This window comes from Carassius auratus, chromosome 11 (genome assembly GCF_003368295.1).
Source record: "Carassius auratus strain Wakin chromosome 11, ASM336829v1, whole genome shotgun sequence".
Taxonomy (NCBI): domain Eukaryota; kingdom Metazoa; phylum Chordata; class Actinopteri; order Cypriniformes; family Cyprinidae; genus Carassius; species Carassius auratus.
The window spans coordinates 9,422,068-9,678,318 of record NC_039253.1 but is presented as its reverse complement, the minus strand read 5'-3'; the positions used below and the strand labels follow the sequence as shown (position 1 = coordinate 9,678,318).

Sequence of the window (256,251 nt, the reverse complement as noted above, 5' to 3'; positions counted from 1 at the left end):
ACATCAGAGCAGGCTTGCAAATCATTTGAGTTCGATCGGGACTTCTTCTTTTTTTAATTATGTTGCTGAAATGTTCTCTGTCTCTATTTTTCTTATATTTTGTTATTTGAAAATTATTGTTGTGCTCTATCTGTTTAAAATAAAGAAAAAAAAAGTTAGATCAGGACTTCAGAGTGGGTTCATGAATCAGATCGCGACATCAGAGCGGGTCTGCGAATCATTTGAGTCATATGAGTCAGATCAGGACGTCAGAGCGGGTTCGCGAATCATTTGAGTCAGATCGCGACTTCAGAGTTGGTCCGCGAACATTTGAGTCAGATCGGAACTTCAGAGCGGGTCCGCGAATCATTTGAGTCATATGAGTCAGATCGCGACTTCAGAGCGGGTTCGCGAATCATTTGAGTCAGATCGCGACTTCAGAGCGGGTCCGCGAATCATTCGAGTCATATGAGTCAGATCGGGACTTCAGAGCGGGTTCGCGAATCATTTGAGTCAGATCGGAACTTCAGAGCGGGTCCGCGAATCATTCGAGTCATATGAGTCAGATCGGGACTTCAGAGCGGGTTCGCGAATCATATGAGTCAAATCGGGACTTAAGAGCGGGTCCGCGAATCATTTGAGTCAGACCGCGACTTCAGAGTGGGTTCGTGAATCATTTGAGTCATATGAATCTTTCTTTTACTGTTTATAATTCAAAGTTTACATTTCTGAGAATGCGTTCACGTGTGTTCGACTGGAATGTTAAAAGAGGGTTTCTTTTTATCATGTCTTTATTAATCTTGTCATTGACTTACCCAGTTGTCTTATAAACACAAAGATATTTGGAAGAATGTTTGTAACCAAGCAGATCTCACAATCTCACAAATCATTAACTGCCATTGTAGGAAAAATTATCATGATCGCTAAGATGACGAGATCTGCTTAGATACAAACATTCTTCCAAATATCTTTGTGTCAACAGAACATAGAAAGTTATACAGGTTTGTAGTAACATGAGGGTGAGAAAATTATGACTATTTTCATTTTTGGGTGAACTATCCCACATATAACACATTACAGCTGTTCGGCTCATTTCTTGTGTAACCTCCACCCTCAGCTCTTCTTGGAGCGTGCTTCAGGTGTTCTGCCATCGCTGCATTCACTTTACAGCATCTGAAGGGAAGGGAATATATTTATTTAAAAAAAAAAAAAAAAAAAAAAAAAGTAAAAGGAATAAATGGGTGCACTTATTTTCAAAATATCTTTATGTTCTACAGCTAAAAAAAAAAAAAAACTTAGAACAAGATGAATGAATCTTGAATGAAACATTAGAAAAAGGTAATCAACATGCATTAGATTTAATTTTTATTGTATAAAAGATTGTGTGCTTTAATGTGATGATGCCCTTGAGAAAGACCCTTAACTAGGTGTGTAACTGTGAGAAAGTGAACAGGACATTTCTGATAAGACAGGTGGGCTGTGATGTCCCCTGAATAATTAATTAAAGCGTACCAATAAATAATTCATCAGTATAAGTAACTTTTAGTCTCCTAACGTTAGCTCATTTTAGCCTTACTCAGTGAATTTCAGTTGACAATGTGGGCATCATTCCTCTTGGTTCCTTCTTGTCAAACAAGTAAAACTCGAGCACGTTAATCAAACAATACAAAATGTACTTACCCAACAGTAGATTTTATATAATATACTTACAGGTTGTTCATGTGACATCTATGTCATCAAGCTCAGTTTGAGTCTGTGTATGCCCAACCCCCAGGAAGTGCTTCTAATTGACTTCATTTTTATCTGTTGAATCCAAAGGGGTCGCTGTGTCCGTTTCTTTTACTGTCTATGCTTCAGAGCAGTCCGCAAATCATTTGAGTAATATGAGTCAGATCGGGACATCAGAGCAGGCTCGCGAATCATTTGATTTCGATCGGGACTTCTTTTTTTTTTTTTTATGTTGCTGAAATGTTCTCTGTCTCTATTGTTCTTATATTTTGTTATTTGAAAATTCTTGTTGTGCTCTAACTGTTTAAAATAAAGGGAAAAAATTTAGATCAGGACTTCAGAGCGGGTTTGTGAATCAGATCGCGACATCAGAGCGGGTCTGCGAATCATTTGAGTCAGATTGCGAGTTCAGAGCGGGTACGTGAATCATTTGAGTCATATGAGTCAGATCGGGACTTCAGAGCGAGTTCGCGAATCATTTGAGTCAGATCGCGACTTCAGAGCGGGTTTGTGAATCAGATCGCGACATCAGAGCGGGTCTGCGAATCATTTGAGTCATATGAGTCAGATCTGGACGCACCGGCGGCGCCAGGGGGGGTCTTGGGGGGTCTCAAGACCCTGCCAAAAAATGCCTTGACCCCCCATTTGACCCCCCCATTCTCTTCCTGATTAAAAAATATATATATTCGGGATAAAGATCCAAAAATGATTCTCTTCAAACTACGCAGAACAATAATAAATAATAATTATTTCGACATTTATTCATACACTGAACCGAGAACCGTTTCTGTCGGACGCGTCCGATTCGAGAACCGATGAGCAGATGATAACTGCGCATGCGTGATTCAGCGTGAAGCAGACTGACACAGAGCGCATCTGAACCGAACTGATTCTTTTGGTGATTGATTCTGAACTGATTTTGTGCTAATGTTATAATCGCGGGTAATATAACCAAAGGCTTGAATGAAGGGCAATCATCGCCAATGACGGCATTACATCGAGCGCAAAAGAACCGGTGAACCATTTTTTTTTCAGCTGGTTTATTTGATCGAATTGTCCGAAAGAAGCGGTTCACTTGAGCACCTGCTCCTTTGCCCCTTAAGTGCCCTTTTGTCAAAGCAAAATTTCCTCAATTTTTTTTTGTAATAACATAAACTTTTGTGAATGCCTGCCCACGCCCAATCATAATATTAGTACAATTTATTAATAATAATTTAGCCGTAAATAAAATGACCAACATGATGACCGTTCACCTGACTACGACCTCATCCAACCGGGAAGATTCCTCATGCTGCACTCGCATTTTTTAATTGCTAGAGGATATTTTCAACATCGTGGCAGCTGGTAAGTGGTGTTTCATTCTCAGCGAAGTGATTTTGGTGTTTATTTACTTATTATTATTTTACAAGAACGATGTGATGTGAGAACATGCAGATACGTTGTTTATATTGCTGTGTGTAGCCTGTAGTGTAGAAGTAACACTAGCGTGCTGTTTGAGGGAGAAAAGTTTCACAGGCATCGAGGGGTCTGGTCTTTTTTATGTTATTTGAATTAACTTTTATTATATTAAAGTACTTATTTATTTTTAACACGTAAAAATAATTATCACAACACTGGTAAGGGTTATTCAGATTTTCTCATTCTCTGAATTATCATTATAAAAATAAAAACAATTCAGAAATGAATTAAAATATAATTATATTTTAAATGTGATGCAAATATTTTTTCTACAATAGAAACAGTGTTTACAACAGCAAGACCACTTTAGCCTGTAAACTCAATAATATCTATCTGGAAATAAATGTAAAAATATCAATGTCAATAAAAATGCATAATATACCTGACATGAAAGTGCAGTGTGAAGGATATGAATAACAAATGTAGCCTGTCATTTGTTTACATTGCAAAGGTGTTTTTGTTGTTTAGTAGCAGAAATATGCAGTTATTAGCCATGTCCACTGTATTTTTTGTTGGTTTTCATGAGACCCCCCTTGAAAAGACCAGGACCCCCCCATTGCCCCCCCAATCAAAATTGTCTGGAGCCGCCACTGTCTGGACGTCAGAGCGGATTCGCGAATCATTTGAGTCATATGAGTCAGATCGGGACTTCAGAGCGGTTCCGCGAATCATTTGAGTCAGATCGGGACTTCAGAGCGGGTCCGCGAATCATTTGAGTCATATGAATCTTTCTTTTACTGTTTATAATTCAAAGTTTACATTTCTGAGAATGCGTTCACGTGTGTTCGACTGGAATGTTAAAAGAGGGTTTCTTTTTATCATGTCTTTATTAATCTTGTCATTGACTTACCCAGTTGTCTTATAAACACAAAGATATTTGGAAGAATGTTTGTAACCAAGCAGATCTCACAATCTCACAAATCATTAACTGCCATTGTAGGAAAAATTATCATGATCATTAAGATGACGAGATCTGCTCAAGCAGAACATAGAAAGTTATACAGGTTTGTAGTAACATGAGGGTGAGAAAATTATGACTATTTTCATTTTTGGGTGAACTATCCCACATATAACACATTACAGCTGTTCGGCTCATTTCTTGTGTAACCTCCACCCTCAGCTCTTCTTGGAGCGTGCTTCAGGTGTTCTGCCATCGCTGCATTCACTTCACAGCATCTGAAGGGAAGAGAATATATTTATTTTTAAAATAAAAAAATAAAAATAAAAAGATAAATGACATGCACTTATTTTCAAAATACCTTTATGATTTACAGCTAAAAAAAAAAAAACTTGGAACCAGATTAAAGAATCTTGAATGAAACATTAGAAAAAGGTAATCAACATCCATTAGATTTAATTTTTATTGTATAAAAGATTGTGTGCTTTATTGTGATGATGCCCTTGAGAAAGACCCTTAACTAGGTGTGTAACTGTGAGAAAGTGAACAGGACTGTTGCTTGCCTACTTATAAACTATCAGAATGGCCCCTTGTTAAAAGCATAGGCAAATGATTAAAGACCAGACTGTTGGAGGATAGATTAAAGGACTGTAATGTAAATGTTAAAAATAAACATGCAAATATAAGTAACTTTGATACGTTTCGATATGCATGTAAATAAACATTACTTTCATAGTGTTCCTGTAAACATATGATAGATTTTATAAAACTTTTCTTGTATGCAACTGTTTTGTAAATGTAATTATAAATAACTTTGATACTGTGTTTCTATACCTAGTTATTTATGTTTTATAAAGTTGTTTATATTTGTACAAAAACACTGTATCAAATAGATAAATTTACCTATGTAACTTTATACAATGTTTCTGTAAACGTAACTATAAATAACTTTGATAGTGTTTATGTGAAACAAACAAAAATTTTATAGTGTGTTTATGAAATGGAAACATGCAAATGTAAATTATGTATGGAAACAGTACCAAAGTTATTCATGTGGTTATTTCCCTGTATGCCACTGTAATGTTAACATACATATAACTTTGATATGTATCAAATATCTGTATTTTATGTAAGTAATAATTTAAAAAAGAACTGTGTTGTTAAACTACTTTTTTTTTTTACATTGCAAGAAATAGTCAGCCAACTATATATATATATATATATATATATATATATATATATATATATATATATGTAATCAAACCAGTCTAATCCTGATAAATGACAAACACATGTACCCTACTGTTCTTTCATAATCAATTATTTCCAACTGATTATTTTTTACAAAACAATATATTGAAAACAATACATTGATTGTATTCTTTAACTGATTGCTCGGCCTCAACTCTGTCCAGTTATCTACCTGGCCAGGTCATGTGATGCCTTCAGTTGGCTTCCTTGGAGACATTGAGTCTCAGTTTCTGTTGTGGCCCCCCATCTATTATTTAGATTTAAGCAGGTGTGGCACAGGGGAAAAGTAATTTCCTGAGTGAGACGAACAGGTAATTATTGATGATGATGTTACCTGATTCCAAAGATCTCCATGTCCCATAGTCCTTCTGGACAAGACATTTAAAACATTTACATAGAAACAAGTTTCCATTGAAACTGTCATTTTAGTTCACATCACATATGCTATATCAACTTGGTTTCTATAAAAGAAACCTTTTTTCATAGTATGCATTTTCTTGGATACAAGGTGGTTTTACAAAACCAGAACTATTTTGTCTATGAACAAAAACAGTAAAACTCTCCTCAGCCAGGTGTTCACAAGAGACTCCGTCTCACTCCAGAGACATCAAGGAGATCATGAGGCCTTTGATGCTAGAGGCACTTAAATCTAACTGACAGCAATCCAACTAAATAAGGGTCTGATCACGAGACTGTGTCTACAATGTGTAACAACAAAAAGGGCCAAAGGCTATTTTGTCTGAAATTCACTGGATGAAGTTCGTCCTTCATCTACTTTGGCCAGTATCAGTGATGCTGAAAACTTCATGCATTTCATTTACATAAGCATTATTATTTTTGTATGTTGTGGAAACAGCAATCAAGTCCTTAGTCCGACATAATGGATCTCTGCTACCACTGCAACCTAAAATATTCATGAAGCTGATTATATTAGCTTTCAGTTTGTTGTTTTGTCTGAAAGGTATACTGAGAACTTCTTTAAGAAACTAAGAACTACAAAAAAGTGTATTCTGTTAGAGTCATTGTTATATATCATAAATATATTAGATATCATACATTTATTTCATTATGTAAAGTTACTGTTTCACCTACAAAATAACACGTTAATGCTTTGATTGAACCAAATGCAAGAAACATGCGGTTTCTTAAGGGAGTAGTCCATTCTTCAGAGACGCAGAACAATACTAGGATGCGCGACACGCACTTTCTTCCCTCCACAACTGTAACCGCCCTTTGCTTTCATCTCGCCTTATCCAATCAGAATCCTCCTCGTGTCTCGCATTCCCACTGTTGACCAATCACCGAGCTCATCGCTGAGGCTCCGCTCAACGTACTCCGCCATTTTGTAGCGCTTTAAGAAAACTCAGCCAAGCAACAAAGTTGCGGATCAGAGCTGCTGTTCCTCGGTGTGCAATGGACGGGTAAGTGATGCTACGTTACTGCAAATGGAAAGTAAATTGAGCTGACCGGGCTATAAGACATAAACGAATAAAACACTGCCTTTATCAACTGTAATGCATTTTTGTTTTCGTTTGTTTGGACAGCGCGAAAGATTTCATCATTAGCAAACCCATAGTTTAACCGTGAATCAGGTTTCTGTCTGATGCTCGACGCTTTGTTGAACACATTTTTCCCCTAAGTTTGACTGTTTTATTAGTACGACGTAAACCAGAGTTCGAGTTTTGCAGCCTAAATAAGGCATTTATTTTTTTCTGCGAAACTAAGGAGAGTTCCATCGAGAGGACTTGTTGCATGCAGTGAAAAAAGTTTAAGTAAAAAGAGTAAATAACAAAAATCTTTAAAAGTCACAAATATAGAGAATCCCAAAAGTTATGTTGTTCTTTCTGAACAGGAAACTATTAATAAAGTGAGCATAAGTAAATTGAATACTTTGGTTGTGTGATGGCATTGACATCTTTTTCCCTTGTGCAGCCGCCTAGAGACTGAACTGTATCCTTTGGGATCGAGTTACGCAGAATTAGAGTAAGTCTTTCTGAAATTTTACAGCTCAGAGCTGGGGTTTTCATTTTTCTTTATTACCCGCCAACAGATTACACTATTTATTTGTTATATTAGTCAAATATTAGCATACTAAGGTACCTCGCTTACAAAAATCGTCATGGTTGCCATAGTTTCCATCAAAACACAGTAACGTTAGGTACGTTATTATTCTAATTTCCTGAATATGATTCATATTGGTGTGCCTTGACTTGTTTTTTATTGATAGAAGCACAAGTCCTTTTTTTTCTTTTTAATATTTTCAATTAAGGTTTATGCTAGAGCATTGCAAAAATATGGGTTTTAAGGTAGACTTGGTAATTTTCGGGTTACAAAATGGCAAACCAAAAATACATGGAAAAATAAATAGGTTTATAGGGAATTCAACTTCTTGAGTTTGATATACAACATTTTCTCAAATTTAACAAATATTTTAGAAGTTTTAGTCACTGTTTGTTGAATAGCAACCTAGTTTATGTGGTTTACACCACATAGAGGTAACCATTACTGTCGTGACTACATGGTAAATGGTTGAACCATGACTGAATGAACCAGAGATGCACCATGTAAGATGATACACAGAAACTAAAACCACACCCCAGGTATTGTGAAAAATGACCCCAGTCCGCAGGGCCCCCTCGTTTAAGCTCTCACACCTATTTGCATGAAGGTTTTTTCCCTCTTGGGAAAGATGTATTGGGACTTTGTTTTGGTACACTCAGTTTCTTTTTCTTTCCATTGTTTCAAACATAAAAGCTTTCATGGTGCGCCGTGTTGATGTTAGGGCTTTTCGAAGACCCGAGCCAGAGGAGAAATTCTGGTATTGCGTTTACTGGGAGTTCATGTGAAACAGGATGTGGGGGTTAATCTTCAACCATAGACTGACCCAAAATACCACTCATATTTCTTGCTCTAAGGGAGATCTGTGGGAAGGAACTAGATTACACAGTCTAGCTGCAATCTGCTTATTCCTTTAATGGGAAAAACATCTAACCAACATGAGCCAAATGAAATATTGAACTCATTAGCCCCACTTTTATGAATTATGGTTAATATTTAGACTAGGTTGAGGATATTAATTTCACAAAATGGTCTGGATTCTTAAATTACATAATAGATATCTGTCTTTGCATGTAATGTTTTTCTGTCTTTACCTTTTTGTTTCACTGGGACTATTTTAGACAAGTGCATGGGGTCAGAATGGTTTTTCTTTTCCAATTTCATGCATTTTGTTTATGGGTTCCTGCTCTGATTTTAGTTTTCCATTTCTGTTTTCTTTTGCAGCGTCGTTCACGATATTGCAGTTGGAACAAAGGTAAGAATTTTTTTTTTCCTTTGGAAAGTCACTACGACTACATGTGCTGTACAGCTTGGGTTGGTTTAATAAGAGCAGATTGTTTTGCTTATCTTTCTTTAACTGTTTGTTTGCCGGGACTCTGTATTGAATATTCACATAGCCTTTTGGTGCTTTTCCACTGCGTGGTATGACTCTGCTCGGCACGGCTCAGTATGTGTCCACTGTAGGTTAGTAGTACCACTTTGGAGTGGGCGGGATCATTCACATGTCGTTATAGTTGCTCCTGCTCCAAAAAACTTTTTCATTTAAAAAGCGCTCATTTAACCCGCTCTTTGGCTATCAAAGAGAGGAACATGTGTACTTCCTCAAGAGACCATGAAACAGAATTGTTGGTTGTTAAAAGGGGTGTGCTCATTCAAAACAATTGCGCTCGTTTCTTTGCTGGTGTGTCTCATGTCGCGAGTTCAATGACGCAGGTAGTGATTATTGTCTTCGGCCAATCAGTGACCAGCTGAGTTTACACATGGTTTAATAACGGTACGGTTTGCTTGAAACCTCAACCGAGGTGGTAATGAAATGTGCCGTACTATGCAGTGGAAAAGCGCCATTTTTGACTTCCATGTCTCTTGCTGTTGCTCCTTCCAGACATGATTCATCCTGGCAATAATGGGGTAAATCATTTCAAAAGTGAATCAGAGATTTGTTAGAACAAGCACTACAGCATCTTGCCATACCACATTGTGCTTCCTCAACTTTTTATTAACTTCAGGTTGTGATTTAATTTCCAAAATAGATTCTGGCTCATAATATTTGGCTGCTGTGAAACCCATAGTTAAGAAATCCTTAACTTGCTGCCTGGATCAGCCTTCACGAGGCCACAACATGAACACTCCCACTCATTCCCTCATTAAAGATTATTTCCTGTGGTATGTGGCTAGTGAGGAGGGACCCACAGGATGTAGAACAAAAGCCTGATTCATGAGGTTCATTTAAGTTAGTTACTTACATGCTGTAGGTCATGCAGGAACTTATGCAGCACGAAACCTACAGGCACTGCATTTGTCTGAGGATTAATACAGTACAGAGATGGGCACTGTTTTAAGAGTTGAATGCTAATTTAAGGTTTTGGATTTGAAATATCTGTTAGAGGCATTTTTTTGTGTTATGTCACAGGTTCAGATCGAATAGACTATGGGATAAAGAAACATGAAACTCCATTCAGAACTCATTTGGTTTTTGTAACATGAGTGATATAGGAGATTTGATAAGAAAAGTTGTTAGCCAGGGCTTGATTTTATACATTGGGAATTGATTGGATTGTGAAAGTGAAGTGACGTGTGGCCAGATATGGTGTCCCATACTCAGACTTTGTGCTCTGCATTTAACCCATCCCAGTGCACACACACGGTAGTGAACACACACACACACCCGGAGCAAACCAACAACAATTGCTTAGCTTAGCATCCTCATGTATTTGGCTAATTTAAACTGTAAATTCACAATATAATAATGTTCCACATGTATGAGTGAAACCAAACATGGTTTAAACAATTCCTATTGATCTTGAGCAGTGGGCTATATTAATATTTCATTTAATTTTTCTATAGCTACACACTGCCTTTATTATCATCAAAAAATTGGGTTTCTTTATTTAAGCCATTAGATGCATCAAATACATTAATTAAGAAAAGTAGATGTTCTGTTGTAATTTGATGTCTTAAAATTGGTCATCAAATTGGATGTTCTCACTGTTAGATGATCTTCAGGTGAGAAGCATTTTATTGTTTCTGCGCACTTTTTACCTCTGCTTAATGATTGAACCCGTTTCAAAGACATTCCTTAGAGACTGGTTTTGGCTGTTGATATGACGAGATGAATGCAGTCTATTCATCAAATGCAAATATGTTTGCCTCATCACTCAGCACACACATGTAGCTCTTGTGTTTGTTCAGCAGTGCTGATCAGAAGGATGATGGCAGGGGGAGGTGCTAATGGGTCACATGGGGGTTCGCTTGATGCTATCAGTCTCTTTTTTTCTTGTTCTCTGTATCTCTTGATGAAGAATGCAGGTCAATAGCTTGTGGGTTACAGCAAGTCCATGATTCGCAATAGTACCAGCTTGTTTGAACTGGAACTACTGTGGATTGTCATCTTGTTAGATGGATTTTAAATTAGCCCAATATATGGGAATCTGAAGCTTTCCTGTGTTTCCAGTTAACATGAAATCATGACATTTTCCCTGTTCATTTTTTTGTGTGCGTGAATGATTGGTGAATGTTATTCTTTCTTTGATCAAAATATAAATGCAACATCCACTAAAACTACTTTCCTAGTAAGTACTATCTGACAACTAACTACTATCTGATGACATCATCTAGGTCAGAATAATGTTAACCAATAGACAAACAGCCATTTAGAAGATTTGAAAACTTGCATTCAATCAATCGCAATTCTTGTCTGTTTCACAATTCAGAAAAAAATCACCTTTTCACATCAATCTCGTATCCTATTGTACTCCGATCTGAAGCTGATACTTAATGCAGAAAAATGCAACTATTTTAAATCCAATCTCGGAACCAACTTTTTCAGTTGCTGACTAGTGTCCAAATGTTTATATGTTAAAGTCTGTACAGAGTCATGGACAATTACTATTAATATTATAATGTAAAACAGAAGTCTGGATCCGTGCTCTTAACCTGTATGGTTAGTGTGGTAAACGGCTCAAGTTTGAACAGTAATTGTGGGTGAAAGGCACACCTGGGCGTATGGAGATAATGGGTCTTGTGTATTCAGTTCTGGGTTGGGTTTCAGTTACCTGCAGCTCAGGCACACGGTCTCCATGGTGAGCACATTACAATCAGAGCTGCTGTGTTTGTTGTCGATTGTTGCAGTCTTCGCCCCTCCCCCGTCTTTCACACATTTGAATCTGTTTAACCAAGTATCCCATCATGCCCCACCCAAGAAAAAGTTGACATATTGAATGTTTGTGTTTGTCATGCTCGATAAAGTTTATTTAATGCATTGAAGTTTCGAGGAATGTTCCAGTTAATTTCTATCAGCGGCATATGTAACATACTGTTGTTTACAATAGAAAATATTTTCGATTGGTTAAAACATGGAAAATTGTGTTTTTGTTGTGATGCACTATTTTTTGCACTGGGAAACAGATAAGCTGATCATTATTTAATGCTATGGCTGTTTTCATTTGGTTAAAAAAATTCATCTTAAAACAATTGAACTAAACCAAATTTAATTCATTGCATTTTCAGTATTTTAAATGCTTCAAGGTAATTTAGGCATCGTTACATTTATAATGTACTGTATGAAATAAGGATACTTGTATTGAAATTTTCTCAAGATGTTTTTATGATTTAACTTAATGTTAGGAGGAAATAACACGCATGACAATATGTATCTGTCTGCAAAGTACTGGTTACATTAAACAAAGCAAACTTCTCTAACTAATTCTGTAGGTAACACAGAATCCGAAATTCATTTGACTATAATAGTTGTCAGCTGCTAAAATGATAATTTAGCATTATTGTTCTCACATTATTACTATAAACATTGCAGGTTTGTTGTCAATTCATTTGCAGTGTTTGGTAACCGGAAACTGTGAGCAGAGCTGTAAACAAAGTTTCTGTAAAAGCTTTTCTGTAAAAGCTCCCAGTTTAGCTTGTTTTGCAGTAAACGATGGTTTCTTAGCTTAGTTTGCTGTACCAGATGCTTGTTGTGTAGCCACCCCCTCTGGTTTACATCTGGTTTTCATTGAGTCGTTTGACTGTGGAATTTTAATATGTGGTGGGCAGGCCTGTGTGGTTGCATGGAGTTTCTGCTGAATACACTTAATTCACTCTTGCTTTAGTCATGCACACAATCTTAATCCAGCCATCTTTTGTTGCTTTGTTTGTCTCAACTGTTGGGACAAAGACGCATGTTATTTGCAGAACTGTGGTTTATTACTTTTGTTAGTCACATCACATGTAATCTTGGTTTAATGGGACATTTGTTCCAAACCTCTATGCATTTCTTCCACTGAACACAGAAGCAGTTATTTTGATATTTTTAAGAATATAGAAAAGCAAACTGTTGCTGGTCCCCACTGACACCAAGTGTTAACTGTCTGGTTACCCACTTTCTTCAAAATATCTGCTTTTATGTTTAACAGAAGAAACTTGTTCAGGTTTTCATTTGTAACTGATGAGAGTTTCCATTTTTTTTGGTTGATCTCTTCCTTTGAAATGTGGTGTTTGATACCATGTACTGAGGTTTAGTTGTATAAATGTCCTGGTCTTTCACGTAGACATGTTCCGTCCTTCTCTAAATACGAGGAAGGTGTAAAAGAGCAAATTCCACATTCAGTCTGGACATTCATTCCTCCTGGTTGATGACCCGGAAATGTAAAACTGCCCCTCTCCCCATGTTCTACTGAGATCTTGCTTCATAGGTTTCTGGTGGGGGATGTCTTGTGGTTGATCTCTGACCCCACCCGCCCTTAAGGGTTTGCTGTTTGCACAGGAAAACTGAAAGCAACATTGTCCATTTCCTGCATTCAGTTTTCTGATGTAAACTTGTCCTTATTTGGACATCCCACTATCATTCTTTCATTTACTGGTTGTTGTTGGCATAAGGATGGATTAGTCTGCCATAGTTTTTTCCTGTTTACTTCAAGTGTTCTGTTTGTAAACTGACTGTCTAAACTTCATAGAAATGACTGAAACTTGTTTAACCTGGAGCTTTTCTCTTTTCTTTTTTCAGAGAGGATCTGACGAGCTGTTCTCCTGTGTTTCCAGCGGGCCCTATATCATGACCTCAGCAGGTAGGATCTGTTTGCTCTTGACTCGTTATTTCCTTGTTAAATGTGTTTAGTTTTGTCCCAGCAACCCGTCCTGATCATCTGCTTTCCACACAGCCAACGGCAACGACAGCAAGAAGTTTAAAGGTGACATCAGAAGTCCTAGCGTCCCGTCCAGAGTTATACATGTCCGCAAGCTACCCAATGACATCAACGAAGCGGAGGTCATCTCCCTCGGCCTTCCCTTTGGCAAAGTCACCAATCTGCTCATGCTGAAGGGAAAGAACCAGGTATCATTCCCTCTCCATTTATGACACTCTTAGAAATAGCTCGAAAAAGGAGACAAGTTGACTTAACCTACCTAGAAAATCTATTCATTAAATCTTTTTTATAATATTTCACCATAATACTAGTTTTTCACCAAATAAATAAAATCTTGGTGAACAAAAATAGACTTAAAAAAACATTACACAAAAGGGATACATTTCTGTGAAATGGAGTTTGTTTAGCTAGAAGTGTGTGTGTTCTTATGCATTTTCCAGGCTTAAGGCAAATGTCATGATGTGCATTTTTGTGCAGGCTTTTTTGGAAATGAATACTGAAGAAGCAGCCCAGACGATGGTTACTTACTACTCCTCCGTAACGCCCGTCATCAGGAATCATCCCATCTTCATGCAGTACTCAAACCACAAAGAGCTAAAAACAGACAACTCACCGAACCAAGTGGTATGTTTTAAATTCTCTCAGCCCAGCACATGCACCACGCACAGGGGTGCACGTGGCTTCATTCCACATTTCTGAAATCTTGATTCATTTGTAAATGTTTTACGTAAATAAAGACAGCCAAAATGTATAACGATGAGTTATTTGCAGCAGCTGTGCACTGGATGATTGATACAAGTGGAGGGTCTGATTTGCTATCTTCTGTGCATCTTGATTTTGGTTGCCGCATTTTCCTCTCTAAACACAGTTTATATACCACTAAAGGCCTTTAATGGATTATGCCACAGCTGTAGCCCATCAGTGCTCATTTGGAGGATTGCTTCATTTACTTTGCTTCGTTCTGTTTGAGTAAACACAGAAACGTGGCTTGCAGTGTTTACTCCATACTCAGTTTTTATTTCAAAATAAGCTGTCTACAAATTTCACTCATGCATTTTCAGACATAAAAATGTGCATAGGGATGCATAGGTGTAAAATTAATCAAATGCAATTAAAATGGTAAATTAAACGTGTGAATTTTTTTTTTTTTTTTGTGTGTGTGTGTCTACAGAGGGCACAGGCAGCACTGCAGGCAGTGAATGCTGTCCAGACAGGTGGCATGACTCTAAGTGCTGTTGACCCATCTGGTTTGACTGGACCCAGCCCTGTCCTGAGGGTCATCGTTGAAAACCTCTTCTACCCCGTGACCCTAGATGTCCTGCACCAGGTATACACTTGCTCTAGTTCCTTTCTTACTAAAGAGATAGTTCAATGAAAAATTAAAATTATAATCATTTGCTCACTCTCAGCCATAAGGCTTTGGGTTATTTTGGTGGCACTTTAAAATCTTTATGTATAATACATTATACAGGTATTTGTAATGTACGTTGTAATGCATTTTGTATTTTCAGTAATAATAACCAGAGTTCAAATGCATTATAATATTTGAAGGTTCGTTGTCATGTGTTTTCATTATAACTGTGGTTATAATTATTCATGAGACCATACAATGCTTTATAAAGTGCATTACAAGGCATAGTTAATGCATTCAAACTACTTTTATAATAAAAATTGTTAATAACTTTTTCAATGAAACCTGAGACATTTATGTCCTTAAAAGATGCAAAAAGTTCATAAAGTTGTTGTGAAATGAATAAATAGGAATTAAGAGGTTTAATCAAAGCTTTGTCAAGAAATGCGATCACTATATTTGATGAACAGATTTAATTTAGTTTTTTATTTGCAACTAAACAATTAATAGACAATTAGACAATTAGAGCTTGGTTATCTGGACTATCAGTGGAAGGACAGAAACCACTCAGGTTTCATTAAATATCTTAACTTGTTTTTCGAAGATTTGGAATGACATAAAGTTAAGTAAATGGTGAGAGAAAAATTATTTGTATGTGAACTATGACTTTAACTGTTGGCAGTTATTGTGTTTGATACTAAAATATGTTTGGTTCCTCAACAGATCTTCTCGAAGTTTGGCACTGTGCTGAAAGTGATCACTTTCACAAAAAACAACCAATTTCAAGCCCTCCTCCAGTTTGTTGATGGCCTGACGGCACAACATGCCAAGCTGGTGAGTAGCGCCATCTATCAGCCATAATCTGTAATGACCAGATAGAGTGCCTGTGCATGGTTGCTAGGTTGAGAAGATTTAGTTAACCACTAAGCAGAAAATGTATCGATTGGGGATGTATCAAAAGCTCTGATTGGATTTAAACTCTGGCTACCGCAATCATGAAAGTTTGTTGAGGTTCCCAATGCAAGATAATGCAAATGCTAAATTAAAATATGACTTCGGGATAAATAATTAGCGGGCAGATGTTGCATATGATTATGCTCAATAAATCGAGAGAAACAGAAATCGTGATCATGACTAAAATGTGATTAATCATGCATCCCTGTCTGAATGGAACCAACACTGAACTGACTTGAGTTAAATATCTTGACTGTCTCCATAGTTGAGTTTCCATAATTGATTCTGCTGTTTATTGGTGAAGCTGCTTTGACGTAATTGTAATTGTATAAAGAGCTATAGAAATAGGTTACTTGAGTTACAATAATTCAAAACCTGTAAAAGAATGTGAAAGTCTATATTTAAAAATCTCTCTTTCCTCAGGCTCTAGATGGACAGAACATCTACAATGGCTGCTGTACCTTGCGTACCAGCTTTTCCAAACTTACCAGTTTAAACGTCAAATATAATAACGACAAGAGCCGTGACTACACTCGCCCGGACCTGCCAACTGGGGACAGCCATCCCACTATTGAACATCATGCTATGGCTGCTGCTTTCGGTACAAAAAGCTGTTAAATTACATCCAGCACACTATTCTTAACCACATTCCCATTCTACCTCTCTTAGAAAGTCTAAACGTCCTGGTATTTTGCAGCTTCTCCCGGGATCATCTCTGCCTCACCATACGCAGCAGCGCATGCCTTCCCTCCGGCTTTTACTATCCAGCAGGCTGCAGGTATGAAGGCACACAGCTCAACTCTAAAGCCTTCTGTATTTCATATTTGTCTGAATTCTAGTGTCTTGTATTGTATAAAACTGAATCCATCTTGAACAGGGTTGACAATACCTGGGGTTCCCGGAGCCTTCGCCTCGCTGGCCATGCCAGGGTCAGCGGCGGCCGCTGCGGCTGCGAGCAGACTGGGCTTCCCCGTCTTCCCCGGCACCCATTGCGTCATGCTGGTCAGCAACCTGAACCCTGAGGTTAGCAGTTCTCAGTCTCTTACAGACCTAGAAAGTGCTCAAGATAAATGCATAAGTTGTATTAAATGTAGTCACAATTGCAAAATTTCAGTAGTTGACCACACACTTTTTATATTTTACATTTCACTTTGTTTTTATAAAATATTGGTTTAAATAGTAATAGTTTAAATGAAAGCAATGGTATCACAGCAAAACTAAATGGAACGCTTTTATTGAAACTAAATGTAATTTTTTTTATTTATTATTTTTGTATTTAATTTAAAATTAAAACATTTGGAATGGCACCACAACAAATGTTGCTGTAAATATATTTTTTCCATTAAAAATGATAATTGCACCACATCTCATCTTCTTGATGAGAAACATTTTTTTTAAAAAAGTAATCTTTATTTATTTATAAATTAACATGTAGTTTAAATTGAAGTTATGGCACCACAACTTAAAACTTACAAAATAACTTTTTTTTTAATATATAGAATGTAAAAATTTTGATAAGAATATTTTCAATTTAAAAATGAAAATGCCACCACAAAATAAATATTGGTGAAACACTTTTTGTCACAATTTATAAAATAAAATGTTATTTAATAATGTGTAGTAGAATACTATTAATAATTTAAATTGAAATAATGGCATTAATGGCATGAAATAAAAAATATAAAAGTATAATTTATTTTGTATTGTAAAAAAATAAAAAAATAATTAAATTAACACAGGTGCACCACTGCAAAAACTTAGTGGAAAAACTGTTTTTCTTTTTTTTAGAAAACCAATGGCATATAGCCAGTTTAACTGAGTCAAATTAACAGTACAATGGATATTACAGACTGGTGATGTTACTTCTGCAATACTGCTCAATGTTCCTTTAAATTTAGTGCATATATAATCTGTTGTCCCTCAGTAATTGCAGTGCATGGGACAAAAAAACGGAAGATGCGCCTCTTTATTTGCTCAAGTGTCCTCACCCCTTCTACAGTGCGTCGTGTCATTTCTTCCTCTAACATCCTCCGGTTTCGCATAAAATTATCCCATTCATTTGAGCTTCATTCTTCCTGTTGCTTCCATTTGAATATGTTGCTGCTTTATTTCACATTCCACTCATCTCCTCCAAAAGGCCAAATTGCATTTTCTGTTGGTCTGTTCTGTTCTTTTATTTGTATTGCTTTGTAAAACAGACCATCGGAAAGTGCATTTACACATTGACATGAGCCCATTGTTTACTACAGTAATGAGTTAGTTTATGTTGGTGTTAAGTTCCTTTGTTAACTTTAGCACTATATTTTGTATTTCTTTATGTATACTGACCTTGTTTTTTACCTCCTTTTTTTTCTCCTATTTCTCTCCCTCCCCGTTCCCCTCATCCCATTGCTCTTTTTTTGTTTTGGAAACTTTGTTCTCCTTTGCCATCTGGCTGCACGCACCATATGTCTCCCTCTACTCATCTGATCTGTATGAACAATTACACCATCCAACATCATCCCACAATCACACACACACACTCCAACATGTCTTTAAACACACAAACACAAATCTCTCTCTCTTCTATCCCCCCCACTCCCTCCCCTCTCTCTCCGCTCCCAATCCATTAACCATCTTCATGATCCAACCATCGTTTTTCGCCATTTCCCGTGGAACTGCCTCGCTGCCTCGGATATGTTGAACCTCCACTCTGCCTCCGATCTTTACCTGTCTCTTCCTCCTCCGCTGCCCCCCTCTGCTGTCCTTTAAAGAGAGTTACGCCCCACTGCCTCTTTATTCTCTTCGGTATGTCATCCTTTAGCATCTTTTTTTGTCACTCATTTGTTCTGTTCTTTAATTTGATTTGATTTCCTCACAAGGCATCTGTGAGGCCCGATTCTTTGAGTGTCTTGCTTGTTTTCTGCAGTATTTGGTGTGGTGAGATGAGACGCGTCATGAAAAGCTCCAGCTTTCCTTTGAACACAGATGGAAGGCTGCAGCTTTTTAATGACGGAACAAAACAAATTGGCGCCTCATAAAATATTGCATGCTTTTGAAAACTGTTCCTTTTACCCTTTTTTTATTGCATGTCTGTGGAGTTTAAAATACTTGGTTAATAGTCAAGACTCCTGCTGTTTTATAAGTTCATTCTTTTTTGGGTCAAAAACATTTTCATCCCCTCAACTTTTTATCTTTCGATTCTTATTTCAGTCAATCCATTGAATCTGTTCCTCAGGAGATCGAAAAGCAAAGTAAACACACGTTGCAATTTTCTTAACTTTTTTTGAACTCTCCTCTGCATAATTTTTTTTCTTAACTAAGAATTTTTCAGTCTTTTCTTTAAAGCAAGTCCCTTTTCGTTTGAATGAACCCTAGTTGCACACTAGTAATAATTGTATATAAATCTATTTTTTGTTCTTGAAGTGCATGTGATGGTGTGATATAATGGAGTATCTTGATTGTGAACTGAAGTTGTTTTATAGCTCAGGCTGGTTTTGATGAGATGTGTCTTATCATAATGTACTGTATATTTTGTATCTGACATCGTACTGTTTCTCTTTGTAGGTGTATATGGGGATGTATTGAGAGTTAAAATCATGTTCAATAAGAAGGAGAACGCTCTCATACAGATGTCTGATGGGACACAGGCTCAGCTTGGTAAACAGCCTTAAAAATGATTAGCATATGCTTGCAATTGAGAGTTTGTGCCAATATGAATTTTTACAATGTTTCTAAAATAAGTCTCTTATACTTACCAAGGCTGCATTTATTTGATTAAAAGTGCAGTAAAACAGCAATATTATTAAATATTACTACAATATAAAACAACCGTTTCTGTATTAATATAAACAAATATGTAATTTAAAAGTCTTTAATTGTTACTGAATTACTGAAATAATAATAACTGTTATTATCATTATATAATAATTATTAAAATTTATTAACAATGTTGAAAATTGTGCTGCTTAATTTTTTTTCAGGATTATTGAATAGAAAGTTCAAAAGAGCATTTTTTTTTTATTTTATTTTTTTAAACCATTACAACAATGATTCACGATGAACAAACAAAGGAAACCAGACCAGAGGGCTATGCTGTGTTTTACTGTGTATACTGATTGAGGTTACGAATGATGTACACTGATACACCTGTAGTTCAGTATTTAGTTATTTCTATATGTATACATTCATATTTCAGCAATGAGCCATCTAAACGGGCAGAAGTTGTACGGCAGACCGCTGCGCATCACGCTGTCCAAACACACGACTGTCCAGATGCCACGAGAGGGACATGAGGACCAGGGTCTCACCAAAGACTACAGCAGCTCTCCTCTCCATCGCTTCAAGAAGCCAGGCTCCAAAAACTACTCCAACATCTTTCCTCCCTCGTCTACCCTGCACCTGTCGAACATCCCGTGAGTTTATACACATCAGTGTCTTGTTTTTCTATTCATTTAAAAACCCATATAGCTCACGGATAACTTTGTCTCTGTTTCAGGCCCTTGGTTGTTGAAGATGACCTCAAGATGCTCTTTGCTACCAGTGGTGCTCTTGTCAAGAACTTCAAGTTCTTTCAGTAAGCGTGTGCAATTTGTGGTATTATATTTAGTATAACATAATCTTAATTATTGATGCTGCTCAGTGCTCCTGTAGTCTACCACTGAAAACATAGAGCGCCCTCTCGCGGCTGAAGACGGTAATGTTTTCTCTTGGTTCTTGGTTCTAAATAAATGAGACTTATAGTCCAGTGCGACTTAAATGTTTTTTTCCTCAACATTACGTATTTTTGGACTGATGCGACTTATACTCAGGTGCGACTTATAGTCCGAAAAATACGGTAGTTTACTTTTTATTATTAGTTAGTTTATTTCTTTTTTTCTTTATTTGGTCATTTGGAGTTAAAATTGGCCACAACAGTCTGTTGATTACTGAATTTGTCAGCACATAGATTTTATAACAGTGCATCCACAAGAAATACTAACAAATTCATCAACTTCCAGGAAGGATCGCAAGATGGCTCTGATTCAGATGGGTTCAGTGGAGGAAGCGATCGAGTCCCTCATCCAGTTCCACAACCATGATCTCGGAGAAAACCACCATCTTAGGGTTTCTTTCTCCAAGTCCATCATTTGAGACAAAAACAGTCTGAAAGGGATGGAGTGGCCAGTCATTTTAAACCTTACTGAGTCTTAATCACAAAGCTCACTTCCATCATTCCATTATTTTATTTAAGAGGCATTTTAAGTGGATAATTACATATTTTTAGAACAGCTGTATTATTAGTTGGGCCTGAAAACGTCATTAACTTTATCACTCCATCTGTCACTTTCAGCGTATTTCAGGCTTCAGAAAATGATTTCTGTAGAAGCAGAGATGAACCACTACAGGCTTTTGATTCCATTCATACCATTTGTGCCTTACTGCTTCAGATCTCCAGAACCACAGTCAAACATCTGCAACTAATGTTTGCAAATCTGGAGTTTACAGTCCATTTCGTGCCCTCAGGGCCAAACATACATACTCTTATGAGACATGGGTTATTTCATCAGGCTGATGGTATAGGCCTAAAACTCTGCGCCTTTGCGTTACATGTCTCCCGGTAGGGTTATACTCATATCCTTTAGCTTTTGCATGTATACTGTATCTTTAGACATAGAATGTTTACACGCATTCCCTCCTTTAAATGTATGCAATTGTTTGTGTATAAATCCAATAGTGTTGTCTAGATTTGATTTGTTTTTATACTGTGGGCCATTGCATGTTGGCGTTGGTCAGCGGATCATTAACCGCTGTCCGTTTACTGTTTGTCCTGTATTTGGTGTAGATGTTTAGTGTCGGGCTTCGTGTTGTGTGATATAGTAGATTATTTAAGCTATTCTACTTATGCCCCATGTATTTTATGTATTTAGGTACCTGTGTGTACACTACAGCTTGATACCAAAGCCTTTCCTCCGTGTACCTTCGTAAGGGACATCCTGACACCTTTTAGCTTCATGACAAACGGCGTGTACAGACAGGTCCTCTCCGAGGGCCTTATGTCCGTCTCTCTATGGAGAACCGTGTGGTGGAAACAGTTCAGGTGAATTGTGATGGCCGCCAGATATGACTGATAAATCAGCACACCTGCTGAATTGTGCACGTCACATAATGCCAGTCTTAACAGATGGCCTTTAGTGACCTCTGTAAAAACAGCTGGGCCTTTATCCACAACACCCCCCCCCCCCAAAAAAAAAGAAAATGAAATCTGACAAGTGCCTTTTTATAATAATGTCTTTGTTGACTGAGAGCAGTCCATCCTTGTGACATTCAGTGGCATTAGCTTTCAGAAGAGGTTAATAAAGGCCTGAGGAAGGATGGCCTAAATTTGACATTCAGACCAGATGATATACAGAAAATCATATTCTTAGCAATGTTTTATAGTGGATTGAGTTATTTTACTATTTTTACAGTAGGTCATTTTACAGTAAGTTCTGTGTATGATGTTTTTTCCCACTTTATTACGTTTTACTGTTTGTATGGGACCAATCTAAAAAAAAATAGAGGTGGCGCTTTAAATGAATCTAAATGCTCCTTGGATGTAGAAAGTTTCTATCATGTTGTTGATTCTTTACAGTGGCTGGATAAAACCTGATTATGCATCCTTGCACAACATTAAAAACCCTCAATATACAACATCTGCCTTAGATTATAAAGTGCTTTTTGTTATAGTGGACAGATGAGGTGTAAATACTATTTTTGTATCACAATGTTAAAAGTTATGGGTTTTTATATCCGTTAAAAACATGTATATTTTGATTACAGCTATGGACCATCATCATGCGAAAATATAGTTCAATATAAAATGGTTAAAATCAAGATTACACTGTTTTCAGTCTTTATCTAGTTCTTCATGACATTCCTAGTTGTACTTTTTGCCTTCAATAAATATTTGTTTACTCAAGTCTGTGTCCATGACGGTTATTCTTGTGTCAATAAATGAAGAACAGCTGAAACCAGGGGCAGATCTAGAAAAATATTGATGGGGTGGCAGGAATTTTTGAGGGGTGGCAACATATGGCAGACGTATATGTACTGAATTTAGTCAGTTATTACAGTTTGATGATAAATATATGTGCACACTACAAAAGGGCACAGGCTATCATTTACAAACTTAATCTCATGCAATCAATGTCTTGCATTTGAAACAGTTATAACCAACATTACAAACATATAAGGAATAAGTGACCATGCCCCATAAGCACCACCACACTCACTAATGCATACAGTATGTATCAACATGTAATTAAGAGCATTATAAAAGGTTCAGTGTTATCAATATGTCAATTTATTATAAGAAACACAAGATTTTAACAGCCAATGACATTTCCAGCTGGGGAGACTGAACTGATTTTCTACTGTTTAGTGTTTATCACTATCGAACTCAACCAGTCAAGACTACATTTAGCCTTAGATGTTATATGAATATGGTCCCTGAAGCATAGGTTTTATTAGCTGACAATAATAATAAATAAATAAGCATTATAGGCCCAAATACAAATGTACTTTTAGAAATTGTTTTTTAAAAATATGGTGTTATTGTTTGGGCAAGCTTAAATTTAAACTTCTATGAAAACTTGTGTGATATTCCTTTAAAATAATGTTTTAGTATATCTTTTTTTAAGTATATTTTACTAAACAATTTCTTACATAATTTCTTTGAGTCAGACCAAACTTTTATTTTGGTGGGTTGTAACCAGAGTTTCTGTGTTTTTTAATTAACTATTATTATTAGCTAATAGGAAGTATAGCATATCAAGTATGCTAATACTTGAAGTATAGCATACTCTACTGTGCAATAGTACTATATTTCTGTTTGAACATTGCCGTTTCTGTCAGTCTGTGTATACGATACGAGTGAATGGCGATAGTTTTATCAAATGAAATGGTGAAATCCACTCAAAGCGCGCTGACGTGCACATGTGTAGCCTACATCATGCATCAATATAGTGAAGAGCTGAAAACACCACGCGTGCTTCTCTCTCTCTCTCTGTGTGTGTGTGTGTGTGTGTAGTAGAGCACACATTCCCAGAGACGAGTATAACAACACCTTAAGGGTTCCCATGAGCAGGATTGTCTTGGTGTGCCTCCCTTTCTCAAATATGATGATGGAAAAAAAAACTACTATAGGGGTGAAAAAATATCAGATTAAAAACTAAATGAATAAATTGTATTATTTACAAATCACAATTGTAGCTCTCGACATTTACCTGTGGCTATAACTTTATTATGACTCTTTATTAATAATTTATTTTATAGTCTCAAGCAATCAGAAATCATGCAAAAGGAAACTAAGCAGTTTTGATATGATAAAACCATGGTTTATTTTTGTAAGGGTTGTGATATGCACGTTTTTTGTTGAAGAAATTATAAAGGCTGTGTCATCTATAGCAAAAAGGTGGCCAAAAATGAAAGATTTAGTGAATATTTGAATGAAATGTTTGGTCAGTAGCCTAAACAAGGATTTGATTGTCCTGTAAGTGTAACAGCAGCAATCACATGGCATTTGTAATAACATGTACATAAATTGTTTATTTTGTATTTGCCTACATTATGTATTTAAACAGTGTTATTATTAACAAATCATTATTGCCTCATTATTTTTTTTATAATGCATTTTAAGCCATTTTAAAGGCTATTGATGGCTTAGGTCTGTTTTTATAGCAACAACAACAACAACAACAAAAATATTACAGTATATTAATAATTTGTAAATTATTAGAGTTTGGGGATTGCAAATCATTTGAATCAGTTCGGGAGTTCAGAGCGGGTTCGCGAATCATTTGAGTCACTTCGGGAGTTCAAAGCGGATTCGCGAATCATTTGAGTCAGTTTGGGGATTTCGAATCATTTGAATCAGTTCGGTAGTTCGTAGCGGGATCGCGAATCAATTGAGTCAGTTTGGGAGTTCGGAGCGGGATCGCGAATCATTTGAGTCAGTTCAGGAGTTCAAAGCGGTTTCGCGAATCATTTGAGTCAGTTTGGGGATCGCAAACCATTTGAATCAATTCGGGAGTTCGGAGCGGGATCACGAATCATTTGAATCAGTTCGGGAGTTCGTAGTGGATTCGCGAATCATTTGAGTCAGTTCGGGAGTTCCAAGCCGGTTCGTGAATCATTTGAGTCAGTTTGGGGATCGCAAATCATTTGAATCAGTTCGGTAGTTCGGAGCGGGATCACGAATCATTTGAATCAGTTCGGGAGTTCGTAGCCATGTTCGTAGCGGGTTCGCGAATCATTTGAGTCAGTTTGGGGATCGCAAATCATTTGAATCAGTTCGGAAGTTCAGAGCGGGATCACGAATCACGAAAGATTCGCGCTCATAAATTTCCAAATTGGCCATAACCTTTAATTCGTTGCTGCCAACTGGGGTGGCAAGGCTTTCTTTTAGGGTGGCATTTGCCTATTTCTCTATGCCACCCCGGTAGATCCGCCCCTGGCTGAAACACTTTTAAGCAGGATTATTAAAAATTACGTAAACACAAATACGCGAGCGTTATTTGGACAAAACAAAGTTGTGGGAACGCAAGTGACTCGAGACGTTAGCTAGTAAGGGTATGTTTTTAACGGCTCTGCTAGTAGCTAACCTTACCGTTTTATTCGACGGCGTTGCTTAGAATATGATTCAACCATTAAAATTATGAAAATAGCCATATTTTCAAAATACCACAATGGATGCTTTAACGTTAAACGCGTCCGTTCCCTAGTGATCCTGTGGCTCAAGTGGTAAAGTGTTAGCAGCGCAAGGTTGTAGGTTCGATTCCCAGGGAACATATGTTAGGTAAAAAAATGTTAGCCTGAATGCACTATAAAAACCGTCTGCTACACGCATAAATGTAAATTCCCTCAGATGGGAACCTGATTTTGCTGTTGATTCCCCTCAGAACACAATTTACCGCAACACTCCTTGTGTTGTCGTGACGTCTCCAATCAGGAAGAGGAACTGGATTCTGTCGTCAAAGACAACTTCATAGTTGTGTGTGTTTATTCTCTCGTCTTTAAATATCACGAACGCAAGCTACTATGATGCGTTTAAGACTGCTACCTCTGGTTTTGACTTTGTGGGCTGTTTCTTTCGCCGATGACACGAACAGTAAGACCAACGCCACTAAACCCACCACAAACAAGAACACTTCCAGCATCAATAACGTTACAGAAGAGTCTCAGAAAAATGCTGCCACCACCACCAACTCAAACGTGGGCAACGGTCTGGACGGCGCTATGATAAACAGGGCTCTGTATGTTCTGATCGGGATCACAGCCATCGGAGTTCTCTATTTCATAGTGAGAGCTGTCCGGTAAGATCTGGAAATCATGTCAAGAGAGGTTCTGTGTTAAGTGTTCCTACCTAGAAAAGATGCTCATTGTATATGTTGCTTATACTTAGACAGTGATACAAAATGCAACCTTATCTTGGTAAGAAACTTTGAGGATTATGTCATATAATCTGTTTGTTTGTTTGTTTATTTTTACCTCGAGAAAGACTTTCTGGGCTATGTTCTCTTTTTACAGTACTCTTTTCCCAACCAAAACATTTCAGGGGAAAATGACATTTGGTCACCCTAACTATTACTAACAATAACAACAACAGTGTGTTTTCTTTAGTAGCTGACACTCAAGTCATAATTTGCTGATAAATATATTAATAAGCTTTATAGATTAATTGTATTTTTAGTTTGTTTCTTCAAGTTTATATTGTCTCTGTGCTCTCATTCCAAGTCTGAAGAAAACTGGTGTTCAGAGAAAGAAATACGGGCTCCTGTCAAACTATGATGACACAATGGAAATGGCCCACCTAGAAAGCGACGAGGATGACACCACTGTTTATGAAGCCAAATCTTTGAGAAGGTAGTCAAACACTAGATTATCCTACCAGATCTTCAAATATTGACAGAAATAACGCTTGGTCTCTGCTTAGCTTCAGACTTTGGACTGTGATGTTGGAAAATCTATACTTCAGATATTATCTCGTCTGACCTGCTTTTTACCAGCTTTTCTTTTCTGCTTCTTCAACAGATGAATGTCTGGGGGTGTTTGATACTGCCAGAAATATAATACGATCAAGACAATCCCATTATTTCCACCAAAATGGTTGTTGAATGATGTTGTTGTCATGAGAGGATCTAGTCACTATGCTTGGATGCCTTTTTCCAAGATTAAGTGGAATGTGTAGGGTTTAAACTAGATATATTTTGGACTGATATGGCCAAATAGATCTTCTTGGACATTTCTGGGAAGGTCATAAATTTTGTTGTGGCAGAAGGTCAAAACTGTGTTTTGTGCCAAAGTTACTTATGCATAATTTTTAGGGGGTTTGAAACTCTTGTCGGAGTTGACGTGTGTTAATTTTGTTAATGTTTGGGCTATCTGAAGTTGTCATTTTTTAGGTGTACTGTCAAATTATGATAGATATTATGCCTTTTTTATGTTTTCTTTCTTTCCTTGTTTTTGTTCTTTTCTTTGTGTCTTTCTTTCATTATTATACTGGGACTGTACTGGGTATTGATTTCAGATGTGAATTAATGAATAAGTGTGATAAAGTCACAGATTCTGTGTGTATGATTCTGCCAAATACCAGCATATGTAAGCGATGCACTTTGATTTTTAGGGTTTAGAAACTACAAAAGCAAAACGTGGTATTATATGACATGGTGACACTCCTGACGACTCATCAATGTACCATTTCAAGATTTTTTGCATAAATAAAAGGAATTACTTTTTTTTTAGAGACTAAACATTCCCACACAACGTTGGTTCCAAATGTAGATGTGCTTCTGTGTTCAGTGTTACTCAGCATGATAACTGAGGTTTTGTGAGTCTCAACCTGCATTCTTTTTTTTTTGGGTGTGATTCTGCATTGTGTAATGGTAATATTCAATGTGCTGTGAAAACGGCAAGCCATCTTGAGGTATATGGATCCAATATCAGCATTCTCAGATTTCCAACTTGAACATTTAAGGGGTGTGTATGACAGCGTTGATGACACGATTTTCTTTGAAATACATTCACTGGTTATTGATGCTGTCGAATACTGCTGAACTGAAATGCATGAACTATCAGTATCACTGTATAATGTACACAATTTCAATGATTCCTGAATTGTGCCTTTCATTCATTCACTTTTTGTACTTGCATTTAATTGGATGTGATTTGGGCTCTTTTGAAATTAAATTGTCTTTTCTGTTTTCATCCTCGTAATTTTTTTGATTCTCTTTTGCCTTTTACATAAAAACATGATGTATTTAGATGTAATAGATTTCAGAAAGGCCCCTACTGCAATGTGGCAAAAGTTATTTTGTGCTATATATTTTTTTTTATTAATTACTTTTGTTTAAGGTTTAATAAACAATATATTGACTTGCCAATATAGGGTTAAATGCAGTGTTAAAAGTTATATCTGATGCAATATAATAAGCCTATTAACTACAGAAGAGTGTCTATAAGTCTAGCTAGCTTATATTGCTCTATGATATCCTATTTCTCATTTAGGTTCAACAAATTTGATACCAATACAACACTGATTTCAGTTCAAGTCCTATGTCACGGTCATACTTTTAGCATGACAAGTAGGTTGTGATGGCCGAACCTGTGGCCACACATTGATAAGGGTAACATCAACGCATTCATTCATGATACATACATTCATTCACATACTGATAGTTCTTTTCCCGCATTCATTCACGATACATATATTCATTTACATACTGATAGTTATTTTCTTCCTTTTTATCATTCATTTATATTTGAATTTATAGTATAGGATTTAAGGTTTATGTATAAGAAAATCACTACACAGACTTTGTTTGACAAATTGCAAAGCTTTATTTATACATGTCAGTACTTCGTTCGTTGGTTTGGAGTGCACACTTACTGGCTTGCGTTGTATTATTTCTGTTTCCTTATCTTTGTTTCTATTTGAGTTTAAGTTACCGTGGCATGGAGGTTGGATGAATGGCGTTGACTCAGGTGTGCGTCTTTCCGTCATCGCGGTCTTGACTGACAAAAGGCTGAGGCGCGTGCGGCAGTCAATATTTATGGTCTGAGCATTCCACTGGACGATACCAACTAGATGCTATGTCATGGGGGGGTGAAGAAATGAAGTTATATTTCTGATTGGTTCCAATTTATTTTTATTATTAAAATGTGTTGTTTTGTATTATTAGATTGTTTTGTTTGTTACTCTATTTACTTTGATTAGATAACTTGTAACTAATTTGTTGATTTATAAAGTGTTGATTGTATGTTTTCCCCTGTCTTGTTTAAGTGAGCTCACCGTCTGTGATAAATACCTGTTTGTTATCTCATTTAGGGGGTTAGTTTTGTTTTGTTCAGTTCTTCTTAAGTTTCGTTATATTGAATTAAAACTTATTTTGTTTACTTTATTAAAGTCTAGCTAGATTATTTGTTAGAACAAGTTGATTTATTTTGTAACTGAGACCTTTTTCTTATTTTTGGGTAAAATAAAACCTTTTTTTGTTGGCAATCCTGTGTCCTCGTGCCATACTACTTGGCGATATCCGACATAGGTTATCTCCTTTTAATCAAAGATGATTGTAATTTTTTACTTAATGTTACTAATCAGCAATTAGTTGTTAAGCTACTCGCTTAACAAATTAAGCTATTTGCCTACTCTAAATATAATATATGCTGCACTTAATCTTTAAATCCTTAATTTTTTTCTGTTTTGCATTTGCACTGGTAATGTTGCATTATTAGAATTAATATATGCTAGTCTTTAGTGCATTTAAAAATTTTGTAAATCCATAGCATTTCTTTCTCTTGTCAAGGTGCTTTCTTATTGTTTTATATAATCATATAGTGGTTTCTGTACCTCAGCGTTTTTCTCATTCTTATTGTGTGGTTTTGAGTTAGATTTTTTCAATTATTCCCGATTTATATTCTTTCAGTCACTAGATGGTGCCATCTGTCTGTCTAATATCAGAGCACACTGTATACATAAACACATACACACACTCACACACACTGTGTTGCCCAGGTGAGTTTGGCTTCCTTCCTGCCTTGTGAACCATTAAAACTGCTAAATAACATGGAGAATTAAGTCTATAAACATCATTATACTGGAACAACAGAAAGGTTCATATTCTCCAAATTCAGCCACATCTGACGCATCAGCACAGAAACAGCACTCTTAAAAAAGGGGTCAAAACACACATAATCATTATATTACATTAACACCATAATGAGTTTGGTCATTTTCAGCTCACATCATCACTGCTTAATGAGCAACAGTCTTTCAGAAACACCATATTTCAGAATCTCAATTAAAATCTGAGTTTGAATAGACTATAATTCTGTTGAGTTGAAAGACGAATATGAATGCTATGACAGATTAATGAAAACCTCAAAAAACACTCATTTGATTCTCAGAATGATCCAATGTTCATTATCAAACAACAAAAGCAAGAATAACATATTATAAAATATCAATATCACAAATAATCACAAATTTTTGCCATTTACTTTGTCAATACCATGAGATTGGTTTTGAGGTAGCCTACCTTGGTGTTCTTTATACACCCAAGTACATGAATATGGTGATTTACTGTACCTTGGTAGTTTTTTTGTGATAATATTTCAGTAAAACTTTACAGTAAGGTGTCATTTGTTAATGTTAGTTAATGTAAAATAACATGAACAAACAACGAACAATAGATTTATTACATTATATATTAATCTTTGTTTATGTTAGTTAATAATAATAGTCTTTAACTGCTTGTTTACATTAGTTCACAGTGCATTAATTAACGTTAAAAAACACAACTTGTGGTTTTAATAATGCATTAGAAAATGCTGAAATGAACAAAGATTGATAAATGCCGTAGAAGTATTGTTCATTCTTAGTTCATGTTAACTATTGTAGTTAACTAATGTTAACTAATGAACCTTATTGTAAAGTGTTGCCAATATTTCTATTTAAGCAAATAAAAAAAACCATCCTAAAATTAATCATTTTTAATAATTTGTCAAACTGTTAAAAATCCAGACATAATTTTTTATCTTTGCAATAGTGTAGTAAAAAAAAGCTGACAAAATCCACTTTTAGTAGATACGCATTTAAAAGTACTGTTTGTAATTTATTTTTTATTTTTTTTACTGTAGTAATGCTTAAAAACACCATAATTTGTAGATATTCAGGAAACATAAGTTCACATACTTGTTTCTCTGAAAAACATAGCTACAGCCAGTTAATCTACTAAAAAAAGTTTTTCTGTGTCGGAATTTCTGTTTTTGTTTTTTTTCTGCGGTGTGATTCCACCCACTTACAGTTTACCCGACCTGACCTAAAAATCCTCGACATCCATCTAAAAAGCTCTATGACCACAGACATATTAAAAAGCAGATTTATCTACTCGTCAGTTTACAGTGCAAGGTTTGTTGCCTTAATTCCGTTGTCAGTTGTGCTTGTTCGTGTTGCGTGTCCTCAATCTGGCAACCCACATGAGCACTGAGTCTGAGGATGGGGCAGGAGAAACAATATTTTTCAGCCAATAGCTGTCATTATTACTTTTCAAGTTTTCAGTCGTTTCTTTTGGAAAAACAAAAGGTGTGTTCGACATCGGCTGCGGCTGGATGCAACCGATCGGCGAGAGTAGCCGCGTGCAGGTGGGGAGGAGCTGCAAGCGGAGATATGAAGCCGGACACGTTGTGGCTCCCCTAGTTTGCTGCAATTACGTCAGTCATGGCAGATCACGTGGCGATTGCTTACTTGATCGCTTTTAAATGTGTGTATAAGTGGTGTTTTAAAAAAAAAAAAAAAAAAAAAAGTGGTGTTTTGGAAGGGTGCCTTCCAAAACAAGATACCATATTGGATATATACTTTATCAGTATGACATGGGTGTTTCTGCTTAAACAAAATGATAAAAGTAACCTATAAAAAATTCCCTGGTGGGTATGTGTTTTTCAAGAAGGTTTCAGCAACAAGATTTACAGTGCCCTCCTGCTGAGCTTTTTAACATTTTAAACATAACACCACTGATTTTCATATACAGAAAAACACAATTCTGTTGGATTTATATTGTGATTTAGACCAACTATTTGAAAGTGAACAGTGTTGTCAAGTTGAAGTTACAGCAAGTTGTTAGCAGTTTGCTAACCACATGCAGGTGAAGTATAAACACAGCTAAATAAACTAGAGAATATGAAGAAACCAAACAAATGGAGGAACATAATGTATTATGTATCATTTGTATAGGAGCATTTATGACCACATTAGATTGTATGCTTTTTAGATTAACATTTTAGTTCTTAAAAATGCTCATTTGAATAGGTTATGCTGCTGAATACTGTAAAAGGTCTGTATAAAAAAGAAAGTCATGCAAAATAAACATACACAAACTTTATATTAACAATAAAGTAAATACAGTAAAACAATATTTAATAAATATGATTTATAAGATGAAGACGACATAAAAACGTATTGAACTGTTTTTAAAGTCCATATGAGAATTTCTGAAACTGAAGCCGACTCGCAATAAACTTGAAACGCACGTCATCGGTGTCATCAGTGAATCCAGCCAATCGTGGATCAGTTGTGTCGTCATCAGAATCTGTGCAGCCGCTCTTCAGAAGCTGCGCTGGCTGAGTTCTCCGGCTACTCTCGAATCGCTCTCGTGGTACTTTGACGGCACACGTCACAGTCACGTGGCGTCAGCGCTGTATCAAGTCGGACAAAATTTCTAACCGGCATGCACTGCTTCAAGTCAGCCGACGATCGGTTTGCGCAAAACTGCATGAAGTCGAACAAGCCTAAAGCAAAACATATTGATGACTCATCCTGCATCACACAGATTTCTGACCAATCAAATGCTCCTTGAATGAGAATGTCCCGCCTCCTAATGCCACAATCAGCAACTAGCATGTTTGTTGCTGCCACATTTTTAAATAGTATTATTAATTTTATTTTAAAGAGATTAACTATTTGATATATTCTGTCTAGGCTTTCTTTTTCAACAAAAATTGTCAACACATGAACAGAAAATTGTGCTCATCTAGTGGTTTTTAGGAGGGGGTTAAGTATATTTCATTTGCCCGTCTTGAAACGTTTTTCAATATTTAGCAGCAAAAGATTTTTCTTGCTGGAACAGTTCATTGTCCTCTGATAGCATTTGCTTTTGATGATTCCGTTTGAATCTAGTCAAGACCAATTTACCGACCTCCTGAAAATCTGGCGAGACAAGCCAACAAGGAGAACAAATGACAAGCGCTATTGATCGCCACAGCAGGAATTTGGAAAAATGCAGAAAAAAGGAAGAAATACTAGAAATGCACTGGCTAAGCTCTGTACAGAATCCCACTTTTAAGAAGCATGCTAGAAGAGAGATTAATTCAGGCCAAAGAAAAAAGGAAAAGAAAAGAAAATCCAACTTAGTGAAAAGCTACGTTCGGACTGTTTGAAAGGCAGAAGAGCAGTGGTGTGTTGTTGATGATCATCCCAGCTTGATTCAGCACTCCATCTGTGCTCTCAGCCGTGAAAAGCAGCTCCCGCTTGATACCTTTTAGATGCTGCTCGGCAGATAAAAAATTACCTTTTGTGCCTCTTTGTCTGAAATCCGGAGGCTGGTGTGGAGATTTTCCTGGTTCCCCACTGAGTCGCTCTGGCTTTCCTTGGCTATTTGTCCATTGTCTGCACAGCAAGCATAAAATATTCCTCCTGGAAGTTTCATGCAATTTTCAGCTAAAGCTGTAGCATTTGTATTGTGTTCTTCTGCTGACTGAAATCTGTTAAAAAGTGCATCGGCGTCCGTCAAACTCACCCATGGGTCGGAGAGATGCTGAGGATGTTTCTGCTGGTGGGTTTGGTGCGTGCATGGTGATTTTCCCTGTTGACCAAAGAGGCCTGTCCCGGGAAGTTCAAAGGTGCGGAATCAAACTTCTTCTCATCTCTCTTCCTGCTATTTTGCATCCTCTCTCAGCTTTGGGACAGCATCTGATTAAATCTATAAAGAATACCCATAATTTCACAAAGGACAATTTCAATATGACGTACTTTACTTCATGACAAAAAAACGATGCAAAAGCACCCCATTAGATAATACTTTTTTTTTTAGCCCAGTTTCACAATACACACACACACACACACACACACGCACACACACACACACGCACGCACACACACACACACACACTCACACATGCACACTCAAATGGTATAACATTTAATTTTTAACAGTAGTACTGATATTGTTGCTCTTACCATGTTGTATATGTCCAGTTATCATCAAAATAAGGCTAAATTATATTAGATAAATCAAATGAGAAAAGAATACAAATCATGACTATTAACTTCTGTTTCATTAATCTTATTGATATGGAAGGTCATGTGCATTGCATTGTGGGATACACATTACTAGTGTAGTGTGCACTGCTGTATGCTGCACATTTAGACAAATGTAGTAGGTTTTGCAGTATTGTATACATACAGAAAATGTGCATACTGTGCACAGCATGTATACTACAACATAACCCAATCCACATGACTTATATGCAAAAAAGATTATCTGATGCTATATATTACAAATAGTCAAAATCATGATTTACAGTATATTCTGCAGAAATAATATGAATAGTATATTGCTATTGTGAATGTAATCAGACGGCGTTCTGGGATGTGAGGAACTGCTAATTTCCCCCTTGGGCTTGAGTTAGTTAGTTGATCAATTGACCTTTAATAATTGCCTGTAATTGTTGGATTGTAGCTCCACCAGAGACTTTAGAAAGTTAATGGAAAGGAAATCATGACACTGTTCTCTATCGTATGGGTTTGAGTCGAGCGATTGAGCTTTGTTTTGCCAAAGGGTTTATACTTTATGCGGTAGTAAATCTGATAGAAATGAGATGGAAAGATGGACCAGTATCTTTCTATAGTTATCTACCGTGCTTTGTTCCTTCTCTTTTCTTTCATGCTCTTCCTTCTCTCCACAGACCCTCACGGTGACGTCCCAGTGAACAAAGCTGGATTGTGGGAAAGCGTGGGCATTGGCGGCTCGGTCACACACGCTAGTCAAGCACCCCGCCTGAGCAAGCGTTACGCCCGAGTCATTTTTGGACAGGAATTTTTTTCTCTCCCAAATTTCATTTGCATAATCCTTCACTAAACACCCCTCAAACGTGCACGCGCACACACACACACACACACACACACACACTCCTTCACTCTGCACACACATCTATTGGACCATGCTCAATATAAAGTTGACAGACACTTCAGAGAAAGCAGATCTACACTCAACAGTAGAATTCAAGCAGGTGATGGAAGATTTGCTTTCTTCTGTGGCTCTATTGAACTGCTGCTGTTTCTCATGGATGCTGGAACAAAAGCTGGGAAGTGTTTGGTATCATGTTCCCACAAAGGTGAGACGGTAAAGTGGGAAACAGACTGTAAGGTTTGTTACCTTTTGTCTTTTCGTCTTTTATTATTCATTAATAAGATATTAAATTGACTCTGACTATACACTATCACTGCATCTGAAAGAGTATACATGATCATGAGCATCACGTCAGTAAAGCCGGTTCCATGATTAGTGGTAAATCCCCATCACCTGCTTTCCAATGGAGTGGCAGTTTATACACAGAGCCGTAGTTCACTGACAAGCTACGCTATATTGAGTTCATTATTGAAGATGAATCACCTTCGATAATGAACTCAATATAGCGTAGTTTGTCAGTGAACTACGGCTCTGTGTATAAACTGAGATGTGCATGACCATATCGTTCAATATATTGTCCAGCCCTAGGCGAAATGTACCCAGATGATGAACTACTCTGGTTGCCTAATATATATTTGGCAAGCAATTTTTGAGATTTCAGGATTTCCCCATTCACAGTGACAGGAATAGATGCCTGAGATGTCCAGTGGTTTTGCAAATATGGCTGCAAAGTGAACAGTCTCTCCTTGTTAAGGACTTTGGCAACAGTAGAGAGTCTAGAGACATTAAAGGTCCCCTTCTTCGTGATCCCATGTTTTAAACTTTAGTTAGTGTGTAATGTTGTTGTTAGAGTATAAATAATATCTGTAAAATTCTAAAACTCAAATTTCAATGCCAAGCGAGATATTTTATTTAATAGAATTCGCCTACAAAAAACGACCCGTTTGGACTACATCCCTCTAGTTCCTGCAGTAATGACGTCACTAAAACAGTTTATTTGGCTAACCTCCGCCCACAGGAATACACAACAAAGGGGGTGTGGTCTTGTTGCACTCCGACGGAGAAGAGGAAGAGCTGCATTTGTGTTTGTCGTCATTGAAACGCTGTTATTTTCATCTCGGAGTCCAACCATCTTTTTTTGGGCTTCCCAGGGACGCTCTACTTGGAGATTAATGGTTACAATTTATGTTTAACACGGTTCCCGAAAATTATAATCCACATGTAAAACTATGTGCAGCAGATTTTGCTGAGGACAGGGAGCTTCCTCAGTCTCAATAATGCCGGATTCGAACAAAGATTATTCTTGAAAGATGGAGCAGTTCCCTCTTTGTCTGGAGAAGGTGTTGTTTATGGGCCATAACCGGTAAGTGTATTTTATTATTTAAGTTGGTGCGTTTCACTGTTTCTGTAACTTATTACACAGAGGGCAATGCTGTTTAGCTTTGTTAACTAGATGTTAGGGCTGTGCAAAAAAACGAATGCGATTTTCATGCGCATCTCGTCAGTAAAAACGCTCCTGTGATTATAAGTACATCTCCAGCACATGCTCCTACCCACTTGCTTCTTAAAACTACTCCAAAACGAGTCCAATGAATCGCGTTTGCAGGAGGGCAGTGTGCTGTAAGCTGCTGTCGAATCACAACGCAGGAACCGCTGGCCCAATCAGAACTCGTTACGTATTTCTGAAGGAGGGACTTTATAGAACAAGGAAGTCATCAGACCGTATTTATGACAGTGAAAACAGCAGCATACAGATAGGTGAATTGTGTGAAAAATACTGTGTTTTTTTACACGCGAAACATGAACACATGTTATATTGCACACTGTAAACACAATCAAAGCTTCAAAAAAGCGCGTAAAACGGGACCTTTAAAGGACCATGTTTGTGGTCGAATACACAGTTTGTAATAATGTGCTGTAATTCATTTTGTTTACTCTTGGATTTATGATCTTTGTAATAACTAATCCAGACAAGCTCAAAAAGATGACAACCAAGTTTGAGATTCCAGCTGAACAGTATTTCAAAGCAGAATTTAAGTGTTTTTCCCCCCACAACCGGATTCAACTTTATTAACCAAAACAATAATTACAAAAGTATTAATTAAAGCAAAAAATAAAAGCCATGCTTATCAAATGCCCATTAAAAAAAATCTATTTATTTGGCTGGAATAATAAAAAAAGGTTTTGAAATTGAAAAAAGACAAATATTAATTCTGTTTGTGACAGATTGCTTTGACAGAATCAACTTATCTCCCACATCCTTTCTTTGAGGTTGAGAACAATGCCAGAAGAATCCTAAAACACAAATTTTCAAATCTGAAAGCCTTGGTAACTAAAGAACAAAAAAACTTATATTAAAAGAAGTGCTCCACCAGTCACAAGAGACTCAATGAATTTGTCATCTCTCAGTGGACTGTTAGTAAATGTGGAGAATTTCACGACTCTGCCAAGAAACTGTTCCACAAAGTCTTCTTTTTGAGCAACATGGCCATATATCTTGTGTTTTAACGTGCTAACGTACTGATTTGTTCCAACAAGGCCTACAGGAATTCAGAGACTGTTTTGACTTCATGCTTTATGGGGAAAAGGCACTTTTTGCAATGTTTTAAAGAGAGAGAATTGAGGCTCTTAAGAGCTGGCCGGTGTAGAATTGTTTTCTAGTTTCCAGTCTTTATCTTAACGACTGAACACTCAAGAAACTCTCGGGACTTCTTCCTTGGTGATGAATGTAGTTGCTGTAAATCTCGTAAAACATGGTATACATTTCGCTATAGTCTCACCCACTGTCGGCTGAGAGGGGCAGATGGATGGTTAAAGTTGAACAGATAGCTGAATTAGAGGCAAATGAGGGCTGATGAGATTTTTGGGGGGTGGATGTTGGGGGAGTAGAGTAGGTTACCCTGAGGCCCTGAGGATTAGGTCGCAGTCATGAGCAAATGTAAGGCGAGGAAATTATTTTTTCCGTTCATTTTAGTGTAATGAGGTGTATATTGCTTCTTGGGAGAGTAATGAATTAGAGAATGTGATTCTTTTCAAAATAAAGTGGTACATTCTTCCCCGGCTCATTTTTTTCTCTCCCACTCTCCTGCAGTTCTTTGTGTTGCGCTGTTTTATAATCAGGGTGTCAAGCGGCAGAATATAATAACCCATAATTTCCTATTAGGCTCATGAAAAAGTCATTTGGGCTCGGAGAAGGCAGTGTGAAAATCTGCCGCTGTTTTTTTGCAGATCTTTTCAGAGTCATAACAGGTATAAATAGGCCACTGAGTCTTATTTGCTGAGAGATTATTGCTTGCTGCACTTTTTATGCAGAGTTTACAATAAAAATGTAAACTTTTATGTTTAAAGAGGTGAGGCAACTTTAAAAGGCCAATTTAAAAGTTGCTGGGGAATTTGTCAGGGTGTCACAGGACTCCTGTGATCTCTAATTAGTAATTAAACATTTTGCGCTTTTAAATAAGTAGTTTTGAAAAAAATATTTCAAATGATTTAGCTACATCCACGCCACTAGGTGTCAGTGTAAGTCCAAGACAACCAGTAAAACATAAAACGATAAAAGACTACTATAATAAAGTGCTGGAGTGATTATATTTTTTTGTAGGCGAAAGCCTGAAAATGAGTTAGCATTTTAGCATTTCGATCGTCCTGGAGTCAGTGGTTTTTAATGTTGAATGGGTTTTTGGTTAAATGCCTGAAATAAGGTCTGTGGTGAGCACAAGAACAAAATATTTCATCCACTCATTAGTCACAAGAAATGTTTTAAAATAAAGACTGAAAGAGTTTTTGCAGGCTTAAAGCTTAGTTCACCCAAAAATTATAATGTTGTTCCAAACCTGAAGACCTTTGTTCATCTTTGCAAAAACAAAAACAAAAAGAAGATATTTTTGATGAAATCCAGGAGCTTTCTGACCCTGCATAGACAACATTGCAACTGACATATTCAAGGCCCACAAAAGGTATTAGGACATCGTTAAAATAGTCCATGTGATATCAGTGGTGCAACCTTAATTTTTTAGAAGCTAAACGATAGACACAAAAGAGAAGAAATTGTTGAAAAAGTCAATATTTTTAATTTCTTGTGTGCATAAAAAGTATTTCCATAGCTTCATAAAGTTACAGTTGAACCACTAATGTCTAATGCAGTCAGAAAGCCCTTGGAATTCATCAAAAATATCTTAATTTGTTTTCCGAAGAAGAGCGAATAAGTCTTACGTGTTTGGAACGACATGAGTAATTAATGACAGAATTTTCTTTTCTGGGAGAACTATCCCTTTAATTGCGGTGACGTTAAAGTCAAGAGACCATTGTGTAGTTCATACATAGCCTACATTTAGAATTTTACTTCTTCGTAATAACCATAAACGTTTACATGAAAATATCTTTAGCTTGTTTTAACCACTGACCTTATTTGACGCCAAAAACCCATGGACTTCAAGACGATGTAATAGAAAGTCCAGAAATGGCAACTTATTTGTGAGTTTTCAGACTCAATCCTCTGGCACCCCATGGGTCTGCATCATTAGTAGATGCCATGCGTTTTAAAACGAGAGAAAATCAGATGACTGAAAAGCTCTAATCGCCAAACGTAATTATATTTTGGATTATTCTGAAATGTCATAATCAAAGACAAAAAGACACAAACTTCAGTCAAGCTCCTGTTTGTTTCTCGTTTTCATTGAACTCTAAGTCTCTTTGTATTAAGAGGCTCAGTTAAATTAAGAGTATTAATAATCTTTTGTTTGTTGCCATAGTTTTCTATGAAAATTCTGTCATCATTTGCACCCTCATGTAGTTCCAAGCCTGTATGATTTTTTTCTTCTTCTTGGAACACAAAAGAAGATTATATTTATATATATATAAATGCATTCCTTAAAGTTGTTATTGATTTTTACTTGAAAACATGAGTCTCTCTCTTTTTTTAAGTGACTCTTTATGTTCCATTAAAGAAAGAAACTATTACAGGTTTTAAACAACATGAGGGTGAATAAATGACAGAATTTTCATTTTGGGATGAACTATCCCTTTAATATCCTCTCATTATTAAACACACACTGCCTTTTTCCTCATTCCAACACGCACAGCGGTGCCAAAGAAATGTTGAGTATTTCTGCTGGTCACACCTGCAGTGTGGCCTTTTCGTCTGTGTGTCCTCACACTCACACTTGCACATGTACTCACACACACACACTTGTGAGTGATGCCGCGCACTTCTTACCAATTCCAACATCTCACACATCTCCTACTGCTTTTTAAGATCTCTAATCTCTTTATTCTAGACAGAGAGCTGTGGGCCTTCATTTTCCCTTCATGCTCTTCTGGTCACAGTTCAAGCCATCATCTCTCCTCTCATCTCTTTCGATTTCCTGTCGAGTATTTAATAGATTATTCCCCTGCGTCTCCTCTGCCATACGAGGCCCGGCGGGGGCGCAGTGTGACCGCAGTGGGGTCATATGTTGATGTACTGCACGCTGTTGTCTCTGATTAGCACCCGAGAGCTGTGTAGGGAGCAGCGCACACTAATTAAAGGTATCAAACCCCATCTGTGTCCGATGACAGCGGAGTTTAGGAGTGACACCACAATCCTGTGTGTGTAATTAGACGTCCAGAGGCAGCTCCCCCGGCAGGCTCCTAATGACGGCACCAGTCGACTCAGGTAGTTGTGAGTGGAAGCACTTGTTGTCTTCTTTTGTCTGTTTATCAGCTTTGTCTGTTTATAAACTTAAAACAAGATAAACGGTATGGTCAATTCACAAGTTACTGATGAATCAACTTTGATAATGTAGTATGTTAAGATATAAGCTACTCAAAATTTAACGCAGTTACACTTTTCTATTAACAAAGTAGTTAGCTCAAGAAGGAAATGAGTAGATGTTAGCGTTAGCATTCCCGTTAACCTCAGTGGCAGTAGCAGGGGCAAACTGAATCATGTTAACCAAATCTTCACTTTGCTTGAGTTGTTTTATTCTAACCTTTAGGCCACGACATCCCACATAAGCACATAGGCTATGAAAAAATAACAACAAAAAAACGAAACTGAATTGTATAGTATGTGTAGAGTGCAACAGCAAAGCTTTTTTACATTTGAGAGAAGTCAAGTTGCAATAACGAACGTGACCACATGGTGATGCCAAAAAAAAACCTAAACCAACCAACGGCTGACTGCAATTACAGTACACAGATCCATTCGAAATTACTAAACAGCAACATACACAAGACAAATCAAAACATTATCATAAATGTTTGTGGAAACGTGAATGTACAGAAAAGTCTGTGCCTGTGCATAAATACAATGTTCGATCAGTGTGTCAAAGGCACTCATACACGCATTATAATAAAAAAAGTGAAAGTGACCAAGCATGGTGACCTATACTCAGAATTAGTGCTCTACATTTTTCCCATCCAAAGTTCACACACACAGAAGTGAACACACACACAAACCATGAACACACACCTGATCAGTGGGCAGCCATTTTTTGCTGTTTAAATTGTGTTAAATTACTTTAACACGCTAAGGATTGTAAAATTTATCACATGCGTTAACGCTTTAATATCAACAGCCCTTCATTGTGGGGGTATCACACACTTACATTCTCCTTTCACATGCATATATTTTTGCTCTCATAGTCACATATTTTAATGCACACATTCATATATTATATAAATATATATTTACCTCTTTTATTCACATATTTTATGCACACGTTTATACATTCTGATATGCAAATGTTTTCAAAGTATACATACAGCAGCAACTTTTTCTTCATAAAAGCGCCTAGCAACAAATTTAGCTATTTTTGAATTTTATTTGGCACCTTTAAGCAACTCAAGTGGCTCAAACAATAAAAAGGCCCAGATTTGAGGACACCAATATGCAGTTTTGTTAGTTTGGCCAGTAACAGCGCAAAATAAACAATTACTAAATAAAAAAGAAAAAACGAAATAAATTGGCAACCAGTAAGGAAACTGTCCCAATTTATTGTAAAAAAAAAAAAAAAAAAAAAAAAAAAGAGAGAAAAAAAAAAAAAACATTGGGATGTCCATATATATATATATATATTAGGGGTGTAACGGTATGCAAAAATCACAGTTCGGTACGTACCTCAGTTTTAAAGTCACGGTTCGGTTCGTTTTCGGCACAGTAAGGGAAATAAATGAAAACATTAAACTGCAGGTTGTTTATTACTATAAACCTTTTTTTAACAATTTGTTTACATTAAAAAAAATACTTTTTAATAAAATATATATTATAGTTTTATATATAAGTTCTCCACTAAATAAAATACTCTCAGTCTCAAACCAATATCATATAATAAAATATAATGAAAAATATAAATAAAAAACTATGATTACAGTGCAGCATTACCAATCCCAGCTTTGTAGGCCTGCTCATATTTAAAAATATATATATAACTTTTCAAAGTAAAACGTGCAGCATAAACCGTTTCAGTTTTTAGACCTGCTCAGATTTCGTTATTGCGTTGGACTGATCGGAATTAAGAGCAAAGGTCTGTTTAAATGCCGACTGGAGCTGCGTTTGAATTACAATCGAAATATTTACAAAAGAAATATTTAATCAATGCAAATGAACCACTGAAACAAACTGATTCACTAAAATTGATCAAAGCTGAGTTTCCCCCAAAGCATCATAAGCCTAAGTAGATCATTAGAGACCACTGGTGCCAATGGTTTCTATGATATTCTTGGTCTTACAATGCTTTTGGGTAATGCCGCCTTAGATAGTTCAGTCTGGCCATCCGTCCATCCACTTGTCCTCCATAGGCTCAGACATTGCCTGCTGACAAAAAACTGACAAAATGCAGTTAAGTTAGTAGCACCCCTACTTTAAGTTAGTTACAACCTAAAGTACGAAATCACTTGTGGCTTCCCAAAATGAAAATCTGCTCCGCTTCTGTGTCTCTCAAACATCACACACACACATATTCACAATGGGAGGCAGGTGGAGCATCTGCGTCCTCCCTAATTGAGGCTCTAAACTGCACATCTCCATCTTCCTCTGCATCTGATGGCGGCACCAGGCTGAGGCAATTCTGCCCCACTCGCCGTCGGCCCCGCATCAGCTCTGTGCTGCCACCAGCAGTTAGACAACAGTTCAAAGATGCATGCGGCGATCACTTCCCACCCTGGAGTTCTCGCTCAAAAGCCATCATGAGTTTTCCAGTTATCAGCAGCAGCCGTCGGTGGTCTGTAAGTTATTCATATAAGCCGGTGGAGGCCCTGCACTATGCCTACTGTTGCCGCCTGTGTTTTGAAATTGTAATAAAGCAATAGAGATATTTTTTTTCTTGTAATGCCTTTGTAGGGCATATTTGAGCGTGTGTGTTTGAATGCACCCCAGTGCCGACATTAGACACCCTGTTCTAATTGATTTGTGCACAGATAGGGTGTTTATCAGGCTCTGTTCTCCTGTTGGCTCTCCGTATGTTTTCAATGAGCGATTGTGTCGATACCCACCCCTGTCCTCACTGTGCTCCGGAGCCATCAACACTCTCAGTGGGGATACAATGCCCCTGCTGGAAAACTATTGGAATTTGCCTTTGGCTGTACTGTTGCTCTTTCCTCGAGGTCTGGACGAGCACTGACCCCATGACCCAGACTGAAGCAGGATCAGCCCACGGAAAATGAGGACTAAGGGTTGAACTGTGAGGCTCGTAGGACAGATGAACACCCGAGAGGTGTGCCAGTCATGCGTGAAGCTCACATGGAAAATGTTTGGAGGATAACTCAAAGAGTCACTTGGATTTCATCTTCATATTTGGGTTTATGAAAGCAGTCTGAATGGAATAAAGTACATCAAGAGTGCACAAGAGAAAGAAAATTGTATTCAGAATATACACAGTTCAAATTATATTTATTGATCTCACATATACAAATAACAATGAATTACAAATTTAGAAATTAAAACACATCTTTGTATGAACTGCATTTTTAATATATTTTTAATAAATAAAAAACAAGCATAGTGTCACTGACCAAAGATCTCAACAGAAGAGTGTAAGGGCTTTAGGTTGGTTCACATTTACCTTTGTTCGCCAAATTATCGGTGGTGCAGTCCAGTCTTTGCAATGGGAATTCATGTGATCTGGAAATTCATGTGAGGGCGAAAGATTCCCTGCACTGATTCCGATTTTGAAGTTGTTTACATGGATTTGCCGGACTGACCAAGAGGAGGCTGCTTGGTGTGATATGAACATTATGGATGGGGATGATTACCACAGAAGAAGTGGTACTGATAAACACAGGAAAATGTTATAGCTCACAGGATGCTATATCACGGAGTTCGAACTCATATTTTATTTAATAGTCAACTTTTTTTTCAATTTTCCCAAGATTCCATTTGGACTCTAGAGCTGTAAAATAAATGTTGACAGAAGCTCCGATCATTTGATTGTGGACAAATTTGGTATTGTTTGGTATGTTTGGTATTAAATGTTATTGTAATAAAATCTAATAACTATTAAAAATGAAAATGAAAGTTATACAAAAAATAGAATAAAATATGACCATTAGATGAAAAACATCCCCCCAAAAAAGAGTGAAATGTTGCCTTTAAGTCGAAGTACTTAAATTAGTAAGACTGTATTAAAGCTGTATTAACATATTTTAAAATGTCAAAAGCATATATTTAAAGCACCAACATTTAAATGGAAATGAAAATTTTTATATAAATAATTCTAAAATATCACTGGTGCGAACATTGAAATCGGTGAATTTTGGTCGCAAATTTTTTTTCGGAGACTTTAATATTTATTTTTGAAACTCTAGAGAAGACGGAAGATTAGTGTTTATTTATCCATATTCATTTATCAGGAAAGGCCAAACAGTTTCTGATCCCCATTGACTTCAATTATATATATATATATATATATATATTCACTGAATTTTCCAGAAGTCAATTGGAAGTCAGTGGGGACCAACGACGTCTTCAAAATATCTTTTGTGTTCAACAGAAAAAAAGAAACTCATACAGGTTTGGAGGATGAGTAAATGATGACAGATTTTTCATTTTTGGGTGAACTATTCCTTTATCTCGAACTTACAGTTGAAAAAAACAAAGGAGTGTTGAATGATTAGGCACTGATACTTCACGCTCTGCTGCGATTGATTTAATTTTGAGTTTTGGACTCAGTTAAGACTGATGCCCCTCACACATGACTGGTGACGTGTTTGACAGTTGAGACATCTATCCATCTTCCTTCGTACCTTTCCGACTCATCCATCGTTCTGCTCTCCTTGCCCATGCATCCATCTTCCTGGTCTCATTCCTCATCAGTCCGTCTTCTCGCTGACGCTGTCAGAAGAGGCAGTGAGAAGGTGTTCATGGCTTTTCAACAATGTTGCTGGTGCTGACATCTTTAAGCTCGTCCGAACTCCTACCACAGCTCCCATCCAATCAATCAGAGAGATGGAGAGAGAAAGTGAGAGACAGAAAAAGAAAAAGCGTAAAACAGAGGTGAGCAGAGAGTAGCTAACTAAAAAACTGTGACATTAGTAAATACATTTTTAGTAGCATGATAGTAGCTCAGTTGTTTTCAACAATCTGCTTTTCACCAAAAAAAAAATTTCACATTTTTTGTGCTTGTAGCTCTTTCTAATATTTAGTGTTGGAAAGTCTGATTCATTTTAGTGACTCAGTTTTTTCAAAACAGTCATTTTAAATAAGTCTGTAGGTTTGGAAAGTTCAATTCTGAATCAGTTTGTCAGTTTGTCCAAAAAAATCATCTTTCTCATATGTCAATTTGGAATATTGTATAATATATGTTAAATATATGTTAAATGTAGTCATGGTTCAATTAAATATATTTTTTAGTTTCAACCCTCATGTGCCGAACTATATTTCAAAATATATGTATATGTGTGTGTGTGTGTGTGTGTTATTTATTTCAAAATGTCCACATTCTTTTTTTGCTGTATGGGAAATTCTAGTGAAATGGTTTGAGTGACTTGGCTCATGTAATCCATTTACTTCACCAATTCTTGTAAATGCATGGCATTTTAGATTGTTCAACAGATTTATTTGGTATTCTAGTTTTTAAGCTGTATTTAGTATATAGTGTTCAATGTTAACACTGAAATTTTCCTTTTAAGTAGCTTTAGTTTATGTGTTAGCTAATGTTAGATAGGTTGTGTTGCAGTAGACCACCTTAGGCTAACTACTTTTACAAAAGACTAGTTTAACTGCAGTTTTAAACTATTTTAAATAATGAGCAGCTTGGCAAGCTACGGTTTCAAAGCATCTCCACCACTGGAGCTGAATGAAGAAAATGGCTTCCTCATCAACTGTTATTTTTATGGAGATATGCAAGTCGTCGTTCTAGTTACCCTCGTTTATCTGGAAGATTGGGACTGATGCGGTGGGTGATGGAGACGGGGGCGTTTGTCATCACTCACCCACCGAGAGAATCGTCCCGGGGGCAAGAGACGGTATCGTTATCATGCTGAGAGGAAGTTAAGCTGATTTGGCCTGAGCGAGGTTCATTTAACCCTGCCTCTCGGGAAGACCGAGGCTTTGCAGAGGAAATGATGATGATCTTCAGAATGTCATTAGCTGCTGAAGATAAGAACAAACTGATCGCTCAAAATCTCATCTCAATCCAGATCTTTAAAACATTTGTCACGGAATTAGGTGTTGAGTAATTGCCACCTCCGCAGCACTGAGGTCAAACCAAAGTCAATCACGGGTAACACTTAGCACTCGGTAGTCTGACAGAAAATGTTTGTGTGCGCTTGGGAAACCTAACTAGAGAGTAAGTAAAACTATCAAGAGAGTCTTTCCGAACATGGAATCCACTCAACCGAAACATACACATAAATATGCTTTCAGACACCAAACAGAGTTCGGTTACAGGAATCATAATCAAAAATAATAATACTAGGGCTGTCAAGCGATTCAAAATTGTAATCTAATGAATTACATTTGATGCGCTTATTAATTAATCACATATCAATTTTGGCTGAGAAATTAAACCCCGAAATATCATTTAAAGTCATTATTGTGTTATATGAGGAAAGTTTTAAATAGACACTACAAAAAAAAAGCTTTAGAAAGAAATGTTTTGATCAGCATTGCATAAATATTGATAATAAATTTTTTTTTGATGTTTTTAAATGGTTAAAAATAGAAATGAGGCTAAATGTGAATTTAAAACCACTGAAAGGTGGCAGCAGGTTACAGTTTTAATGAGTGAGTCATTCATTCAACCAATTCGTTCAAACTTGAAAGAAATGAAGAAATGAAGCATGTCTTATGTATTTATCAATTGTGTGCGACACACGTCTTGAAAGTGAAACCAAAAGTTTCAAGTTTTATTTATATAGCACGTCTACAAACAGCAAGCACAGCTGACCGAAGTGCTGAACAAAGACACAGAACACATGGCAACCCACAGATTCATGCCATAAACTCACAATGAATTAAAAGCCAAAGAAAGATTAGTAGCATATATATATATATATATATATATATATATATATATATATATATATATATATATATATATATATACGTTCAGAGCAATATTCTAACAGTTCAGATGGTTATGCAGAAAGATATTTTGTAGTTGTCAAAGCCAGTTGCTATATATCTATGTTGATAAAAAAAAAAGTTTATAATGTTACAGTAGACCAGTTTGACCAGTGGCTGTTTTTTAGACATATTTTTCACTGTTTGGTGCATTCCATGTCCCAGCTCAGGATAGTCATTAATAAGAGAATTGAGTGGTTGATGTGGTGCCATCAGTCAATCAACATGAGGCCTTTCAAGACATCATTTTCTGGTGACTTCATTTGAGTCACATGGCATTTACGATCTGAATCCGTGCCTATTTTATATCGAACTCTCATGAGGCACACATATCTGCATTCTAAACTCTGCAGCTTGTTTTTCTCCGTCACTCATCAATACTTGTAAACTGCCCTTTACTTGTTTACTGTGGTGCCTAGGGTCTTCATTAAGTGGACTGTGTGCATATAACGCTGCAGTTTGTATCTGTACAATTATTAAAGCAGGGTCCAGACTCCCACTTGTCCGAAAATGGGAGTATAATAGCGGTAGATCAACTTTTGCTAATGGCTGCCATGTTTATGTATGCATTGGGCCTGCAAGAATTAACTCGCCCAAATGAAAAAGTTAACTCTAAACAATTTCAGATCGACTTTGTAAGGTTTTTAAAGGTCAGAACGCTCTGGCTGACTGCACCAAAGCGGAAATCACCAAGTGAGCGAATAGTTTGTATGCTAATTCCTTCTATCCCCATAATACACACAAAAACACACAGCTAAAAAATGGCCAAATGTAGTGGAGATGCTCTCCCCCCACCGTGCAAACTACTTATGGCACATCTCCTGCCATATCCTGGAAGCGGTAAGTGCTGCCCAAATCCTGGCACATCGTCGAATGATCACACTGTCAGAGTGATCAATATAAATTGCTGTGCGCGGCGTCGAGAGAATGGAACAGGAAAGGTTTTGATGTGTTGTATGGTGAGGAAAAGATGAGTGAGCATGCATGATTTGACGCGTGAAGGCAAAACGCTGCACCAGGCCTTCCTAATGGCTCCATTGGCTAGTTAGGCATGTCCACAGTTCAGATGCCCCTGTCAGCTTGCCGCTTTTGCCTAAAGGGGTATTATGCAAAGTTCTGGTTCAATGCCTCCCGTCACGAGTACCTTTTTCTCTTAGCGGTACTGTTTTGCCCTCCACCGCCCACCCGCTATCCCTTGCTTTTTGCCCATTCCATTTTTTATTTACAGAAAACCCTGTTGAGAGTGAATGGCCAGATAATGGTGCTGGCATGTGAGACGTAAATAATTGCCCATTTTCTTCCTGCTTTCGACCTGCCTCAAACCACTCTACACCATTCCTGCTTCCTCTGAACAAACTATTAATTGGACATGTCTCCCTTTTTCAATTACTCTAATTGGTTGCACTTGTGAGGTGTACAGTGGGCAGAAAGGACAGTGTTTTTCCGCTCATCATCCTGCTTAGACCTCCGGAGAGCCTCTGCCATTCCCATCACACTCAAATCCTGAAGGACCTTTTCAACACTTTGATTGAACGGAAGGGTCTTTTCCTGCAACAACACAATAAAGAACAGCCCAATTAATGCCTGATGGGTCCTCAGGCGATCTCTAACTGGTTATTGTGTTTCCTGTGATGGACGTCTTTCTTTGAGCACCTGCGTTCTTGTCTGTCATCTTCGTTTGCTTTAGAGGTTTCCGAGTGCGAATTTAGTTGAAGTTGTGAATGTTGATTTAGTTTGTATGCATTTTGCATGTGGTTGTTGAATGATGGCGAAGCTTGACTGAAAGTACCACTTACTTAGTTGAAGCTGAGGAGGCTTGTGTGACCAAACTACAGTTCCCATGATTCTTAGTGGCAGCACATGAAAGCATTAAAAGCTACTTTGGGAGATCCTACATCCAAGTCTAATTGAAGCATTAGTTATATTAGTTCGTCAGTGTTAAAATCCTGTCTTTGTGGAAATGAAAAAGAGAGCGAACCCATTTTATTTAGTCCAATATCACTTACGCACACATCATGTTGAAATGATGACTTCCCTGGAGGACTTGACCACAGCATGAGCTTCTTGTTGGAGCATTAAATCTTTCTCAAAGTTTCTCATGTTACGTTTGATTCTGAGAGTCGTGTGTTGATGAAGGGAAAGAGGGCCGGGGGAAGGAAAGAGAGACAGAGACGGCGGGGCTCTCACACAAGTTTGGCAGGAGTCGCCATCTGAGACGATGAAGGGTGACGGCCAGATTACGGACTGTCAAGAACTCCACTGGGACTCACACGTTCCCAGTCTCTTCTCCCCTCATCCCTCAAAGCCTTTCACCTATTCATCTTCCAGAAGGTGACAAAATTGTCAACGGCAGCTACCGCTGCGGCCGGGAGCAAGCAGCCTCTCCCTTCGGCCACAGAGCTGCTGTCTTCTTAGGCTTGATAAATGTGTCTGGTTCCTCGAACCAGCTATATCTGTCATGTAGAGTGTTTTACCGGGCACCCGAGAGACAAGCTGTGATGTAACCAGTGAGGATCTCAAGTAAATCTCCACCTACTCTTTCAGGGAAACTGTCTTTTGTAGTGAATTTGCTGTCTCAACTGCAGGCTCTTTTCACTTTGTTCAAGACCCCATTCAGATTCAGTCCCGTTACTATATATATATATATATATATATATATGTGTGTGTGTGTGTGTGTGTGTGTGTGTGTGTGTGTGTGTGTGCGTGTGTGTGTGTGTTTGTTTTCTCAAGAAGAATTTTACAAATGAAAAATATTTACTTTCATCTTAGTATGTATCTTGCATAAATCATACATGTAAATTTGACATTTAAAATGACCAACTCTTTCCTTCAGTAAGATGGTGGTTAGAACTTTTTCTTTCTGGCAGTAGACTGTTCTGGCTTGTGTTGAAGTACACATACCTGCACTCAGTTCTGACGGCTGGCCAGTGTCATAACCCAGCCTTTAACACACTCTCTTAAAAACACCACATCACAAACACATGCATCACAAACCCAAATCATGAACACATCACCTACACTCAAAAACAGACACATATATATATATATATATTAGTGCTGTCAAAATTAGCGCGTTAACGCATTCGATTAATTTGAAATATTTAACGCGTTAAAAAAAAATAACGCAATTAACGCGGTTGCAGTTTTTTTTTTTATTTCCCGTTGTGGCCTATGTGTGTTCAACGTGCAAAGAAATATGGATAAGACCAAGGAAGGACTTTTAGACGGAAAGTTTCAGTATAAAACTGCCATAAGAAACATTACTCTTCATTTAGTCTGCCACAAGAAACAGCAACATTAAAATCATGAACTCAAATGTCATTGTTTAAAAAAAAAAAAAAAAACAATGACTGTAACAGTGCGTAAATCAGACCTTTCTGTAACGCTAACGTTAATAAGCTTAAAAGAAAATAACGAAATAATTGTGTAGCGGAGTATTTTTTGTACACAGTGCCGCGAACTGTCAATCACTCCTGTACGCGCGCATCACTGTCCTCCTCAGCTGCAGCAACTTGCGCTCTCTCTCTTCATCAAGCTTTAAAACAAAAAGGGGACAAAAAGATCATATTGTCTTTGTGCATAGGCTATAGATTAATTAGATAAATGAATATCTAAATTTGTGCCTTGCCGTCTACGGTATTTTTTTAGAACTTAGAAAAAAGATGCTGCAGCCAATGAACAGCCGGCGGGGGCTGCAGGACGACTCAACCTCCGCAGACAGTTTTTAATGTTTATCAGACAATAAATACTCAAGATTTTGCTTTAGTATAACTCACAACGAGTTTCACACACCTTCTCCGGCCACGTTGGGTTGTTGACACTTAACTGTGGGAAAAGCGACACATGTGCTATTCACTTGTATAACTTAAGGGTGAATGGGTAATGTAGTTTCTGTTCTGGGTGGGATGAATTAGGAAGCTTGCATTGTGAAGGGCGCTCTGAAAATCGGCAGTGCAGGTAAAAGATTAAAACCTCTATTAAAACAGATGTCCAAATGAGCGTACCGCTTACAAGCACGTTCTGGGCGCCTGGAGAGGTGGCGGTAAGCTCAAGAGCTATATTTGGAAGTGGCGGTACTGAGTACTGGTGCATACTGGCCCACTTAAAGCACTGGCAATGACTATACTTTGGAATTTTTTTGCAGTCCACTTAGAATTCAACATGGAAATCATTTTTGTTTTTTATTGGCATTGATTGTTTTGAAATTCAAATGGTACTTACATGCCTGTGTTTTTATTTCTGTAATAAATATGGCTTTCAAGCCAACAGTTAATTTGGAGGATATTGATGGTTTATTGCAGGTATGTTGTTTACATGAGAAAACCTGTGTTACAAGTTAAACAAAAATTCCAATAAACAATCATATTTTGAATTTAAATAGTTTCTTTGTCTTGAGTTTACATTAATTATTTACATTTTACATTTACATATCCAAAAAGTTTCAGTCTTTTAATTGCGATTAATCGCGATTAATCGCGATTAATTTTAAAAAATTGTGCGATTAATTAGTTAATTTTTTTTTATCGATTGACAGCACTAATATATATATATATTTTTTTTTTGTTTGTTTATTGTTTTGACATTTAGAAAAATAGGACATGCCTAATTAGTTAAAACATGTATTCTATTTATAAAATATTGACTGTGTTGAATTTCTTTTAAACAATTATTTCATGTCATTCTGATAAAATTCCAGGTCAGTATTCTGTGGGTGCAACCAATTCAAATTATGACAAATCTCCTGAAATAATTCAATTTTGAATTTCACCTAACCTTGAATTTTGATTAGAGGTCCCGTTGTGACTCAATGTCAGAAGCCGCCCGGTGATCAGTGACTCAGGGGTCAGGATTTGATCAGCGTCTCTCTCAGTCTACAGTGATGTTGTACAGCTCACACACTGCTCCTGACCTACATATGCGCTCATGTGTTCCCTTTTAGGTTCCTTTAACTCCTCTGATTAGCTCTTATTGTGTATGCCAGCGGGTCGCTGGTTCTAATCAGGTGGTCTTTGGTCAGCTCTGCGTCTGGGACTAATCGAGCTGTGGTTTAACCCCTTCCTACAGTCACTTCAACGTCTGAATCACCAAACTGGTGATGTCATCACCCTTCTTTTACCTCTTTGTCCCAGGTGAGTAGAAAAGCCGCCCAGGACTGTTTCTTTTCCACAAAATTCCCCTCTCAAGTCTGAGACCACATGTAAAATATGGATTCTTTTTTTTTTTTTTTTACCCTGGAATAAACAGAACCCACCATCCAAAATAATTATTTTCAGAAGTGAAAGTAGACAATAAATAAGTTGCTTATTGGATAATATTCAGCTGGTCATGGTCATGATCCAACTTGGTTTTTCTCTTGAGGTGACATTAAACAGTTTTTATCAGGCTGCTGAAATGATTGGAATCTCGTGTTTGTGTACATGATTTTGCAAATATGTCTTTTATATTAATCATATTTTTCAAAACTACCATTATGGCTGTTTACAGTATTTTAACAATTAGAAAAATGGGCCATGTACACACGTGCACACACACACTCACACACACACACACACACACACACACACACACACACACACACACTTATTTATTTATTATATACATTAGGGAATAAAAAGATATAATTATTCCAGATTTATTACTAGGTATGTTTTCATTTTCACAAAACTGCATGAGACTGTGTTGAAAATAAACAGCTTTTTTACTGGAATAAGTGTACATGGTTTATATATACACGTAAGTAGTGTAGTAAGTAAAGTATGTCAGATATATATTTTTGTGATATCAAAAATATGATTCATTCTGGCATGATAATTGCTGTAACGACATAATCTGGTTCTAATTATTATTATTATTATTTTTCACTATTGCAGTGTTATTAGTAGTCTCACTGAGAAAATAGTTTTACATTATATAATTTCGATATTGGGAGCATTTTAAATTGGCATGGTATGGTATGGTATGGTATTTATCTATTTATTTTTGTTGTTGTATTCCAGTTTTAGTTATTTTAGTTTTGTTTACATCAAGTTAAACTAAATTAAAATGATAAATGTTGCCTCGGAAACCAGCTGAAATAAAATGTATATATATGTACATACACTCTTCTTTAAAAAGTGCTCCGTCTCACCTGAAAACTTCTCATTGTAGTGATATCACAATATTATATGCATCCATATACACCACTGATGTACACCACTGATACATATATCTCAAACTTTTTTATTTATATATTTTTTAAGTTCAAGCCGAGGTGGGAGGCTGAGCTCGGAGACTGATATCTTCTAACTATTCTAGCATAGTTTTCTCACACCGTAACATCACTTTTTGATAAATCTGTCCATTTTGTGCATTCTTTCTCCTCTCTGTCTTTCTACATCTGTCAAGGAAACATATTTTCATGTGCCCTCCTGCTGAAAAACATGAGTGTATCTTGGGTTTTGTTTGTGGGTGTGTTTGTGAGTTATTATCAGACGGGTGAAGGCAGAAGAACAGAAGGCACACAGACATCAGAGCACCAGGAGGAACAGCATGTGACCCAATCCTCACACTCATGAAGACCACAGTCCGATTCCTATAGCCTATTAATAAAAACCATCAAGATCCCATTGAGATTCATAGACTGATATAACTGACTTTAACAACACAATCCACATGCTTCTCAAATCTTTGGTACAGTTACTGGATTAATTAAAAGAATAATTAACCCCAAAATATAAATTTGTCATCCAAGATGTAGATGAGTTTGTTTCTTCATCAGAACAGGTTTGGAGACATTTAACGTTAAATCTAGGGCCGGGACTTTAACGCGTTAATTGAGATTAATTAATTACACAAAAAATAACGAGTTAACTAAGATTAATTACAGAAAAAAAATTCCCGCATTTTTAATAACTTTTTTTTGCACCGCGGAACGTTTCTCACTGGATGAGTTTCGGTGGGACCGATTATACTGGAGCACCAACTAGCGTTCGCATATCACGCAGCACATCGAGCCTCAAGTATCACCTCAACGCAAAACATATAGCAGCTAGCGTGGACTTTACACTTTATGTTGAACTATGTATTATTTTGTTGGTTCAACAGTTTATGTTGAACTCTTTAGTGTTTGGGCCAAGGTTATTGAGAGTTGGACTTAGTATGTTATGGCCTCTGAAGCAACAGAGAGATGTTTTCTAATAGTCGGTGTTTCCAATGTTCTGAATGTAATTGACAGTATTGTATTTTACTTAAAAAAACACTTTACAGAAGGTTCAAGCACCTATAAGCTTCCTGAATTTCTGAAATGTACTATTGCTACACTTCATGGCAAAAATTGCACTGGTCTGCTAGACTTGGTTGAACAAAAATAAACAATATTTTGTTGCTTAAGCTTATGAATTCAGTCATTATTCAATGGTATACTATAAATCCAAGTGAAAAAAAATTACTTCTCACTGTTCTCAGGTCAAATATTTATATATTTTATAAAATGCGATTAATTTTGATTAATTAATTACAAAGCCTCTAATTAATTAGATTATTTTTTTTTAGTCAAGTCCCGGCCCTAGTTAAATCATTTGCTCACCAATGGATGCTCAGCAGTGAATGGGTGCCATCAGAATTAGAGTCCAAACAATTGATAAAAACATTGCAATAATCCACAAGTTATTCAATTAATCACTGAACACATTGAAAAGCTGTGTGTTGTACGAAACAAATTCTTTACTAAGATGTTTTTAAGAGTCCTCTATCCATAATATTAATTTCTCTAGAAAAAGTTGCCTTGCCTTAAATCAGAAGAGAAATAATGCACAGATCAAGCATTATTATATAACAGTCCTAAACAATTCTAAACTAACATGTTGGTGGATTTTGATGTTAGCGACAACAGAATATATATGTATTTTCTTTTTTTACTGAAAGAAGTGTTATTATGGACAATGGACTCTCATTTCAGCCAGAAGTGACAGTTTAAAGCTAAAAACACTTTAATAACGAATTTGTTTCTTACCAACACGCAGATTTTAACTTCACAAGATGTTAATTTATGAACTGGAATGATATGGATTGTGGATTATTGTGGAGTTTTTATCCGCTGTTTGGACGCTCATTCTGACGGCACCCATTCACTGCAGAGGATCCAATGGTGAGCGAGTGATATAATATTACATTTCTCCAAATCTGTTTCTACATCGGATGGTCTGAGGGTCAGTAAATCCTTATTTTGGGTGAACTGTTTCTTTAAACTCTACACACTGAAGGTTCAGAAGTCGATCTGCAGGTGTTCGGCTGCCTTTACACCTGGCCAACTCAAACACACTGATGTGTATAATTGGTTGGGTTCTCTATTATGCCATTAACTGGTGGTTCTAAACATTTATCTATCCATTATTCCTGCTGGGCATTTCTAGGCTATTAGCATAATTAACAAAAGTGCTTATTAAATGAGTCACCTAATAGCCTCATACTGATCTTATTGCTCCTGTATTACTGCATATACTAATTGGAGGCCTGGAACGACTGGACTGTTGGATAGACAGATCTGGTCTCAGTCAGAGACATTAACAGGCTAATTATAATGCTAATTACAACAAAGGAAACTTAAATAGAGTTAATTTATTTTCTTCTCCGTTATTCTGAACCATGAGGCTATAAGGTTTGTTTTTACTGTTATGAGCAACTACTGGAAATTGCTTTGCATAAATGGAAGTTCAGCTTAAAATAGCGGTTGAAATTAATAAATTAAAGTCTGAAAATGTTGATAAATGATATGGCCTTCTTCAAAACTATGAAGACTGACCACACTGCAGATAGCTGCCAAAAAACACTCAAGCGCAAGTTTACAACTTCCAAGTATAAAACTATTTATTGCAGGCAGTGAAAGGCGAATCCTGAAATCGCGGGGGGGAAAAAACGAGTGTAAGCCCTGATGAACTGAACTGCTCAAGCTGAACAAATGGAAACACTCAGAGCCCTGGGAAGTGAGGTGTCTAGAGACGACTAAAATAGGTGCACCTGGAGTCCAAATTTCACTTGGTGCTACAATGAATAAAACATGGTCAGCTCTCGCTCTCTTTCTTCTCTCTCTTTCTCTTTGTTCCTTTCTCTCGGTTTCAGTTTCAATTCACTGAGCTTTATTGGCATGACAAATAACATTACATTTGGATTGCCACAGCGGTAGCAGACAAGCTGCGGACAATCGTTTTAATAAAGAGCAGGGCCTAATAAATGATGAAATATGTTCAATGAAATATGCCTCATCAAGTATAATGACTATAATAACGGAAAATGTATTATTTAACAAAGTGCAAAGAATACATTTGTTTGGTTATGTGCTGTTCTTGAGATAATGGCACTCATATCAAGGTCATATCCTTTTAAGTTCAATTTACAGCCGTCTTTGTACCTTAAAAGCGTCACAAATATATAGAAAAAAATAAGGCAGTACAGTAAAATACAGTAAAACAGTAATATTATTACACTTTTACACAACATATTCTGTTTTTATGTGTTTTAAAATGCAATGTATTCTGGTGATAGCAAAACAGATTTTTTTGTCACATGATCTTTCAGAAATCATTGCTGATATGCTGATTAGCTGCTCAAAAGAATCTCATAATTCTCAATATTGAAAAAAGCTGTTGCTGCATAATTTGTGTGTGTTAGTGTAATCTGGGATCCATTTTTCAGGATTCTTTAATAAATAGAAAGTCCAAAAGAACAGTGTTTATGTATAAAAACTTGTAGAAATCTTTTGTATTACTTTTGATCAGTTTAATGAACAGAAATGTGAATATAGATTATATAAAAATTATATACAATATGGATTCTTTAGCTTAAATAATGCAAAAAACTCATTTAAATTTGAATGTGCATTTCGGGCATTTATAGATCAATTTAATATTTGTATAAAAACTGTAGTTTAGCTTGTGTAGGCTTACATCAGTGATCCTCAGATCTGGCTTGCGAGATCCACTTTCCTGCAGAGTTTAGCTTCAACCCAAATCAAACAAACCTACCTGTGATTTTCGAATCATCCTGAAGACAATGATTAGCAAAACCAGATGTGTTTGATTAGGGTTAGAGCTAAACTCTGCAGGAAAGTGGATCGCGCGAGACAGATTTGAGGATCAGTGGTTACATGGACATGCAAATCACTTTTAGATTCACACCAAAACACCTTTAGGATATGATATTGGTTCAATTTCAATTTTGGTGAGAAGGCAATTTGATCCAGGGGACCAAAGAACCAGATAATATCTGTAATGATCCCTAGGGTTCTAAAACCAAAAATGTAATGTATAGAGTAAATAAAGCACCCATGAGTGTTAGCAAAAAGTCTTATAATTGGATGTAGTTAAAACAAGTAATTATTTAGTAAAATTATGCTGACCATGGTCTTCTGTGGTCCATGAGGCGCTTTAACTGCCAGTCCAGTAGGTGGCAGGAATGCTGTTTTCTTTTTCTTCTGCTATTTTAATTGTGGTTGGCAAAACAACATTAAAAGGTGCATTTCTACCTCTTTAACTGCTTAAAAGTAGGCGATTTCAGAGAGGTTAACAAAATCAAGTTAGCTTTGAAAACATAAGATCCCACCCTCCATCCAAACAACTCTCCAAAGCTACGCCTCCTCCAAAACACATGGATGTGCACAGACAGACCAGAGGTTAACCAGCGACACGATGAGAGATGGTATTTTGATATTGATATGGAAACTGATATTTTGAAAAATGAATGACCAGTTTGCCTACATGTGAAAGATGTCCATAGAGAAAATTCCATTCCTGCTGCACCAGACTGAAGGTTAGGTAAGTAAAGTAAGCAAAGTTTATTAATATAGCACTTTTCACAGATAAAAATCACAAAGTGCTTCACAATAAAATGTAATACAATAACAATTTAAAAACATTCTACAAAATACAAACAGCAAAAACAACAAACAACCATAAAAACCCCTCAACTAACCAAAAGCCTGCTTGAAGAGTAAAGCCTTCAGTTGTTTTTTAAAAGAATCGACGCAGAATGCAGAAAAAGAGGCAAAGCATTCCACAGCCTCGGGGCGACTGCCTGGAATGACTGGTCGCCTCTAGAAAATGAGTACAGGGAACAACTAATAGCCTCTGATCTAATGACCTGAGACTCCAGGTAGGAGTGTGAAGGTGTATCAAGTCAGAAATGTAGGTAGGGACTTGGCCCTCCAAGGCTCTAAAAGTAAGGACCAGGATTTTAAAATGAATTCTATACTGGACTGGTAACCAGTGAAGTGCTACTAAAGCCGGTGTGATGTGTTCTCTTTTCTTAATGTGAGTAAAAAGTCTTGCAGCAGAGTTCTGAACAGCCTGGAGACGATAAAGCTCCTTCCTACTCAAATAAGTAAAAAGACTGTTACAGTAGTCTAAACGAGAGGAGATGAATGCATGAATGATCATCTCCAACTCACCCTTAGTCACAAAAGATCTTAATTTGGAAAAGTTCCTCAGCTGAAAGAAACAGTTTCTAACTAATTGTTTAGAGTGCAGCTCCAAGGACATAGCTGACTTGAAAACAACACCTAAGCTCCTGAGGCTTGGTTGGACAGACGAGCCCAAGTCACCAATATGTTGTATTATCTCTGGGATTTTACTTTCAGGGGCGATAATTAGTGTTTCTGTTTTGTCAGAATTCAGAAGCAAAAAGTTTTCACATAACCCCTGCCCTATTTGATACCAGTCAGACAGTTGATTAAAGAAGACAATTTAAAGAACTCAATTTCCTTAAAGGAACAATAGAGCTGGATATCATCCGCATAAAAATGGTAAGATATGTTGCTAAACTGATTAATTATGTGACCAAGAGGAAATATGTACAAGAGGAACAATATAGGTCCCAAGAAAGAACCCTGAGGTACCCCACACGACAACTCTGCAGTTTCAGACATAATCTGATTCACATAAACACTAAAACTTCTACCAGACAGGTAGGATGAAAACCATTTTAAAACTGATCCAGACATGCCAACCAGATCAAGAAGTCTATTTATCATAATATTATGATCAATAGTTTTAAAAGCCAAAGAGATGTCCAATAAAACTAGCACTGTATATATTCTTTCGAGTCAGCTGACATCAAAATATCACTTGAGACTTTAAGTAATGCCATTTCTGTGGAATGTTTTTTACGAAAACAAGACTGGAATTTGTCAAATAACTCATGTTTCTCTAGAAAAAGGGTGAGTTTAAGGTTACTGTTTATTTTCCATTTTTCTAAAGTTCTTATAGATCCATCTCCTCCTCTTTGCAGTATCTCATACTAAGCTGCTTGTGTTGTGCAGAAGTCTTTGCATTGTCCTAGGACATTACTGAAGGTTCAGTTTTCTTCATTGGTTCAGATTTGACTTTTATCAAGTTTTATGCCTACAGTCAGCCTCTTCCTCTTTCTTTATTGCTCATTCTCAAATCTAAAAATAACCTTTCCATAAAAGTCTAGATTCCCTGTGTCATTTTGAAGTTTCATGGCCCTCATTTGTGTTGTCAGCAGCAGCAGTGTGACATCAGCAGTGATCCAATTTACATTCACATCCCCTATTTCACTTGGAAATATGTCACATTATGGAAGTAAAATGGATTGTGAAGTGGAACCTATAAAATGTCTTTTGGAAAACATTTTTCTTATGTAGATTTATTTATTTATTTGTGTTATTTGTTTGATATTTTGTTACGTAATAATAAAATGCATTTTTTTAATGGATTTAGCATTACATAACTTTCATTAATGGATCCCCTGCAGTGAATGGGTGCCATCAAAATAAGAGTCCAAACAGCTGATAAAAACACCACAATAATCCACACCCCTCCAGCTCATCAGTTGACAGTGGAGAAGCTGCAAGTTTTTAAGAAACAAATTCATCAAGACTATAAACTGTGGCAAAAATTGTTTTCTCTTTCCGTTATATCACTTTCTCCAGTGAAAAAATCTCATCTGGATCAGAAGAGAAATATGCACAAGCAGTGTTTACAAGTGAACACTAAATACATGTCTGGAGTCAAAACTTGACTTTTATGGATTACAGACTTGTATTTTGGCCAGAAGTGATGTATTAAAGTTAAAATGCCTAAATAATGAATTTGTTTCTTACAAACACACAGCTTTTCGTTTCACATGATGTTAGCTTGTGGACTGGCATGGTGTGGATTACTTGTGGATTATTGTGATGTTTTTATCAGCTGTTCGGGCTATTATTCTGATGGCACCCATTCACTGCAGAGGAACTGGTGAAGATATATTTCTCCCAATCTGTTCCGATGAAAAAACAAACTCATTTACATCTTGGTTGGCCTGAGTGTGAGTAAATTTTAAGCAAGTTTTCATTTATTCCTTTATTTGTCTATATACTTTTAGTAAAAAGGTTTTATTTTTTTTCACTGAAACATCATGGCCTGACAAGCTTCATTTGTTGCCAGGCATGTGCACATTTACAACTGGCATATTTTGCATGTATCCAGGGCACAGATTAAAACTCAAATCGCTGGGCTGAATAACATTGTCAGTGGTCTTTAGTCCACTGATAGACTTAATCTGTGTCCGTACATGTGTATTATCAAGAGCTCTATTTATGGTATGATTATGCCAGCCAGAACTCAGCAGTGCATCTCTTATAGACCGTCCTAAATGGATCTCTCCTGGAGCGGAGCGGCTATTTCCATTATGCTACATTTGTATCTCACGCTATTATTGCTCGGATAGCACAGAAAGATGCAGTTCTGTTCTGGGTTTCTGTTACAGACCTTGATGGGTCTCCATTTACATTAATGGTCCCATTTTGCTGGATAAAAGCCTGCTGAGTTTGGCCTGTAGCTTAGAATGGCAGATCCTGGATCACTCGCTGTGTTTGTGAGGGTTTTAGAAAAACACCTTTGCTTAATTTTTTAGTTGTGTTATTTTGGTGTTTATGCAAACAACCTGCACTTTAGAAAAAGGGAATTACATTTTATCCATCATAAAAGGTTTTTCTGGAACCGCATATACTAAGAAATTATTTAGAATCCATATAAAAAACATGCTACCCTATCAATATTCCTGCAAAATGTTAACCAAACAATTTTTTTTTTTTGTTGTATTTGTCATAAAATAATTTATTAGAAAATTATTTTACTGTTTGCTATTAATCAGTTTACAGAAATTGATGTAGTTTATACTTCTGAATTGAATTTGCTTGTTAATTTTAGCAATTATTGCCAAATTTACAGTCCTTATGTACATTTTCTATTTGAATTGGCTACTATTATAGACTCTGATTGTTTTGTTGATTGCATGCTTTGTTTATGATGTTGTTTTTGTTTATTTGTTGTTGTGTCATCTTTTTACTTGCTGATGTTCATCGATTGTCGCTGTTTGCGTGTTTAGGGTCCATATGATTCTATATAAATGATTGCATATAAGATTTGCTTTGCCAGACATTCTCTTGAGGCAAAGATTGTGCAGTTCTTAATAAATAAAAGTTATGAGTTATGATAAAAAAAAGTGATTTTAGAAATAATAATAATTTGCTAGTTGCTAATTTGCTGAACAATAACTCTTGCCAGAACAAGATTTTAGGCTAAACTGAAGATTTTTTTTTTTTTTGCTTTTGCACATTCAGGTGTGTTTTTGAATATTTCGCAAATATTACAAGCGAAAATGTTCGTAACTGCACCAGTTTCAAAACTTTCCACCATAGTGAGCAAAACCCCAAATCTGACTGGCAGTCAGTCAGTCATTATTGAGTCATTGATGAAGCAATTTGGGTTTTCAAAGATAAATGTTGTCCATGAATCCTGAATATGTGGCGGCTGTTAATTTCCTCTCTGATCCCGATGCTTTGATTATTAACTTTCTCAATAATGAAATCATAACAGTATATTCTTCAGCCATTTTAAAACATCCAAAAGATCTAATCAGAATTCTTTGGTGCTCCTGAAAATGCATTTACACAGTTCCAGTTTTTTTTTCTTTTCTTTTTTTAAAGAGAAGCGTTTCAGATTCAGTGTGGTTATTCCATCCGTCCCAAATCATCAACACACCATTAGGACACACATATGCCGGTAATGCTGTGTTTGGCAGTGTGTTTAATATCTCATTTTTCCAGTATATGTCCATCAGCACATCTCCCTCTTTCATATAATTCCACTGCACGGATCTTCTTTAACAACTGAAGTTCACATGAAACATCCTGTATGACCATAACCATCTCTCAGTTATTTTGAGTGATCAAAATAAGCACTCTGACCCTTCGGGACCCCAGCTGTGATGGCTTAAGGCCTTCTGATGACCTTCAAACGATTTGCCAGTAGCTCTTCTCCTGGCTGATGGTGACAGAGTGCCATACCGCCACACAGTGCTGCGTAATCTAATAGCGGGGCAGTGCCGGCCGGCCCACGCTTACCCTCCGCTCGCTCTCATATGAGGAGGAGGGCTAATGTAATCTGTTCAAGCCGCTAGAATCAGCCGGTAATTAGATTTGTCTGTTCATGATGTGTATGTGGAGGACTGACTCATCTTTTCCTTGAATCTCTGCTGCACAGGAATGTGTCAAATAAACTCTCGGTTTGCCATTGAACTTTTCAACTTGTGCAGTGGAACCAAAAAAGGCACTGCTGTGAAGGTGAGGTGTTGCTTTCGTGATTCCGTCCCAGTACACATGACAAATGGGATAAGACCACCCATCTCTGACCTGTACAGTGCTGAAAGGATGACATCAAATAATTTTTAGGCCAAAATCTGGAAATGACGTAGCATTTTAACACTCCCAGTTCCATCACCCTGAAGTTTTTTTAAATGGGCTTTTGGGAAAATGCCTCAAATATAGTTTGTGGTGAACATAAACTCAAGATATTTTCATCTTTTATTCTATGACATAAATACATTGGTATACCCACAGTGATTTTTTTAAGGGTTAATGAACCAAATTGGACTTTGAAGATTATCAGGAACATTAAACGTCATCATGTCAAATGTTATCCATTAGTCCACTTTTACAGACTGGTTGTGTTGACTCTTGCAAACTATTCTAACTCAAACCTTCATGGAAAATGCTTTTTAAATTAAAACTGAAGGAACTGTCCAATAGTGGTGATACTAAAGTCATTTGACAGTGTTATAGTTCATTAATAGCCTGCCTTTTGCTTTTTACTTTTGGTGATTGCATTTAGCTAGGCATCAAAACTCATGAATGTTTTCATGTGTAAGAATCAAAAACCTTTTTGGTCAAAGAGCTTAAATTCTCTCACAGACAGAAATACTTTTAACTGGGCTTTAAACATAGGCATAACTAGTATAATATTTACTTATTTGATAGTAATTCTAAAAGTAAAAACATGCTAGATGGTTAACAATCTAAGGGGATTTGAAATGTTATTATATATCATATATGATCAGTTATTTTTTTTAATTAGAATTTTAATGTTACCTGTTATTAAATGAATGTTTATTATGTGTTTTTTTTTTAAGTGTTTTGTTTGTTACCTTGATGGTGTTTTGTATTTTTATGAAATTATGCACCTTTAAATAAGTATTTACTTTAGCTTATGAAAAATGATTTGCTTGTTTAGCTAGCATTCTCTTTACCACCTGTGTTTCTGTGGTGGTTGTCAGTGTTTTGTAAAAGTTCAAAACTGCTTATGGTAATTCAGTAAGTATTTTCTGTAAATTTTAGTTTAATCAGTAAAACCTTATGGTAGCATTTTTTTTTTTTTTTTTTTTTTTTTACAGTAATGTTCTGGCAACCACAAGTGTTTTTTTTTTCTGTAAATTTAATGGATGGATGGATGGACGTATTGATTTATTATAGATATAAGAGTAAAAAATTAAATTATAAAATTGTTCTTAATAATTTAATTGATTAATTAACTGATTTGCAGTTAATAAGTGGTTGGTCTTCTATTAGATGTCAGGATATTGCTAACACTAGATCCCGATATACCTTGATGCCTTCCTACCGCTATATAAGAAGGTAAGGCTACATTTTTCAGACACAGCCAATTTGAAAAGAGATAATTCAGACCTTATATGTTCCCTTGGTGACACCTGCAGGAGGCAAGGATATTTTTTTTTTTTTTTGCAAGTGACATATTATAAATCACAAATTTCATTTACATTATAGTAGATGTTTTGCCAGTGGGAGTCTTGTATTCGCCGAGCAGCTTTGAGATGAATGGGATTGCTAACGGATAGCTTTCTCCAGGCATTCTAGAATCTGCTTGGCTTATGATCTGCTCATGCAGTACTGCAAAAATTCAAAAGGGGGCGCACAACATCAGCAGAGATAGGCTACTCACTGGAGGCTGAGAGTTAGATTCAGGTTCACAGTTCACCCATGATCAGATAATTAATGAAACCTTATGAGATGCCATGAATCCTTTCATTACGCTAAATGGAAGCAAACAGATGGGATTGATTTCTAACTTTTTTCCGTGGCAAAGAAGTCACAGGGCACACTGAATGTTTACTCCGCATGGTAAAGTGAGGAACTGAAATGACCTCCGCTGTTATAAATTGCTCATAATCCTCTGGAGATGGTTTTGATGTTATGATATTTGTCTGATATTTTGTCTTTGTGTGTGGGTGTGTTCAGTAATTTTATAGCACATCTGTCGATGCGCAGTCTTTTCTAAAGCACTGCTTTCATGTGTGTTTCATTCGCCAATTAGTCTCAATGACTTCACGTGTTTTTAAAAGGATCTTTTTGTGAAAGTCTCAGCTTTTAAAGGGCTAAAGTGAGATAACCCTAAGATATTAATTTCAGTGGACTGGCCGGTCATGGAATCCGTATCTGCAGCAGTTTTGTGCCAGCAGGCATCTAAAGTTTACAGTAGGGCTTCATATGGGACTTGATGACCTTCACAAGCTTCATCAGAGGAGGCCTGTCTGCAGCTGCAGAGACATTTCAAATTCAGCTGTGTTCTGTTTCGGGGACATTTACTTTTACAAGGAGTATGGGGCTCACGCTTTCTGTGGTTACATGGACCTTTGAAATGTGCAGGTCTGAAAAACTAGTGCAAGATGTTGTTTTCAAGTCGAGGATGTTGAAAGTGTGTCGAGGGCTTGATAAAATGCAGTGCCTGCAATATTAATAGCGGGTGAGTTCACTGATCTTTATATACAAAATTAAGTTGATCATTACTACTATGCATTGTGCATCTTTCAATTTATTTATGTTTTACATTTTCACACACTCACACACTCTCTCTCACACACACATGTTTGTTTTTGTGAAAAGTGGGGACATCCCATAGGCGTAGAAAATAGGCATAGGCAGAAAATTAGCCTAGTTAATTAATATTTAATATAATGGAATATATTCCTCTGATCTTGTGATGAACTTTTAAAATAAAAGTTATAGTTAATAAAGTGCCTTAGGTGGATGAGAGCGTATTTCTGAGTCTTTATAGCAATATTTCCAAACAATCTCAAAGCAAACAAAGATTTATTTGTTGTCCTAAAACATTGTATTAGACTAAGTGAGGAGTAACACCTAACCTGAAGCAAAACTGACGTGAGAAAGTGTTTGTATATTTGCGGTTTCTCAATCTCATCTTACAAAATGCTCGAGTAAAGCTTTAGCTGCCGTCCGACAAACGTACAGCTCTGTTTGAAGCTTTATTGGAAAGGTATGCTTGTTCCCTAATGTATAGTTTTACACACACACACACACACACACACGCACACACACAGCAGTTGCTGGCCGTGTGCAGCAGATCTTTCAGGAAAGAAAAAACAGATGTGGCCTCTTGTCTCTGTTAGCCACATCTCTCTTCAGGCCAATATACATTTCCAACTGACTGCTTTTAAGAAAGTGACCTATTACGCTGACAGATATATTTTTCGAACATTGTCCGGACTTGTCAAAAGATTTCCACGAGGGAGAGTAATTTGTTTATTAGCAGCAGCGGAAACATTTCCTCTCAGAGCGTCTATTAGGGCTTTCAGTGTATGAATATGACTGCTGATGGATCTTATGCAGCAGTGAAGGACGAGATAAGACGAAGTCAGAATGAAACAAAGTCAAGTGAGAGAATCCAGCTGTGGGGTCAACTCCAGTGAGTCACGCTGCCCTCTGCTGGCAAACACTTCATGTCAGGCCAATACGAGTAAAAGTAGTGTGAATCACTTTTCTGTCTATATATGACCCTGGAGCACAAAACCAGGCATAGGTAGCACTGGTATATTTGTAGCAATAGTCAACAATACACTTTATGGGTCTAAATTGTTGATTTTTGCCAAAAATCATTAGGATATTAAGTAAAGATCATGCTCCATGAACATCTCCTACCATAAATATATCAAAATTTTATTTTTGATTAGTAATATGCATTGCCAAGAACTTCATTTGGACAACTTTAAAGTAGATTTTCTCAATATTTAGATTTTTTTGCAGCCTCAGATTCCAGATTTTCAAATAGTTGTACTGTATCTCAGCCCAAATATTGTCCTATCCTAACAAAGACATTAATACTTTTATTCAGCAATGTTCAGCAATGTAAATTGATTAAAATTGTCAGTAAAAACAGGTATAATGTAAATCACTGCAACCACTTTTCAAAGCTGATAATATTAAAACATCTATCTATCTATCTATCTATCTATCTATCTATCTATCTATCTATCTATCTATCTATCTATCTATCTATCTATCTATCTATGTATCTCATTGCAAACAGTGAGCATCTTGTCTTTTTCAAATTTGTCATTAAAATATTAATTAATGAGCAAGTCCTATGGTGAGATAAAACGCTGTACTATAATGCTTCTGATAGTATCTCTGAAATCTTTCTCATTCATTTTCATCATAACATGTCTTTACTGCAAAAAAATTAAACAATTCAAATACAACAAACTAGAGACTTCTCTTATTCAGAAAGGCACATGCTGTTTTTAATATCAGCGAAGTTGAGACATCAATCTATTTTAATATCGTTGTATTTTATAATAAACAAGCACAAATTTTTGTTAATATTTAAATATTTTGTGACATGCATGATTGTGATGTACCTTCCCTGTTGTGTCTCCTCCTTTCTGTGTACTGTTTATGAGGTATAATCATTTCACAATCTCCTCCACAAGTCATTAAGCACTCCATGCTCCATACATATATGCATAAAACTCCTTTAATACATGAGCACCATTAATCTCTGTAGCATCTTTAAAAGCAGAATTAAACTTTCATTTGTATTTTTCTTTGCTATGTGTCCGTTGAGCCCACAGCCTACTCTACTGCTTAAATATTAATCAGTGCTGAATCACACATTGAGGAGTGACTCTCTCTCTCTTTCTCTCTTTATATGCACATCCGTCTCTAGCAGTTTTACACTAAACACAGCAACAAGCACCATCCCCCTCTTCTCTCATTTTATGATTTAGCCTGGATGATGGAGCGCTTGCTGTGATTTTACAATGCATAACTGTCCTTGTTCTTCCTCGACCTGCATGCCTATCAACCAATCTAGTTTTTAAGGTTTGATTTAGAGATTAGTTTTAGGCTAAAGACTTGGGTTGGACTGTTATGAACCTACAAGTTTCTTCTGATGTGTGGTATAGTTATTCGTTTTAGGATGAAGACTATGTTTATTTGTTAGGAATGTTGTGGAAAAAGAACTTGCCCTAGTTGGTCACCTTAAAGAAATACTAGCATGATGCACTGTAATTTTTCCCTCCGAAGTTGTAAATAAAAGAGTATTTGGAGTATGTTGAATAGTAGGTGGCTCTATGCCCCGCTTGTTTTCTACAAAATTCCCTCCTTCAGGCAAGAGCAGTCTGCTCTGTTTGGCCAACTGACCCAGTGCATTGTGATTGGCCCGAACACAGCAAGCACTCATCGGAAATGTAACGCCCCTTTCCATAATCCCGAGCTTCATCTTTCAAAATAAATGTAAAGACAGTTAATAATGTGATGAAGCTCGTATGTGACCGTCTCTCTCTCTCTCTAACACACACACAACATGCAAAACTCTGCATCTGAACAGTCAATAGCAAATACATACAGTCCTGTTCCTCATGTAAATACTATGTACTTATTATAGTAATTACAATAACTAACTAGGTACTATACCCTGAACCTACCCCTAAACCTAACCCTACCCCATGTAGTTACCTTGTGTTATCAGAACTTTTTTAGATAAATACACTGTAAGTACACTATAAGTACATGTTAGTACACATACTGTAAGATTAAGTGCAACCAAAAGCATACTTGCAGTAGCTGATTCAGAATCGTCTGAAGTCAGAATGACCTTCTCTCCTAGGTTCACGAAACGGTCGTCCATAAAATGCGTTACTGTTCTGTTGTAATCTTAAAGATTCCTAAATCCTAAATTCCATAAATCTACTTTCCGAAGGCCAAATAAAGTGCTTTTGTATCTTGTGTATCTTTTGCCTGGATACACACTGCATTTCCCTGACATGACTGCTTCAACACTAACCGGTTACTAAAAACCACCCTTTTTTCTTTGCGTGAACATGTGGGAGGTATTATGCAAATGTTCCACATAGTGATGTAGACATGGGCATGATTGAATGAAAGAATATCTCTTTGGATTTGAGACTTTAGTCTACTTTACAGATCTACTTCATGCACCAAGAATTTGTAACGCTCCAAAGAGAAAGGAAAAATTGAAATCACATCATATGACCCCTTTAAATTACAATTTTTTTTTTATTAATTTTAATTTATAACAATTTTGTTTTGTATAAATAAATGTAATGTTATAACTGAATGACGTAATATCGTAAAATGCAGCCGAATACCGTAATGATTGTAATATTACTCCTTAACCTTTAGGGAAAAGGGTTAAGGAGGCATTTAGTTTTTACCGTAAATTTACAAACAGTTTTACATTGCTGTGCTCAGTTTAGAACATTGTAGCGTGTCACACACCCACACATCTCTGCAATTATCATTCTTTATCTAATGCGAACTGTAGTTACGTTTCATTTCATTTAATGGCCTCCTTAATGGGCAATATCTCCAAAGTCTGAGTGTGCAGGTCCAGGCGGTCCCTCTCGCCCGAGCAGCTCCGCCCCGCAGTCGAGGACAGACAGCGGAGAGACCGAGACATGTGCTGAGAGAGAGAGAGAGAGAGACAGCGCGCTGTGGAGGGAGGACCGCTCGTCTTTAGGTTGGAAAGACAGAAAATGTCATTTCGCACTTGTGAGAGCGTCGTCGGTCTGTGAGGAACAGCAAAGTTGTTGACGCGCAGAAGCGACATTTAAAGCGCCACGGCATCAACTTTGCGCGTGATGCGGCGCGCGCGGGTTCAGCATCGCGTCTGTGAGAGCACCGCGAGACTGCAACAGAGATAACTTTCACACGGCAGTTCGTCGGGGAATTCTAGGCTACTTTTTACTCTCATTGACTGTTGATAAAGAAGACCGACTCGCTTCAGGTGGCTTCAGAGAGAGGAGACGCACGGACCGCGCACGCGAGTGTGGAGTACCAGCAGGATTTTGAGCGCGTGCGTTCGCCTGAATGGATGCTTACGATCTAGCCACTTTTTTACGAGTCTGAGAAAAGTTTTTGAAAGCCGCTGGAAGGGAGAATGGACGCGAAAAGCGATCAGTATTGTAGTTTGACACGCAGCGCGATCTTCATGGAAACATCTCCAGCTATGGAGGTCGAGATGCTGGATGGATCCTCCGTGAGAAGTTCATTCGCTGAGCTTTGACTTTACTTGTATTCCTTCGCTGAAGAATGTGATGCGTGTGAATAAGACTAACCCACACGTGATCGTTCTTCTTAAGCGCACCTGTTATTATTCACTGAGCTTGTAATTATCTCCCCGTTTGCGTTGACATTATGGACAAGAACTCTATTGCGTATCAGATGGAGTTGACGCTTTTCGCGGTCGTCGTCCTGTTTTGGGTCACCGTGTGTGCGGATGACAGTAAGATCATTTCAGACCGGTATGCTGTGTACTGGAACAGCACGAATCCCAGGTAAGAAACACCTCGGTTCATCAGGAGTCCATGGGAGTCGAGTGTACCTGCTTCTGCAGAGTCATGACTGGCAGGAGTTCTTCCAAACTACAATCAGGGCAGAGTTGTGCGCTTATTTAGTTTGACCTTTTTATCTAAATACATACTTTTTATATACATATATTTAAATTAAAAACCAAATATATTTATATAAATATACAGGTGATTGTTTAATTAGGTAAACTTGTGACCCTCCAGTGGAAAAAGGGCTTTTTTGTGAACAATCATTATCACAGTTTTAACAGATTACAATTAAAAGTTTATTATTATTATTATTCTGCCTCTTTAGTGAGTTTTTCCTAATTTTAAATAGTTTGAAATCTTTTAAATGTTGCATCTGCTACGCTTTATCTACATTAGGCTCGTCCTCTACATTTAAATTTTTACTTTTCCCTTTTCCCCCAAGAACCTTAAAAATTCAGTTTTGGTGTTTTCATGTCAAAGATTCAACACCCCAATATTGTCATTACCATATCGTTGAACAAATGAGTCTCCTCTAAAAAAAAGTTTCTTACTAGTTATCATGCACATAAAAAAAGTCAATATTTTTTATTTAGAAATGTAAAAAAAAATTATAATAATTTAATGGCAGTGTATTTTGTGCTTACTCATCATTTCTTCACAAATTTAGAAATATCATTACCATCACACATTATTAATTATACTTAAATCCACTTGAAAGCTGATCAGGCCATGCTCAGATTTTTATTGTAGTACATGTTTTATTATTGATCAACATACATTTTAAGTTAGTGAAATGCAACCAATTGAAAAATGACCATATATTTAATTTAACTGTATTTTTATATGATCAGATCTGGTACAAGTTTCGTAAAAAATCACTCAACTCAGTCCGAAACATGCAAAGTCCTCCCTTTGAGTTTTTCATGTGTGATTTCACACAAGAAACAATGAAGATTTCAAAACGCACACAAATAGGCCTCAACTGGGCACTGTTTTAACAGCTTGTGTGTTCCATTTGAAAGTACTTACAGGGCTTCTCACAAAATCAGCCTCTCTATGAGCACATTGTAACTTTTATTGCACACTTACTGTTTGACACTGTTATGAGTTACTGAGGGCTGTATGCTGCGTTACATTATGTGCCGTTGGTCCGCAGAGTTGATAATCACCAACATTATGCTAATGAATGCATACTTTTATATCTTGTCAGCTTTAAAGACACTGTTATTTTGTTTTCCATTCTTTCATCATGGATGTTCCTGAGGTGGGACCAGTACTCTAGACCTTTCTTTTCATATCACCATATGGTTTAAATAGTCTGAGATGAAGCGGCCCTTTCCGAACACCCCAGCACCCCTCATCAGAGCGCTCTCTCCGAGGCCGTTTCTGGCAGAGGACGGAGCTTTGTGTAACCACACAGTCAAACAGTACATGCCAGAGTTTTAACCAGTATGAGTAATTATTGAGAAGTCCACAGATGTCTGTTCACATCAGTAGTTCTGTGAAGAAGTTTTTTGAGCTTTTGTGCTTTGTGCTGGGGATTGTTGCTTTTTGTATGTTTGCATGGAACGGGTTTTGAGAAAAACTATAGATTTGAATTTAGGAATCATTTTTACTTGCGTACTGTTTTTTTTCCGGTTAATCGCAATAGAAGAAACAAAGAGTTTCTGTTAATGAGTGCATAAAAGTTTTTTTATTGTATTTTTTATTAATAGAAAGAGATTGAACATAGTTTTAGTTTTTATAATATTTATGGGCTTGATAAAAAAAATGGCTTATGCATTATATAGAATAATTTACAATAATACATTTATATATATGTATACATGTGTGTGTAATTTTGTAAAAATATATTAGACCCCTCCACCCTTTAAAAAAGCTAAATTATTCACAGATCTAAAATAATAAATGTAAAAAACTTTTTCTGCTTCTGTATTCCATGCGTCAATGCATTCAAAAAATTTAAATTGTGATTACGGCATGTCTGGTTAATTATTTTTTTCCTACATTTTTCTGTACCTGTAAGTCTGCTGTGTTATGTCAGGGCAGTGAAATGTTTGTTCAGCTAAACTTCCCTCTGAATGTGTGTGTGTGTGAGAGAGAGAGAGCTCAGGGAAAAGCATCTCTATTATTAGGTTGGAGAGTGTTTTAACCCATGCTATCGATTTTACCGGTCAGCTCGTAGATCTATGAGATATACGTATCAGATCTTCCAAGTTTGGATTTTCAGAAACCCAGAGCAGATGTGCATTGTAGCTCTGTGGATTGTGCTTGGTTGTTTGCAGCCCTGCGAAACTGAAATTAGAGTTCGCTGGCTTCATCGTGATCTGTGGTTTTCCTGCATGCCACCATAAAAGCCAGCGGTTCTGTCTGGTGTGGTTTGAATCAGGCCCTGACGGTTTGAGTCTGTTACGTGGCTCAATTAGGAGTGTGAGACTGAAATGACTCGTGCTAAATGACCCCAATCAGAGCATAAATAAATACACTGAAATACATTTCTGCTCGGTATGAGTTGAGCCCGGAGGTGTCGATTTAACCCTTGTGGCTTTACGGTGAGGTCTTATGATGAGGCTGGTAGCTTAGAAGAAGCAGTTAAGGTGAAGTGTTGTGTTCACGTAGGGTACGCCATCATGCAGATTGCCCGTGCAGCACTTTCGGACAGTTTCAGAACGGAGCTATTCAGGTCTGAAGTGTGATCATTTTCATGAATCCTAGCATTACATTAGTTTAAGCCATTTAGTGGACGCTCTTATCTGTAGCGACTTTAATTTCATTATTAAAAAGCAGAACCACATGGCATAGTCTTTTATGGATGTTTTGCTAAACATTGCAAAAGCGTTTTATTTTTATAGTTTGATTATTTTATATTTATTTATTAATGTTATCATTATTTTAATTTAATTATTCTTTTTAATAAAAAATTTTTTTTTAAATTTGAATTAATTAATTCAATAAAATATTTTTCCTGTGCAGGTAAAAAATGTGCAATGGATTATTTTAATTTTAATTTTTACAAATAAACATTTTTAAACGGCTCTCTTTTAACATCCTGTTATGATATCCATATGATTTTTTTTTTTTTTTAATCCGCTATAATAAGAAACAATTGTACTTGAAGGGAAACTTCAAGCTTCTTAAAGCTAAACTTTCTTCTTTGTATGGTTTTATTTTGCTGGCTTTTTGTCACAGTGTAATTGGTTCCTCAAGGTTATGAGGGATGTCTGGTGTCAGAGGACTCCTGTATGAGGGCAAGACACAGATCTGCCTGTATGGATCCACATGGATTTTATTCTCTTAGGGTCATTAACCTCTATTGTGATTAGAATGCCTGAAATGAATGACTTCAAGCTTGACCTTGGCTGCTCGTGTCAAACTCCAGCTCCTGTAGGTGGCATCGCACCATATTCTGCCCCAGTTTCCCGATTTGTCCGCCATTTTGTGAACCCTCACACTTGCCTCTGGAATATGGTGCAAAGCTGGAGACAAAAAATGGAGTATGGGGTTAATGCAGTCATACTATGACAACTTACCAGGGATAGTTTTTTTTCTTTATTGTTTTGTTTTATTTAACTTAATTTGTTGGTTTATCACCCGAGGCAGCATTTTGAAACTTTTTTTTAAATAATTTTGTTACCGTTGTAATAATGATCTAGTTTAGTGTGGAAAAATCCAAGTGCTAAATGTCGTTAAATATATTATTTTAGTGACAAATTATCGTTATAATACAGCCTGTATTTCAGACTCTGGATTTGTTTGCTCAAATAATAGTTTTGCATCAAAAAGTGTGGTGAATTATTTTTTTAAATCTGTTTTATTTATCTATTTTATTTCTCATATACAGGTGTACCCAGTGCCCAGTTTATTGCGCCTGACATTAATTGATTTTTCTGTTTTAAACAGCACTTAGAGTTCGGTCAGCTTCCACTTCTTTGTTTGTGCGTTCCTTCCGTACGTGTGTTTATAATTCATTTCAGGCAGCTGCAGGGTGGCAATTTACAGTCTGCTTTCATACAGACAGAAATACCTCAAATTTCACAATGCATGACCGAGTGTTTCTTCTGCTAGGACTGTGACCTGCCGTCCTGAGGGTCAAGGGAACAATTTTGCCTCTTTGTAGGAAAGCACTCTGAGAGAAAACCCATTCCCACCACCGATTCGCCATCCATCCCGTGACTTATTGCAACTTTAGCATGAGATCGCCGTTTTGTTCGCCGGTTTAATCAAATTAACTCATCCATTAAAGTGTATAAATATAATCATTGTTTTTTTTGTTTTTTTTTTTCTCAATGACCCTCGTCCATTAATACGCAACAGTGAGGGAAAGCACTTAAACTGACAGCGCTCCGGGAGCAGTGAATTCGTTAGTTTTGGAAATCAGATTACAGTGGGAATGACGGTCAGCTGTGTCCACTTGCTAAAACAACAGTGCGTCTTTTAAGATGGGTGCATGCAGTCACGCAGCCTCACTGCGTTTCTATGAGATTACGGGCTACTTCAGTTGTGAAGCTGTAGGGAGAAATTCAGTTACTGAGGTCTATAGGTCACCAGTTGTTATAGCTATAATGCTTCCATTCCGTTTACAGCTGGACTTCAGAGTCATCTGCTAATGATTATCAATGACAGAATGTTTCATGAAACCTTTTTTTCCCCCCTAAATACATGGGCCGAAAAGGGAATGGAGCCCTCGCCGGGAGTGAATAATGCAAATGGTCTGACACCATATTGCATCAAAAGGCTCTAACATGTAATTAAAGTTTAAAGTCAGCAGTATGAAAGACATTTTGTAATCAGTAATCTAGGTTCAAAGTTGCGCTAAATAAAATGTCCCAGAATCGGCATATTCAGTTTTCACCGTTAATCAAAGTTACATTACTGCAGGCTAAAATAAAACACCCCGCTGCTTCAGTCACTGAATGGTGGGAAACCGTTGTGCTTCTCTAAATTTGTATTGCAGGGTAACATAACCCTCTCCGCCATTATCTGCACTGTCCTGTCACCCTGCAACAAAATGACGGCGTACACGTGAACATTTACACAGATGGGACATGCTATCCAAACACTTTTTTGCACAATCAAACAGACAACAAAAAACTAAATTCAAGGTTGATGTTTATTAATGCATGTTTGTTTGTGTTTTAAAGCTGAACATTTGAAGTTTCCTCGAGTCGTTCGAGTAGTTAATTTGTTGACGCCAGGTTGTTTTTTAAAACAGTGATTTATTTGAATTTCGTTCTTTTGTTTTAATATTTGTTTTAGTTTCTTTTGTCTGCTTTCAGGAAGTTTCGAATCACTCAGTTTAGTCAGTACAAACTCTCTTACACTAAGCTGCAGCCGAAATGCTTTCGACACAGGCGCAATGACGGTTAGTTTTCACACTTTCTTGCCGCGGAGACAAACCAGAATTCATTCCCAGGACCTTACAGGGCACCTTATCACCCCTGCGTCCTCACCTCTTTGTGCGACAGTTTATTTTTGTCTGTTTTTATACCCAGCAACAGCCCCAATCACAACGACACCCTGCCTTCTGTATTACTCATAAATTTTAATGCCTGACCCACATTCACGTAGCACATTGGCAGTCACGTGCACCCAGGGAGCTCAAACTTGGTTTGAGGTAGGTGCTCTTTCATGGGTGGATCTTTCCCCCGATGGAAGAGAAAACGAATGATTTCAAAGCAGTGTTGCACACCGGCTTTGGTTTAAATATCAGATCTGAGGACTGGGTGTTTGTGTTAAGTCTTCTTGTTTTGCTTTCATCCAGGTGCCATTGAGTTCTCGGTCAAGTTAGCTCGGGACGCTCCTCTCTCTCAGGACCAAGGCATAGTCTACAGTATTTATGAGGCACAGAGTGCCAGGAAGCCCTCCCTCAAATGGGATTGTGTATTTTTAAGTGACGTGAGATGCTCTATTTATCACCAAACCTCTTTCTTATATGTACTGTGGACCGAATTAGCTTTAATTATTATTATTTTTTATAAAAAATAATATATTGCTTTTTACATTTTTTTAAAATTTTATTATCACAGAGTAATTACTGCAAGCATGATTTTTTGATTTTTTTTTTTTTAATCAGATTTCTCAAAGTAGTTTTTAAGACACAAGACATCGCATTGTTTAATTTGCGCATTAAACAAATGCTCTATTTAAATTCTTCAGGAACTATAGTTCTGTTGACCCACATAAAGTCGGCTCATTATGTCCATCCTCAAACCCCTAATTTCTCTCCTCGAGTGAGTTTTATTTTATTTTGGAAATACACTCAGCTCTCCGCTAAGAAATGGAGGGTCATTTTATGCCTCAATCCTAATTTGTGAAATGGTTTCTACAAAGCCCATTTGTACAAGAGGTTTATATTTTATAATGCTTAAAAAGCCTGACTTTAATCATCGGTATAACGGAAAATGAAAGTCGTGCTGTAAGCATTATAGAGTAGCAGAAAGAGAATTATGGGCAATATTTAACAGTACTATGCACTCACTGTGTAAAAAAATGCAGAATTGGGAATTTTAAACAATTAATTTTACTTATAAGATATTATGGCCCTTAATATAATCTAACAAAACTGAATGTTGTGTCATTATGTGGACAACTCAGTGTATCATTTGAAAGCTTGGAGATTTAGTATGCTGCTGTTTTCTATTGAGTTTCTAACAGATTTTCAAGTTCAAAATAGACTTAAAATCAACATGCTCCTGAGATCGTATTTCTTAATCGCTCTGAGAGATGAGATCATTTGAAGTTTTGAAATGTTTTTGAGGGCATAAGGTGTCAGATGTACACAGTCTGGATAGAGCAGTGCCGGTGAGAAGACTTTTGTAATATTCTGTGCATTAAACATTTTTTATTGGTTTTTCAAATGTATTTTCTAATTTAAATTATAAATTAAAATAATTGTAATATTTTTTTACGTACTATAAATAATATTACGACAATAATCATTGCCAAATGACAGTAGCGGTAGAATTTTTGAAAACACATATGCTGTTTAAACATACGTTTAAAGCAAAATTTTAATATATTTATAAAATATTGTTTTAGTTTGTGTAGGGCGCATGTGTGTTTTACTTAAAACAATGCTGATCTCTACCAATGAAAATATTCACATTTATGAAGAGCCATTTAATTGTTTATAGAGTTATTTTACATATTTAAAAAAAAATGTTTTATGTACAGTAAAATATATCAAGTGAAAGATATGTCTGCTTGCAATTTAATTCTTAAATATGCGACCCTGGAGCGCAAAACCAATCTTAAGCCGCTGGGGTATATTTTTAGCAATAGCCAGAAAACACTGTATGTGTCAAAATTATTGATTTTTCTATTATGCCAAAAATCATTAGGATATTAAGTAAAGATCATGTTCCATTAAGATATTTTGTAATTAGTAATATGCATTGCTAAGAACTTCATTTGGACAACTTTAAAGGTGATTTTTTTTTTTTTTTTTTTTTTTGGCACCGTCAGAATCCAGATATTCAAATAGTTGTTTCTCGGCCAAATATTGTCCTATCAAACTATACATCAAAGGAAAGCTTATTTATTCAGCTTTCAAATGATGTATAAATCTCAATTTCGAGAAGTTGACCCTTATGACTGGTTTGTGGTCCAGTGTCACATATATATAGTTATTTGATTGTTTATTTTTTTTTCTCTGCAGGTAAAAAGATTGCTAAAATATTTTACTTAATTATAAATATCAGTAATCTGTAAATTGTATTACCACATTGATTTTGGCAAAACCCGGCTGTGATACTAAATAAAAAATTGCTTAAGTAATTAAATGAAGTTTATAGGAGAAAGTGATTGCTGATCCTGCAGTCACCCGATTGACTTTTATTTGATTTGAAATATATTTTATTTAGACTGTTTTGCATGTGACGCCATCTCCCTGTAGCCGAATTAGTGCTGATGTGTTCAGTTGATTCACCTGTTTTCACTTTGCAAATGTCTCTTTTCACCAACGTGGGTGTAAAGCCACTGAACACATGGTTCTGTCTTCAAGTGAGAGGGAGGAGCTGCTCACACATCTCAGTAGGCCTTGACCTTCAAATAACTCGACATTTCTAAAGGAAAAGAATAGGAGAGCATGTGAGAAGTGGAACATTGCCTCTTTAGTCATCTGGGAGTTTTCTCTCTTGAACTGCAGATACGTCAAACCTGTCATTCTTGAAGAACCAGAGAAAATCCCCATTATGCGGGAAGTGTTGGCAGAGCAGGGACTTGGGTTTGGAAACAATCCATGAGGGAAAAAGGCAGAGTCTTACCCTGAATACCTGCTGCATGCCCATGTCCAGGGTTAGTGGGACAGTTTTTAAATGCATGGCTGTATCACCTCATGCATGCTGCACTGCAAAATCTTAAGACGTGCTGTAGCTATACTTTGCTCAGACAGATCCAGCTCTGCATTTACTTAAAGCTAAATTTGTCAATTTTTGTGGTACTTTGCAGTTATATTTTGACTAAAAATAAGATACACATTGTAAAATCCAATATTTATTTACCAAACAAAACTATTTTACATTTTTTTTTGTGTTGTGTTTTGTCTTTATGTAATATTTTTTTTTTTCAGTGCAAGAAATAGAAGGAAGAATATCATATTTTATTCATACAATTAACACTGATATTATAATTAGACATACATTAACACTGAATATTGTTCAGTTGTTCAGCTGTCCACACTGATGTTCAATAGTTGTGTATGTTGTTGAGTAAGGACATATAGATTTATGGAGATATTATGATATTACTGAATCCAAATCAGGTTTAATTTTTTTTTCTTAGAACAATTTACGATTGATTGATTTCATTATAGGAGCAAGTCAGAATTGAGACATTCCTATTACTCCAGTTTATGATAGTATTTTTTTATATATATAATGGTCATGCATTTGTAGAGAAATGCAGCTCAAAGAACAGTGTAAACTGGCAGATTGAATATTATTAGATGATTTCAAAATGTTGCTTAGTGCATTCGAGCAGAGATGGTTCGGTAGTTTTTGCTACTGGAGAAGCAGAATTAGTTCAGAATTTACCTTTAGTGACAAACTGTAGTTTTCTTAGTCAGGAGCAGGAGTGGACAAGCAAGTCAGTTTTTTGAGCCCCTTTTTTCGCTCCAAGAACAAAACCAATCATGTCTCATACTGAAAAAATGTGCATTTTAGAAGTCCCCTGATGACAGTGTTCTGCGATCTTTCTTGACAAAACTATGAAACTATGCTGCACAAGTTTATTTAGCAAACAGATGTTTACAAGTTCTAATGGTGTGGGCTTATTTTTGAAAATTATTTTTTGTATAGCCGTACACCTTAAAGTCTTCTACGCACCTTGTAGTAAAAATAGCTGTAGTAAAATTGATCATGAGTGATTTATTTTATTTTATTTTTTGCACAGCTTGAAAAAAGCACGGTGCACAAATATTATTTGACTTGCAACATCTACAGATCCAAATTTAGAGGAAGCAACCCCTTTTTATGCCCCACTCGACATCTGTCACATACTATGCTGATATGCTGTAAAAAAATAATAAACTTTCCCTTCCAAAGTGAAAAAAAAAATCCCTGATGTTTGTTATACCTGTATGTTTGTTACAGTGAGGATCCGTTAGTTTTCTCAGCTTATTTGTGGAAGGCAAAGAGACACAGTAAAACAGAGAGAGAGCGAGAGAGTGTGTGCGGTACAGACTGTTCATGGTGCATGATGGGTATGATGATTGAGCTGTGTGCGGGCGGTACCTCGAATGCCCAAAACGGCCTCAGAAATGCCTCGGCTGCCCCAAAATGTAGGTTACTGTGACAGGCAAAGCAAAAAATCTAATTCTTGCAAGCCTGCAGTGAAACTGTAGTACCTTTGTTTTAATGTATATAGGAACTCTTGAACATGTATTATTTTTTTAAAGACTTTCTGAAAAATTGGTGATTAATATTGCTAAATACTAACATTGCTAAAGTGAAATTGTATTAAAGGTTTCAAGTGCTATGTTCTTGCATACACAGGGACGTGGGTGGTGTGAGGACATTTGCGTTTTAGTCATTTAATTTTTTTTATACACCTCTGGGACTAAATAGTGGGTTTGGCTTCAGTGGGTCAGTATGTTCAGTTCAGTTTTGTGCTGAAAATAAGCGTCACATAAAAACCCATTGAGAAGCTAGAGAAGTACTTACCTTGCACATTTCCATGCTCATACAGTACGTTATTTCACCGTGAGATGGCTAATCCCGGCGCAGGTGTGATCACGGATTGGTGTCTCACCTTTAGCGCTGTGAACGAGCACAGGACACAGGAAGATTACCTGGGCTGTGTTGTGAGTTTAAACAGGATTAGCCGTTTTAACTCAGGTGCTATGCTAACAGGATTATGTCTATAGACTCCCTTCAACTCCACCATTCCAGCATCCAATTGTGGTCCAAAACAAAGGTGCGTTTGACACCCCGCACATAATTGTTGTCGACAGACATTTGGCCACACGTTCAGTGTTTGTTTTTTGAAGATTAAATACTTTGTAGCATCCCATTTTAATATGCTAACTATAAGTAAGACATTCATGAGTTAATTCTCCTGAAACAGTGTCTCTGAGGCGCTATCAAAACAAACTCAGTTTGATTGCCAGTTTCAACCAGCCTGCCATAGCAACAGTGGCTCCACCTATGGTGTGAGCTTGGGGGCGAGGCTGTCTGTTATTTTGACCAATCAGAAACATGGGTAACTTGTTTGAAAACAGTTGTTATATTCTGGAAGTAAATTGTGTTTTGTGATGATGATTTCAAGATTCAGCTTAAACACAACCTGAACAACATTATATTCCTTTTTGATTTAACTGGATGTGTACTTTGAAACGTTTCATACTTTGATGATGTAAATGTTGGTGTGTTTGGATGCGTCATAGTGAATGAGATGGATTCTCAGCGCCGTTTTCTGTTCACATGATGTTCTGGTTATAAGTATCACATGCATCATGTTCTGTGTGACAAGGCTTGATGACGGCTTGCAGGACTTTGGTCTGTTCAAGGCCAAACAGAGAGAAAATCCCAAGAGGGATGTGTTTTTAATCCAAGGATTTTGCCTTGAAAAGCCAAACTCCTCCAGAGGGCTTTGAGGTTCCTACAGAATTCCTCGACTCCTCAGCCACATCTCAAGGGGGAGGAAAGAAACTGCATGTCTGCTGATAAAGAAAGATTATTGTTTGAAATTAATTATTGTGTAATTTTATTGAAGTCTCGAATGAAACACATTCATGAAACATGTATTACAAGCCAAAAACTCATCAAAGCATTGAATAAATATTGCATAGCTTTTTATATGATTATTAAAATATGGAGTAGTGATTTGTTCTGATCAACCATTGTCACAAATCTTATGTAATTGTGAATTGTGGTTACATTATTTTCATCACTGTACTAATAAATATGAGGCATGTTTTCGGCTTCTCTCTTTGGCTACGTGTTTTTTGAAGAGTTTAACTAAAGCGATGCGTAACAACTTTTTTTTATTTTATATTTTTCCAAACGCCACGTGGGAACTGTTCACGTTTAAGAAATAAAACATCCCTGATCTTGCAGAGCAGATCTCTAAATCATTTCTCTGACGGGTAAAGGGCTCTTAACGGCAAGCTGGAGTTCATCAAAGCGGGTGCTTTTATGATAGGACGTACCTCAATTCTCGTTGTGAATTTTCCAACCATTTTAAATATCAAGCCTCTATGCTTAATTACTGTATTGATATTGGTTTTATGGATGCATAATTGTCATTGTGTAGTAGTTCTGGATTAATACTAAATTTTAGATTTCAGTACAGTGCCAGCCCATTTCCGCAATAGCAATATTAAATGTATAGCCCAATGCAAAAAAAAGTAAATAAGGAGATATTATTAAAATAATACATTCACCTACATTAAATTTAATTGATTTCAAGATAGATAAGAATAACAGAAAAAACAACTATTTATTTACGCTATATAAAATGAATGAAATTTATTTCAATTGTCAAATAAATCTCCAAAATTTTCAGAATTTTTTCCTGTTATTGAGCATTTAATTAATTTATTTTGATTAATATTGCTTATTTGTTTTAGAGTGTGTAATTTTTTTCCTTCTTTTTTCCCCCCTCAGTATCCGAATGTCTTTGTAAAATGAGATGTCTTCTATAAAATATTGAGTCGCATTATTAGTAATGGTGAATCATTTTTAAATTCTGTAATCAATGTTTTGTATTTTCAAACCATGCAGTTATGTTTTTTTCCCCCTGACTCTTAAGCATTAACTCTGTATTCACACTTAACATTACACTACCTGAATAGAAGCACATTTTCATCAGATACCAAAGTGTGCAAAACATTTTTATTGTGTTAACAAAGTATTGTTGTATTGATTTATATATGTATTATATTATATTTATTATTTAATTTAACTTAATTTTTCTGTAACATGCAAATGTATAGTTTAATGTAATTAGTGATACAAGAATACATTGGGGTTGGTTTATTCACTTCTTCATTAAACTTGGAGGGAAATGTATGAAACTTCTGAACGTAACCTTTCTTCATCTGTAGTTTGACCCAGATAGTTAATTATGATGGAGAATTCTCCTCAACGCTGAGGGCAGTCACAAGGTCAAATGAACGATCCATTCCTATCCCTTTTCTTCCAGATGTTTGGAGTGCAGTGACAATGGCAACAATCACAGGAGATTCAGTGTCATTAACCTCTTATTCCATCACCATTAACCCTCCGGTGGAGGAAAAAAACTTAACCAAACACATCAGTGAGACACATAATCTGTCTATATTGCTGTCAGTTCCTAATGTCTTATTTTTGGGTCACGCAGATGTGCTGTTTCATTGTGCGTGCATGCATGTGTGTGTGTGTGTGTGTGAAAGAATATTCTCAACACTGATAGCTCTATTTCTAAACCTAGTGAGCTGCCTTGCTGCATACGGGCTACATAAGTAACTCCATCCTGAGAAAAAATGTGTGACCTCTTGTGTGGCTGATTTGGAATGTTCGTCCACATGGATGAATAGGAGATGTGAGAAGAACGATACTCTAAAAAGAATAAGTACACAGTGCATTGAATAAAATGGTCTTACTGTTGAATATTATATATATATATATATATATATATATATATATATATATATATATATATATATATATATTGCATATTTAAGACTTGCATTTATCAAAGTATTATTATAAAAAAAAAAAAAAAAAAACTTTAAATGAGGGCAGATGTACTATACATTTTAAATTGAGCATGCAGAATTAAATATCCAGTCACAAAAAAGTTATGTTAAAATAAAATATTAATCTCTCAAAAAAAAATTTAATTTTATTTTAAATGACAAAAGCATTTCAATTAAGATATACATCATTAAATTCAAAAAGTCTGGCTGTGCTTAATGGGTCTATTTTTGTACCCTTTAATCACACCCCGTTCCCATTAAGCTCAGATCATGTTTATTTAAAAATTCTTATTTTAAGGAAAATTTGTAAAGAATAAATGTAAAAACATTTTTTTAAAGGTACAAAGTCATGCACACACACAAAAACAACAGCAGAACACTAAAATCAAGCAACAAGGCATTCAAGTTATATATTCATAATGAAGTGCCATCTTAGCACATTACAGTATCTAAACTAGTTCATGTTCAGCTAAGTAACGCATTCAAATAATAAAATCATAACAAAAACAAATAAAACACAACAATACAACATTTAATTAATGGGGCTGAACACAGAAACTAGCTTCATTATGAAACTCTTTTTAAATGGATGTCAACTTGTCTATAGTCTCTTAAGGCTGGAATAAACTTCATGATATTTGCCCGATTTTCCACAGATTGAGAGTCTGGAGAAGTTGATGCTAATTGCCAAAGATCAGAGCCAGTCTGCAGATTTGAGTTAACAGATTTTAGAGAAAATCGATTAACTTAATTTAAAGTGACAACCATCAATTAATATTTAAAGTCTGTTTATAAGTATTTACATAGACGTTCAATGTGGAAGAGCTTAAAGGGAGCACACTGGGCTTAATTAGAGCAGCAACAATTTTTAATAAATTTAATGTAATATTTATTAAAATGACAGGATTTGGCTAAATAAATAGTCTTGCTAAAGTGTTAAGTTCATACATATTTTAATATAAACAATTCTTATTAACAATATCTATAAAATTATACTTTTTTTTTATTGATGTCACACTGAAGCTGTGTGATTTTCATATTAGTGCACCCTTTTAGCTCACCTTAAAATAATATGAAATCTTTACAAATTACAGCGCTATAAAATGACAGATCATCAATAAACTGTCCATAATTATAATATTATGGATGTAAAAGTGCATGCCAGTAATGCCTGTGAATTAATATGTAAGCATAGCACACAATCTTATACAGCTAGTCAGCTAACTGTGTTCGGTAGCATCTGCGCTGTGCTGCAAAAATATTATTTTGGATCTTATGTAGTTATTTCCCACATCCAAGTTCTAGGTTATAATATGCAACAGTTTGAACATGAATCTCTTAATTTTACAGCAAGTAGTGATTCTTACCCAAAATAAAGGATTAAACATCTAAAAAAAAAAAACACACATCTGTTCCTGCTCCTGTTTTGGTGAAAGTTTTCAGACATTTTTCAAAATGGCTGCCAGACAGTGTCAACATACGGAGACCCTTAACTCAGTGTACAATTATCTGATTCACCTGAAATTATAGGAGGTATATAGTAACAAACATATAAATTGGTTAAGACATCAAGTAGGATAATAAATTATTTTTTCTTTTTATAATATTTATCTCATTCATGTGCTTAATAGGTACGTTTACTCTAAATATCCGATATCAACTGATACTGATAAATTAAAAAATCTCTAATGTTGCCTGAAAACTTAAACTGCCATTCAAAAATTTGACGTTGTTAATGAACAAATAAGTCTGGAGCTGTGGCAAACAGCTTGTGCATAGCTATGGCATATGACACAGCGAATGGAGCTATTCCCATAACAGCTCATTTTTATCAGTTCTTTTGTCTTTGGGTCATTATATTTCTCACAGATTTCTGCTCGTTCTAAATCAGATACAGATAAAGTAGCACAGTAAAGATTACATTCATATGAATGCATTAGTGAGAGCGATTGCGTGTGTGAACTTATTCTACCTGGCAGCGTCTCTCTACTAGTAGTGAAGCTGTGGGATTTAGTTATTAAAAAATATATGCTTGAACTTTTCAGTTTCTAAGCAGTTTTATCGGGAAATCACAGAATAGTGTTGACAATACATTTCCATTTCGAGCATCCCGTAACAGAGAGCTGCACGGGTCTGATTTTGTAAATCCACACCCGCCCGTACCTGCAGTGCTTAAAACCACATCCGACCCGTTTTCTGACAGCAGCACTAATTAAAATCCGCACCCGACCCGATATCTCATAATAAAATACAAAATTTACTGATTTATGAATGTATATGCATAGTTCTCATCAGTCGGAAATACAGAAATCCTTTCATTTTTTGTATTTTTGATCCTGAAAGAAAACAACAAAAGCGCAAATCATACCACCGTCTGAGGTTGTGCTTCAAGTCGAACGGTTCACAGCTGAGCATCGCGAGAGGTGGATCTGCGCCAGAGCGCGTATGTGAATGAGCTGCACAAAGTCATTTTCAGATGCAATTAAAAACATTTTATTTATATATATATATATATATATATATATATATATATATATATATATATACATATATATATATATATATATATATATATATATATATATATATATATATAAACGGAAAAACCAAAACAACGAAAAAAAAACAGCTGGCTGATCTTTTACGTCTGTTAACTAATGACTCATGCAGCCGTTCGCGTGGCTATGATTTTTTTAAAAAGTGGAACCTAGGCCTATTTTTACGTTTGCACTTGACTGTTTTGAACCCGTGTTTAGACCCGTGTTTCCCCTGTGTCCGACCCGACCCGCACCCGTATCCGACACCGTTGGATATTTTTCACCTATTTCAGCCAAATTTGCGTGTCACCCGTGCAGGACTCGTAATATTATATCCCGTAATATTATATAATCACACGTCTTGTGGAGCGCTTTAAGAGTATGCATTTATATTTCATTTTAACTGTTTGGAAACAGACTGTAAATGTATAAGTCCTTCAGTGATTTCTTATCCTGTTGCGCCCTCTATAGGACCAGTGACTAGTCATCGTCAAGCTTTAAGCATCATGGCAGAGCATTGAAGTTGACTAGTCTATGCAGTGTCTGAGAGATCTTGGATTTTATATATATATATATATATATATATATATATATATATATATATATATATATATATATAACATTTATAGAACATTTAGAAGAACAGCATTTATTTGAAAAGAAATGTTTTGTGAAAGTCTTTACTGTCAATTTTGACCAATTTAATGCATACTTGCTGAATAAAAGTATAAATTTCTTTCCAAAATCAAGTTTGTACTGACCAAACCTTTTAAATGATAGTGTATACAGTATGTTTTTTCTTTCCCATTCTAAATGATTGAATATTATAATTTATGCAGCTAAAGAAGAAATCATATATTAATTTCACTGAGCTCATGGCAATGCATTCTGGTGCAGATTACATGCAATTCTGTCTGAGAGCCCATCAAAAAAGAGGCAGCCTGGGACGCCTTAAAATGCTAACTAGATTTGGAAGAGTAGTGTGCATAGATGGCATCTATCCTGCTCTGTTTTCTGCTTCCTTACTGCATCATTAGCTCATCTCTTTGTCCTTCATTTATTCCACATGTCTGGCTGTTGGTCTTCAGCGGCTGTGCATGTCAACACATCACGGTCAGCAGGATTAACTTGTTCCTCTCCGTTAGAGAGCCTCCCATTCGGATACACTAAGAAAATGGCATTTGCCATTCCCATATGCTATCCAGATCAATTCTCGACAGCTAGCATGAAAAAAAAATCACACACATAGTATAATACACTCCATTACCAGGCGCTCTGCGAAAATGTCTTTTTACCTCATGTAATGGTCACAGGACTCTCTCTTTTTTATTTTAAACCTGTAGCCAGTGGTCAAAGTAGCCGTTTGCTCACTAGGCAGCGGAACACTTAGTGCTTTTGAAAAGCCACTGCCTTATGCTGCTGCTTCTGCTTGGGTCGAGGAAAGAGGGAATTTCATGGGTCATTAGCATGGTTCATAACCACGCCTAATGCTAAGGACTTTTCAAGATGTGATCTCGGTGGGCCTGCATTTGATGGTCTAAAAAGAAAGAGCATTTGGGACCTTGCCTGGATGTGGGGGGAAGTTTCAGGGCACTGAACTGCCTGCCTGGAGGGAGACTAAGAGTCGAGCGGTGACTCACAGTGCGTTGAGTGATCTAAACATCCAGAGGACTGGAAAGGTGAGAGAGTTGATCTTTCGGTAACCTCTCTGTGACATCTGGAGATCCGAACTTCAGCCTCAAGACCCCGAGGGTTTGCGCCCAGAGAGTGGACGCGTTTGATGCCTTCGGAAGAGTGTCAGGCTCATCCTGGTTTGATCCCTTCGAGTCTCCCTTTCTAAGTGCTAGTAGGTGCTGGCCGAGGCCGTTTTAATCTGTCTGCAGAATGGGCAATTAGGAAATCCTCGGAAGCACCGGGCCACTGAGCCCTTTATTGAGGAGCTCACTCCACACACAGGGATTAAATCGGCAGAGAGAGACTCCGCTGCAAGGGTCTTTTCTGCCACATTAGCTTTTACAAAAGGGATTTCGAAGGTCTAGGAACAGCAGCCCCCTCCTTCGCTCCTTCCTCCGTCAGAGTTTGGCTGCTACAATTAACCAGAGTTCCCATAGAAGGTGCGTCCATGGGGCCGGCCGGTACGAGGGCCCCCATTTCTACTGCCCTACGCCCATCGAAGCTATAATTAAAGTTGAGACAACTCTCAGGACTGCGGAGATGATGGGGGGCTAAAGGCGCTTTGTTCAAGGCCTTTTCGGAGGAAATCAACCCTTGTTAGTTGAACCAGTCTGCATGACTGATCAGCTTCAACAGACTATGGGTTTGAGATGGGCTTTGTGTGGCGGAGAAGGGATGGCATCAGTAAAATGCATTGAGTACTACTCAGATAACTTCAAAAGCCAGTGGCTCAAACCGGCCTGCATCTAAGCTGACCAATATAGAAGACTAGACTTTCAGTTGTTATTTAAATGACACTTGAATAGAGTCTTTTGGCTTGAAAAGGGAAAAACATGTACTTCAAGACATCACGGCACCTGTAAAAGGCTAATACGTATTTACCGCTTGGTTCAGGACAGAGGTATTGCTGTACTACAGGCTGTTTTTCAATACGTTTACTTTGTCGAAAATGAAAAGAGACATATTTTATCCATTAGACAAACTTTATTAAATCCGGAGGCACTCAGGGGAACATAGCAGAGGGATTATTGCTCTTTTACAAGCGACTAGTTTTATATTACGATATATTGCCTCTTTAGCCACTATGAAACTCATTCCTGGCTTTGCCGGTGTTTGCACTTTGCAGAATGCTGGCCTGTGCAGTACCGGCTTGGGTCGCGGTGGCACAGAGCACCAGGCTTGTTAATGCTGCCCTTAATCCCTGCCTCTCAGGGGGCCCTTTACCCAACACCCACTCTGTCCTCCGCTCAAGAGCCCTGGACAGTGGGCGACACTTTCACTGTGGAATGGCCTCAGGGTATCATTCCGGTCACAATCACATCGCCACACTGAGTTATGGCAAATGTTAAACACCGGGTTTTGCTTGTCTCATATCTGACAGAAAACTCAAGACACTCACGAGAGTTAGAAAACTCTCTTGAGTTTTTCTGGTATTACTTTGGTTGGCAGAGTTTTTAATGACTGATGCAGAGAAATGGAGAGCAGGGTGACTGATGACCTCGTTGTGCCTCCAGAATGAATTTGGAACAAAAGCTTCGCAGAACAAATTGAACGGCTGTCTATTTGTCTCCCCTTTGGTTGTTTATTTATTAAATATTCTGGCTTTATTATGTGGCCAGTAGTGTTGGGAAGTAACTAGTTACATGTAACAGGTTACATCTGATTTTTTCTGGTTTAAATGTTTGAAAATGTTTAGCAGTTAAAAACATAAGAAATTTAGAAAAGTAATCAGATGTAATCAATTACACGACTTTAATAAGGTAATTGAAATAGTTACACTACTTATTACATTTTAAATGTAATCTGTAATGTACTACTTATGCAGAGTAACCTTCCCAACACTGGTGGCCGGTGAAAATTCAGTATTCTTAGCTTTGTTGAACATGTTTTTGCAAAGTTTTTCTCCACTAAAAGTAGACTAGAAGTTTTTGTAGGAATTTTGGTACTGTATAGAAATGTATTCTGTTGCTTCTTCATTGTCTAAAATCAGCAGTGATAAGAAATTATGTAGCTTTTTGTTTGGATTGGTGGACAAAAATCCCCTTGAGCCATCTGTGCAAGGGACACTTTTTCTATGTTTGTGAACTTTTGACTATGGGTTTCAAAGTACACGTTTTTGAAAACGCCACAGTTATCGTTTCCGTGTAAACACACAATACGGAAATCTTTGAACACGGTGATGTCATTGCACATGTACAGTACGTGTTAGGTATTTAGACATGCATAGTATGTGTCGATTTTAAAGGCAAGCATGAACAAACGTACACAACAGTGGCTGAGTACATGGTACCGTTGTTGCTGCTCAAGAGTTTGCTAATGCTTCTTCAGCAAAGTGTGGATTTACTTCACCAATATTAAAACCAACAGCGGACACGCATCATATATAACATATGATTGCCACTTCCTTCAGTCACAGTGCCAACTTCTGGCCAGGCATGCGTAATAGAGCATTTTTGGCCGTTTTCGTGGAAATCGGTTTTAAAACGTTGCCATATATGCGTGAAACTTTTTAAAATGCAAGGGAAAAACTTTAGTTTTTTGACTACATCGTTGTCGTGTAAATGTAGCCTTAGACAAAAGCTCATATCTGGGAACACGGTGACCCCTCTGCAAACTCCATGTTATGATATTACCGCACTCCAGAAAAAGACTCCTCTCTAATGAAAAACAAACAACGCTCTCTTTATTGTCTTTTGCTGGCCTGTGATTTGATATACATTGTTTAATTTCTGTCGAGTAATATAGCATGTACTCATGAAATGGAAGCATTTTTAGTACACGAAGACTGTTCATTATGGATGACTTCAGATCGCTGCATGTAGCCTTTTCATAAATCATTTAAATCCAAAGAATAACTGTTGTTCATATCTTTCCCTACCCGCAGGAAATGAGACCTAGTTACACACTGGTTCGAGCTATTTGGATCCAAGAAGAAAGAAATGGAATGAATTATGCCGTGCATTTATGTAATGGCACTTTTAAAGACATGCTTCCCTGATCAAAAAGAACTGGTTCGATGCAGCCTCCGGCCTCCTGGTACATTAAAACCATTAAACTGTAAGATACGGAACCACATGCCAGTGATTGATAAGTGTTGCTTACAGTAAACACGTGTATTTACAATGTATCATTTAAACAGGGCCCCACATCCTTCAAGCTCTTTTCGGTGGAGGAGGGTGTTGGGAATCTGAAACATGATATTACTGCTCAGAGCTTTCAGTCACTCTGTGTTTACCCTTGGCCAGAAATCACTCAGGACTTTGCTGGTGTGAATTCCCACCACTGTAACCCAAGGCTAGCACTGAATTTGTCGACATGCATTACACAGGTAGCCATCAGCCCGGGACCATGGTTCCTCTCTTTTGGGGGTTTCTCTGTTGCTCACAGTAGCACTGCGAGGGAGTCTTCATTACAAAAAAAGAACAGCTTGCTTATTGAGGCCAAATGGGGGTAAAAAAAAAGCAAAGCAAACCAAAAAAAAAAAAACAATATGCCTCTTTCTCCTTCACTAGGTCAGAACTCCCATATACTGCACCACTTTTGGCCTCTAACTTTACTGTCGTACCTATTTCTGATAGCAAATATCCTGGCAGAAAACATATTTTCTCATGTATCACGGCCTACTGTGGGTATTTTTTCAGGAAAATCACAGCTGGGTGCGGAACTGGATGTGGATGCATGTATAAGAATGTGTGACGTGTGTGTTTTTCAAGAATTATTTAAAGACACATTTGCTGTCTGATATTTCAGTCATTTTTTCTGATAATGAAGTTTTAGTGATTCAAGTTCTAAAATGGTAAGATTATATTTTTTTCTCTTATAGCTCGTTAATTAATAAAAAGATTTGCTTTAATAGCCAATAAACTGATTGATTCCTATTGAGTTTCCTCATGAAAAATGGTTTTAGCATCATGTTTAATTTCAGCCCTCTGCTTTGTTGAACACTGTACAGAGTAATGCTGTTTGTTGTAAGTCATTAACTAAAAATCCTATCTTGACTGGCCTATCGGTCCACAGTAAATGCTTAATCACTGCCTAATACTACCACAATCCTCTGTTTACGAAACTATTTCCTGTGCAAGAATCCATCTCCTCTGATTTCTTTTTACCTTGGCTTAAACCCACCTAGTTCTTCCTTTCTTTTCTTCATTTTTTTGGGGCGGCCGTATGAGCGGGGCAGAGGACGATGGTAAAGGCAGAGCAATAACAGGAGAGTTAATGGGATTATGCAAATGAGAGCGCTCTTAAAGGGCCCATTTGAAGTGTTTAATGGAGATTATGGAAATGGTTCACTGGCTTCAGCGTTTGGAGTGGAAATGAAAGGCGGTGGAAAGGTTTTGGGAGGAGGTTTGGTGAGGAGGGGACACAAATAAATAAATAAATCCAATGGGCCTGCTTGTCAGCATTGTGGGAGGAGAAGGCAGGATGGATTGAGGGATGATCCGACCAGGAGGAGGAGGAGATGGAGTGGAGAGAGCGAGATATTTGCTCAGCTCGAAGGTTATTATGCTCTTTTTGCGGTTTGGGGCAGAGGTTCAGTTTGCTCTCTGATTTAATGTTAATGTTACAAACTCATGAAAGTTTGGAAGCGCACTCATAGACCATTCTCCCCAAGAAGTGTGCTTCATGCTGGGGAAATTGCGGTTTTGAACTTGGAATCAATCACGAAAGTGCAGACGATGTTGGATACCCTTCTGTGAAACTGGATGTAGAATTTGTACTTGGATCTTTAGTCATGTCCAGGAAAAAATTCCTGAATGGGGAGTTTATAACTGAGACTTTAGAGAGGTGTTCTTCCCTCTTTAGTCATATCCAGCCAGATGTTTGACTAATGGCATTAAATCTGTTCCACAACGCAGCTTATTCTACCCAAGAACCGTCCACTAAGAGAGGAAGAGACTGCCATTTACAGTGACAATCTGCAGTTTTTTATAACGGAGACAGGTTTCTGAAATAGGTAATAATAGTAGACCTGTTTGAAAAAATAAATCATTAAAAAATAATGGTTCTGCTCAAAAAACAAAAGTATTTACAGTTCTGTTTATCTAGATAGTTGACTGCAAAGTGCACTAACCTGGACCTCAAAAAAAGTTGTAACTTTCGTTGTAAAACCAGCCGATCATATAAGAGTTTTTACAAAAAAAATGGTGTAGGATTTGTTTTGATGGAAATTTTCTGAAATGGCTAGTAATTTTCACACACAAAAATAAAAAATGTCAAAGAAATGGCAAGTAACAGAGTTAAATCTGAAGCAGAAAGCGTAAAGACTGAATAGCACCGTGAAATAAGTTTGACATGCTGAATAAGGAAATCCCTTTACTTTTGTGTATCATTAATTTTGCTCATGAAAACTAAAACTATAGCTTATTAAAGCTATTCTGTTACCCATGCAGAAAAAATGGCACGGTGCATGCATAATACTGGTAACAACACTTCAACATTAACATCTACCAAAAAGTAAGTTGTTCATTGTGTAGTATTTCCTTGTTGGTGCACTTCAGTCATATTATTTTCAACAGTATATCAAATGTGATGACAAGTCATATCGAGTGTTTGGGGCGATCTGCATGTAAAATGATGAAAGGCTTATTAGTTTAATTTCTTATTAACAAACTGCCCTTCTTTACATTGTTTTTCAATTCTGGATCAGTTTCACATGGGACCTCTGTGAATGGACAGTTATAAATGTGGATACATAGTCATCCCATGCATATATACCACGCAAATTTATTACTTAATAAAGTAATTGCGAAAACTCCCTGGATATTTTATTTCCCACACGCAGGACTTGGCCTTGTTACTTAAAGCTGTCCCTCTGTGTTTCTTTTAAACAAAAATGGCTTCCAAAGTAAGCACCCGTGTGGCTAACATATTTTAATGTTGGAAAAGCTGACTCAAGTGTTTGCGAGTATTTTCCTCGGCCCTGAGAGCAAATAAACCCACCTGATCTCAGTCCATTGCTCATTGAACTAAGTGAGCAGAAGCAATTGAACATGCTGCACATTTGAGACTAATTTTCCCTGCCGTTAATTAAAGGGGCTCCCACACATTGCATGGCTCGGCTGTTTGAGCTCAGGATTTAATTGCCACAAGACACTTCAATAAACTGCAAAGGCTGAAACTATTAAAATGGACACTTTTACTTTTGCTGTTTTGTGTTGGAACGATTATACATTGGGCTGTTTGATAAATTCAGTTTCACAGAAACAAGGAACACATTTTGAAGCTGCTAGCTGGGCTAACTCCTCATTTAGCTGGAATTTAATGTCCATGTTCAATTTACAGAAGCTATGTAGATATGTCATGCTGTAACTATATATTAGCAGAGCTGAATTTCCCTCTTCATATTTTATTAACTCCAGTGAGTGCTAACGCTTTTTTATTGCAGAATTTAATATGTATTAGCTACTTAGCAGCCTAGCTTTTGTTTGTTTGTGGAATAAATTGTTCGTGGCTAGATTTTGTCCCCAACACTGAAAGTTAGCACATATATTAGCAAATCAACTCAATGTTTACATTTCAGTTTTGGATTGAAAATTAGCAAACACTCTATTACAGATCTGATCTGTTGATTAAAACATGCATAAACAAATTCAGAATGATTAATGAATTAATATTCATGAGCTAAGCCTTTTTGTGATGTCATGACTTTCCTCTACGACTGTTATAAACAAACTGGCACCTATCGAAATGTTAATTACTCTGTTACTATATATACTTGCATCGTATGTCTGTCGTTTCTGTCATTGTTAGCAGGAGGCAGAACGCCACATACCCTTGGAAAGCTATCAAGCATTTTATGTGTTACTGCACTGCTGGTTCTGTAATTAAAATTTACATCGGTGTTTAGGAGTGCATGTATATTGTAAACTTTCTGAGCAGTGATTTGGCACCACACAGGTTGAGATGTTTGGAAGCGCTGCGTTTAATGTAGAAGAAAGCTCATTAGAGGGTAGTGCATGTATCTTTACTACTAGACCGGCTGAAATCTGTTCATTATTTAAGAGGATGCATTATTTAATCACTCTCTGCTGCGGTGCAGTGCGATGCTGAAGATTAAGATTTGTTTTGATGAATGATTATAGTCCACATGAGCGTTCGTTGTAAATACATTGTGTTTTTTCCCCCCAACAAAAATACAAATGGCCCTTTTTTGATTTTTCATTAATTATCATGGCTTTAACATAAAACTGTTTTAGTGTTTGAAGATGCAAAATGTAGTATTCACAATTTCTTTGTTTTTCTTTGTATATATAATTTATATATTTTTTTCCGTAATTTATATTATTTACAAAATAAATAAATATGAATTTAACTATAATTTCATATATTATAGATAAATTAATATTTATTTATTTATTTTTATGATCTCTTAAAATTTCTTAGTTAAGGCCGTACAATTATAAAATGTAATCTCAAATACATAATAATATTAATTACAATAATAATCAGGATTTTTTATTACCCAAAATAATATTTTAAACCTTTTTTCAAAGTACGAGGGACATCAAGAATTACTTTTACTTGGTTACAAAATCAAAATATAACTTTTATCCTTTTCTTTATCATGGTTACTCCTAGTTGACATTGACCTGTTCGTTTTCTCCTTCCTTATTTTTTTTACGCCAATGCCTGTCATGGATTTCGAACCCGTTACATCACCTTATATGTGTAGTAGTGTAAGAAACAGCCTATGCTTTTAGAATAACAGTAACCTGTCAACCAGCCTCAGGGCCTGTCCTCCCCAGGCCTGTCCACGTCCTCCTGTGCCGCGCTCACAGAATTAACACTCAAAGCTGGAGGAGAATCCGAATCGGGGTCCGACAAAATGAGGGACGGCAGCAGGCCCGACAGTTCTGACTCAAAGAGGAGCTGTGTTGAAAATTTAAAACAGCCCGGACATGTTATTCTGTCAGCAGCACTTCAAAGTCACCGCTGGTTTAAAAGCAGGAAGAGCGAATCAAATTGACTTTGTGAAGTACTCGGTACATAAAACCCATTCTTCCCATTCCGGAGCCTGCGGTTCGGATGGAATCTGAAAGGGCCTCAGTGCCGATACCTGTGTTTTTCATTCACTCACGGCACCAGATTGATAGCGTTAAAAAATAAACCATATAGAATAACCGAACGTCAATGCTAACTGTCTCTCCTGTCAGTCTTTTCCAGCATAAATTGTGGTAGTTGAAAGACACGAGTCACCTTTCGGATAACCCCTCACGCCCGGCTTTCCGTCAGCTCCTCGGGCTCCTCTGGAAAGCTTTGTCTTGGAAATAGCAATCAGGGGTCCACATCAGAGAGCTTCGCTCCTAGTCCCGTTACTTAACTTTCATTCCCTGAAATTGATATCGAGTGATGAGATAGATGAATCGCCCTCTGGGACGTGGGGTCCGCAGCCCCTCCCGGACTGTGGTCTGGACAAATGAGTAAGATTTGAGAGATGGAAAGGTGTCTTAGAGCTAATGTGGTTCTATTTCAGAATGCTCTGAATATATATCCCGGCCAACTCTATTATGGTATCATCAAAGAAAAATAATGATCTCCATGTTACTGACCGAAATTGAAAATCTCTCTCATCTTCGTCATCACTTAAACCGTTCGGTTTCGCCCCGAACCATCAGGCTTTTTTCAAATGATGTGCCTTAGATGATTTTCAACAGAGATCTGGGCCATTTGTATTCAGGCTTTGACTTGGACAGCTCTTGTTTTGCAATGATGGATGCAAAAGCGTTCCCGACCCCGCAGGCTTCCTGTGCGCCTCATCCTTGGGGCCGATTTCCTTTGAGAGCGGGAGCAGTGTGAGCACTTGGGTGGTGGATGGACACTCCAGTCCTTTCCTGTTTGGCGTCTGTCTCTTCCCTTCAACCTGTTGAGACACACAGAGCCTGCAGCCGTTCCATTTAAACAGCAGCCTCTCCGTCTCCTCTCCAACTTTCATGTTAACAAGTGCTCCCAGGTGGGAGTTGCCATGGCGATTTCCCCATGGCTGCCTTGAAGACGGGATCGGGGCGGAACGGGGAGCAGGTTTGCCATAGACAGCTGAAGCCCCTTCTTTTGCCCTCTCCCATTTCCTCTCTCTGTTTTTTTTATGCACTCAAAGCTAAACCTCACCTCTTAGAGCACGGCTATAAATCAGCGATTTGCGTCCATCTGCAAAGTTGCGTCACTCAACCAAATTGAATTGCGCATAAAACGCCTTCAATTTGGCCTGAAGTGCTCACTCACGGAAGTCTCCGGTTACGCAGCGATGCCCGCAGATGCAAATTGAGTGATGGCGCATGAGCTTTGTTTTCATCTCAGTCGAAATGTTCATCCATCATAAATTTATTAGTCATAAATGTGCCTTACATAAATGCGCAAGCTATTCGACACATCATTTGAGCTCATTCTTCAGAAAATTGAGCATCACTTGAGGTCGATGCTGTTAAAGGTGATGTCTTTCTGCATTAAACAGTAATTTTCTTCGCTCAGGCTTTTATTGTTCCTCCCAAGACCAACATTCATGGGTCAATGGGAAATATGAGTGTGCAATATGAAAAAAAAAACTATATATATATATATATATATATATATATATATATATATATATATATATATATATATATATATATATATATATATATATATATATATAACCACATGATAGGTAAAAATTTATAGCCTGAATGCATTCTAAGTCGCTTTGGATAAAAGCGTCTGCTGAATGCATACATTTAATTTAATATAATATATATGTTTATGTGTTTATATATGTTTGTGTGTATATACGTGTGTGTACGTAGTATGCATATGTATTTCATGTCATGAATTATTCATTTATATTTTTATACTGTAGTTTACGGTCATGTCATAGAAAGAGCAAAATACTTTAGTGACTTTAAATAGTCTTTTTATGACATAATTTCCTGTTTATTTTTAAATGAAGGCTTTTGCATATTGATCACACAAAAATGTTTTTCTAGAATTGATACTATTTTAAAAATTGTAAAAAAGTGTATACAAAAAAATATGTTGATGAAGCAAAATGAAGCAAATTTCATGTACTTTCTGGTCTAGATTAGTGCATGCTGGGTAGTTTATTTATATATTTATTTTTGTGAAAGCTGGATGACCAGTGGAATCTAGCTTAGTGGAACACCATGCTGGTAACCAGTAATACTGGTCCTTCATGCTGGGGTGGTCATGTTAACTATAGTTAATCTTTTCAGGTTGATTTTCTATTGCAGACTAGCCTAGTAAGTTGGCAATCAGCTAGCAATACACTGCAGGACAAGAACGTCTTCCCTTGTTTTCCTTGCAGAAGTGACTGTGTCCTTCCTTAGTCTGAGATGAGATAGATATGGTATAAAAGGATATAGAGTCTTCTCTCATAGGTGTTCAGCATTCAGACATCTTCCTGGGGCAAATGTTGATCTATCTACACAGGTCAGGATTACGGGATTACACTCGCTTCTCCAAACGCTGTAGTTCCCTTTAAAGTGCTCATCCTCAGTCCACTCATACTAGAGGGTGTGCTTACTTTCTTGGAGGAGGAATTTGAGCTTCTACAGCATGTTCTGTAACCTTTCTTAGCCCAAACCACAAAGTAATTCAAAATAAGTTATCTGCACAGAGTGAAAACTCAGGGAGAAAGAGAGATTTAACCGTGATTATAGTTTCTTTATATCGTAGTCTCAGTGCTTGAATTGAAGGTGAACAAACAAAACTGTCTGTTTGGGGTCTTTTCTTCTAAAGGAAATGAATATTTTTATTCAGCAAAATAAGCATTTATAAACAAAAGCCTTTATAAACAAAAACATCTCTATTTCAAATAAATGTTGTTCTTGTTGTTATTCATCAAAAACGATTTCCACAAAAATATTAAACAGCACTGAACTGTTTTCAACTTTAATAATAGTAAGTAATGATGCTAAAAATAAAAAAAATTAAATCAATTACATTTTTAAGTATATTAAAAACGTATATATAATAACCTATACAGTATTTCACAAAATTGGCAGTTTTTTTGTTTGTTCTGTTTTTTACTGTATTTTTGGCCAAATAAATACAGCTTTGGTGAGAATAAGAGAACTATTTGTGTGTGTGTGTGTGTGTGTGTGTGTGTGAGTTTCAGTATCATTTTTTGGGGCATGTAAATGTCTCCACAATAACAGAGCGGTGTGTAAAATTCTCGGATGTATTTTAAAGATTCTATGTGGCACAATTACATACTTTTGAGAATCCGGCATTTAGTTGACCCTGACAAAGCGCTTGTCATCACAATTGTAAACACTAGACTTTCTTCTTTCGTGAGGGTATTTGGCGCCACGGTATCTTTATTACCAGGCAGAACGTTAAAAAACACGACACACAATGTCTCCCAGAAATATTTTATAATTCAACCAATCCAATGACGACTTCGAAACTCCTGAAGTGTTTCCACTTTTGTGTGCCATACGCACCAGACGTTCAGCCAACGGTATGTTTTTTTTTTATGTTACTGACATGTAAAAATTTATGTCAGGTCTTACAGAAAAACATAAGGTGACATACATTTTATATAACCAGCTACAGCTTTAAAAAGCCAGTGTGTCCAAACATGTGGAATTGGGCCGAACTTGACACCGAGACCAGCACTGTGGCAGCAAACCTCTTCACGACCGACAGAGCTGTCAGTAGACCTGATGAGATCGTAACGCATTAGATCATCGTGTTTAGCGTTTCTAGAGCTGAACTGTGGCATATCGGAGTGAGGAACTGGAATGAATTTGCTCTTGTGGATTTGTGTCAGTTTGATCGCTGTCAAAAGCAGAAATATTGTAATCAATTTCTCTTCATCCTCTCCCCTTGTTTTTCTCCTTCACACTGTCTGCTACAAGAAATGTCTCTTTCTAAGAAACATTAATGTACAGCTGAGATGTCCTGCCCTCTGCCGAAGCGCTGTCAGACCTGTGTGTCTCCATTCGCCCCCGAGGGCAGGCCGGAATGTCTTACTGTGCGGAAAAGTGTTTTTTTAGGGATAGCGATCGGGGGAAGCGGTCGGAGTGGCCTCCTCTGTCATTCACTGCGCAGGATGATGCGTATCCTGAGGGCCATTTCAAATGGCTCCTCTCGTCTCCTCCGTAGTATTTGGGTGGAGCTGGAAGGCCTGCTGGCTAGAGAAATAGTTTTTATTCAATGCATACATAATCAGGCACCCTATCTGAGCGTTCACCTTTCTCTCTCCCGTACACACACATTACTGACGAGCAGTTCTGCTCCGAGGCTGACGCACATTATACACTCACTTACACTAACACAATACGCGGCTGGAAACACGCACATACAGACTTTTACTTTTTGCTCTCTCTCTCTGTCTGTACCCCAGCTGCTTGATCACACACATTTGGGGACGTCACATATATCATGCGTTCTCACACAAACACCCAGACACATGTAAAGACTTCCCGGGCGGCGGCGCTGATTGGCCTCTGCTTTTATTAATTGGCCAGATTCCCAATATGCTTTGTGTATACCCAGAATTCTCTGCTTTGTTTCCTCCAAGGAAGACGATGGATTAGTTTGAAACCGATGGCAGCCGCCTTGCTGTCCAGTCAGCTGTAGACTTCACCCAAAAATGTTCACTCATGTGTTGTTCCGAGTTCCTTTTTCTTCTTTTGAACACAATGGAAGATATTTTAAAGAATGTGTGAAACCAAACAGTATTTTTTCTTCTGTGGAAGTGAATGGTGGCCATCAACTGCTTGGTTACTAATGTTCTTCAAAATATCTTTTTGTAAGTTCAACAGAAGATCATTCAACAGATTTGAAAAATTTTTGTTTTACTATAATGATGATTGAGATGTGTACACTCACGTCATAATAAAACTGAAGTAGTTGTTTCTGAGTGGGACAGGTTGGGGTTTATCCATTGGTTGTTGATTGGATGGAGGTAGCTCTGAATGAAAGCTTGTGAGTTCACATCACCAGAGAAAAGTCTGTCATTTCAAGTGTGTCTCTTGTGGATCGAATCACTAGCTTGACTTCAGACTGAGTAATAGAACCTTAAGGTAAGAAATTTTAGGCAAAAACATTGACCAGTTTTTAGATTTTGGGCTATTTGGAATTTCATAATATATTGTTTGAAAGTGTAGTTGAACGAAATTTCTACTTCAGCAGCATTTCCACCAAACAGTTTTATTCTTAACTCCATTCTGAAGGTATTTTCAGAGGGATTTGCTCATATATAATTTACCTGATTTTATAAACATTTTATTCCTCCCTGTCTTATTTATTGATTAATTTTTCTGGCTGAATTTTCAGGTTTTATAAAAAAAAATTCTTACTCTTCTGTAAAAAAAAAAAAAAAAACTTTAGCTCTAATATGTCAATACATAACTCTGAAATGAAACAAGAATCTTCAATCTGGTATAATCATGTGTTCAGATTTTTGTTCAGGAAATGTATGCAAATTAGCGCATGTTTAATTAGACAGTTCCTCATTTGCATATTTAAATATAACATCACAGAAAACTTGTAATACAAAAAAAAAAAAAATCAGGTTGGGAAATAATTTTTGTACTCCATTCACCTGGTGTGTCTTGCCTTAAATTTTAACAGGAAAAATTTACTTTTGAAGTTCTGCTTTAAATTTCAATGAATTTTCTGCTTTTTTTTTGTCTCTATCCCCCATGCATCCATTTTTTAAAGATGGAGGCTCTGATATAATCTGTGGAGCTGAGCATGCAGGATACTGCTGTGATTTAGGTCAGTTGTTTCGTTTGTTTTTATGGGCCGTTCGTAGCTCCCAAATGAAGTAGAAAAGATAGGATGAACACGGCCCGCAGCGAAGCCAGACAAATGCGCTCTCCTGAAGCTGCCAGATACGGAACGAGAGAACGAGGGATGGTGGGTTTGGATGAGGACACACTAAAAAAAGGAAGTCATCCTAGTTTCGGAGGTCCTGTTCAGTCTGCGTGCTGTCACACTCCAGACAGCCATGGTGCTCCAGACCCTCCGGAGAGAGAAGCTCCGCCCCCTCCCCCCAAAACCGGCTCTCCTTGTGGGCTGGCTTTACCCCTCGCCCTGTGTCTCGTCTCTGTTTAACGTGATACAATTTGGGGCTTTCAGCTTGCATGCTTTAATTCTTAAAGACAGGCCTCTATAAATTATTCATGCTTCCTTCGCCAGCTTTCTTTCTGCATATGGTGCTGGAGTATTACTGATGTGTGTGTCCTTGTGTGTGTTTGTGTTTGGGGTGTGGGGAAAGATGGGCCACAAAGGCAAAGCTAACGAATGCTGGGGACTTAGCAAGCTTCCTGTTTAGCATACCCCTTCAGAGGACTGGGTAACTCTTTTGCTCCCTCTCTCTTTGTGTGTACATTTATAGCTAAGGGACTGGTTCCTTCGCCAAAATAACTATATCATTTTAGCAATTGCCAGGCCTCTGCTTGCAGGAGTAAGAGATCATGGGGAGGAAGGTTTTGACTTTGGTTTAAATTTACGCCTCACTTGGGCTTTCTTGCTCTGAAACAAAATGGAAGGACGAGGTTGACTAGTTTACAGCGTGGATCTGGATTTGATCAGTGCATCTTTCTTAATATTCATAGTATATGTGTTTCCACAAAGTGATTATTATTGATATTCATGGATGAGGAATTCTTCTCCATTTTAGAGACGTTTCCTGTTTTTGTGCAGTTAGTTTAGGGATACATTATTTTGTCTGTCTGTCTGTCTAGATTTAGGTTTATACATATTCATAGAAAGGCTGAAGAGCCCTAAATTCACTGATATGTGGTATGGATACACTCACACAGCAGGGTTATGCTTTAAAAAAAATAGCTGAATCATTTATGAATTTTTTTAATGCTCTTTTTTTTCTGCAGAGATGCAGGATCAAAGAATAGCAGTACTACAAACTTAAATAAATTATATTTTTAACATACTTTAAAAAGTATATAAAATAATTTAAATTATTTAAGAGGTATTAATATATTAGCTATACATAATATATATATTTATTTATTTGTTAGTTATATTTTATATATTTAAATATTTTGTTTTTAATTGAATATTTATGTGTTCACTTGGAGAGAAAGAGTAACAGAGATGGATAGAGACAGATATAAAAAAATGAATTAAAATAAATAATCGAACATACCTTAAACATTTTTTTATTTAATTATATTGATCTATATTAATATTAAGTGTAAATGAAAATACATATCTTTCTTTAACAATTTTATTTCATTAATTTCCATTTATGCAGATTTATTTACATAAGTTTTCATAACTTTACATACAATTTCATGAATTATTTATTTACTTTTTTGATGCTGCAAGGTTGCTAAGACAATATGCATCCTGTCTTGTCTTTCTTTTCCCCATTAAAGATTTCTACCATCTTTTTTTTCTTCTTATGTATACTTCCAATTCCTTTACTCACGACTAACCTGAACGGTGACGTCAAAGATAGCAAATACGGGATGCAAATAAAAAATTCAATTTGATGCTTTTGAGTGCCCTTCAGAATGTTACTATGAAAACATAATACTTCATTTTGCTTGAAAAAATAAAACTCCATCAAGAGAGAAATGCTTTTTGCCCAGATAATGGTGTAGTTATGGCATCTACCAGCAGGTGCTATGTTGCTGATCAATACGCAGCGAGGGAGCTGACTTTCTTAAATAAGGAGTTTGTCGATAGTTAGTATGGGCCTCTCTAAAAATGCCATTTTAGGCAGTGTGTCACTATAGAGTTGGACTTGAGTTACAAAATGGAGAGTGAGACTGAAGCTGGCGCTTTGGTAAAGCTCATTTTTGGTGGGATGCTGGGCAGCGGCTGGCAGAGAAACTTAGTGATTAGAAGTGAATTCGCTCACTCTCTGGAGAATTATTAATTACAGTCATTTAAATGTACCCAGCGCTGGCCATGTCCTGCTCTAAACACAGTGACTGAGTGTTGTTACAGAGAAATGAGCCTAACTTACTGCAATTACAGAGTCTAGCTGTTAGAGCCAAGAAAATGCTCAAAGAAAAAAGCCATTTCTCTTTTGCAGCGTTGCGCACAATGACTCACAGCTGTGACTGGAAGGCCGCTGTGAAAGAGAACGAACACGCTCCTATTTGATAAATTCGGTTCGGTTTCTCTTGCTCTCACCCTGGCTGAGGTCCTGAGTGGGAGTGGACTTGTGGATGGTGTGAATTTGCTTTCTGGTGCTTTGGTTGGGAAGTTCAGAGGCGTTTATGCCTTGGCACACTCGTCCAAGCACAGTCTGTCTCGGTAATTGTGGATATAAGCGGTCAGTCATGCTTTTCCTGCCCACCAGCTAACTGGACATACACGCCACTGGCAAGGCCAGAAATATCCGAGTGAGTGGATCTAGCTGAAATTGGGTGGACGTCTGCTTGCTGGCTATTCTCAAATTTTTTACATTTTCCTTAAATTTGTATCCCTTTCCTTTGCTTTTAAAAGACTTATCTGGTCATTCACACAGGCAGGCACGCAGGAAAGTGAATAAAAAGATCTGAATTACTGATTTCCTACTTACTTTTGTACTCTTTTGTTTTATTAGCACACTGGTGGTGTTCAGTGAAATTATGCTATTTCTTTGTTTGATTTTGTTTTTTGTTTTTTGCTAAAAATTGTGCAAGATTTTGACAATGCACTAAGTGTCAGTGTAATAAAAAAAAGTTATTAATTAAATGAAGTTTTATTGTTTTTCATGCTTTCTACTTTAAAAAAAATCATGTTTAATTCAATGTTCCTTGTGATTTATTTGTAATTATCTGTAAAATGTATTAGCTACTGTATTTCTGAAAATCTGAAATTAATTATTTTTTTCAGTGCAAGAACAATGTTAAATGATAAATATAAACACCATGTCATATTTAATGTTGATATGTGTGTGTGTATTGTATTTGTAAATTAGTTTTTTACGTTTGGTGTGTTAAATCTTGACACATAAATTTGCACATTGTCTTAAACTAAATTATTTTTTAATTCTAAACCATAAACCATCAGACTACAGTTGGTCAACCTAATTTTTTTTCCATGCTCTTGCATGTAAACTAATAGTTTAATATGGCACTTCCATTTCAAGCAGCATTGATCTTTGTAAGGACATTATCAAAATGTGATTAATTATTTTAACTATACTTCGATACCAGAGCTTTATGACTTCTTTCATTCATATAATCACCATATGCAGTCTCTGACATGACAGATACCAAATGGTGAGTTAATATTTTTTTCTTTTTAAGTGAGACAATTGCATTACAAACTGAATACGCCACCAATAATTCAGCTACTGTTCAAACATGATGAATTCAGTGCATTTGTCTTTTCTGGAAACGTGCTCTAATTAGCATCATCACCATCATAATCAACCTTCCTACTCTGTCTCCTTCATTAAACGATGTGTTTAAGTAATGGTTTTGATGACCGCTTGATTAGCAGTGTTAAATAGTTGTTTGTATTTTCACAGAGTGTTGTTTGTTTTCTCACATGCTCTTCAGAAAGCAGTTTTTTGTGTGTGTGTGTGTATGGAGCTGTAATTCATTTTTACGTCTGGATTCATTTGTGTGGACGGAGCTCTCGATGGTTTGCGTTCTCTCACCTCGGATGACACTAATGACTCGTCCCCGTAAGCCCAGAGAGGCACATAATTATTGCTTATTTCTGAATCGCCTGTTCCTGTTAATTTGTAAATGTGCTTCTTACAAGCAAACTTGTCAGAATGTGTTTGCATGTCCCAAACAAGAGCCTTTCATGTATTCTACACGATTATGCTGTTACAGATTTTTTCTTACCTTCTGTGTAAGTTCCAGCATTGACACTGTAAGAGTCAGTAGAAAAATGATTGACAGTTCAGGCTGTGTCTAACAAAACATCTGTGGTCAAATTTGTCTTTTTTTTTTCTACTTTCCATAGTGTGGCAAGTTTGTTTTAGTCGATCAAACAAAACAACATCAGTCTGTCATCATTGTCAATATGATCATATTTGAAGGAAGTATTGAGTATTGCATTGCACAAAAAATACTAAACTCAGCTAATTAAAGTAGCTCAATATTCCTGGACACGAGAGAGGCCAGAAATTAAAATTCTGTCATCATTTACTCACCCTCAAGTAGTAATAAATCTATATGAGTTTCTTTTGTTTTCTGTTAAATACAATAGAGGATATTTTGAAGAATGCTGGTAACCAAACAGTTGCTGATCCAAATTGACTTCCATAGTATTTTTTCCTATACTGTGAAACTCAGGGGGGACCAGCAGCTGAACAACAATAACCAGAAACTCATACAGGTTTGGAACAACTCGAGGGTGAGTAAATAATTAAAGAATTTTTTTTTTGAGGGTGAACTATCCCTTTAACTAGCATAGTGCATATAATTCAGTCTTAGAAGAACTGGATGAGAGATTTGAGTTTGTTTTGACATCTCTGATTGCTGATTGCAGATGACTTTGGAACTGTGAGCACTTTCCGAGATGTTGTTGAGATCTAGTGGTGACACATGTGAGAGAGCTTATTAATTATTCACAGCTTATTAATATTTGAACAACTTTTGTCTGCCAAATCAAAGTCATATGGTACAACCAACATGCTGAAACATAGGAAAAAAAGACCCCCCGTCACAGACCCTAATGACTGTGTGTCAAGGTCAGAGAGTTTCTTAAGATATTGGATAATTTGACCTTTTTATGATAGAATTCAAGACAAATTCAGAGTGTAGCCTAAATAGCCATGTAATGTGTCACCAAGGTGTAATGTGTAAAAGTTTATGAAATACATATGACGCCAACATTAAAAATAAGAGCACATTTTTTTAATTGATTTTTAAAGTGTTTTCTTTTTCACTGGCTACGTTTACATGCAACCAAATAATCGGTTTGTATTTGGATTGACAGTTCAATCGGACTGAAAAGCCTTCATGTAAACACCTTAATCGATCCGATTGAGCTCAGTTGAAGGGGAATTGAAGGGGCTGGTCTGTTCCTCTTCGAATAGGATTGAGAGTGCATGTAAACATCGATCGGATTGAACCAAGAAACTGAAAAGACTGCGCATGTGCAATGACGCAGAAATAACGTAATTGTCGTATGACTTGCGAAACGAGCTCAATTCCTTTTGCATAAAATGTTGTATAAATGCACATCTTGTCATTATAAAACTCTCTTTTCATTCGGCAACTGTGAAGTGGAGCTGGAGAACCTGGTTTTGGATACTGATTCACAGGCAACCCGGTTTGGGCAGGGGGAGGGTGTTTTATTTTTTGTATGATAAATATGAGCATCACAGCACAGCAGTTTATGTGTATATATATCCATAAATTGATAAATATCAATTCTGCTGTTAAAAACAAATAAAGAAACTGTGTAGGAGAGTGGTTATTATGTGCAAACAAAGATCAATTCGCTTTTCACTTTCACTATTTGTGCAGTGTGAGCATGTCAAAAAAATATATTCCGATTTGAAGCTTGTGACATAAATGCGCACATCAACCCGATCACTTTTTTTAACGGTCATGTAAACACTACATTCAGATTCATCAATCGGAATAAATTCAGTTCGATTGAACCAAAAATTGTTCATGTAAATGTACCCATTGTCCTATACAATTTAATTGTCTCGGTTTAATCTCTTTTCAATCTGACTGCCATTTATTGAGTCATTAAAGCTCATTTGTAATTTTTCTTTAGTCCATGGGACATACTGGACAGGAAGAGGCATCTCAGACCTGATAAATGTCTTTTCCGATTTTTGTTAGCATGCAGTGATTCATGCTCCTGGCAGCTTTATCCACCCTTCAAAAAGCCCATGAGTCAGTTCCTTGTCAAAGGTGTTTGCCACATCTGACTACACACGGAAAAGCGCTGCATAGTGCTAATCCTATAGAAAAGCTGAAATATGATGTTGTGCGCTGATCTATGAGGATTACTGTCCTCTAATTCAGAGGTAATCCCCTAAAGTGAATTCACTAATGACATTAGCACCTTTTTTTTCTGCTGGAAGGAAAATGGAAAGAAAAGGGCCTCGCTTTAAAGGACTGTGTGACCTCACATTGGATGTATTGATTGTGACATCACATCTACGGTTGGGAATCTTAAGAAGTGAAAAATAATAAACAGTAGTCGCGAGAAGATATGACATTCTACAATAAAACATTGCATGCAGATCATTCTTATGACTGCATTCTGTCCGGTTTTTTTTCACGTCGAATCCCTTTGTCATTGGATTCTGCCTGTTTTCCATTTTTATTAATTATTTCTGTCCGTGTTTTCCATTTTTATGACTGGATCCTTTCTGTGTTTTCTATATCTGTTCAATTTTTATGAATGGATTCCGACAGTTTTTTCCATGATGATTCCATTTTTATGACTGGATCTTTTCCATAACGATTCCATTTTCATGACTGGATTCCACCTGTGTTTTCCTCGGTGACTGCATTTTCTCTTATTGGAGTCTCCACATTTTCCACATCAATTCCATTTTTATTGCTGGATTCCATCCTTGTTTTCCAACCTCAATACCATTTTTGTAAATGGAGTCCACCTGTTTTTTCCCATGTTGATTTCACTTTTATGACTGCATTCCGACATTTTTTTTTTCATGTCGATTTATATTCCACCTGTGTTTTCCATGTTAATTCCATTTATTATTTTATTTTTTAATTTGTTGATTGGATTTTAGCCATTTTGCACCTCAATTAAATTTTTATGGTTGGATTCTGCCTGTTTTTTTCCATGTCGATTCCTTTTTTAAGAATGGATTCCATCTGTGTTTTCCACAAAATGCCCTGCTATAAAAGGATCCACTCCCAGTACTTCACCCACTTTACACCAGAACTGCTTGCAGAAACAAAAGTAAGTCTTATGGATAAGATCCGGTTCACAGTTCCCAAAGATCCCAACAGTAAAACATAGGCAGGTGTGGGCGGAGCTTCAGAAAGAATAGAGGATCCTGATTTCAGAGTCTCAATTACGAAGTGGCGGGCTTCCTTCCAGTGTCCTTGATGAGCTTCTTATTAATAACCAAGCACATGTTCAGGTTCTGATGAATTCAAGAGCACGTATCTGCGTCGCCAAAGTGAGACCCCCTACCCCAGCCCCCCTCTTCTCTTTCATTATTGCTTTTCTTTCCCCAACCTGCTGCGTTAAGTTGCATGAGTTGGACGTCAGGCTCTCTGGCAAACACGCTTGCTCGGTCTGTCAGATGTGACGGTGGGAGAATCGGTGGGTGATTAATGAACTCATGTCTGTTACCGAGTTCAAACCGTCTCCGTCAACTCACGGGTGGATGTGAGAGGCTGACAGCCCACGGCGGATTAGCCGGCGCTGGACTGTTTCCGTGTGGCTCTCAGTTCTGGAGCCTGAGGATTTAATCTGGACAAGAGAAACATGGCCACACGCCTCAAAAAATAGTATCCTTCAGCTCGATAGGAGCAGCGTTTTGGCCCACGTTCTTATGCACTACCCGCTGAGCGTATTTACATGTCGTACAAAAGTGCGCAAGTAGACGAGTTTGTCAGATTCAGGCCCTTAAGCTTACTTCTGCCACAGCTGATCCATGTTTAGATGTTAAAAGAAACATATAGTTGCCATAGAAACCTTAGCAGGCCTCAGGCATAATGCACAATCAGCTGGTCATTATGAATAAATCCCAACAGGCTGAATCAGGGCTTGAAGGGGTTTATTCGGTCATAATGATGTCTGACTGTAAGCAATCCTGCTATTACAAGGCTACCTGCAAAATAAATAAGGTAAACGGACAAAGAAATAAAATAAAATTGTATCATTGTATTAACAAAGAGATGAAGTGAAGGGGTTATGTTAAGGCTTCAATTTATTTGCTCATATATATATAGTATAAAATGCAAAGGAGCGATGTTGTTAGAGTAGACTACAAAAGCAAAAATGTATAAAATTGAAAATGTTTTAGATTTTATTTAAACAAATGTAAAAAAAATAATAAAAAAATAATAATAATGTTCCAGATTTATCACAATATTCTTAACGTTGTTCATTCAAGCTGTATATACTGTATACTGTACACATTTTTATGGAATAGTAATTATACAGATACTGAGAAAACAGTGGTTCTTATGACAGTTTTTTAGTGATGATATCAATTCCAAAAAACTTAATATAACATACTATTTATGGCTATTTATAATGAATTGATATAAATCTAAAATTCAGGATTCAAACTTGATGATTCGTTAAAATTTTTATCTCATGAGGCATTTTCTCATGATTCAAACTGTAATCTGTATTTGTGTAAACTCATTATTTTAGAGTACATACAGTAGCATTTAATTCAGACTGCATATTCAATTCACAACTTGAGTGAAATATGATGTTTTTTATTATTCTGCTAACAAGTTGTGCAGAAAACACTGGCATAACTACAATAGAAACGATTAAAAATGTTATTTATAAGCATTTAAAGGAATTTCAAATTACAGTTCTGCTTTGCTGTAACATTATACTGCCACGATAAATGAAAACCCATTGCAGTGTTAGACCAAAGAATGGGCACATGCACTCTAAATTTACAGACTTTAGGTCTCCTCAAGACCTTTTCAAGGGTCGTCATAGTTGTCTCTTCACACGGCTGTTTCTTCTCAGTGCTGGCTGCAGTTGCTCTAGAGACAAAACTGAAGGGTTTTTCTTGGATTCTGTGCTGTTCCTGTGGGTGTCTCTTTAGATTAACTTTGGCTGCTGATTTTTTTCCCCTCAGGAAGAAAATGGCAAGAAAAATGGTGTTCTTTAACCCTGGGCAAATTTTCCAGGCCTGCTAAAGTGCTCCAATAAAAGGGGCCCCTTCAGTCCCAAGCGAAGCCTGAGCGTAGTTTATGGCCGCTTGCAGATATGGATGACTAGATGTCAGTGGCCTTGTTATAACCGCACTTTCCAACTCCATTTTGTTTTTTAAAAAGCTGCTTGCTTATTGTTCCGTTAATAAACTCACAGGTTAAAATTGAATTCAACTTTTATGTACAAGTTTCTTAGGTTGTCAGAAATGTTTTTTTGTGTGTTTCCTCTTGAAGCTCTTTCAAAACGGGCATCAGGACAATATGTTGTAAAGTCCTTATCCAGTGAAAATAAATGCAGACATTCTTTCCAATAAAAATCTGACGAGGCAAAATAATGTAAGAGAATGTTTCTTAAAGTATGAGATGCCATGAAATATGCCACAAAAAAATCAATGATATTCAAAAGTAAAAGGAAACAGACATTGTTTTGTCTTTTGATTAATCTCAGAATAATTACATTTAAGATTAAATTTAATTATTGTTTAGATTATTCTTAAAGGTCTTAAAGCAATAGTTCACTCATAAAGAAAAAAATATCTTTTTTTTACACAGTTTCATGTCATTCCAACTATCCATGAATTCCTTACTCCCATGGAAAGCCAAATTTTAAAGAATTATACTGGTCACAGATTTTAAAGAACCAGCTGAATTAGCATTATTTTAGTATCATTAAGGCTGTTATAGTTTTATTGGTATTCAGAATTAGATTTTGTTTTAGTATTTTCTGTTTTAATTTTTTTTTCACATTTAATTCAAGTTTTAGTAAATTAGTTGCATGTTTTTGCCATTAAAAAAAAGAAAAGAAAATCTGTATACAGATTTTATTCATTTTTATTTCAGTTTTAGTGATTTTAGTACATCAAGGTAAACTAAATGTAAATAGGATTTTTACTAAAGTAAGTTTTACTATATATATATATATATATATATATATATATATATATATATACATATATATATATAACCCTGAGAAAGTGACTACGTAAACGAATCATTTAGATTCATTGTAAAGATCTGAATCAAAAGAGTGACTCATTTACAAAAGACATATTGCTACATCTCTTCTGGATGCCTCATGAAAGAGTCAAACAGGTTTTGAACAATGTGTCATGAATTGTTCATATTTGGACAAATCCTTTAATCTGCTGCTTAACAAAAACTAGTTTTTGCAGAAAAACAAGTGGTGCCATTTTTCCATCGGTGTGAGCACCGTTGAGGGATCCTGCCTGCCTTTTGACTGATCTCTGGCTTGATAAATCTCACCGGAGCAGCACCGAAGAGAAAGGCCAGCGAGTAACAAATTATTAAGCCGTGTTACTGCCGCCGATTCTCAGAGATGTGTCAGAAAAGAGGCTTTAATGAGCTTCTCCAATCAATAATCCTTTAACGAGGATAAGAACTCTCTGATGAAGTGGGATGCCGAATTCCCCTCCACAACATCCTTTTCCGCCTCTCACTCACCTGCTTTGTTTGTCTCAGTGGAGGCACGGTCACAGAACGCAGTGCTCCCCACATCGGCAATCTGCAGTTACACAGCGCCTCTCTCCCCACATTAGCGAGCTGCAATCACACAACGCACCCCGCATCGGCAATCTGCAGTCAATAGGCCGAAAAAGACTTTATTTGCGAGTATTGACAAATGGGATGATGAAGTCAGGATGGGTTCTCTCTCCCAACTCGGCTGGAAGTCTCATTCCATTTGGATCGAGAACAGACAGTGGTTGTTAAATTAATGATTCGAAAGACTGGGTTTGGGTCGAGATGGTAGGGATTGTTGAACAAAACATGAGAATTCAGTCATCATTTACTCACCCTCATTTTGTTTCGAACCCGTATGCTGTTATTTAAGTCTTTTGAAGAAATACAATAGCTTTAGTGAGGAACAAGGAAAATTCAAGAGATTAATAAAACATGGGTTTGGAACAACATGAGGATGAGTAAATAATGACATTTTTGTGGGCTATATTGGTTGCAGTATACTGTATTTTTATGTTTTTAATAGTTTTTTTGTTTTATTATTGTGCAGAGATATTGCAAAAACAGATTTTTCCAAATTTCCATTTGGAGCCATGTCAGACAAGTAGATTTTTCTTATTCTCTCACCACGATCGTCACAGACACGCACATATTTTAATGCTCTTTCAATGCATTGGTCATTAATCTTGAGAACAAATGAGGTAAGTTATGACATTTTCTCGAAAAGATAGTGGAAAGCCAGAAAAATTCACCTCAGGTTTCAAAGATGAAACTGCTGACACAGATTCTATGTTTCATTTCTTATTCACAAAGTGCAGGCACCCCTGTTGATTAATACTTCTCATGATTGATCCTCCTTCGCCAAATGACTGGATTGCAACAAAAGCTTGCAGAGATTTCCAAGAACAACTGACCTCTCTCGTTCTTCCTTTTAATTTCTTCCTGTGCCTTTTCGGGCAGACTCTGTCTTAAAGCTGAAGTGTGTAATTTTTCTGTCACTACTATCACCAGCTGGAATAGTGAAAGTGATGAGTGTTTTCAAACATTTCCAAAAGATTTCCATTGGCCGAGTCAACCATTAACCCCGCCCCAAACTCATGCCATTGGCTGAATCACTTTAGACACGGTTTAATCACGGTTTAGTCAGCCTACATATGGTTTAATTTTTTATTCTTTTTTGACTACATTTTAAACTGAGGTACGAGAACGCATGGTATATAAGTATATATAAAAATAACATTGTTTACCTTTTTCAGATATGGAAAATTTTGATTTACTCACCTTAATGTTGTTTTGAACTTGCATGATTTGTGTCCATGTGTTTTTCAGAGGAAAGAAAATAATTAGGGCTGCACAATAAATCATATGTTAATTTTGATCAAGATTTCTAAAGAATAATCATCTCCAGTATTTGTGGTTGTTTATCTTCAGTTTCATTTTAATTTGGCATTTGCATTATATTGCAAATGCCATGCCTCCACAAGCTTTCATGGTTGCTGTTGCCAGATGTTAAGGTTTGAAATCTCCCAATCAGAGCATTTCTCCTAAATCGACAGATTTTCTGCCCAGTGGTTTGCTTAATCTTCCCAACCTGGCAACAATATGCACACACTCTCTGCATTACGGAAAAAGCACTGATGAACTAAAATGCCGGCAATATTTACATGTTGTGAGAAGCATTGACTGTAGGTGGCTGTTTCACTGATGCTGTTGTCACTGCAAAGTTGTTGCAATGATACTGTGGACTCAGAGCATCAGGCAGGAGACTGTCCACGTTTAATGTGATTACTGTTGGATCCCACTGTGAGTTCACCTGCTGGAACATGTCCTATTATTGAAGTAAGAGGGAATGTACAGAAACTAAGTGTCACTGGGAGCCGATTCATTAGGCCCTATAAACACTCAAACTCAACTACTTTATTGAACCATTTGGTTTCTGAATAACAAAACAAAACCAAAATTCATGTCTGAGTTCAGAACTGTACTGCTAGGGACCCTGAGTGATTGCCCAAACCCTGTGGGGTGGTATTTTTAAGGATTTTGGAGGGGTCTGTGGTGCATGTTCCCGTCAAAAGAAGGGTTGCCTCTCCATGCAGCCAACTGCTACTCAAGAGTAAGGCCAATGTTGCCTGTGGTAACCTCACAAAGCCAGCCGTGGTGAGGTCATTGGAGGTTGGAAGGAGTGTTTTTTTTTTTTTTTTTTTATAGATAAGGGGAGGGAGAAGGGGGCAGGTGGGGTTCAGGATTATGGGGATTGTCCTTTGGAAACCTTTTCATTTTTCCCCCAAATCTGATTAGCCTTTGAGATGTGTTTAAGCAAAAAGGGAACAAGGGATGCAAGAGGGGGATGAGAGGGGTTAGATCTCTCATCGTTCAGCTTTGTTCACCTGCTATAGAAAGACTCAGTGTTTCACAGCAAATTAGGCTCTTAAGAGCTGTGGTCCAGAGGAGCTTGCAGCACTGATTGCATATGTTTTGGTTTGCAGGTAATGAAGGGGTACGTGTGTGAGTGTGTGTATCATTAAATTGTACAGTAAAACTTGGCAGCTGTGTAGCATATTTTTAGGTTTTACAGATTGATTTTTGAATTGAAAAAACGGCTTATTTTATTAATATAAATAATATTCATATTACTATATATTCACATTACCATATTACTTTTTTAATTTGGTGAAACAAAAATAATAATGTAATAATTAATAATGTTCTGGTTCTTGTTTTCTCTCCTTGCAATACAGTTAATGGTAAAAGTTTTAAAGCATCATGAAAGCTTTTGAAAAGTTGCTGATACTTATTTAAAGCCATATGATTGGTTTTTGTGAGGAACAGACCAAAATTTAAGTCCGCCCTAACATCATCCTGGCTCTCATTCTCTTGATTGACTTAAGAAGATCTAACTCACAATAAGGATTTGTTTACAATGTCTACGATTCCTGATTGAACTGTTCTTAGAAGTCAGTTGATTCAGTTCTCAAACTAGTCTTAAGTAAAAAAAAAAATTGTTTATCTCACCACTAGAAAGGGAAAACATAAAAAAACATCTGTCCATCACCCAGAGTTACTGTATTACTTAAGAAATTTTTAATCATAATGCACACGTCACTTTTATGTGTTTTCTTTAGAAAAGATATAGAATAAGAGCAACAGCACATTAAACAGAATATCTCATTTTGTCTTTCTTAAAAATGAAAGAACATCATACAAGATGAGAGTGAGTAAATTATGAGAGAATTTATATTTTTAAGTGAACAATCCCTTCAGGTCATTCTAAAATTTGATCTAGGGTTCTTTTGAAAGCGCGTGGTACTCCTGCATTATACATGCTTTATCCAGCAAGAGGGGCCCATTCCCTGTTTCCACAGTGCTAAACTGGGCTCAGCGCCCACTCTACAGTAAATTCATGACACGGACATTTGGCCTACGGTCTCTCCGACTGTGGAAAAATGAGCGGGCAGGAAGCTATAAGCCTTTGTTCTCGCAGGAAAACACCAGGGTCACATGGTATACGATGGCACTGATGCTTAAACAAACGTAAAAGGAGGGAAAGACAGACCGAGAGAGAATATAGATGAGTGAAATTTTGCACGCATGAAAGATAAAAGATACGAGACAGCTGTGTCTGCAGCCCATAGGAGCTTGTTTGCAAAGTCATTTTTCATCGCTGGGTTTCAGACCAACATTATGTTTCTTGAAACTACACACATTTTCCGTGATTCCTTGTAATGATATCTAATCTAAATTGCATGTGTAACTGGTCATTTTTTTGCTCAGCAAATAGCTGAGAAGGGGGGAGTTCTGTCGTTCCATTCGCTGACTTTTTCAAACCCATATCCACATCTGTGTTTAATATCCTCCTTGATTTGGCGTTCCAATGTTTAATGGAAGTAGTTATTGTCATTACTTTGTACACATTGGCTGATGTGTTGTTATTAAAATGACTGTAATTTATAGCAAAATTCAAGTGTATGTTCGAGTAATTGGAAATATAAAATCTCTGATGGGAAGCCAGTAAATGTACCGTTTCCCAGATCCTGAGCAATTCATATGAAAAATGAGCCCGACGTATGTAGGGTTCCCTGTCACTCACAATGCAAAAAAGTTGAAGGCCATTTCATCTGTGCTCGATACTTCTCTTAAAATCATCTCTGTATAATATATCGCACATTCTCGAATCCAAAAAAGAAGCCTTAAATGCTTTCATCTGCTCGGTTGGATTACTCTAAAGCATTTTTTAAGGAACGGGAAAAGAAGAATTCCCGAAAGATGAAGGATCCAATATTGCTGTGCTGTTCTCCCCTCAATAACTCCTTCAGGATCAAATGTTTTACAGAGAGAGCACCTGCACTTGTTCTTGACAAAAGCAGAAAACACTCGGATAAGTGGAGCTCCATGTCATCGTTAACCCAAGACCTACATTCCCCCTTGACGTCTCTAAAAACAAACTCCTGATTCTTGTGAAGCTTCGCACCCCTGCCGAGCTGCTCTTGAAGTTACGGGCCGTCCTGCGAGGAAGAATGGAGACTCTATGAGAACTGAACTCTTTCAGTCTGGGACGGGGGGGCTCTGCCTCTTTGTCTGGATGGAGACGGGTTCTGTGACCAACTAGTGTTTTATTGGTTAGCGGAGAGCGAGAGGCTCTGTTGTATGTGTCCTCCTGAGAAGTGTGTGACTGAATATTCAGCTCTTCCCTCCCTGTGGCCTCTTCTTTGCCATTGAGGAAAGATACACTGTGTGTCCAAACCTCATTAGAAGAACAGCGAGCGTGTTGTTTTTCAGAGAAAGAGAAACCCAGGAAAGGAGTAGGTGGTCTGGTCAGGCAGCATCCTCCAGCAAGGAATGTCTAGGGTTCAATAAGAGTTAAGCTGTATCGACGGCATCTGTGGCGTAATGCCGATGACCTCCGAAAATAATTACAGCTCGTCCGTTAGCTGAATTATTTTGACTCACATGACTTTGAAAAGTTATGTGGTGTAACCATCAAGTAAAAATAATTAGTATTTTGAATGCGTGTTATTGCACTGTATGCATCTTGATATTTTTCAAAATGTTTTCAAGGCAATTTATTTACAATATTTAGTGTCAGGTAATGGCTCTGTTGATGCAGTTAACCTACAACAGTAGTTTAACCTCTAAAATGACTATTTAGACAATATTTAAATCAGATACACTTTCATAAAACAGAAGATTTGACAAAATTACAAGCTGTACAGTTTGGCTTTTAAACCTTTCAAATGCTGGCGCCGGTTACTTCCAGATTTTCTCCAATTGTGATTTTGAATAACTGTGGAATGAGTCACAATTATTTTCTGTGGTAATTAACATTAATCAACAAACACTGTTGATTGAGCGTAACTTTTGACACCAAGGCACCAAGACAGTTGAATTTTCAAACAGCTTCTCAACAAAACAACTAAAAAAGAAAAGCTCTCATAACAACCTTCACATGTTCGTGATTAGTTTGTACTTTTTATCCAGTCGCAGTGGAAAGTGAAATCTGATTGAGTTTACTTCCAGTTTTCTTCTTCAGGAAAAATACTTTCCAATGGCTCGTCACATGATTAGCTCTTCATTAGAAACATGCACGTATGTGACCTTACAAACACTCTGATCTGATCGGTTATTGTTCAGAACATCCAAATGTTTGGAACCACCAACTATTATTGTTTGCTTTAGAAAATGAACTGTTTGTTTTTATGAGAATTTCAAGTGACTTAAAAGAAAACATTTAACTCAAAACTAAATTTGTGTCAGACATCCTTGAGACGTTTCTAATTCAATTTTTTTTCTCTCTCTCTTTCTGGTTTGCCTCAACTTGGATTGCTGCTGTCATGGAAAAGGTATGTGCACCAAGAGATATTCTTGTTTTTTTTTATGTCTAACAAATAAATTCTTCTATTACTTTAAAATTTTTCTTTTTTTATTTATTGCTAAATCCATGTCGTCACCAGACACAAATGCTCACATTGCCGACTGAAATAAAATATTCGGTCACACTTTATTTTACGGGTCCAATTCTCACCATTACCTACGCCTCAATAAACTCCTAATTTGTTACTTATTAATAGTTAAGGTAGTGGTTAAGTTTAGGTATTGGGTGGAATTTGGCATGTAGAATATGGTCATTCAGAATATGTGCTTTATTATTACTAATAAGCAGGCAGTATATTTATAATAGACATTCTAATAAGCAACTAGTTAATAGTGAGAATTGGTCTCTATATTAGTTTATAAGTTTACCGAATATTCAATGAAAGTGAAATTGAATTAGTTAGGAATTGATGTAGAATTAAAAATATACATATATATATACTATTTTGATGGAAAAAATAATGTATTTGATTTTTCATTATTTCATTTTAACATATGTGACCGTGGACCACAAAACCGGTCTTAAGTTTCAATTTTTCAAAATTGAGATTTATAGATTATCTGAAGCTTTCCGTTAATGTATGGTTTATTAGGATCGGACAGTATTTTGCTGAGATACAACTATTTGAAAATCTGGAATCTAAGGATGCAAAAAACAAAAACCAAAATCATAAGAAAATCGCTTTTGAAGTTGTCCAAATGAATTATTTACTTAATATCCTAATTATTTTTGGCATAAAAGAAAAATCGATAATTTTGACCCATACAATTGTTTTTTTGTTTGGTTATTGCTAATAATATACACCAACGACTTGATGGTTTTGTGGTCCAGGGTCACATATTTTACTGAATATGGCCCATTAAGGTTTGATGATTTATATATTCTTTGTCAGTATGGTTCTGCTGAATGCTAAATATAAAAACACACACACACACACACACACAAACACACATATATATATATATATATGGAAAAAAAACTGAAACCCACCCTAAAGCCAGAGCTTTTGAGGGTGAGATCTTCTCAGCAAAGAGTCGGTGAATCCCCAACGGATGTGGCACTCCAGACTTCAGTCCTTTTTCCTCAGAAACTACATTATCTGCAATGCAGGACAGGTTCCTGTCTCCCTCAGCAATCAGCAGTAGTGTGCTTTTTTAGAACTCGATGGACAGAACTGCTGAACGTGAACTGATTTAGTGTCGCATCAATACACCAATTAGAAGCAAAGGCAGTGTGCTTTTTAAACCACACCACAGATCTTCAGCTGGTGTAGTTAACCCGGAGCGGAAACCCCACGTTTCCAGCCTGCTCGTCCTTTTGAAGATCACTCATGAGGTCTGTAACATGGACCTGGGGTTTGTGGGTTAGTGGATAAGCCGAGTCGCTGAGCTGAATATGAATGTTTGAGCGTGTGCAGTCATGCAGATGAGTGAATGTTTGTGTGTGTGTGTGTGTGTGTGTGTACATACTGAGGGTTTGAGCCTGAAATGCACTGTTTATTTATCAGCGGTGCACAATGAAATCATGTTTTCTTTGAAAGCAAAGATGATGCTCCTGTCTTTCCCATGAGAAGTCTACAGTGTGCGTTAAACTGTCCATGGCTTGCACATAATGTTTCGTATATGCATTAAATTAGAAGCATGAGAACGCGACAGGTTCTTGAAAGCTTCGTGGTCCTGCAAATAATAGCGACCTCATGATTTAAAAGTAATTTTTGGCCTAAAATTTCTCTCCTGAGTACTAAATGAAGATGAATGGCTTTCCTCGCTCTCTCGTTGCTCCCTTGTTTGGGCAGCTTTGCTCTTGTCATGTACAGTTCTGCTCAGTATCGCTCAAGAACGGAGAGAAAAGGGCCCAAATGATGTCTAAGATATATTATCTAGCGGATTTGACAGCATAAGATCTTTTCCAATCTAATGGCTCTTTATTGGCCTAATGATGAATTTCTGTTAAAGCGTCCAGCGTAAAACAATCTCTAATGGCCTCGTGTCATGAGAGAAGAAATCATTGCGGGGGTCAGCGCTGGAATTTTCGAGCTCCGCCAGCGCTTCTCATTTAGCATTCGCTTTGTCAGTCTTGTTAAATAATTGCCGTCCCTGGCTGGGAAGCGAGTAGGTTCTCCTGTTAATATAAGTTTAGTAAGAGGCTCTTGACAGCGATATTCCATAATTCAATTAAAATTGATTCAGTTTAGTCTGTCTGGGAATATGGTTTTTGCTTCACTCCTCGTAAATCGAGAGCAGAGCTGTTCTGCTTCGAGTGATGCTAAGTCACTGTTGACATTGCAAAGCTGTTTGGAGTCACGGTCACATGTACAAACACAATTTGGACGAGAATGTAGTCGCTGCTCTCGTTGACGTGATTTGAGAATGTGCAAAGACATTGTATTGTTTCTGTGTAGCTACCCATAACACCGAAAATGCAAGAGTGTCTCAAATGGGCAAGACTCTTTCAGTGGTTTAAGCGGCCTTTTTGTGAGCAACGTAGCTTATTTGAGTGTTAGAATGTGATTGATAACTACAGACAAGTCGTTTAATTACAATCTAGTCCGTTAGTGAGTTTGGCAAAAAAAAAAATCAGATATTGATATTAATTTATTGATGTATTTAGCAGCAGTGATTTAATTAGCATGCTAAAGGTGTGTTTTGTTTTGTCGTCTTTTTTCATTTTAACACTTAAAATGCTTCCCTGCATGCTGTATGAAGACATGCTTTGTAACCTTTTTGACTCCAAGGACCCCCATTGTCCACAACATGAATTTTTCAGTTGTTTGTGCTTTTACTGGCTAATAATTAAGGATACTTGAAATTTTTACTTTTCTACTTTATAAAATATTTTAAAGCTTGGCATAACTAGAAAAAATATATAACAAAAACATATAATAACAAAATAATCATATCAAATTGTACAACTCTCTTATGTCAAGAAATCACATTTTATAATTATTTAAATAAAAAAAATTGTAGAGGGAGGTGAATTAAAATAAGAATTTTAAGATTTTAAGACTTTAATGATTTTTGATTTTGATTTTTTTTAAGTCTTGCATGATAAGAAGCCCTAAATGATCCTTGACTGTTGCGTTTTGCACTTTTTGTTTTACATTTGAAGTAATGTGTGAAGAAGTAGTCTTAGTTTTTAAAAGTTGTAAAAAGAAATCTTGAGGCATTTTTTTCTATTTTGTTATTTGTAAATAACCAAGAAACATCTCCATGAGCCGAAACAGGGTTTTGATTCTGATTAGTAGACTTGTCATTCAGTTTATACACCGTATAGTTGATTGTAAAAAACATAGCATCATACTACGAAGAACTGATTTTACTTAGAAGAATGGATGACTAAACTCATCTCACCGACAGAGAGTCTGGAGATTTTGAATCTTTTCATGTAGGGAAATGGTTTTGGGTTAGTACAGAGAAGCAGACTGAAAGCCCCTCTGAGGTGGTCCACACGCTTCCTTCGCCGCCTCTGAACAGGTTACTCTCCTGCCAGAGGATTGGATTTCTTCAAGCCAAAGTCCTCAGTTTGTCTTTTTGACAGAGGAGAGCGGCTTGCGAGACTTTTCTCTGCAGATATGCCTGCTCCAAGGTTTGAGAGAGCTTTACGACTGGTCTTACTAATGTCTGCTGTCTGAACTGGTGGCTCGTCTTGGCTGTAGGAGCAGATGCATTCAGACATCTTTTGATGGACAGTGGGCAACTTTATAAACCAGTATTTATTATATTACAGTCTCATGGAGAAAAAATTGTTTTGTTTTGTTTTGATTTGATTAAAGGGATAGTTCATCCAAAAATGAAAATTATGTCATTAATAACTCACCCTCATGTCGTTCCAAACCCGTGAGCTCTCTGTTCATCTTCGGAACACAGTTTAAGATATTTTAGATTTAGTCCGAGAGCTCTCGGTCCCTCCTTTGAAACTGTGTGAACGGTATACTGTCCATGTCCAGAAAGGTAAGAAAAACATCATCAAAGTAGTCCATGTGACATCAGAGGGTCAGTTAGAATATTTTGAAGCATTGAAAATACATTTTGGTCCAAAAATAACAAAAACTACGACTTTATTCAGCGTTGTCTTCTCTTCCGGGTCTGTTGTGAGCGCGTTCAAGTGAAATTGACACAATTTTCTCTTTTGGGTGAACTATGCCTTTAACATTTAATCAAAAATATGCACGAATATGACCTCACAAACACTCCGTTTGTGGATATTGTTTAGAAAATTTGAATGTTTTAGAAATGATTGTTTGCTTTAGAAATTGAAAAAAATAATCTAAATATCTACATTTACAATGCAGTTTTAAATATGTATTTATTCATTTATTTACATAGAGCAAAGAAAGGGATTTTGGCCAGTGAGGTTAAAGGGGCACGTCCCTGTTTAGGAGACATAGCTGTCTCTCTACCTACTGTCCGGGGATGTGGACGTGAAGACCCTTTCTACCAGCTGCCCCTCTGTCATCTCAGGGGTCAAAGGTTAAGCTGTGTGGCCACTCATCTGGAACCAGCAGCCATCACCAGATGCCTTTGCTGATACCATGGTTCCCTCTGTTCAGACACACACATACACAGCAGCGGTCTGCTGAAGGCCATTCATAGCTGTTTTTAAGTGGCACCCAGCTGCTGGAGAGGCAGTAGGAATCTCACATTCCCTCACTTCTGTTTAGAGCTCAGTCTGGGCTTAGTTAATTGTTAAACCAGATTCATCAGCTGATGGGCCCCTTTTTGAGTTTTTGTGTGGTAAATCCACTTACTGAAATAGACTGTTGACAACTACAAAGCAGAGGACACCTGAGATAGCACTTCAGTTTCAAGGTTTTGTGCTTGGTTTGAACATAATATGAGGCCTGAATGCTATGTGTATGTCAGGAACCAGGGAACATGTGTTACAAAATATTATTTCAATGAAAATCTTGAAATGTTGACTTTAAGTGGTTGGTTAAGTTGGTGATAGTAAATGTCATTAACTTAATTTCAGTAGCAGTCAGCGTAAAAACAAATGTGCTTGTGGGTTTAGGTTAAATTTGCTAAAATAAGAGTAGTTCTTTTCTTTTTTTTTCAGTTTAAAATTAAAATCATAATTTGTGGATGTACAAAAATGTACAGAAGTTTTATTTTTAAATTAATTATATTTTAATGCTTTTATTTTGCAAAGGTGCATTATACTGATCATAAGTAACCATAAAAAAAATAACTTCTAATAAATAAATGTTGTTCTTTTGAACTGACTATTGATTAAAACATACTGAAAGAAAACAAAGCAGCACAACTCTTTTTATCATTGATGGAAATAAGAAATGTTTCTTTGAGCAACAAAGCAGCATATTAGAATGATTTCTGAAGGGTCATGTGACACTAAAGACTGGAGTAATGATGCTCAAATTCAGCTTTGCATCACAGCAGCAATTATATTTTGAATCATATTACAATACATCACAGTTATTTTAAATTATATTATTATTATAAAATACTACTGTTTTACTCTATCAAATAAATGCAGCACTTATGAGCAAAAAAAAAAAACTTTTAGCAAAAGCATTAAACCAACCTCAAATCAACTACAGGATTTAAAATAGATCATTTTAATCATATTTTATCAATACTTTGCTGCAGTTAATAAACTATATTATCAGCATTCTCTTTTTTTCACTGAGCTTCACTGGGCAATTAATTCTGGGATTGCCCTCACTGAGAGGATGCATGGAATGCTGTCTGCCAAAATCAGGCATCTACCTTTTGGAACAGCCTTTGATGCCCTCAAATGCTGACTGCAGAGGAAGCTCACTGGCTTTTGGAACAGAGCGTGAATGTGTCCATGTGGATGACTCTGTCTGTGTTGTGTGGATAGTGAGGACGCAGTGTAGTCCTGATCACCTGAGTTCCGCCGTGGGTCTCTGGGTGATTGGGAACATCTTAAAAGATGGCGAAGCGCTGACCATGGAACAGCGTGATCCGTCACTGGCTCGTCACAGATTGCCTTTCATCCCCTCTTCAGGGCATCCTTCAGCCACTCTCTCCATAGGTGGGTTAATCGTCCCAATCACTGGCCATGACACTGTTTGTCTGTGGGATTTGCATGAAATTTTAATGAGTGATTGGATTAAAATGGCTAGGGCCGTGCTCCCAGCAGCCTGTAGCATGTAATCCCTGCCGTGGCAGGCTAGCGATAAGGGCACGTACTGGCCCAGTGTGAGCAAAACCCCTGAACGGCCAAGAGCAGCAGCGCAGACGCCCAGATACAAAGATGCACAAATCCTTCTCTGATTGGCCATGCTTAGAGTTTGCAGCTTTTTCATTGGCTCACCAGAAACCATTTGAAAATCTCTAGGGTGGTTCAGTGGTGGAGTGACATTCACTATCTGAATCATATGTAAAAAGAAGAAGTTAATTTTCCTTCTGATTGGAGGAGAAGAAAGGGGAAAGAACAGAGTTAAAGAATGGGGGGAAAAAAATCCACATTTGTTTTTCTTTATATCAGGGCTTCATCCCTTTATCGAGCACACACTATGCTTATTAATGTTTATTATATAAATGGTAACTGTAACCTTTTATATCAATATAAAAATAATAGGTATAATATAAATGTAAAAAAAACACATTTTCTAATACAATTTAAGATATTATAACAGTAATATAATGTACTGATTTATATATTATAAATATAGTACTTCATTTTTAAATTATTTATATTTATATATGTTTTATATATATATATATATATATATATATATATATATATAGTTGTAGTTTAATTTAATTGTTTTTAACCTTATTTTAGGGCTATATGAAATACGAGAAGATAAATAAAACTTTAGATTTCAAAGTAAAAGAGAGGAAAAAATCATTTAGCAATTTAGACTTTTAGTCAATCTTATTTTTGCAGCATTTCTCCCAACTCCAGGTGTATGCAAATGCTTCTTGGGGAAAATCCGTGCCCTTTTCACAATAAGGAATCTCAGAGAAGGTGTATTGTTGTCCAGCCTCTTTGATTTTCCTTCCATATCCAGGAGTGACAGGCAGCCACCTCAGGGGTTGTGTGAATACAGCAGACATGCACCCAAGCAGAACAAATCTTCCCTCCCTCTGCCCCCCTCATAGTACTATACCTCAGGACACTTCAAAAGTAACCTGACCACTACACACATTCACAATATGCTGAAAAACAGTACATAAAAAGGAAAGAAGGGAGATGGCGTTACTCGCACTGAACACGGACCCTTTATTTGAATTTTCTACGGTTTTGAGGCCGAACTCATCGCTGAACTAAATAGCAAAGTGGCTACAGAAAAAGTGTCTACTCAGCAGAGCCCAAGTATTAAAAAATATTCTTCCAGGTTATAAGAGCCAGGATGACCTACAGATAGAAAAAATAAAACATAACCATGTTATTTCCAGACCCAATGCTGTTAAATAGTTCCATCCCAGAGCCTGAAATGTAATAAAGTTCACGGCATGTGTTCAGCGCTGTGAATCTGTAAGGGCATTTCTCTCCATTCCTCACGTTTCTACTTCTAAAACCCAGATGAGATTGAATTACCCATGGAAATCTGGCACAAATATGCAACTTTCCGCTCTTTTAGTTTTTTTTCCTGTTATAATGGATCCCTACTGAGAAGTTCCCCAATAAAGACTAAGAACAGACAGTTTAACATGACCATGTTGCGTCACGCTATCGCTAGCATCCTGCAGACAACGAACTTGTGACATGGGAAAGGTTTCATTTGAACAGTGGGGGTCGATATAAAAGGGGTCACATGGAGTACAGATGAATCTCTGTACATGGCGGCACATTGTATTTTGTTGATTTTTAGAGTTTTGGCTGAGAGCGAACATACAGATCAGCTAATCTAGCTGTTTGTGGCAGAGAGAACGTGCTATTTAGAACAATAAGAGCTTTTGCTCTGCGGTGTATGTTTCAGGATATAATATTCATGCATTCCAAATGAGTGACCGAGAGAGCGAGCAAATACAAGCACTGATGGAGTTCACTGAGACTGGAAAATCCTCCAGTCCATTGGCAAAATGATCGAGGCCTATTTTCAGATTAGGCTGTTATCCAGGGCTTTTAAAAGCTGAAATCCAAACCCTATTTGTAAAAAAAATAAAATAAATAAAAGTCTCAGATATCATCTTTATCTTAAAGATTTTTGATTTGTGGCCAAGTTTTTCTCTGGGTATTATTGGAAAATAACTATGTGTCTTATGAAGAGGCTTTTAGCGGAGGTGGACAGCTTTCTGAAATTAATACATATTTCTAGATGCTTTTATTATTTAATATTCTTTTATATTTTTATTATTGTTATTATTTATTTTTTTGAGAGCATTTTAACAGCTGTTGCATAGGTCTAAACCAAAAAATGAGTTAATAATTATATATTGCAAGAATTCATTATATACTGTAATTTGTATACTCCTTAAAATATGATATGCTCAGTAAGACATGGCAACTTGTGTTTTTACATTAATTTAACTCATGAAAAGAAATTCAACTTAAACTTAAGAAATTCACAGTAGTAAAAAGACACTTAATGATGCACCAGTTGTGCTAAAAGTAGGGTGACTTTTATATGCAGGACCAGCTCCAAACAGGGAAATACCAGCAAAAACAGAGAGGGGAAAAAAGGGGTCGTCTGGTCACCCTACTTTTAGCACAACTGGTGCGTCATTAAGTCTCTTTTTACTATTGTGAATAGGCTAAAACAAGAGCCTTGTCTTCTGTGTGTGGGTGTCTGGTAAATACTCTCCTGTCTGTCATTCACTAGAGAGGTGTTATAGGCATTGAATTTCAGTGCCTGAAGGGCTACAAATCAATGGCATTGACCTGTGACTTTTATTACCTGCTGAGCAGAACTGATAGACAAGTCTTTACTGAGTGTCTCGTTTGATCAGGCGTTGGCAGGCCATTGGTCTCTCCACCCGTTCCCGTCTTTCTTCAGCCTGTTCTGTGAGCTTTCCACTCATTTCTCCCTTTGTATGGCTTATGTTTTTTTAAATCTCACAGTTGCAATTTTATTTATCATAATTGTGACTCTAGATCTCTCACTTGCAACTTTGTCTGACACTTGTGACTAACTTGTAATGAATTAATTGAGTATCTCTTTTTTTATGAAATTTTTTTGGAATGTAATTTATATTTGTACTTTTATAGCTGCTTTATATTCCCCTGCTACAGCTTTAATCTAAATATGACTTCATATCTCCCAGCAGTGACTTTATATTTTACTATTCTGACATTATTTATTGTAATTGTGACTTCAGATCTTCCAATTTCGACTTAGTCACACAGTTGAGACTTAATTGTGAATTTAATGCAAAATCTTCCATTGCAACTTTATTGTCACGACCATTTATGATATTTTGAGTTGTAAACTTATATTTGGTTTTATGTTCTATAGTAATTTTTACTTCATATCTCACAATTGCAACTTTGTTTCTCGGAATAATTATTTAGCAGTTGTGACTTCATAGCTCACATTTGCGACTTTTTTATAATTGTGACATTATATCCAACAATTGTGACTTCATATCTTGCGCTGTAACATTTGATTTCATAATTCCAACTTTATTTCTCATATTTTTTCAAATTCTGATATTATTATAATTCTGACTTCAGATCTCACATTTGCGACTATTTCTCATAAGTACGACTTTCGAGACTTGTGTGTGACGGTTGGTGAATAACTCAGGCTGTAAACATGCATTGATGGCCCATCACATTCAACACTGAAGAGGGCCCATGTGGAACCTTTTTAAGTAATTAAATGTCATGACCAATAATGGGAGATGAATTTCTCAAGCTGTTTTATGGCCAAGCTCCACAAATTCTTTCCCAAGAAAAAAAAAGAGGTATTTGCAAGAAAAAGATGTGTTTGCGTCTGCCCCTAAATCAGAACCAAGCGACATTTTCTTAACCTGCTCCTTTCTGTTGCTTGGATCGATTATCCCCGCTTCAGAATTGACAGATGCTGTATGTATGTGGGCCGTTTTTTAAGAACTCAATGGGAGAGCACTTCTCTAAGGAGTCAAACCTCTAGACTCAACCCACGGCATTCTGCAAAAATCTTTTTTTTGGGCTGCTGCCCCATTCAGACCTGCCTCACATTCACCAGCTCACATGAAAAATAGGAGAGAATGTGAACCGGATTGTCCTGCTTGTTGGCCATTCATTTATTAACACAAACAAATGGGTTGGGAAATGGGGGCGGGACTGGTGGGGGAATGGAAAAGAAAGCGGTCCAGAAGTGAACCGCAGCGACGTAGCCAAAATGAGGGGGTTTGAGACCGGGCCGACCTGACTGCATGCTGGGATCCTCAAAAGGCATTTGCCTTCCCCCTTTCTTAACCCCGCCCACACGTGGAAGAGAAGGAGGCGTCCCGGCCTGCTTTGCTCAATCGATTGGTCACGGCTGTAGGGCGGGTTAAACAGCTTGTGGGGTTCAAGCAGTGTCTGGGAATCTTGGGAATGGAGGTGGCCGCTAAGGCACAGATGCATGGCTGCGATAAGTTAGTGGTGGCATAGTGTAGACTAATTTTTGAGGGATAGAAGCCTTGTGGGGCCTTGGATTGGCTCAGAGCTGAGTTGGGGCCACGGGTTGTCCCGGGTCGTGGTTACTGGGCCATGCTCTCTGACTTCGCTAATTAAGTTGCTCGCTTACTTAACGAGGACTCTCTCAGTTGCATATCTCCCACCGTCTGTGTATAACATGAACACAAAACATCATTAAACAAATCCTGACAGCAGAGGTGCAGGGCCACTAATTCGGGTGGGTAGAAATGCTGCACTCCTTAATGAGAGACCGAGTTTTTGTGACTGTGTCAGGCATTATTAGGGGCAGAGGGCTGGAAGGGGTTCATGTTCACTTCAGGCTTTGTTGCTTGCAAAGTGAAATAAGCACAGTTATTTTATCACACCCCAGGTTGCGTACGCAGGAGCAGCTTCAGTCTAAAATAAAGATGTCAGACCCCTGTCGAGTTCCTTTGACTGTGTTTTCATAGGCAGTTCCGCTTATTTTTTTTTTGTCTAATTAAAATCTTCTCCGCTTTTGCAATTGTCAAACTGCTTGACAAGAGATCCGTGATGCCGTCCAAACATTTGCCATTTACTCTTTTTGGGAAAGCTTCCAAAAAAGCTAATAAATACGGATCACTGCGCTCCTATTGAATTTTGAGAATATATTTTGTCTATGTTATGCTATTCCCATCAAATATAAGCGTTTCTTCAACTATGGGCACTTTTCCACTACATTTCCTCCACAAAGTCATTTGCGTCTCAGATTACCTCAAAATGTATTTTTAGTGGTTGAAATGACATTTTTGGAATGATACAGTATGGCCGGCTTGCTAAGGCTAATTTCACCACAGTCATTTGATGTGTCCTAAATACACGCAATTACACAATGTTTTCACACTTTTTCCATTATTTGACAAAATCACATAATTACTGGAAAAAAAAATATTCAGGACAAAAGTAATACTTATCTTGATTTTTCTATGTTCCCTCACACATTACATCATGTGCCAACTTTCATATCAAATTCTTTACTCACTTGGAATGATTAGGAGCAAAATTTTGTTGTGGTGGAATTCATGCAGTAAATGTTGCAAGAACATATCCATTTAAATTCATTCACACTTTCAGCAGAAGTAGACTGCATGAGTCCAAGCTGTGCTGGTCTTCTTGGAGCTGGAGGCTCTTGGTGCTAAAGGTAAATGTTTATTGGATTCTCTTTTTAAAATAGGCAAATTAAAGAAACTTGCAATGATTCAACGAACCTCTTTGGTGGGAACATGTTTGTTTTCTTATTGAACTAGAGGCCAGAAAACATAATCTAGTAACTCTGGCCATAGCTTCTCTTATTTCCATCCAAAGCAGCTGAGAGCTCCAACACTTATTAGCATTCTTGGAAAAAAACTAGCTGTCAGTCCATCATAAAACTTCTGTTTAAGGCTGGAGCCTTTTCAGCAGCTCTCAAGGGCCTGTTTTGGTGTGCTTAAAAAAAACATAATAAAAGTGGGTTCGAATTGATGTGTGCTTTTGTATAACTCAAACATGGGCTCAGACAAGGCCTTATTGTCAACCGATGTAAAGTGACAGGGAAAAGTGTAAATCATCCATTTAGCTCATGCTATGCTGGCACACAACAACGTCTTTGATGGAGACTTGTAATTGGGAAAATCTGGCTGTGGTTAATGGCTCCAGTTCCCCCTTCAACAGCACCTCCTTGCCCGCACCCACCATCTCCACTGGCCCCCTCAGAGCTTCCAAATCATCCAAATCAAACAGCCATGTAATTTCCAGCAATTGTGGTATGCACTGTGCAGAGTGCTTGCTTTATGAAACCTGAAGCTTTGGTGAGAGAGTGTCTGGGTACAAAAAATGCAAAGGGTTTAAATTTAACCTACAGCCTCACGCTACAGTTAGCCAGCAAGTTAAACCAGTTAAACTTTATATATTTTTTTGCCTTGGTGAAAAACTGTTTTTTTCTCCGACAAACTAACATTAAATTAAGTCACAAAAAATAAATTATATAAATTATATCATATGATAAAATATATGTTTATATCGGTGATCAGCTCTGCCCATTTTATCTAACAGTCCAGCTGAATAAAAAAATGGTGAGAACCAGTAATAAGCCTGAATGTTCTGCATGTCTGTGTGTAAATGATCGGCATAGTTTCATCTACTACACAAACTCAAACACACGTGACACTCACAGTGCTTTCAGCGTCTGTGTCTCAATATAATATAACACAAACTTTATTTCCAAACTTTATTGTCACAAGAATGGGCTATTTTATTTTAAATCAAAGCTAAATACACAGCGCATCCTTGTGGCGCGGAGGACACAGTAGAGCACACGCAGCACGGTGAAATGAAGTTACACAGAGGAGACCGTTGACAAATAAATTATTGAATAAAGTCATTATTTTAGTTTTCTTCGCTTACAAAAAGTGTTCCCGTTGCTTCATATAACCCAGATTGCACATCTGATGGCAGATGGAGTATTCTGATGACAACTTTTCATACCTTTTCTGGACCTTGACACTGTTATTTACTTTTGTAAATAATACTTTTGTAAATACTGTTATTTGTCAGTCTATGTGACAGTCTCAAGCCTCCAGGTTTTCATCCAAAATATCTAAAATTGTGTTCCGAAGATGAACAAAGCTTTTACAGGTTTGGAACAATACGGGGATAAGTGATTAATGTCAAAATTTCCATTTTAGGGTGGAGTAACCCTTTAACTGTGAACAAACAAGTTACCTTTATATTCATTCTCAAGGTCTAAGTGAGCATTTAGTGAGCATTTAATTCCCCATTGTTGGTGAACGAATGCTGTAAATATCAACATCGTTCAGTATGAAATGAAAATAAATAGAATGATAATATTTTTGGCCGCACCATCCCCTTGGATGACAAAAGAAACATCATGCTGAGGTGGCAGGGGTTTTTCTTTTTTTTTCTTTTTTGACACCTGTTTGGTGTCTGAAATGTTGCTGACCTCTTTCTGCCCATCATGAGCCCTTTCCCAGCAGGTGAGAGTGCATTATTAGCAGTAGGATAATTAATTGTTAGGCACATAAAAGGCAGGTCCTGGCCCTTTCAGGACCCCTGAAGGAGCTCTTGTCCACTGGAAGCTTGTAAATCACAGAAGCTGCTAGGGTCAGCCCGGCGGTCCTTTCCTTAAACGGTCTCCAGTGCAACACTGAGGCTTGATTCATGTGAAGAAAAGCCTCTTTCAGCAGCAGGTAATATATTTTATATATTATCTTGCTTGAGTCTTGAGTCCCTCAAAATCAGATAAGATCCACTTGTTTTTACAATGAAAGAGCTGAATGTCACAGTGGCCTTGAGCGAGAACCTGGGTGCTGTGGAAAGAATCTTCTAGATAAACAAAGCAAGGTTAGTTCAGCTTAAAAAGTGTCATGTTGTTTGAATCTCAAAGACTTATATTTATGAATTTATTACAATTTATTGTTATCAGTTTGGACTATTTACCAATAATATTTTAAAACGCACGCATTCATCCTAAATTATATACTCAATATGTTGAAAATGTTTGTCTCATCACTTCAGTTATGAATTGTGTAAATTATATCCTATGTTTTTTAATCAAATCAGTTGTGGTTATGATCTTTTGAACTCGTTTTCTAAGATTATTTTATTTTTATTTTTTGTTTATTATGAACACTCTTTGTCATTGCTCTATGTCTGTGAATTAGTTTGAACCAAATTTTAGGAAGTGGCTACATGATCCACATGATAATTTAAAGTATGTTGTAATTGATGCGGTCTAGAATTAGTGTTGTTTATTTTTATTTTTTTATTTTTATTGTTTTAGTAACAAATTCAGTAAAGAAATTCAACAAAAAAACAAAGGTAATGGCAATAAATAAATGCTTTATAAAGTTCATAAACAAAGAACACTGCATATTTATGCAATATGATTGATTTATAATTGACTGTTGACAGTGTTTATTGTAATATGTTGTAAGAGTGCACATTTTATCAGTTTAAATGAGCAGCTAGAGATAGTGAGCACATACAGTACATTTCAAAATAAGAGTCTCTGTGTGTTGGGTTTGTTAATAGTTGTTTATAATCCTGCAACATGCATGTTTTTTTTTGTTGTTGTTGTTGTTGTTGTTTCTTCCTGGTTAATATTGGTATTTGGACAAGACAACATTATTTAAGATATTATTAATTAGATTCAGTACATATATAAGCATTAACCCCTGTACTGTACCAGTGTAGATTGCTCCTGGTTAACTGGACTGGATGTTATGAATAATATGCAGGGTTTTGCTCTACAAGTTTTTAAATGTAAGGAGAATGGTGAGCTTTTGTCTTGTGGCATGCAGTTGGCTTTAATAACATACACATGAAGAAACCATGCGCACAGACACACACACACACACACACACTGGTGTGAAGGTGTGGAGAAGGGAGATCATGGCACACAGGGCAGATGGCAGGAGGCAATGTGTCACCATCCACTTGAGGAAACGCCAGATACAAGGGCTGTGGGAGCCCGAGTCTCCAGCGGGCAGATGGGAGTTCTCTTCAGAGAGGGCCAAGCAGACAGCGTCATCTCGTTAGCCAAGCTCATTACCCCAGTAGTACCAGATCACTAGATCTGCCATGCTCTGCATAAGCAACCCTGAGCTTCAGAGTCTAAACGTCAATGAGACTGAGACTCAACCATCAAATCTAGAGCCAATAGACAGTTGGGTTGGAGCAAGACCAACATTTTGGCTTTGGTACAGTACTTGTCTTTGATACCTCACTATCGATACTTTAGAAGCAAATAATTACAAAAAGAAGAAGAACAACAAAATCTTTGTTAGGTCTTGGCTCTAGTACTTGTTGAACATTTTTGTAAAAATAAAAACAAATAAATAATAATAATTATTATTATTATTATTGTGCAATTCATGTATATAATGACATTTATATAATATTTATAAATTACACTCAAAATGAATTTATGAATGAAGAACTATTACTATTGTTAGTAGTATTATTATTATTAGTATTTATACCCTACATGTAGGACCAAATGATAATAATGCATCTCTTTAAATGTTTGGCACTGCTTTTTTTAGTATCTGGAACACTGTGCAACTCTAATAGACAGTAAAAGTAAGTATGAACAAAGGCATTTATTTTGACTGTTAACCCTTCATTTTCCTGGATTTGTTTTGTTACAGTCACCCTGTGTTAACAGATGGCTGTTTTGATTCTTTTGGCACACATGCTCAAAAAAAAAAAAAAACCTGAAGCGAATTAACCAAGAACCTTTACTAGAATGCCCCCCCCCCACACACACACACACACCCTTGGAACTTCATACTTGTCAGGATCAGTTGTTTATTGATATAAAAAAAGCATATGAAAATCATGTCTCATGTTTGTGGTATGTGGTTGCTGGAGATCTCTCCCCGTTGTTTGTGTGTGTAAGCGTGTATGTGTGTGTATCTTGCTTCAGATGTGTTGCAGGAGAGTGTATTGACGTTTTCAGGGGCCCGTGGGAGGCTCACACTGGAGCATCCTGCTCTTTCATCTGCTGCTCGTGGAGAAATGCGGCGAGAGAGAACTCACAAACAGAATTGAGCAAAGGAGCCTGTCATTCTCATGAAGTGTGTGTGTGTGTGTGTGTATGGGACAGCTGTATGTGTTTTACTCTTCCATGATTGCCCTGGGCTCCAGGCTTTTTTTCTTGTTCATGTTTTCGTCTCTGTCCTCTTGTACAGAGGAGAACGTGGATCAGTCAAACACATTGGCCTAATTTTGTCTCAGGGAACCACTCCAACTGCAGGAGAACTTCCTGTGTGGAATTCTAACCATGTCCTTTAGATGAGATATTAGCTGGTGTACGGATCTCTGTTAGTGTACTTCATCACAAAGGTCTACACAAGATAAAGAGTAAATAAACGCTATAAGCGTCCTTTGTACGATCCAATTATAGATGCAATGCAACTGCACGTGTAGACATGAGCTTTCTGTGAATGGGGATTTGAATAGCATAAATATTCACTACTCCAGTAGGTCTTACCAATTATTTAGGACGAACAGTGTGTGACGGTGATGTGAACTTACATTCAGTTTCAGAATTTATCCCTCTGATATAGATTTTGCCAGTGATGAGAAGATAGTATATTATTTAATTCTAAAACAAAACAGAGTAGAGTAGAATAGAATAGATCGGACTTAAATGAAAAGGTGAGAATCGATCAGAACTTTCAGTCAAGAAGATGAAAAAACAGAATATAGAGTACTGAACATTTTAGAGTAGGTTTATTACAGCAGAATAGAATAGACAGAATATATTAGTATAGAATGGAAAATTATATAACAGTTCAGTAAATCTGAATGGAATGAAGTATAATAGATAAGTCCAAAGTGGAATAGAAATAAAATAGATCAGGAGTGAAAAATAGAACAAATGATCTAGAATATAAAAGAATAGTCTACAACAGAATAAGAATGTATTAGTAGAGCAGGTCTAAGTTGAATTGAATGGAATGAAAAAGTTTAAAATTGAACACAAAAGAACAATAGAATATATCATCTAGCTGTATGACAGAATAAATAAAGAAATAAGAAATGAATAGAATAGATTAGTATAGAGTAGATCTGAATGGAACATACTAGAAAATATTAGTCTAGAAGAGAACAGATGTGAACTGAACTGAACAAAATGTAATGGATAATTTTTCAGTTGAAAAGAATAGAATAGAATAGAATATAGATTTATTCTAGCAGGACTTAATAGAACAGAACATGTCAGTCTAAAATGGTAAATAATGGAATAGATAAGGCTTGAAGAAACGAGAACAAATGGAATAGAAATAGAAAGCAGAATATTATAGTTAATTTTACAGTCAAGCGGGTCACAATCTGACAGAATAGAAAAATTATATTACAGTAGGATGAACTAGGTAATTCAATCTGGAAATGAATAGAAGATTGAATAGTTGAGTCTAAAACAGAAATGAATGGAATAGAATGAAGTAGATCAGTCCAGAGTAAAATTGGTCATGGTTAAAAAATAGAACAGAATAGTTTAAAACTAAATTGAATTTATGAGTAGAACATAACTGAATTTAATAAATTGAAACAATAGTGAAATGAAAAGAACAGAATGCAACGAAATAGATAAGGCAAAAAAAAAGATAACAAATATAATATAAAAGACCAGTCTTACATTGAACCAAACTAAACGTTACAAATCATGTTACAGTCAAGCAGAGTAGAATCTAATGGAAGAGAACAGAGAAGGCTTTATTGTGACTAATATATTAACAGACTGGATGGATGGAGAACAGGGCAGCACATTGCTGTCTGAGTGCCAGTGTCCCACATCCCATGTGTGTCCTTTTGGAATGAGTTCCAACAAGGAAGCATGATGTGTGAGCAGATACAGGTGGCACAGGGACACAGCACAGATTACAGGATGGTGGCCGTTCTGTTGTGTGAAAGACGCCTGCAAACTCTCAACCTGATAATCAAATACCAGACACACCCAGGCCTGGCATAGGTGGGCTTCAAGAAAAAAATATATTACGTAAAGGCACAGTTCACCCAAAAAAGTTCACTTTACATAGTAAATTTAAGATCCTATAAAATCCATTATATTTTTTTCTTTATTCTAAATACAATTTAATTGAGCTTTTTCAAAATGTAATCAGAATGAAATTAATTGGAAATATAACAAAACATTGCATTTTGAGGTATTTCATCACTATCGACATGCATTTTATTAATGAAAACTTGCACATTTTGTGTAAAATTAAAATTCTCTGTCCATTTGGGATGTTTAAAAGCACAGTTTATATTTTGTAATCCATGACACAAACAGGCATGAAATATTTGAGAATCTGTTTGATAGGCCAATTTTCTTTTGTTTTAGAAGTGAAGGACAGCAGATTTTTGGCCAGCGCATCTTTTCATTACATCATGACCAGCGGTGATTAACATCGTACTCAGCGCTATTTCCTAATGTTTACGCCGTGTAAACATATTACAATAATGGGAAAATGTATTATTTATTTTCCACCGCAGTGAATCAGCACGAGTCATCAGAGAGCAGCGGTTTGAGGCTGGGTGGCCAAATTGTTGCTCAGGTAATTTTAGCTGTTTACGTTTGGTTCATTATTCTGGGCCTCTTGCATTCTGTCTCCGACCGAAATTACCCTCCATTACGGCCATTTGATATTGACTTTAATTTGAGTGCATGTTATTTTTGTATATATCTCCTGAACCATGCACATTGATTTGATTTGGTTTTTGTAGTTTGATTTAAATACACCCACGCCCCTCGACGCACAACAACAACAACCTACAGCAAACGCACACTCGCATCGCCTCCAGAGACACTAGAGATGAGACGTCTCTAATTATCGTAATGTATCCCTTTGTGTTATTGTCACTGTGACTTATTATTGTCAGAGAGGTGGCAGAACGTCATTTCCAACTGGGATCTTTTCTTTCTCGAACATCTCTCTTTATGAGACCCCTGGGTAACATCTCTGAGGTACAGGGTGATGGCCCTGCGGTGCATCGTGGGAGTGAGCCGAGATGTTTGAACAGCCGGCCTGTGCCATGTTGAGACCTCACGTGCGACTCCAGAGGAAACCGAACCTGGACGGGGACGGGGCCTCCGCGGACACCTGATGTTCCACTAATTGGCCACGGGTGAGCGGTGCGAGTCTGTCGACAGGGCTCCGAGGCATCAGAGACGAGCTGATATTAAAGTAGAACGCATCCTGCCTTATTACCCAAAAAAGGCTTTGCGTGAAAGCCGTCGGTAGGATTTTATTAAATTATTTTCGATGCTTAATGGAAACTCTTTACCTGTGGAACAGCATCCATTACTGTGCACGAGGGCTTCGGGGCTCTTTAGAAACTTGACAAAAAGCTTCCCTCCCCTCCCCATCTGCTTAAAGACAAAAACGGGGCTGTGAACCTCAGAGCTTTTTGTGTGCTCTTGGAAGATTAGAGCATATTTTCATAAGCCTTTTTAATGAAATGGAAATTGATGAACAAGAAATGCAGCAGAGACCCCCCCTCCTCATCCCTGATCTTGTCCAAAATGTGTCAGGGTGAGGACGTCCCTCGCAGGGTTTTGGATTTTGTCGCTTTATCGCTCGTCCGCAATGTCTTTCAGCCCTTTCCAGGAAAGCAGTCGAGACCCTGTGTGTTTCTGTACTGTTTTTTTTTTTTTTTTTTATTCATACTGGTTATCACAACGCTCCCCATTGAATCAGTGGATTCACGTGATTGGCTTTTGAAGGCAGAGTCTCTTTAGATGTGCTTAAGACTGACAGCGTCTCAAGGATTATTAAAGATGCGCCTCTTTTAATGCCCTGTCTTGGCCTCGTTGTGTTTCTGTCTTCACACAGAGGAAAAGGAGTATTGTATGGTCACACACAGTGTTGCGATGTAATCCAGAGACCAGAGACAGCATCATGCTAATAAGTTTAAATCAACCATTCATTATCCATTATTTAGGTTGAATAAATTGTGGTTAGCATGCATTGTAGCATGCTAAACATGCTAGGTTATTTATTTTTGTTTATTTATTTATTGGTCCATCTATCTATCTGCCTATCTATCCATCCATCCATCTATCTATCTATCTATCTATCTCTCATTCATTTACATTATTTTTTACTTGCTTTTAGATTATTCCTCCATCTATATGATTATTTATTTACTTTTAATTAAATACATAATTTATTAATTCATTCATTTACATGATAATTTATTTGCTTGTAAATGTTTTTTCAATGCACTAAAAGACTACATTTAGACAAAAAATTAGTAAAAATTGTATTAATGATAATAATAATAATGATGATGGTGATAATAATAATAATAAAAATGACCTGATAATGTTAAATTGCATGTGGCTTACCAAGCTCATTATCATTAAAAAAAAACTGCCACTTGACTTAAAATAAGCATTATTTTAAATAAAATAAATACATTGTAAAAGATTAAACGTATTTTATTTCAGTTAGTTGCCTGCATTTCTCATTTTCTCATTAATTTGAATGAAAAAAATGAGAACTATGAATAAATAAACTAAAATGAAAACAATTTACTATGTAGACTTCTTTTAAGACAGAAACAACAAAATTTTAACTAAGATTAAAATAATACTTTGAATAATACTAAATAATATATACAATAATACTAAAATCATGCTGTTAGTGCCAAATTCAAGTAGAAATTGTATTTGGCATCAGTAGATGGTAACTTTACAGGGAACTACAACATAACATGGGGCCTAAATTGTAAGCATGATAGTCTGACCCTCGCTGAATAGATGAGCGATTCAAATTGATGACGCACAGACCATGTGACCCAGCTTGCACATCTTCCAACTCTTACCTCAGTGTAAGCTGCCTGAAGTTGTTTTCTCCGAACTCCTTGTGGTGTCACATATGTGAAATATTCCTCACATTTAGCCGCTAAAAACAAATAAACAAAGAGCTAAATCACGACAGGTCTTCTTTACGTTTTTGTGACAGGTGCAGTTTCACCGAGAGACTGAGACTAGCTGAAAATGATGCTGAAAGTTGCACAATCCCCTCACAGTTCGGCATTAATATGCAGGGGGAAAATAACTAAAATAATCCCTCTCTCATATAAGGGCAAGAATATATTTGAATAAAAATACTATTCATTGCCAGTAAAAACAAAAAACAAAAAAAAACACTGAAATTCTTCCACCCGCCGCCATTAGTAGGTGTGGCAAAATGTTAATTTTGGACTCAGCATGTGGCATTATCTCCGCGTCCCCTATTTGCATCCGTCTAAAGCGAGAGAGGTTGTTAATGCGAGCTGACTGGCATTAATGGCTGCTGACTCGACCATGTGTTGCCCACGAGCTGACGAGCAGCAGGCATCGGCCTCGTCCAGGGCCCGCCGTGCAACAGACAGACCCTCAGATTGGGGAGCAAAGCACCCCACTTTCTCCCCTTGAGTCCCAGCCCTCCCTCTCTTCTCAGCTACTCTGATTGATCCAGACTTAGGGTGACCTGTACTGTCAGTCAAATCTTCCCGCAAGGTGCTTCCTGTCATGGGCTCGCATGTTTTGTCCACAAACACTCCAGAGTGATCAACGCTCTCTCTCCCTGAATGTCTGGACACACTCAACTGCTGGCTTTAGTAGCATATTAGATTAAAAACTAAATCAGAAGTGTAAAGCTTGATGTTGTACACCACATCTGCTCATAAATATTTAAATCTAATGATAATGACGTTGCCATTATGCACATTAGTTCCATTACAATGCCTTGCTGTCTATTTAGACAGCATCGTAGATGTGCGCTCGACGCAAATGCTACCTTCCGAGATAACTTGTTTTGGCAGCATCACATGCATGCTTTGTTGAGAGGGAAATCCCAGAATGCATTGTGATGAGCACTGTCCAAAAAAAAAAAAAAAAAAAAAAAACAGAAAACAAATTCAAAATGGCAGATAAGCTGAGAGAATAAATATATTTTCATTATTTCAAAGAAATATATTGTCAAAAGTAGTTCACACTAATTAAAAATGATTTGTCTTACCCCCTTTTGAATTTTGTCTCGCTGCACTGGCAGATTTTTTTCCAATAGTTTTTTTTAACTTTTAACGTTTATACTTAAAAAAAGTGTAGGAATTCTATTTTAGTGCAGAAGTTTTTTAATCATACACATACAATAGTGCAAAAAATATGTATTAAGATTTTTTTTATTATTATTATTTTTGCAGTGAGAATGTCGTGTTGTTAGCTTAGCAACATGGAGATTTTGGATTATCATCTCCAACATCTTCATACATTTAGTCACTGTGTATCAATACATTAGATCTGTGCATTTAGTCTTAAAAGGATAGTTCAACCAAAAATGAAAATTCATTTAGTAACCTTCTTATCATTCCAAACTTGTATGAATTGACTACAGTACTTCTGTGGAACATAAAAGAAGATATTTTGAAGAATATTGGTTACAAAACAGTTCTGGTTACCATTGCCTTCCATTGTATGAACAATGAGTCACTCAGGTTTGAAACAACACGAGGGTGAGTAAATAAAGACAGAATTTTCATTTTCGGATGAACTGTTATTTTAAAGTGACAGCAGTCTATTAAAATTGGTTTATGGATCATTTGAGGCTCTTTGAGTGAAAAAAGGTTCCTTAGATTATTCAAATAGTCTTCACACTAAGAATATATGGTTAATTTAAGAATTTTTTAAGACTGCATAATGGAGATACTATTGTTTGGTTTTAGGGTCATATATATATATATATATATATATATATATATATATATATATATATATATATATATATATATATATATATATATATAGAAGCATCTTCTGCCTCTTTCTGACAATGCAGCCGGACGCTCAAGCGGATGTAGCAGAGTATCAGTGTGAATGTTTAGTCGATAAATCATAGATGAATGAGGACAAACGATTTTAAACCAACGGAGCTGGACCCTTGGGCTTCGATCGCTGCCCAGTAATAAGGTGTCAAGTGTGTAAACAGGTATGACAGATCCAGATTTGAGGTGACAGTTGAAGAGACGGTGAGTGAGCCACGCAGCGTTCTGACAGACTTCCTTCCCTTTCCACATACACACACTGGGATCGTTGGCCAATCTCAGTCAGCCATTGTGACATGTACACCTGCTTCGCCTTGATAGGCAGTTGAACCTCAGGACTGTCGGATGTGGCCACCCTCCTACCTGCCTTGATAGGTGTGCCACTCTTGGATACCCACCAAAGCTGGCAGCCACCAACGCTTCGTCACCCCCCATCACATCAGTCAGTCTCAACTGGCGGGGTCCGTCCTGCCACCGACCAACCCACTTTCCCCGCTGACAGTCCGTCACACGCAGAAGGCGCGTCCGTCATGGATGCACCTCCCCATTGTGCCATCAGCGCCTCTCTGCACATGGCTAAGCACAGCCCCTGCTGCCACTTGGCGGGAGGGCCCACGTTTTAACGCTTTGTGGGACATACTTCCATATACACACTCTCAACCTCAGCAAGTCACTGTTTACACGAGCCTTGCTACTGTTTTTCATGCAGTTCGATAAATGTTTTGTCTGCTGCATGACAGATGTGTGTTTGTGTATGTTAGCTACATGCTAACCTTTAGCCTTTTGCTGTTGGGTGCTATGGGTCAGAGCAGGCCTTCAGTGAATTTAATTTTGATGGATCGTGGCAGTATATTGCCTCAGGGATCAACAACCCAAGAGGCCTTGGGAATTAATACATGATCACCGCTGTCCAGATTTGGGTTTTCAGCACAGCAGGCTGTCAGTACCAATGTTAACAATGAGGAATGAACTTTCAGAGAATGGAATTGCAACATTTTCTGAAACTGTGGATGGTGCTTGCATGTGCAGGAGGCACTATGATGCTTCAGTGCTGCTGGTGGTTATCTGGGTGTCAGGGTTGTGCTCCATTCAGAATTTGATTTGTGAATTTGAATTGAGGTATGGCACAGGATGTCGAGTTGCAGTTTGAATTTAAATGTAAGGAAATGGACTAAATTCACAGAAATTCAAGGAAATTCACAGAACTGACTTGACAAATCACATCTATCTACACTTTGACCTGACCATGTTTTGCTTAAGTTTTTTCTTTTTCTTTAATGGCTAATGGAAACTTTCACACCACAGACTGAACAAAATTAAGTATTGGTGAATAAAATTGTCTGAAGCACCAGTAGCAAGGAATGAGTTGTAATCCTAAGCTTAATATTTGGGGCTATGAGTTTGTTCAGATCCCTAACCATAATTATATGCAATATTATTAGTGATAATTGCCTTAGCAAACACTCCTTATTAAACTGTGACACCAAAGATATAATCAGGAAACTTTGAAAGGTCAGGAAACTCTATTTACAAAGTTGTCCCATTTAACGTCTAAAAACCTCAAGCCAAAATAATCTTTCACACAAACAAGAGCAGAGTTTACCTGTCCTTGAGTGAAGGCCTACTGGAAAAATGAACCCCGAGCACCTTGCCAAGAGGCAAGTTCAACCTGCCAAGCTCTGCTATGAGGACAGACGACAGTGCCGGCTTTGATGTGGAAATGAATGGATTTATTTTTTAATTTCTTGACGAGGTGTAGCGGGTGTTCTCGGTGGCCTGTGACAGTGGCAGTTGGCGGGTGCCGCAGGTAGAGACCTCGATAGATGTCTATGTTTGATCCACATTTACCCACTGGCACTTCGACACTAGAGTAGACCCTGGCCAGGAATACATGATCACTTCTGGAAAGAGAGAAGGGAGGAGAAGGAAAGGATGCAACCTTGAAAGCTTGTCTTCCATACAGATCGGCGTCTTACCAATACTGCGCTTAGATCTTATTCTTAATGAATTCATTTGCTTTGTACAGTGAGGTTGACTGTGTTTAACATTTTCTAGTTTTCTTAGCATATTTTACTTTTAGTACTGCTTGATACGACTTGTATCTATAGCTAATGGGGAAAATGACATGATGATGGATCTTTTTATTCGAAAGTGAATTAAAATGCAATTAATACTATATATATAAAAAGACTTGAATGCACATGTTCTATGAATTAAAATTTATTTTTGAGGCATATTCAAGTTCTTGAAAAGGAAACTTAACCACTACATACTAGTTTGATATGATATATTATTCAAAACATACTATTAATAGTTTGGAGGCATATTTGTTTTATTCTGAAAGAAAACAGTTATGCTGCTTAATATTATATATATATATATACAGGTCATATATATATGTGAAATACAGGTCATGTGGTCCAACAAACATTCAGAAATAAAGAAAGAAAAAACAAGAAATTATGTAATGGAAAGGACATGGGCTCTTTTGACTTGTGTAACCGCTTGGCATCCAAGCAATGTAAGCAGATTTGGTATTCCCCCAAAAGTATTATCTTCAGAGCATCTTCAGAAAATCCAATGTCTGTTATCATTTCTAACATTTTAACAAAGTTACTCCAGCCATGTTGAAGCGTTGAAATGCCCACATGCAATGTTCTCCGAGTCTTTCACTGACAGAGAAGTGAAATGAAATCTGGAAAAACCCTTGCAAAGCGATGATGGCACTGAATACTCCCACATCCCTCTTCACACCGAGGAACAGGACGAATTTAATTTTGTGACAGTCTTGAATTGCAAATGCGGAATAAATGCTTGGCAGCCCTCCAGAAGAGTGAGAGTGCACAGTGCCTGACAGGCTGGTGTGTCGCATTAGTCAAATGAGATGTGAAAGCTGAACCAATCATCTGATGCAGGTCAAAAGCTCCTCACTGTGTCATCCTGACAGCTCCAGCCAATGAGGTAAGCGGGAAAGTCGTCGGCCACTCTGGCTGAAACACAAAAGCTTTGATCAACACAATCTATTAGCAATTAAAGGCCTTAATGAAATAATCTGTTTACGCGAAACGGAGATCCCTCGGCCGCTAGCGGAACCAATCCATCATCCAGAACCATTAAAGTCCGTCCTGCTGGCGATTTCTCAAATTCCTGGCCATTTTTAATCTCCTGATTTGAGGCAGTAGTGAAAGCCTAATGCTTTAATTCAGCTGGTAGGTGGCGGAAATGCGATTGGAGATGTGGCTCTGTGCCGCAGGTGGGAGAGAAACAATTTAGCGGGCCTTGCGGTGGCGCGGCTCGACTTGCCGAGGCCCAAACCTGATTCATCCGAGTGCTTCTGTGCACGAAAGCTAATTGAAGTGATAAACTGCTGACCATCTGCCACAAGAGAGCATCTTCTGAGTGAAACCGGACACGCGGGGCTCATTGATCCATGCTAATTCCGCAAGAGATGCTATTAGACGAACACTCGGCCGCGTACGTGTGGAAACGAGCTGCTACTGATGGACAAACCAGCACGTAATGGACCCCTTCACTCACAGCCTCACACCCGCATTACTTTTCACTGCCCAAACGCATGTAAAGCCTCTCAGAGCCGATAAAGAAGTTAGCCCCTGCACTTCTCCATCCGCTGTGCCTCTGAGAAAATTGACCCCTGAGTCGCTCGCCCATCTTCCGATGTACACTTCATTTTATTGGTCGGTGCCGGCTAGCTGAACGTTAGCCTGTCAGACTGAAATAAGGATTGACAGAGTGACTCAAGCACTTCAGGTCACTAAGTTTACTCACTTACTCACTCAGTAACTCATGTTTATCTCTTTATAGAAGACTACTCTATTGAAAAATAAGTACAGATGCATCTCAGACCATTAGAACTTTATTTCAAAAAGTGAAACTTTGATGTATTCTATAGATTCATTACATGTAAAGTAAAACATTGAAAAGGTTTTTTGGTTTGTTTGTTTTAATTTTGGTGACTGGTTCTTACAGTTCATGAAAGTAAAAAATCCAGTATCATAAAATATTTGAATAGTGCTCCAAAATTGACTTTGCTGCATTGACTTTGGATTTGATAAAACACAATGGACCGACACTAGCAGACGCCACAGCACCCCGAATCATCACTGACCCCGGAAACTTTACACTGGACTTCTCCAGTTCTCCTCCAGACTCCAGACTCCAGACCTTGATTTCCAAATGAAATGCAAAATGTTCTTTTATCTGAAAAGAGGACTTTGGAGCACTGAGCAATAGTCCAGTTCTTTTTCTGCTTGCCCCAGATGAAATGCTTCTGACGTTTTCTCTGGTTCAGAAGTGGCTTGGTAGCTCTTTTCCTGAAGATGTCTGATTGTGGTGACTCTTGATGCACTGACTCCAGCTTCAGTCCACTCCTTTTGAAGCTCTCCCAAGGTCTTGAATCACTTTGCTTGACAGTATTTTCAAGCTTGTGGTCATCCCTGTTACATTTTTTTTTGACATTTTAGTGACAAAGCACTGTAAATATTTTGTTGCATAGATTCTTTGTTATTGACCCAAATATTTTAAATGTTATATAAGATTCTATGACTATATTCTATATAAGACACGTCACTTGGGTGGTGGTCTTGTGTAATATTTTACCCTTTTTAATTTATTAATTTGTAATTGGTTAAACTCTAGGTATTACAACCTAGCCTGTGTTGCAACACTCCCTGCATATTGCTTAAAGGGAGATTCGTGAGTGTTTTAATGTGTATTTGGCTTAAAAAGACAGCAGTGATTATTAGGAGCAGATCACTTGGTCTACCGCGTAATTTAAGAGGGGTGTTTGAGGATTTGCAGCATTAGTTGCCTCCTTTTCTAATTAAGGCTGTTAAACTGAACATATGCTTGTGTATATTTTCAGTCCAGTTGTAATGGCTCCTCCCAAGCGTTTCTGCCATGTGCCACACCACAGGCCGGATCCTTTGATCTCTGCCCGCTCCGGCCCTCCAGGAACCTCTAGAAGAGCGGACCGCTTGCTTGCAATCGCTGATGTGGCATGTCGTTAAAAAGTCTTCATTCTCACTACCAATAAACAGCCAGAGCTGGAACGTATTAGTAGCTTTGGGAGAATTTAAACCAGAATACAGCCCTGCTCCAGAGCCACAGAGCTGTTTATTTGTCAGGCGAGCCCATTGCCGTTGCCATGTTTGATATCATTCAGAAAGATTCTTTTTTTTTCGCTTTTGAAATTTTCTGATTGCACATGCCTGGGTTTTTTGGGTGGGTTGTGCTGAGGATTTTCTGGCAAGAATTTGCACAACAAAATTCCTGTTTTTGGAAGAGAGACGTTTTGATCACTGGAGGTGGTCAAGTCGCTGTACTGTTGTTAGTAGGCATTCATACTCAACTGGATGGACGGCTTTCGGAGAAACCTAGTCTAAATCTAGCTGCCACATCGAGACTGTGAATTTGCATAAAGGGCTTTCTGTGCTCTAAGCTACAATAAAATAAAAATAAAAATAAAACATTCTGCACAGGACAGCACTTTTCATCAGTACTTTGATTAATGACAGCAACTGCTGTAGTATTACATATTTAATGTAGTTTTTATGTTTGTACACATGCAAAAACATATGTTCTGTTCACAAACCTAGTGAGCTCTTTTACAGACAAAAATAAATCCAAGATTTATCCTAGTTTGCCTTAGATTTATACTTATGTTGGTTAAATACATTCATAGTTTATAGTATACTATATATTATACTATATAAATAATATTAATAATAATAATGATGAATGCAATAATTGCTCATTATTAAAAACTGTTGGTTAAATATTCTCAATTTATTATTCACGATGGAAAAGTTTTGCTAAATAATAATAATAGCAATAGTAATAATAATAATAATATTTAATCCAATAATTGATAATCATTAAATACTGACTATTTAACCCAGTGTATGTGTTGTGTATAGTTATGCTTTTGCTACTTAAATATACTCATATAATTAATTCAAGATGTAGAAGTATTGCTAAAATGATAATGAAATAAATGAATAATAATTAACGCAATAATTTCTAAGAATTAAAAACTATTTAACAACAAAAATTGTGTGCTATGTATATTTATGTGAATTCTAAGAATGTGTTATTCAAGTACAGCTTAAATAATAATATATTAAATTCATAAAAATGAATGCAAAGATTGATCATTAATAAAAACTTACTATGCATTGTGTACATTTATGCTTACGTATGCTACCTAAATATTAAAGTGTATTATATATATTAATATAATTTATTCAAGACAAAAAAGTATTCATTAAATAAAAATCTAAATGTTTGTGTGCACCATGCACACTATGCTTTGTATTAATGCTTCTTTTTTCACCTAAGAATGTGTGTAGGTGTGTTAGTCATTGTCTGAGTGTGCCAGTCATTTACACTGGCTTCTGATGTGAATACAAGGTCTGGGTGGAGCTTTACACCAGATAAATGGAGCGGCTACTCAATTCAGGCCAACGGCCAACGGCTCCTTCAGAAACAGCAACTCATTAGAGCAGCGCTGAGACCAATCAATACAGCCATTAACCAAGAGCAGCACTTGAACAGGATCAAACCTGCTCAATTGGTCAGCATTGCTGCACTCTGCGGCCGCCCCCTGCTTCACTCCTTTAGAAATTCCTCTCCCTCTCTCTCATATTGATAAATCACTTTACTTCATTTTCTGATCTGTTTATTACTGAAAGATTGGTAGCACTCTTTCCCTCTCTCTCATTCTAGGACCTTTTTGCTGAAAATGGCTTTATGATCATAATTATTGAGCCTAGGCTAAGTGTCCAACAAAATAAAAATGTTGATTTATAGCTGCAAATAATAATTATAGCCATTATACATAGAGTATACATAAAAATGTACATGTTGGACATTTCAGACAATTCAGAAGTTTGGGCTTGGTGAGATTTTTTTAGTAAATAAAAATTTTCAAAAATACAGTAAAAACAGTAACAGTGTATAATAGAATTACAATTTAATTGTAATTTATTCCTGCAATGGCAAAGCTGAATTTTCAGTATCATTTCAGTGTCACATGATCTTTCAGAAATCATTGTAATATGCTGATTTGCTGCTCAGGAAACATTTCTTGTTATTATCAGTGTTGAAAACAGTTGTGCTGCTGAATAATATTATTATTATTATTATTTTGTTTTTGTTTTTATTAACTTGATTTGTTGAATAGAACATTCAAAGGAACAGCATTTATTTAAAATAGAAATGATTTGTGACATAAATGTTTTTGTTGTCATTTTTCCTTTTTTTTATTGAATGCATCCTTGCGGAATAAAAGTATTAAAAAAAATTGTACTGACACCAAAATAAGCTACTATATTATATGATAAAAAAAATTATAATTACAAAAATATAAAACAAAATTAATTATAGCCAAACATTTTTGCTTTGCAAACATACTTTACAACATTATTTTTTATATTAAGCTAGGGTAGTGCCGAGACTGCAGCATGTATTTGAATTGCATTATATATTAGAACAAACAATACCATTTTTTAAAAAAAAGTCTTTTTGAACTCTGAATTTAAAAACAGGCCAAACTCCCTGTAGTCCCATTCTCTCTTCTCCATTTATTGGCTAATTTGGTATTGCATTATTTTCACCTTCCTTTTCTATTCAGTCTGGGGGAAAAAAGGCCAAGGCTCACCAACCTCATTAACACACTTCAATTGGAATTATTAAAAAAAAATTAATAAGTGAGCAACAGTTTGTGAAAATTTAATAATTCAGTTGCTTATCCTTAATTCCCCAGGATTTCATTAGGAAGTGTAGAGGCACCTAAGAAGAAAATCACTCTTTTATTTGGCTTCATGCATATTGTATTTTAATGAATTGTAGTTTTGCGCTGGAACGCTGTGATGGTTCTGCATGTAATGTGTTGGGCGGGAGGTGAGCGGAGAGAATGTGTGAATGGCATGGTATTAACGCACAGCTCATCGGGGACCTGAGCGCCAAGAGCCTTTATTGTAGATGCGGAAAACCACAGATGGAGTTTCATTACATTCTGCTTACGGGCTTGTGGCCATTTAAAAACATTTAGAATATCTTATTTAATGCTGGTTGCATGTTTTAATAGATTTCTTGTATTTTAAAGAGGGATAAAATAGTCAGGACAGAGCTTTAATACGTGATTGGCACTTTGTCATTGTAAATCCCGGTCAGATGGGTGGCGGGAGCTGAACTGTTTGGAGAGGATAGCGTGCTCTGACCCCTCTGACCTTTGACCTTCGTCTCATCAGGTTTTTGTCCATAACTGACAGGAAGGTCAAAGGCGTTTCGCTCCAGCTGCGGCTCATGAGCTGAGCATCAAATGTGGATATGTTTTTGTTTCGTGCATCGAAATTCCCCGTCAGAACACTCGCTGTTGGACACGAGTATAATGTATCCAGCCAGGCTGTTGTCTCTTTGAATAACTTAGGATGTCCATGTCATGTTTTTATAGTTCTGTTTCCTTTTTAAATGGTTTTTATGCTACAAAACTAGATTAGCAATCATAACATAGTAAGACGTGCAGCTTTGGAAGCTACATTCAGGACTGAAATGGTCACATTAAAGAACCAAATCTGGTTTCCTTTTCCTGTTTCAAAGCCTGATGTTTCAAATGCAGTGTATTTTTCATGGAGCCTAAAGCAGAAATGTGAGGAGGTTTGCCTTCCAGGCTGAATACAGGTTTACTATGTAGCATCTAACAAGAGCCTCTCTATATATGGGGGAGGTGGGGGAAAGATGAAAAAAATAGCTGTGTAGCCTCTGAAATATTTAACCCGAGCTAATTGGAGAGCACTTCCCATTTCAGGACTCCTCAACCTCTGAAAAAAGCAAGACCAGATCAAAGACTTCTGCTCTTTCCCTCAGGATACTGATGAGAGAGAAAGAGAGAGAGGACGAGAGATAGGGTTTTGAAGGAGAAGATGCAAATAGAGGAGGGCAGTGCTTGAAAAAAGATGTATCCTCAAGAGACGGAGAAAGAAAGAGAGAGGGGCATGTGTAACTAGCAGGAAATGGGAGAGAGTGGATGAGGAGGCAGAAGAAAGACAGATGTCGTGTGACGCTCGCTTCCTTCGACCTAAAGAAACAAACAGGACAATTGCTATGAACACGCTATATGTAATTCATGATAGAATTTTTTCATTTTTGGATCCACTCCAAAAGATTAATTCTGATACAAGAACAATATGTTGAGTCTCTGGCCCCGTCCACACGGAGACGCTTTTCTGTGAATATGCACAAATTTTTTATCGGATAGGCGTTTCGTCCACACGGATCCGGCGTTTTCATCAGGTGAAACCGCTATTTTTTTAAACCGGGTCCCAGAGTGGATAAATTTGAAAACGCCGTCTTTGCGTTTCCGTCTGGACGGCTAATCCGTATATTTTCTGAAACGATGACATCATCAGCCCATGTCTCCCCCCAGTCAGACACCTCTACGTCACGTAACAGCAACAAAAACATGAACAAACACTGAACGATTGTCTTTTTATTAACTAAATTAACACAGATTAATAAATGTATTGTTCCATGTTAGTTTGTGTACCACGCACAAGGTTTATGAGCATAGTCCAAGTCTTCTTCTCTGTTTTTAGTGTATCTCTGTGGCAGAATTACTGCGCCACATACTGGTCTGGCATGTATTCTACATCATTATGCGGTTTCGTGTGGACGCGGATATTTCTTGAGACGAAGAAAAAAAAGATCGGATTGGAGTAAGCTCCGTCTCCGTGTGGACGGGGCCTCAGTTCACACTTTTTATTGAAAAGAATCATGTCAAGTGAAAGATTAATTCATAAAGCAGACTAGTGACCATACTGTATGTGTTCCCTTTGACCTTGATCTTTCCGTCCTACTTTGGTGACTTGTTTTACTCACTTCCTCAAAACTGTTATATCCTCCCCACTTTATAAATAAGAATGGAGGTCAAAGGTCAGAAGTGGTTATTGCCTCCTGTATCAGAGCCTTGTTATTATAAAATAGAGATGACACTTTCACAGGTCTTTTGACCTTTTTGCAATAGATCCAGAACATAAGCGGTCCCCAGTCGCATCCGTTCTCCCTTCCCCATCCAGAACTGTGATTGACAGCTGGGGCTAATTTCATAATCTGGCCAGCCTGCCCTATACCGCCTCCATAACTTTATTTGGTCAATAAAAAATCAATACAATGCTCATCTCTAATCGGTCTCTCTGCTGCTTTCATCCCTGCCTCATTACCTTTCCTGGCAAACAGCAGCAACACACACAGCGTCTGAATGCTGTCAGCACATCTGGATGCCTCTTATTAAATTCTCATTCATGAAAAACTTTCATATTTGACTTGAGCTCATGAATGCAAAAATTCCAATGTAGAATTTTCTAATGAAACTATTTCCAGTTCCAGTTGTTATTTTCTTTAAATGATGCTGATACTTTAACTTCTGTTTAAGTTTCTAAATAGAACACTTTTCATATGGTATGAATTTGATTAAAAAGAACAGATTTATAAGAGGCATTTGTACTGTAATTGTACTACACTGGTCGTGCTGTATGTTTTTGATTCACTAAGAAGAACCGATTCAAAAGAGTCATTTGTATTGTAATCTTACTACATTGTTCACGCTGTATTTTTCTGATTCACTTAAAAACTGATTCATAAGAATCATTTGAACTATAATCAGACTACACTGGTTGTGCTGTATATTTCTGATTCACTGAAAAGAACAGATTCATAAGAGTTATTTGTATTGTAATTGGACTACTCTGGTCATGCTGTATGTCTTTGAATCACAAAAAAAATTCTTCTGTAATCAGGATACCCTAGCATTGTTGTTGTTGTTGTTTGTTTGTTATTTTTCGATTCACTTAAAAGAACCGGCTCATAAGAGTCATGTGTCTGGGAATCCATCTACACTGTTTACACTGTATGTTTTTGATTCATTGCAAAGAACCTGCTCATTTATTGTCATCTTCCTTGATGATATTTCATTTGACGTTTTTTGTCAGCTGTTTAGAATGAGAAGTAGCGATCATATCAGATTCATGAATTAATTAATCTAATTGTAATAACAGTCCATAGAAAGCCCTGAAATTGTTTGTGATTCATTTTGACAATTCGTCCCCTTGGAATTATAAGGTTCTAGGTTCTATCAAAATTGAGTTATTCACATATTCTTATTCTGTGACAAATTATTTACATTATGTGATGTTTTTTTTAAGTTGTATACATTTTGAGATTTTGTTATTGAAAAAACAAAAAACAAAAAGGTTCTATCTACAGAAGTCTATGGAACACAAAAACTTTGAAGCTCAGTATCTCAGAACTGCTCAGAACGCAGATAGAACCTTATAATTCCAAGGGGACGAATTCACTTATACACTGAATCATTTGTAGGAAACTCAAACCATAATTTTTTTTTAAACCAAAGGCATAATAAGATTAAGACACATGAGCTGTGCTGCTTTCCAGCTGTCTACTGTGGCCCATGTTGCAAATAATATATATATATATATATATATATATATATATATATATATATATATATATATATATCGCTAAATATTTGCTCAGCAGAAACCTTGTCATGAAAGTTTGAAAACAGAGTCACATCATGATCTGATTTTCTGCACCTGCGCACCACATCTACGAACAGCCAGTTGCTGAAAGACATTGCTGAGGTCAGAAACCGCCCAGCTGTACCTGTTTGAGAACAGCACTGATTCGTCATTAGATGCTCATCTCGTGGCCTCTCTCAGCACCCTCCAATAAAATCATTGGCAAAGGGGTTTAAAGGGCCCTGTGGTGGCAGGTGTTTGTCCTTGAGTGGTGTAGCACGGACGACCCCGGTGTGATCGGACCTCCCCTCACCTCAAACTGATTTTCTCAATGCTAAAGAGTCTGCGAATAATGTTTTATCCGCTGTCACCTTCCTTCCGTTTCCTCCCTCATTGTTTGACTGTGGGGAATAATGTGGGAGATAATATTAGGGTTCTGCTGTTTCCCCTGAGCAGATACCTATTTCCAGATCCTTCTGAGGGGTCGTGATTCATGCAGGGGAGGAAAAAAGGCGTCCTTGTTTCAGAAATGAGTGTCTTCCTGTGTGAGGGCATATTTATTTGCTGCGTACCCAACAGAACAGCCTCTCTCTCTCTGTGTGTGTGTGTGTGTGTGTGTGTGTGTGTGTGTGTGTGTTTGTGTGTGTGCCAGAACCATTAACTTTTATACACCATATGTTTAGTCTCTATCAGTGGTTAAACAGTACTGACACTTTCATACAGTTGTCTGGAAAGTAATAGCACTTTTTAACCTCCATTTCATTCTTAAAAGGATAGTTCACCCAAACATGAAAATGTCTCATTTAATAATTGCTTTACTGTAGTACATTTTATGGTTGACATAATTTATTTTGTTTAAAACTGTAAAAACCTAGATTTACATAAAAATAATAGCAATTGACACCTGAAATGAATAAAAATGGCAGTTCAACACAAACTTTAATTCCTTGTTCAAACAATGATTACAGTATTATTTTAGTTTGGTTCCTTGTTACTGTTATGACCCCAAACCTTTTTTCCATAGTGCATGATTTGAAAACTAATACAAAAATGTGTTATCTCATATTTGCTTTTGTAAACACTCGATTAGGTTTAAGGTAGAGTTTAGTGTAGTTGTTATGCTATATTCAAAAGCAATAGAGCATTAACCTTTTAGCACCACTTACCGGACAATTCATTTCTGAACTGCTCTAATACGTACAACAGCCAGTGTAATCAAACGCTCCCAGATTCACATTCATCTGTTTTGGGGAAAATGGAACACTCACTGGATATTTCACTTTGAAAGTGTTGCGAAACATGCAAGAGACAGCGCAGTATAGTCTTGCTGAAATGTCACCACAGACATGTTTTTCCAATGAGCCTGGATTGGTAATGACAGTTTGTTAAATCAGATCTGAGGTATCTTCTTGCTTCTGACCTGAGTCCTATATTTTGTTAAAAGGGATCATAAGAATAAAGTTTATGCTAATTTATGCTGGAACTACTGTTCCAAAGACATGTTTTCTCACTGCACTGATATTTGTTGTGGTGCTAAAATTGTCTCATTGTAGTGGGCAGATTGAGACATATTCTTGGAAAGCACACGGTGGGCAGCAGGCTCTCTCCATGCACTGATGACACACAACACCATGCTCAATTAGCCCTACTGTTGGCTTAATGACCGCTGAGAGTCAAAGACACGGTTTTGCAGGATGCTGGAAAGAGGTGAGAACCTGGACAGAGCATAATGTCGGCCAGCACTCTGGGATTTCCCTTTTCAGTTCACTGCTCAGAGTGGACTGGATCGAGTGCAAGGGATCATAGCTGTATATATATGGGTTAATGACATGATAATTAAGTTTTTTTTTCTGGATCTATTAATATTTTAAATATTCTTAAATACCTTGAACAAGGCAAAGCTTGAAAACAGCTCTATGGTGAACATGTTTTTAATCAACAGTTTTTATTTAAATTCTGAAAAATATTTAAAATATAAATACTTGTTTGGCATAATGTTTAATTGTTATTTCTTAGGGGGAAAAAAACATAAAAAATGTTGAAAAAAATATTTTGGTACCAAATCAAAGTCATGTGGGACAACCAAAAATTAAACAGGGAATTACATCATAAAAAGGAACCTTACAGACTCTTATGACTGTGGGTGAAGGTCAGTAAGTCTCTTAAAATATCTGATATTTTGACTGTTTTATGGCAAGGCAAGTTTAATTCGGGTTTATGGCATTTAGTGTGACCCCAAAAACCTTGATAAACTTTGATTATAAAAAACAAAACAAAGGGATATAAGACTCTCACACTCACAAATATTACATTTTTTCAAAACCACATTAAAACAACATAAATATAACTAGCATATTTCTTAGATCTTGTCACATGATTTAGGATTGGATTTTAAATAGGATTTTTCTTTTATTTATCATGGAGACTATTGTTTGTCATTGCTCCAAAATCAACCAGGCCACCTGTAGAGTTTAAGATTCTTCAACAAATTGTGCTTCAAGATGATTTTTAGTGGATTCAATTAAAAAAACATGTAGTTAGTTGTCAGCCATGTACAGCAAGCACAACGCTGATTTTCTTTGTGTTGATGGACTGTTGTACCTCCGTTATTAGTGAGTATTTTCATGGCCAAGAGCAGCTTGCAGTGAGCTCAGAATGACGTTTCCTTAGAGATGAGAAAATGGACAGATGGAGGGTTTGGATGCTGTTGGCTCAATTAACGCACATTTCAGTCCCGCTGCAGCTCTCTGTTGCGGACAGCCAGTCCCAACCTTTTACGATTACAGGGTTCCAGCCAAACAAGGGCCAGCCTGAGAGATCACCGAGCTTCATGCAAAAAGAACTGCCATTTTTTGACAGCGTGTTATTCACGCAGAATAGCGAAGGTGTTAAATGCTGCAGTGTGGGGTGACCCTCTGCTTGAGAAGGACGACACTCCTATCTGACTGTGATTAGCACTTCCCTTACGGATATAGACAAGTTCAGGCACACCCCTAGGTTGGATAAATGGTTTTCCATTCACGCCTTGCTGTCAAGCGGCAGAAGGACCTCAGCCCATGTCGTTAATTTGTTGTCTGTTATTGATGCCGCGGGAAGATGGTGGAGCTCTGGGAATTACAGTATAACTGCTCCCTAATAAGCACACAGCAGGGAAATGAAGCTCCTCTGCGTCCTGACCCCAGACCTCGGGAACACCACTGGGATCACCTTGCTATGATTAACACAGAAGCTGAAATTCACAAAGGAGACTTGACTAACAGTGTATCGCTTCCTTCCTTTCATTCTTTTGTGTGCTCCTTACTTCTGTCAGCCCAAATCGATGGGTAAATCTCGATTGTCACTCTCTCAACCGGTTTCACAGGCTGCGGAGCTGGAGGTCACGGCCCCCATCGATCCATCAGCCTGGTTGCCGTCTGGCTCGCTGATGGATACGGTCCCCCTAGCTTGGACAAGGGCTTCTGAGAGAGAGATTTGTCCCTAGCAAGTGACTTCCCCAGCTTGTGTTTAGCTTTAGGCTTCTGCTGTCAGCTCATATCATAGTTCTTCCATTCTTTTTTTTCTACTAAACACTCATTTTTAATCAACTAAACACAATTTTGTTCTCGCAAACAATTGCTGTTGGCGTGCTAAAGGTGTGTCGGCATCAGTATCATGTGGTATCATGTTTAAGCCATAGAGTGCATTGTTGTAGCATGTCGCTGCTCCGCCCAGAAGGGTTCAGGAGGAGTTCAGAAAGGTTGGACTAGATGTAGACATTGTACGACTTGGTTGGGTGGTTGGGTTTCATGTAGCATGTGGCATTGAGCTGTAGTCTGTTACACTGGAGCTGATCTGGCTGTGTTTATTTCCCTGACATCCAACCCTCAGCTTAACCAATAACAGCTGACAGCTGCCGCGTATCGAGCCCTGAGGAGTTCAGAAGGGTGAAAAGGTTTGATTTTAGATGAAATGTACTTAAAGGTAATGTAATGTGGAATGCTTTTAATGCGTTGCTCAGTGGATGGATAGGTCAATGGCATTAGTGTCCATGAAAAAGAATCTGTCAAAAATCTAGCGCAAAACATTTTTTAAAGAGATTATTAATTTTGATTTCCAAAATATGAAGGGTTCCACACCACTTGACATTCTTTTTTTTTATTTTAAGTTCAAATTACCTGTGTGTGTGTGTGTGTGTGTGTGTGTGTGTGCGTGCATGCGTGTGTGCGTGTGTGTGTGTGTGTGTGTGTTTGGTACTACATTAGTTTGATTTGGTGGGGAAAATATATTAAAAAAAAATCATATAAATAAGCAGTTGTTACACAAATAACACAAATTTGATCGTTCAGTTTCTTTTCAAGATTTTTTTTATTTAAATGCTACAAATATCAATTCATATATATATATATATATATATATATATATATATATATATATACACACAAAGATGTTTATAATAGAACAGGTAAATTCAAGTATTTCAATACCGTATAAATACATAGGAAGTGTGGGTGTTCAGGCCAAAATAGAACTCTTCCTTTTCATCTGTTCACCTCTTTTCTTCCGTGGTGAATGAGTGTAGACTATGGATTGGAATTACTGTGCTGATCAATCATTAAAACGATTATCAATGAACAATGACTTCATTTTGAACAGTGCTTAAATTGCCCGTATTTTAGCATGCAACATTCAAGTTCACTTGTACAATTGTGTTCTTTTTTTATGCAGATATAATTTGTAATATTGTGTTTATGTTATCTCATGTGCAAGTAGGATGCATTATGTTAGGGCTATTTAACACGCTAGAAAATGCTTCAGTTTACCCATTTTGATTGTGTCATACCAACTATGATTTGGTTGTTTGAAATACTCATCTTTTAAAAAATTACTTTTACAAATACATTGATACTTCAATAATAAAACATTATTAGTATTACTTTTCCTCATCATGTTCCTCATCAATTTGAAATGAATTGCTTTAATTAGAATAATTTGAATAATCGTTTTACTGAGTTATCAATGTTCATCCTTAGTGTAGACTATGAATTGGGAACACGTTCCATTCACCCCCACCTTCTCTGTCAGTGTCACTTTACCGTACCCCCTCCTCACAATGGCCAGAGAGTTTTACTTTGATCTTGGCACACCTTTGATTCCAAAGCCTTCACAGAGTAATATTAAGCCGGCAAACAAGGGATGCCAGAGTAGGCAAGTAGAGGTGCTTGATAGTTGCTTTCTGCTGTCAGGAAAGGTCTTAAAGACATAATTTACCCAAAAATTACAATTCTGTCATTATTTACATTGAAGAACATGGGTAACCAAGCAGTTTCTGCTCCCCATTATCTTGCATAGTATAATATAGTATAGAAATCAGTGGGGAGCAGAAACTGTTTGGCTACCCACATTCTTCAAAATATCTTCTTTTGTGTTCAAAAACTCATATAACAACTTATATATGAACGCGAATAAATGATGAACTAATTTTCATTTTTAAGTAAAAAAACACTTGTATGTTTTTTTTATATATATATATATGTTTCCGTTTTTCTTTTGGAGAATGTGGTCTGGAAAAATTGGCCCTGAACCAGGATCCACTAACGTGAATGAGCAGGTTATGGAATAGTATCTTCACCAGATAACTAATGCAAAACAAAATTCAAGACGTTTTCCTGGTTGAAACTATTACCAGTTGCTGGCTGTACTGTACTTTCAGTCTTTCATCAATCCATCCACACTTTAGGTTTCTAATCCCTCTTTTCCATGAAGAGATCCTCCATGAGCTGATCCAAAACCACCATACTTGCTTCACACTGGTGGAACAAACTCTACTCACTACATTACAGCGTATCCTGAAGACACATCTTCTATATGCATTTACAGCAAATTTCAGTACTTTGCATCAACCATCTTTTGGAATTAAAATATGGTCAAGATTTACTTAAGAAGCACAGTATCAAATTAGTGCTGAAGAGGCATGGACAGTTATTTTTGCATCTGAGTTTTCCTTTCAGACGGAAAATGTATGGGAGGAGAGTATATTCAATTGAATCACGCAATTCAAGTTTTCAAATTCAAATTCAAGTTTATTTGTATAGCGCTTTTTACAAAACAAATCGTTACAAAGCAACTTTACAGAAAATTATGTTTCTACAATATTTAGTAGTAGCTAGTAGTTTGTGCACATTTGACAGGATTTTTGAAAAACTAAAAAATAATAATAATACAAGACGTAGTCAGCTAGACGATGAACTATCAATATTATTAATTAAGTTATTATATGATTAAGTCACACATTTAGGAATAATTGTTAGTTCTGTTTGTTCATTCAGGGTTAGCATCATCTGAGGTCCTCTGAGGGTCAGCATCATCTCTTCTCAGGTGTTCTGGATCCAGACTGGAGCTTGTGTAAATCCTAGTTACCACGGGATGTGAATCCCGTGGCAAAACATAGAAACAAAATACAGACATCATTAGCATAGCTGCTGATCCAACAAAGTAAAATTAGTTTAACCCTAGCTAATGAATAAAAATGCACCTTTGATCAGATGCAACTACACTCACAATTAAAAAGATACATTATTCGAATGCTTGGCGAAAGAGATGTGTTTTTAATCTAGATTTAAACAGAGAGAGTGTGTCTGAACCCCGAACATTATCAGGAAGGCTATTCCAGAGTTTGGGAGCCAAATGTGAGAAGGCTCTACCTCTTTTAGTGGACTTTGCTATCCTAGGAACTACCAAAAGTCCAGCGTTTTGTGACCTTAGGGTGCGTGATGGGTTGTAACGTGGTAGAAGGCTAGTTAGGTACGCTGGAGCTAAACCATTTAGGGCCTTATAGGTAAGTAATGATAATTTGTAACTGATGCGGAACTTAATAGGTAGCCAGTGCAGAGACTGTAAAATTGGGGTAATATGATCATATTTTCTTGACCTCGTAAGGACTCTCGCTGCTGCATTTTGGACGACCTGTAGCTTGTTTATTGAAGAAGCAGGACAACCACCTAGAAGTGCATTACAATAGTCCAGTCTAGAGGTCATGAATGCATGAACTAGCTTTTCTGCATCAGAAACAGATAACATGTTTCGTAGCTTGGCAATGTTTCTAAGATGGAAGAATGCAATTTTTGTAACATTGGAAATATGATTTTCAAAAGACAAATTGCTGTCTAATATAACACCCAGATTTCTGACTGTAGAGGAAGTTACAGTACATCCGTCTAGTTGCAGATTGTAATCTACAAGATTCTGTGTAGTGTTTTTTGGTCCAATAATTAATATCTCCGTCTTATCCGAATTTAATTGGAGAAAATTCTTTGTCATCCAATCTTTTACATTTTTAACACAATCTGTTAGCTTAGATAATTGGGAAGTTTCATCTGGTCTCGTTGATATATATAGCTGAGTATCATCAGCATAACAGTGGAAGCTAATTCCGTATTTTCTAATAATATTACCAAGGGGCAACATGTATATTGAAAATAGAAGGGGACCTAGGACGGATCCTTGTGGCACTCCATATTTTACTGATGATAAATGAGATGACTCCCCATTTAAGTAAACAAAATGGTAGCGATCGGACAGGTAGGATCTAAACCATCTTAGAGCCTGCCCTTGAATACCTGTATAGTTTTGTAATCGATCTATGAGTATGTCATGATCTATGGTGTCGAACGCAGCACTAAGATCAAGTAAGACTAGAAATGAGATGCAGCCTTGGTCTGACGCAAGGAGCAGGTCATTTGTAATTTTAACAAGTGCAGTTTCTGTGCTATGGTGGGGCCTAAAACCTGACTGAAATTCTTCATACAGATCATTTTTATGCAGGAAGGTGCTCAATTGAGCAGACACAACTTTTTCTAAAATTTTAGACATAAATGGAAGATTTGAAATAGGCCTATAATTTGCCAGTACACTAGGATCTAGTTTTGGTTTCTTAATAAGAGGCTTGATAACCGCCAGCTTGAATGGTTTTGGGACGTGTCCTAAAGATAACGACGAGTTAATGATATTGAGAAGCGGTTCTTCGGCTACAGGTAACAGCTCTTTCAGTAATTTAGTGGGTACAGGATCTAATAAACATGTTGTTGGTTTAGATACAGTGATAAGTTTATTTAGCTCCTCCTGTCCTATGGTTGTAAAGCACTGCAGTTTATGTTTGGGTGCGATGGATGAAACTGAAGTGTTAGATGCTGTAGAATCTACATTCGCTATTGTATTTCTAATGTTATCTATTTTATCAGTGAAGAAATTCATAAAGTCATTACTATTTAACGTTGGTGGAATATTTGAATCAGATGGCATCTGGTAATTTGTTAACTTAGCCACTGTGTTAAATAAAAACCTTGGATTGTTTTGGTTATTTTCAATGAGTTTGTGTATATGCTCTGCCCTAGCAGTTTTTAGAGCCTGTCTATAGCTGGACATACTGTTTTTCCATGCAATTCTAAAAACTTCTAAGTTAGTTTTTCTCCATTTGCGTTCAAGACTACGAGTTACTTTCTTGAGAGAGTGAGTATTACTGTTATACCATGGTACAGTACGTTTTTCTCTAACTTTTTTCAATTTGATTGGGGCAACAGCTTCTAATGTATTAGAGAAAATAGTGCCCATGTTGTCAGTAATTTTGTCTAATTCATGTGTATTTTTGGGTACAAATAGCAGTTGAGATAGATCAGGCAGGTTATTTGCGAATCTGTCTTTGGTGGCTGGAACAATAGTTCTGCCCAGACGGTATCGCTGCGACATATAGTTAATATCAGTTATACGCAGCATGCACGATACAAGGAAATGGTCTGTAATATCATCACTTTGAGGTACAATATCTATAGCAGTAAGATCGATTCCATGCGATATAATTAAATCTAGTGTATGATTAAAACGATGAGTGGGCCCGGTGACATTTTGCTTGACTCCAAAGGAGTTTATTAGGTCAGTAAACGCAAGTCCTAATGTATCATTTGTATTATCAACGTGAATATTAAAATCTCCCATGATTAGCGCCTTATCAACTGTAACTAGAAGGTCTGAGAGGAAATCTGCAAATTCTTTTAGGAATTCTGTATACGGCCCTGGTGGTCTATACACAGTAGCCAGAGCAAGAGATACATTAGATTTCTTTTGCATGTCTGACAGAGTAACATTTAGCATTAGTATTTCAAAAGAGTTAAACCTGTATCCTGTTTTCTGGGTAACATTGAGAATATCACTATATATTGTTGCAACACCCCCGCCACGACCAGTCTGACGGGGCTCATGCTTATAACAGTAGTTTGGTGGAGTAGACTCATTTAGACCAAAATAATCATTTGGTTTTAGCCAGGTTTCAGTCAAGCAGAGTAAATCAAAACTATTATCTGTGATCATTTCATTTACAATAACTGCTTTTGGTGTGAGTGATCTAATATTTATGAGCCCAAACTTTAAAAATTGTTTTTGTTCATTTACTTTACATTTTTCTGGTTTAATTACGATAAGATTTTTTCTAGATCCTACATTATATTTATATTTATATTTTGACCTCACTATTCTGGGAACAGACACAGTCTTAATAGGTTTTACAGCACAAGTACTTTTATCATTTAAGCGGGTGGAACAAAACTCATCATAATGGTTATTTGAGAATTGACTTACTAGTCACATGGAGCGAAGTGTCCTGGAGATGTTGTCAGAGAGAAGCTCCGCGCCGACTCGACTGGGGTGTAATCCATCAGCGCGAAACAGTCTAGGACGCTCCCAGAAAAGATTCCAGTTATGCAAAAAGCAATGCTTTTTACTAACATTTGCGCTTAATTACTGGTATTTGCGCCATCATGTAACACCAAAAAAAGCATGTTTGAAACTATTTTAATTTGCCCTGTTTTGCATCATCTTTTTCCCTAAAAATCCAGAAATGCAGGAAAAAAAGGAAAGGCAGACTTATGACTGTGTCAAGATCAGCACAGTATGTCTCATAAATAATCAGATAATTTGACATTTTTATAACAGGGCAAGGTTACATTAGGTGGTAAAATGTAACTTGGTGTGACTCTGAATTATTAATTCATAATATGTTTAAAAATTAAAAAAAGAAAAATACTTTTTAGTACTATTTACCTTTAAATTGAATATGTAAATGCTTTGAAGATGTCCGGGTTCATATGTATTTGAGGTGTAAAATATATTTTGGAATGCATTACTTGAGTCAATTTTAATCAATACATTTCAGAATTCTTGAAAAATGTTTAAAAAAAATGTTTAAACAACATGAAGAATGAATACAAAGTGCACAGTTCTGAGGACTTATTTTAAATATTGTATTGTATTTTCAAATAGACCCCCCCCCCCCAACCCTTCATGGAAACTCTTATATGCCATTGACCCATGTGACCCATGCCATTGACCCCAAGATATCTTAGCCTTTATTTTAGCCGTAATGTGATATTGTTTGTAATCATAGTAATTTGAAATTATTACATTGTATTATGTTCCATTTTTGCTGTGAGGCATAGCTTAGCATGCAGCAGGGGTTCTCATCCGATCCCAGGAATAGCCATTAACATGATTTGTGCACTTTATTGTAAGCCAGCTTCGTAAGAAAGCATCTGCTAAGAACATAAATGTAAATGTAGACGTGTCATGTACAAGGTCATGAAAAATGCATTACCTCTGTCGGCTAAGCACTCGCCCTTTTCATCAGCGTTGGCCGCCTCAGCGTTCTGTAAGAAATATAAAATAGCCCTTGAAAGAGAGAGGCCCTATTTTCTCTGGCTCAGATTGGAGCATTAGGATGATTTTTAGATATAGTTTACATATCCTTTCTATGCATTTTACATGTTCTTTTTTTCTGATGTGATAGACCTCTGATCTCGCTTCATTACTTTTCATGAAAAGGTTGTGCCCTGCGATCTGAGCGAAAAACAGAAACCGAGGGGACTCCACAGGGATCCATTCTCACTCTGTCACCTTACACAAAGAAAAACACAGCTAATGCATGACTACTACATGAAAGGGCAAGAAGAGGAGGACGAGTCTGGTGACAACAGACGTATCTCCTAGTCTGTCATCTCATCGCTGTTGAAGAGTGTTTGGGAAAGAAAACCTAAGCAGACCCTGTTGGGACGGTGGTGGGGGATGCGAAGGAAGGGGATCCTGGGAAATGGGCGGTAGTCATGGCTTGGGTTACTTGTGTTGTGGGCCTCTCCGCCCAGGGGGCTGCACCACACTGCCACCATCTTCTACTCCTGTGGGCGTTTCAGACACACTGATCCAGTCGCCTCAATAGGCTAAGGTTTCCCGTTTCCCCGCTGGCCGATGCAGGCCGCAGATAACTTTGTCTCCATGCTTGTATCTTTTATCTCACATCTGGGAGTCTTGCCTGGGAGCTGGATGATGACTACAGTGGCTGCTTTGTCTCGGCCCTTGTCATTACAAGGCTCAGGTTGCGGGCGGAGCTGGCGGACCTCCACCTGAGCTTGAGAGCCGTCCCATCGCGCACACTCCCGAACATGCTTGGCCGTTGGGTTTTTAGGGGGTGTGGCCTACCTGGCGCAGGGTAAAGTAGGGGGGGGGGGGGGGCACATGGGTCTTGATGACTCTGCAAGTTCTGATGGTTATCTTAGAAATTATCCGTCTGTAATTGCTATGAAAGAATGTTGCCTGAACGTTTAGGTGGATTGCACTCCACCTCCCAGCTCGCAGTGCCCGTGTGCCCATGCGAAATGCACCCAGGGTCTCCAGCTCATTAGCTTTCCTGTGTATGTGGATGTTTAAAAGCTCTCTGTTAAATTTACAAAGCTAGAAAATAATGTAATAATGTTTCATGTACTACAGGATGGCATACTACTTAAGTGACAATTATAATATACATATATATCAGAACTACCAAAACCTAAGCTAAACCTAAAATAATGCAATAAACAAAAAGGTATATTACTGATCACTAAAATTTAACTAAAATGTCATCTTAAGTTAATGTGAGGTCTGGGAATGTACTTTCACTTTTTTTGTACACAAAAAGTAAAATTACATATAATCTAGTAGTTTTTATTAGTTTCAAGTTTAACCAATTAAAAGCCTTTTACTACTGCATTTTTATAAATTGCAAAGATTACAGTTTGTCTCTCTCTTTTATATATATATTTATATATATACATTTGTGCTGGGCAACGATTAATCGCAATTAATCACAATTTTCTGAAATATATACTGTGTGTGTGTGTGTGTGTGTGTGTCACAGTACACACACATATAATATGTACTCAAAAACTTTTATTTTGAATGTGATTAATCACGATTAATCATTTCCCAGCACTAATAAAAATTCTGAGTGAGAAATTGGTAGTATGAAATGTTTTTTACGGTAATTTTAAGCATCAATTTTCTATTTTACCTGACAGATATCACTATGACAGTTCTCTTTTAGGTTATCGGAAAACTAGTCAATTAGAAATAAATCCACCTGTGAATCATTGTGCACATTTGGGTCAAGGAAGTCTATAATACCTAAAGGAAGCTTTTCCATTCATCTCAATGGCTGTCACTCTCAGCTGTTGTATGTATTTTGGCTAATCACCTGAGCAGTGAATGCCATATGACTACTCAGCAGCTGAAGGAAAGTTTTGCTACAATGACGCTAACACGCTAATCACCAGCAACTATCCTGTGCTGAGACGTCACAGGCAATAGAGAAGAGAAAATGTGAGCCTAGCAAAATAGATTTAATGTTAAGTTTGAATACACAATCATTTTGGAATGGAAAAAGATTTTTGAGGGGCCAGGGTTTCAGCTTGAAGTTTGCAAAATAGCAGATGTTAGCAAAACTGCTAATTGCTTGTGCCATTATTATCATCTCTCTCAGACACGCACTTGCAAAAACATAATGCTTACACTCTCTCTTTGGACATTATTTGCTTTAAAAGTACATATATGTACCTAAAGTCAAAGGGTGCCAGTAGTTTTATCATATTTCCTGCACTTTTGTCTCACTCCCTTTTGTAAGTGAAAGAAGAAATTTTGAAAGCCTTTAAGCAAAGAAGCCGCAGATTACACTCGATGGCTTTTTCTCACTGAAAATAGTTAGCCACAGGTTCATTTTGGGTTAGCGCGTCATGTTGAGGATCTTTTTAAAAACCTCAAGAAAAGCACAGAGAACAGTGGTTAGTGCTTTTAGGGGGAAGAATCCAGCACAAGATGTTTGACAGAGTGGGACGACGCTGAGGAAATGGCGGTACTCATGGGCGAGAAAGAAAAGAATACATCAAGCCCTTTTAAAAGAGGCCGGACAAGATGAGAGCGGACCGAGTGGATGAGAGTCCGTCACCCAATCCTTCTCCTGTGAACCGGGGCGGGCTTATAACGCTATTACACTGCACTTTGCTAATGGTGTTAAAAAAGACAAAGAGGGCAGGTCAGGGAGAGTGGGACGCGTGATACACTTAGCTTTAGAGTGCATGGCATTACTATCATTTTCTGTTTGATGCCCTCTGACAAACCCAGTCCCTTTTTACGCCAAGAGGCAGAAACCCAAGAGCAGCTCTTTTGTGTGTTTGTTATGGGAGCGACAATTAGGCGGAGGACATTAGTTTGTGTGTGTGTGTGTGTGTGTACGTTTAGAGGCTTGTATGCATGTGTTTAGTTTTACATGCATGTGTCAGTGCGTACAAGCATCTCGCTCCACTCTGGTTTGTTTGTTTGCGATGGCGTATTTTCTAAGACAGGTGTTTACTCACCCCATGATGAGAAAAACAGCATGTTATCACACTGTGGAGAAAAGCGCTCACCATCACACAGCGCGGATCCCAGCAGCCCCCTAGAGGACGTAACGCGCACAGAGAGTGGATTTCATTCCCTTTAATCGCAGTAATCTGGTGCCATGCCATGAAATACACACTTCACACCACCTGAAAGTGATTACATATGATGGAGGTATAAAGGGTTAACGTTGCATGCAGCCTCTCTGTAAATATTCCATGCATCAATAGTTCAAATGTTTTCAGAATATTTTATTTATGCACTTCTATTTGAATGTAGAACAGATTGGACACTTGGAAAACGTAATTTATTCCTGTAAATAAAACTAAAGTGTAATAAATTAATAAAAACAATTATACATTATATTTGATTGTTATTTTATATCCTAACATTATAAGTATATGGTATGTGTATAATTACTGTATACATTAAAATACATATTTATATGAGTAAATATGATCTCATAGGGATTGTGTTTGTAGTAATAATCATTTTAAAAAGTTATGTTGAAGTGTGCAGGTGTTGTGTGATGAAGTTGCATTTCCAGTTTCCTGTTTTCTAGGAGTGTGTGCCTGAGAAATCCTTGTTAATCTCTAACATCTGCTATAACCACTACTGCTGTTACTCTCTCTCACACACGAAGGCCTACAAATGTGTTGTAGGTGTTGTAGGGAGTCTATGTGTCGTGGGTGGTTTGTGTTGTTTTAAGCATTGTGTGTGTTGTTGAAGGTGTATGGTGTGTATTGGTTTAGACAGTGTGTGTTTTTTGGGGGGGAGCAGTGAGGGATAAAGACTGGATGCAGAGTGGCTTCTCAACAGGCATCTCCAGGTATGAGAGAGATGTTTCTTAGCTGAGCCATTAAATCCTAGAAGCCTCATTACACTCGCCGTTAGAGTAAATGGTGACGAAGAGATCCAAACGCACATATTTAAAATAAATGGCAGACATCCTCAGCTTTTAATAACAGTATTTTTCTTAGAGAAAAGGTAAACGTAAAAAAACGTAAATATAGTGGCATCCCAAGTGTCTGAGACCACGCTGGGATTCAAAATCTGAATTAAAGAATTGTCTTTTTGAATTGAAAAATACATAAAGAAATGTTTGTGAATGTATTTATTTGCATATTAGAAATATATTGTGAATGCATTACTGACCAAGATTTGATTTTTATGGTTATTATGTGTTGGTATCATCCAACATTTTTGTTATTGAGATGTTATTGTGCTTACTAATTTTCACTATTTTGATTTAACATTCACATAATTTCTAAAAACACTGATAATTTAATAACAACTAACTTTTTTTCCCTCAAATTTCTAAATAGAGATCTGCTTTTATACTGTACATTGTTTTTGTGAATTATAAAAGTATAGGTCTGTAATAACATTTATTAGTTGTTTACCATCGAATAATTCAAAATACTTAACCATTGTAAAAATAGTAAAACTAATCTGTATCAAACGTTATGATTATAGTGGTCTCCGTTTTTTTAAACCCTACTGTATAGAAATATGAATCATAAAACAGCATGTCTCTGATGATAAAACACTGAATCTATTTCAGTATAATATTGTGTCCTTATTCAGGAGTTGATGGCAGAGTCATGGCTTATTGTTCACCCTCAAACTTGTTCACAGGTGACCGCGGTCTAAATCCATTTCAGGTCACTTCCCAACCCCAACTTATAGCATTTTCCATTGATTCTGTCCTGTTCTGGTTGATTACAGGCAAAAAACCCAATATGAAAATTTGTGTTAAAAATATTAATATGCATACATACAAGGATGTAAACATACAGAGTAGCTGAAGTGAAGCCGCCATGTGTTTAAACATCCTCCATTAGCAGCCCATTAGAGCTGCAGTACAATGACAGACAGCATCCCAGCGCCGCTGCTCTCTGAGCACACTTTTGATGATAGAACACCGATTTGCTTGCTGTCCTTTCATTTGCTGGACTGCACCAGTCACTTCTATTTTCTCCCACCAACTTTCAGTGACTGAAAGGTCTTACAAAGCAGGCAGAGGCATAAAAATGTTATTAAACATGGGGGCGTAGTGTCAAAGTGAGGACGGGGTACTTTTATCTAACAGCGGTCCAGAGTAAACGCCATGTGAAGAGAAGGTGGATGTGAACATGAACCTTTATAAAGAACATACAGCACCTGGAAAATTACAGACACACACACCTGCTCACCTGAACGTATAAGTAGACTTTTGTGTTAAAGAAGGGTTAAAGAAGGGGCACAAAACAACTATTACTTTTCCTCTCACACAGGGCACATGTGTTTTGACCTCTGGGTCTTCTGTCCTATTCTTCTTTTTTGTTTGTTTTATTTTTCCCGTCCAACCCCCCCTTGACAGAGTTTTTTAGCCCTGGCTGAACGTCAGCTGGGATAACGTTTGCATAAATGCTGTGATAGAAAAATTGCTCAAGCAGAGTTGGAATAACAGGAGAGATTGCAGGGAGATGTGGAGGGGGGGGGGGCATGGAGGTCTCAGCGTCTGCCTGACACAAAGAACAATAAACATGTTCCACATGGGGAGAAGTGGTCCACAGACCAAGCCCAAACTGAGCATGTGGAAATGGGTTCCAGACCCAGAGCTTTCGGCACAAAGGACAATTCTCACACACATGCACACAAACACACACATGCTAAACGCATGCCCTCTCCCTCTGTTTGGTATAAACACCAGCATGAAATGTGTCACTAAACCCCTGACACCAGAACTAACCTGCCATCATAATCTCAAAACTCATGCGGGCCCAGTACATAGCCCTGCAGCATGCCCGAGGTGATGATGCATTTGAGGCAGAATTACCCCTGAAGTGTTTGAGTCTTGTGCCAGGTTATTAGCTGGCTGTGTTTGACCTAAACTATTATGGCCAGGTCATTGGTTAATTGCAGAATAAACGCACATATTTGCTTTGGCTGCAACTCAACTAAAAGTTCGGGACAGAAAAACAACAACAAGAACTTCTAAATGAGGGCCAAACTCAACAAGACTCATAATTTCTGTTTGACCTGTCAGAGCTTGGCAAATTTTAGCATCTGCTCTATGGCAAACTGTGGCACAAAATTTTATGAATCACTTGGCTTAGAGGGAGGGGCTTTCTAAAGAGGAATAAGATTGTCTCATTTCTCTCTCCTTCCAGACAGCTAGACTGTCCAATTGCACTGAGGTAAACCTCCACCCTACCCTAACTTTCGGTGGTTGGTGTAACACAATACATAAGATGTTTCATTTATAAAACCACTTTTCCACTTCAATAGTCCAGTCCTGAAATTCACAAGATTGCATGAGAGAGACACATTAAATATTCTAATGGTCAAACTGACTTTCTTTGTACCAGTCAGAAGTCTCTAAATACCATGATAAATCATGGATTCTTTCTTACCTGGACTGCTTGCTTGGCTTTAACTTCTTCCAATGAAGATGCTTCCTGTCATAGGCCTGGAAAGCAGACTCTTCTACATGCAAACATTTGCTAAAGGAAGTTCTGAAATCTGGATCTGAGGCTCTCTGTCGGCCAGACGCTGCTGTAAATCACGGCACTTCAAACCCCTTCTTTGACCGCACCGCCAGGAAAGTTCACCCCGAGAGTCACCCTACTCCTAAACACGCCAAACGAGAGTGGTTTGGTTTGATTAATTGAAGTCCCATGGGGATGATAGCAGCTGAAGACTGAACCAAAGACCCAAAGACCCCCAAAATCCAGAGATAGATTTCTGCACACATACATTCCTCCAGATGGGAAGAGAAAGAAACTTAGTACAGGTTTTGCACCAAAGGCATACATCACCATTAAATTTAATTAGGAATTTTAGAAGCAATCAAGGACATATTTAATGAAACAAATTAAACAAAGCTTTCAAGGACGTATTTAATGAATCAAAGTGCATCAAGAGAAGTTTATAACATGGATGTACCGCATGCTTCAGTGGCTCTTTGCTTCACCATAATTCCACAATTTTCCTACTACATCAGCTGCTTTATAGTGTTTTTTGAGTTGCCTACTTGGTTCTTTAGAAGTTAAAAATATAATGTAAAAAAAAAAATTATATATATACTGGGACAATTGTAGACATAACATTGCATAGTATTACATGACAAATGTGTTCCCAATTTGAAACCATTTTTAAATCTTTTATGAAAATTGTGATATTGAGGATCTTATTCTTTGGGTAGAGTTCTGAGGAGCAGAATACTTTAGCAGAAGTCCCATTTTGTTCTCCATTCAACTTCACTGTTGTCCTGAAATGACGATATCTACTGTGTGATTTTTCTTGCTTAGGAGAAAAGGATAAAAGAAAAAGTTATTTGTAAACCTAAATAGGTTATTTTTGGCTTCAGACTGTAAAAGCTTTTTGGGTTCTAACTGGATTGTAGACATGATGAAAATATCTCACTGTGAAAGGGAGGTTATACAGCTCATTTAGAGCTGATATGAGATCAGTTGTTGATGTAGCGGCGGAAGAAGAGTTCAGGGAGGTCTGATCGGGCCTGTGCTCTGAGGACTCGAAAAGGAAGTAGACCAGTGACTACAGTGTGATTGATGAAGCGAGCTCACCTAACTGCATGCATTAGCTCTCTCTAAACATTCTGGGCTCACTTATTGATATTTCCATCTGTCATCTCCCCCCTCCACTACCCCGTACCCACCAGCCACTGGCTGTAAGGTCATTTTTTATACCGAGATACTTTTGAATCAAAGGGAATGACGTGTTGCCTCAGTGTGTCGGATCATTTGGCCGACTCCTCCAGATTTAATGACATCTGGGAGTGAAAGGGGGGACGGGGCATTGATATTGATTTGTTAAGGCGTAATGCACCGTATGAATCTGAAAGAGATATGCCTGACCCGCGGAATGTGTAGTAATGATAACGCACTTTGCATTAAAGGACCGCTAACACATGTTTTTATGGCAGGGTGATTAAATTAAGAGCTCCGTAAACATCAGGAGGGTCCTATGGCAGAGTTCTGCTCCCATTACTCTTTGCTCGGCTCTCGATATCGTTTACTGGAAAGCCGTGATTAGAGGCAAGATGACACAAAAACGCATAACAAGAAAATAAGACAGAGTACAGACATCTCCGGAGAGAACGAAGCATTTTCCCCTGCCAGGGAGAGAAATATCGAAGTGCTCTTTGCTGAGGCGGTATGAGATGAACATGGGTTGTTTTTTCAAGATGTTTTATTGAGTTCATTGGATACAAGGCGAACTAAGACAGCATCAGTGATGTAGTCCAGGACTGCATTTGCCCAAAAGCATTGTAAGCTTAAAGGGATAGTTCACCCAAGAATGAAAATTCTGTCATTAATTACTCACCCTCATGTCATTCCAAACCTGTAAAACTTCCATTTATCTTTGGGAAAAAAAGATATTTTTTTATTTTATTTTTCTTTGCGCACAAATTGTAATCTTGTAGTTTCGTAAAATTACGGTTGAACCCCTGATGTCATACGGATTATTTCACTGATAACCTTGCTACGTTTCTGGACCTTGATCGTGGTAATTACATTGCTGTCTGTGGGGGGGTTAGAGAGCTCTCAGAATTCATCAAAAATATCTTAATTTGTGTTCTGAAGATGAACGGAGATGAACTCTTACGGGTTTAGAACGACATAAGGGTGAGTAATTAATGACAGAATTTTTTTTTGGGGTGAACTATCCCTTTAAGTACATCATAGACCTATGACCATCTTTTGGGAAACGCAGCCCAGGTCATCGATCCTATAAACATGGGGGTTTAAATTATTGCTGATGGCCAAAGAAGAAAGTGACACAAAAAATTTGAGAGAGGGATGAAGTCATGCAGTGTGACGGGGGTTGTTCTCTGGGCCTCGGTGATAAGGCGAGGAGATGTAAAGCTGAAGGAGCTTCATCTTTAGCTTGTGCTGCTACAGCTGGTGTTTGGCCTGTCTTGGCCCTTTGACAGTAATTCCAGACCTAGATTAGCTGTCATCTGATGCCAAATCTCACTCCAAACACCACCCCCTCCCCCGCCTACTGCCCCCTCACCCCTAGCCCCGGCTCTGCCCTCTCTCCCCTCAAGGACCTCCAGAAAAAGAGTCGTGTGATGTTCTGATTCATGTAGACAACAGTCGGCAAAGTGAAGCAGCTTTTGAGTTTTCTTTGTATATCATGTGATTTCATTTTTGGGGGAAGGATGTTTTATAGTTTGTCAAAGTCTTTGGTTTCATTCCAAAAACCTGCCTCCAGATCCAACCTGGTCTCATGGCAAATACATACCTGGGGGCACTTTTTCACGAGATGCGAAATACATACAAATAAGGACATATCACTGCAGTTTCCAAAAGAAATGACCACTAGAGGCAGTAAAACTCCGAAACCTTTTATTCCTTTTCAGAAAAATGTACAGAGTTTCGATTAATAAAGGGTAATTTGCGCACAATTACTTAAAGAATGTAATGTTATGACTTAAAAAATTAATATGCTGGGAGATTTGAAAACTGATGCATTAGCATCGCTCATATCCAGGTTCATATCGATGGGTTTTCAGAGGCGTTAGGTTTGTTCGGTAGCTCACGGAGTACGGAGACGGACTTCAGAGGCGAGGAGTTTTGGTTTAAATCACGTGTAACCACAGTTCGACAAAGCATTTCAAATCTGCATGCAACAAAGTTGAAATGGCACAGTCACATCAACAAATGCGTTTTTATATCAGTTGTGCATTTGTTAACTCTATCGGGTAGGTTTAGGGTTGGGTTTGGTGTAGCAACGTGATAAAAACCCAGAAATATGTACAGTATTGTTCAAAATAATAGCAGTACAATGTGACTAACCAGAATAATCAAGGTTTTTCGTATGTTTTTTTATTGCTACGTGGCAAACAAGTTACCAGTAGGTTCAGTAGATTCTCAGAAAACAAATGAGACCCAGCATTCATGATATGCACGCTCTTAAGGCTGTGCAATTGGGCAATTAGTTGAATTAGTTGAAAGGGGTGTGTTCAAAAAAATAGCAGTGTGGCATTCAATCACTGAGGTCATCAATTTTGTGAAGAAACAGGTGTGAATCAGGTGGCCCCTATTTAAGGATGAAGCCAACACTTGTTGAACATGCATTTGAAAGCTGAGGAAAATGGGTCGTTCAAGATATTGTTCAGAAGAACAGCGTACTTTGATTAAAAAGTTGATTAGAGAGGGGAAAACCTATAAAGAGGTGCAAAAAATGATAGGCTGTTCAGCTAAAATGATCTCCAATGCCTTAAAACCAGAGAGACGTGGAAGAAAACGGAAGACAACCATCAAAATGGATAGAAGAATAACCAGAATGGCAAAGGCTCAGCCAATGATCACCTCCAGGATGATCAAAGACAGTCTGGAGTTACCTGTAAGTAATGTGACAGTTAGAAGACATCTGTGTGAAGCTAATCTATTTTCAAGAATCCCCCGCAAAGTCCCTCTGTTAAAAAAAAGGCATGTGCAGAAGAGGTTACAATTTGCCAAAGAACACATCAACTGGCCTAAAGAGAAATGGAGGAACATTTTGTGGACTGATGAGAGTAAAATTGTTCTTTTTGGGTCCAAGGGCCACAGGCAGTTTGTGAGACGACCCTCAAACTCTGAATTCAAGCCACAGTACACAGTGAAGACAGTGAAGCATGGAGGTGCAAGCATCATGATATGGGCATGTTTCTCCTACTATGGTGTTGGGCCTATTTATCGCATACCAGGGATCATGGATCAGTTTGCATATGTTAAAATACTTGAAGAGGTCATGTTGCCCTATGCTGAAGAGGACATGCCCTTGAAATGGTTGTTTCAACAAGACAATGACCCAAAACACACTAGTAAACGGGCAAAGTCTTGGTTCCAAACCAACAAAATTAAAGTTATGGAGTGGCCAGCCCAATCTCCAGACCTTAATCCAATTGAGAACTTGTGGGGTGATATCAAAAATGCTGTTTCTGAAGCAAAACCAAGAAATGTGAATGAATTGTGGAATGTTGTTAAAGAATCATGGAGTGGAATAACAGCTGAGAGGTGCCACAAGTTGGTTGACTCCATGCCACACAGATGTCAAGCAGTTTTAAAAAACTGTGGTCATACAACTAAATATTAGTTTAGTGATTCACAGGATTGCTAAATCCCAGAAAAAAAAATGTTTGTACAAAATAGTTTTGAGTTTGTACAGTCAAAGGTAGACACTGCTATTTTTTTGAACACACCCCTTTCAACTAATTGCCCAATTGCACAGCCTTAAGAGCGTGCATATCATGAATGCTGGGTCTTGTTTGTTTTCTGACAATCTACTGAACCTACTGGTAACTTGTTTGCCACGTAGCAATAAAAAATATACTAAAAACCTTGATTATTCTGGTTAGTCACATTGTACTGCTATTATTTTGAACAATACTGTACCTAGATAAACGTGATAAAAACATGCCAGGGTTCACGTAATGAACCCGTGTTTTAGTGTTACTCAGTGGATATTTCCCTTTGAAACCGTGCGAAACGTTCAGTCAGGTATGTTAAACTGCACTGTATGGGTTTCTGCCTATGTAGGAAATTAGTTGTTTATGAGATTCCATTCCAGCAGGTTTTAGCACAGACCTTTTGTGTATAGGCTTTTGTTGACCCTGTGTGTTTCTTTTGATTTCATCTCGTCTTTGTTTCCCTTTGATATTCCCTTAAATTGGATGAAGCACCCTGGTATAGCATCTCATAGTGTGAACACTTGATTTGAGTTTGCTGTCTTATGTTCTGTAGTGTCTGTAGTGAAGGGGGCTGCTTTGATGGTTTGGAAGATGGAGGATGGAGCAGGTGTGTCAACCGCACTGGTGACAGACCATTAGAGTCTCTCGGCTGGAGCCGTTAGATCTTATTCATGTAATCTTCACACTGTGGACAGAAAAAGAGGATCTGAAGAACTCAAGTTCACACATGTTCATGTGTGTGTTTTGCTGTGTCTGTGTCGACAATACATTCTGTTTTCTTGTGAACTGCAAGGCTTCATATCATTATCGGTAAATAAAAAGGCTTCATATTCAATGTCAGAAAAAAAACATGGTCATGTGACTTGAGAGCGAGTTAACGATGACAGGATTTTAATTTTAAGGTGAACTATCCCTTTAAGTGTCCGAATGCTTTTTAGTAGCTGTGCATTTGACTGCACATGAAGTCACAGTTCCACTGAAGTAGCTGCAGTTTCTGCGTCTCGAGTCCCACCTTCCTGCAGGTGCTCAATTTGTGTCTAAATTGCCCCAGCCAGCAAACTCATTTCAGAAGAGCTGGGCTGAAGCCAGACCATGTGAAAACCCTTAATGAAGTGGCTTTCTCTCTCTGAACCCCTGTCAATCTCTGCTCATCCAATTCCACTTGGTCATTCCAGTCATTTTGGCCCTTAGCGCCAAGTCCCCCTCGACCAATCCCATCCTGTCACATAGAACATGGAAAATATCTGCACTATGAGTGACAGGAGCTACTAGCAATTTCACTTTCGAGTTTTGGGTTAAAAGATGGCACGTTCCCAATCTACGGCCTGTCATTGTGAGAACTTTTGCAGTTTTGTCGATCTCAACTAAGTTGTTTGTCTTTATTTCCTCAGATTCTTGCATGGTGAATACACAGTGGAAGTGGCCATCAACGACTACCTGGACATCTACTGTCCACACTACGAGGACCATCTTCCTCAGGAGCGCATGGAGCGCTACATCCTTTTCATGGTCAACTATGACGGCTACACCACCTGCAACCACCACATGAAAGGCTTCAAGCGCTGGGAATGCAACCGCCCAATGAGTCCGAATGGGCCCCTCAAGTTCTCAGAGAAGTTCCAGCTGTTCACACCCTTCTCTCTGGGCTTTGAGTTCCGCCCAGGTCACGAATACTACTACATCTGTGAGTAACCTCCTCCCTTCTTACTCTAATTCTTTAACTTCGAACCCCCTCGTCTGCATTTTCCTGTGACCAGGTGTCAGTATGGCCCCAAGGTGCAATCATTCATTGAATGAATGGTTCTTGGGTTACAGGAACTATAGAGGGTAAAGGAAGACTCGATAAGGACGGGCAGACTTCACAACAACATCTGATCAATAACATATGCCACACTGTTCAGTCTGCTGAAACCTGTTATTTGGTCTCTAGAGACCTATGGCTGAATGCAATAAAATATACGCCAGTCCATCTTTGGTTAATGCTATAACGATATGTTTTAGAGAACCCAACACAAAATGTAACTGAAACTTAAAATTACAGGTTACACATCTTGAATTTACATTAAATAAATCTGTTATGCACAATATTGTATATAGAGCAGGATATTGTTTGTAAATGGCTGGCCCATCTACAGTAGACGTGGTTTACCAGAGTAAACAAACAGTAACATAAGTTTCCCTGATTTGACATCGCAAGGATAACACTCAATTGTTAATTCCCTTTCGATTTTTGTGTTATTTCCATGGGGTTTGTTTCTGAGGGACGATTTTCTTGATTTGCTGAAGATTGAAGGAATGGGTCACCACCCAATAAAAAAGTAGTTTATTTAAAATACATTATTTTATAGTTATAATGAAACTTTATTTGGAGGACTACTTGTGCATAATGCACATTTCTTAATCTTAAGCCTAAAATGTGTTTTAACTTAATTGTTGATGAGTATTGTGTGATCTTTGAATATACCTGCCTTTAAATGCAAGATATTTAAAGTGTATCTAAAGTATACTTGCAATAGTTCCACTTTAGCACAATCAAATATATGACACTTGACCTGGTCATAAGGGTCAATTTTTAAGCTTTCCATTGATGTATGGTTTGTTAGGATAGGACGATATTTGGCTGAGATACAACTATTTGAAAATCTGGAATGTGAGGGTGCAAAAATAATAATAATAATAATACTGAGAAGATCACCTTTGAAGTTGTCCAAATGAAGTCCTTAGCAATGCATGTTTAAAAAAATAATAATGTTTTTTATATATTTACGGTAGGAAATTTACAAAATATCTTTATGGAACATGATCTTTACTTAATATCCTAATGACTTTTGGCATAAAAAAAAAAAAACGATCATTTTGATCCATACTTAAGACTGGTTTTGTGCTCCATGGTCCCATATATACTTCAGTATACCTTTAGTTGGACTTCAGTACTTCTGCACAATTAAAGTACATTTAGTACAAAATTTTTCCAGTTTTTCCAATTTAGCAGACTTTAAGTATGGCAGTTTAGTATACTGAAAGTACAATTGCATCGTATTTTTATTAATCAGATAAATATGTAAATGTATTTATAGTATACCTTGGCTGAAATAAATGTATTTTGAATAAATATTTTTTTTTTTTCATTAGGGTTTAAAGAGTTCACCCAAAAAAATTAACTCATCATCATCCATCTTGTGATTCCAAACCTTTATGAAGCTGAAGTTTCTTCAGTTTAAAATAAAAGAGAAATTTAGCAGAATGTTCATGTTGTATACAATGAAAGTGAATGGGCACAAAGGGCTTTTAAGAAAATGACTGATTATTAGCACCATAATTTTCCGTTATAATGTGCCATACAGATTCGGAATGATAATAATGATAATAATTTTGGGGTAAACTACCACTTTGATTGAAAGGTTTTGATGTTCGGCATGCAAGACATTGTTATCTTTCTACCTACTACTTGGACCAGTATACAGTTGTGTTATATTTTCACAGTAAATATCAAATCCACTGTGCATTACCAAGAACTAGTCAGTCTTTTTTTGACTCAAACTACTGTTCATGTGTCCAAGTTAACACATTTCTGTACAGTAGGAAGCTTTTTCTCTATAAAACTGTTATGTTGCATTTTGGTGCGGTGTGCCAGGTGGACCACTCTTTTCCAGCGCTGGCCACTTTAAACATAAAAATAAATTATACTGTCATTTAAATGTCTGCCACGCTCTATTGCATTCATTGAAGTCATGTTTGGTGCATTTGGAGATATTTATTATAGTGATTTGAATGTCTAGGACTTTAATCAGAGGAGTCGAAGCAGAAAGTCCGGTTCTAGTAAAGTCACTTGGGAGCAGAGTTTGGCAGTGTCCTGGTGTCTCCTCCTGATGAAAATGTCAATTTGTTGAATGGCATGTGCACTATTAGCCATGCACTTTGCCGCTCTGAGTGAGATCGGTGCAAAACCAGTTACCAAGGCCATCATGCGTAACTGTCCAAATTATGCTGATTGGTCAAATCATATTTAACAGGAGGATCCTGATGGGGGTAATTGCATCCACAGCTTCTGGGGTGCCAGCTATTACCATTTTTCAGATAACAGCTAAAAGCCATTAACCTGGAGGAGGAGTTTTTGGCTCGGGATGGTGCCCGGACGACAGGCCTGACACCTCGTTCTCCTGAGGCGGCCCGCCCACTGCCTCAAGGTCAGACCTTCTCCCGGCCGGACGAATCGAGTGGGGTTCTGCTTTATCCTGTTCTTTTGCTCTCACTTGCATGACAGGAGGGGATTTGCCGGGGTGCATCTGTCCCTGTTTCACTAATGGTCTTGTGAAAGGTGTCCTTTGGCCTGATAAAAAGGGCTCCCGCTGGGCACAGGCAAAAGGAAAAGGCTCAGGGCAGCACGCAGGATGCATTAATGAGGCAATTTCTCCTCTTTTTTGTTTTTTTCCCCCTTCTTTTTTCTTCTCACTTATGCTTTTTTCTGTATGTGTGTGTGTGTGTGTGTTTATTCCAACTTTCAGAGAGAGAAGGGACTTTGAAAGCAAAGTTTTCATGTGATAAAAGAGTGCAGCTTTTTTTATTTTAAACGAATGCAGCTCATTATGTAGAACAGCATGATTTCTAGCGCTCGCCATGCTTGCCGTGTCCCGGGTTGCCTTAGAACTGGCCCTGTGCCCTCAGAGCTCAGCAGTTCAGAGGTTTGGGGCTCAGAGGGACCCAACCTGCAGCTCCGCTCATGACTATAAACCTCCCATTGTGTGTCGGGACACCTGATGCTGAAAGCATAGTCACACAAATTGCTCTTTTGAAAGCTAAAAGCACATTTGTCCTAATAATCACTGAAGACTCATTTCTAATGGTTCGTGGCCATCTGTTGTATCTAACAGCCAAAGATTTAGAGGCCAGAAATACAGAGCAGGCTTTAAGGTTAAGGATGAAAATCTGAGGGCTTTCTGTGCTTAAAGGAGTAGTATTACCTTTTACATCTACTCTAAAAAAGATGTTAACTTATCAACATCTCATGGTCTAAAATGTCTTGCAACCGAACACATCAAAATTTCAGTCAAGTTTGAATGTACTGAAAGTGAAAGTGAGATTTGATAGCTGTGGCAGACAGAAATGTTTGTCTTTTTCTTTACGCAAAGCTATTGTGTGTGGCTTTAGGACACTTTGAATATAGCGCACAAGTCCTATTTCCTTCTTTTATTGTACTTTTGGTTATTTTTTAAAGCTTTTAGTGTAGCTTCAGTTACACTTGCACTTTCGGAAAATAGCAACTCACTGAAGAAGATGAAAAGAGTTTGTGCGAGTAAACAGGGACAGATTTTCATTCTATTCCTTTCACTTTAATGTGATTTGAAAATGTGCTGCTCGTTTGACTCAAAGCAGGCGCAGGGTGTCCCGAGTGGGTATTGCTTCAAATATCATGGCTGTCCAGGAAATGTGGTAGGCGTCACAGAAATGTCGCCAAACCAGCGGGGCGTCCCAGACCTTCCTTCCATCCATGGGACGTTGTCACCCCTTTGCGAGGGGAAAACGGAGACACAGAAGAGGGTCAATCAAAGAAAAAAGAAAGGAAAGAAAGAACCCAGGGTTCAAAGTTTGCACTCGAGGCCGGGTGTTTCTTATGCCTGTCCTGAGCTGTTTTTAATGCAGTCCGGCCTGTCGCTTGGTGCGAGACCCGCTATTGTGCACCTTTTGTTCCAGACAGCGGCCTGGGCTGAGAAGTACTTAGTCTGGCTATTCATCAGACGAGGCCAGCTCCTCCTCCAGAGAAGTGTTTGGCTACTATCAATATTGTTGCTGTCATGGCCCCTGGGGTTATGAGGCAAAGGGCTCTGCCACGGGGTTACGGGGGGGTGACCGAGGCTTAGTTTGGTTATCCCACAACAATAGAGGATGTCCATCACCTTTGGGTCGACCCCGCCTCGACCCACCGGAGAGGGTGACTGAGTGAATGGCAACTGTGACATTCTCACAGGCCTGTCTGCTTGAATACAGCAAATGGGAATTTCAGACACTCCCAACACACACACACACACCAGATTTCTGATAGGCCTCTGTTTATACACACAGAAAAAAAAAACTTCAAAAAAATCTAAAATCTCTTTTGTTGTCACTTTTCTTCATACTGTACATCATTAATCATAGCATAAGTTTATTTTCGAGTGAGTGTTTTTTTTTCTGTTTGATAATTTCTTAACTAAAGTGGTTAAATGTCCAATTTTTTAAATGTTGAAATTTTCTTTTATCCCACAGAGCGAGCCAAAGTAAACAATTTGTTGGTGGGTTCCTCTGAAAAGTGTGTAAACACTGTGTCTGTGAGGCGCTTTCAAAACATTTCTCTGTTTGATTGAGAATTCCAACCAGCCCGACATAGCAAGAGTGATGAACGATCAACAGAATTTGATAAAAATTACAAATTAAAACAGCAGTATTGTGAAATATTATTACAAATTGAAATCAAATCATAATATGCTGATTTGTTGCTCAAGACACAATGATTATATTTTTCGGGATTTTATTACCAGTAGAAATTTCAGAAGAACAGCAGTCAAAAAGAAACATTTTGTAAGAGCATAAATGGCTTTACTCACATTTTTTATCAATTTAATGCATTTTGGCTCAACTAATTTCATGTGTTTGGGGTAGATCTCGTATTTTTCTCTGGCCAATAAAAGATGGGGTAAGAGTCTTTGAGAAACCTGTTTGAAAATAGTAATTTTTCCATTCGAGCTGATGACACTAGTAGTCTTAATACTTACTTAAAAGAAAAGCATAGTACTACTGTTTTTTTATTATTATTATTATTACAATGCTACTTTTTGTTACTTTTTTTGTTTAGTCTTTTTTTGTTGTTGTTTTATAAAATGCAGTAGAAAGGAATTGTCTGAATAACAAAGTGATTACTTTGTCCACTAAACTAAAATGTAAGCTTAGATTTTGAGTTATTTTTTATAAAAGCATGAGAACACTATGTGCCGATTTTTCGTCCACACACTTAAGAACACCTGTTAGAGCAGAATTCACCCAAAAGAAGCTTTTGTGCAGAACACATCAGCTCTCCATTAGCTGAGCCGCTGAGTGATTTGTGGTAATTGCTAAAGGAATTTTTATGTATCTAAAGAGCGGACAGAAAACTGTTTCATGGCAAAAATCATGATTTGTTTTCCATTTGCGATCTTGAAAAATTAGCCAAAAATCCATTTGTGTGCTTTTGAAGGAGATGAGGGGAAACGAGCACCAGAATGAAGTTACACTTTCAATGGATAACTGACTCGAAGTGCTTTCTCTCAGCCATGTGTAGCATGTGTGTGTGTGTGTGTGTGGGGATGAGAGAGAGAATGAGTGAGTGACTCACATGGCAGAGTAATGGAAAATTGTTCATTGCTCTCCAGGCAGATGTTGTGTCTGGTTCAGAGAGTACAACAGCTCCTGGTTGCCATGGTGTCAGCAGATATGGCTTTACCAACGAGACTGAATCTCACGTGTGTTTACCATCACTGCAACACATGGCCTTCGTCTTGACTTTTTCTGTTTTGCAGTGCTATAAAGCACAACAGTACAGTTTCTGAAGTAAAAAGTAAAAATCTAACAGGAGGGACGAACTGGGTCATGCTAACCTGAATAAACTATATATACACTTGTGAGATTATCAATTTATTTTATTTTATTTTTTAAAGAAGTTTTTTTATCCTTACCAAGGCTGCATTTATTTGATGAAAAATAAAAACAGCAACACTGTTAAATATTGTTACAGTTTAATATAACTGTTTTCTATTTGAATATGTGTGTCTTGGAAGAAATATTCCTTACTTTTATCAATGTACAAAAAAGTTATTATTTTTACGGAAACCATGGTACATTATTTTAAAAGAGCATTAACATTTTGTAACATAATATAAAATCTATATATATATATATATATATATATATATATATATATATATATATATGTAAGTATTTTTTTATTAATTGAATGCATCTTTGGCTTGCTACAAAAAAAAGTATTAATTAAAAAAAAATCTCATACTAAACTTTTGGATGCACAATTATTTCAGAATAAATGTAAAATATATAAATATATTAATACTTAATTATTATGGACTGTAATTAGTTGCACTTTCTTTGATTTAATTACATCATTTAGTGTTTGATGAGTACTGTAGAATAGATAATTCTTTCAATAATTTAAGTAGACACATTTGTTATTTATTTATATAGTGTTTATAACACTGTGCTCTGAGCTCCTTACTGAGGTTTTTTTTTTTTTTTTTTTTTTTTTTTTTTGCGGCTGGCTTAGTTTGTCGTTCTGTGATTTAGGTCAGCCATTCGGATATTATACTTTAAAGCCATGAGGAATATTAATTGTCATTTTCTCTGTCTCCACAGCCTCACCACACCCCAACCTCGGTGGGAAGCCGTGTTTGAAGCTGAAGGTGTACGTCAAGCCTACCAGTAAGTATATCCCAGTGTCTGCTCTCTGTCCATTTGTGTTATATATGGTCATACTTGCAAATCAGTACCAGGAACCTCACATCCCAGTCCTCGTGTCCCACTTGATTGAAGCCAGCAGGTCAACCCTGGAAGTTCTAGGGACACCTGTATTAACTCCAGTGATGGGTGAAATGGTTAGCTTTGTCTAGCCTAATTTATCTTTAGGAATTTCGTTCCCATTGCTCTAGACCTCCACTGATGACTAAGACAGCTTGTTTTATGGGGCCGAAGGTTTTATGGGGCCGATCATTCATGATACCAGAAACGGTGGAGCGATAGTGTTGCCCCTCAGGGGCACATGCTGTAGGAAGCTATTCATCTCCCATAGGCCAGATAACAATCAAAAACGTTGACCTGCAACTAATCAAGTTAAGCAGGTCCGGACGCTAAGAGACCTGCAGGGGTTCCCACACACGAGCCACCGACACCAGGATAGCCAGCAGTTAAACAGAGGCCTCAGTACAGGTAGACGTGCCAGCTATGTGTAACACCGCTTAAATCTTTCTCCCTCGTGACTGTGATGTGTCAGACATGTCCAGAAAATATGTTCACTAAGCCGGGCTTTCATATACAGCCTTTGCATGTATCTCGTCTAGACCTGCTCAGCATCAAGAAGGAAAACGGTTAGAAGTAAAACACGGGTATGCTGCAAGACGTGGACATGAAAAGTGTAGAGTGACACAACACCTGTTTAAAAAAAGCTTTTGAGTGGAAATCGATATTTAAAAAAAAAAAAAAAGGTTTCCCCCGTATAGTTGAGAATTCAGAACCAGTTTTTATGCAATAGATAGCGCATATTTTTGAGTTCATAGCTTGACATGTCCTGATATCAGAAAGAAAAAATGGCTACACTTTATTTTGACTGACATTCTACTGACTATAAGTAACTTTGCTGTAACTATATGTCATCCAACTCTTGCAGGAGTATGACTGTTAAATTAGGATTAAGGTTAGTAGAATGAATTTACATACATGTTCTCGCAAAGTTACTTCTAGTCAGTAGAATGTCTGTTGGGGACCGTCGAAATAATGTGTTAGCAGATATTAAGCAGACAGACTACTGCTCTAATGACTGGTAGATGTCTTGTAGTTAGAAAGTTACTTATAGTCAGCAGAATGTTTAAACTGGGCTCACTTAATCTCACTTAAAGGGATAACTCACCCAAAAATGTCATCATTTACTCATCCTCATGTCATTCCAAACCTGTCTGAATTTCTTTCTTATGTTAAACAAAAGAAGTTTGCTAGGTTAAAGAATGCTGGCAGTTTGAGCTTCCATCATGTTTATGAAATCATTAAGGAAACTGAATCTGATTCCCACCACTATTTTCCAGAGTCATCATTTAGGGGTCGTGCAAGTTTGGAGGAGAAGCCTGAGCTCATATGACAGCCCATTAGCGTGATGTAATTATTAGCAAACAGAAGTGTTCCAGAGAGCAGTTCAGACAATCACATGCAAATTGAAATAACGATTCACCTCTCACTCTATCATTTATCTGTTTACAAGAGCACTCGTGACTCCATCCAGCTTCTCAGAGATAATGTACACTGTCTTTCACTGCGATTAGTTCTCATGAGAGTGTGAGAGTCACAAACTGACTGAAGTTTAGTTGATTGTTCAAATTCCTATTCATGGTCTCAACGTTTGTCCGCCGTCGGGCTTCAGAGGTGTAGAAAGTTGTTGCAAAGGCCGAATATTGTTTCATTGGGGAGTGGGCTTTGGGGTGTTTTCATGAAATATTTATATGTGCATATCCAGGATGGAGAGTAGCGAAAAGAACAACAGATGCCTGTCAGAGAAAAGCTTTATCATCCGCCGTGACCCCTTTGTTTATTTTCCCCGCTCTCTGACGGGGTGGAATCCTAGTCTTGTTGTGGACACAAGGGTTAATCTAAACCCCAGACCCCATTTTAATGTTTGTAGGGATCAAGGAAGGGAATTGTTGGACCTGAGACAAAAGCCCAATGAAAGGCAGGCTGGGAAAAAAGTGCAAGGATAGGCCAAGGGCTAGAGGAGGCGGCAATGAGGGAGGAAAGAAAACAGAGCCTTTACAATGAAGCTCTTTCTCATTTTTCATATAGACAAGATGAAGATGTCCAAATCTGAGTGAAAATAGAATCTTAAAGGTGTGATGAAGCAGAGGTTCTTGTGACGGATTTCTTACTGATAATAAAATATATAAAAAAATGTTGTTTGTAAAGAAGCATACTTATAAAGTGTGTTAAAATAGAAAGATGCAACATAGAAGCTATATGATGTTAAAAAATATTAAATAGATTTTAAATCTAGACTATAAAACTATGTTGCCTATATGCATATATGTACACACACTTTTTTTAAATGCATACAATACTTTTCAAAAGTACTCCGTATTTCTACTGATCATAAATCATAACCAAATTACAATTTGAAAAAACAAATATGTATATATATATATATATATATAATCCTTTGTGCTTGTTTTCTAGATTTTCTAGGTGATTTTTTTTTTTTTTTTAATTAACGTAGAGCAGACAGGAAGAGGCAAAAGTGCAACAGTAACGAAAATGATGGATTCTAATTATTAATGTACTTTTGTTCCTTTTTTCTTTTTCTTTCTTTGTTAGATGACTCTCTGTACGAGTCTCCAGAGCCGTTCCTGACGGATGACTCCAGCGGTGGTTGGGCATTAACGCCCAGTCTGTGGCTCATGCTTCCCTTGTTTTTGCTCCTGTGTCCCTCATAGCATTATTATCCTCTAAGCATGACCACGCCCACCCAACCTGCCTCACCCCGCCCCTTCATGCATCACAATGACACGCCACGCCCCTTCAGCTCTGGAGTCCAGCCAACAGACGTTGACATGGATTTTTACCATACCTGCAACCCTGCAGGAAAGCCGCTAACCAGCCCTCATTTGCAGTGACAATTATGCCCTACCCAAATGCCCAAATTCAGGCATTCCTGCTCTTGCTCGACTGACAAAAGACATGCGAATTGGCCAGCTTTTTTGAGAGCGCTCTACTTTTCTGCCAACATCCCACCATCATCCGCGTGTCAGGAGACAGATTCAACCGACTGCCATCTGAATCGCTCTGTTTGTCTGCGTTAACCACCTACCTGAGCCTTCACTGTCATCTGAGCTCAATTTCCACGTTTGTGAGAGCATGTGTGAGTGTTGATGCTCGTGTGTTTGTGCTCATTGGTGCGTGTATGCCGATGTTTGCATATGAACAAATGTACAGAGCAGTCACATTCCCTTACACAATTACTAAAAAAAAAACTTGTTCCATTACTCATTGAGAGAAGAAGACAATTGTATCTGTGAATCTGCCAAAGACACTACTACTACAATAAACTTTTTTAATAAGGGGAGTGGGAAAAATACTGGCTTTGGTAGGAGATTACATGCAACCATGGAACATTTCAGGCTTTTAGAGTCATGGGAGGGGAGTGACAGACAACAGTGTAGAATTTTCTATTATTATCTTTCTTTTTTTTTGTCATACAAAAAGAAACAAAAAACAAGAATGTTGCATAGATTTAAAAAAAAAACTAGCTAAAAATTGCCTTTTTTCACTGGTGCTTAATCTGAAATGAACTTGTCTGTCTTGAACTGCAAAAAGATCATTTTCTTAGTTATTATTTTTTACTTGTTTTCAAGAAAAGATATTAAAACCTTTGCAAAACAAGATGCATTTAATTGTGAAATAAAATTGTGTAGGATATATTATTTCAAATAAAAGTCTTACATTGAGTGACATTTTATTTATCCTATTGGAAAATTATGGAGCTCCTGAAGTGACCTTTGTTTAAAAAATAAAGTAAAAAAAGAAAAAATATAAAAAAAAAAAAAGAAATACCAGATGAAAATGAATAAAACATTTTCTTGTTTTTTTTCACAATAGAGCAACCGTTTTTCTCATTCACGTCAAGTGAACAGAAAATGGTTATGTTTTTGTTCAGAGGTTTTCCACATTCAAAAGTGTTTACAAGATTTTTTGTACATACAAAAACTTTCTTAAAACACTTTAATTTGCATATAGATGTTGCCCATGCAAAAGTTTCTTGTGCACATTGCAAACAAAAAAATAATAAATTCTGGTCCATTGTGAATTCATTGTGTGTATAAATGTTTTTTTTTTTTTTTTTGGTTGCTGTTGTTGTTTTTTTATGCATGTACCACTGAAAAAAAATAATGCAGGATTTACTTTTAAACAAATTTCACACATAAATTGTAAAGTTACAAAGAAACGACGAGCAGATTCTGAAGTATAAAAGAATAAAATATTTTGTTTTTGTTTTGTTTTTTGTTTTTTTACAACTTCTGTACAATTTTGTACAATGTACATGCTTTTTGTGGCACTTTAGGGGCTCCATAGCAAATAATAATCTTTTTTATTTCCTTGCTTAAGCATAAATCTAACAAAATTTTGTGAGGTTTACGTTTAAGAATTCTTCTTTTTATTTTTCCATAATAATAATAATAATTCTAGAGATATAAATTGGGGGGAGAAAAGTGTGAGATTTATTATTTCAAATAATAATCTTACACTGAGAGACATTATATTTTCTCTTTTGGAAAATTATGGTCTTAATATCTTACCCAAATATACACAAGACGAAAATACAGATTAAGAGAATGTATTTCTGCAGTGTATACAGTGCCAAGTGGAAGAGGGGATGTCTGTGTCCAGAAAGTGTTTGTTGTCAGGTCAGCTTTCTAACTTTGGTCCCAGCCTGTGTCGCTCTCTGTATCTGCCTCTCTCTCTCTCTCTGTTTCTCTCTCGCTGTCATTTTGGAATGTGGTCAGTTCTATGTGCCGCCCCGTCATGCATAGATCTCCCACACTTGCACTTGCTCCCTTTATCCGTGCTGAGGAGGACCGCTGAACCAGAGGCCTCAGGACCCTGAGCGCCCGGTCCCCGTGACATCGCTGTGACATCACAGGCCTTGGCGTAAAGACTGACGGACCGAGGCCTTGCACTGCAACTAGAAGCGCTACATGAGACTCCATATGAGGGATTCGAAATCCACATAGCACTTCTGCTTTTGAGACAATTTCATGAAGAAAAAAAAGAACAGAAAGGAGAAACTATAAAGATGTGGGAATATTTGTGCGTTGGAATTGTTTTGTGACTGTAAAAATATATGTCATGAAGATTTCAAGGCAAGTCGGCATGGATCGTCTAAAAGAACGAGCAACGTTTTTTAAATGTTTGTTGGAACTTTTATATTTTACTTTTTTTTTCCTGTGTTATTTTTAACTTTTCAAAAGAGCAGCAGAAATTATTCATATGTGATATGAAAATATAATGTAGACCCTTGAATTATTAGAGCAACGTTGGTACCAGTTCTGCAGTTACATGAGTCTAGACGAGTCAGATGTTGCTGTTGTTGTTGTTGTTGTTTCCTGCTTGTATCACGATGCATTCTGGTACATGTAGTCCTGAAAATGTTTTTTTTTTCTCCAAGTGTTACTATGAGATTATTTTTATTTGTTAATCATGTGGATAAACATATTTTGAGTTCATATAAAATGTTCAAATGCTCTGGCAAAGGACAACTACAAGAAAAAAGGAAAAAATGAAATAAAGCTTTTTGTTTAAATCATAGTCTTTTTTAACAATCATGAAATGTGAGTTTGAAGGCTTTAACTCTGTGTGGAATGAAATTCTTTATTTTCAATTTTATTTTTATTGAGCGATGATGCATTAAAAGGATCAAAAGTGACAGTAAAGAAAATGTTCCATTTCAAAATGAAGGCTGTTCTGCGAAACATTTTATTCATCAAAGAATCTTAAAAAAAAAAATCATATTTTCCAAAAAAAAAAAATAATAATAATAATAATAACCATCATCATAACCAGGGGTGGTTCTAGGGTGAGTGGAGATCCGGAGCTTAGCCCAGAAAAATCCATGGATGTGACTTTTTATTTTATTAAATCAGAAAGATTTACCTTGTTTAAAATATACAAAAACAATAAAAACAAAAACAAATTTAAAACATTTTATTTAAAGTATTGAGGAAAATACATTTGCTTTTTGCAAACAAAAATTAAGAATTGCAAAACACATGAAACAATGATTTTCCAATAAATATTTTCCATGGTCATATCTATTAATTTATTTGCAATGCTGCTTTTTTTTGTGTGTCAGTCTAGTTTGAGCTTTGGATACCATTTTCCCTTTGCGCTTTACTTTTCTGCACGTCTCTCTTAGTGGCACTGTTTTGACGTGGGGGTGGAGTCAAGGGACGGGGGCGTGTACAACATGCCTCCCTGGAAGTGACGTCATCGGCCCGAGACGCAGCTCACTGATCCAGGTTTTGTCATGATGAGCAGAGACTTTCGAGTGGATGGTTTATTTTTATTCAGTAGCATTAAAACATTCATGTTTTCGTTTTATTTACTTTATTAACAAATGTATGTGTATTAGCAGCGTTTGCTCAAGTTAAAGAAGTTGTTAACATGAACATCTGCTGTTTATTTCTCTCCATGTGCACACTTTTATAGCATTATGTGTATTGGGATCGCTAAGCATTTGAGTCAGTTTGGGAGTTCGTAGCGGGTTCGCGAATCATTTGAGTCAGTTCGGGAGTTCGTAGCGGGTTCGCGAATCATTTGAGTCAGTTCGGGAGTTCGTAGCGGGTTCGCCAATCATTTGAGTCAGTTCGGGAGTTCGGAGCGGCATCGCGAATCATTTGAATCAGTTCGGGAGTTCGTGGCGGGATCGCGAATCATTTCAGTGAATTTGGGGATCGCGAATCATTTGAATAAGTTCGGGAGTTCGTAGCCGGATCGCGAATCATTTGAGTCAGTTCGGGAGTTCGTAGCGGGATCGCGAATCATTTGAGTCAGTTTGGGGATCGCGAATCATTTGAATCAATTCGGGAGTTCGTAGCGGGTTCGTGAATCATTTGAGTCAGTTCGGGAGTTCAAAGCGGGTTCGCGAATCATTTGAACCAGTTCGGGAGTTCGTAGCGGTTTCGCGAATCATTTGAGTCAGTTTGGGGTTCGCAAATCATAGCTGTATATGGATAGGCATTTTTAACTAATTTAGTAGCTAGTTATAGGCTAATTACGTTTTCCACACTTGTTTAGGTGTGAAATGTGAACTTGTATTTTTTGGTTTAATGATGTGCCTTTTAACAGTATCAAGTATATTAAAAAACTAAACAAATCGTGCCTAAAAAGTGCAGGCATCTAGGCTAATGTAAAGTTACATGATGAAGTCATACTAGTGCACGTGTGCATTTTGAGTGTGTTCTTTCACTGCATTATTCGGTGTATTCAAATGCATTTATGAATGCATGTGAATGATCACAAAATTCAAGATATGAACCCTTTGTGCCAAAAGGGTTCTTTCTTGTCATTATAGAAGCTTTTTAGCATAAAAGGTTCTTTGGAGTTGAGTAAAGAACCCTATGGTTCTATATAGAACCCCAATTATCCCTTTCTTCTAAGAGTTTGTTGTCATTCATAACTAATAAGAAATGTTTATTAAGCAGCAAATCAGCATATCAGAATGGTTTCTGAAGTGACAGAAAAATGGATTGTTTAAATTTGTAATATTTCACAAAATTTATGTTTTTACTGTATTTTTGATCAAATAAATGCAGCCCTGGCGAACAAGAAACTTCGCACTTCCCAGTGAAAAAAAAAACCCCAAGTCTTGTGAATGGTATTAAATAGAAATTAAAAGCTAAATAAAAAAAAAATTGCATATGCAACAAACTGACCATGTTCCAAACTATGATACACTTAATTTTTTTTTTCATAACTGAACAATATATAAGTTTAAGTTAAGTGCCTTTTTCTGATGTTGTTGCAGTGCATTCCTAAAATAATATATACAATACTGACTTAGAATATGGCTAAATCAAGGCAGTTATCAAGCTTTTGGATGTTTTCATGTGGAGTGCATCTATGATGCCTCAAGTTGCTCCCTCTGCAGGCAGCTCACTAGGTTTGGAAAACTTTAAGGGATACCAGAAAATCCAAGACCAATCTGTCTTAGCTTCTGATCAACATTATTTTATTTTATTTATTTTTTTAATATTTTAAAACGATAGCCATTTTTCATCAAGGTTACTCGTATTTTGATGAAAGCAAAGGAACTCAGACCAGACCAAATGAGCTCCAGAGACTCCTTCAAAGATAAGGTAATGTATCAATCACACAGAGACCAGACAACATGAAAGCTCTTCCTTTGGTTTTTATGTTTCTTACTTATAAAAAAAAAATTAAAAAGAAAGATTATCCACCAATTTAGCCGTGTCATTCAATAACTTAATCCCTGCTGGCCTTGTGACCCTCCAGGACTCTGAAAACTTCCTTTCACACTGAAAACACATTTCCTATTTCTAAACGTCTCATTCTCTTCCTCTATTTGTCTCTCACTGACACGAATGGACACCTTGCGTCCAAAGGCTCTACGATTTGGGAAGGGATGGCAGTAAATGCATCTGAACGGCTGTAGTTTGCAGTAATGTTTGTGAGAGGGTCAGAAAATGGAGGCTGATAGGACTGAGTGCTGTGCTTGGTCACATGCAGCGATGGAAAGCACCGTGGCAGGGGAGTCTTACCGAGGAGAGATGGGGGTAATTGTGGACAGATTTGGACAATTTTCCCCCAATTTGGTATTATCTGTTTCCTACCAGACGGCTGAAACAGGAAATGATGGAAGATTCTAGAAAATACCCCTTTCTATGACACCAGGGCCTGCTGGAAATTACACATCTTGAATATTGCCTTTAATGCATCGCATTATGAAATATGAAGTATTTATACATTAATAAATATGGTATATGAAGGGCTTATATTTCACCATATGGAAAACATTTTGTGTCGGTTAAATGACAATAACATTACATAAAACCATTTGACAGTTACATTCATATTATGTAAACAGAAAAACTTGTGGGACGTGTTTCATTTATTTTGTTTATGTGAAAACAGTCTTTCAAACAAACGTTTTAAAATATAAGGAAATGTTCATTTCGCACCACAGTCACTGAATTTCTTTTTTTTAATGATTTATTTAATTCACTTAGCCTATCTGCTTAATTTGCAAGGGGTCAAAGGTTAAACTTGTGTGAGACAACTTGAGATTGGTTTGAAACAGCATACTTCCCAGCATTGCATGTTTACATTATGCACAGTATATGAATGTTCTCTATGCATGGAATATCTGGATGAGTTCACATTTGTACAAAAAAAGAGCAGTAAACAACTAGAGAGCACTCTGTGGAATGTTATATCCCACGTTGCAATGCACTCCACATGACCTTAGTTTTATGACAGGTTTAGCTTTTTGTTTTGTCAGAGTCCAAAAAAAAAATGAGTGTTTGTTATTTACAGGATCAGCAACTGGACAGCGCTCAGAATTAAAAACGCCTACATGAGCTCATTAGTATTCATAGGATTTCATACATAAAGCATTGCTCTTGCACATAAATCTTTTCATGTCTGGACAGATACACAAATGTGCAATCTTATGTTATATTTTGTACATATGAATAACTTCAGTGATGTTTAAAATCCTTCAATTCATCATAATCTATTTTAGTGTATTTTAGGAAGATAAATGTTAAGTAGCGTCACATTTATTTAGCACAGTTTACCATGTATACACTGTAAAAAAAAAAAAAAAATTAAGTTGTAAACAAAACAAGATCACTAGAGTATGTTTTACTAGAAAACACTTTTCTACTCCAAAATGTCAGCTTTAACTCAGTGTATTCTTTCTGTATCTTTATAATTGTTTGTGAAATTTATTTAATTTTCACTGTACGATTTATTTTACATTTTAACTTGTTCTATATGTATTTTGATATTGCAGCAGTTCCAGTATGTGTTGTGTGATTTCTGATTTCTAAATTACACTGTAAAATCAGTGATTTCATTTATATTTCAAACATGCTTTAAAGCTTTTTTTTTTTTTTTTGTCTTAAAAATGAGCAAAGATAGTTTATTGCACAAGTACATAAAAAAAAAAAACCTTTCCAAACTACTTGGCCCAATGCACAATAAATACATATTATAATACAAGCTGTCTGGTCAAATTTTGTGGGAAATGTCAGTTTGACATCATTCATCTTTGCATGGTTACATCACATCCTCAAGGTTTGGCTATTGCAGCGCATGTGTGCTGTGGTGGGAGATGCATTAATAGTTCTGAAATCCTGTAGCGATAACTTTAGGATTATTACAACATTATTAACAATGGGTCGTTGAATAAGGCATCCATCTTAGTAATCGTCCGAAACCATGCATAACTACTGTAACCCAATTTTTTTATTATTTTAAATGAGTCAAAAGACCTGCTCAAAATACATATATTCCTATTTTCATTAAGTCTGTTGTTTATGGAGGGCATGATATTTGATATTTGATATAATTTAGGTATTGATATACGCTGTGATAAAATGATCAGCTGTAACCATGGGAAGACAAGTGCCATCAAACCATCATATTTATCCAAGCTGAAGAGCTAAAGGTCAAATCATATAATTACCAAAACAACGTTCCTCCACAAGTAGGCAAAATCTTTCTTTAATAAATTAATTCATCCATACAAACTGTGCAAATGATTTAATGAATACATTTGCCAGTAACTCTTTTTTTTGGTGGGGGGGGGTTCCTCTATCATTAAATGATAAGCAAGACATCGCTATGGGATTGTGTGTGAGTACAGAACTCAGTCATCCGTGACACGTTAGGTTTCTGAAGCTTTCAGTACGCTGATATTGTTGGTATCAATCCAAATGTAAAACAAAATGCATGGATGAGGAGAGGCACTTTAGTTTCGTACCTATAAGAACTTACCGGAAAACCGACAGAACTGATTTATCTGTATTTTGGAAAAGGTCCTGTTCTCAAATAATATCAGTAAGGATTCATGTATGATTTTCAAGGGGATATAGATATTTTGAGATAGATAGAAAGTTGGGTTGTTTTTTTGTTACACTGTTACTTTTTAGGGAATGTTAAATTACATTGTTACTTTTGTGTTACATTGTTGCTTTTTTTTTTGGAAAGTCAAGTTACTTTAAAATGATATTGTTACTTTTTATGCACCGTTTAGTTACGTTTATGTTACATTGTCACTATTTATGTCACTATTTTTTCCATTTCACATAATATAAAAACTAGTCAAAGTCTCCAAGTGCACACAGCGACAGACAAGAAATCAGCATTACAAACAGCAGCACTTTGCTATCATTTTCCAAACCTCCCGCTAACTCATGTGTGACAGAAAGAAAAGTGAGCAGCCTCCAGAAAACAATAAACGAAAGCACTCTTTGCTAATTAGCATATTGAGTGCTGTATCTCTTCAGCTGATTGGTATTCTGGAGTCCGCCAGCGTCTCTCATCTCCGGTAAATTTGCTGTGAACGGTGACTGTGTTCCTGTCGCGTTCCAGTGTGCCGCCACTCCACTGTCCTCTTGTGCGATAACAAAGCTCAGCTTGACCTTTAAGCAATCAAAAGCCCAACAGTCGATGTCCTATCAAACTCTCAGTGTGAGATGCCCATGCCTGGTTCAGGATAGAGCTAGTAGATTGCACCCTAGGTACCCCCTAACAAGATAAAGAAGGGGCAGCTAAGATGTCTTACTCTTAACAAATCAAGCTCAGCGATCTCATGGCCGACAGGTATCCTGCTGCATGTCACCCAGCGTGGACCTAACACACAAATAAGACGAGAAACAAAACTAGTTAAAGTCCCTTCGGCGGGATCTGTATGACCATAAAACAACTCCAGAAGAGACTTCAAGGCGTCCTGCATGATGTCAAAATAACATTTCGTCAAGATTCAGAAATATATTCCCTATGTGAAAAATGTCAAACCAAAACAGAGGCCGACATTCCGGCTCGGTACGCACATTTTTCAAAGGAGAATAACTGACTGTTACATTGTTTTTCAGGTCAACAAGTGTGTTAACTTAGTCCCATTAACACAGTTTTATAATTTACTGGTAATGTTACAACTTTAGAAACCAGAAGAATTGACAGAACTTATTTACAAGTATTTTTGAAAAGGTCCTGTTCACACTCTAAACGGTATTTTACCAAAATTTTATTTATGAAACTTTTTTAAAATAGGAAATTTGGTTACGTTGTGTTACATTGTTTCTTTTGTGTTGTAATATTTTTTTTTACATTACTTTTATTCAAATACAAAGAGGCAAAACTTATGGACTGCAGCTTTAAATTGGGTTTCTGTTACATCATTGCATTTTTAATTGAAAGTTATTTTGTGTTAGGCCTACATGGTTACTTTTTACTGAAAGATAAAATACTTTTGCATTACATGATTCATATTTTAAACTTAAGTTTGCATTGTTACTTTTTATGAAAGGTAATTTACTTTTGTTACATTACTTTTATTCTTCATTGAAAGTCAATTTACTTTTTTTTCTTTCTTTTTTTTATTACGGAACGTTAAATTACGTTAATGCAGGGCAAGCACTATCTCTGGCTTAGAGATATTCATTCTTATATCGTCATTTTAATGCTTCATTTTAGTTTTCAAATGATAAATACTGTTGTTATATTTGTTGAACAATTTTATAAGCAGTTCAAAGAAGCAGTCTCTCTAAATCCCTCCTTTCCGTCAGCCCTCACAGCTGTGATTGGTCAGATGGCACAGTCCCTTGTGATTGGTCCAAAGCCATAGAGAGATCTTTATGGCTCTGGACTGGTCCATAGACATATAAATACCTAGACGTCTCATTGGCCGCTTTGAGCCGTTGCCGCCATGTTAGTGAGGGCAAGACTGCCTTAAAACAAATGAAAGTAAATGGGGGAGCTGCGTTTTTACTGAATAAAAACACCATAATGTTCTCACTTACCAACCAATTTCAGAGGTTAAAAAACAGTTTAAAAAAAACTTTGCCTCCAGTTGTTTAGTAAGGTTTGGAAAATTATTAATTGAAAGCTCACATTATCTCACTTGATGATTTTGTTGATTTTTTCGGTTTACAAATCTGTTAATTTAGTATAACTGTGACATATTCATGTAATGTAATTTGAATGTACATTACATGATATGTAGATGTTTTATTTCTTTCTCTGTGTTCAATCGCAACATTTTTCTTTCTTTTTTTTCTCTCTTTCTTGTGTCTCAGGTCAGAACACAGCCCATTCCCTTTGAAGTACTGGGATAAAACCTGAATAATACATCTTTAAACACTAATAATTTACTATCGTTGAGAAAATTTAATAAAACAAGTAAATACAAATCACACATTTGAAGCCTGCTTTTCATTTTGATAGCACTATAGCCTACAGAAGAATACAACAAATGATAACATGTAACTGATGAGGCTATGGATCCAGTGAAAATAAAAATATGCACTGATACAGTGCACAGGAGAAGTATAGTAAAAGTGATATGTTATATTAAAAAGTATATGTAGTAAAACTTAAAGTAAAGTGAATAATATGAAAAGCGAGTACAACGGTACAATAACATATGAGATATAATAGATTTATTAAATTCTATGTATAATATGAATAATACCATAATAAATAAGTAAACAACAATAGGTTAATAATAGCAAGAAGAATATGTAATATAAAGGGTGGAATAATACAGAATAGATAAAAATGAAGAATAAATTAATAGTAAAATAAAGAGTCAAATAAAAAAATTGAAATGTAATTTTAAAATACTAATTATTAATCAAATTAAGACAAAACTAATGACACAACACAAAAATATTGTGGACATGAGTTCCAAATTGTGTTTAATTAATGAGCTCCTTAAGTATAATATATACATGTACTCACACACACACGCACGCACGCACGCACGCACGCACACACACACACACACATATATAATAGAAAATCCTCTGAAACAATCTCAGCTCAAGAAACACATTTTATTTAAGTTTTCAGTTCTGTCTTTCTCTGGGAATAGAGTGGTTTATTTCGGAGCCTCGGAGCCTGTTCGCGACTCGGTTGATTCAGATCGGGACTTCGGAGTCTGTTCGCGACTCGGTTGATTCAGATCGGCACTTCGGAGCCTGTTCGCGACTCGGTTGATTCAGATCGGCACTTCGGAGCCTGTTCGCGACTCGGTTGATTCAGATCGGCACTTCGGAGCCTGTTCGCGACTCGGTTGATTCAGATCGGCACTTCGGAGCCTGTTCGCGACTCTGTTGATTCAGATCGGCACTTCGGAGCCTGTTCGCGACTCTGTTGATTCAGATCGGCACTTCGGAGCCTGTTCGCGACTCGGTTGATTCAGATCGGCACTTCGGAGCCTGTTCGCGACTCGGTTGATTCAGATCGGCACTTCGGAGCCTGTTCGCGACTCTGTTGATTCAGATCGGCACTTCGGAGCCTGTTCGCGACTCGGTTGATTCAGATCGGGACTTCGGAGTCTGTTCGCGACTCGGTTGATTCAGATCGGCACTTCGGAGCCTGTTCGCGACTCGGTTGATTCAGATCGGCACTTCGGAGCCTGTTCGCGACTCTGTTGATTCAGATCGGCACTTCGGAGCCTGTTCGCGACTCGGTTGATTCAGATCGGCACTTCGGAGCCTGTTCGCGACTCGGTTGATTCAGATCGTTACTTCGGAGTCTGTTCGCTACTCGGTTGATTCAGATCGGCACTTCGGAGCCTGTTCGCGACTCTGTTGATTCAGATCGGCACTTCGGAGCCTGTTCGCGACTCTGTTGATTCAGATCGGCACTTCGGAGCCTGTTCGCGACTCGGTTGATTCAGATCGGCACTTCGGAGCCTGTTCGCGACTCTGTTGATTCAGATCGGCACTTCGGAGTCTGTTTTTATTATCGTGTGACGGTTTGTAGGTGTCCAATCTGTCGATGAGTCAGGCATGTCTTCTTCTGTCCTGATGTGAGAGTTATGAGAGTTGCCCGCTCCAATATGGCGGCGACGTTGACGTGCGGTCGAGCGGCCAATGAGGCGTCTAGGTATTTATATGTCTATGGATTGGTCTACCGCGCCCAGCGCGTGTCGGAAAACGCCTATTGATGACAGAATTACAGTCCTGGAGACTTGTCAATACATAGAAAAGATTGTATGGATTGTAGCTTATGATTCTGATGATGAAACAGTTGACCTGGCTGATCAGTCTGATTCGCAAGCACGACTGGAGCAGGATGTTTCAGTGGTAAGTGTGAAGTGTTGACAACCCAGCAAACACAGAACGTTGTGAGGACGTTGCCAGTTAGTCGTCATTTGGTCAGCGCGACATTACTTTATGGCAACGTTGTGAGGACGTCGTGGTAAAGTTCCATTTTTTTAAATCTTGGCTAACTTCCCAGAAACGTCGTGGGCACGTACTCAAAAGACGTCGCTAGTTAGTCCCATTGTGGACGTTGTAGCGACGTGGTCAGCTGGTCTTCAGATAACTTTTAATATTATTGCACTAGATGTATTATTATTATTAAGATACCATTTGAACAGCATATTCTTTGGGAAATATACAAAAAAATTAATCAAGCATGTAAAAATTATATATATATATATATATATATATATATATATATATATATATATATGCCATCAGTTTAAGAACAATAAAATAAACAATTTACTTAGCAAATGGTGATAATGTTTGTTAATGAAAGAGAGTACGGGACTAATTAACATTTAAACCTTAAACTAGCAGCGCACGTCACTTTCTGAGTGAAGTGCGCGACGTGCGCGTGCCCGTCATTTTGTAACGGTCAACTTCCAGCAGACGGACACGGAGGAAAGGTAAGTCCTATAAATCTACTTTTATTCATAGATTTTAACTGATATAACGTTAAATGCCATCAAAGAGAAGTAGTGTTTTGTATTTTTGTAGGTTTTCTCTTTCAATTTAATAAATAAATGCTCTGTTTGGTTAATTAGCTCAAAAGCAGTCTCAGAGGTGGTCTAAGGTAACGGTAACGTTAACTTAAAATCGAATATAACCTTACCTGTTTTAAATTATTTGAAATTTATCACTATAAACTATACAGTATTAACTTTCTAATTATTCAATTTTTAACCGTAGTAACGTTAATTAGTTTGTTTGAATAACGTAACGTTACCTGCTGCTCGAGCTTGATGATGCTCATGCTATCCATGCTGTGAACTTGAATATAAACCGATATAACGTTAAATATAAAGTTTAACGTTAATTAGACCGAGGCTGCCGAAATCATGTTCAGTGTAACGTTATGTGGGGTTAATAATTTCCCCTTTTCTCCCTCAAGTGGCAGGCTTGTAAATTCTGTCATCTGTTCATTATTGGTGTTGATGGTGTTTTTCACATGCATGCTTTTTAATGCTAGTTTAATTCTCAAATTGATCTGATACTTTCGTTTCACAAAAAGTAAACAAATTGTTCACTTTCTTAGGGCCTGACAACCACCAGTTGAGTCCATGATTCAGTGAGTTCCTTATAAGGAAATATATTTGTTACCACCTAGTAATTTAAATGTATTATTTATTGTTTTAAAATGAACACATATATTTATCATCAGGGGAAGAGACAGTCTGGTCAGCAGCAACAAGACAACTATTACAAGTAGAGATGGGTTTCAAGAACTGGTACTAATTTGGTTCCTGACTTGTTCAGTACTGAAAACATTTACATAAGGTACAGGATCAATAGTGCTGCTATCAGTATTCTTGTAACATTGATTCATTACCCTTTAGACACAACCACATTTCCTTCAAATCATCTCTGCGTGGATGGCAGCAAGGATCCAGGATCAAGAGATCATTCTTCATGGAGACTGTTCCACAGGAAGCCGTTTCTCCTGGGTGAAAAACTAAACCTGGTTGTTTCAGCATCACTCAGGCAAGACTTAATACTTTTAAATTGATTTCAGTTGGTTATGTGTTTCAGGTCATCCTGACCATTCTGCTGTCCTGGATGTAAGGCCGTGCTGGAACTACATTTCTCGTGGTTGAAAGATTTGTGCAGCGGTATCCAGACATATAACGCCCCATCACACGGGGCGTCAACGCCTCTCATTTACTTTTAAATGAAGTGACGTCAAGGATGGTGAAATTAATTCTAGAAATTAATTCTAAATAGAAGTTGAAGACTTCTCAAGCGCCAATGCAGCCGTCCTCCAGTCAGAACATCTTATGCAAATACCCAAGCGCAGACGCAAGCCAATCAAGTGCATGCAATACCAGAAAACTAATGTGATTGGCTGTCACTATGAGAAGAGACAGTAATTCTGATCCGATATCAGTGTTGTTTTTTGCAAAAAAAAAATTAAATCAATGTAGAATTTTCTATACTTCTGTGTAAGGATGTCAATTTTCAATCATTTCCATGATCGATCGTCGTTTAAATTAATGAACAAATAATCGATTAATCGTTAACCTTAATGCTGCAAAGTCTATTGCAGTAACACCCAGTCACTGGTATGACAGGATGTGCAAAAGTGTGTGTGTGTGTGTGTGTGTGTGTGTATATATATATATATATATATATATATATATATATATATATATATATATATATATATATATATAAAACTGTAAAATATATATTTTACAGTGAAGACCAAAAGTTTGGACACACCTTCTCATTCAAAGAGTTTTCTTTATTTTCATGACTATGAAAATTGTAGAGTCACACTGAAGGCATCTAGGGCTGTTTGAGCAAGAAGGAGAGTGATGGGGTGCTGCTCCAGATGACCTGGCCTCCACAGTCACCGGACCTGAACCCAATCCAGATGGTTTAGGGGTGAGCTGGACCGTACACAGAAGGCAAAAGGGCCAACAAGTGCTAAGTATCTCTCGGGGAACTCCTTCAAGTCTGTTGAAGACCATTTCAGGTGACTACCTCTTGAAGCTCATCAAGAGAACGCCAAGAGTGTGCAAAGCAGTAATCAAAGCTAAAGGTGGATACTTTGAAGAACCAAGAATATGACATATTTTCAGTTGTTTCACACTTTTTTGTTATGTATATAATTCCATATATAAATCCACATGTGTTAATTCATAGTTTTGATGCCTTCAGTGTGAATCTACAATTTTCATAGTCATGAAAATAAAGAAAACTCTTTGAATGAGAAGGTGTGTCCAAACCTTTGGTCTCAAACTGATATATATATATATATATATATATATATATATATATATATATATATATATATTAGACAGTTTCATCGGATGCACGAGCCTGGACCTAAGTTAACTTCCGGTCTGTGTTGTGTATATTGGTCTGGCTGCGGTGCCTTCTACAAACGCAGTTAAAGAAGTCAATGTGATGAGTAAACTGAAGTTGGGCTCAGGTGGTTGTGCTGTGGGATGTGTTCCCATACATTTATTTATTTTTGGAGACTCGCCACAATTTTAAAACTGATCGATTTTCAAAAAGGCTTCGTTGAATAAACATGAGTAACGTTACGTACTGCACGTTTAATAAGGCTGAACGATTAATTGCATTTGCGATAATATCGCGATATGAGAAAATGCGATTTTCTAATCGCAACGTGCGCGATTTGAGGTGGGCACGTGACGTGAGCGAAAGAGCGGAGAACTCGGCTGCAACAACTTTTCATCCTGTCAGTTCATCTTTAACCTGTAGCGCAATGGCCTCTGCGTCGACGGAACAGTCAGTAACTGACACAGCTGCGACTTTAATCTCAAAGAGGAACAGCACGTCGGTGGTGTGGAACTATTTTGGTTTCAAAAAAGAAGATGCTGCACAGCTTCAGGTGTTATGCAGAGCATGCCGTGCTCCCGTTGCGACTTCACGGGTAATGCTGTGTTCACACCAAACGCGAATAGAGCGTCAAATTCGCGTCTACCGCGTCTAGTTTGCCGCTTGACCATTTTGAGATCATTCGCTTCATTCGCGCGAGTAATTCGCTTCATTCGCGCGTGGAATTAACTTCACAGCAGACGCGAATTCGCGTCATGGGGGGGCTTCTGCCAGCTGAGTTCACGCAGCATTTTCAACCGCCATTTTTATTCGGATAATTTTCAAAATATTACTGTTACTGTGTCATGAAATATAGTTTTAAAAGTATTTCAGGCGAGAATGTAGTTGTTTTAAACTCAGATATGCGGTTTATTTATAATGACAGCGTCTGTTTAAAAAAATGTGTTTCGCCGATCTCGGAGATGAGCTCCACATGATCAGCAGGAGCTCCGTCATCATGTATCCGCCGAGAGCAGCCTCGGCTCGGCTAGACCTTCTGACATTTGCCGCTGACTCTGATGTCTCTTTAGTGGTTCAAGATAAAATATAATTCATTTGGGGTAAAATGAAACGTTTCTTATCAATTGGCCTTTATTCAATTTATCTATTAATATGTTTTTTTATATACATATATGTCCTTTTTATTCCTGTCTCTATAGAAATATGAACTTTTGTCATATAGCTCCGGTTGACTGCTCACTGACAACATCAGTCGTTCCTCCTTGTTGAATGAGTGGAGAAGGGTATTCCTGCACAACCGGAGGCTGCAGGAACATTCTGTTGAATGAGTGACTCCTAGCAGGCTCCTGATTGGTTAACGCGGCGCGAATTGACGCCAAAGTTGAAATTTTTCAACTCGGGCGGCAGACGCGAATTCGCGTCAAACGCTAAATGCACAAAAAGCACCTTTGCGCTTAACGCGCGTTTCGCGCGAAACGCCCTATTCTCAGCACGGTGACCAAGCCTGGATTCGTGGCATTGACATATACGCTTGATAAACGGAACAATATACCCTCCCGTACATACTTCAGTCAGACTGCCATACCGGAGCTGTACAAAAAGTGTAAAGAGAAAGTCGCCGCGGAGGTTAAAACGGTGGAGTTTTTTGCTAGCACTACAGATATGTGGTCAAGCCGCACAGCTGAGCCTTACCAGAGTACCTGTACCTGCCACAAGCGCTCCCTCAGAGCGTCTTTTTAGCACAGGAGGGAATATTGTGACTTGCACTCGCTCATCCTTGAAGCCAGCAAAAGTCAATATTCTGGTTTTCTTAGCAAAAAACCTGTGAGCCACTGAGAACAAAACTGTTGGATCATTATAGCTGGCAGTGCCATACTCGTACTGAACTTTAGTCTGTGTGGTGTGTTATTGTTGTGTACTTGATAAGTGAGGTTGATCTATTCCAAATTATAATATTCAAATAGTTTTTGTCTAATTTAAAAGTGCATTTCTCCATTTTTTTATTTATAACTTTATTTATTTTGATTTTACTAAATATTTTCAAAGCAAATGCTGTTGCAGTTGTGTGAAATGTTACTGACTTTGGAGCAGTAAGATAATTATTATTTTTAATTATTTTTTTCTTCAGACTGTAAATTTTGCACACAGTGTTTACAAAGTGCGCATACCTTTGTTTAAATTATTGAAATGCACAGTGGCAAAGCCATAGATGTTCCTGTAACGAGCAGTTCAATAAAAATGTCATTTATTTCAAGTCATACATGTTTTAATTTAATTATAACAAATAGGCCCAGCCTATGGGAAAGAACATTTCACACAAAATGCATCTAATATTGTGTTGGTCATATTTAAATAATTCATTACGTTTTGTTGGGGAAAAAAGAGGATAAAAAAAATCTTTACAAAACAAATCGCATATTTAATCGCAAATCGCAATATTGGGGAAAAAAATCGCAATTAGATTATTTTCCCAAATCGTTCAGCCTTAACGTTTAATAATTCCTAACATTTATATGTTTAAATATCAAAACGAGGCACAGGTGTTTTTATATCGCTGTATTTCTGAAGAAAGACTTGCATGTTATATGCCTGATAAAGCAGAGTGTGAGCGTAGCTCTGCTTTGTTTACAGCTGTTACTGGGGAAACCTCTATTTCTCGCACTTTATGTCTATGCTTTAAAACATCTCCTGCTGGCAAAGGATGAATTTGCATTTTCATTAAGTCCGCCTGATCCACGCAGCAAACATATTTTGTTTGTTATCAAAAAATATCTACTCTAGAGGGACTTGGCTGTTGTTATTGATTCTATTTGGAAGTCTACCGGTTAGGTTAGGTCCACAAAAGCGCGCATGCGCAGTAACGTTTGTTTATGTTGTTGCCGTTGAAACCGTCTATATATATGTGTGTGTGTGTATAATGTATGTGTGTGTAAAATACATTTCTTTTAAATTTATAGCACAGTAATGAAGGCAGCAACATGTGGTAGATGGGACAGAACAAGAATCTATCATTGTGCTAATGTATTATAATACGAAAGGGTATGGCTCCTTTACAGCGTGCAGCACGTAAACACAACCAGTGCAGAATGATGCACTTGAAGCAACACAGAGTCACAGCGTGTAGCATTACTCACAGAAATGTTCAAAACACCAAAGGAAGAGATATTGTTGTGTATTATATGTGTGCAATATTTTGAGCCTTTTCTTTTAACAGTTTTAAATCGCAGTTATTGTGCGCTCTTGAAGAGAGTTTCATTGTTTTGACTGTAGTAACTAGGGCTGGGATGATATGCTAATCTGCCAATTCAATACTATCCCGATACTTGTGTGCCGATTCAATATATATTTATAATTATATATATATATAATTTAGCATTGTGATTATAGTTATATAACTATTGCAATTCGTGACTTATCCAAATTGTCTGTAAAATGATGTTTGTTTCTGTAGATTTGAGGGAAAGATTAAAAATAAGGAGGTCTGGGAACGACTGAAGAAGACAGCAGTGAGGGAAGGAAGTAATCACCAGAATGTAAGTTCTTTGAGAATGTGTGCATTATTACAAGTTGAGTTTTCATTTAAATGTGGCAATGTACACAACTGGTCAAAAGTTTTAAATATATTTTAAAAGTTTAATTTATTTCTATAATGCACAGCTATATTTTCAGCATTAATTACTCCAGTCTTCAGTGTCACATGATCTTCAGAAATCATTCTAATATGATGATTTACTGCTCAATAAATTTTTCTGATTATTATCAGTGTTGAAAACAGTTGTGCTGCCCAAACTTTTGTCTACACTACGGTTACATTTATTTATTATTTTATTTATTTATTTTATTTGGGGGTGGTTGGCTAATAGCAAGAATGCATAAAATTGAAAACCAGTGGTAGAGAAGACTTTTGTAATTTTACAAAAGATTACCTTTTTTTCAATGTTTTGAACTTTGTGTTTTATAAAATAATAATGAAGAAAAAATTCAACTTTCCAGAAATGCTGGAAATCATTTCTAATATGGGGTGCGCTTCCCTAAAACCAACTTTGTTCAAAAAGTTCCTTCGTTACCAATAGAGTTCAGTGGAACTAAGGACCGTAGTAAGCTAACTGCAGATGTGATTTACATCATGTACGTCATGAGCAGATGTACACTTTGATCTTAGCGGCAATAATGTGATTAGGTGCATGTAAAAGCACTGATTTGTGATAATCAGCAATGTTTCCCGATCAGCATATCAGTATATGAAAAAGATCATGTGACACTGCAGACTGGAGTAAAGTTACTGAAAAATTCAGCTTTGCCTCATAATTATTTCAATAAATATGTTTAAGTATATCCAAAAAAAGAGTATGAAAACTGTTATTTCTTTCTTTCTGTTTTCTTTTTTTTTTTTTTTTTTTTACAATTACTTTAACAAATTTTTTTTATCAAATTAATTTAGCCTTGGTGAGTAGAAGAGACTTCTCTTGAAAACCATAAAGAAAAGATTCCAGATTTTTGACTGGTTGTGAACATACATGAGCAACATTAACAAGATGATCCTCCATTTCAGCTCAGAGGATGTTGACAGTGCAGGCCCAGGATGAAGAAGAGGAGGAAGAACACATTTAACAATTTTCTCATAAACTTTCCATGTGTTATAATAAAAACAATGAACATGACTACAGTAATATGCTAAATGTTATTAAAAGATTCCAGTTTGCAAGAAGTCTGAGTGTCTGCCTCTACACTAGAGGAACTATTTTCTGAAGAAGATCAGGTGCTGAGAAGAAGCATTGTTCTACAGCAAAACACTGCATCAAGCCTCCTGTCCTTCCCTCAGAAGAGCCTGTCTTCTGCTGCTGGGGTAAGAAACACACTCTTCCTCTTCTCTATCAGCTGTCCTGCACCTAACTCTGCCTCCTCAGCACTGTCTGAAAGAGTCTTCTCCACAGTCAGTAATCACAGATCACAGATTCTTCTGAGAAAGTCAGTACGCTCATTTTCTTAAAAACAAATAATACAGGAGAGATGATAGAAATCTCTATATTGTTCATTTTTCATATCTTTACGCTTTATGAATGTTTTTCTTCTGAGAAGCTCAAGAATTATGGTTCTTTGGTAATTGTTATATTGTTTAGGTTTATCCTCTGATAGTGAGCACAGAGCCCTGATCATGACATGCAAGAAAAAGAAAGAAATCATGTCCATGATTTACTAATTCGTTCCCTCTATGTACTAAAACATGCACGATTACTTTTACATTTCATTGATTTGCTAAATCGTATGCACAATTTACTAATTTGTTCTCTTGAAGTATAAATAGTGTACACGTTTTAGCAAATCGAGGGAATGAAATAGAAAATCGTGCGCATGAATTAGCCTAAATTTTTTCCTGCATGCCATGTAATTAAAGCACATCACCATCAGACATTTATACCAGGAGCCTCATATATGACGCTCACAGTTTTACTTTGTGCAGTATCTCTGTGCAGTATCTGCTGAATTGTTTCATATCTATTTATCATGTATTTTTTGTTGCACTAAATTATGTTGTATCAATAAGTTTACTGATAATTATTTTTAATTTTCAATAATAACGTCATTAACCATCTCCCCATCTTTAAGACAAAAATTTTCTATTGTTTATATTGTGTAATCTATGAATTGATGTGTTTAGTTTTCTGTGCTCATAACTTAGTAACATTTTGCATGTTTAAAGAACAGGTGCGATGTTCAAAATGTTTCGGCTTCGTATTTGTACAAAGTAGTGCTGAATAAATATTGATTTGTGAATGAATGCAGCGTGTTTTGGTCTATTTTATATTAGAATGTAATGTTTTTGTATTTGTTTGCATTGCATGTATGTAATTAATGTATTAACTATGAATCCCCTATAATTAGATTACAATTAGATTTCATAAGGTTTATTTTTTGCACCAGAGATGGATTGAGTTTATTATTTCTTTATGTATTTCAAGGTAATGGTGAGGTGAAAATATGAATTACCAATATGATCCTGTAATGTCATGTCCTCATAACGTGACAGTTTGGTCGTCAGGACATACTCATCACGTTCCAGCGACGTTCCACTAAAACGTCGCCACGACGGATATGGGAATCACAAAGTTACGTCACTGGAACGTTATATGGTACGTCGCTGCGACCAATATGGTACTTTATAGTAACGTTCTCATAACGTGCCAGTTTGGTCGCTGGGACGTACTCCTCACGTTCCAGCGACGTTCCACTATAACGTCGCCACGACGGATATGGGAATCACAAAGTTACGTCGCTGGAACGTTATTTGGGACGTCGCTGCAACGAATATGGTCTGGTCCAGTTACGTCGTCACAACGTAACTGTAGGCTTGTTCGACTTCATGCAGTTTTGCGCAAACCGATCGTCGGCTGACTTGAAGCAGTGCATGCCGGTTAGAAATTTTGTCCGACTTGATACAGCGCTGACGCCACGTGACTGTGACGTGTGCCGTCAAAGTACCACGAGAGCGATTCGAGAGTAGCCGGAGAACTCAGCCAGCGCAGCTTCTGAAGAGCGGCTGCACAGGTTCTGATGACGACACAACTGATCCACGATTGGCTGGATTCACTGATGACACCGATGACGTGCGTATCAAGTTTATTGCGAGTCGACTTCAGATTCAGAAATTCTCATATGGACTTTTAAAACAGTTCAATAAGTTTTTATGTCATCTTCATCTTATAAATCATATTTATTAAATATTGTTTTACTGTATTTACTTTTTTGTTAATATAAAGTTTGTGTATGTTTATTTTGCATGACTTTCTTTTTTATACAGACCCTTTACAGTATACAGCAGCATAACCTATTCAAATGAGCATTTTTAATAACTAAAATATTAATCTTAAAAACATACAATCTAATGTGGTCATAAATGTATGCTCCATATACAAATGATACATTATGTTCCTCCATTTGTTTGGTTTCTTCATATTCTTTAGTTTATTTTGCTGTGTTTATACTTCACCTGCATGTGGTTAGCAAACTACTAACAATTTGCTCTAACTTCAACTTAACAACATTCAAGACCCTTCCAAAACACCACTTATACACACATTTAAACGCGATCAAGTAAGCAATCGCCACGTGATCTGCCATGACTGACGTAATTGCAGCAAACTACGGGAGCCACAACGTGTCCGGCTTCATATCTCCGTTTTCAGCTCCTCCCCACCTGCACGCGGCTACTCTCGCCGATCGGTTGCATCCAGCCGCAGCCGATGTCGAACACACCTTGTGTTAGCTGGGAAGTTTGTGAAATTTTACTGGGTTTGAGGGCAAGCAAGTTGGCGACATAAAAAGTGGGCGGACATTATGCACGTTTTACTTCGTGATGTAGACCCATAACAGAATAAGATTTAAATTCCTGACGACTATTTAAACTATTTTTTTTTTTTTTACAGAAATTAACTTTACCTATCACGCACTATCGGCAGTCACAACTTTGCAGATAGTTTATGTTCACATTCAGCTACATGACACACTGCATGAAAGGTAATTGTCGAAAAGGCATAATAGGGGCACTTTAAGGTAGCCTATTTCACTGCAATGCATAACTATATCTATAGTGGGCTATATATTGGTTAGAGAAGGGGGAAATCATGTCCATACCCATCTACAGTAGGAAAACATTATAAAAGCATTTTATCATTCATTCATTTATGGAAGTGATGTCCAGGAAAGGTTAATCTGTAATTATTTGTTGCCAATGTAATATTGTATTTTTATTTGTTTCAATTCACAGAGTAGGTAATGCTGATCTCAAATAGTGGGTGGATGTGTTACTGTTAATAAATTGCTGAACAAATTACTGCCAAAAGAAAAAAAAAACATTTTAGTCAGTTTGGCTTTATGAGTAATTTGTAATTATATTGAAATAAATTGTCAGAAAATGATCAAATCAAGTTAATCAAGAGTTTAGTGTTTACCACAGCTAAAGTTTAATAAATATATGGACATACAAGTAAAATATGCAAATGTTAAATTGTTGTACAAATAAAAAGGTTAGGAAACATTTAGTTTCATGTGTATTTTATTAATGGGCCTCCAACATTAATTTTGCCCAGGGGCTCCAGATGTCTGAAGAACTGGCTCTGCGTTTATGTTACATTGTTACTATTTATGGAAAGTTAAAACTGCCTTTTGTAACTTTTTATTTTTGGTTAAAATGATCCGTAAATAATTATTGAGCAAGTGCTCAACCACTCAGTGTTCAAAACTACTGTATCTCCTTACCTTAGCCTGATTCACAAAAGTAAGCTTGTAATAATGTTTTCTAATTTAAGTGGTTTGGCTCGGTTTCTGAGTTTGCTGCAGTTCATCATTGCGTCACTACATAACATCTGTATTCATAAATAAGTATTCCAGGCTAGTAGGCTATTTTGTAGTCTCTTCTCACAGCAGCTGGAATAATTAAACTTGTCTTTTTAGGACAAATTCTAAGTAATATAAAATTGCTTTTTGTGGTTAAAAGTAGGGCTGGAGCCGATTATTTGATTATTTGAATATCCATTTGTTGGGTTGGCATTCGATATAAAATTTTGAGATTCAAACTTTTAATGTATTTTTTTCGAACATCTGGCAACGGTTTTCATTCACCCTTGAATATGAATCGCCCTTGAGTAAACGCAAAGACAATTTATAAGAGACATGCCACTTCCTCGATGCTCAATACAACTATATAAGGAAAACCACTTCTGTTTCTATACATGCTGTTTTTATGTCCCGGTGACCAGTGAAAGCGCAGTTCTGACTCTATGCCCATTTATTTAGATAGGAGCTGGTCTTGTTAGTCTGAAATAGCTGCCCGGAGGAGTTGCCAAGATGGCGGCCGAGTGGCACGACTTGCCTAAAAGGACTTTGGTAAATGTCATGATTCAGTTCATCTGGAAGAGAAGACAAACATGCCAAGACCTCAGCTGTGTGTGAGCACTTTAAATTGAGCGAGGACAAGACAAAGGCAATGTGCCAAAGATGTGATTTGAAAATGACCTACTACACAACACATCAAGTTTAAAAAATCTGTTAGAGTTCGGTTAGTACTACGCCTAAAGTATATTGTTGGTGTAAAAAAAAAAAAGTGTGAAGTCAGTAGAATAGAATATTCATCAGTTCTCGACATAATAAAAATGCAAACAGACAGACACATAGAGATTCCTGCCTTTATTACATTGTGTCTACAATGGACGCCACGCGCTGCAACAGCTAAAGTCTGTCTACACTGGACGTTACAAAGCTGCCATTGAAAATCATTTGAAATTTGTGTCAGTTCGTCATAAATAGAACGCAGCAGCGGTTTACTGTCTGGAATTTGTCAGCCTCGTGTGCCACATCCAGTATAGACAGCATAATAGGTTCTGTTGTATTTTGTTGTACCCTGCCTCGCTCGCCTACGGTGTAGAGACAGTGTTAGATAGAAGAATATGTTCAGCCCCCTCCCTCCGAAGCTTCGGTGTTGATTACTACCAAAGCTTTGTAGCTCAAAAAATGGTATTCGGAACAGTCCTAAATGGTTAAAAGAACCATTTATTTTGATGATATTTGAATGGTATGATAATTAGAGATTAGACTGTACAGAAACTGACATCTACAGATAATGATAATACACTAAATACAACCGATTTATTGTAAAACTTTTTTCAGTTGGTCAGAACAAAACTGACAGACATTTTACCTACCTAGCATCTTATTTTGGACATATTTCCAAGACGCAGTATCTGTAAATTTGTAAAATAAGTAGATCCATCCCTGCAAAGGAGCCGTGATGATGTAAAAAAGATAATTCCGTAAACAATTGTAATTGCAGGTTTCAAACAGAGATGGCGATTAAGTGGCTACAGCTTTAAAGGAATAGTTCACTCAAAAATGAACATTTTATGTTTATCTGCTTACCCCCAAGGCATCCATTCTGCGAGTGAGGAATTTTCTTCTTGCTTGCTTGCTTTACGGCAGATCGACTTATAAGTGCATTACTGCCACCTATCTTTTAAATGGACCACCAACACTTCCAGTTGAGATTGTAGATGGTGTCAATGGTCCATTTAAGAGACAGGTGGCGGTAATGCACTTGTACGTTTGTAATCTGACATAAAGCAAAAAGAAGAAGACACGTCATGTGCAGGCTGAATAAAACATGAACGCACTCAGGAAAGTTCAGACATTGCAGTGCAAATCAGAGTTAAAAAACCATATAAATACTGTTCGGTTCTTGCACAGACCGATCGTTTTGTGTCTTAACATATCAATGTTTCGTTAAGAGCCGCAGGGTTTAATTTGGTTTTGTTTTCTATGTTTTTTGTTTTGTTTTGTTTTTTACTCTCAAAGCCGTGATTCTCATTCACTTTTATTATATGACTGACAGGCTGCAATGGTTTGAGTTAAACATCTTGGTTTTTGTTCTACTGAAGAAACAAAGTCACCTATATCTTGGATGCCCTGGGGGTAAGCAGATAAACACCAAATATTCGTTTTTGGGAGCACTATCCCTGTAAATTATGTTGTTACATTATTGAAATTTTAATTGAAAAATATTTTGTTACATTGTTACATTTTAATGAAGGTTAAATTACTTTTGTATTAAATGATTCATATTTTTGGAAACTTAACTTACTTAACTTTCATTTTGCTTTGTAACTTTCTATAAAAAGGTAAATAACTTTTAGTTTTCTCACAGAGATCTTTTCCTCCAGAGTGGACGTGGATATTATGAAGTAAATTAAACAAGTAAAACTATTATTTAAAAATCCTTATTTGATTATGTAACACGCATAACTTGTAACACATTACCTCAACACTTTAATTTAGAAAGGTGAAGAGATGAAATAAGATCTCCTCTTCAATATAAATTGGAAGTTGATTTGTATTCCCTCCTCCATTACAGCAGCAAACCATCCCAGTTCTTGTTGCACTGCACTGTGGATTCTTGCAATTGGAAAATAAACATAGTTTTTATTGTTCTTGTTTTTTCATGCTTTACAAGATATGCTTGAAAGAACATAAACTCCAAAACATTTCCACCGTCCTGTTTCCATCTCCTCTCCATCAGGGCTTAAGCCCCAGCAGTAAGCAGTTACATCGCATCCTGTTTGCCACATTAAGTTCCTGCGCTTAACAATATTTTAGCATAATTAACAGGAGTGAGCCAATCTGCTGCTCATTGATTCCTTCTCTTTCTCTCTTCCTCTCAGAAACACACATTCAAAAGAGGGTGAAAGTCTGGCTTGCTTTATTAATGAGGACCATCTGTGCAGAGGCACAGTGAAGGAGAGAAAGAGAGAGGGAAAAAACGAAACGGAGAGGGAGAGAAGAGGAAAGGACAGAGTGTTGAGAAGGAGCTGAGAGAGCTCAACACAGGAGTTTGGGGTCGGAACTAAATCTGATAAAGATCCTGGGTGAGTCTAAAAACTGTAGGAAGACAAGGAGAACAGTTTTTCTTCTATTAATGTCTTCCTTTAAACTCATTATGATAAATCAATAGTTCATCCAATTGTTTACTCACTCACATTTTTCACTCAAAATTTGAAGATTTTTACTGAAGACAATCTTAATAGTAATGGTTTATAGTAGTTTTGATTTTAAATGTTGGTCTTTTCCTCAGACAAAGCCTTCATTATATATATATATATATATATATATATATATATATATATATATAAAATTAAATTTATGCATTTGGCAGACGCTTTTATCCATAGCGACTTACAGTGCATTCAGGCTATCAATTTATTTATATATATATATATATATATATACATATACATATAAGCTATAAATATTATGTTGTAGTATGTTGTTCTACTTTGTGTTCCACTGTATAAAATTACAGCATATGGGTTTTAAATCATAAGTAGCACCTGAGTAGTTAATGACAAAACTTTCATTTTCATTGGGGAAGCAAACACTTTAACACTTCAACAACTGTTCACATATATTATAAGACAAAGATTATTATTTTTTTTTAACTTTTTTTTTTTTTGCCACACTCTGCATCCTTTTCAGTAAGTACCAGTATTCATAAACTGAGAAACTGAAAAAGAAACTGCTAAGCAGGTGTGACGGCTTTTTGTTAGCTTGTTTTTATTTAAAGGCTTGAATGCAAACTTTAACTTTGGATCAAACAGATGGTTTAATTAACAACAGTCTGACACTGCATTGACGATGTGAATATTATAAACAAATGAATACACATACATATACTGTATGGACTATTTCTTAGGTTTTAGAATTGTAAAAACATAAAAAGAAATTAAGAATATATAATTTCTGCATTCCGAGGTCACTCATGAAATTTTTATACATTTAAGAATATATAATTTCTGCATTTCAAGGTCACTTATGAAGTGACCTGCATTTTAAGGTCACTAATGAAACTTGATCATCAGTTTTAGACAAATTGATGCAATTTACAATTCATTTACATTTTCTAATTTTACTTTTCACATAGTTTTTTTATACATAATTAAGACTTTTGGACCCAACTGTTTTTTATTATAATGCTCAACAGACCATTCAATTCATTCAGATTAGTGCTATCAAATCGATTAATCACGATTAATCACATCCAAAATAAAAGTCTGTGTTTACATAATGAATAAATGTGTGCTATTTATGTGTATAAAATACACATATACATGTATATATTTAAGAAATATGTTTAATAATGTAAAATATCTATAAATATTTGTTACATATTTCTTGTGTGTTTGGATATGATTAATCAATTTGACAGCTCTAATTCAGATGGTTAGAAATCCACTGTAAGTTGCTCTGGATAAAAGCGTCTGCAAATGCATAAATGTAAATGTTATGAAACTTGAATTGCATTTTTAATGCATTCATATTTGAATGTAAATGAACTTCTAATCTCTCAAGCATTATGTTAATGGCTTATTAATGAGAGATATTATATAGTGTTACCCAATTCTCTTTTCTTCTTTAATTTGCTTATTTATTAGTGCCGCTCTGCACCTTTCTCTCTGAGGTTTTCAATTGGAAATAGTTAGCTGATGTAACGTAAATTAATTTGTCATTCACCAATACAATCAATGTACAGCAGGTAGAGGAATTAATCATTGTTAATGATCCCGAGGCAAGCTCTTAATTAGACATCCAACTGCAGGTTTGACCCAAATAGATCCATAGCAGTTCATATAGTTAATAAGAAGACATCTGTTTGCTAATGCCTGACTTTTAAATAGAGATATGCAGAAAACCTGTACTGAGTTTTCAGTACAAACAGCACATCCAACAGTCTGAATAATCATTTCCACCCTGGAAGCATATTCAGTCTAATGACCGGCCTCATATAAACCTTTTTACGCTTTCACAGGTCCATTTTATTGTACACCAAGTGCACCAAATAAAATCTTCTATAAAAGCATTACAATATGTGCGCTGTTTCACAGTCGCTTAAAGAAATCATGGCTTTCTGCTTGAAATTTCCGATTATTCTTTGATTGTTTTAAGCGGGACATATATGCTGAGCAGCAGATGAATGCATAATGGCGGTGGGCCGTTGTAAAAACAAGTTTAGATTAGATATTTCCACAAATGTGGCATAAAAAAATAAATCTGCATAACAATCAGGCCCAAGTCAAAGTCCTACTAACTGTCACCACAGTAATACACAAAAAACTGCAGATATAAGTGGGCCGGGAAATAAGCTGATTTCCATTCTAATGGACGCTCTCGGAGGGAGCACAACTCCAGGCACGGAGGTTTCTCGTCGGCTTACTGGTTAATGAGCTCAGTTTAGAGATGCACGAAGAGCATTTATGAGCATCCACAGGGAAATACCCCAAAACCCGATATCGGTTTCGCGGTTTGTTAAGAAGAATAGCTCTTTTTACGTGACACGTTAATGGTTCTGTGTAATACAAAAATATCTCAGGAAAGGACAACTGAAAAGCACACGTGCAAAAAAAAAACATGCATATAAAGTGTCCTTTGTGTGCCCATGGGAGGCGGTGAACGCTCCGTAAACACGACACGCTGAAGATCACGACCCTCAATCACAAAGCACAGGCTGGGGCGAAAAACTTGAAATGTCCTCCAGAGATGCCGTAATTGCCTGTTCCTCTTTTGCAATAATCCAATTACCTTTTCCATCTGATTATATTTGGAGAGTATTATGTTATGTTTTTTGAAAAGGGCAAGCTGGCCATGCTATCAAAGTCACAGGACACGTAATTATATCATACCACTGGGTCACCATTGTAGGCTGCGGGTGGCTCGGACAGGACAGGGGGAAGATTTTGTGTCCCTTAAAGCCAAACCGCAGGCCTGTCCACACATCTTAAGAGCTTTAATTAACCAAAGTCACCTCTGAGAACCACACACTGATGGAAGTTTATCAGTCTCTGTAACATAAAGGACTAAAACCAATTTTGTGATAATTAGGTTTTCTTTACCAAAACTGCTGGTCTACTCGTGTGAGTAAAGCAAGTAATCTGCATAGTGACATTTTGGTTCTTTTGTAGCGACGTCCTCAGTACACAAACACTGGAGGAAACACTGTGGGATGGTGGACGGTAATGGAGATGCTCTAATTTGGTTTGTGTTTTTTGCTTATTAAATGTATAATCTATAATCTAATGTATTATGTATAATGTAAATCTGCATTAAATCTACATACAATGGTGCTTTACAGCAATAGACAGAATGAGATCCAATAAGACAACAATCTAATAATGACCCAATTTATATTACTGTGTTTAATTATGTACTAAATTAAAACTAAATTAAATAACATATTCCCAGTCAAAGAAATAGATCTGAATTACATATGAATTATAGACAGGTATATGTTTTCATATTTCTAATTGTGTAATGTAGCAGTTAACAGTGAATTCAGATTGAATTATTCAGCTCAGCTGGCATATAGGTTATGATGAATAATGAAGATATATTTTGATAATTTATAATAAATTTGTGTCCTACCCCAAATAAAATGATTTCAATATTTAATACATATTTTATGTATAGTAAACACAACATTGTTATATTATTTAATATTTATTATACAAATATATACTTTTTATTTTTACTTATGTATTGTATTTTCTCAATATATTATTATTATTTTTAAATCAGATGAAAAAAACATCAAAGAAAGAAAGAATGAAAGAAGAAACCAAATTACCCCTCTAGTCCTAATAAATAGTTGACAGGCTCATAAACTAGATTTATAAAATATATATGTCATGCATGATTTCTATATCTGTAAATGCTTCAGTCATTTAGCGGCTCATTGACACCTGGAACCAGGCTAAAACGTAATCCTTGTGGTCGCAGCTGCATTTGCTCTCTCTTTTTAAAGCGATGTTTTTCTGTGCGACTCTGTGGCCTTGTCCACCACAGACCGGGTCTACTAATGGGCCGGCGGCCCGAGCTGCAGCGCTGTAATCTCACTAATTGCTAATGTGAAATGATGAAACATGCATGAGCTTTTGTTCTGCCTCATGTCTGAATTCTTTCTCTTGTTCAGCAGAACTCTGATGGCTCTCTCTCTCTCTGTCTTTCTTTCTCTCTCTCTCTTATATTCTCTCTCTGTGCATTTTCTCCAGCTGCTAGAAATGGTCCATTAGCCAGCCCCATATTTCCCCCCTTTAGAATCCAATTTGTGGATGTAATTGCACTCGCTCTGTGTTTTTATTTTTTTCTTCCTGTAATTGTTCCGCGTAGTTTGCGTAGTAGAGTCACAGAGCAAGACTTAAGTGTTTATTATAACAAACAGGGTCAAGAGGTCAAATTTGATGGGGTAAGTCTTTCGCCAAAACACGCAAAGCGATACACAGTGACCTTTACCCTCATCTTTTCTCTTTTCCCCAATGCAACAAACTCCCCCGTGAGCAGGAAGTTGAGTTAATAATGCATTACAGGCTCAAGAGAGTCGCTTTTTATATCAAGTGTTTTGACGTTCGTCTCCTGTGATCTAAAGCAGAGCTGCTCTACTGGTGAGTTGCAACCTGAAAATGGGTCGCAGGTCTGTTTTGATTTGGAAAAACTATGCTGAATGCATCCTTTTGTTTTTTGAAACACATATGACTTACTTCCTTCTATGAAAAACAAAAGGAAATATTAACATTAAAATGTCCAGGCTACTTCTTTCAATCAAATAAATTTTTAGAGGATAAAGATTTAAATTTCAGTTTAAATCTATAAATATGTCATCAAAAGATGTTATTTTATTGCTGTCGCGATTAAAGTTATGGCCAGTAACCATTAAATGACCAACTTTGCATTTAAAATATTAATAAATACTATATATATATATATATATATATATATATATATACACACACACACACATATATATGCGTTTGTCAATTTTAGTATTAATTGTAATATAACTATTATTATTATTATTATTATTATTATTATTATTTCTATTTAGCTTTGATATATTTTTATGGTAATACTTTAGATTAGGGAACACATTCAATATTAACATTGAATGCATTAATATGTGCCTAAAAAGTAATAATAAATAGCCAGTATTCTAGTAATATGCATGCTAATAAGCAACTAATTAACAGTGACAAGTGGTCCTTGAAATAAAGTGTTACCATTTGCATTTAAGTTGTAGTAATTTTAGTACCTTTACAGAAACTTATTTCAGTATTTGTCAAGGCAATATTTGTAATTTTCTTATACATTAACTTTTTCATCGAATATTTGGTTTCAGCATTATTTAAATTATAAAAAAGTACATTTAATTAACAATAACACCAGTTCCCCATCCACTTTTATTTGATGGAACTGAGCAGCATGAACATGTTTCAGAGCATCTCCTTTTGTGTTCCAAAAAAGAACCTCATGCAGATTTAGAATCATTTTCATTTTGGAGTGATCTCTTTAACATTTTTGTTTACTCTTCTACAACAAACAATTTCAATAATGTTGGGTCACTTTATGTCCATTGTAAGATTGGTTTCGTAAGCAAAACCAATAGTGAACCGCTGAGCTGAAGCACCATTTGACAAGAATGTTTGTATTGGTGTCATGCACACCACAATGGAGGGAAGATTGAAGAGAGAAGGATGAGTGAAGACAGAGGCCCAGGCCAGAAAGAAAAACTATCTGTCTTCTCCTCAAAAAACTTACTGGGTCTTCTATCACTTCAAGAGGACAAAGAAGAACTCACAGTTCTGATTGTGAATTCTGGAAGGGTGTGAAGGGACGATGCCCTCACACACGCCGTCTGTGCAGGTGTTCAGGTGAGCGGAACTGAAATCCCCAGAAGCCCGTCCCACAAACAAAAGGGGGCGGGTGGTCATCAGTGGAAGTCATTTACGTCCATCATGTTTCACAGACGGACGCAAAGCTCTGGAGATAAACACTCCCTCCTGCTCGTGGCTGCCTCGGGGTGATGTAGAGATGAACTGAATGTAAAGAGACATTAAAGAGCGGAGGTGATGGGGAACCTCTGTGAAGGACAATCTTGCTGATATAGAAACTGGTTCAGCTGCTACATTTTCCTCCAAAGGTTTTCTATTTCTGTTTGTGTGGGTGTGTGTAGTGTGCGTCACTGAGAGAAGGTTTAAACTGATGTAATGTTGGAGGATTATGGAATAAAAAAGGACCCGGCGCAGAAATGACTCCGGATTAGCAGCAAAACTCAGTCCAGAAGCACATGAGCTTGAGTCTTATCTGAACCAATCATAGCACAGTTACTTCTAAAGAGTTCATCATACACTTTGATTTGACTGGAATTGGTTCAGGCTTTTATGTATGAGTAATAGTGCTTAAAAGTGAAGTATGTCCTTTCTGTCTCCTAAACAATTTTGTAAACAAGCATTATGTTTGGGTCTATGTTATATTTCAGGTTAGAGATATGGACGCCGTCACCATATTATGAAAATGGCCCAACTCCGTCATACAGTTATTTCTAGCCACTTTTTAACAAAATGTAAAAATAACAAATATAAATACATTTTATTTTATATGTGAGGTAAAAAAAAATGACTACAATTAAAATTACATGGGAATATGTTAATATTAATGTTCAAAAGTTTGTGCTGGAAAGATTTATCTTATGCTCACATAGGCTGAATTCATTTTATTGGGGGGGGGGGGGTTACAACGGTGTTTCATCTAATTTCCGGGTTGGTACAAGTTTCGGCTGGGTTTTTTCGATCGTGGATCTAATGACGTAGACGATGGTGGAACTACTTATATGTGCATTTCTCTCGGAAAAGCGCGCCTGCATGTGCACACGTCAACCGGAGGAGAGTGAGACCAAGGGGCAAGGAACTCGACCGGAAGTTGAAGTCGGGTGGGGGCTGCCATCTTTTAGCAGAACTTCACTTGCGTTAGCATTCCCATTGACTCCCATTCATTTTGGTGTCACTTTGACAGCGAATAACTTTACATCTGAGGCGTTTAAAGACTCCGTTTGTCCATTATTTATTTCTAAAGATACGCGACAATGTATAAAGGGCTCCATTACCTTCTATGTTACATTATGGCCCCGTATAAACAGTTTTTGTAAAAAATAGGCTAACGATTGCGTCATAACCACTCGGCTCTCTGTCGCATTACCGTACAGACAGGAGGAGAAGCTCGCAGGCAATTAACTTAATATGGCGTACTGGCGTTACATTTTAAAATACTATACAAAATAATTAATCAGAATACTTACTCCTGCTCACTCACGACAAAGAACTCCCCGCTCAAGCTCGCCGTCTCTGCAAGATTAACGATGGCAGTTTGCACACACAGCTACTAGAAGATTTACATCTGTCAGACAGGTTGCTGACGTCATCAAGCTTCGTTTGAGTCTGCGCGTCAGAAACGGAAGTGCTAAAAAACACTAAAACTGGGCTTCATTTGTCTCAATTGAGTTCCAATGGGGTCGCTGTGTCCATTTCTTTTACTGTCTATGAGTGAGACAGCTCAGTGAGCTCACATCAACGCACTTCATCGGGAAATCGTCGTCTGCACTGCATAGGATTTGTTAGAGAATGTCTCCAAATAATTTTCGTGTGTTTTTGGATGTATGGAAAAGTTTACCATGTTCAGCTTCCCAAAGAACCCAACATTACATGAACAGTGGATGCAGTTTTTTTTTTTTTTTTTCGGGGGAGCAACGGAGTGTGGAAAGTGCGTGTGTGTGTTCTCTTCATTTGAGTGACGAATGTTTTATAAACAAGGCCTATGTCGATGAGGGATTTGCACATCGTATGCTTTTAAAGCATTGAGCGATCCCAGTGATAAAAGACCCCATTCATGTAAGTATAACTGCATCAGATTTCTGTCTTTTGTTGGAAATCAGCACATAAGTGAACATATGTTAATGTAAACAACACGAAACATCAGCATTATAGCTCCGCCCAAGGCACGCATCCAGGAGCTCTGCTTTTTCCGGAGAGAATCGGAAAGCTGTATTTTTCTTTCATAAATATGATAAGATTAAAGACTTTTTGGAAATGAAGGATGCAGTACTACTCTATAGGTACTCAAGATTAACACAAGATTAGGTGAAACTATATGTTACGTACCCTTTAAAAATATAATAATGTAATAAAAATGTAATATAATTTTATTACAGTTTGAAACAACACATTGTGCTTTTGTTACTTCAACGTCTTGTGAAAACCTTAAATGTCAAGCTCTAGAGATCATTAGTGCGATCTTGAAAAAAAAACTTTCGTTATGTCAAGATCTACGTCATTAGCTTGAAAAAAAAAAAAGTAATAATGCCTGCTTTACACATTTTGACGGTGGACGAAGAAGGGTAGCCATCCTGCCTGTAGAGCAACGCTGTGTTTTAAATACTAGAGTCGAACCCTGCACTGCAATAATGATCCACAGCTGTACAGAGCTGCTCTAAGCAAGGACAAACCCGGACTTTAAAGAAAACCAATTAGTCTTCAGACCTGTCTTCCCTCGTTATTATTCCTGCTCTACAGGGGGAGATGAAAAGGTCAATTACACTTTGAAGTCGTGATTAAACACCATCTAGGGAGTTTTGAGATGCATTCTTTGTGCTTTTATTCAGCATTCGAAATTATTCCATTTTTTATGCACAGAAAAAAATACTTTTAGAGTTTGAATGTCAGAATGAAATATCAGTGTGTGCCAGAGGAACAACAACCAGCGTTTATAGTGTTCTTTAAAGAGCGGGTCTGGTTTCCTCTACACACACACAGTCCATGAACACACCTTCACACACTCTACATCTGTTTTAATAGCTGGACATTAGGTCAATTTCTGTAAAACTGTCCTTGTCCCTGCATGCATCAACATTATGACCAATTAAATCATTTTTTTGTTATGTGCACATAAATCATTTTCTTGCATATCTAACAGATAGGGTTACCATATGGGCCATTTTTACAGGACGCACCCTTGCCAGGATTTCTACATTGGCTAAAATATCCAGGTTTTGGCTGTTTGCACTGCGCAGATTGATCGTTGTATTGCATTATTTCACGAGAGCTAGAGAGCAGGTACTTTGGTGTCATACAACGATCGGTGCAAAGCTTCAAGTTGAACGAATGAACAAACATGTGCTCGTATTTGCATCTCTTTGATCATTCTCACCTTTTCACGATCGATGCACCATGATTGGTCGATTATGTACAATACCTGCATGTTATTGGTCATGCAACCTTGGATGTTTTAGGATATATAAAAATCATGGCCAGGACGTGTCCCAGATAAATGGCACATATTGCCACCCTAGATAATATCTGATGAAGCCTAAGTCCGAAGAAAAAAATAGGTATTTGTTCTTTAACTGCAGAGAGAGTCATTCAAGATGGAAAATATGGGCCATACTCAGAAAGCATGTGTCCTCTGATTTACTACTGATACTCAACTCCATCACATTATTTGATAAATTGGATATTGAATTGTTTCCACTTGTTTTAAGATTTAGGTTATCAGTAATTTCAAGAGAATTCGATCACGAAGAGTGCTTTGTGATAATAGTTTTGTGGTGATATTTCTTTCTTTCTTTATTTATTTATTTATTAATATATTCATAATAATGTAGTATATATTTGTAAAAATATATTTTTTTATGAGTTATGGTTGTGTAACGTGAAATGATTATCGGTATCGGTATCAATATCGGTATTTAAAAATCTAAATATTTAAATGTAAAAAATACAATTTATTAGCTAATGAACATTTCCCCATTTATCATTGCTACATTTTAAATTAATATATATTGAGTAAAAAGCTAATATTTTATTATAACAGTTCTCTTACATTTTTTATAGGTATCTCATTGTTATTTTTTATGTTATGGCGAAAAATCAAAATGATTTTAAGGGGAAATTATGGAATAGTTTAGTTGTTGTCATCTCATAAATAGTGTGTTGTAGGAAATAATATTTGCCTATAAATGCAGTCACGCTCAATGCTACAATATTTTGTTTGATAAAATAGTATTAAAAATGTACAATTATTATTTTTTTAAATCAACTGTGTGACAATTTATGAGAACGGCCCACATATTATATGAATTCAGTCAGTACATGAGGGAAAATTTTTTTATGTAATATAAATGTATTAATAAGAAAATTATTCTAAGAAAGACTTGGCCACTGAAACTTGACTGAATTGAAGATCACAAGTACAGAAGTGATTTAAACATGAACAGACTAATTGGTCACCATACCAAATTACAGGATTAGATTACAAAAAGAAAGTGTTTTTCTTTTTATTTCTTCCTGATAATTCTTGCTTGTCGATGTATCAGGCATGCTTCTTTCCTCGAGCAGTTTTAAATGTGATCTCCTTATCAGCAGTCAATCGTTTCAGCAGCGCAGACTTTACAGATTTCCACATCTTTAAAATGGAGCTCATGGATCATATCTGATGCTAAACGTGCACAGATAAAGTGTTCTTAGAAATGCAGTAAAAGGGCTCAAATCAATGAGGTATCCCACTTCTGAGACAGCACGTCTCGGAAGACGAGGTCGTTTAACCTTGACGTTAAACGCTAAATATCCAATTTATGTTGGGAGGAGAGCACAGCAGCGGGGCATCGTAATCCTCTCTGACTGAGAGATGAATGCTAGTGCAGCTTTAGTGTGGGTTCAGGGGTGGCAAAGGAAATCAAATTCAAACACCTCGCTCTCTCTCTGAGCGAGAGCTTTTGTCTTTGAACACTCTTAGAGTGATTGAGGTTTACAGCACAGAGAAGCGGGCCTGTCACTCACAGTCTTAATGTTGTCCAGAAGGAGGAGGGCCGCGTAGCGAATGTGAGGAAGAATGTAATGAAGTTGGTGTATGCAACAAGTTGTCACAAATTGCTGGGCCTGGTTAGTGCAGCATATGCAAACTATCTCAGTCTTATAATACACTTATCAGCGACAACATTGGTCACGTACATGCTGTAAAGTTTCCGGAGTGCAAACAACTTTTAAATACAGGAGTGAATCATTTTGTGTGTGTACAGAGCAGAAGCCTTGTAAAATAAAACAGGCTGTATTACATTTAAAATAATTTGACCAGAATATCAATATAGCTGGACTTCGTGTCAGTGTTTTCAGCCTATCTGTTCTTTTTCTGTAATGTAGAGAGTGCATATGCACCATGTCTGCTAGGTTGAAAAAAGAAAAAGCTCTTAAAAAGATTTAAAATCTTGACATCTGGCAACCACAACCATAAAAGCTTGAGGGGGCTTGTATACATACAAGATAATAAAACTGGCTAATTAAAACTATTTTTTAGCATAAATAACCACCAGGCAGATACCGCAGATGATTGTCCTTAATAAATTAAGAGAATCAGAAATCGTGATCACTATTAAAATATGATTTGTCGTGCAGCCCTATCTGAATTGAACCAACACTGAACTGAATTAAATTAAACATGACAGTTCTTGTCATTTAGAGGTGTTTTACAGCAGAATTGTAACTGTCTCCGTAGCTGAACTTCCATCATTGTTTCTGCTCTTTTCTGTTCATCACTGAGCTATTGAAATTACTTTAGGTTTTATAATGGCTGACTGATTTTTCAAAAGAGTAGCAATGTGGCAGTTAAACTGGTTTAAATAATCAGTAAAGTCTTCGTTTCGATTGGCCATCTGAGTTGACACAGGAAAAACAAAGAGAGAGGAAAAATTTCCACTGACTGACAGACATGCACATTATCCAGAACAAAATAAGCATTCCCTAGTCGCTGGTTTGTTCATTTTTATGGTCAGATGACTGGAGAATAGGTTTTGCTGGTTTGACAGGTTTGTGGCACAGAACGTGAGTCCAGAGGGAGAAATTACTCCAGTTTTCTGGGTCTCAATCGTAACAGCTCAGCGCTGAGCAGATCTCCAGTTAATCCTGACAGGACAGGAAAGCTTGCAGAGACAGCTCTATACCGCACCACTCACTGCACATATAAGTGCATTCGCCAACCCACCACAGACACACGCAGGGCTTAAGGAGAAATCGCTGAGTCTGCCACCCTAGCATTGTGTCAGCGGTGCTGGTGAAGCAGCGGCGAGGTCCAGGTCTGTGCCGTAGCCCTGTCATCCTCCAGGAAAGAAGGGCAGTGGGCCAGGCTGCTGCAAGGAGACACGCCATATACATTTTTCATTACCTTTAGCAGCACAAGGCAAGAGGCTCAGATACCAGAAAGAAAAGCCAAACAAATATGATCAAAGAAAAATGCTAATTTCACTACAAAATTAATATTTAACAGGGGATTAATATTTATATGGGCATATTTGTTTTGGGGGGTTTTCATTTTGGCTTTGCAGTGGTTGCTAGGAAGGTCTGGTTTTGTGTGTGTATATATATATATATATGTATATATGTATATATATATATATATATATATATATATATATATATATATATATATATATATATATATATATATATAATTTTTTTTTTTTTTTTTTTTTAAGCTGCTGCTGTGTGTGTGTGTGTGTGTGTGTGTGTAAGGTTGGAGGTTTATATCATATTAAACACATTTTGTTTTTGATTGCTGCTGTTTTCTGGCTTATGTAACTGAATTTAAATATATATGAATATAAATGAAATACAGTGATTACAACACCACAGTACAGAAATACTATCCATGAAAAACCTTATCATATACTAAAAACAATGGTTCTTTTAAAGTCGTCAACTGAAAGGTTTTTTGAGGAACCATAAATGGTTTTACATCACTGAAAAAAAAAATCACTATTTTGAAACCTTTATGTTTAAGAGTTTATGGAACCTCTTAATATTTTGATTTTTATATATGTTCTTTACATTAAGAACTGAAAGGTATTTTAGGGAACTAAAAACGGATCTATGGCATCACTGTGAAAGAACAACAACTTATTTTTAAGATCATACTGTGTAGGAAATTCAATAATGTGAAGCAAAGAAACACTATGATGTGTCATGAAGTATTTATCTGTGCTACTGCACTTAGGTCTTAAATCAAATTTGTGACATTGATCTTGTGATGGTAAATTGATCAATGATGATTTTATCATTTTAGAAAATTTCAGTTTCAATTGAACACTTTTGTTTTTAATTTTCTGTTCGTCAAGGAATCTTGAAAACCCGTATCACTGTTTTCACAGAAATATTCAGCAGTTTATTCAACTGTTTTCAGCATTGATAAATGTTTCTTAATCAGCAAATCAGCACATTAGAAAGATTTCTGAAGGTTCATAAAGGAATAAATTACATTTTTAAAATATGCTTAAAAATATATGTATTTTTTTACTAATACTATCAGTACTAGTTTACCAATACTAATGCTATTTGAATTATTTTTAATTGAAACATTCATTAAATAGTGTTATAATGAGAATTCCTGATTTGGTGGCTGACTGCATTGGAATAGAAGAGTCAGAAGACAGAAAATGAGATTTTAATACAGAGCAAATCATACCTCTGCATCTGATGAATAATATTTCAGTGTTTCTCTGCAAATTATGAGGCACACATCTGTGAATGATTAATTCTTAATGTCTTTATCTCACAATACAGAGCGTATACAATCATAAATCTGATGTGAACTGAACATGGCCCACTAATCACAGACTGTCTTTGAGACTTCACTTCATTTGAATATGGCTGTTATGTACTTTGTAAACAGTGTTGTTGGCAGGAAAAAATATGCTAGACACTTACTTGGCTGTAAATTGCTGCTCTGAAAGTAATTAAAATAATTGCATCATCAAACATTTTTGTTTCACATCTTTCTCCGATGTTTTGACACTTAAATGAACACATCTAACATAATGAAATCCTTTAATGATTTTTTTTATAAACTTTTCAACAGTTTCTTTAACTAAAATATCATCATATTTCCCCCCAAAACTATTGTTTAATAAATTATAAGAAATGAATGCTCTATGTTCATAACAAGTTAAGCTCTATGGACAGCATCTGTTACAGAAAAACATTTCCATTCATCCCTGAGTTTGCAACGACAAACAAAAATCACATTTACAGAAACTCTATGGGGCAAGACATTCTACAGGGTTTAAAAGCAGAAAGGTTTTATTATTATTGTAAGCTTTAAAATGGTGTAAAGTTTGTAACTTTGCATATATATATAATCTGTTGAAACACTAATGTATATATGTATATATATATATATATATATATATATATATATATATATATATATATATGTATATTCTTTTAATTTTAACATGTTGAAACATTAACATAATAACATTAAGCATAATATTTAGAAATTATATATATATATATATATATATATATATATATATATATATATATATATATATATATATACAGTATATATATATATATATATATATATATATATATATGTATGTATATATGTATATATATATATATATATATATATATGTGTGTGTATATGTAATTTTATTAATTATTTTGCAACTTCATGGTCAAAGGCATTATTGTATTATTGAATTTACAAAATTATAAGAAAATGATGTAAGTAAAATTCTGTTTCTCTGGACATCTCCATCGTGTCCCCCATCATGTCTGGGTCAGAAACCCAACCTTGACTCTTCGTCTGGCTGTCTGAGTATTCGCGTCCCTAGGGCCACACTCCCGCACCCTTGAGCCCTGACCGCAAGGCTCTGTGGCACATTCCTGCATGCTATCGCCTTCCACAACACGTCACAGAAGCACCAAACTGCAGGGAAAAAGATTCTCTTGTGATTTCGCCCTTCACCAACTCCACCCAGCCCCGCTAAATTCAGCTCTAACCAAACACCTCCACACTTCCCCCTCACCCATTCATTGAGGGCGTCATTGATTTATTTTCATTAGGTCTCCAGTGACGGCTGTGCTTTGATCGGCCAGCACTGCGTGGGTCGTGCGCCTGTGGTGGCCAGGTGCTGAGTGAAGCCATTTCCTTTGGGCCTAATTTCTTACACCACACAGCCCCGTTTTTGTTGAGACTGGACATCCAAGCCCGACTCCATGTGGAGTGTCCAAATGCCCCAAGCCGGATTGTTGAGAATAATTAATGGTTGAATTACAGTGCTGGGCTGGAGAAGACATCTTGTCTTGGTTGATCCATATGCGGCTCCCATTAGAAATGATCTATTTGTGTGGGATTCAGAAAAGTGTTCATAAAAAGTTATTATTTGAACTGCATTCAACAGCATCCACTGCGATTGATTTTAAAACCATCTAAAGTAGTTCTGTCTTCAATACAAAGACTCATCTTAAAGATGTCGCTTAAATCAGTGTAGCAGGATCAGTACCAGTAAATCAAACCAACTCTTGTGGTCGTCTAAGTGGCTTAATTCTCCTGACAGGGCGCCATGACTTCATTCTCATATGACGTTCTGAGTTGGAGGTCTCCACATTTCCAAAGATCATAGTCAAGGTCTCTCAATTCATCCGGTCTCGCTTTTAAGCCAAATTTTCTTCACACATCTGTCCTCGGCTTTGAAAGCAAGGTCAGTCGCGTTCTTTGTAATACAAAGTTTATGCTTTAGAACGTTTCGCCGTTTGACCCAGCTCTTCAAACAAGCAACCTGGTAAGCAGTCAGAGATTCACTTACCCCTTTAACGATTAGTTTCACAGGGAAAGCAGCAGTAGGAAAGAAATAATTCAATCTCACTGGAACACGTCATATTCAGTCATCCTTAACCGCATTTGTAATCTGGGAATGAGCTTTCTTGCTTTTATAATACCTCAAGAGAGGTCTTTTGTTGGAAATTATTGAGGGGTCTACAGGGAAAGTGAAAGCTAAGCTCGGGAAGAACGCCCGTGTTGGGTTCCCTCAAAAGGGACGAGTCTTGTCGGGACCACCGCTGCGATTCTTGCCAGCCTGTTTGGTCCATTAGCTCTGCTGGGCCTCCACCACGGGAACCTCATGTTGCATTTACTGCCGTTCTCACCACGGGTCTCCCACCGGACCCGGCTTCAACCGTTTCACCCTGACTCTCCTTCTGCTTCAGGAAGGGGGTGGATCAGCGTTCTCCTGTGGATGCTATCTTTTCATCCAAGTTTTTTTCCTTTGACCTCTTTCTCTTCTTTCCAGCTGTGAAAGTGTTTATATTAAAGCGTGCAGAGAGCTCTCCCAGAGGTGTTGTAATAACTCAGTGTTACAGTGGGAAAAAAGGATATTTAATGTTTAGAGAAAAAATTAAAGACAGAAGGTGAAAACCATGAAGATAAAGGGGAGTGATCAAGTGATCCAGAGGAGCGCGGTTGGTTTTTCTTTGGGTTAGGCTTGATGAAGCAGCAGTACCGGTGGTTGAAACAGTAGTTTGATTACTTTGTCGAGCAAAGGTTTTCTTTTAAGATGAAGCGAGCAATGTTCTTTCTCAGTGGACTATTTTTCTTAGGTTACTGAAGTTAATATGGTGTACTGGGGTCGTAATATGGAACTTAATGTAGAAATAATCCGATATTTTGTCATGTTGTGCTTAAAAATGCAAAGCTTGCATAAAATCACTATGTTTGGAACTTCATTTAATGAATAATGGATTTTTTTTTCAACAGTATGTGAAATAGAACACATGAAACAATAAATGTTTTGCATGACCTGAGCACATTGTTAATTCATAGAGTGGTGTCCAGTTATCATCTTAGAAACTTAAACTTAACTTGGTCATTAAGAATGAAGTGTTGTGCATACTGTTAGTATACTGCTAATGTTTTTGGCAAATTCAGCAGGTAAAACTCTATGCAAAGTAAATGTATTTTCTTATAAATTAACAATTAATATTTAATTATTGTGTATTGAAAATATACTGAATAATATATTCTGTTACTATATTCATAATGTATAAAGAATTACCACTTTTCATATATTGTGACCATATCTTTATGTATATTTTGTAATGTATGTAATTAAGTTGGCTTGAGAGAGCCAACTTACTGATATTGTATTTAAACTTCTTATTATTATTATTCTTCTGAGACTAAACTGTTGACTGCTACTCCTCCTAGAGCTTTAACTCTACAAACTCCAAACTCAGCCCAGCTCTTCAGACTGATCTGAAGTTAGTTGCTATATCTTTTTAGACTGATCGGACTTATACTTTTCATAAAACTGAAGATTAAAAATCATAAAAATCCCATAGACTTGCATTGAAAAGCCTCTGCTCATCTGAACATTCCGTGAACTCCAACTGTCAAAAATTCAAATCTAAACACACTGAAGCCCATTAGACTCAATCAGACTAACCTATGTACTATTACTAACCCATTCAAACTCATTCAAACTCATCTATCTATCTATATTCAAACTCTATCTATCTATCTATCTATATATCTATCTATCTATCAAACTCATCTATCTATATTAAAACTAATCTATCTATCTATCTATCTATAATCAAACTCATCTATCTATAATCAAACTCATCTATCTATCTATCTATATTCAAACTCATCTATCTATCTATATTAAAACTAATCTATCTATCTATCTATCTATCTATCTATCTATCTATCTATCTATCTATCTATCTATCTATCTATCTATCTATCTATCAAACTTATCTATCTATATTAAAACTAATCTATCTATCTATCTATCTATCTATCATCAAACTCATCTATCTATATTAAAACTAATCTATCTATTTATCTATCTATCTATCTATCTATCTATCTATCTATCTATCTATCTATCTATCTATCTATCTATCTATCATCATCTAACTCTATCTTTCTTCTGACTCTATCTATCTATCTATCTATCTATCTATCTATCTATCTATCTATCTATCTATCTATCTATCTATCTATCAAACTCATCTATCTATCTATCTATCTATCTATCTATCTATCTATCTATATTCAAACTCATCTATCTATCTATATTCAAACTCATCTATCTATCTATCTATATTCAAACTCATCTATCTATCTATCTATCTATCTATCTATCTATCTATCTATCTATCTATCTATCTATCTATCTATCTATTCAAACTTATCTATCTATCCTAACAACATGCTAGTCATGCTAAAAATCATGCTAGCAACATGCTAGTCGCATGCTAATCATGCTAAAATCATGCTAGCAACATGTTAATCATGCTAAAATCATGCTAGCAACATGCTAATCATGCTAAAATCATGCTAGCAACATGCTAGCAACATGCTAATCATGCTAAAATCATGCTAGCAACATGCTAATCATGCTAAAATCATGCTAGCAACATGCTAGTCGCCTGCTAATCATGCTAAAATCATGCTAGCAACATGCTAATCATGCTAAAATCATGCTAGCATCATGCTAGTTGCATGCTAATCATGCTAAAATCATGCTAGCAACTTGCTAATCATGCTAAAATCATGCTAGCAACATGCTAATCATGCCAAAATCATGCTAGCAACTTGCTAGTCGCATGCTAATCATGCTAGAGACATGCTAGCAACATGCTAATCATGCTAAAAATCATGTTAACAACATGCTAGTCGCATGCTAATCATGCTAAAATCATGCTAGCAACATGCTAATCATGCTAAAATCATGCTAGCAACATGCTAGTCGCATGCTAATCATGCTAAAATCATGCTAGCAACATGCTAATCATGCTAAAATCATGCTAGCAACATGCTAGCAACATGCTAATCATGCTAAAATCATGCTAGCAACATGCTAATCATGCTAAAATCATGCTGGCAACATGCTAGTCGCCTGCTAATCATGCTAAAATCATGCTAGCAACATGCTAATCATGCTAAAATCATGCTAGCAACATGCTAATCATGCTAAAATCATGCTAGCAACATGCTAGTCGCATGCTAATCATGCTAAAATCATGCTAGCAACATGCTAATCATGCTAAAATCATGCTAGCAATTTGCTAGTCGCATGCTAATCATGCTAGAGACATGCTAGCAACATGCTAATCATGCTAAAAATCATGTTAACAACATGCTAGTCGCATGCTAATCATGCTAAAATCATGCTAGCAACATGCTAATCATGCTAAAATCATGCTAGCAACATGCTAGTCGCCTGCTAATCATGCTAAAATCATGCTAGCAACATGCTAATCATGCTAAAATCATGCTAGCATCATGCTAGTCGCATGCTAATCATGCTAAAATCATGCTAGCAACTTGCTAATCATGCTAAAATCATGCTAGCGACATGCTAGCAACATGCTAATCATGCTAAAATCAGGCTAGCAACATGCTAATCATGCTAAAATCATGCTAGCAACTTGCTAGTCGCATGCTAATCATGCTAGAGACATGCTAGCAACATGCTAATCATGCTAAAAATCATGTTAACAACATGCTAGTCGCATGTTAATCATGCTAAAATCATGCTAGCAACATGCTAATCATGCTAAAATCATGCTAGCAACATGCTAGTCGCCTGCTAATCATGCTAAAATCATGCTAGCAACATGCTAATCATGCTAAAATCATGCTAGCAACATGCTAGCAACATGCTAATCATGCTAAAATCATGCTAGCAACATGCTAATCGTGCTAAAATCATGCTAGCAACATGCTAGTCGCCTGCTAATCATGCTAAAATCATGCTAGCAACATGCTAATCATGCTAAAATCATGCTAGCAACATGCTAATCATGCTAAAATCATGCTAGCAACATGCTAGTCGCATGCTAATCATGCTAAAATCATGCTAGCAACATGCTAATCATGCTAAAATCATGCTAGCAATTTGCTAGTCACATGCTAATCATGCTAGAGACATGCTAGCAACATGCTAATCATGCTAAAAATCATGTTAACAACATGCTAGTCGCATGCTAATCATGCTAAAATCATGCTAGCAACATGCTAATCATGCTAAAATCATGCTAGCAACATGCTAGTCGCCTGCTAATCATGCTAAAATCATGCTAGCAACATGCTAATCATGCTAAAATCATGCTAGCATCATGCTAGTCGCATGCTAATCATGCTAAAATCATGCTAGCAACTTGCTAATCATGCTAAAATCATGCTAGCAACATGCTAGTCGCATGCTAATCATGTTAAAATCATGTTAGCAACATGCTAGTCGCATGCTAGAAACATGCTAATCATGTTAACATCATGCTAGCGACATGCTAGTAACTTGCTAATCATGCTAGCGACATGCTAGTAACTTGCTAATCATGCTAGCGACATGCTAGTAACTTGCTAATCATGCTAACGACATGGCTAGTCACTTGCTAATTATGCTAGCGACATGCTAGATACCTTGCTAATCATGCTAAGTACATGCTTGTCACATGATAGTCACTTGCTTGTAATGCTAACAATATGTTAATCACTGTCATTTTTATACTTCTTAAACTTAAATCTTTTTAAACTTTTTAAACTTTTCACATTTTCAAACTATCTATCTATCTATATATCTATCTATCTATCTATCTATCTATCTATCTATCTATCTCTCTATCTGTCTATCTATCTATCTATCTATCTATCTATCTATCTAGCTATCTATCTTCTGACTGTGTCTATCTATCTATCTATCTGTCTATCTGTCTATCTATCTATCTATCTATCTATCTATCTATCTATCTATCTATCTATCTATCTCAGATTGAAAACCATCAAACTTAAAACTTTTTAAACTTAAACTTTTCAATCTTTTCAAACTTTTCAAACTTTTCAAACTTTTCAAACTTTTTCAGACTTTCTGGTCAGGCTTTCTCAAGCCAACTTAAAGTTTGTCTTGACGAACTTTTTTATCTAGTTTAATATTTAATATTCAGTAATGTCCTTCATACAGTAAAACATGGGATTGTGTGTGTGTGTGTGTGTGTGTGAATAGGATGTCAAGTGCACTGCAATATATATATACATATTATATCATATCATACACTAATCAAGTATTTTGGTTTTCCAATTCAAATATGTAAAAAAAAAAAAAAAAACCAGACAACAAACTAGTTTTACTTGAGAATCAAAATTGCACTACATATTAACACCATAATAGGTTCATAGATCATAGACTGTCTCTGAAATATGAGTGCATTTTGTCTTATTGTACTGGCAGATGTATTCTGTAAAAAAAAAAAAAAAAAAAAAAAAAAAGATATCTTAGTGCTGCTTTTGAAGTAGCTAAATGTATTTGTTTCTTTTGTAACTGGGGCAATGAGTAAAAAAGAAGACTAATTACAAACTTATGAAGTCATTTTTCATAGTAACTTTTAATAGGTAGTCTGTCCAGTGCCTGATTAGAAATCCTTTATAATTGCATTGTCCGAATTGTTATTAAAACCTAATGTTTTTCAAATCATATGTTACATATGGTAGTATAAATGATATTATTGTGAAATATATTTTTTTTATTATTAGCTTATATTTTGCAAGGAAACCTCAGTTGAGCACACTAGCTGATTAACCTTTTTTTTTTTTTTTTTATCCTATACCTCAAACAAATTATCCTATACCTTACACACTGCTTCAGGAAGCTTCAAAACATTTATGAATCTGTTCATAGTTTTGAATCAGTGGCTCAGTGGTGCAAAACTTTCAGAATTTGATTATTTGCCACTCTAGGCTTGGGCCATGAACGAGTGTCTAATGATTTCTGTTTAGTAGGTAAATGTGTATTAATTTTTTTTCATTTTATTTTTTTATTTGTGTTCCTGTAGCTCAACTGGTAGAGCACTGCGCTAGCAAGCAAGCAAGCGCAAGGTTGGGGGTTCGATTCCCCGGGAACACATGATATGTAAAAATTGATAGCCTGAATGCACTGTAAGTTGCTTTGGATAAAAGCGTCTGCTAAATGCATAAATTTAATTTAATTTAATTTAATTTGTATTATTCATTTGTTTTATTGTATTATTTTTTATTATATTTTTTATTTAGCATTTTGCCAATATTGACAGGAATGAGAATTCAATTTTTTTCCCCTCGTATTATAAACTGAGTACACCTGAGGTAAACATTTGCATGCAGGTTGCATATTTCCAGGTGTATGTGCTAGTTTGGGGAAGTTTGGGGTCATCTGGGTATTATATGCATACAGAACATTTGCATATTGGGCACAATATATATAATGCATAGTGGGAGTTGTTGGTGCTATGCTGTTCCAAACATTGCAAACGGATCCACGTGATTCTTTTGTTAAACATGGAGTTTGTTTTTGTAAAAACACAAGTGCTCACAGGAGAGCGCGTAAATGTGTAGTACAGTGATTTTCTTTTTAAATACAAGTCTGCTAACTGCTGGTGAATTCTCTCTCAGCTTCTGTCTTTCAAACAGTACTGTTGCTGCTTGTTCAGGTGTACAGTGGCTTGGCTTCTACCGGCTAAATATTAGTTCCTCAGGCACTGGGAAGTGATCCTATTAAAACAGGCCGTGGAATGTGCCAGTTCTCCACTGCTGTCTCCCCCAAATTTGACTGACAGCTGGTAGGGCCCCTTCGCTCTCAGATGCTTCGAGCTGTCAATCAGCTGTCTGTTTTGCCCCACAGGTCGCTTCCTGTCTCTAAGGATTTGTGTGTAGTGCTAATGTTAATGCTAATGTTAAAACAAAGACAGTGTATTGGCTTCTTATTTTCAGCACAGTATAGCCAGCAAAGAATTTGGATGTGCCAATATTTTTGTGTCCTCTCTGAAAGCAGAAAGACTGTCCGATGGCAAATACACATATTTATTCACATAAAAATGAATGCAATTGATAATATCTTTTTCAAAGGCTTTTAAAAGTCTTTCATAACCACAAACATTAACATCATAACAACAGCTTTCATGACCACCGAGATTAACAACAGCTACCCCATAAAATCATTTCATAAATTATATTTTCAAAAGCCACTGCACTGCATTTTTTTTTTAATAAATTGAATACTTTTCCTGAGAGAGAAGGAGGGAGGTAAATGCAAAACTTTAGAATTCTTTAAAACTTTGAGAATTATTAAAAAGTAGTTTTGGTTTGACTTGAGCTCAGATTTTGTGAGCCGATGCAAAGTTTGTTGCCTAGGGACAGCAAAAGTAGGCACACACAGGAAGTGTAGAAATCTCCAAATGATTGACAGGGAAGCATTTCCTGATGCATGAAGAGCCAGCAGTGTGCCAGCATCCTTCAGACCAAAGACATTTCTATGAGGCTATGTTACATGTGACCTGCCCACACACTTAACATGGACCCACAATGCTGTTTCTCCATAAAATGCACTGCCTCAGCCCACATGTGTCGATATAAAACACCTGATTTGAATATATCAGGAGAACTGCCATCTACTGTTTAAGTAGCCTAACAATAGTATTGTTTAGATACTATGTAGTATTAGTGTTGTTTACTACGATTTTCTTCATAGTATAGATTAGATGTTTTTTTTTCTTAATAGTATTGTACAATTATGATAACATATGATGATTCAGTTTACTTCATAAATTTAATATAAACATGAAAAAGCAAAAAAATCATTGATGGCCATTCTTTATTCATTATTTTATAGAAATAGAGTTTAAAAATCTTGCAGAATTTTTTCTAGAAGAGGTAAGTCACCATCTTGTTCCTTGATCAGGTATACAGCATGCTTCAGATATCACTTATGTATTCAAAATATATAATTTTTACCAATATTTATGTTTAATATGCAATTTTGTGCTTGTAAGAATGTTATATGTTATAAGCTAGCAACATTCTAATATCATGCTCTATTAAAGGGCTAGTTCACCAAAAATGAAAATTCTGTCATTAATTATCTTAAGATGTGATTTTTTTTTTCTTTAAGCACAAAAAGTATTCTCTTAGCTTCATATAATTATGGTTGAACCATTGCTGTCACATGACTTTCCAGCTTTGGAAAGACATGAAGTTGAGTAATTAATTACAGAATTTTTGGGTGAGCTATGGCTTTAATATCAACTGTGTCCAAGTTATTATGCTAACATTTACATTAAGTTATAAAAATGTCCAGCTTAAATATATATATATATATATATATATATATATATATATATATATATATATATATATATATATATATATATATATATAAAATACCACGGTAATTAAGAACAGTTACTAATGCAGCATATTCAGTATACGACTCATTCGGCTAAAACAGGATGTACGTAATGCTAATGTTGCTCCCTTCAAGAGCATGTCAATCCCTGTTCCCTTTTAATGCAGAAACTCATTTGGATTGTGTAAGAAAATCTCTCCGAATTTGTTACCACACACACACATGGATAACTTTACCTCAGCGGGACACTCCAGAGGCTTTCAATTACACCCACTCTCACCTCTCATTAGGATGCATTAACAAAGAGTCCAGATTTTGTTTAAATAAAGCAGATTCTGAGGCGATAAAGGCCGGCCCAGCATCTGTGGGGCAGGTGTGAGGCCTGATCCCAGCGCTCCTCGTGGCCTCCGTCACCTCTCCACCCTCTCCTCCACAATGAAAGCCCTCGGATGGCTCTGGGGAGCAGCGGAGCGCTCAGCAGCCATTGATCGCGTGAGGTGGAGGCAGCCGTGTGTGTCATTATTGGAATGCAGTATTCCTCCTCCTGCTTTTCATGTCTTCACACTCGCCGAGCACGCCATCGACCATTCTCTCTGCAGCATTAGTCTCTCAAAAAGAAACCAATGTGCCGCTAGAACTAAACTTGAGGAAGTTTCTAAAGTCCACCTGCCACGCTCATGCTTACCTTGCTAGTTATCCATCTCTGCTGCCTTTTTCTCCCTCCGGTTGTTGTTTAGTTTGAACAGCTTGAGGCGGTGTCTTGAAGGATGTCTTGAAAGATTTTCTATCTGTTGTGCAAGTGTTCAGCATCTTAAACTCTGAGCTGACTAAAGTGAAAGGTCTTGCCACCCATTTTCTTGGATTCTCCATGATGACGAGTCAAAATGATATTACTGGAAATAAAATAGCTGTTCTTTTAAATGTTGTTAGTTTTTACTTCATTTTTGAGCAGCTGCTCATATTCAAAATAGCTGTATTCAAATCAAGGTTATTAGACAAAACAAAAACTGAAAAAATGTTAACTGAAAAAAAAATAGGATAGTTTGGTGGGGGGGGGGGTAAAAAAACAAAAACAAAGGCTAAATTTGTTATCTGGAAAATTTTATTTTGCATTTTAAACCAGCTAATAGAATAATTGTAGATTTATAAACTAAACTAAACTATTTTTATGCATTTATAATTTTGTGTGCACGTGTTTAATTTTAATTAAAGTTTTTTGTTGTTTTGTGGGGGTGGAGGGGGGCGGGGTTGTGATTTCTATTTTTGTTAATATAGTTTTTTTATTTACTTTTAGTTTTCATTATTTTACTACATCAATTTAAAACTCGATGAAACTGTGAATAATTGAAATAAAATAAGATTGTGTTATCATTCACTCACCTTCCACTTCTTCTTCTAATTCTAAACCTGTATTAATTTTTTAAGCTTACGGACACACACACAAACAGCAGACAGCAGCCACTGATGTCCATAGTATAGGAAAAATATTATGGAAGCCAAAGTCTACCGTCTACTATTTGGTTTCCAACATTCTTCAAAAGATCTTCTTTTCTATTTAGCAAAAGAATACAACTCGTAGAGGTTTGGAACAAGTGTAGAGTGAGTAAATGATGACAGTATTTTTATTTTTGGGAGAACTATCCCTTTAATATTACCGCAAGAATGCTTTTTCATAAACTGGGTGAGAATCTTGTCAAAACATTGGCCAAAAGTCTGAGAATGTTCCCTGACAGCTGGTTAATACTATAGTACTGAATACTTATATACTATTCACTGGAGTATTTATAGGGAACTCCAAAGAAGCCTATGGAATTATTTCACTGCATTTATAAAGCTCTGCTATTTTCTGTCAGTGTTAGCAATTCCCACCCATACAGCAAAAAATAAAACTTTTCAAAAAGTTTTAACGCAAGTGTGTTCGTGCTCCGGTGTGTATCCCTAAGTGTATCCGAGTGCTCATGTGCCAAACCTGCCTGAATTTTCCTGCCGGCACTGTTGTCTGATACCCCATAAACCCTGTCAGCGGAGGCAGCAACCCCCTCCCGGCCCCCCTCCACATGGCATTTTTTAAGACTAACTCTGCACTAACCCAGGTGCCAACTGCCAAGGCCTGCCGCATTGCACAGTTACTGCACAAACCTACTAATGATTCTCTTTTTTTCCCGCCAGAGCGTTTCCTCCCTCCATTAACCTGTCAATTAGAGCTCAGCTCCAGGGCAGCCCAAAAAACAGCGCTGGTAAACGCACATGTGGGAGAGGTGGGGGGACTCAAAGAAACTGACTGTGATTGAAACCCACTCGCCCCCCCCCTGCTCTTCGGACCCATCCCAATCTGCTCTCTGGGCTCCGGCTGCCCTAACAAGCTCTGACACGCGGCGCTGAGCACAGGAGCAGGCCTGCAGGGCAGGGGAAGAGTAGCGCTATGCTCATTGATAATCAGGTCTCGTCCCCTGAGCAGCGGTCAAACAGAACAGAGCATCTGGGCCTGCATGGCTAATCCCACCCGCATGGCTCCGCTGCTACACCTGCCTCGGTGTCAGAAAAGTGTCGGTTTTGTAGCCCGTTATGTCTGCTGCTCTGTTTAATTGGTTTATCTGTTTGCAGAAGTACATTAGCGTTCTGGAGTCTGTGCACTCTTGCGGATGGCGAGGTTCTTGTTTGTCTTCTCCGTTATAATGGACTCGCATTTTATCTCATCACACCGAGCTGTTTTCTTCTGTTTCCATTGTTCCGCTAATTGGGAGAAGATCTGATTTATGTAGGCCTGTATCCAGATAGGAGCTTGGATTGTGGCATTGCTGATTATTAAAATGCATGGCTCACGGAAAGGCAAAGCCAAGCGCGACACCTTAGAATGATAAACCGCAAGATGACATTCACTTGATTCCTCATCCATTTCGTAAGCTTTGGCTGATAGGTTCTGTGGTTAATTGGCTGTGTCTGATTGCAGTGTTTACTATTACAGTATTTATTAATGTTTGGATTAACTTTTATTTTTATCTTACATTTAATTTAAGTTGCAAAATTTTTGTAAGTTGGTTGTCATTTTTTTTTTTTATTAGTGTCAGTAATTGTAGTACTTTTCAGCTTTTTCAGTTAATGATTTGTAATTGATTTAGAAAGCAGTTTTAATTTCTGATTCTGTAATTTCTTATAGAATGTACTGAATTTAAATAACTTCATGAAACTGTTTCCGAAATACATTATTTAGTGTTGTATTTTCCACAAATATCATAAATTATTAATTCATAAATAACATCACGTTTTTCAGGAACCACACCATTTGATGTGTTGCTTGCTAAACTAACTTTGCATTGTAATAAATGGACCAAATAGCCTGATATGTAAAGAGAATTATTAATATTGATGCATTTTTATATTTTCTTTTTAATGTAAACTTTTAAATGAATTAATTTACTTTTCAAGGTGACACTTCTATGTTTAAAGTTTTCAGCTTTATTTTAAGTAGCTACTTGTAATAAGTTAATAAAATAAAAAAAATAAAAATAGTTTAATACAATAACAACAATTTCCGATTCCTGTACTTATAAAATGTATTAAATGTGAAAAGTACTTTTCAACTGTTTGTGATATATAAAATTTATTATGCAGGTGCGCTGTATTTTGAATTGCATTTCAAAGTTCAATTAGATAAATTGATGAATTAAATAGCAAAGTGTCCACTGGTTGTACTTCAGAATCTGATCAGAGCCAATATGTCATCCTATGTTGTACATCATGAACAGTTTTCGGATGCCCTTTTTGTCCTACGTACTGCTATTAGTTCTGTTTAGGAGGAAGGTCCACATATTCGGACGCAGAGATTGTAAAAGTCCCTTCTCAATGTGTTTTGAGCCAAACCGTCACAGACTGTGACACGCTGACACATACATGTTGACAGACAGCTCATAAAACACACACACACACACACACACACACACACACACATACACACACTCACACACACTGCAAAGGTATGAACAAGGTTCAGCTTTGGATGTTCAGACAGGTATGGAAGCAGGAGCTCTGGTCCCCAAGGCTTGAGGAAATCTCGATGTACTTTCTGAATTATTGATGCAATGTAGACTATGCATAATGCAAAATACATGTGCTGGGGAGACCTGGGGCAATGCTTTGGAGGCAGGCAGGCAGGCTGTTTTCAGCACAGCCAAAATGGGCACTAGATCCCAGTTTAGAAGCCTCACCTGACAAGACCTGCAGCACTAAAGTGAGTACAGCTCATTGTGCTGTAGAGAGGTTTTATGCCCACTGTTCAGCTTCACACTCTTGCCATTAGATATAGCATAGCATTCATTTATGCAACGGTTCTGGCCATCAGATCATTTCTATAGGTTCCTTTTTTTTTCTGTGAGAGCTTGGGTTTTGTGAACCAAATCTGAACAAATGAATATTTCAACACATGACTTAGTGCTTCTCTAGACAGCAATAATTTACCAGGCAATTCTGTTCTATTCACATCGCTATGTTTGTTGTCCTTGGCTGCTTTATTGTATCATACAGTCTGTTGGGCAAATCTCAACATTTTTACATGCATCCCAACTGTAAATCATTCAAGCTTTTATTGCTGTTGCTTGATGTTGCACATACTTAAAGTTAGGGATTTCAACAGACCCTGTTTTGTTTTAAAAAAGTCCAAAAGATTGGATTTTTGGCTCAGCAGATGATAAAATAGTTGGGGAAAATGACTTATTGAAAGACAAACCAGAATATTATTGAGATTTGCAGGTGGGATCTGTTAACCACATAGCAACAACCAACAAAACGGTCATAAAATCTAAAAATGTAAAAACCTTGCTGTTTTTGTGATCTGTTATATATTTACATATTTAGTTGTCTTTTTAACTTTAATTAAAAGTTGAGTTATTTATAGTTGAGTTTCTGTTCTTTTTATTCATTTTTGCCCATACAGTTTAAATATAAAGTACTTAAAATAAAATAATTAAATTAAACTAAAATATTTTTTTAATTTGTAAGAATATTTAAAACTTGCACTTCTTTCATTTCAGCTAGTTTTCAAAACATTTCACATTTTTATGTAATTTAGCTTGTATTAAAAATAACTAAAAAAAACTGAAATAAAACTATGTAGACAACCAGAACATAAACATTGAAGAAAAAAAACATTGAACAAAATTATAAGTACTAAAAATTTAAATTCTAAGTGTTTTGTCAAATGTAGTTATCGAGTTCATGCTCAGATTTCCCTAGTTATGCATTCCAGCATCTTTTATGAATCATGCTTCTGTTAAAACATTCTCTTATCCATCATTTGCAAAAACATAAACTGCACGGGTTCTGATCCTGATTGTGTAAGAAAACAGCGGAAAGTGAAAGGCCAGTGATATACAAACACTAATTCATGTTAAGTGCACAGGGAGCAGACGCACATTCAGACAGTACTAATTCCAACCCAGAACTGTCTATGAACTTTCTTTGACCCTCTCCATTTAAATGCACACCAACCCAGACAGACAACGAGACCATCTCCCTTCCCTCCATCCCTCCCTCTCTTCCGGCAGACGCCAGTGCTTTGATTGTCTATCATGAAAGCAAATATGTATACCTTATAAAGACATGACCAAGGTCAGAATAACAACACATAAGGGTCCGATCTCCATATCCAATAGAATATCTTACAACAGGGCATTTCACTTCAAACTTAAGATATACATTTATTGAAGATGCTTCCAGGGCTATGTTAAGTCATATGTATTGATTTTTTTATTTTCTTTTTTTTCTTCAAAAGACACTTGTCTAAGATGCACGTATGTGACAGATGTGTTAAGAGTAGGAAATGTGCAAAGATCATGCATAAAATACAAAACTTCTTCAGGTTCTTCTATAGGGGTATAATGATTTCAGTGTAGCTGAATTAATTTTTAAATATTTTCTATATCTTCTTGAATTAATAGTTTTTTTCCAAGTAGAAACACTATTTCCAAATATATTTTGAGATGTCATCTTAAGGAAATCAAAAAGTAACTAAAGTAATCATATTTTGATACATTCATTCCAGGCATTTGTGATCTATAACAGTATAAAAGTATTTGTGATCTATTATTATATTAGAGATACTTTAGATTTTTTCTATATTTCGAATTAGTTTTCACATTTATATTTCCTGTCTTCATATATATATATATATATATATATATATATATATATATATATATATATATATATATATATATATATATATATATATATATATATATATATATATATATTTAAAATAAAACTATTCAAACTTTAAATTCAAACTATTGGAATTCATGATCAAAGAATCAAATCTCTCCAATGGACATTATTAATCATCATTCTAAAATGAAAAGATGCTTCTTTTTTTGCGAAGCATGAGTTACCTGAGGAATATGAAAATGAGGAATTTTTTATTTAAGCTTGGGCTGAAGAAAAATGAAGAAAAGTTCCTTCATTTGTCTCTCCGCTAAGACCTGAACAAGCATACAGCCATACTGAATTGTGGAACAGGAATGGCACACGGCAGCAGAGAGCATTGCTCTCATTAGGGACGGAATGTAATAAAAAAGATGATGTCTGCAGGGGAAAAACAAGCCCTGCTGGTCGATATGTTCCAGCGAGCGAGTGTCCCGTTTCGGTTGATGGAACGTATTACGATGGAATACAATTTTAGCTCCTGCATTTTCTGAGCATCCCTGGACACCGTGGTGGAAGAGAATGCCGACGCCTGTGGAACAACTGAAGTGCTGGATTCTTCAGAGCTCTGACAGGATACCTGAGCAGGTGACATCCTGTTTGTCAGATTCAACGCTCTCCTGACTTTGCTAGAGCGAGCGGAACAATCATTTAATTCTGTTGTGTAGCAGGACCTCTGGGTCCGAGGCTCTCAACTGGTGAACTGCAGGTCTGTCGTGAAAAACAGAGAAAAACAAAGCACAATGCAAATAATAAAATCTAACCAACCATAAGCTAAATAAATAGGATGGTCAGAGTTAAAAATGTTTAGCACAATTTCAGTTGATGTCAAATGGTATGCAGTGCATATGTGTGACATACCAGCTTCTGGATATCAAGCTAAGAAGGCTCCGAGATATGAAAAATCATAATTTTTCTCTACACAAGTGAACTGTCCAATGGGCGTTTTTGTTAACACATTATTTTGATTCACTTTTAACGTTCGACTAATTTGCAGCTACATGTCTACTAGCAGTCATTAGAGTATTAGTAAACCATTTTTATTTTCACGGTCCCCAACAGATATTCTGTTGACTAGAAGTGAGAGTTAGTCTGCAGGTTAAATAAGAAAATTGCGGAAGATACTATAAAGGAAAAGTTAGTAAAAAGAAAAATGTTTGGCAAATGGACTGCGAAAAGCAACTGTTTGTTTGTTTTATGTTTTTTTTTTTAATGCATTTTAATTATTGCTTCAAAAAAGGAGTTATATCATAAAATGTAACTAACATTCGGAAAATGTATGAAATATCAGTTTAAAAAATATTTTATTAATTTACTATTTTATTAAATTTAAAAACTTTGAAAACCATGGGCAGATTTACACTGCTTCCAAAAAGGTGTTTTTGCTTTGATGTCATAGAAGATAATTTTTTTTTTATTTCTTAGTGTGAAGAACATTTCAATAATCTATAGAACATGTTTCCACTATAAAAAGCCAATTGTGCAATGGATAGTTCCCATGGATGTTGAACATTCTTCATGGAGCCATAGAGGCCCATTTTTAAGTGTGTTTTGTTTGGTAAATGAGACCATTTGAAATGAGACACATTTCAAATGAGACCCATTGTTGGCTGATGAGACCATAAAATAATTGAAACTCAAGAGACATTTCAAAACCTGTTGATAATTATGCATATTGTTGGGTTTATGGTCCATAGCAATATTAAAAAATCTCATTGTCCATTTTGTTACGATATTGTAAAAACCACTTGAGAACCAATGTACTAGTTCACAGTTAACATCCTCCCATGCTCTGAAAAACAAGTTGAGAACATAAAAAACTGAAAGAGAATCTGCACTTTTACACATTTTTATGAGAAGCTTTTTTAATCCGCAGCATGTTGTTACTGGAGGAGGATATCAGATGGACGGCAGCAGCTAGAACAGAGGTGAAAAAGTTACTCAAACAAAAGCAGAACCTCATAAATGTGTCGGCTGCCTGGCAGCAAAGTTCAAAGAAATTATGAGTGTAGAGAAAAGTCATTTTTTCTCATACAGCCCATAAAGCTTTGCCGATGCAGAGATTGCCTGCAATGTCATGCGCTACAGACATTGGTTAACAGCATGAGGATAAACAGTAACACTCAAGGTGTCAGGAGGAGAAAGCCGACCCACAACCTGCAAAACATCTGCAACTCTGCCCTTTAGCAGCTGATGGAATGTTCTTGCAATCCAAATCTCTGCTTTGTTTAACGATCATCTTGATGTAGCGCCTTTGCCATGTATCTCACGTGAGCTCAGGCTTTAGACTGGAATTCATTGAAAAAACTCACTCACCTCATCTCACCATGTGTAGAAATGCACATTCTCACCGCTATAACCCACATACAGACAGCAGAGATATCATGTTTGATACTTCACTCATAATAAATGTGGTTAATTTATTTGCAGTAAATTCCTCTATCTTTTAACGGATTAGTGAACCAGAGTGGAATAACACTTCATTTCCCAGAATGCCCTTACGTATTGAATTTCTTTGAATAGTGTGCAAGAGTAAAATTCTGGAAGTTAAAGTTAATTATTTTTCTTCATGAGAATTTATTTTTAATGACAACTTTAACACCTTTAAAAGTAGATGTAGTTTGAGCAATGAGGATAAACACTCTGAAACTACTTTTAATATGTGTGTGCGTGTATTTGTATATATGGTTTATGAGGACACAAATTTGTATAATGACATGGGTACTACAACGTAAACATGGTTTATGAGGACACTTCCTGTGTCCCTGTAAAACAAAAGGTTTAAAAAAACATACAAAAAACAGGTAGGTTTAGTGTGTGTTTGTGTGTGTGTGTGTGTGTGTGTGTGTGTGTAATGTGTGTACTTGTTTTTCTATTCTGGTGGGGACTTAAACCTGAATACACACAGACTCATGGGGACTCGTGTCACGGTGGGGACCTAAATTGAGGTCCCCACGGGTAAACAAGCTAATAAATTACACAGAATGAAGTTTCTTGAAAATCAAAAAATGCAGAAAGTTTCCTGTGAGGGTTAGGTTTAGGTGTAGGGTTGGTGAAGGGCGATAGAAAATACGGTCTGTACAGTATAAAAACCATTACACCTATGGAGAGTCCCCACAAGGATAGCTGACCAGACATATGTGTGTGTGTGTGTGTGTGTGTGTGCGTGTGTGTGTGTGTGTGTAAAATATATAATTACCTCATATCTGGTTGGTATGTTTCATGGCTTATAACTCTTCAACAAAGACGTATGGAAAATGAATGGAAAAATAGTTCTAGAACCAAGGCCACTGAAAAAAAAAAATGGGCAGACATTGTTGCAACTCATTGTAATTCAGTAAATTGAACTTGCTGTAAGGTGTGTAGCATGGTGGGACCATTACAATTATGGATGATAACTGACAAATGACCAATATTTAAAGTTGTTATTACAGTTAACTAAAGGTAAAACCCAAAAAAGTCACTTTATAGTGTACAGTATGAAAAATTATATGTATTTTGTCTGAATTGCTAATGATTACATTTCACTGTATATTAAATCATTAGTGTTTCTAAAGCTTAACCAATATCGATACATTTAAAAGTTAACAATTATTATGCAAAGAAGCAAAACTCTCATTTTACAAATCTGTCATATCAATATAAATAATAATAATATTAAAAAAAATGTTTCGTAGCTCTATACTCTTACTGCATATGTCAAAAGTTCTCATTTGTTTCAGTGTCTCTATATTAGGGGGAAATATTAGACAAGGTTGATCCTAAACATCTCTTGTACAATGAAAGAGCACTTTCTGAGCAATAAAATCCTCCTCTGGGTCAGTATGCCCATTTAGCTGTGACTAATGATTTACACTGATATTGTTGTAACACAAAGACACTTGGTTGACATTTCAGAATGTTTTCAAGAAACCCAAGAACCGGTTGTCATGTGCCATGCTTTCATTGATCCTCAAAGTACGTGTCCTAGTGTCCTGCTGCGCTCTCGCTCTGACAGCAGATTCCCTCTGTGCACAATTGACAGCCGACGACTGAAAGCAGATGCAGGAACATCTCTCCGCTCTTGTTCTAAGTCACCTTACCCTCGCCATAACAGATTCTGCGTTCCACTTTCCTTTATTCACTTGGCTCAGATCATCCCAGGATGGCAGACTGTCTAATGAATGCATAAGACCCCTTCAAAGGCATTAAGAGGAAGCCGTGCTTTTACAATATATTTAACTGCCAAGCCTATTTGGAGACATTCCAGAGGCCATTTTCCCACATCAGCTGAAGCCCCAGCCAGATAGTTTTTTCTTTCTCCTCCTCCTCTTTTAGCACCATTTGTCCTGATTTTTAAGGTGATGATAATGTCCTGGCTCCAGCTCAGGTAATTAGAGATAATTTAGCTGAGACACTGATCAGCAACAATGCAGTTTTTTCCAAGAAAACACATTTACAACAGATGTTGTGAATAAAGTTATGAGAAAAAAAAGAAAAAAAAACAACAACAACAATGAACGTCCTTCTTGATTGGTGATGAGATCATATCATTAGATATTCACCATCTTTGCCAGGCCCACATGGAATCTTTACACGCGCATCAGAATTCTGCAAAATTGGAATTCAATTGGATTTCACCCAAAAATGACTAACCCTCAAGTGGTTCCACCGCTGTAAAGGTTTCTTTTTAACGTTGTTGTAGGTTTGGAAACACTTGAGGGTGAGTAAGTGATAACAGAATTCAATTTACTTTTCGGGTTAACTATATTGTTAAGTTTTACTTTCCCTATCATTGAAGTTATTAAATATTTTGGGTCATTTTTGAGGGTTTACTCTTTATTTCATTATGCTATTGGCATTCTTCTACTTATTTTTTATGTATATTTTTTATATGAACTGTAAAAATGGTTTCTTTACTATATATGGTGAAAAACTGTAATAGATCTAACATAAACATTTACTGTAAAATACTGTTAAATGTATCATTTTTGGAAAGAACAAGTCATCATATCATCTGCAGGCAGGTGCAGATCTACCCCTGCTGCAGCCCCAGTTGGCAGCAACAAATTAAAGGTTATGGCCAATTTGATAATTTACTAGCGCGAATCTTTCGTGATTCGTGATGCCGCTCCGAACTTCCGAACTGATCCAAATGATTTGAAAACCCGCTACGAACTCCCGAACTGATTCAAATGATTTGCGATCCCCAAAAGGACTCAAATGATTCGCGAACCCGCTACAAACTCCCGAACTAATTCAAATGGTTCGCGATCCCACTCCGAACCCCCGAACTGATTCAAATGATTTGCGATCCCCAAACTGACTCAAATGATTCGCGAACCCGCTCCGAACTCCCGAACTGACTCAAATGATTCGAAATCCCGCTGCGAACTCCCAAACTGACTCAAATGATTCGCGATCCCCATAACTGACTCAAATGATTCGCGATCCCCAAACTGACTCAAATGATTCGCGATCCCGCTCCGAACTCCCGAACTGACTCGAATGATTCACGATCCCGCTCCGAACTTCCGAACTGAATCAAATGAGTCGCGAACCCCCTCTTAACTATATATATATTCTATATACTATATATTATACTATACTATATATTCAGATATAAATGTAATTTAAAAAATAAATTTATAATTTTTGATTTTCAAATATTCCACCTGTCAAACATAGTATTTTGCCGTCAATACTGTTGACGGTGTCCTTTATCAGTAGGCTTTATATTTATGCTCAAAGTGAAGTATAGATATTGTCGTGAAGACAAGATCCTGGTCTGTCAGCGGCCTCCCTCTGTCACCTACAGCAGCGCACCGCCAAGTCAGGCACGATTCTGGTGTGTAAAGACACAGAAAACGCGAAGCAGCCACCACGCAGCAGAACCGCCACGCTCACGACACGAAGACAGTGTGTCACCGGCCTGAGACTCAGGAGGAAAAGTTAGGTAAAAATGTATTATCTATCAATAAATGAAGCTTTAATGAAAGCACAGACTTTGAGATGATAACTAACGTTACAGTGGTGTAGTCTACTACGTGATACGTATATGTAACAGCTTCGTTTTGTGTCAGAACTTTCACACTTTCATTCATAAATTCACCCCGTTTGTGTTTGAAAAGCCACAGGGATTGAATCGCGGAAATGGAACTTGCTGTATAAAGCAGAACGTCTCGGAATTCGGCCATTCTTGAATGAATAAATCAAAAGTATAGCATTTAATCAAATCTCGATATGGGCTAGTTTCTGCAATATCAAAGGTGTTCAGTACCGTCGCTCCCTACACGCAGAAACGCAATCTGCCTAGGGCACCAACTCCCAATGGGGGCACCATCCCAGTTGCTCCAAAAAAAAAAAAACACAAAAAAACTTCCTCCATTCTCCCATCCGCGCTCTCGACGGCTCGCACCTCATGTTTGCTGCTGAATGTTCATGATTGATGGATTAACATCTATGCCCGGGTAGAGTAAATCAGAAATCCAGCGAAGAGAAAAGAAAACTAAAAGTAAAAAAAAAAAAACAGACATAAAGGTGGCTTGATGTTGGACGTTGGACGAGTCTCAAATTTAGGGACCGTCTCTAAAGTTACATGCGATATTGGTATACACTTTTCTAACGTCAGTAGCATTTGAGGAGAATGACTTATAGTCATACAAACAACTGTAAATTTAATAACCTGTAAATCATATGTAAATTATGCTACTCTTTCACATGGGCTCAAATGCAAATTTGAAGCTCAATAGCATTTGAGGAGAAAGACTTGCAGTCATAAAACAATTGTAATGTGTTCATTTAGGTGTCAGCTTAAAATGCACACCTTATACATGTTTAATATATATTAAAATAAAGTATAAATCATTTAGATAAAAATGAGGCCCGTTTATCACTTTCAGGCACATTCCTGTGAAAGTTTTTTTTTTCAGGTTCCCTTACGAAAATTACCCATGGTTTTAACAATAACACCACAAATCATCATTCTTGTAGCCATGGTAGCTGCAAATTAACCATGGTTTTGTTACTTTAAATAATAATTTACAAAGTATTAATATACTGTAATATTTTTTGTTGTTATTGTTGTTGTTATAAAAACAGGCCTAAGCCATCAATAGCCTTTAAAATGACTTAAAATGCATTATATAAAAAATAATGAGGTGATAATTATTGGTTAATAATAACACTGTTAAAATACATAATGTAGGCAAAATACAAAATAAACAATTTACGGTGGGTTACAACCCACCAAAATAAAAGTTTGGTCTAACTCAAAGAAGTTATGTAAGGAAATTGCTTTGTAAAATATACTTAAAAAAACATATACTAAAACATTATTTTAAAGGAATATCACACAAGTTTTGATAGAAGTTTTAATTTAAGCTTGCCAAAACAATAACACCGTATTTTTCAAAAACAATTTCTAAAAGTACATTTGTATTTGGGCCTATAATGCTTATTTATTTATTATTATTGTCAGCTAATAAAACCTATGCTTCAGGGACCATATTCATATAACATCTAAGGCTAAATGTAGCTCTTGACTGGTTGAGTTAGATGATGACTAACACTAAACAGTAGAAAATCAGTTGAGTCTCCCCAGCTGGAAATGTCATTGGCTGTTAAAATCTTGTGTTTCTTATAATAAATTGACATATTGATAACACTGAACCTTTTATAATGCTCTTAATTACATGTTGATGCATACTGTATGCATTAGTGAGTGTGGGGTATGGTCACTTATTCCTTATATGAACTGTTTCAAATGCAAGACATAGATTGCATGAGATTAAGTTTGTAAATGATAGCCTGTGCCCTTTTGTAGTGTGCACATATATTTATCATCAAACTGTGATAACTGTTACTAAATTCAGTATATATGCCATATGTTGCCACCCCTCAAAAATTCCTGCCCCCTTCTCGCCACACCATCACTATTTTTCTAGATCCGCCCGTCTGCAGTGAAAAAACATTAACTTGTCATTCCGTGAATTCCCTGTGATTGTGGTAAATTCGTTTTCATATTTAAATTTTATCATTTATATTTTACAATTTACAATATAAAACGTATTATTGTACATTTCATTAAGTGATACAACACATCTATCTTTCTGAACTACCAAAAATCTGATCACCTTAAAATGCAATAATACTATAAGACAAAATAAATAAAACACACATTATGAATCAGAGCTCATTGTGGCCTGTCCATAATATGTCCAGTAATGTTACAAAACTATGTAACATTAAAAATAAATAAATGTAATTAACTAAATAACATAATATAAAATTTGACACTATTTTACAATAAAGCAATGCTATACCATTTACAGTTTTTCACTGTATATGGTAAAGTAACTGACATTTTTTACTGTTTTTACAGTTTTCCTGTCAAAATGAAAGTATTTTGTTCAGTGTGCTGTGAATGCAATGTGTGTTTCATATGACCTGACCCTGAGCAACAATAACACAAAACAAACTGTGGTCAGTTGCTTTACATGTCAGCAGGACAGCCTCGTCCTGTCTTCCTCTTCAGGGCTACAAAGAGGAGCACATTTTAACAAGCTAAATCCATTTTGCTGCAATTTAATCAAATATATTGATCAAAAGGAAATCATTTAGATCACTCACATTTAGCAAACACGCAGAAGATGCTTCAATTCCCGTTAATCGATTCAGTGGGAAAAGTTCTAGTCAGAATGCTCCTTCCATTATGAGTCTTCCTTAAAAATGGGTATGCCTGTAAAAACAAACGAATGTGGTAGGAATAAGTGTAACGTGTTCAGAAGAGCAGAGCATCTCGAGAGTTGGAGTGATTTTAAAGGCATGCTAAAACTCAGCTAAATGCAGCAATCAATACAGCGCTATACATGGAGAGAGAGAGAGAAAGAGAGACAGAGAGCACAGAAAAGAGGGACGTGACCTAACTGCTCTATAGTCCAGAGCTCTTCCTTTGATTCCCTGTTTTCCCAAAAGTGCTCATGCGGAGCAGGAATGATTATATGTCTGCTGATTGCATTACAAAGGCACATCTGACTTAATGTGTACCAAAACAATCTTCTCACTGCTCCTCATAAATTCTTCAGCTGGAGAGGTAAATGACCTCCAACCTTTTCTGTTGAGAATATCGTTTGTTTGTTTGTTTGGTTTTACTTGTTTGTTTTTTGGTCAACGGTTGGTGAGAATCTGGCAGGGGACATTTTATTTGGGTCAATGGCAAGATGTGCATGATTTCTTTGAATATTCTTTATTTCAATTTTTTTTAATTTATAACAATTGTTTAAAACAAATGGCTTAATGTAAAGCTGTGTAAGTATATTTACAGTATATTTTATGCAACAACAACAACCAAAAAATACAATTCTACAAACACTTTTTCAATAAAAAATTTTTCATTTAACGTCTGCTAAATTTAGAAATGCAGTTGTAAATTATATTTTTGTTCAGCAAAACAATATGCTGAATGTCATCTGAAAACGTCATGACGTATATTTTCACCTTAGATTATTATTATTAGTATATGATATTATTAATAGTAAATATTAATGTACTAATTATTCTGTATATACACAAATCTGGGTCGAATTTTTAATCTTTATGATAAGGCTTTTATGCTCACTAAAGCAGAATTTGTTTGGTTAAAAAAACAGTAAAAATGTTAATATTTTGTAATTAAGTAAAAACAGCTGTTTCTGACTTTATTACATTTTAAATGTTAAAGCAGATCTAAATTTCCAGTCTTTTACGGTCTTCTCCTCTACATGATTCATAAGAAATCACTGTAATATGACAATTATTCATATTTAAGAAAATATATGAGTATATATTTTTCAAGATTCTATGATGAATAGAACATTCAAAAGAACAGCATTTATATATATATATATATATATATATATATATATATATATATATATATATATATATATATATATATATATATATTATTCAAATGATTTCAATTCATATAAAATGTCAACTTGCTATAAAACATGTCCGTAAAACAAGAAAGTCATGTTACTTCGCAAATTATATGTGAAAGACCTCAGTTTATCGTTCCTTGATGAAAGTCAAAGAAGTTTGCATGCACTATTTAAACTTCATGACAGAAGAGACATTGTTTAGAAATCTCGTCTGGCTGTTGGTTTAAAGTAACTTGAGTTGCTGCAGATGGTTTTTTGGACTGGATGCAGTAATTGCCCTGTACAATAGGACAGCAAAGGAAGAGTAGCAGAGGTGTGATGTGGGAGTACTTGGAAATGCTGAATCGATTCTGCTTGGGAAGCTCGAGAAGTATTCCGGATGAGTCGTGGAGGTTTGATTGCATACAACGGGACTGAACTGCAGTAGTTAAAGTGAGAGCAGACCAGAGCCTGCACCAAATTTTGAGGAGATTCTCTGGTAAGTAAAGGTTTTGCAGAAGAAGTCTTGATTGTGGTTAATATGTCAGAGGTGGCAAACAAGCTTCTGTTATTTGTTATGATACCTGGTTGCAGAATGTCAAAATTGAGTATCATCTAAGTTTTGCAGACAATTTAAACCAGAACAAATTACATAGAATCTGGAATAAACATCGAACCATGACTGCAGTGTTCATAATTAATTAATTTAGCAGATGAGATAATAAATGAGTATGCGGGTAAACTGTCAAAAACTGCATATGGTTGTTGAAAAGGTCAACAAGGACCTCAGAGCTTGTAGTAGCGCCTGAGCAGTGACGGACAGAAACACATGATCCTGAGTATGTGTGTGCTGTACGGAGCACAGGGTTCAAATCAATTGGCTTAGCTGCAACAGAGCTTGATGTGCTATTGACAGTGTCAGATCTCCACGGCCTTCAGATAGAGTTAATGAAAGTCAATAAGCAACTTCATCAAATGTCCTCCTATATATGGACATGTGTAAAAAACTGTGAATTATGTTTGGATGATTATTTTCAGATATTGAATATTACTGTAATTAAGATTATTTCTATACTTTACTATTGTATCCCTCTAACCAAAAAAAACAAAAAAATATATATACCAGACATGGCGTTATATAAATTGTTATATTATATATATTATAATATGTATTGTATTTTATATATATATATATATATATATATATATATATATATATATATATATATATATATATATAACAATTAATGATGAGAAACTTTTAAATGAAATGACTCTAAATCTCTGTAATGTGGTGATATATATATATATATATATATGTGTGTGTGTGTGTGTGTGTGTGTGTGTGTGTGTCTGTGTGTGTGTGTAATGCATATGTATATTTAAAACAATATATATAACTTGATTTTTTTTAAATACTTCACTTTTTATTTAAGCAATAAAATAATACTAATTCATCACCAAACTATAAACAAATTTTAATGGCCTTTTTACATTATGATATCACTTGAACCACCTGATATTTTGGAAATACAATACAAATAATATTAATAATAATAGTAATTTGAATTCAGAAAATGTTAATCATGAAAGAGGTATCACATCATTATATATATATATATATATATATGTGTGTGTGTGTGTGTGTGTGTGTGTGTGTGTGTGTGCGTGTGCGTGTGCGTGTGTAGCATTTTAATCCATTTTTGAATAAACTAATAAAAAGATACAAATTGTCACTAAATAAAAAAAAAACAATATAAAATATTAACTTAATTAATGCATTCACAATGCAGCATCAAGTGCTTTATTGCTTTTATAAAATGAAAACTACAATTAAAAGGACACAAATTCCCATTAAGTTGATCATTTAATATCTATTTCAAGTGTGAATCTTTCACTGGAAGATAAAGCCCCTGCCATCTTGTGCAAAGTTAACATTTGGCCTTCATATAGTGAACATATGTTTCGCATCATAGCTGTAACCATATTGTGTGTTTTAGCATGACTGGAACACTGTATCTGAACTATCTGTTTCATAAAAATTAAGCGGCGCTATACAGTTTAATTTTATTGTACTAAGAAGGGATTCACTATTTCTTTCAGACAAAACTTGGCATATTTATATGATTTATATTATTTATAGTTGCGGTCGGAGAGGTGTTGGATCAAAATAGGCCTCTGTAACAGTTTTTCCTGACTCTGTGCTGCCAGAACTATTAGTGCAGTTCTGGCCTGTGGTGGGCCTCTGGGGGCCAAGACAATGAGATACAGGAGCTGTCAAAAAAATAGTAAGAGGCCCTCAAAGAGAGCTGCGTATGCACTTGTGTGTCCTCGCTGAATTAGTATTCCAGACCTGGGTGCTGATAAAATTCTCCCAGCCAAATGATGATGGCCAACTTTTCAATATAGTAAGATTACATTTTTATTGTTTCATCTATATGTGCCTGCTTGTTTTGCCTCCGGGAAAAGCTCTTTGTTTTGATACACATCTTAATATTTCTCAGATGTGATTTTTTTAAAAAGTCAAACAGCTCCGATATATAAGTCGTCGTTATTTTTTATCTTTCACATCATTTAGCGGGCACTTTTATCCATAGTGACATATCACGCAAATAAAATCTGTTACAACATTACGTTATTCATATAGAGGGAAATGTGTCCAGCACCTGTACCACAGCTGGCTGTACGACAGACCTATGATCTCCACATGAGCGCAACGCCGGAGGAATTCATACAAACGGTTCCCAGGGAGTTTCTCAATGTTACTAATTTTAGGATACAGTAATTATGAAAGGCTTTTAAGCACAGCCAAGCACCCTGGCTATTAGAAATGTACTTGTTGAAGGTTTGTGGTTCACTGGCGAACAGATGTTGCAGGACCCACATGATTAACACTAATTGTTCCAGATGAAGAATAGTCTAAATAAATTAATGCACGGATAAAATAATCTCCTAAACTCAAATGGTTTGTGCTGGGGACAGAAATGAACTTTTCCATTAAGGGGCCCTCTGGAACTGATTTCCAGGGGCTTTTTTATAAATCTTTGTAAGAGGTGAGACAGCCTACCTTCAGCCAAGGGATATGATTGGACAAACATTTCATGATCCTACACTTTCCACAGATGAATATATATAAATACATTTAGACCACTTAACTTAGTGATTGATATGTAAAGAGAGAGAAAGAGAGAAAATCTAATCAACAGCTTTTAAATGTATTTTGGTTGATTTTATATTAAATGCAAAAATGTAACCTTCAAACAATTAACCACAATACTGGACTGTTACCAACTAATTAGAGGGTGACGCTGCAATATCATGACAAATTATTAATGTTAATTAGGCTACTGCTATTGATATTGTGTTAATGATTTCAATGTCGCTTAATTTAAAAAACTTATTTTGTTTGTTTGTTTTTTTGGGCCGTGATTTGACTACAGAAAAAAAAGTAAAAACCATTAAATAATGTGTTTATTACTTTCTATGGATTAGAAAATCAAGACTTAACATGTTATTTCGGTAGCATTATAAACAACATGGAACACTAATGCAGTCCTTGTCTTCATGTGAGTTATAACATTATTTTCACAAAACCTCCCGTTATAATCACCAAAGAAGTCTAAATTACAAAATTAACCTCTTACTTACACCTTTTCTGCACTTTGTTGTTTATGATGATGAAAGAATTCACGAATGCAGATTCAGAAGTCAGTCAGTGAGCACTCACACTGAATAAAACTTCTCTGACGTTGCGTTCCTTAGTTTAACAAAAACATGTGTGATTGGTTGTAATGGTCAACGCTGTTGTAATCTGTGCAAATCTACTGTTAATGTAATGCTATAATCGGCTTTTTCCTTCATTTCATATTTTACTTTAATCGTAACGGCCGTAATAGATGGAGGATAATACTGCAGAACATTTTGGTCCCCTTACCTTGA

The 256,251-nt window shown here is 36.8% G+C and overlaps 3 protein-coding genes across 5 annotated transcripts; all 3 read left to right on the top strand.

The window, feature by feature from the left end:
- The first annotated feature begins 6,682 nt into the window (after positions 1-6,682).
- LOC113110971 (polypyrimidine tract-binding protein 1-like) lies at positions 6,683-22,730 on the top strand. Of its 2 annotated transcripts, XM_026275315.1 has the most exons (16): positions 6,728-6,735; positions 7,247-7,297; positions 8,597-8,627; positions 13,368-13,428; positions 13,522-13,694; positions 13,984-14,130; positions 14,678-14,833; positions 15,581-15,691; positions 16,235-16,412; positions 16,509-16,589; positions 16,689-16,834; positions 18,565-18,598; positions 19,358-19,450; positions 19,989-20,205; positions 20,289-20,366; positions 20,791-22,730. In XM_026275315.1, the coding sequence occupies exons 1-16, from the start codon at positions 6,728-6,730 to the stop codon at positions 20,921-20,923; spliced, it is 1,698 nt and encodes a 565-aa protein (XP_026131100.1). In that variant the 3' UTR covers positions 20,924-22,730. The 2 variants fall into 2 exon arrangements, with proteins under 2 accessions (XP_026131101.1, XP_026131100.1); XM_026275316.1 differs by lacking the exon at positions 7,247-7,297 and having other exon boundaries at positions 6,683-6,735; positions 20,791-20,923.
- A 2,931-nt stretch (positions 22,731-25,661) lies between these two features.
- On the top strand, positions 25,662-28,015 carry fam174c (family with sequence similarity 174 member C). Of its 2 annotated transcripts, XM_026275313.1 has the most exons (3): positions 25,675-26,124; positions 26,546-26,674; positions 26,843-28,015. In XM_026275313.1, the coding sequence occupies exons 1-3, from the start codon at positions 25,850-25,852 to the stop codon at positions 26,844-26,846; spliced, it is 408 nt and encodes a 135-aa protein (XP_026131098.1). In that variant the 5' UTR covers positions 25,675-25,849; the 3' UTR covers positions 26,847-28,015. The 2 variants fall into 2 exon arrangements, with proteins under 2 accessions (XP_026131099.1, XP_026131098.1); XM_026275314.1 differs by lacking the exon at positions 26,843-28,015 and having other exon boundaries at positions 25,662-26,124; positions 26,546-26,678.
- Positions 28,016-69,534: 41,519 nt separating this feature from the next.
- LOC113110969 (ephrin-A2-like) lies at positions 69,535-188,357 on the top strand. Its single transcript, XM_026275312.1, has 4 exons — positions 69,535-70,456; positions 175,675-175,967; positions 182,660-182,725; positions 185,372-188,357. The coding sequence occupies exons 1-4, from the start codon at positions 70,317-70,319 to the stop codon at positions 185,488-185,490; spliced, it is 618 nt and encodes a 205-aa protein (XP_026131097.1). The 5' UTR covers positions 69,535-70,316; the 3' UTR covers positions 185,491-188,357.
- The last annotated feature ends 67,894 nt before the right edge of the window (positions 188,358-256,251 follow it).

What these genes read in the sequence shown, in the direction of transcription:
- LOC113110969 (XM_026275312.1), top strand. Translation starts at nt 70,317, where the DNA reads ATGGACAAGAACTCTATTGCGTATCAGATGGAGTTGACGCTTTTCGCG. An exon ending in TGGAACAGCACGAATCCCAG is followed by an intron (nt 70,457 to 175,674) that starts GTAAGAAACACC and finishes TTATTTCCTCAG; the next exon opens with ATTCTTGCATGGTGAATACA. An exon ending in GGTGTACGTCAAGCCTACCA is followed by an intron (nt 182,726 to 185,371) that starts GTAAGTATATCC and finishes TTTCTTTGTTAG; the next exon opens with ATGACTCTCTGTACGAGTCT.
- fam174c (XM_026275313.1), top strand. Translation starts at nt 25,850, where the DNA reads ATGATGCGTTTAAGACTGCTACCTCTGGTTTTGACTTTGTGGGCTGTT. An exon ending in TTCATAGTGAGAGCTGTCCG is followed by an intron (nt 26,125 to 26,545) that starts GTAAGATCTGGA and finishes TCTCATTCCAAG; the next exon opens with TCTGAAGAAAACTGGTGTTC.
- LOC113110971 (XM_026275315.1), top strand. An exon ending in CTATATCATGACCTCAGCAG is followed by an intron (nt 13,429 to 13,521) that starts GTAGGATCTGTT and finishes CTTTCCACACAG; the next exon opens with CCAACGGCAACGACAGCAAG. An exon ending in AAGAACTTCAAGTTCTTTCA is followed by an intron (nt 20,367 to 20,790) that starts GTAAGCGTGTGC and finishes ATCAACTTCCAG; the next exon opens with GAAGGATCGCAAGATGGCTC.